Here is a 288,358-nt window from a genome sequence, read left to right on the forward strand (position 1 = left end):
CCGTGAGTTGTGTGCTTAGTGTGGGAATCGGGTGCATCCCCATAGCAGGAATCACATTGTGCCTACCAGGGACGGACACTGCGGAATGAGAACTTTCCATGGTAAGGTCAATGGCCTTCGAAGTGGAGCCTTGGTCATCGCTAATCCCTTTGTCGCACTATGCAGCTGTGGCAGCATTACTTTCGGCCTGCGACATACCGTAAACCGCCCACCACTTCAAACAGTCTTAGGCTGTAGGAGTTTACAGGCTGCCTAGTTGTGGTCGAGCGGGAAGACAGTTTTTGCACTGACGGTGTTGCTCTTTCCACAGGTATTTCACCTTACAGTAAGGACAAAATCTAGAATGGAGTCCTGTCCATAGCGCAAGATCCTGCTAGCGACAACAAAACCCAAGGGAACAAAGAGGGGAAAGGAATTATTGAAAAGAATATGACCGCCCCAACCCCACTCTCCATACTGTAAAGGCCGGCCAGAGGCCCTGGCCACATGGTTGGGAGTGCCGAACAGATCAACAGCCATCGATATTCCATCATCAGCAGTCTTTGGCGGTGGCACAGGAATCAGCCGTCAAATTGAGTGACGACAATAAATCAGGTCAAGAGATACAACAACGCAATGTTTTATGAAGAACGCCACATTAGGGCGACGAGATAGCTGGGTGGAAAAAAAACAATCTGAGGGACCTCAACGCGTGAGGGATTTTGGGTACAACACATGTCATGTTAGGGATAGTGTTACAGGCAGGCCCATGTCAAAGTCTCCTTTCAATTCGCGAAAGACCAGATGCAATACTCTGCGGTTACCACTGGATGTCAGACTATATACACAGCATGTGATTCTAAGCAGATTAACAAGCAACAGAATTACAGTTTACCGTGCGACCAAGGCAGGATCCTCAGGCAGTTTTTGAAGCAGGGATGCAGATCTTAAATGCCGCCCCTGAACTGCAGAGACTTGGTCATTGCAGCCTTCATGTCATTGCAGCACATGTGACCACCGAACCTGCTCTCTGCAGCTGGTAGAGCAGGTGCTGTAAATCAGGCTACTGATGCATCAGGGCACAAGCAAACATTATGCTTGTTCATGGAGCTTATGAAAGGTAAATCTGATTATCAGATTACCCTGTTACAGATGAAATTACCTGCATCATTCAATCAATAAAAATTCAAATGAAAGCCAGGACTTTCACAACCTTGCCAGATGACAATTCATCACAGTGACGGAACCTTGAATTGAAAGAGCTTTGCAGGAACCACTAAACAAAATTACTACTTTCCCATGGAAATGTAGAAAATGGCACCTTTCAATATGATGGTAGTCATGCAGTGGACTTCTTGGTATTAAAGGAATAGTGTGCTCAGAAATATTATTGTTGTGAGGGTTCGGGCATGTGTTTTTAAGCACACTTTGATTGATCATACATACATTTCCTATGCACCTTACCGTAGTTTTCAACTTTTGTACACAAATGCAAAATCAAGCAACAGGGCGCAGCCATTTTGTGATATTCTTATCAGTTGCGGCATCGCCCAAGCAGGACTGCCCTTGCGGCACTGCATCATATGAGCCTGACATCACTAGATGCGTACCGCCCATTTCACAACACCAAAGCACATCTCCTGTCAACATTCTCTGCAACTCAGCTAATGACGTGTCGCCATAGAAATGGCAGGACACCTCTTTCCTCAATAAGTATAAACAGATTGCTTCACAACAGACATAGATTTTCTTTTCCATTCCTCTCACTGTATTTCTTTGAGTGTTCTGTGCCTTGTTTCTGTGCTCTGGTCAGCTACTCTCGTTGCTTGCAGCCTGTGCAAACAGATACCAGTACCATTACTATAAATTATTTTCGTTTGTTTCCCCCACAATGGCAACAATACAGCCCTACCAGTATGAGCCGGAGTATTCCGAGGCAGAATTACTCGAAAGAGAAAGGTGCGGAAACGATGGGGCTTTGGAGGACAGTTGGGAGGACGATTCAACAGATGAAGAGCCTGGTCCTAGTCGCATGGACGGCATTTCCACCTGGTGTACCTGCAATCAGTGCGCGCTAATGCCAACCGAGAACTGCTGCTGCCGAGAAAACTCTGGATGCTTGTCCTACATATTGCAAGGCGAGCCATCGCTGCGATGCGTTAACGAGCTGCCAGACTTCAGGGCATCCTGCCTCACACGGTCCGTGTTGAGGATTTTAATGGTGCTTATGCACGAACTTCGCGCAACAGTTCTCCCTCGGAATCCAAGTAACAAGTAAGTATACTCTGGTTGTGGTGTCACTTAGGCCACTACTATTTCAAGGTTGTCTCCTATATTGTCGTAACTTCAATATATCATTGTCAAACCGATTTAGTCTTGCAATTCTCTAGTAATATTCGTATAATAGTCATTCAATATTGTACAGTGTCTAGGTAGCATTTGCACTGGCAACAATGCCATTCGATACAAGCATTGTCATTGGCAACTAAGGTTTAATACACTTATCTTGGTCATTTAAAAACACTTTGCATCTTTCTCTTTCACAGGTGGTACAAGCATGTGGCTTATCGTTCATACACATTGTGGTTTCATGGGAGGCTTGGACACCGCGTTCAATGATTTAATAACCGCCTGTGCCATTGGTGCCATTAGAGGCACATTCCCCAGTGACAGCTGTCAATACAGGCTATTTTCCCTCACTGTGCTGCAACCTGAACTTTATAATGTGTAGTACATTTGTGCCATAAAATTAAGGAACAAAATAAAAGCACAACAGAACTTTTATCAATGATTGTTTCAGTTTTTCAGTGAATCAAGTGTCTCCATTCAGCAGTGTTCCAACCCTTGTCTGCACGCCTCAGGCCCATCCATCCCCCTCCATTATCAAAGGCAGTTGGCACCAGTGGATGTGCGCTGCAAAAGGGGGCTGGCAGGGGTGGGAATGGCCAAGGTGCCAAACACCATGTACACTTCAAAGGTATCTTCCGCACAGGTGCTATTCTACATATGGCCTATACAGACCCGTGTCTCCAGGCAGGATCCCCTGAAGCAGGCCGCACCCCTGCAATCCACATAAGACCACGACATATACACGTCATTCATTCACATACACACCCTCTTTTCTAATTCTTTATAAACCACTTGATATTTATCATGAGAGCATCTTTGAGCACTGCAAGTCAACTCGTGAACATGCTACCTGAGAACTTCGGCGACTACTACGAATCTGCTTGCTGTTGTGTTACCTGAACTTCTGTGACCACTGCGAATCTGCTCGTCGTGCTACCCGAGAACTTCTGTGACCACTGTGACTCAGCTCATCGTCGTGCACCTGTGAACATCTCCCAGTTCTCCTGCAACTAACTACCCTGCTTGCTGAATCCGTTTGTTGGTCAAGGTATGTCTCCTAATCATATCTCCTTGATCTCTAAATTTCTATCTTTTGAGCGAACGTACCCAGTAGTGTTATGTTCATTTGTCTCATTGCCATTGACATCGAATTGCATCCTTAGCAGACCATGTCAATATTATAAGCATGTTTCCTTTTGATGCACAATAGTACATTCAAGGGACTAGTAACATGTTCTGATTTTCATCACATCAAAGAATGGTTTATGAAAGTTAACCTATAATACAGCCACCCACGCTATACTGGTTTTGCTGTGGTGACCAAAACATACCTTGCATAGAATAATGTATGGTATGATCCTTCTTTCTCACGTTTTTATGCAAAGTAATTTTCAAATAATGCAGACTTATTTTTGCAGAATTTACAATGCCTGCATGTGCGATTTTCGGTTGCCCTTCTAAGACCCATGAGAAATCTGAAGGCACTACAATGCATGCATTCCCAAAGACTGTAGATCGAATAAGAATGGGTCAGATATTGCGGATATGCGCTGGCAGAGCTTGAAAGTAGAGTCAAAGATGTCTTGGAGGACAAGAGGGGTGATCGATTCCACATCTGCAGTCTGCACTTTACCCAGAATATGTACGACCCATCCATGTACGCAAAGAAGAATCAACTCAGAATGACGTGAAAATTGCTCCCAAATGTAATACAGACTCTATTCGTTCACATGCCGCCTCAGGCGAGTCACGGTTCCGGATTTAGCTGTAGCCCTTGGGGTAGTGAACAGGTAACTAAATGGACGGATTGGTGTTTTTGTCCCTTATAATACTTTTCATATTAGTAATCTGTCTCATTACATGCCAATTTTTAAGATTAGCATTTCTAAATCAAATAATATTTTCCCTTTACAACTCCATGACTATGTACTGAATATGAAGGCGCAAGATTCAGCATCCATGTCTCACCTGGAGTCAACAACCACTTTGATCGCGTATCAGGAAGTCTTACTTAGCTATTTAGTTCCGGAATGGTTTTATGCATGGAATTTGAGATAATCTGATCATATTTACGTACCATGTCATTCGTTTATTGATATGTACCAATGTCTGCGTCACAATGTGTGTGTTCAATTTCAATTTTTTCATCCATACTAATACAAGTACTGTGTTTCAGGGAGATGCTGAAGCTTCGACTACAATTACATCATCCCTTGTAGTTGATACAGAGCCAGATGTATGCGTACTGACAGTTCCATCGAATGAGAATCTCATCACATTTACAAATCGTGTCGTTCGTTTACACAATGTTTCATTTGTGTGTTTTTTTTATAGATATGTACCATTGTCTGTCACATTGTGTGTTAAATTTCAAATTTTTTTCAACCATTCTAATACAAGTACTGTGTTACAGGTAGATGAAGAAGCTTGGACTACAATTACATCATCCCTTGTAGTCAACCCAGAGGTATGCGTACTGACATTTCCCTCGAATGATAGAAAGTCGGTCCTAGATATGATACTATTAGACAGTGACAGTATTAGAAACAAGGGTTTTTGCAAATTGCTTGAGTGCAACATTTCGAAGAGTGTGCTTCGGACAGTCAACTTTGATCGAGTAAACAAGCAATCAATCAGGTGAAATCCCAAATGTATATTTTGACTAAATGACGTACACGATGTACGAGTTTATCTGTAAGCCATGTGTGCGAAGGAATACTTTGATTTCGAATACAAATGATTTATTTTAAATGGAAAATGGATACTCTTATAGGGTTGTATACAAGATCGAGATATAGAAGAGGCGGCACGTGGATCCGAGTCGGTGGACCAGCTTGCTGTTGCTGACGTTACAGTAAAGAAGGTTTCAACGAAAATAAAATAAAGATAAGGTAATTTATAAACAATTTAAATTTTTAACCAGTGTTTTGTGCTGGGCCCTTCATGATATGCTTTAATGTAAATTGTCCAATACTGTATGTTGGATTTACATCAAACATCTTTTTCCAACCCGTCTTCTAGTTGCCCGATGGTGTACGGACTATGCAGACACAGAAGCGACACAAATGAGAGATGCTGCTTGCCAAACTGTTTTCACCATGGAGCAACTATTAATTGAGGTGCGGCATGTTCAGACTCGAGATGCATTTGGCCAATGGCCAGAAAATGGCTTTAACATGACCAGCGAAGACATCAAAGTGTTTTTGGACCATTGCTACAATGTGTCTGCTCCACCAGATGAAACTGAATGTATTGAAGATGCTTTTGAATTAGTCGCTGACCACTTGACGCAATCCACACCCTCCAAAAAAGGGCCACCCAAAAACCAGTCGACATTGAGGTTTTCTCTGATTCAGGTTCAAGTAACAGACGCTGAAATGACAGATTGAAGCATTAATACAATTGACCGAGGAACTAGACAGATCCCGACTACAGTATGTCCAGTTTGGATGATATGTCAACCACAGTTCAGTCAGGAACAACATTAATGCAGGATGACAGTCTAATAAAGGAGGCCAAATACATAGTATTCGACAGCAGCTTGATGGAGATTATAAAGATGCTGAAATGTGTGCATTCAGTGAGAGGGGAAATATGTGGGAAGCCATTGGTGGTACCCTCAAAATACATGCCACCTGTGAAATGTTCCATAAAAAATGTTCAAGGTCCACTCAACCAATACTGGGGAAACTGCTAGCTGGCAATCTACTGTGTGCAGCAGCTTTACTTTTCAGTGGCTCTAGTTTCATTAACTTGTCCAGTTTGTCAATTTGTGGGACTCCCTTTAATTTCTAAAACGCAGTACTACAAATATCATCAATATCTATTCCCTGCCATTAGTGAAGCTTGGAAAATTGAACAATTGTCTATTCAAAGTACATTCCCCGAAAAACGGTTCAGGCTAGCTGGCGATGGACAGTGTGACAGCCCCGGATTTTCAGCAAAGTACTGCACATACCACTTTCAGGACATGGAAAGTAAAAAATGAGTTTGGTGGTCGTGCAGGTGTCCGAATGTAAATCCTCAGTGGCCATGGAGAAACTTGGTTTTCTAAAATCGCTGGAAGATCTACAATTGACGGGAATGCAAATCGACCTCAAAGCCACGGATAGACATGTTTCAATAGCCAAGACAATGAAAGAGCAGTTTCCAAATATTCGCCATCATTTTGATGTATGGCACGTCGCCAAATCCATCAATAAAAAAATCTCAGCTGCAGGGAAAAGAAAAAAAAAGGTTCTGAAAGTATTTCACAGTGGTCCCAGTCTTTCAGCATCCATCTTTGGTGGAGCTCCAAAACTTGTGATGGGTCTGTGGCTATTCTACTAGAAAACTGGCAGTCACTAATGCACCTCTGTTCCAACGGTCAGTCTTGGACAGAAAACCAACATTTCCACCAATGTGAACATTGCCCTTTGTCGCCGGAGCAGGAACGGAAGAAGTGGTTGATTCCATCTTCACCGCCACACAAAGCTCTTGAGAAGATTGTGTTTGATAAAACTATCAAGAGAGCTGAAAGGACTCACAGAATTCTGTCACACAGGAGATTTGGAGGTGTTCCACAATATGTGCCCAAAGTACAGGTCAAAGAGATTGCATTTCGGCATTGAAGGGAGGAAATTTAGGACATTACTAGCGGTATTAGCGCATAACGAGAATGTAGGCCGTGAACAATCGAGGAATGCGGGAAACTTTAGGATTCTTCGCTACACTATGGCCTTCACGAAAAGAAGCAAAAAAAATGGGTGGTCAAGCCAGTATATGAGGAAATGGAATTCGATATTGTGAAAGATATTAATGTTTTGGAGTTGTATAATCACGGAATTGCGCGCAATTTGGTTCTGAGTACACATAAATTCCCACAAAACATTGCCAATGTGCCCCGTCCACCTAAAGCAGAGCTCGAACAGTTCAAATTCAGGTACAAATGATTACCATCTATTTTTTTGATCAACAACGTTTTTATGAAGTGTCAAAATAAAGCATCCAATTTGTCATTTAAAATGTATCCTCTGTCTTTTTTTCAACTAGCACCATTTTTACAATTGCCATACAATGTAACGCTGTGCTTTCACAGTTTTGTCGAGCTACTGTGGGACCTTCACTGATCGTGGGCAGGCCAGATGGATAACAGTGTGAAAGAAACTTCTTGGTTCGGTAGTTGCCTTACCATAGTTGCCCAAATAGCTGAATAACTGCTTGTCCCACAAAAGCGATGAGACCTAGGCTACATAAGGGAAGGAGGCCGTGACATAAGCAGAGGTGGGGCTATTGCTAGAGACATGGACTCCATTTTGTATACCCTCAACTCCAATTTTGGAGTAGGGCGCATTCTGTCATTGCCAAGTTTCCCCTACCCCTCAGGAGCACCACAAACATCGAGCAAGGACAGCCCCCACATTTCCTCCTGTGCCTGTGCTTCACAATTCCAGTTCTCATGGATGCGGTGAGCCAAGATGTTGCAAACTAAGAATGCATCTTCATGCTGAGTGAAGGTCACCAGCTTTGAATATTTGCTTGCGAGCCGAGGAAGCCCACGCATCACACACACACAGTATAAGGTTCAATTGTTTTTTGACCTTGAGAGAAAGGGACCATTCCAAAAGGAATTGAATTAAAGGAGGGGTGTAATAACGTAAGATATGATAAGGTTCTCCATTCCAAAACTGGACTAAGGAACATGTAAGTTCAGTTTATGAAAAATCATTGATGCGAACAGAGTCTGCGTTACGCCAAGAGAATGGAAATGCTGAATATAATGTAAGTTTTACTTTCACCAATTTTATACCCAAACGAGCATCAACTTATCATTAGCTGACCGTTATTGCTGGGTTACATTGTACTTGTTTGTTCTGTGTGGTATATTGCAATGAAAGGCAAGTACAACCTTTGTGTGTACTGCTCTTTCTACCGGGCACATGGGCAGTCCAGCATCGAGATGCATGTAGAGAACCATTCGGTTCCCCGAGGTTCAACGCAAATATTTCATTAAAATGCCATCTATGTGCACCTCGAATTGTAGCATCAGCTTCTGCATCCCGTTTAGAGCTGGAAATACTCCATAGCACTATCCTCAGAAGCAAATTGTGTAGTACTCTCCAAGTTGTTTTCTCTCTGTTCACATTGTTTCACGTCTGTGCTAATCGTTAGTTTTAACTCGATGCCGAAATACTAAGTAAATTGATAAATTGTAATAAAGATTGGCTACACAATTCTATTATTTTTCCAAACAGGTACATCCAACCATTAGGAGCAACATGACATCCTTTATGGTGGTCTAGCCCCAGGTTGATGCAAAAGCTTTGCAATTCACTGTGCGACCAAAGCGCTTCTTTTACCCAAAAAAAACACCTTCTGTATCCAAAAGGAACACCGCGTGACTCACGATAAACATTTGTGGACCGAGAGCAAAGAAAAAAAAAAATCCAATTTGATTGAATATGGCAATAGCCGGATGTTCTCATAGCGTTCATTGTGAAATAAAAGTATGTTACAAATTGTACAGTCTTGCTGTTTCCTTTTAAAGGACAGTTTCATATTCTGAATTGTGACACGCTGTGTTGTGAGACAATCTGTGTTGATTTCCAGGTTCTGCATCACGTAGGTGATGACTGGGAGTGTTTGGCTATGCTGCCCAGTAACGTCACGGAGAAAGGCGGAGTATATCACTAGATTTGGTGATGTCAGGGGCAGGAGATATGATTTAGTGCCGCAAGGGCAGTCCTGCTTGGGCGATGCGGCAATGGATAATATCATAAAATGGTCGCACCCTGTTGCTTGATTTCGCATGTGTACAAAAGTGGAAAACTACGGTAGGGTGCATTGGAAATGTTTGTACAATCAACGTATGCTTAAAAAAAACACATGCTCGAACCCTCAGGACAATAATATTTCGGAGCGCACTATTCCTTTAAGGTTATTACATTGTGTACAGTTATTTTAAGTTGTTCCCAACAGGCATATTTAAAGGGTACAAACATGAACGTGTGCGCACTGAGCAGTAGATGGTAGGATAATTGTAATCCATATCCCCTCTTTAGAAATGTCCCCATCGTTCCCTTAAGTAAAAGTACTTGAAACTCGTAGTAGAAGCAAATGTTCTTCCATTCACACAGTATAAAATCAACATAACTTTGAAAAATATCCCAAACCTATTTCACCAAAAGGCTATACAATATATATTTTAAAGTCCACGTCCCCAACTTCAGTGTTGTAATCCATAAAAACAGTCACTGCTTAGACTGGGTAACCACTCTTGCCATTTGCAGATTTGCAGCAACTTCTCTCTATATAGTCCAGTGCTGTTGGGTAGGAGGGTGAGGTACAGTACTGCAGCAATGTAACATTTCTGTTGGGGATATTTGTGTTCCTAAATATGAAAGGGGTGAATTTGCATGCTTTGGGTATTCCTGTAAGAAGCATATCGCACCTCTGCTCAGGGTATAAGCATTTTGCTAATATCCCCATTGATTTAGCAGTTTAACTTAGTCTGTGTTGTCTACGGTGTCATCCACTTCCTTCATGGGCATAGGACATGGGAGGGACAGAGGGGGAGGGGGGGGGGGGGACAAATCCCCCCCCACAATTGTAAGTGGGGAGATGTAATGTAATTTATCCCCCCCGAATATGCGTGGTGTGTCGTGCAGGGATCTGTTTTTGAAGGTGGGGGGGGAGGGTCTGCTTACTATGCAAGCAGCCCTCCCCCCCCAAAGCATGGGCACAATATCCTGGGGCAGATGGGTGATCATCTGCCCCCAGGGAAGGGGGCAAACAAAAAAAAAATATATATTTTTTTTAAACGTAGTTTTCGGTGGGGGTGGGGCCACCAGGGATTTTTGCAAGGGGGGGTGGCCCTCTCCCCACCCACCCTAAGTGGATGGGGGCACCTTATGTAGATGCCCCCATCCATTTGTGGTGGGAGTGAGAGGCCACTAAATATTGGCAGAAACCCCCCACCCACCCCCCCCAAAAATGGGGCAGTATGTTTTGACCCCCCCCCCCCGGGGGCAGATGGCCACACACATGTGCCCATTTGCCCCTAGAGAAGGGGAAAAACAAAAAAAAAATATTAGAACTTGTTTTGGGTGGGGGGCCCGGTGGGACCCACTAGACCACAGGATTATTTGTGTTGGAAAGGGGGCCCTCTCCCCCCACCATGAGTGGATGGGGGACCCTTATGTAGCCCTCCATGGGGGCAGATGTCTGCCCCGAGGAAGTGGTACACGAGATGCCCCCCATCCATTTGGGGTGGGGAGGAGAGGCCACTGCAAATATTAGCAGAGCCACTCCCGCAAGCCTGGGGCTGTATTTGCAAATGGCCACACACGTGCCCATCTGCCCCTGGGAAAGGGACAAAAAAAAATAAAACCAATTATCACTTGTTTTGGGTGGGTGTGGGGGGCCACTGCACCACCATGGATGTTATTAGTGGGAAGGGGGTAGCCCACCCCCAATGGATTGGGGCATCCCATGTAGCCCTCTGTGGGGGCAGATGCTAGATTGGGGTTATTAGTGGGTTAGCCTTTTCCCTTTGCGCCCAGGTAGGTGCACCCACACATATGAGGTACCGTTTTCGTCGGGACACCTGTGGGAACGTGGGAAGGTAGCACATCTGTTGTTGGCATGTTTCAGTGGGTGGGCAGAGGAAAATGTCTGAGATTTGGTGAAAAAAAACCCACAATTCTCAGACATTTCACTCTGGACACCCAACGAAACACGCCGACAACACCACATGTCCTACCATCCTGCGTTCCCACAGGTGTCCCAACGAAAAAGGTACCTCACATGTGTGGGTGCACCTACCTTGGCACAAAGGGAAAAGGCTAACCCAGTGGTAACCCCAAGCCTTTCAGCAGAGCAGATTTTGCTCATGTGGACCACATACAGATTTGGGCCTATGGTGTCGAAGCCACCAAGGAAAAAACAGGGAACCTCATGCATTTCTGAAAAGAGGACACCTGTGGGAATCCACAGAGGTCTGACTTGCGCAAATCGCCCCAGAATTTATTACCCACAATCCCCAGCAAAGTCCAAAACGTTACGACCACCTACATTTGGGTGAAAAAAGGGGCCAAGTTTGGCCGAGATATCTTAAGAAGCAAAAGGTTACAAGGGATTGAATGGCGACATACCGAAATCACCAAAAAAAGGCCTTGGCATAAATACCCATGGCAGTTAAGGGGTTAAGACGGTAAAGCCCCAGAAGAGATAATTTGTAAGGTAGCTCAGTGAGTTAATACTAAAATGTAGATTGTGCACAGGAATAACCAGGTTAGTCACCGTAGTGACCACCTTACTCCTAGTCCATAGTCCCCTTTCCTCCATACTTATGGGACATCTCACCGTCCTGTGGGACGGGACCGGAGCGCTTTGTAAAAAGCATCCACTTTTCAAAAATGTGTCCCTCCTCTTTCCTGCGCGGGGCCCGGCACACGGCCGTAACCCAGCCCACCTTGGCTCCGCCCCACACATCGCCCATCAGTCCTTTTCTATCGCAGGGTCAAGACCCATTAGCAATAACAGAGGAACCTTATTAGAGGGGACGGCAAGCGGGCGTATGGAGGAAAGGGGACTATGCACTAGGAGTAAGGTGGTCACTACGGTGAGTAACCTGGTAATACTCCTACGTCCCGTCCCCTTTCCTTCTTATTTATGGGAGATTCCCAAGCACTCCTTACAGGAACTATGGTGGATGGAAATACCCCTTACTGAAACAGGTTCTTCAGCACAGCCTGGCCGAACTGAGCCTCAGCTCTAGAGCTCATATCGAGGCAGTAATGCTTACCGAAAGCAGATGGGGATGCCCAAGTAGCCACTTCAGCAATGGACTCCCAGGGAACATACTTCTGAAAAGTAACCGCGGCTGCCTTGCCTCGCACCTGGTGTGCATGGATACCTTTAGGAGGTTTCAGCTTTTGGACGATGAAAGATTCCGTGATACAGGCGGTAATCCATCTGGAAATGGATGCCTTAGACGCCGGCCTGCCTGAGGTTTACCAAAGATCACAAACAGTTGGGAAGAGCTCGGAAGTCCTGTCCAGGTACAACCTAAGAGCTCTTCAGACATCCAGGCAGTGTGGAACCTTTTCCGCCTCCGAGGCAGGGTTTGGAAAAAAGACCGGAAGGGAAAATCGACTGATTCAGATGGAATTCAGTCACTACCTTTGGTAGGAAAGATGGGTTCGTCCGAAGGACTACCTTGTCCTTGTGAAAGATCAAGAAAGAATGCTCCACTGACAATGCCTGGAGCTCACTCACTCTCCTCGCTGACGTAAGAGCTACCAGAAAGGACACTTTCCAGGACACGTACTTGTGGTCAACCGTAGCCATAGGCTCAAAGGGTTTATGGCACAGCGCCGTCAGGACTACATTTAGATCCCAAGGCGGGTGCGGACTACGAACCGGAGGGTAGATGCATGTCAAGCCAGCAAAATGTCTCTTCACCACCGGGTTAGTTCAAGAATAAGAACACCGGTCTGTAGAGAGATAAGCGGGAATCGCTGAGAGAAATCCAGCAAGACAGAACATGAACCCCTGACTCTGCAAGGGAGGATACGAAGGACAGCACCGTGTCAATCGTTGCCACCCTTGGGTCCAATTCTTTCTCCAAACACCAATGACAGAACCTGAGCCATTTACTCTTGTATTGGGATCTGGTCGAGGGTTTCCTGGCTGCCTGGATAATGCGCATGTTATCCGCAGACAAACCCAAATGCTCTAGAGACGCAAACTCAGGCACCATGCCGCCAAGTTGAGCGATTGTGGGGAGGTGTGCCACATCTGCTGTTCAACTTGGTGAAGAAGATCGGGAGTTACTGGTAACCTGATCGGCGGACAAACCGACAGGTGTTGAAGTTCTGAGAACCAAAACCTGGCCGGCCACCACAGAGCTATCAGTAGAAGAGAACAGTTGATAGAGCTCTTCAACTTCCAAATTGCTCGATGAACTAGGGGAAGAGGCAGGAAGGCGTAAGCTCTCATGTTGTGCCATGGGATCTCGAGTGCGTCCCCCAGAGAGGAGGTTCCCAGCCCCCCTCTGGAGGCGTACTGGGGAAGCTTCTTGTTCACCACCGTGGCGAAAAGGTCCACCTCCGGTGTGCCCCAACGCGAGAAAATCCATGAGAGGATCTCCGCCTTTAACTCCCACTCGTAGCTGACCACTGTCCGCCGGCTGAGGGCATCCGCAGTGACATTCAGCTGGCCCGGGATGTGCACTGCAAGCAGTTAGACCCCATGAAGCACGGGCCACTCCCAAATCTGGATGGACAGGTCCACGAGACGGGGAGACTTCGTTCTCCCTTGCTTGTTTATGTAATACATTGATAACACATTCCCGTTCTTATGCGGACCACCTTGTTGACAATGAGAGGTCTGTACGCCTTGAGCGCCAGAAAAATCGCCAGAAGCTCCAAATGATTTATGTGCAGGAGCTTGTCCTGAGGTGACCAGAGGTCCGAAACCTGAAGATTTAACGTCGCACCCCACCCCAAAAGGGAGGAGTGTCGTGATTGTCACCATGGGGGCTGGGCCCTGGAACCCCGCACCCACTGACAGGTTGCTGAGAGATGACCACCAGTCCAGGTCCACTCATGGAATCCGGAATCATTATCCGCTTGGAATCCAGGTCCACAGCCTGACACCAGGAACTCCTAAGAGCCATATGGGTCCGCCTCATTTTGAGACGAGCAAGAGCCAGTACACACGAGGCCATGAGGCCCAGAAGCCTCTGGAACCACCAGGCCGACATGCTCTCCAACTGCGCAAACATCTGACACGTGGCCAACAGATCCGCCATTCTGTCCCTGGTCAGATACACTCGGTAGTCTATCGTGTTCCAACGAAAACCCAGGAAAGTCAGGTCCTCTGAGACAGTCATGGAGGATTTTCCGCCAGCCCAAGATGGAACAGGAGCTGAAGGAGACTGGAGGTTGTCTGCTGCTGCCAACTGACAAGGGGTGCGTAGGAGCCAGTCGTCTAAATAAGGATACACATGGATACCCTGGAGACGAAGATGGGCCGCAATCACGGATATAATCTTCGTGAAGACGCGCGGCACCGAACTGAGGCCAAAAGAAAGCACCCGAAACTGGAAGTGCTCCTCTCCCAAAGAGAAGCAGAGGTATCTCCTGTGTGGATTCCAAATCAGAATGTGCATGTACGCATCCTGAAGGTCCACCACGCTGAGCCAATCGCCCATCTGCAAAGAGGAGCAAATCTGGCCGGCCGTGATCATCTCGAATTTCTCTTGGGGGTAGGAAAAGATTGAACTGGGAAAGGTCTAGGATGGTGCGCAGGCCAGCCTGGTTGGGTATGGGCACCGTAAACAGCGGGGAGTAAAAGCCCTCCCCTCGCTCCCCAAGGGGAACGGGTTCCACAGCTCTGAGGTGCAGAAGTTTCTGAACCTCAGCCTTGAGGGAGGGCAAGCCAGACAGCTGAAAAGGAGGGGTGGGGTAGGGGGTAAAGGTAAGCGGAAGCCCGCTCGAGCGACTGACAAGACCCATCTGTCTTCTGTGATGGCCTGCCACGCCTCCCAATGAGACGCAATACGTCCTCCCACCAGGGTCTCGTGCAAGCACAGAAAACCCTCATTTGGCAGGCTTATCGGTGGCAGTGCCACCTGAACCTGTTGAGGAGGCTGAGGAGCGGGAGAAATACCGCGTACGCTGTTGTCTACGGCGGTTATTCCCCGCCAGAGTATCCACTCTGCGAGACTTGCGGTCGAGGAAGCCCCTAAAACCAGAGGACGGTCGACCTTGCAACAACGGCCTTTGAGACTTGAAGGGAGCTTTGACCAGAACAGACAATGATTTAGCCGTCTGAGTGCTATCTTTGGTTTTGGTGAGCTCTACATCAGTAGAAGAGTGAAAAAGCTCCTTACCATCAAATGGAAGGTCTAGAACCTTGTCTTGCACCTCCTTTGAAAACTTAGTGGCATGCAGCCACGCTTGCCGCAAGGTATCAGCCCCAAGCATCAGACCCCCGAGCCGAGGTGTCTACGTGATGAGCCGCAGCCTCCAGGAGATCCTGGGCCAAGACCCTGGCATCGGAAAGGCCTCCTCTGAAATCCTCCAACTTCTCGACCGGAATGTGCTCCTCAAACTTCGACAGCCCTCTCCACATCTGCATGTTAGCTCCCGCCAAAATCAATTCTGCATTGGCCTGCCTGAGCTGTAAGGCCGAATTGGCAAAGATTTTCCTCCCTAGGGAGTCCTCCTTTCCCAAGACCTGAGTAGCCGTCGCGGAGGAGGATGCTGCAGGCCTGGATTGCAACGTAGCCGCAGCCACCACTGTGGAGGATTGAGGTGGACAAGACAACAAGGCCACTTCTTCCGAAGAATGCAGCGTGTACCTCGCGTCAATCTTTTCGTTTACAAAAAGTACCGAGTGTGGCTTTTCCCCAAACTCTTCCGACCTTGGCCACAACGTCCTTCTGCAAGAACAGGCCGGTACGCTCCAAAGGAGACAAGGTGAACGCCCCAGAAAGCACGCCCTCCTGCGGGTCAGGTGCCTCGGGCACCGGAACATCTAAGAAACTCATCATGTCCAGCACCCGGTCATGGAAAGCTCTGATAGAGACGGGGAGGTCCTCGTGGTCCTGATCACCTTGAGGGTCATCTGACAGGTCGGGATCCTGCTGAGCCGTGTCAGGCACTGCCTGTCCACTGGGGACAATGGTGGCACAGGCAGAAGCGGAGGGGGAGGCACCACGGGCAAAGGAGACGCAGGTGGACATATTTCCTTGAAAAGCCCTTTGACATATTCCCTCATGGGGTCGGTGCGCATAAGCGCTTGAAATTTACTGAAAAAAGCGTCCTCAGGCGATTGTTTCGGAACCTGAGGAGGCCCCTCATGAGGCAGACAAATCCAGGGACGTAATGGAGAAGGGTGCCACCCCGGCCCTTCCACCGACGAATCCACATAAATCAAGAGAGCCACCCCCGCAGGCAACGAAACATTGTGTGGAAGAGGCATCCGGGCATTCCAATCATAAACCGGCCGGTAAGGATGTGCACAAGGGACCTTAGGTTCACCCGAAGGACCGAACCCTACACCAGGGGTCGATGGCATAGTTGTGGGGGGGGGGGGGGGGGAGTAGTACCTAAAATGGCCACCGTGGTCGTGGTGGGAACGGCCGGCATTTTGTCCTCATCTGAGGGGAACTGCGGCATGTGAGGAAGTGAGGCAGGGGTCCCCGTCGATGGGTCAGGGGTCTTAATTTTAGCCATAACGTAAGGAACCTCGGCAGAGCCGGTACTATGAGGCCTGGAATGTTTCTGCGACATACCAACCGCCAACTGAGCCTTCGAAGGAAGGGCCTCGGCACTGCCGGTAAAAGAAGAAACTTTCTTCTTTGCCCCCTCAACAGATCTGGTGTCACCACAAGAGCGGGAACGGTGCGCTTTCACCGACAGGGCCTTGCCCGGCCCCTCAGAACTGTTGGTCTCCTTAGCCTCTGTACGAGGGACCTTGGACCTAGGCCCGGTAGAAGCCTTATCGGCACGGGCCTCGAACATGCGTTCGGTAACCTCAAGCCCAGCCAAGACATCAGGGCGCACCCCGGTTTTGTTTTTGAGGGAAGCCGAAAGAGCGGCCTCAGAGCAAGCTCCGGTACCCCACGACTCAGTAGAACTGGGTCTACAAACAGCCCCCACAGGAGGGGCCTCGGAGCATACTCCAGTGCACACAGGCCCCTTACGGAGACCCTCGGAGAAAACTCCGGTAGAATTATTAGGCCCGACAGGCACCTCAGGGCGAACCCCTGTAACAGAGCGATCAGCGCCCCTCCCGGCTCGAGAGGAACCCGGAAAGGTATCCCCCGGCCGGGGTGCTCTGAAAAGTAAAGAACTTACTGGGTGTTTTTTCTTCTCGTCGATGAACGCCTGAAAATGCGAATGAGGAGTCCGTCCGAACACCTCCCACCGCTCCAACTGACGTTGAAGTGCCCGGACCGACATCGAACTCATGTCAAGACAATAATGCTTACAAAAAGCAGATGGGGAGGGCCCAAGTAGCTGCCCTAGCGATGGACTCCCAGGGGACATATTTCTGAAAAGCAACCGCGGCTGCCTTGCCCCGCACGAGGTGTGCATGAATACCCTTAGATTAGGAGGTTTCAGCCCTTGGACGGTGAAAGACTCCGTAATGCAGGCGGCAATCCACCGAGAAATAGTCGCCTGCTTACCCTGAGGGTTACCAAAAGTCACAGAGTTGAGAAGAACTCCTAAGTTCAGAAGTCCTGTCAAGATAGAACTTAAGAGCCCTTCTGACATTGAGACAATGCAGAACCCTTTCTGCCTCTGAGGTAGGGTTCGGAAAAAAGACCGGCAGGGAGATCGACTGATTTAGATGGAATTCAGTTACCACCTTCGGCAGGAAGGCAGGATTTGTCCGTAGGACTACCTTATCCTTGTGAAAGACCAAGAAGGGATGCTCCACTGACAAGGCCTGGAGCTCACTCACCCGCCTTGCTGAGGTAACGGCGACCAGAAAGGACCCTTTCCAGGATAGGTACTTGAAGTCCACCGTGGCCATGGGTTCAAAAGGCTTATGGCACAGCGCCATCAGGACTACATTTAGATCCCACGGTGGGTGCGGACTATGAACTGGAGGTGTTAAGCCTGCAAAATGCCTCTTAAACACTGGATTACACAGAGTAGGAACATTGGTCTGTAGAAAGATAAGCGGAGACCGCTGAAAGGTAAGTTCTGCATGACAGAACGTGAACACCCGACTCTGCTAGGAAGGATACGAAGGACAGCACCGTGTCAATCGTAGCCTCCCTTGGGTCCAACTGCTTTCCCAAACACCAATGACAGAACCTGAGCCATTTATTCCTGTATTGGGATCTGGTCGAGGGTTTGGCTGCCTGGATAATACGCATGTTATCCGAAGATAAGTTAAGATGCTCTAAAGACCTGAACTCAGGCACCATGCCGCTAAGCTGAGCGATTGTGGGGAGGGGTGCCACATCTGTTACCCTTGATGAAGATCGGGTGTCACAGGTAACCTGATCGGCGGATACACCGACGGGTGTTGAAGTTCTGAGAACCAAAACCTGGCCGGCAACCAGGGGGCTATGAGTAGAAGGGAACAGTTCACCCAGTTCTTCAGCTTCCAAATTGCTCGATGGACTAGAGGCAGAGGCGGGAAGGCATAAGCTCTCATGTTGTGCCATGGAATCTCGAGAGCATCCCCCAGAGAGGAGGCTCCCAGCCCCCTTCTGTAGGCATAGAGTAGCAGCTTCTTGTTCACCGCCGTAGCGAATCGATCCACCTCCGGTGTGCCCCAACGCAAGAAGATCCATGAGAGGACCTCCGCCTTCAACCCCCACTCGTAGCTGACCATTGACTGCAGGCTGAGGGCATCCGCTGTAACATTCAGCTGGCCTGGGATGTGCACTGCAAGCAGCCAGACATGAAGCACAGGCCACTCCCAAATCTGGAAGGACAGGTCCACAAGGGGATGGGGGGGGGGGGGGGGGGGGGGGGGGCGGGAAGACTTTGTCCCCCTTGCTTGTTCATCTAATACATCAACACCACATTGTCCGTGCGCACGCGGACCACCTTGTTGGCAATGATCGGTCTGAACGCCCTGAGCGCTAGGACGATTGCTAGAAGCTCCAGATCATTTATGTGAAGGAGCTTGTCCTGAGGCGACTAGAGATCCGAGACCTGGAGAAGATCTAACGTCGCACCCCACCCAAGGAGGGAGGAGTCCGTCGTGATCGTCACCATAGGAGCTGGGTTCTGAAACCCCGCACACACCGCCAGGTTGCTGAGAGATGACCACCATTCCAGGTCAACTCTCATGGAAGCCGGAATCATTATCAGCTTGGAATCCGGGTCCACAGCCTGACACCAAGAACTCTGAAGAGCCATCTGGGTCCGTCTCATCTTGAGAAGAGTAAGAGCCAGCACACACAAGGCCATGAGGCCCAGAAGCCTCTGGAACCACTAGGCAGACATGCTCTCCGACTGCGCAAACATCTGACATGTGGCTAACAGATCCGCCATTCTGTCCCCGGTCAGGTACACTCTGCAGTCGATCGTGTTCCAGCGAAAACCCTGGAAAAACAGGTCCTGCGAGACCCTCATGGAAGATTTCCACCAGTTCACTGACAGCCCAAGATGGAACAGGAGCTGAAGGAGAGCCTGAAGATTGCCCGCTGCTTCCAGCGTACAAGGACTGCGTAAGAGCCAATCTTTCAAATATGGATACACATGTATACCCTGGAGCCGAAGATAGGCCGCAATCACTGACATCTTCGTGAAGACACGCAGCGCTGAGATGAGGCCAAAAGGAAGCACTCGAAACTGGAAGTGTTCCTCTCCCAGAGAGAAACGGAGATATCTCCTGTGAGGGTTCCAGAATATGCATGCACGCATCCTGAAGATCCACCACACTGAGGCAATCACCGATCTGCAAGGAGAACCGAATCTGGCTGGGCGTGATCTTGAACTTCTCTTGGGGTAGGAAAAGATTGAACTGGGAAAGGTCTAGGATGGTGCGCAGGCCAGCCTGGTTGGGTTTGGGCACCGTAAACAGCCGGGAGTAGAAGCCCTCCCCTAGTTACCCGAGAGGAACGGGTTCCACAGCTCTGAGGTCCAGAAGTTTCTGAACCTCGCCTTTGAGGGAGGGCGAGCTCAATGGCTGAAAAGGAGGGTTGAGGGGTGGGGTAGGGGTAAGCGGAAGCCTGCCCGAGCGACTGACAAGACCCATCTGTCTTCTGTGATAGTCTGCCACGCAATGCGTCCTCCCACTAGGGTCTCGTGCGAGCGTGGAGAACCCTCATTTAGTAGGTTTTTCGGTGGTGTTGCCACCTGAGGAGGCGGCTGAGGAGTGGGAGAAAAACCGCGTCCGTTGTTGCCTACTGCGGTTGTTCCCCGCAGGGGTATCGACTCTGCAAGATTTTTCAGTCGAAGAAGCCCCTAAAGCCAGGGGACGGTTCTCTTTGCGACAACGGTCTCTGGGTTTTGAAAGGAGTCTTAACAAGGACCGACAAGGATTTAGCTGTCTTGAGTGCTATCCTTCGTCTTGGTGAGCTCTACATCTGTTGTAGAATGAAAGAGCTCCTTCCCATCGAAGGGAAAGTCCAACACCTTGTCCTGCACTTCTTTTGAGAATTTAGCTGCATGCAACTACGCCTGCCGTGAGGTATCAACCCCCAGCATAAGGCCCCGAGCCGAGGTGTCTACGTGATGAGCCCCAGCCTCAAGGAGATCCTGGGCCAAGACCCTGGTGTCGGATAAACCCCCTTTAAAGTCTTCCAGCTTCTCGACCGGAATAAACTCCTCAAACTCCGACAGACCTTTCCACATCCGCATAATAGCTCCCGCCAACACCAGTTCGGCGTTGGCCTGCCTGAGCTGCAAGGCCGAGTTGGCAAAGATTTTTCTCCCAAGGGAGTCAAGGAGCTTGTCCTCCTTTCCCAGAACCTGAGTAGCCGTCGTGGAAGAGGATGCTGCAGGCCTGGACTGCAAAGTGGCTGCGGCCACCACTGTGGAGGAGGGGGGCGGACAAGACGACAGGGCCACCTCTTCCGAAGAATGCAGCCTGCATCTTGCGTCAATTTTCTTATTGACAAAAAGTCCAGTGTGGCTTTTCCCAGACCCTGCGGACCTCGGCCAGAACGTCCTTCTGCAAGAACAGGCCGGTACGCTCCAAAGGAGACAGGGTGAACGCCCCAGAAAGCATGCCCTCCTGCGGAGCGGGTGCCTCAGGCACCGGAACATCTAAGCACATCATGTCCAGTACCCGGTCATGAAAAGCTCTAATAGAGCGAGGCAGGTCAGGTCCTCATTGTCCTTATCGCCTGCGCGTCATCCGTCAGGTCAGGATCCTGCTGAATCCTGTCGGGCGCTGCCTTGTCCACAGGGGACAATGGAGGCAAAGGCGGAAGAGTCGGGGGAGGCACCGCAAGCAAGGGAGGCGCCGGCGGAACCACCGGAGGAACAGGTGGAGCCGGAGGCGCGGGCGACATATCTCCCTAAAAAGCCCTTTGAAATACTCCCTCATGGGGTCGGTACGCATTAGCGTTTGAAATTTACCGAAAAAGGCATCCTCCGGGGACTGTTTCGGAACCTGAGTAGGCCTCTCATCAGGTAGACAAATCCAGGGACATAACGGGGGAAGGGTGCCACACTAGCCCCTCCACCGACGTATCCACATAAATCAAAGGTGTTGACCCCGCAAGCAACTAAACATTGTGCGGAAGAGGCATCCAGGCGTTCCAATCGTAAACTGGCCGAAAAGGATGGTAGGGAAGGGTATGTCAATAGGACCCCCCTCCCACTATATGTCCCACCCTGGGTAAGACCCAGGACACGTCGGCAGCCCCCCGGCCTCCCGGGGCAGGGCAGCTGCAGGCCGACACGTGGGGCTGCACCACCATGTTATGTGGCAGAGCATAGACACTATCTTGTATTAAACCATCCCCATCTTGCTAGAAATGTGCATAACTAACCCAAGGCAGAGACACTGAACGCTGCAGTGTGACCCCCACTTGACGGCGCTCGCAGAGGCCCACACTTTCCCCACCTCCCACTGCATGGCAGATCCGCCGAGAACACGTTCTCACGAGTCATCAGACGCGAGCAAACAAAATAAAACACTGTAGCTGTTAACCTTCCGCAGTACATCATTGCCCCATCCATGAACGGGAACATTAGGATGTAACTGAGACCAGCCCCAAACCCTGCAGGCCCTGACCCCTGCACCGAGCCCCTCAAGCCCCCCCACCCCAACTATAGACGGCGTGGCGCACCCATACTAACCCCGAAAACACTTGCAACATGTAGAAACCATTTATGAAATATGTGCCTTGTTGACTAACATTCGCTGCTAAAGAAAAGGAGAATGGGTAAAGAGAAAAATGTGCAACCGATATTGTATATGGTGAAGATATGTACAAAGACTGGACAACTGATAACAGTGAAAAAGAACCTGTGTTGCTCTCTTTATACACACCTGCCTGACACTACCTCATGTTCATATGTCAACTGTAGATGTGAAATGCTAAGTAAAAAAGTATGATCCCCAGCTAGTATCCCATGTTAATGCAAATACATATGAGTGCTTTTAGAAACCCCATGTGTTAGTCGCCCCTCACCCATACGACAGTAAACCGCCTTGTGCAAGATGCCACGCACGGAGCTGCAAGGCCATTTCCCCCTCCTTCTGCCCAGGCCCTCTCGAGATAGACTGTTCAAACAGCACAGCCCTGCCTTCCCTCCCGATCCTGCTGGACCCGTTTCAAGCATCCGCCACCCTCCCCCGTGTCAGAGGCCGTCACAGCCCGACTCCATGACTTACGAGCTACCTTGTCCTAAATCCCACTGCCTTTCAGGCACCAGTCACATGCCCCCCATGGGTCAGTAGTACCTCCATTGACCCTAGAAAGGGGGCGCCTACACGTGTACCAACAGATCTTAATACCATCCCTCACCGAAATTGCCAAGGATGGTTAGTCAAGCACCCCCCACCCATGGCCCTGACTACGCCCACGAGACCCGATTGTTTGAACCCAAGGTATCTCCAAAACTGATGTATTGAGACACTCCAGATCGCAGATCAATGTTCCTGGCCATGTATTGATCTAAGGTCAGCGTTTACAAGAGTTGCAAATCAACAGGACACATGAAGTGTGACCAAAGGGTGGGAATGTGTGGCCAAAAGGGCAAATGTTAGTTTAGTTATCAATCGTTGTTACAAGGCATGTCCGGCCCGGCGCTAGACCCCGATGAGCCCAGCTGACCTCCCACCCCACGTGGCGCAGCACCAACATCCGCCAATCCTGGAGAAGCAACTGTATACATTGTGTACCACCTAGCCATCACCACCCAATCCCCAATACTCTCTGCCCCCCCCCCTATAGCTTACCTCATGCATGATGTGTATTTGTAATATAACTGACTGTCTTTGCTATTGTCAGACAGAGCGCTCTCGGAGTTTGCAGAGTCCTTTGCATGCCCTATATTGAATTATATAAAGCTCTTTTGATCTCACCCGCACTTGGTCCTGTCCTCATTCCCCTTCTCGGGTGTGTCCATTATTGCCTCTCACTAAGGGGAGGGGGGGTGGGGGCGTGTTTCTGGGGACACTTACATTCAGTGTTCACCCAAGGAACCAAGCCCTACACTTGAGGCCGATGGCGTAGTTGTAGGGGTAGCACCCAAAATGGCCACCGCGGTCGTGGCGGGAACGGGCGCCATTTTGTCATCACCTGAGGGGAGCTGCGGCACGTGAGTAAGTGAGGCAGGGGTCCCCGTCGATGGATCAGGGGTCATAACTTTAGCCTTGACATAAGGAACCTCGGCAGAGCCCGTACTATGAGGCCTGGAATGTTTGTGACATACCAACCGCCAAATTAGCCTTCCCAAGAAGGACCTCGCCACTGCCGGTAAAATAAGAACTTTCCTTCTTTGCCCACTCAACAGATCTGGTGTCACCGCAAAAGTGGGAACGGTGGGCAACCACCTTCACCGATAAGGCCTTGTCAGGCCTCTCAGAAACGTTGGTAACTTTAGCCTCTGAAAGAGGGACCTCAGACCCACGTCCGGTAACGGCCTTCTCCGCGCAGGCCTCGAACATCCGTTCGGAGACAGCAAACCCCGCCAAGGCATCGGGGCGCACCCCTGTCTTATTTTTGAGGGAAGCCGACAGAGGCCTCAGAGCGAGCTCCGGTATCCCACGATTCAGTAGAACTGGGTCTACAAACAAGCCCCACAGGAGGGGCCTCGGAGTGTGCTCCGGTATCCACAGGCCCCTTACGGAGACCCTCGGACAAAACTCCGGTACAATTATTAGGCCCAAAGGGCACCTCAAGGCGAATCCCGGTGACAGAACGATCAACGCTCCTCCCCGCCCGAGAGGAACCCAGAAAGGTATCCCCCCCGGCCGGGGTGCTCTGAAAAGTAAAGAACTTACCGGGCGTTTTTTCTTCTCGTCGATGAACGCTTGAAAATGTGAAGGAGGAGTTCGTCGGAACACCTCCTCCCACTGCTCCAACCGACGTTTAAATGCCCAGACCGAAAGGGAGTCACAGTAAAAACAGGAGTCCTAACTGTGATCCGGATCCAAGCACTCTAAACAAAGAGGATGTGGATCCGCCCTCGCGAAACTACGGTGACACTATGAACAATCTGGAAAGTCTAGTTTGAACGACAGACACTAGTACACAATCGCTAGCGAGAGCCAGAGAGGAAAAAGGGAAGAAAATCTTCCGAGGATGCAAATGCGTCCAGTCCCGAACGAGCGGGAAAAGGACTGATGGGCGATGCTCGGGGCGGAGCCACGGTGGGCAGGGTTACGGCCGCGTGCCAGGCCCCGCGCAGAAAGGAAGGAAACATTTTTGGGATGCTTTTTACAAAGTGCTCCGGTCCCGTCCCACAGGACGGAGAGATGTCCCATAAGTATGGAGGAAAGGGGACGGGACGTAGGAGTATATGTAGCACCTGTGTTCAGCACCTGGCTTAATCTTCCGGTGGGATAATATGCAGAGTGAATGCATTCAGTTCTAGATGCAACAGCATTTGCCAGGTCAATTGGTTCAGAAAAAGTGGTGGAAAACACCATTACTGTCGCTTTTTCCAATTGGCCGGATTTTCGTGGATTTTCTGGGTGGAGTTCGGGAGACGAGTGGACACACCAGGACCCCTTGTATTTCCCGCTCCACCAGACAAATGCGGCCTTACTGCCAGCATGGATTCTCATGCTGGAAATAAGGAAAGGGATTCCTCTGGGATCTCCTTGGAAATTAAACCTGGTAAAAGTGGGCAGAGTCCAGAGGAAGCCATTGTCAATTCCACCAGCAATCGCTAATTGCGTGAGGTATTTACACTCTTCCAGAGTGAAAAAGCAATGTGATTTCACCTGCCTTTTACGCTAAAATCTTCCATTTTGTGGCAGAAAATTAAAAACTTGCGCCAATGGAAGTGATCCACTCCATGCAATTTACTTTGCGCATTGATGCTTGTGGGTTTTGCGTGATGCTACAAATGTAAATACATTTAACATGACCCCAGATAAATGGCAATTCATAATCAGAATGAGTGAGCATGGCATGTCACTGGTAAGAGGGTGTCCTGTGCTTCTTGAGTGCGTTGGCAAATGCCCTTAATTTCCATCTCACATTAACAGGTGCCTAAACCCATCAGTGTGGATTGCGCAATAATAAGTTGAGGCATTTCAAATGGCCAATTTAGCTCTTTGGGTGACACTGTCAAAGTGGGAGAATGTTGCCCAGAATGTGAAACTTTCTCTGCGGAGTGAATTGTGCCCACCCCATGGAAGAAGTGTGAAAAGGGCACCGTGCCCGGCTCTTTCTGTGTGCGTCTTCCCCACAGGGTGACAGATGCCGACTCAGACATGGGTAAGTCTTAGGTGGCAAGCCCGTACCCTAGTTGATGTGGCAAAGGATTCCAGACTTCGAGGCGGATAACATTAGTAGCATTGAGTTACATGCCATCTGACAGGTATGTGTGATAAAATTGCAAAGCAGAGCTGTTAGTGGGCTAAAGCAGGAGGCAATGTCTTCCCACCCTCAAAGGGTACGTACGACCAAAAGTAATAGGTCCCTCCCCCCATCATGGCTGTAAGGGCTAGGTTCCAAACTAGGGCAAGAATGCCCTCCAATCATACATGCCCAAGAGTAGGGTACCCCTCGTGCTCCAGGAACCCTGTTGAGCAACCTCTGTGCTTTCCAGGTGATACGAACATTATTTAAAGCCAGAAGTCTAAAAGGTAATCACTTAATTGCAGCTGGAAATTAGCTCCTGGCATGATCAAAATGTCTTAACCAAGTGTGGCATTATCCCCTCCATTTATAAGAAATAAATGTGTTCTTGCGTTTCTTCATCCACTGAATCACTGTTCGAAACAAAGGCAAGAGTTGTCTCTTGTGTAGGCATTAGGAAGGCAGTTGCCAGCCTCTGGCATAATATGCCCATGTTCTTCCAATATTGGCTAGCTGTTGCCATTTTATGGCCAGGTAGAACCATTATGGCAGTGACTGGCAGATGCCTTTTGCCGGCAGACAGTAAAGCAGAAATAAGAGGCCAAATCAAGACAACAAATAGCAGTTAAGAAGCTGCCATTGCTGTGTTAGGGAGAATATGTTGAGTGTTCAAGCAAGGAGGTATGCATTAAGCAAGCAAGCAGTGAGACCAGGGAGAGGCAAAGGCAGGCCAGAGGGGCGGCTCTTTGAATAGTATAACAGGGCAGAGGACCCATGCTCTGCCGTCCTAGTAACATGAGCGGATCAGATAGATCAGGCTTTGCAGCAAATGTTAAACGAGAAAGGAACAGAGTCCAGCTCTGCATTCAGAATAACAAAGGCAAAGAAAGGCTACGCTCTAAAGCCAGCATGAGATGGAATAAGTGGGACCAGACTCCTCGTGAGAGGCTGGCCCGGCCCTCACGGGAGCGCTAGAGGGGAAGCCCACATAGCAGGCTGCCCATCTAGCCACCCCCCTAGGTCCACATACACCCCACCTACTAGGCATCCCCTGGGTCGGATGCATCCGGCTGCGGCCCTGGGGAGTGCTTATAAGGGGGTGGGCTTACGATTGCTCATCCTCCTTGTTTGCTGTATCCCCCCCCCCCATCTCTCGGAGAACAGTCAAAGCAGCAACATCACACACCTGGTCCCTCTACTCCAATAACAGGGCTTATTCAGAGGTACAAGCAAGATTTCTTCTTTCTTTGAAACCCCCATCCTTCCATTCCAAGAGAGACAGGTCTCCTTGCCCCCCACAAAAGTAGCAACTTGCAGTTGGTAGAAAAGGCTGCAACTCCTTTATTTGGCAGGAATCCACTTACAGGTGATCTGCCTCTTAACAAGCTGGCTTCCTAGCTGTGGCCCACTGGAAGTAATTGTCATTTCCTCTCTCTTACCATGAGCTCATAGTCAGATGGAAATCCAGAACTGCAACAAAGACATGTTCTTTGCTGCTGCATCCTTTAATTTTCTTCTGTTTTCTTTTCTCTTGTTTTATACAGTGATATTTGTAATTTAATACGTACTATTTAAATTTTAATGTTGTGAAAAGTCGAGTTCTTTGACTAAAACACAAATAAAAAAGCAAAGTCCCCAAGGCGTACCCGCCCCCCACCCCCAACCCCCCCAGATTGTGTGTCTCCTACGCCCATGACTTCCTTGCTAGAGTGTGTGTCCTAATGGCAATTTCATTTTTTGAAACTGGACCTCTGGCTTAAATCTAGACATTCTGCCTATCTATCGCTATGCATTCATCTGCCAGTATTGCCTTTCACATGAAGAGAACTTTCAGTGGAAGTGCCACATTTGACTTTCCTTCTTGAACAATAGCAACACCTGTTGGACTGTGATCATGTGGCAAGCTGTTAAGACATTTATTTGCTTCTCATTTTTGTGCCATCATACCAAGATAGAAGAGCTGGGGACTGGACATTCCGAGGCTCATTGCCACTGAAGTGCAGGCGGTTTGCTTCTATTCTTCCACTATATGTGGTGGTAAACCTGTGGCTGTCCAAGGTTGAGCGGTCATGGTGCTAGTTACAATAATTGACTTGTATTCATAATAGATCACTGTTACTTGTGAGTCTGATTAAAATATTTCTTTAACCTGGTTTATGACACCTCCCAGGCCCACCTCCACGCCCCCCAGGATACAGGCCAATGGTATCAATAAAGAGAAATTTCACCTTATCCTTTTTTTTTTACACTCTAGAATTCAACCAGCAGAAAAATATGTACTTAAGTACTTGAAAATATACTCGAGCGTTTCATGCTCTTTTCATGGTAAATATGAATTCTTGCATCTCTTCTGTGCTGTTCAAGTAACGACTGGAAAGCTACCTCAGTTATGCACAAGCCACCAACATCTCTGTGCACCCAACAGTCACATGTAAAATCCACAGGGCCGACTCATTCCTTCGTCCTCCAGAGGTCAAGAAATTGGACTATCAGTCCATTGGGTAAGCACACCTAGCTCAACAGAGCTGGCAAGTAGTAGGAATCTGCCATTATGCACTATATAAAACATTTGTAATATCATGCTAAGTTTCCAACTGTTACATTTCGGATTGTTACTTACATGTAATCCAATTTCTGCATAATGTACAACTTCAATGAATACGTAAAACACAGAATTATCTCTGCCCTCTGGTGAGAGCTCAGATCACATTGTAACCTCAGAACACATTTTATATTTAAGAGAAAACTTTGTAAAGAAGTTAAAACATTTCATAACCAGGGAAGCATTATGAAATACAGTATCTTGTTATTGTAACTTAGTTTCCTGCTATTAAACGTATATTCTGAGGTCTCGCCCCCAGACCTTAGATATTCTTCTGATGACGAACATCAATGAATATTCTGTGATGGAGAACTGTAGGTGAATTCAAAGAGACATTGCTGATCGCAAGGGCTGATGCCATTCCATAGGCATTTAACTTTCAATATTTTTGCTTTTTTTTGTTTCAAGCGACTTATTCGTCATAGATGTGTGACATTTACTATTTTACGCATAAAAATCATTTATGCAGACTAAAATAAAAAGTATGAGTCACAACATGGAAAATATTGACAAGGCTTTTCAATTATCCTTGTCGATCCCAGTAGTGAAATTTGGTCACATTTCTGCAAAAATGACCTTGTTGGAGTTTATTCTGCACTGCCTGCTTTACGATTGAACCCCATGGCAAAAAGTAAAATCTGGAGGACATGGTTTGTGAAGACAATGTGGGCTTGGAATTGACATAGTGGAGCAGTCATTTGAGACATGCATGGTCGAGACATTTTGATTACAGTAAACTACCACATGACAGGATAATACACTGCACATGACTAGAACAGAGTCATACTGTGGAGGGGTATTTTTTAAACATATTTCAGACCATGTAAAATTATCTTAACATTTAATCCAATTGAGAGGTTGCCCAGTTTCTTCGTGCAATAACAGCAAAAGCAGGTTTACATCCACAACCAACAGTGATGTTTAACCTGAATCTTGGAAAATGTGGTCACTTAAAAAATAAGTTACACTTCAAAAAGCCACCATTTCAATTGAATAGCAGATTTAAACAAATCAAGTTTGAGTAAGTTGAGTGCAATCGTTAAGTTCTTAGCCTAAGTATCCTTAAACAAAACGAAACAGTGCAATTAAAAAAAAGAACCCACATAAAATAGATAAGATTTTATTCTAATAGCTTTAATTACAGTGCTTCTCTGTCAAAATGAAATGAATACAAAACAGTTGATTACTAGTCATGTACTGAAAGCAATTACGTCACTAAACAAACCAGTTCAGATAGATCCTCAAGTATAAATGTCCCAATAGCTCCAGCTTCTTCAGTTTGTTGATCAAAAGAATATAAAAAAAATAAAAAAAAATAAAAAAAAATAAACGAAAACCAAAAAGGGTTTCTTTTAAGATGGCAAATCTGGCCCGTGCGGCGAGAAGAATGCCAAGTTGGGATAATTGCACACATATACAGATAAAGGGGATTGTCCCAAGAGCAGAAAAAGCGCTTTCTATAATGGAATGACTCACCAACATGCTTGACAGCACAAAGGATGTTGGATGTGGTTCTTTGTCAAGAGGTACAGTACTGTCAGATTAAATAGGGTGCACTATTAACGCAGGCAGGTGCTTTCTGTGGAGGGTTAGCTCTGGAGTGGTTGACAAAACAAATTCAGAATCAAGGCAAAAATCACTTTTGAAACCCCAAAAAGTATCTTCTGAATAACTGGCAAGAAATGTTCAAGTGTTTCAATGCATATAGATTTTGACCTTACCCGAGTTGACCGACTGAAGCAAAGAAAATGTCCAACTACAACAACAACAAAAAGTTCAATAATTCGCAATCTGCAGTCTGTTCTAAAATCGGTTTCAAATAATGCTTGCTCAAACAAGTCTCAAGTCTCCATATGAGCACAAGTACAAGCACAAACGCTACAAAATACAGAATGATCCAAAGGCATAGCATTAAAAAGGACCTCCCATATCTTAACCATGCAAAAACTGATAATTTTATTTTTTGAAGATTAAGTCACATTCTAACCACTCCTCCATTATAATGTGAGGGAGAGATTGTTAAAATTATCGGCATTCAAGCTGTCACTGAAAAACCTACATTAGCCACATTTGTCCCTTGTATGTGTTCAAGTGTCACGCTTTAACAGTTTAAGAAAATACACCATGTTTTTAGGGTTAAAAACCATCAACCAAAACGGATCTCAACACAGATGTCACAACCCGAAAGGGTAGTTGGAGGCTCTAATGCACATAAACAACTGGCAACCCATGTGTTTGAACCCCTTCCCAATACTTGATGTTGAGCTCTTAATCTTTACAAAAAAAAAAACGAGTAATATTGCATAGGAGTACCAGAAACTGCCTCAATTGGAAACCAACTATTTACATTAAATAAGACACCTAAATGATTTCAGGCTCGTTTTGCCACATTTACAGCATGATGCAATACGTACTGTGACAAAAGAAATGAAAACGGAATCCGGCACTCGATACCACAAAGTAGCACAGTTTGCCACTAAAGATAAAAGCAGAACGAAGGAGGTAAGAGGTAGGGATGGGAGTTGAGAGAAAGATGGGGAGGCAACTGTTTGGGTTTCATTTATTGTTTCGGAGCTGATTAGACAACCAGTCGAGTCCTTCATAGAGACCATCCCCACTGGTGGCACAAGTCGCTTGGATATACCACTGCCTCTGGCGGAGAGAGTGCAAGCCAAGCTTGTCTGTGATTTCTGCAGCATTCATTGCGTTCGGCAGATCCTAGTGGAAAAAAAAGCAAAAAGGAAATTTAGTCCACAAGATTAAAATCTATTCATTTAGAAAAGTTCTGAAACTATAAATAACCAAGTACAATACTTTATAGGAAGAGTTTATTTAGCAAGTTGCAAATCAACTAAATATATTTACCACAGTTCTATACTATAAGGACATCGTTTCACAAATGATTCCAGCAACTCTATTTGCGATCCTATTCAGAAACCCCAACACTGCTTCTAAATTCAGTTAAAAGAAGGAGTAAAATAAATGGCACAGCAAATACAATTCCCTAGTGAGTCAATGACTGCTCTGGGATTAGCTCCATCTCCTGCTGAAGGCTACAAGAGGCTCCTCTGGGAACACCAATCAGGAGGAAACCGCCTCATCCCAGCAATGGCAAGACGTTATTACATCGCCAGGCTTTTTTTTAGTGCCAGGCTCCACGCCACCCCACTGCCCCCAGAGATTTTTGCCGAAACGTTTTGGCCGAAAAACTAATTGACAAAAATGGGATGTGGGTGGGTAGAGGGGTGTGGAGAATAGGGAGTAGATAACAGGAAGGGAGTTTGGAGGGAACACCCCCAAATATATGTTTAAAGAAATAAGATGAGCAAAAACCTAGTGAATACAATCCTGTTGATCTAAGAACATAGAACCCCCAGCAAAACCAGGGACAACGATGGCATAGGAAATCAGGTGACGAGAACATGTGTCGTACCTTCTGAACTCCCTAGGGCAGACAAGCCAGGGGCTTCCCAGCTAAGGGCGGAACAGTGATGGGTGAAGACCAGCCGTTGACCAGCCTCTATGCCTATGAGCATTTGCTTTGTCCTGCTACTTTAAGTACCCTTTATTGAGTCTTCTCAGCTTCACCCTGGCCATGCATCTCATGCCATCTCTCCCTTTCCCTTCTAGTTCTCTGCGCCATCTAAACTCTCTCCATCCTGATCACTTCTCCTCGATGCCGCCTCTCTTCTCGCTCAACTAATCTTCACAAAACTTCCAACCCTAACTTTCACCAGACTTTCTCTTCTAGCATCTACCCCAGGCATCTCCATTTCTCATCCTAAACGTTGCTATGCTTCTACATCTCATGCTCTATTGCTCTTTGGAATGCAACGTCTCTGCAATAAAACCTCCTTTACCTCTGATTTATTCCTTTCACATTCCCTTGACCTCCTTACCCTTACTGAAATCTGCATCTCGCCCTGACCCTGCAACCCTAACTGATCTTCATGGTCAAGCCGGAGCTTCCTCCCACAACAAGGTAGGTCCCTGGGCACCTGACCGCCACTAATCTGCTTTTTTCATAAGCAAAAGCGCAGACACATGCGCTTGTGTTCCGCCGTGAAGAGGAATCCCCCTGCCAGAAGCCTACACACGCCAAATGTGATTTGTAAAATCACGCATTTACATCCAGATCCCCGGCTATCCTGGCCCCCATTCCAAGATGGCCGCATGCCGAGCGTAGGCATTTCTGCCTTCCTGGTCTGGGCCCACCCATGCTCCTTGTGTGCGGCTATTGGCTGCTAGAGCTCTGAAAAGCTCCAAATCACCTACCGGCAGGCGTAGCCGGCCTCCAACACGAAGGCTTACGCACAGGCGATTGCCCTGTCCCAGCCTGTCCACACCTTCCCAGCCGGACTCTCTGCAACGCGGCCGCCCTGCGCCTGGATAAACACACTAAGGTACTCTGGAACTCTGCTATGCACGCCGTGCCCATTACAAATGTTTACCTACTGAAATCCATCCCTTAAGGCTCTGTCTGCTGCTAACTGCCTGATGCCATCTTTACTGTGCACCTCCCATCCAGACCACACAAATCACACCTAGGCACGGTGCTTGCACTGTATTTTCTTTTTGCTGAATTGCTACCTAGTGTCCTGCCATCATTTAGCCTTTGCCTGCCCCACATGGAATACCGAATCTAGGCACTGTGCTTTTTGTTGAATTACTACCTGTGTCCTGCCACTGCCCAGCATTAATCGCACAATCTCTCATCTCCTGTCACAGACCAGCTGCATGCACGCACATAGCCACTCTCCACCATCATGATGCCCAAGAGTTCTCCCTCCACTCACAGCATAGACTCACTCCCGCACTCTCCCTGCCACACTCCGCCCAGCCAGCCTAAACTTCTCCAGAATAAAATCCAAAACCACTGCAAAGCCCTCCCAAACCAAAAAGCTAATGCACTACACAGGACAAGGGTAGTAACTTCAATCACGCTCAATTTGCCTTCAGAGACATCACTGAACCTGAGGTCCTTGATCTCATCAAAAACCTCAAACCATCTCTCTCTGCAAAGCAGACATCTGCCCTCCCAAAATCATCAAGGAATGCGCGAACGACCTAGCACCCCTGATTACTGCCTTCAGTAACGCAACTTTCCAAACAGGAACTGTCCCAAACAATCTCAAGGAAGCCTGGGTGCAGCCACTTCTAAAAAAAGGCCACACTTGACTCAGCGCAACCCAACTACAGACCGATAACGACAGTCCCGTTCCTCTTGAAAATCCTGGACAAAGCAGCTCATGACCAGATCCAATCATATATAGAAGCTAATGCCATAATAGGCAAAAGGCAAGCTGGTTTCCATGTAGGTTATTAGACCTAAAAAATCAAATCTCTCAGATCATGGACAAAGGCAAACCTGCTCTGCTCCTCCTCCATGATCTATCAGCAGCCTTCGACCTGGAAGATCACCAAAACACTCACCTCACTCATGCAGCCCATTTCTCTAAACATGCATCATCCTGGATCACATCCTTCCTCAAAGGAAGCGCCATGAAGGTCTACTCAGACACAGCAAACGCAGATCTCACCACTATAAACAGCGCTGTCCCCCCCCAAGGATCATGTACAGCCCCCACCCTCTATAACCTTCACAAAACCCCTCTTCGACCTACACTCCATGGTTGTTGCACATACCAACTATGCAGACGATACTGAAGTACTTATACCTCTATCTGGACTATCACCAAGACGCCAGGGCCCTTCACAACATCTATGCTACTATCCAAGCATGGATGGCAATCAATGGCCTCTGCCTTAACGGGGAGAAGACTGAAATTCTCATCCTTGGGCAGAACACCACAATAACGAAGCTAAGCCCCCAATACACCAACTTCAACATAGACAACTCAACCATCTCTGTATCATCCTCCGTCAAGACTCTAGGTGTTCACATTGATAAAAATCTATCGAAGAACAGACAAGTCAGCGCCATCAGCTCTCAGCACCAAACTCATCAATGCCATTAAACCGTACCTATCCGCTCCCAACCGTTTGGCCATAGCTAGAACAACCATAGGCGCTAAACTAAATTATTGCAACGCTCTCTTAGCTGGCAATTCTGCCAAGAACATTCATAGATGGCAAACCACACAAAATGCCCTGCGAGCCGCTATGAGCATCCATAGAAGAGACCATATATCCCATGCCAGACTTGAAGCACGGTGGCTACAGGTCAAAGACCGCATTACTCTGAAAATCCTCACCATCACACAGATGCATCAACACCACTGCTCCCACATACCTATCTGAAGCAATATCAAGAACCACTTCCACTCGCCCCCCAGAGCTCAGTATACCAACCACCTACACATACCACGCATCAAGAGAGCCACAGCTGAAGGTCTAGGCTTCTCATATATTGCAACGAAACTTTGGAACTCACTCCCTGCCACCCTTAGAGCTGAAACTTCCATCTCTGTCTTCTGCAACAACATCAAGACCACTTTCCTCAAATGGCACTGCGACTTCCTCTATTCCTGTCATGTATATTGTAATATAAACACAAATTTAATATAACTATATTTTAACCTTGTATATATATTGTATCCTTGCACAAACTGCTCATTATGTAACAAATGCATGATTCATGACTAAGCATTGTACTGTAACAAGTGCCACAATGTCCTCGGGCTGTTGTGCGCTATATAAATACGAAAAAAACACCCTACCTACACCTTCAATCACTCTTCTCTGCTCCACTGACAGGAGAGATGGCAAGTTTGGAGGATGAAAACTACCCCCAAGCCACACCGCACCCCTTTCCCACCAATTTCTTCCTCATTCCAATACACTATATCTCCAAAATCACTGCACCCTATGGCATACACCTCTACTGGTCACATGGTCCGGTAGGTCAATTCTTCAATCACATCTCCCAACTAATTGACGCTCTCCCTCTTGATCACCACCTCAGTCATTGGTGATTTCAACCCTGCATCCCCCTCGGTCTACTTCTCTATCCGCTGACTAACTCTTCTACTTAACCGCTCATCTATCCACTCTCTGCCCACCCATTTAAATCGAAACTCACGACCTCATTCTCATATGTCCACCTCTAATATCTCCACCCTGTCTTCTCCCTCTGATGACTCATCTGTGCCTCAATCTCCACTCCATCATTCTCTCCATCTACTACAACTATTACTAATCGCAAGCTTGCCTCCTCCAAACTCTCTGACCTACACCACTCTCCTCTTATACTGAACTCACCTTCCCATCCACTGAAGAAGCCCACTAACTTGAACACTGCTCTTTATGCTCCCTTCTCATCTCACTCCTAAATCCTCCCCTCCATGGCGCTCGATTACACCTCATTCGCACCAGGAAAACAACGATGTGGAAAAAGCTTTGAACTTGGCAAAGGTCAAGGCATTCCTCTGATCTCCCAACTATCTCACACCTCTTCAAAGCTATTCCTCTACTCTGGACTCTGCCAAACGTGACTTGTATCTCATTTCGTCTCAATTCTCCCAACCAAATCGCCTCCAAAATTCTCAACTCTCTCACCTCCTAAACCTACCTCCATCTCCTCTACTCTTTCTGCAAATGATCTTGGTCTTTACCTTGCTTCTATAATTTCTACCATTCACAATACTCCCACAAATTACCTTCTATCCTCAAATGCTGCTCACTTCTCTCAACCACTTCTGCCCTCTCCCGCTACTAGGTCTTCCGATGCCCCCACCAACCCTGAAGAGATTCTTGCCCTACTCCTCCAAATAACAGTTCGTGTGTCCCCATTGACCCCGAACATTGTGAAGCACACAGCTCCCAGGGTTGCACTACATCCTACTTCCCTCTTCAACTCCCCTTCACAATGCCACCTCCCCTCATCTTATAAGACTACTACAGTCATCCCTCTCCTTAAGAAACCTGGTATAGATCCCTAAATGTCCTGCCAACTTTTGCACTGTCTCTTCAGCCACAGTAATCAAAAATCCTAGAGCGGTTACTATTCAATGGACAACCTCTGCATTCTACCAAGATAGGTCCCTCAATGTCAGCACTTAATCTCTTTCCCTGGGCATGCAAACCTTTCATCTATCCTTATTCTTCTCATCCTCTGCTGCCGATCAGGTTTCTGACCTGCTCTCTACATTATCTCTTAGCATCAGAAACAAGGCCCTCGCTTGGTTTGCTTCATACCTTGCCCCCCAAACACTTTCAGGTGTCGCGGAACAGCTGTATCTCCCCATTTACCACCCTTACTGTTGGTGTTCACCAAGGGTTAGTGCTTGGTTTACCTCTTCACGCTCTATACTTCAGCTCTTGGCACCCTGATCTCTTACGGCTTCTCCAATCAACTTTGTTGACACTCAGATCTTTTCCTTTCACTCCTTATCCAACGAGCTGTTGAGTGTTAAACTGTCTCTCTGCCATCAAATATTGGATGGGGTCTCACTCGCTCATGATCAACTCCACCAAGATGGAAATTCTACACTTCCCAGCCAAACCGGTCATCTCTTCCTCTCCTCCCTCTGCAACTACCTTCCTTATTCTGCTTCCGCTCGTACCACAGCGAGTAGGACGCTTGCTTTGACATCCGAGCAGAGCCCGTTGATGCAGGTTTGAATCCAGGTAGGGCCAAACTCAGCCTTTCATCCTTCCGAGGTCGATAAATGAGCACCACACTGTGGGTGGTAATAAGCAGCAATCAAAAACGTGAGGGTTCGTAGTGCCATTTAAATGCTAAATAATAAATTATTATCTTTGACCCATTAAACAATTTTTCGTTCTCCATCTGCAGCCAGACAACCTCCTCAATATCAGAAAAATTGGTTATCTTCCGTTCAATACTGTTAAACAGCTAATCTCCTTAGTCCTTTCTAGATCAGACTACTGTGCGAGTCTCCTCTATGGCCTTCCCAACTATGCTTCTTCACCTGTGGACAAAGTCCAAAACTTAGCGGTCCACACACTTTTCAACCTTTATCGCTTTGTACTTCCTCCGCCAGTCACCAGATTGGCTGGGTATTTAAGAAACAAAGGGCCAAGAATAAACGTGGCATCGGAAAATCTCTCTCTCCTTACCACAACTATACCACTATTTAAATCCAACCTCAAATCTTTCCTTTATGAAGAACCCATTACCTAGCACACTAAGCCACTGCATCACCCCGTTTTCCTCTCTCCCTACCCCTCACAGACAACCCTACAGCACTTTTCCACCACCCCTCCATCCTTAATTCAGTACTTCATCCACCATACTGCTCCCATGTTATTATGTCTGTCCTCGTCTCTGGTTTATGTTTCCACCTTCCCCTGCAATATCTGGTGTACTGGTGGGCTGGTATAGAATAGTACATTTAAATAGGACAAAGCCCACGCTGAAATAATATGGGAGTGAAGCTTTCTATTCGTGTGGGTGTCTGTGTGGCTAGAGGATGGAGATCGGAATACCATTTCCTCAAGCTGTCACCACTTTGCACAGCATATCCCACATCTTCGACGAGATTACATCTTGGTGGCTACAAATCTTTCGGGAAGAAGTACATTGATGCAGCAATGCAACATACAATTGTGAAAATGGCATTAAACAAAGGTTTCCAGAACCCAAGATGGGTCAATGAAAGTCCTCTAAAGGGGCAGATCCAAAAAAAGATCTTCTGAAATGGAATTCTAGTACTGGTGGGATACAGGGGGAAGGAGGAGCAATCTCACCTACGCTTTGAAGTTTTATTTAATCAGTTGGTCCAACAAGGCAGCCCTTGGATAAGGGCCTTATGCATATTGATCCAGCACATTAGTCATAGCCACCAGTGCAATTCTACTGCACTCCTTCGATGCGAAGATTTTGTAGTAATGCATGGTCTTGAAAATTATGAAAAGTGCAAATATAGATCAACAGAACCCAAATAAAATGGAACTGTGAATAAGGTTGTAGTTTATGGTAAAAAAAACTTGCATGCTACAGGTGAGTGCCGCTAGCCAGGCCCATTTCTCACCATGCAAGCATACACGCTAAAAAAAGAAAATTGGCAAATCTAATACGTTTGGGTCACTTACAATGTTTCATACTGAGTTCTGCAATATTAGCATTGTCCCCGCCATTATATTTGTAATGAAAAATGGAATACAGTGTGCTTTGCTCACATTTAAATGTTATATTTGGTTTCCTTGATAGTCACCTTTTTACAATTGCGTCGTGATTATTGCTACATCTAGCACCCCCAACTCTGATTTGTGCTTTGGTACAAGGCCTGTGCTACATAAACCCTCTAAATAAATAGAAGTAGTTAATGATCTTGCAGAGAGGAATAGTATACTCTGCATTGGTCTGCGTATTGAAAATTATATAAAGGAGGTTGTGCCATTATTATTGGTGAATGACTGGCAGCTAAAACAAAGATTCTTTCCTAGCTTCATATAGTACTAAGTAACTGGTGAAAGCAACTACCGGAATTTAGTGTGGCTGGTATATTTAATTTCAACTGTGGAACCGAGTCTTGTAAAGTTCAACGTTTGACGCTAAAAATTAATCTCGGCATCAAAGACTGCTTAAATATTCATATAGCACCAATACAATACTTATCCAGGGAATTGCTTCATGCAGTCACGTTCTAAAAGGAAAGACGGTAGATACCCTTTAAATGTTAACTGCTCATTGTGCCAAAATCACATCAGGAAATCAGCGCCACTGTGCATTTAAGTAGTACATTTTCCTTTGATGTGGAGAAACAAAGGAAGGTTGTGTAATAAATGTGGAAAGAGGTTGGAGTACCAACGTAGGTCTAAAAATGAGAATGTAATAGTATGATAATGAAACACAGAACAAAAGTATCAAGTGAAAGGGGAACGATGCAAAGAATACGAAAGCACCGGACAGCCTTTAATGCATAAAAAACGTAAACAGCAAGATATAAGGATTGTGTACAGTGAGTTAATGCACACAGGTATCATTACACCTTCCCTGATCGTATGCTTTGAGGGCATAGAGCTAGCTATTACACCATGCACTGACGTTGCCTTTTAAACAGGGCTCATTATGAAATAATAAGCTGCTTGCCGGGCTTCGATTTTCAAACAGAAACCACACGTTACTTTACTATTACAAGTGATTCTAACCCCTAGGCACAACAAAGCTTTCAGCATATAGTGGCACCTCCTTTGCTTTATGCTGGTGAGCGAGTGTTTGGTTTTACCCATATAATGAAGAGTGGTCTTAACAATGGTTTACTACATTTCTTTACAAGTCTGTATTTGACGGCAAACGTTCATGTAAATGCTGCTGAAGACAGGCATAATGCTGCAATGTGCTTTTTCGCCAGCATTTTACAAACCCACAACTCATGTGACATTGGTTTCTGGTTATTTGTGGCACCTACCTGTTTGTTAGCAAAAACTAATAAGACTGCATCTCGAAGTTCATCTTCTGCCAACATTCTCATCAATTCCTCGCGAGCCTCATTTACTCGTTCTCGATCATTACTGTCCACCACAAAAATCAAACCTATTGGGTAAAAAAGAAATAAAATGAGTACATAGATATTGTGACTGACCTCTAAGCAAATCAGAATTAAGTCAGTAACTACTGCTAATGACTGGGTTCTGAACATTGTCTTCAAAAGCAGACGGGAAAACTGTAGTCTGAATTCAAGATTTATTTCAACAAGACACCTCGACTCCGAGAAGACCGCCCCACAGCAACAACCTATTTAGCACACCGATGAGAAAGCTAAATCATGGGAAAATCTTAAACTGTTTACTTTTTCACATCCAATACATGCTCATGTCAAACCCACTCTAGTTTAATCAAATTGCAATTAAAAGGCTTAACTTGTGAAGACAACCTTGCTTGGACTACAAAATAAGGAACAAGTTACTTACCTGTAACTGTTGTTCTCCAGCATGGGTCTGGCATGGATTCACATGCTCATGAATATTCCCCGTCGTCAGGCTGGGAATCCTCGGTAAAGAAAAAACCAGTATCAGTTTCGTTTTTGATCTGTCTTTCGTAGTAATAACCAATCACTGGTCTCTGCGTCATACTGACCACAGCCAATGACTGCCCTCTACCTAAGCACCGCCTCTGGCAGCCATCTTCAGATTTGGAAGCACGTGAAGTGGCAGTATGACCAAGTGAAGAGCCGCAGAGGGGTAGGCGGGAGGGTTCGCATGTGAATCCATGCCAGACCCATGCTGGAGAACAACAGTTACAGGTAAGTAACTTGTTCCTTCTCCAGCATGGGGTCTGGCATGGATTCACATGCTCATGAATAAAGAATACATAGCAGTACACACATGCACAACCACGGGAGGTGGCAAAGGCTCAACATTAAGCATCACATCAACTCAACATTAAGCATCTTACCTCCTCACCAGGCTCACCTCAGGCGAACAGGTTGCGCAGCACTGCTTGGCCGACCCTGGACTCCTCCCTGGAATCCCGGTCGACGCAGTAGAATTTCGTGAAGGTGTGCGTCGACCTCCACGTAGCAGCCCTGCATATGTCCAGCAGGGGCACACCAGATAGGAACGCCGTGGTAGCTGCGATCGCTCTGGTGGAATGGGCTCTCGGACGGCCAGGCAGCGGTCGGTTTGCCAACCGGTGACAGTACATGATACAGCCGGAGAGCCATCTGGAGATGGAAGCCTTCGAGAGAGCCTTCCCCTGATTGACAGGTCCAAAGTTCACAAAGAGTTGCGACGTCTTCCGAAACCCCTTCGTGCGGTCCACGTAGAACTTCAGCGCTCTAGCTACATCCAGCGAGTGCAAAGTCCTCTCAGCCGGCGACGAAGGCGACGGGAAGAACACAGGTAACACCAAGGGTTCGTTGAGATGGAAGTCCGACGGTACCTTGGGCATGAAGGAGGGGTGCGTCCTGAGCACTACCCTCGTGTCGTGGAAAGTCAAGTACGGGGCCTTGCAGGAAAGGGCCTGGATCTCTCCCACTCGTCGTGCGGAGGTGATGGCCACAAGAAAAGCTGTTTTCCACGATAGAAACTTCAACGGGGCCGAGTGCAGAGGCTCCAACGGAGGTCCCATGAGCTTGGTCAGCACCACGTTGAGCTCCCACGCCGGGGCCGGAGCCTTCACCGGCGGGAACGATCTGAACAGTGCCTTCATGAACTCTTTCACCAGACGATGAGACCACAAGGACGTCCGCCCCGTGGTTCTGGTGTATCGGGAGATCGCAGCAAGATGAATCTTGATGGACGCGTGTGCCAAACCAGCTTTGGCCAGCGTCAGCAGGTACGGCAGTACTTGGGGAGCCGTAATCCGTAGAGGGTTAATCTTCTGTGCGTGGCACCAGACAGAGAACCTCTTCCATTTGTGTCCGTAGCATTTAAGAGTCGAGGACGCCCTGGCCTTTGCAAGAACCTCTCTGCAATCGGCCGGTATGTCGTATCCTCCAAACTCTAGCGCTGCAGGAGCCAGGCCTGCAAGTTCAGCGACTTCGGGTCGTGGTGGAGGATGGCGCCTCCTTCCCTGGAGAGTAGATCCGCGTCCGCCGGCAGCTTGATCGGCGGGGACGCTGACAAGTCCAGAAGGTCCGGGAACCATATCTGCCTCGGCCACGCAGGTGCGACGAGGATCATCCTGCACCGTGACCTCTTGAGCTGGTTGACGAGCCGGATTAGCAGAGGCAAGGGAGGGAACGCGTAGAGGAACAGGCCCTCCCAGGGGAACGAGAAAGCATCGCCCATGCTCCTCGTCTGGGGAAACCTGCTGGCGAACCTCCGGCACTTGGTGTTCGTCGCCGTCGCGAACAGGTCGATCTGGGGTGTGCCCCACCGTCGGAAGAGGCGATCCACCAGATCCTGCCGTAGTTCCCACTCGTGGCACGAGCGCAGCTCCCTGCTGAGTGAGTCGGCGATGGTGTTTTTTATCCCTGCCAGATGAAACGGCACCAGAAAAATCCCTTGGGCGACGGCCCAATGCCACAGGTCCTGCGCCTCCTTGGACAGCGCTGGGGACCTGGTTCCGCCCTGTTTCCTGATGTAAAACATGGTGGTGGTGTTGTCGGTGAAGATCCTCACCACCTTGCCCTTGAGGGACGGAAGGAAGGACCTGAGGGCCCAAAACACTGCACGGAGCTCCAGGACGTTGATATGCAGGGACTTCTCCGTCGGGAGCCAGAGTCCCCTCGCGTGCAGATTTTCGGTGTGCGCTCCCCACCCTTCCAGGGAGGCATCCGTGGTCACAGTCTCCTGGTGGGCTGGGGTCTGGAAGTCCATGCCCGCCGTCAGATGCGCGCGGGTGCCCCACCACCGTATCGCTCGTCGGAAACTCTCGTCGAGCTTGATCCTTTCCTCGAAGCTGCCCGTCGTCTGGATCCAGCGCGCATCCAGGAATTCTTGCAACGGGCGCATCCGGAGCCTGCACATGGGAATGAGGTAGATGCAGGAAGACATCATCCCGAGGAGGGACTTGATGGATCTCACTTTGGCCGCGTCGGCCACCAACATCCGTTGCACCTTGCCCAAGATGGTCCTGGTCCTCTCCTCCGACGGGGAGGCCAGAAGGGACACTGTGTCGAGCCTCGCTCCCAGAAACAGTGCGACTTGCGCGGGCACCAGGTGGGATTTGGCGTAGTTCACGGAGAATCCCAGGTCCGTGAGGAGTTGGACGGTCCTTGCCGTGTGGACCACGGCGAGCTCCTTCGTCTTGGCGCGGATGAGCCAGTCGTCCAGGTAGGGGTAGACGTGAATCCCCTCGCGGCGCAGCTGCGCCACCACCGGTGCGAGGCACTTGGTGAATACCCTGGGTGCCGACCGTAGTCCGAAGGGAAGGGCTTTGAACTGGTAATGACGCCCTTGGACCACGAACCTGAGGAATTTTCGGTGCCCCTTTAGGATGGGAATGTGGAAGTAGGCATCCTCCAAATCCAACGACGATAGGAAGTCTCCTTCCTCCAGTTGACCCAGGACGTGCTGGAGGGTGACCATCCGGAACTTCTGCGCCTTGATGAACTTGTTCAGCCGTCGCAGGTCAAGGATGGGGCGCCATCCTCCCGTCTTCTTCTTCACGAGGAAGTATCGCGAGTAGACTCCGGAGCCCCGAAGCCTCTTTGGGACGAGTTCGATGGCGCCCTTTCTGAGCATCGCCTTTACCTCCAGGAGAAGTTGAGGGACGTGAAGTTCTTTCCTGGCCACGGGGGGGACGCGCGGGCACCTTCTTTGAAACTCGAGCGCGTGGCCCCGGGCCAGGGCGTCCAGCACCCAACGGTCGGTGGAGATGGACTCCCACACGCTGACGAAGCCCGCCAGCCGGCCTCCCACCGGGGTGCTTCGGTGGGGGCCCGACCCCACGGCCGGTTCAATCCTGCTTGGACGCGGCCTTGCCGCCTTGACCTCCTTGGCGACGACGGCGGGGTCCGCTAGACTTGCCTCGTCCTCTGTAGGCCTCTTGCGACGACGAGCGGGCCGCTTGACGGTAGGAAGCGAAACCGCCGCCGGAACCTTAGGAGGCGCCCTTGCCTCCGGCGCTCCGAAAGGGCGTCCGTCGTTGCTGCAGGACTCCAAGGGCCCGGGCCGTCTCAGTATCCGCCTTGATGGCCTGAAGGGAATCGTCCACTGTCTTCCCAAACAGGTTGTTCCCGTCGAAGGGCATGTCCAGGACTCTGGTCTGGACGTCCTGCCGAAAGTCCGTAGCTTTGAGCCATCCACGACGTCGAAGGCAAACACCGTTGCCCAGCTGGCGGAACCCAGTGTCGGCGATGTCCGTCGCCACGGTGAAGGCGTGGTCCGAAGCCACTTCACCTTCCTGGAGGATCTCAAGGGCCTCCGCCCTCTTGTCGTCCGGCAGAAAATCCAGCAGGGGAGCTATCTTGTACCAGAGCTCCCTGTCGTAGCGGGCCACGATAGCCAAGGCGTTGGCCGCTTTAATCGTCGTCGCTGCCGACGAGATGACTACGTCCCATAGCATCCAATTTCTTTCCCTCGCCGTCCGGCGGGGAAGTCGATGTGGAGGCCGCACCCCCCCCCCCCCCGCTTTCTTCCTGGCTGCCGCAGAGACGACGGAGTCCGGGGTAGGCTGCGCCCGGAGGCATAGGGGGGCCGTGTCCGGGACCCGGTACTTTTTCTCGTACCGGTCTCTTCTAGCTGGCGTAGTGGAAGGGTTCTTGAGGAGGGAAAGGCCCTCATCCCAAATGTCGTCCAACAGAGGCACTGCGAGGACCGTCTTCCTCTTGGCCTCGCGCCGCTGATAAAGGAAGCCTTCCTTTTTCTTCTCCTCAGGGCAGAGTTGGAAAAGCTCGGAAGCCCTGGAGATCATGGAGTGGAAAGATCCGATCTCGTCGGGCGGAGAAGCCCTGGTGGGGGGCGACGACGGAAAATCCTCGTCGTATGCCTCGTCGTCCGTACCCGTCGCTGCCGTGTCAGTCCCCGTATCATCCCCTCGGGTGGACGGGGAGGAGGGCTGGACGGGGCGCGACGGTTGAAAAGGAGGTGGAGGATGGATCCTTCTTTTCTTGGTAGGGGGAACACCAGAAGGTCCCGGTTCTGGATCCCCCGACGGGAGAGGTTCCTCCATCGGTAACGGTAGCCTCGTCCTTATCTCGGATGCATAAGGACTGTATGGCCAACAAAATGGCCGCCGAGTTGTCTCGCGGCGCTGGCAGAGGGGAATCCGACGGGCGAGCAGGGGCCCCGTCGGTATCCTCGACGATGTCGTCGTCGTCACCCGCGTCGGGGTCCATTCCGACGGGCTGGCCTTGTTCCACGCCTAGGCCGTGGCTTAAGACCTCGATCAGCTCCTCTTCTGAGGTTGAGGCCGAATCTACGACGACGCCCTGCCCCCCCTTCTTCCCCACGGAGGGTTTCACGGGGGTCCTATCGATGGGCACAAAAGAAGACTCCCTCCGAGGAGGCAGGGAGATTCTGGGCCCTGAGGTCGCCACCACTGGCGCAGCCTCCACAGGCTGAGCCAGGGCCGCCGCGACAGTTTCGATAGAGGGCTTGGTCGGATGGATCAAGGCCTTCACCACCTTAGGTGCGCTCACCGCCTTATCCTTGAGGGAGGGGGCACTGCCACGCTCCTCCTCTGCCTTAGAGCTCGACCGGGGCCTCTCCAGGAGCTTCGCCGGGTGCTCGGCCTTCCTCTTACCCGACCCAGAGCGTTGGCTCGTGGTTGATGGTGCCGGGGAAGGTGCGCCCTGCCTGGCGCCCGGAGAGCCCGACCGTTCGGCGCTCCCGGTGCCAGCGGACTCGCGGTGCTTGGCCTTATGTTGGGCCCCCGTCGCCGGGGCGCCCTCAAAGGTCTTAGAAGACCGCTCGGATTTCTTCTTCTTCTCGCCAGACGGGCTCTTACCCTCCAGCCAGTTGGCGAGACGATGACGGTCCTTCATGGTCCGTTCCGACATGTTGCCGCAAAACGCACAGTCCTTCTCCACGTGCGTTTTGTCCTCATGAAGGCAGTAAAGGCAGAAAGAGTGTTCGTCTTCCTTAAAGACGTTCTGCAGCTGGCATCCAGGGCAGACCCTGAACAGCTTTCCGGGCGTCGAGCTTCCCTTCTCCTGGGCCATCTCCGAGACCGGGCCTGAGAAGCTTCTGGAGTCCTCCGAAGTGTAGCTCGACGAAATCTTCACCCTTGAGGGGCACAGACGAATCCGACACGGGTCCCCGTTGATCGGATGTAGGATCGGTGGAGCTTGAGGCTCTTTTGACCGAAAGAATTGAAGTTTTTTGTGAAAAAGCGCGAAAAATAGCACTAACGCTCGAGAGCAATAGCACGAGGATCCCAACACATGAACGTGCGGTAAAAATCTGAAGATGGCTGCCAGAGGCGGTGCTTAGGTAGAGGGCAGTCATTGGCTGTGGTCAGTATGACGCAGAGACCAGTGATTGGTTATTACTACGAAAGACAGATCAGAAACGAAACTGATACTGGTTTTTTCTTTACCGAGGATTCCCAGCCTGACGACGGGGAATATTCATGAGCATGTGAATCCATGCCAGACCCCATGCTGGAGAAAAGCACATTTGCTATGATAGTTTGTCTATTTACTTAACTCATTAGCACCTATAAGGGCGGGTGGTGGGCCTCCTAACCTATGGGGAAGCTCAGAACGGGGTCTTTACTGGCCAGCTCCCATCCAGTGTAATAACATGTGTACAGAATGAAGCGCCAGGAAGAGTCCTGTTGGGAAATGATTTGAAAACAGTACCCCGAAGTCTCCCAGCAAAAAGAAGCAGGAGCAAACAAAATTGGCCAGAGATGCAACCTTGAGACTCCGTTTGAGGATATTTTTAATACCTCCAAGTCCAGAGGAAGGCCACCCTTCTATTTCCAAGAAAATGAAAGACAAAGGAGAAATCCAAGGTATCTGGGAGCAAGAAAGGTATCCAACCTTTAACTGTTCACAGGACAAGGACATCCCTGAGAGGACTGTCCCAGGTCACCCCAGTGAGCCCTTCCCCAGCTGAGGCTGAGTGGGAAGACCAACCAAACTCTGTAGAGATAGCTACTGGTAACAGAGCTGGAAGAAAACCTTCCCTGCGTTGGTGATCTGGATCCTAGAGACCATCCTGAGCTGCAGACTTTACTTGCAGAAGGTGGACCCCTTAGGGCAGACTTCAGCAGAGGACAAAAAGAGTGTCCCTCTCTAGAAGGTCTGCCAGCTAGAAGGGCAAGAGCCAGGGAAGAAGGCTTTACTGGGAGGATGGCCGCCACCACAGTGAACCAACTGAATCCACCCCAGGGGACTACAGGAGACTGTTAGTGCCCCAGGAGGCGAGGCAGAAGTTTCTACAGTTGGCACGAGATTCCTCTGGCCACTTGAGTTTCAAGAGGACCAAAGAGGTTATCTCTGTACTTCTACTGGCTCAAGATGGGGGCTGGTGTAGAGAAATTCTGTAAGAGCTGCCACACTTGGCAGACATCTGGCAAGATGGGGGGGTCCAAGAATGTGGCACCTTTAGTGAGAGTCCCTTTTGAGAGTGTGGGGATTGACATTGTTGGTCCCCTAGACCCTTCAACTTCTTCAGGCAACCAATTTATAATGGTTGTGGTAGACCATGCTACCAGGTATCCTGAAGCCATACTTATGATAACTAACTGCTTAGGCCTTCCTTGGTATCTTTACCATGGTAGGTTTTCCTAAGGAAGGCCTCTCTGACAGGGGATTCAAATTTATGTCCCACTATATGCAGACCATTTGGAAGAACTGTGGAGTGACTTACAAGTTCCCAACAGCCTACTATCCCCAAACCAATGGGTTGGTGGAGAGGTTTATGAATAGCATGATAGGTGCTTTAGGGGAACCCCTTAGAAGAAAGTGTGACATTCTACTGCCATGCCTTCTCTCGGCTTATAAATAAGTCCCTCCAGCAGGGGTTGGGTTTGGCCCCTTTGAACTTCTTTATGGCCATCCAGTCAGAGGCCCTTTGGCCCTGAGGAAAAAAGGGTTGGAGAGTGCTCCTTCTCAAAAGCCATTGAGAGCCACGGACTATGTGCTAGGCCTCAGGAAGAGGATGGCACTCATGATGACAGAAGCTTCAGATAACCTGAAAGCACGTCAGGCTCTGGTCAAACATTGGCATGACCAAGTACGCCAGACCAGCTTGTTTTGGTTATGGTATCTACAAGGCAGAGGGCCTTACAGGACAAATGGATTGGACCCTTCAAGATTGTGGGTAAACTTGGAGGTCAATTATTTAGTGGACTTGGGCAATCCCAAGGAGGCCCCTATGGTCTATCACACTAAACGTCTGAAGGCTTATGTTTCCAGACCAGAAGTAGGAGCTTTGCTTCTAGCCTCTGGTCAAGAGGACGAGAGTGAGCCTCTGCCTGATCCCTTCAAGGGACAACCTTCAGATGAGACAATTGGAGTAAAACTCCCTTCAGATTTGACTCTGCAACAGGAGGAGTGCAAGGCTGTGCTGAATCAGTTTGCTTCTCTGTTTTCACTGAAACCAGGCTTTACCCCTTAGGGAAAGCATGACATTCTCACTGGTGACAGTCTCCCTGTCAAAAGCAGGGGTTACAGAATGTGAGATCATATAAGATTCCACATAAAGGAAGAGGTCAAGAAGATGCTTGATCTTGGGGTTACTGAACAATCTACAAATCCATGGGCTAGTCCAGTTGTACTAGCAACAAAAGCAGGAACCAAATAATTGAGATTCTGTGTAGACTATAGCGCTCTTAATACAGTCACCACGACTGATGCCCATCCTTTACCCAGGACAGATGAGCTGATGGACAAACTTGTTTCAGCCAAGTTCCTCAGTACATTTGACCTGACCTTAGGCTATTGGCAAATAGCTCTGAAAGACCATGCCAAGGAGAAAACTGCATTATCCTTGCCAGGAGGCCTCTACCAGTTTAAGGTTATGCCTTTTGGACTCAAAAATGCACCTGCTACATTTCAGAGGATGGTAAATCAAGTTCTGAATGGGTTAGAGGACTTCTGCATGACATACTTGGATGACATTTCAGTGTTCAGCCCCACTTGTGAAGAGCAACTTCACCACATAGGATATGTTTTGCAGGCTCTGGCACCATGAGGTGAGTAAATGTCAAATTGGTTAGAGTAAAGTGGTCTACCTTGGACATGAGTTAGGAGGAGGTGAAATAAGGCCATTGCCTAGCACCATAAACGTTTTACAAGACTGGGCCACCCCTATTACTCAGACCCAGGTAAGAGCATTCCTAGATCTGACTGGGTATTACAGGAACTTCATAGATAACTATGGGATCATGGCTTCACCCTTGAATGTGGTGATCTCACCCAAATTCCCCAAGGTGGTCAGGTGGAATGAGGAGTGCACAAAGGCTTTTGAACTGAAGAAAGCGAGAGCTCCTAACTACAACCAATCTATCATTGCACAAACAGATGACTAACAGGGATAAGTGCAGTTTTGAGTAAACTGGACAAGAAAGGCGGGGAACACCCCATCTGCTTCATCAGTGGGAAACTGAAGGACCGCGAGACAAGTTGGGTGTTAGGACAGTTTGTCGACATTCTACCAAACTTCATCAAAACCATTCAACTGAGACTGTACAAGACTCCACTCTTTGTATAAGCCTGTACACCCCCAAGTTCGTTGGTGGCGTAGACAGAGCAGCCAGGCTCATCTTAAGAAGGAGAGAGGGCTGTAGAATCAGTACAAATGAAATTATAATACAAATGGTCCAAAGAAACAATGAAACACTATTGTAAAAAATAAACGGTTTATTTAAATAGAAGTAGGCCCAGATAAATCCTGGAGGAAATCAGAACGATCATATTATATGTAACCACAATTATAAAAAACACAACACTATGCTTGAAGGTACACAGAGCAAAGCATACAACCTTATTTGGGACACCCCAACAGTAGCTTAAGGTCACACCTATTCTTGGGGGGTAAAAACCAATGGTTACTGTTAGATTACATTCAGTAATTCAAGGGTAGTAGAGCCTACCAGTTGTCCTGTGACGCTCAGCAACAAATCACATCAGTCAACTGGACAATATATATTTTGTGAATAGAACACAATCTAGGTACAGTAAAAACCTATAACTACTTTTGTGATAACACACAGTTATACTCTAGCCGTGCAGGAGCTACAAACACTGCAGGAGCCGGCATTCAGCATTTTGCGAGGTAAGCCAACTGGCCCCCTACACCTGCAGTATTTCTCCATTGTATTTTAATTATTTCTGAAGAGACAGACCGCCATCAGCATCCAACTTGACTTATCAAGGCAACTTGCCCCTCATCAGTACAGCCTGCTCTGTAGCTGTTATGCTCTTTTCTCTGATGATACTTACCTGGCCACTGACCGCCACAAGGGCGACCATAGTCTAAGATGGCTGCCAGCATTCTTTGAAACCTTATCTTCATCACAAATTCGCCAGAGACCCCAGCAGGTTTCCTTATTGGTTGCTGCATCATTTATCCTCACCAATCACTAACCGACAGGCGAAGCCGGCGCCACTCCAGTAAGGCCCACGAAAATAAGGCTCATTTCCTGTCCCAAGCCTGTCCAGAACTGCCAGACCCCAGGCCCTAGAACTCTGTCCGGCCGCCATATACTGTCTGCAGAACTGTGCTACCAATCCACACCCCGCTACTTGTCGGGTCAGAGACTCATGTTCAATCATTGATCATGACTCCAATCCAAGTACCCTCTCTTAAAGATAGGTACACTTGCATGCCCATGACCTCGCACCTCTTTCGTGCACCTTATCCCATTGAGCACAGCACTGCGCTTGACACCTTGATACTTTTGTCTGCGCCATTATATTCACTATACCCTCTCATATGGTTGCTTTCCTTAAGGTAATTTTTGGATTTTGTACTGCCTTGATACTTTGGCACCTTGCACTGCAGATCCGCGGTTCGCAATGACATGCAATTTACTTCCAACGCAACACTAACATTCAATACCTAATGTTTTTAGCAGTCCCTGTGTTGCCTATGTTAATACTTGCCTCGCACCATAATCTACGGTAGCCTTCTTTTCTGTCACCGTCTCACCATGCTGTGCCATTTGTCATAGCGCCCATCACATTTTGTTAACTGGTCTCCCTTTTTACATCGCTGTTTCTGTGACAAAATGTCCTGACGTGCTTGTACATGATACATGCCGCTGAGATAACGTGCTGTACCATTGTCATACCTTAGCTTCCACTTCTAATCGCCACCTGATATCGATGCCATCGAGGTTGAATTTATCACGATTGCTATGTGCGCCAAACTCTGATTTAACTGCACTTTTTGAATTATGTCCGAGACGGTGTGCATCGTCACTGCTACAACGTATTGCATGCCCTCACTCCACAAGTACTCACATATATATTCCTCTTCATCTCCCTACTTGATCGCGCCAACAGTGTTTAATCACCTAGACCTGCACTGCTACCTTTATCATTATGCGGTTGCACCTCATTTTCCGCTGCATCCCTGAACTATTAGTCAAGATACTCACATTGGCCTGTTTACTAACCCATCACTGTAGCACTCCGCACACCCCTTCCTACCATCATCGAGACACCCAATCACAACACTTTGCCTTCTGCCCACCACACAAAAGCGACATCATGCCTTCGTCACTACAGCGTGCCCACCGGCAGGCTTGTCTCACCCAACGCCCCTACTTGTAACACCCAACGTGTTAGGTACTCCTAACACCCCGTTGGCCCCCTCACCTGAACTCCCCAGCCCTCTGGCTAGAACATTTTTTACGTCCAAATCCACACCCGACCAACCATGCACACTTCACATGAGAAAATATAGACTCAGATCCAGACTCCAATGCACACCTTACCAATCTCCCAACTCTCACAAACTAAAGCAGCACCTCCCCATTACGCTCCAGCAGCCTAAATACCCGCCCAAAAAACAAGATCAAAGGCGCTCTCATCAATGCCAGATCCCTCCCGGCACACGCTCTTGACATCGCCAATCTCACCTCCACACAAGAGCTTGACTTCATCGCCATCACAGACCTGGCTACATGCAGCTTCAGGCCCACTCCTCGCTCTCACCATTCCCAGTGGATATTCCATCACTAAATGTGACCGCAACTCCAACCTATCCAAAGGTGGTGGTGTTGCCGCCTTTATTCATAAAGACATTAACCTGAGAACCATGGCCAATTTACAGTTCCCCCTCAGCCGAATCACTGTCTGTTAAACTCACTATCTCCCCCAACACCACTGCCACCCTGCACCTCATCTTTAGACCACCAGGTCCTCTCACTACTTTTACCGATGACATTATTGCCATCCTTGTAGATAAAACAAAGACTGACTCCCAAATCTTAAACACTAGGTGACCTTAACCTTGGCCTACTAGACCCTAATGACCACAATGCCTTGGACATTGCCAGTACTCCTTCTAACCTAGGCTTCTCACATTGCATTTGCGAACCCACCCACACTAAGGGGAAAACACTGTACTGGGTAGCTGATCTAAACTGTAATATCAATATAATCTCGAATCTCCTTTGTGCATGGCCTGATCACTACATTATCGTCAACATCCCAGTTAATGACCCCGACACAAAACAGGACATCGCGCCTGCTATCCCACAAGAAATAAAAAGGATATCACCAGGGACAAACTGCTTCCCACCATCCTGCCCATCCTTTAAGTTGCCTTGACATGTGATTACCCCACTATCCTAATTGATACCCTCAACTGCACCAGGCTCAAAGCAATAAAGACCATCACCCCCCTAAAATCTAGGAAACCTAAACAGCGTGCTCACCCTAACTCGTGGTTCACCCCACAATTAAGAGTGTTACGCAAAGAAAAACAATTCGGAAGCCCGTTGGAAAAGTCTTCCTTTTAAAAGAGTTAGAATCTCCCCCCCCCCCCGCATCCCCGCCAATACTTGCAGTAAAGACAGAAGTTGGTGTGCCAACATCCAAAAAGCATTCCTTGCTAAGATATCCACACTCCAATCTAAAATTAATGTGAAAAAAACTGCCTTCAGATGGGCCTCCAGCTTAATCCATCCCCTATCGGTAACACCATGCCCATCACACACATACATACACCATTCAGCTTCTCGCCACTTACTACCCCAGAGGTCGAAAATATCAACAAACTAAAACCCTCTAACTGCCAGGGTGACACGTGCCCTGCTCCCATTAAGGAATCGGCACATGAACTTGCCCCCTTCATCACTGCTCATTAATTCCTCCTTCAACTTGGTCATTGTACCCGACAACCTCAAGGATGGATGGGTTATTCCACCTACATTAGATTCAAGCATACCTACAAACTACAGGCCCATCACCACTGTCCCTTTTCTGCTTAAAATCCTCGACTGTGCAGCTTACCTGCAAATACAGAACTACCTGGAATCAAACTCCTTGGCCTCAGACAATCAGGCTTCCGACCTAGGCATGAGACAGAATCAGCTCTTATTGACCTATGAACACAAATCTAGGACCTAAAAGACAATGGTAAACTTGCCCTGTTACTACTCCTTGATCTATCGGCGGCATTTGATTTGGCCAACCACCAAATCCTTGGCCGTAATCTTGAAACAGCTGCCCACTTCTCAGATAAAGCCACCACCTGGATCAGATCTTTCTTGGATAACAGGACCATGAGGGTCTTCTCCCAGTCTGCCTCGGCCGAACCGTCACCTGTACTATGCAGGGTGCCACAAGGATCTTGTGTCTCGCCGACACGGTTTCCAAAAACAATTTTTGACATACTCTATCTGTGTGTCACCTATACCAACTATGCCGATGACACCCAGATACTCCTCTCCATCACAGGTGACCATACTGTGGACACTAAAACCCTAAATGATGTTTATCAAGTCATCCAGGCGTGGATGGCCCAACATGAGCTCCGTCAATGAGGACAAGACAGAGCTCCTCATCCTAGGCTCCCAAAACAGACTTGATCCTTCATTTGATGCCTTTAACATTGATGGCAACACCATCACGGTCTCCAATGATACTAAAACTTAAGGAATTTACCTTGATTCCACAGTATCGCATAGAGAAACCAATGATGTAATTTCAGCCTCTGCATACACATGGAAGCTCATCACAGCGTGCCGCCCCTTCCCAAGTACTGCTAACTGCACTACCCTTGCTAGAACCCTGGTCATGTCTAAACTTGATTATTGCAATGCTCTGTACCTAGGGACAAGCCAACGCAATCTCAACAAACTTCAGGTTACTCAAAATAATGCCATCAGGGCAGCCCTAAATCTCTAGATCGACACAAATCACCGACAGTAGAAGTATACATTGGCTAGCAGTTACCCAAAGAATATCCCTGAAAACACTTGCACTCACTCACAAATGCGTTACCAATCAGACCATCAGCTATCTGGCCAACCGCGTTACTCACCACACATCTACAAGCCCTTTGAGAACTGCCCAAACTCACTGTCTATCCATGCCTAGATACAAACTGCAGAAAGCAGGTGGGGCGAGCTTCCCAGTTCTTGCCTCCAAACTTTGGAATTCACTGCCTCTCTCTCTCAGGACCGAACCCCCCTCCTACTCATTCAAACGTAAAGCCAAGCTGTGGCTAGTCACCCAAGACTAAAAAAAAAATGCCTTACTCTTTTTTCTCTGCTTTTCTGTATGTATAATATGTGATTCTCTTCCTGTACACATGTATCTATGTAAATCTGATGTATTGTATGCTGTGTTATTGTAACTAAGACATGCACCCAGATGCCCTTGGGCTAGGCGTGCTATACAAATAAAAATTACAAATACTAGGCGAGTAAAACCTAAGGATGTAATATTCAAATACAGTTGCTTTTGAGATCAGTGAAACACAGATTGAGATGAGCAGTAACTCTTGTAACTTATTTTTGGATGGCACACAGCGAACGCAAGGTAAGTAAAGCCCATATACTTTTTGAAGGAGCTATCAGCAACATGGGGCAGGTATAAACCTAAGACTGTCTAAAACATGCATGGGAAAGCAAAACTCAATGTTACACTTTATGAATTTCAAAGTTATTCTAGGTAGGTAAAACCTAATGTAGACTTATTGTTGACTAACAGCAAGTCAGGGGAAGCAAGACCATTTGGGGAAAAACAGGAATAAAGTGAAACCAACAGCATTACTTTTAAGCAGAGGCACAGCCAAATCACAGGTGAGTAATATACCCCTGCGCCTACTTTCTGTTAGAATGGTAAAACAGTTTCCAAGGAAAGAAAGAGGTTACATATACTTTTCAGAATAGTGCATCAAACATTCAAGATAAGTAAGAACGTTTGTAACTGTTCAGTAACCAACCAACTTCTTTTGCAAGTAACTTTTAAACACTTATTCTCTTTTCTAGGCAAAGGGCCCAATTCTTTAAAAGTCTTTCCCTTATTCTTGGAGCACGTGTTCTCAGTGGCAGAAGGAGGGTCACTAGGGTCTAATGTCAAACAGGCAGTGTCCGGGTAGTTTAAGTAGCAAAAGTCACAGTTCCTAAGAAAAACTGACTGCGGGGGTGTCCCGCGCAACACCATGCTCACTATACTGTGTGGCATAGTGAGCGGGGTTTTGCAGGGTCACCCGCAGAAAAAAAACGTGGGCTGCAGGGGTGTCCCCTACAACACCCCACTCACTATACTTTACAGTATAGTGAGCAGGGGTTGCGGTAGAAACCCCTGCAGCCCCCGTAGTATGTGAGTGTGTTTGCATGAGGAAGGTGCAAACTTTTGTTAGTTCACACCTTTCACATGCGAACATTCCAGCCACGGCAAAATCGGCCGCGGTCGGATCACCGCTTATCGATTTTGCAACCAGACTTAGTCAGGATCTGCAGCCAATAAACCCGGTCAGTGGATTCCTTGTTGTGGTGACTGAAAACAAGACTTTGGAAGGGACTTTGCAGAAGGGATCAACGGGGAAGGCACTAGGCAAGGTTTTCCTCGCAGCTGGATGCGGCTCTGGACTTGGTGCCTTTTTCAGGAACATAGAAGACAGAATATTGCTGGTCGTACTCTCGTCATTACAAAGGTCCAGCACTCTGGTGAGGGGACTTTTCAGACTAATTCGTGTATCTGGAGATCCAGCAGGATGCCCACAAAGTTTCAGCGAGATTTGGATTTCGGAAGACCGTGCACCGCACAATGGCTCGAGGTCCCAGGATATTGCAGCCCCACAAGGTCGAAGCACAACGTGGGATTGCTCAAAATGCAGGTCCTCACGAGTCTAGTGGGTCTCACCAGGCTCTGGCTCGTCGATTTCGGAGTCCCCAGGTTGATTGGAAGGAAGGGCTACAGCAGGCTCAGGTTACACAGCAGGCTGTCCCGGTCACTGGAAATCTGTCGCTTTTCCTTCATCATACTTTTCGGTTTTGGTTCCAGTGGTTAAATTGTCATCAGCTTCCAGGTTCTGAGTATTAAACAGGAAATACACCAACTTCTGCATTAGTTTCCTGCATTTTACAGCAAGGGGCAGTCTGGTTGTCCAATCAGGACAGCCAGCCCCCTCCTGGGATTTGTTGTCACAATGCCTACCCCCGGGAACCCAGACCATGTCCAGCAACCCCAGAAGCAGGCATCAAGTTATCCTAAGCAAGCCCAACAACCCCTGCTAGGGGCTATTTGGGTCCAGTCCTGGCACCTATGGGGTCAGGCTCATATGGAGAGTCAGTCCTGGCGCCATAGGCGCCAGGCTCAGATTAAAACTTACCTGATGCAGACCATGCTGCAAACTTACCCGATGCAGACCATGCTGCAAACTTACCCGATGCAGACCATGCTGCAAACTTACCCGATGCAGACCATGCTGCAAACTTACCCGATGCAGACCATGCTGCAAACTTACCCGATGCAGACCATGCTGCAAACTTACCCGATGCAGACCATGCTGCAAACTTACCCGATGCAGACCATGCTGCAAACTTACCCGATGCAGACCATGCTGCAAACTTACCCGATGCAGACCATGCTGCAAACTTACCCGATGCAGACCATGCTGCAAGAGCTCCAAGCCAAAAGAGGCTTGGAAGGGACTACTTTACTTCGGGACTATTTTTTACTCGGGCGGGGCTGCGGAGGAGAGGAATACTTACCTGGGACTACTTTGGAGGCCATTTAAACCACGCCCGAAGAGCAGCACACGCTTGGCGTTATTCTGCATCCAGCAGCGTAACGCTCACCGTGCCTGCAAGTCTGCATTCAGCCTTCTGCCACGCCCGCCTCGAGTTTGGAGCTCCTAGAAAAAGGGAGAAAGAAGGAGAAAAGGTTAGAACAAGAGCAATACCTTTAATCCTTAACTTAATTACCGATCCATCGCGCCTTTGAGCTGGAAGAAAGAAGTTCTTTTATGCGCGTCGCCTCGCCTGCTGCAGCGCCGCGCTGAACTCACCGGCCTTCGCAGCATCTTCACATTTCACTGCATCCTCCTGCATGTTCCCGCCGCACTCCGGCACCTAAGGAGAAGACAAGAACAGCAAGGTGAGCTAAGGGAATACACAGAGGAATATTAGTTACCCCCCCATAGACTTACCTGATTTTACCACCGGGGGTACTATTCCTCTTCACGGGTCGGCGCAGCTTCCACTGCATCTTCACTGAACCCCGGCCCTTAAGGGGAAACAAAAGGACAGCAAGGTGAAACAAAGGGACTAACAAGGGGAACGCTCCTCACCACAATAGACTTACCCGATTTTAAACGCTGGAGGTATTATTCCCCAAGACTTCATACTTTCTCTCAGCGCCTAATAAGGGAGAAAGCAACAGGTTACATATGGACTATTTTATCGAAATGTGTTGGAAAATACAAATCCTTACCAGAATACTACCCGTTGCCACGAGGAACTCTTCATTAGGGTCAAGCTGCAACCTGCAAAGAATCGGACAAGAGTGAAAGTCAGGCATTTGAACTCTTACGAACTTTATACTTACGGCGTCTTGCCGGGAATCTCGGAGTCAATATTGTTCTGGAACGCACCAATTCCTTCGAGCCAGTGAAGCAACTGGTTATCAACGCTCCCCTGCGCTCAATGCAGGATGGAGAGCTCATCTTTTCAAACCATCAGGTGAAACTATAAGAGGGGACATCAAAGGCGATCTGTGGGGAGAACAGCGAGGGTGTGGGAATTTACGCTCAACTCCACGGGTGGTTAATTCCCCTTCTCCATTTGCAGAAGAATATTCCTACGGGCCAAGGAAACGAAGCTAGGTGGGCCAGTCCAGTCCGTCATCTCGGCCCTACGCGTCACATTGGTGGAGACCGCAGCTGTCCAGTTCCGATCGACGCCTCTGTGGGAGCCAGGTGAGCACTTCGGGCTGTGGAGGGAAGACAAAGGGCTGTGGAGTTTCGGACTTCCTGCCTTCACAGACAGACTTGAGCCTGGGCGGGGAGTACAGGGGACACACTACGAAGATAAAAATCACATTGCATCCCCCAGCACTCCTGTAAAGTGGGGTGTGCTGGTTTCACCAAATAAAAGAATCCCCATTTCTGTGCCAATTCCCTTCAACCTTAGAGACCCCCCCCAGCTCTTTTGCTGGACTGTAGGACTTTTGAATTTTAACCCTGGAATGAGAGCCTTTTTTCTCACCCTCATGTTTTGACCTCCTTTGGATTATGCGTTGCCTTTGTTTTTGGAGTCGAACAAACTACAGTCATCTACTTTTTATATGGTGACATACGGCACCTTCAGTGCAGTGACAGAAATCCTCTAGATTTCTCATAAGGTTTAAATATCTTTTCTAGTGTGAACTACTGTTCCCAGGAATAGTAAAGTGAAATTGACTTTACTTACCATTTCTCTCTGTGGGTCCACCACACACCATTTTATGTGGAGTGCTGGTTGGTTACTTAGTAGCCCCTTATCCTACTTACTCATGTAAGACATGCATTACTTACCGTAAAAGCATTTCTGATGGTTGTATATGCTTAGATTCACATGCTGTGCATAGTCCGACATCCAGTGGTAACCGCAGAGTATTGCATCTCGTCTTTCGAGAATCGAAAGGGGACGTCGACATTGGCGTGCCTGTAACACTATCCCTACGTGACGTGCAGTGTACACAAGATCCCTCACGCGTCGAGGTCCCTCCGATTGCATTTTTTCTGCCAAGAGGGAGCCTTAAGACTATTGTGAGTTAGTACAGAAAAGAGAGAAAGTAGTAAAACGTCTATGTTCCTTCCATACAAGTGGGGAGGAAGGGTGGGCGCATGTGAATCCAAGCAGATACAACCATCAGAAATGCTTTTACGGTATGAAATGCATGTCTTCTGGTGTTTGTCAATTTGCTTCGAATCATATGCTGTGCATAGACTAGCAAGCAGTACCCAGAGTTGGAGGTGGGTTGTGAGATGGAACAGTAGTGAAAAGATGTCTTGGTACTGCCGGTCCCACCTGAGAATCAGACCTAGAATGAGTGTCTAGGCAATAGTGTTTTGTAAAGGTGTACAGAACTCCATGTTGCCGCTTTGCAAATGGATTCAAGGGGAACATTTGCAATGAATGCTATGGACGCCCCAGTGCCTCGAGTGGAATGTGCTCTAGGCCTGAAGGGCAGTTCTCTTCGCAAGATGGTAGCAGAGTAATGCAATTGACAATCCATCTAGAAATAGTGGATTTGGAGACTGCATCTCCTTTTCCTGTGGCCACTGACACGAAAAACTGATTAGTCTTCCTTAGTGGACCAGTTCTTTCCACATAGAACATGACAGCTCTGCGTACATCCAGTGTTCAGGGTTCTTTCTCCCAGGCTTGAGGGATTTTGAAAGAACGGTGGTAGCTCCATTGACTGGTTCACATGGAACTTGGAAATGAATTTAGGCGCAAATCTAGGGTGAGTGCGCAAAACCACCTTGTCTTTGTGAACTGTTACGAAGGGATCTAGAATAGAGAGTGCCTGCAGTTGACTTACTCTCCTAATGGAGATGATTGCTACTAAAAAAGCAGTCTTGAGGGTGAGGTTCTTAAGACTTTCATTGTGCATGGGCTCGAAAGGAGCTCCCATAAGCCTAGTTAATACCACATTAAGGTCCCATCCGGGAACTGGGTTAGAAAAGGGAGGGTGAATTTTTTACCCCTTCCATGAAAGCCTTAATCACTGGTATCTTCCACCATGACACTTGCCTCTGTGATGTTGTATATGCTGAAAGTGCCGCTAGGTACACCTTTATTGAGTTGAAGACTAGGACTGAGTCAAGTAAGTGAGTTAGGTATAGACAATGTGAGTGGGAGAGCAGTCAATAGGGTTGATGCACTTGAGTTACACCATACGACAAACAGTTTTCATTTACTAGAATAGTAATATCTAGTGTTAGGTTTCCTTGCCTCCCTGAGGATGTCCATACATCTTTGAGGAAGCTGCAGGTGTCCGAATTCTATGACCTCAGGATCCAGGCCGCTAAGTTCAATGTCTTCAGGCATGAGTGAAGCGCCTCCCCTTTGTCTTGCAACATGTTGTACGGGCAAGGCAGTTTGACTGGAGGAGATGGGGACATCTCCATCAGATGAGCGAAGCAGGGTTGGCGGGGCCACCAATATCATCGTGACTGGTTCCTGGTGCATTTTGTGCACGATTTTGTTGAGAAGGGGAGTCTGGGGAAAAGCATAGACAAATTTCCCTGACCATGTTATCCAGAGTCTGTTGCCCTTGGATCGGTTCTGGGGCTACCTGGAGGCATAATCTTGGCATTGGGCGTTTTCCAGGGTCGCGAACAGATCGATCTCTGGAAAACCCCATTGTGCGAAAACATTGGTGACAATGTCTGTGTAATGGCCATTCGTACTCCCTGGGCAACGGAAAGTCTCTGCGGAGTACGTCTGCCAGAACATTGAGTTCCCCTGGAACATGTTGTGATAACAGGAACATGTTGCATTTGAGAGCCCACTTCAAACTGTCCCAAAACATTTGGGACAGCCCTGGAGAAGGAGTGCCTTCCTGTTTGTTCAGATAGTACATGGCCGTGGTGCTGTCTGAGGATTAGTATAGTCTTTCCTTGTAGTTGCGTTTCAAACGCTTTCAGTGCTTTGAACACTGCTAGCAGTTCCAGCAGGTTTGTGTGGTTGGACGCTATGTCTGGCGACCATACTTCACTTGCTGTCTGCTGGAGCAGGTGGGCTTCCCACCCTGTAAGGGAGGCATCCGTAGTTAGAGTGGCTTCCACTGTGGGGTTGTGAAGGAGTTCCCTTTCAAGAGGATTTCCCTCAACCACCACTGCAGCGAGAGAAATGGGACCGGCGAGACCACTACTAAATCATCCCACTATCCGCTGGCTTGACACCACTGGTTGCTTAGCCATTCTTGCATTGGGCACATGCACAGGTGCGCATGAGGAACTAAGATACATGACCATCATTCCCAGTAGACGCATATCCTTGCGTACTGTTACCTCTCGACTGTCTACATAGTGAGGGATTTGAAACTGCATGTTTTCAACCCTCTCGGAGGGGAAGACAAAGCCGTACTTTGTTCGAATTAGAGCCCCTAGGAATTGTTTGACTTGACTGGGGGTCTAAAATGGATTTCTCGATGGAGAAACCCAGGCTGAATAAAAGATCTTTTGGATATTTGCCAGACATGTTTTGTAGGAGTCCCCTGTTATGAGCCAGTCGTCGAGGTAGGGATAAACTGGAATGGATTGCCTACGCAGGTGTGCTGCCGCTACTGCTAGTACCTTCGTAAATATCCTTGGCGCAGATACTATGCCTAAGGGTAGTACCTTGAACTGATAATGTTTGTTTACTATGATAAACCTAAGGTACATTCTGTGCACTGGCAACATCGAAATATGAAAGTATGCATCTTTCATATCCAGAGTTGCCATGTTCTCCTGTGTGAGCAGAGGAATTACTTGCTGCAGGGTGACCATGCAAAACGTCAGTGGTTTTACAAACTTTTTCACTGGGCGCAGATCTAGAACAAGACGCATGGTTAGATCCTTTTTGGGTACAAGGAAGTACACTGAATAAATACCCTCCTTTAGCTGTGATAGAGGTACGATCTCTATGGCTCCTTTTTGTTACAGTATCTCGACTTCTTGAAGTATGCAAAGATGTTCTGGTGTTAGTCTTCGTTGACGTGGAGGTCCATTTTGGGGATTGGTTGAACTCTACACAGTACCCGTGGGCTATGGTTTTTAGCACCCATTGGTCTGTAGTTATTACCTCCCATGCCTTCAGCAATGTCAGCCGGCCCCCGACTGGAGAGGCATGTGAGGGGAGCAGAATCTTTGAGTCATTTGGAGCCTGAGGCAGGCGAACCTCTGTGGGTCGGGTTCCTGCCTCTTCCCTTATTACGCCGCTGTCCCCTTTGGGAGTACGGGGTATTGGTTCCCTTTGGAGAGTTCCAGTTGTTTCCTGAAGGGTTTTGTTGGTGAGTGGAGCGTTGGCCACGAAAAAACCTGTTTCCAAACCCTTGCCTTGTGGAAGGCCTCCGAGTAATTTGGTCCAAACTCTTTAGTGTTTCATGTTCTTTTTTCATGGTCTCTAAGGCTTCGACTGCCTTTCCAAACAAATTGGATTCCTTCACAGGTTTTTTTTTGTAAGAGAAGCTTGCGTTTCAGGTTTAAACCCTGAATTACGAAGCCACGCTAGTCTTTTGAGGAGAATGCCCCGAGATAGAGGGCTCGGCTGGCTGGCTCGGCAGAATCCAAAGTGTTCTTTAAAATATTTTGGTTAACTTGCATACCTTCAGAGACCGTGGTGGAGCATCTTGTAGGCCTTGTATTAAAGCCCATTGCGCATCTGCGTAGCTGGCCAATAGAGTAGTGTTATTGGGGATACGCGTGGAGTACACTGCTGCTGTGGTAATCCTCTTACCCAGGGCATAAAGTCCTTCCCTTCTTTGTCAGGGGGAGCCTCGCCTGTTGATAAAGGGACCCCTGCTCTTTTCCTTGTGGTAGTGACCACCAAAGAATCTGGGGTGGAATGACCCAATATATAGAGCGTCTGAAGGAGAGGGGCGGAAGAGTTTTTCAATTCTTGGGTGTACACCTCTCGTAAGAGCCAGTGTAGACAAAGATGGAGCAAGGAGTTTATTAATCTAATAGAGTAGAGGGATGGCTTGGCGACTTCTATTTGAGTATATCCTCAACGAAATCTGCTTCAGGTGGTGCCTCTTCAGTGGCAATTTTAAAGTGATCAGCTGCTTTACGTACGATTACATTAAATGTTAGTTGATCATCAATAGAAGGATTTCTTGTAGGGGTGTTCTGAGGAGAGTCCAAGGCCAGAATGTCTGTCTGGGTCTTGTGGCTCTGGGGACTGCCATGGTTGAGGGTCACCCACATCTGGTTCCTCCCCCCCAGCATTCAATAGGATCATTCTCAATGGGCTCACGTTCCTCCTCGTTATAAAAAGGATTCTCCTGTACCTTAACTGGTAGAATGTTTTCTTCAGTAAGGTCCTAATTCTATATGTCCTCTTCTAAAGAGGGGTCAAAAAGCCTCAGGAATTTAGATCTAGGGTTAGCAAGGCTTTCCTCCCTTGGCCTTCTTGGTGTAGGTTGTTCTGCACATGAAACAAACTTATCCCTAGTCCAGGCTGACGATCTAGAACGGTCTAGGGGTGGAACGGTCTCTCTCAGTCTTACGTCAAAAAAGTGTCCCCAGCACCCTCTTCCGTTGAAAAACAGAGCCATGTGCCTTAGCATCAAAGAAAGTCCTTCCTATCCCTCAGAGAAGTCCTCTGGCGGGACCGATTAAGGCGGGGTATCCCTGTGCCCTTCCCTCGACTTCTGAACGCTATCCTTAGATCTCAGCAGATCTTTCGGTCTTTTGGAGACAGAGTTCCTAACCTGCCGTTTATGGGAATCTGCGGCCACATTCCTTGCCAGGCTGACCTAGACGTCCTCAACAGTCGGGAGGCGCGTGGGTACATCTGACGGTTGTAAGGCAGTCTTTTTCGGTGGAATCAGGGCCTTGCCCCCATCTGCCACCTTTTCTGGCAGTGCCGTAACCTTCGGCGGTGGTAAGGCCTTAACTTGAATCCTAGGTTTGTCATTGCCGTACGCTTTCCTGTCATGTATGTTAACGGAACTATGAGTTTTGGGGGTAGCGCCTTTTGTCTTGGATTGCCCAGTCGCTAGGCGCGCACGCGGCTGCGGGGAGGGCAGCCGATCGGCGGGTATCACTGGAAGTACCGGCGCACCCGTTGGCGCCAAAGTCTTTTTCGACATAGTCCAAGTAAGGGTAGGGGTTGTGTGCTTAGTGTCACGCAAGTGTCTGTCTTTGTCGCTGGGGTGTGACTTCCCCATAGCAGGGCTTATGCCGTGCTTTTCGGGGCTGGGTACAGACTATAGGGAACACGAGCGTACCATTGAAAGGTCAACAACCTCTGGTTCGGAGGCCCGATAGACACTCTCGCCGTAGTCACGTTCGGTGGCAGCGGGAGAAGTCCCGGCCTTGGACATACCGTAGGCTGCCCACTGTTTCACTCTACGCTCCTTCAAAGTCTTGGGGCGGAGAAGCTTGCAGGGCACAAACCTTTGCTCTTTATGGTCGAGCAGCAAGCACCGGTTACACCATCTGTGCTTATCCTTCCATGGGAATTTGCTCTTGCAAATAGGGCAAAATCTAAATTGAGTCCTTTCCATAGCTGAGCTTACACAGTGTGACTAAGACCAACTGGAAAAGAGGGAAGAAAGGGAAAGGCATTTTCCGTTTGAAAAGAAATGTCCACCCCAACCCCACTCTCCCTACTGTATAGGCCGGCGAAAGGCCCGGCCACGTGGTCGGCAACACAGACAGGATCACCTTCCGTCGAATCGCGCAGGTCCTCGCCGGAAACTGGAACAGCCGTCGAGACAAGCGACGAAGGGGTGATATTGAATATTTCTATACAATAATTAGGCCAAAGCTCGGTGGACAATAGCAATGTTCTTTACAAACTCCGCATAAGGACGACCAGTTATCTGAGCGGAAAAAACCAATATGAGGGACCTCAACACGTGAGGGATCTTGGGTATATTACACGTCACGTAGGGATAGCGTTATATGCACGCCCATTTCGATGTCCCCTTCGAAAGACAAGATGCAATACTATGCGGTTACCACTGGATGTCGGACTATGCGGGGCATGTGATTTTAAGCAGATTGACAAACATCAGAAACATTTTTATGTTTGCCTCACTACTTTACATGGCCGGTGGCAGTGGTTTAATTCTCCTGCCATTGTGCGTTTTTTAATGCAGGCTGAACCCTCAGCTGCAGTATAGCACCCATGAGTGACCATTTTGTCAAAATGGCCCTGGTCGTCTTTTTTCATAATTTTCTGTTTGCGAGGACTTTCTTGGATTTTTCTCTGCGCGCCAAGCCAGGTTTAAGCCTTTTTTGTCTTTGGTGGACTGCAGTACTGAAACCCGCCTCTGGCTACAGTGTGTCTGGCAGGGCAGGAAGGGAGGGAGGTTTCCAAAACTCTGCTGTCCTGTCTTTAGGAATGCCTGAAAGCACCCAGTCCTGATTGGCTGGCTGGCCTTTCAGGACAGCCACCCTGCTGTTTGAGTGACAGCTAGGCTGAATGGCAGAAACTTGCTTAAAAGGCAAGTGTTTTGGGACTGAAGACAGTCGACCACTGAGAAGAACAACGGAAGAGCGCAACGTCACTGCTTTGTGGGAGGTGTACCGTTGCCTCTGCCGGGGCTGCCGCTGCCTCTACAACGGGCCCTCTTGTTACCTCTACCGTAACGCGGGGTAGTCTGCTGGTTGCCACCCCATGATGTACCCTGTGAATAGTTGGAGCCCCTGAGGGAATCTGTCCGCGTGAGCGACGAAAATTACCATTCCCTCTGATTCGTGGGTTTATTCGTTAATTGTACCAGGGACTAGAGTATCGTACTAGTCTTTGGCAGTTTTTAATGCGTCCTCTACAGCTTTGCCAAACAGGACTATGGTTCAACCGGCATGCCAATAAGGGTTGCCCGTGTCTCAGGTTTAAACCCCGATTGTCAGCCAGGCGTGCCTCTTAATGACAGTGCTCTCTGCTATGAGCCAGCCTGCTTATCTGCAGCGTCAAAGGTTGTCTTGAGGATGCAACCTGACACTGCTCTACCCTCTGACGCGATCTGGGCCATCTCACCCTTTAATGGTTCGGGTGCGGAGTCAATGAGATCAGCTACCTGCTCCCAATAGTGGCAGTTATAGCTTGCCAGCAGAGTGGTGGTGTTGGCGATTCTCGCTTGGTAAGCGGTAGTGGAGGCTACCTTCCTTCCCAACCCATAGATTCTTTGCTCTCCTTGTCTGGAGGAGCCTTGGATGAAGACAGTGGTGTTCCCGCTCTCTTTCTGGTGTTGGTAATTACTAAGGAGTCGGGCTTCAGTTGACCCCTTATGTAAAGAGGATCTGATTGAGCAGCCCGTGAGATTTGGATTAAGAAGGGAAGGATCTATTCTACGTTGGATAGATTTGAGAATAGGAATGGCTTCAGCAATGGGTTTCTTGTCTCCCACTAGCTCCTCTGCGAAGTCTCTCTACTCTTGTGATCCCCCCCCCCCCCCCCCCCCCGAGTGTCGATGCAGAAGTGTTCTGCCGTTCTAGTTAAGACCTCATTTAGCAGTGGCTGGTTATCTACTGGAGAGTTGTTAACCATAGGTTCTTTGTCAACGGGAGAGTCTATATTGTAGACTTCTGCATCATCTTCCTGCTCCCCATCCTGGCCCTCGTCATCTCCATAATAATCTACCCCGTCTGGACGTCCAACAATTGTAAGCCTGGATCCTCAGAAAAGTGTTGTGGATCCTCATTATAATGCTGATAAGGATGTATATAGTAAGGGTCTGAAATTAGGCCCCAAATTGAGTCAAACCAAGGTTTTTTACTAGGGGGGATGAGGGTCCTTGGATCCTGAAGGAGTAGCGCGGTCTAGAGTGTAAGAGTGGAAATGTTGTGGGTTCTTAGAGTAGAAATCAGCCAGGGAGGACATTCTGCTCCATTTCTTGGAGCTGGGGATGACAACATCCTGAGAAGGTTCCCTTCCTGTTCCCCTACCGTGAGGAGAGGAATAGGTTTGGTTTTAGGTGTAGAGACAGGGGTCTTGGAACTCTCCTTATCTGAAGCTGTTTGTGGTGCAGAACAACAAGTTACTTCTTACCTTGTAACGTTCTTTCGACGGGATGTTCCTCCGACGTATTCCTCATCTTTGACAATACGTTTCCAGCTTGCTGGCCTCGGAAATTCTTTCTGTAGAGGGCACTGCGCGTCGACGTCCGGCGAGTCGATGTCCCTCGACGGCCACCGTATCGGCGCCGACGTCATCATGCCCATAAATAGCCACGCGCTGCGTCCGTTGCTCAGTTCTTTTCTGTAGCATAAGAAAAGTCATGCCTGAATTGGGTATTGACCTTGAAGGAGCGTAAGCTGCAACCACAAGGGAAGTATCACTGCGAGGATGGTTGGGAGGGGCGATAAGAAATACGTCGGAGGAACATCCCGTCGAAAGAACGTTACAAGGTAAGAAGTAACTTGTTCTTCGAAGGGATTGTGTCCTCCAACGTATTCCTTATCTTTGATAGACTCCCATAGCAGTGGCATGTAATTGGAGGTGGGAGTGAGAATGTTATGCATCCCTTTAGGGATGGACCGAATGTAATACGGCCTTGCCAAATCTGGTCTGAGTAGTGGAGGAATCCAGATTGTAAAATTTTGTGAATGTATGTGCGGACGACCATGTGGCAGCCGCACATATGTCTCGGACCGGTACCCCTCCATGGAGGGCCAAAGAGGCTGTGATACCCCTGGTTGAATGAGCCCTGAGATTTTGGGGTGGCTCTTTCCCTGCCAGTTTGTAACATTCCAGAATGGCCAAAATAATCCACCTGGAGATGGTTTGTTTTGTTATGGGTAGTCCCAACTTGTGACCCGAGTATCCTACAAACAGTTGGTCTGCTTGCCTGATACTAGCCATTCTGCGGATGTAAAAGCTGAGAGCTCACCTTGGGTACAGCCTATGTAGCCTTTCCTCCCCTTTCCCCGGATGGGGAGGAGGGTAGAACCAAGGTAAGGTAATTTTCGGAGTAATATGAAATTCAGAAACCACCTTTGGGAGGAAATTAGGCTTCATCTGTAGGACAACTTTGTCCTTGTGGAAGATTGTATGTGGGGGTTTACAGGAGAGAGCTTGTAGCTCGCTCACCCTCCTAGCAGATGTTAGTGCTACCAATAGGACAGTTTTAAGCGTGAGAAATCTCAGTGCACAAGAGTCAAGTGGTTCGAATGGAGTGCCCATTAGGAAGTTTAAGACTAAATTTAAGTCCCATAAGGGAACCTGTAATGGTTTTGGAGGATAAACATTAGTTAATCCTTGAGAAATTGTACCACTAGAGGAAGTTTGAAATACAATGGTTCCTCCGCAGTGCGCTTGATAGAAAGCGCTGCGAGATAGCCTTTTACAGTGCCAACTTGAAGGCCTGAGTTTGCCAAGTAGAGTAGAAACGATAACACCTTTGGTGTACCACATGAAAAAGGGTCGATATTCTCTTCCCTACACCAGCTGCAAAATTTGTTCCAACGGCAGCGGTATAAAGACTGGCCGAAAGCAACACCTCCATGCCGTCATCAGGGAGATCCCAATCCTTGTACCTCACCCTTTCAGAAGCCAAGCGTGAAGGTTGAGGGTTCTGGTGTCTGGATGGAGAACCTGAGCTCCCTCCTGCGAGAGAAGATTCTCTTTGAGTGGAAGACAGATTGGAGGGCAGATTGACATATCTAGAAGGTCCGGGTACCACGTTCTCCTGGCCCAGTCCAGGACAATTAGGATCATGGTTTTCCGGAATCTTCTCAACCTCCTGATCATTTGAGGAATAACAGGGACTGGTGGAAACGCGTAAAGGAGTGGAAACTCCCAGTCCACTACGAACGCGTCTCCCAGAGCTCCTCTCGGGGGAAATTCCCTTGAACAGAACAGATCGCACTTCCTGTTGGTGCTTGTGGCGAACAGATCCACCTGAGGGGTTCCTGAGCTAGCTCCCACTCGTGGGAGACTGTTCTCTGCCTGCTCAGAGCGTCTGCTGTCAAGTTCTTCTCTCCGGCTAGGTGGTCTGCCGATAGAGATTCCTTCTTGGATTGCCCAAAACCAGAGCTGCATCGCCTCTCTGCACAGTGGCAGTGAACCTACGCCTCTTTTGTTGAGGTAGTGCATGGCCACCGTGTTGTCCGTCATTATCAGGACATTTCTCCCCTGTACTGATGGCAGGAAAGCTTTCAGCGCTAGTCTGATCGCTCTCAGCTCCAATAGGTTGATGTGTAGTCTGGACTCCGATGGAGACCAACGACCGCTGATGGTCAAATCGTTGGCATGGGCTCCCCACCCCGTGAGTGAGGCGTGTGCGACTACTGTTATCTCTGGCCATGGTTGCCAAAACAGTTCTCCTTTCAAGATGTTCTCTGCATAGGCCCACCATTGAAGGTTGCGAGCTACCTTGTCCGGAATCCGGAGGAGATCTGTCATGCTCCCCGAGACTTGCGACCACTGACCTCAGTGCCCACTGAAGAGATCTCATCCTCAGGCAAGCCTCTGGCACAAGGAAGATGCAGGATGCCATGAGGCCTAGCAACCTCAAAAAGTCAAAGGCTGGGAAGTGTTGGGCATTTTGAAACTTGGTGACCATCTGTAGAATATCTTGAGCCCTCACCTCTGGTGGCGAGGCTTTTTCCAGGGAAGTGTCCAGGACCGCTCCAATGAACTGGAGTCTATGTGATGGCATCATCTGTGACTTCTTTAAATTGAGGGAGAAGCCCAGTTTGTGAAGGAAGTGGCAGACATAATCTAGCTGGGCCTGTTCCGAAGATACAGCCCTGATCAGCCAATCGTCCAGGTAGGGGTAGACGTGGATCCCTTCCTTCCTTAGACTCGCCGCCACTACCGACATCAGCTTGGTGAAGACCCTCGGGGCGGAGGTCAGCCCAAATGTCAGAACTCGAAATTGATAATGAGAGTCGCCAATTGCGAACCTCAGGTATTTCCTGTGTTTGAGATGGATTGGCACATGGAAATAAGCATCCTGAAGGTCCATAGATACCAGCCAGTCCTGGAGCTGGAGGGCCTGAAGGATCTGAGAGAGAGTAACCATCTTGAACTTGTCCTTCCTGAGGAACTTGTTCAATTCTCATAAGTCCAGGATGGGTCTCAGTCCTCCTTTGGTATGAGAAAGTAAGGGGGGGGGGGGGAGTACCAGCCCTTGTTCCTTCTCCGCTACAGGTACCGGTTCTATGGCACCTTTCTCTAGCAGGTCTATAATTTCCTGCAAGAGGAGCGGATCTGGAACTTTGAGAGCTGTTCCCCGGTGGATGACTGAGGAATGTGTAGAAAGGGTAGGCAGTAACCCTGGGCAACTGTCTCCAATGCCCAAGCATCTGACGTTATAGCCTGCCATTCCGTCAGATGGAGTTAACCTGCCCCCTACAGGTGTATTGTGTGGGAAGGCGTCAAGAGTGGTTTGGGGGCGGCTGATGCAGATGCCGTGGGTAAAGAGGCACCTGCTGCTGCTGCGGCCTTAGTACTTTTGACCCGTCCACCTCGGGTGGATCTCCTTTGGCCTCTTTGAGCCGGCTGTCCTCTGCCTTTCCCGAATGCGGAATAGCGAAAGGACTTTCCTCGCCCAGAGGTTCCTGAGGGGGCGAAAAGGAGGTTGGCGGATTGCAGCTCCTAAAGATTTTGCTGCTGCTTTAGAAGTCTGCAAATTTTCCAGACTGTCATCAGCCTTTTTCCCCCAAATAGTGAAGAGCCGTCAAAGGGCATATTCAAAAGTCTGGCCTGAACATCTGGAGCAAAGCCAGACTTTCGCAACCACGCATGCCTGCGGATTGTTGTACTTGCCGCCATGGCCCTGCTGATACTGTCAGCGGAATCGATGCCAGTTTGAAGTGATCGCACATGGCATCTTTGCCATCTTTAATAATGTTAAGGAAGGCTTCCTTTTCCTCTCCTTCGGGTATGCAGTCAGCCGCTGATTAAGCACACTCCCATAGTGTGTGAATGAACCTGGCGAGCGTACAGGTGGCGTTGATGGACTTCAACGCCATACTACAAGCAGAGAAGACTTTATTTGCCATAGAATCGTACCTTTTATCATCTCTATCCTGTGGGACAGTAGGGTAAGCGGTCCTACTGCTAGATGAAGTTGCCGCTTGAACCACCAGGCTCTCTGGAGTCGGGTGTTTTGATAAGTATTCAGGGTCAGCAGCCGCTACCTTATACTTGGCTGACAATCTTTTATTGACTGCAGGGATAACTTCCGGAGTTTCCCAATTAGATGTAATTTTCCTTTGTAAGGCTGCATGGAAGGGGACCACAGGGTCCTCCTGTGGACCTTTGTCTAATATATCTGTTAGGTCATCCTGTTGAAAAACAGTTGAAGGCGCAGACCAACCCATAAATTCAATAATTCTTGCCATTAGGGTTCTATAGGGTGTTTCGGCATATTCCCCAGGGTCTGGTTTAACAAATTCCACTTCTGGGGAAGTGTCCAGCCCACTTGCCTCATGTAGTGACTCCTGTAGGTCCTTCAGCCTTCTTTCCTCAGAGGTGAAATCCTCTGAAATAGGCAGTGTGGTCCTCTGTAACCCAAATGTTTCCTGGTCAGAATCTTCCCCCTCTTCATAAATTGAAGATAGTCCAGGGTACTCTGACCTCTGAAATGGTGTAAAACCCATCTCTAAGGCAGAAGGAGCCAAACTCGTCGATGCCGATGTGACAGGCTTCGAAGGCGCCGAGAACGGTGTCGAAAAAACTGGAAGGGGTCTCGAAGAACTCGTGAGGATCGGGATCCTACTTGAGGACATCGATGACGGTCTCGGCGTCGTGCAGGAGGCCCTTGGAATCACTGTTGGCTGTGGAGTGGCCTTAGTCTTCTCTTTCATCGGTGTCGATGTCGGCGTCGAGTCGATCGACGCGTCGAGGAACCCTTCGACAACGGCGTTGATGGCGCCGATCCATGCGTCGAAGGAATCTTCGAAGACGGTGTCTTCTTACCTGATGGCTCATGGCGCTCTCGAGTGGAATGTTTCGCCGGGTGCTGCGAATCGCGGCGTTTTGATTTTTTGGGTTTTTCACCAGGGGTATCACCCTCAGCTGTCTTCGAGGGGCTCGAGGCCGCGTTCTCGAAGACGCTTAACATTTTCTTTCTGAATTCCTCCCAATCAGCTTGAGAGCTGTGTTTAGTGGGACAGGAGACCCTTTCTGGGGACACAGAAGACGAGGAAGGGGATCTTCAACGTCTCTTTTTTTGAGTGTCTTGATCTCGACGAATGGTGGGAGCTACTTCGAGATCTAGAATGGGAATGTTTGACCGCGAGGAGACGGATGCCTCGACTCAGCCGAAGAAACCTTTGAGGAGGTTTTGACTGACCTACCTCTCTCGAGCTTCCCCTTGCGCTCCTTCAAGGCTTTCGCCGTCATGGACATGCAGTCCTCACACTCCGAACAATGGTGCTCGGATCCCAAGCACCACAAGCAGATCCTGTGTGGATCCGTTATTGACATTTTTTTTACCGCAGTCTCGACATTTCTTGAAGCCGGATCGCGGCATCATCGTTTCTGATGAAGATGCCATCGAGAACGAGAAGGTATTATTCGAGTAGATAGTTATCCTGACTGAACTGAGCAACGACGTTCCGAGGCCCCACAAACCGCGGAAAAACAGAACTGAGCAACGGACGCAGCGCGTGGCTACTTATGGACATGATGACGTCGGCGCCGATACGGTGGCTGTCGAGGGACATCGACTCGGCGGACGTCGACGCGCAGCGCCCTCTACAGAAAAAATTTCCGAGGCCAGCAAGCTGGAAACATTATCAAAGATCAGGAATACGTCGGAGGACACAATCCCTTCGAAATAGAGTTTACTGTCTTTCTGCTGTCCCCCCCCTTCCCCATGGGTCAAATAGTGTTTTCCTAAAGTTTTCAATCTTTCTAAGCTTTTCAATGTCTTTCTCTCTCACGTGTGCACGTCGGGACTTGGAAGCAGACGCCGAACGGGCTGCTGGAGCAGACTTCTGGTGTGCGGGCTGGGGGTGGAGGTCGGAATAGTCCGACGACTGTACCTCCGCGAGTTGGGGAAGCAAGGTACTTTTGGCAAGTGGACGGTTGCCTTGTGTCGTGAGGCGATCGACATGGAACGCACAGAGGACTCAGATTCTGTGGACCGCTCTCTACGTGCCTCCTTTTTCCGAGAACTCGACACGCGTGACGAGTCTCGGTTGGGATCAGTGTGTTTAGGTGTGGTAGTGATGTTAGTGCTCGTGTCGCCGCGTGTAGTCCCCATAGCTGCCCTGCCGGACAATCCTCCGGGTTCAGGGACTAGCGCTTGGGTGTCTTTCGACGTCCCTGTGCCCTCGCCGTCTGAAAAGGCGGCGTCGCTGCAGTCACCCACCGCTTCCATGGCCTCGAGCTGCCTGGCGTGGTGGGCCCAACGCTTAGTGGAGCAGTCCTTGAGCGTTTTTGCTTTAAAAAGCTTACACGCTTTGCAGTTCGCCTCGGGGTGGTCCCTCAGCAAGCAAAGATTACAGGTGGCGTGTTTGTCAACCCAAGGGTACTTGCGGTTGCACTTGGGGCCAAATTTAAATGGAGTACTCTCCATATACACCTTGTGGCAGCGGGCTTGCGTGTGAAGGAAATAAGATTGTAGAGTATGTTTCCACCCCCCACTCTCCCTACTTGAAGGGCCAAGGCCGGAGGCCTTCCAAGCCCCAAAGTCCGTCGAGCAGCTCTCGACAGTTGTCCGTTCTTCGGACCGGCGTCGATCTTCGATGTCTTTGACGTGGGAGTGGAAGAACGGGGAAATTAAGATCAATAATTATCAAAATGGCTGAAAGCCAGGGCTCTCTGCGTAATGCTTCCGACCAGTATGGCAGAAACAATCTGAGGGTCCTACACGCGTGAGGGACCATGGGTACAGTGAACGTCACACTAGGGATAGTATTACAGGCACGCCCTGTGTTGACACCTTTTTTCGAGTTTTGAAAAACAAACTAATACTCCGCAGTTTCCACTAGATGTCGGCGTATGCACAGCATGTGATCTAACCAGATTCCACAAGCCTCAGAAATTAGGGATATACAAGATATGAATTACTTACTGTAAAAGCATTTCTGATTGTATCTGCTTAGATTCACATGCTGTGCATATAGTCCAACATCCAGTGGTAACGGCAGAGTATTGCATCTCGTCTTTCGAGAATCTAAAGGGGACCAACATGGCGTGCCTGTAACACTATCCCTACGTGTCCCCGTAGTGTACCCAAAATACCTCACGCGCAGAGGTCCCTCCAATTGGATTTGTTCTGCCATGAGGGAGCCTATGACTATCGGGAGTACAGAAAAGAGAGTAGTAAGACGTCTATGTTCCTTCCATCCGAGCGGGGAGGAAGGGTGGGCGCATGTGAATCGAAGCAGATACAATCATCAGAAGACATCCATTACTCACCGTAATAGCATTTCTGATGATTGTATCTGCTTAGATTCACATGCTGTGCATATGGTCTGACATCCAGTGGTAACCCTGAGTATTGCATCCTGTCTTTCGGGGCCCGAAAGGAAACGTCGACATAGGTGTGTATGTAACACTATCCCTATCGTGACATGTAGTGTACCCAAAATCCCTCACGCCCCAAGGTGCCTCAGATTGTATTTGTTCTGCCATGAGGGAGCCCAAGGCTATTGTGAGCGAGAACATGGAGAGAAAGTAAGACGTCTATGTTCCTTCCACCCCGAGCGGGGAGGTAGGGAGGGCGCATGTGAATCTAAGCAGATCCAATCATCAGAAATGCTATTACTGTGAGTAATGCATGTCTTCTGATGCTGGTTAATCTGCTTAGAATCACATGCTGTGCATAGACTAGCGAGCAGTACCCGGAGTTGGAGGTGGGTTGTGAGAAGGAACAGTAGAGAAAAGATGCCTTAGTACTGCTTGTCCCACCTGAGAATCAGACCTAGAATGAGTGTCTAGGCATTAGTGTTTTGTAAAGGTGTGAACAGAATTCCAGGTTGCTGCTTTGCAAATGGACTCTAGGGGAATATTTGCAATGAATGCTATGGAAGCCCCAGTGCGCCCCCCCCCCCCAGTTGAGTGTGCTCTAGGCTTGAAGGGCAGTTCTCTCTTAGCAAGAGAGAAACAGTGTGATGCATTTGACAATCCACCTTGAGATAGCGGATTTAGAGGCAGGATCCCCTTCTCTACCAGATGCCACTGGAACTAAAAATTGGTTTGTTTTTCCTCAGTGGTTTAGTTATTTTCATGTAAAACATGACTGCCCTTCGCACATCTAGTGTGTGTAGGCTTCTTTAGGCCATGCTAGTGGGATTCTGGAAAAAGGTAGGTAGTTCGATCGATTGGTTCACATGGAACTTCGAGATTAATTTAGGCGCAAATCTGGAATGAGTGCGCAGAACTACCTTATCCCTGTGGACTGTAAAAGGGGTCTAGAACAGAAAGGGCCTGTAGTTTGCTAACCCTTTTAATAGAAGTGATAGCCACTAAGTAAGGTCTTTTAGCCTTGCTTTATGCTGGCTCAAAGGGAAGTCCCATGAGCCTGGTTAAAACCACATTTGGATCCCATCTAGGAGCTGGGTGAGAAATTGGAGGATGAATCCTCTTAACCCCTTCCATAAAAGCTTTAATCACAGGTATTTTCAACCACGACACCTTCTGTGGCGACATGGTGTAGGCTGAGAGCAGCAAGATTAACTTTTAGGGAATTGAAGACCAAACCTGTGTCCAACAAATGGGTTAGGTACAGCACAATGTGAGTGAGCAATCGATGGGATTGATGCCCTTGGTATTACACCAGATGACAAACCGTTTCCATTTGCTGGAATAGCAATAGCAGGTTTTCGGTTTCCTAGCTTCCCCGAGAATGTCCATGCATCTGAGGGAGCTGAAGGTGTCCAAACTATGACCACAGTAGCCAGGCTGCTAAGTTCAGAGTTTGTGGGCATGGGGTCTCCCCCCTGCCCTGAGACAACATGTTGTACGGGCAGGGTCGTTTTACTGGTGGGGAGAGGGACATTTCCATTAGATGAGCGAACCAGGGTTGGCAGGCCCACATGGGGGCTACCAATATCAAGGTGACTGGTTCCTGGTGCATCTTGTGCACTATCTTGTTGAGTGAGGGAGTCAGGGGGTGGGGGGGATTGCGCGAAGCGTAAACAAATTTCCCTGACCATGTTAACCAGAGAACGTTCCCCTTAGAGCGGTTCTGGGGGTACCTGGAGGTGTAGTCTTGGCATTGGGCGTTCTCCGGAGTTACGAACAGGTTGATCTCTGGGAAGCCCCATTCTGAGAAGACGTTGGACACAATGTCTTCGTGCAGACGCCATTCTTATTCTATGGGTAGAGGGAAATCTGCTGAGCACGTCTGCCAGAAGATTGAGTTCCCCTAGAACATTTTGGGACAACAGAAACATCTTGTGTTTGTGAGCCCACATCCAAATGTTTGGGGACAGCTTGGATAGCCCTGGAGGGTGTGTGCCTCCTTTTTTGTTAAGGTAATACATGGCTGTGGTGTCATCTGTCAGGACCATGACTGTCTTCCCTGTAGCTGTGTTTGAAAAGCTTTCAGTGCGTTGAACACCGCTAATAGCTCCAGTAGATTTATATTTTTGGATGCTACTTGTGGGGACCACACTCCAGGTACTGTCTGCTGAAGCAGGTGAGCCCCGCCCCCCACCCTGTGAAAGATGCGTCTGTAGTGAGTGGCTTCCACTGTAGGGGGGGGGGGGGGGGGGGGGGGGGGGGGGTGATTTTCCCCTTCAAGAGGTTTTCCCCCCATCGACCACCACTGCAGAGCGAGAACAAGGGCTGGTGAGACAACTACCAGATCTTCCCATTGTCCACTGGCCTGACACCATTGGCTGTTGAGACTCTTGCATGGGACGCATGCACAGCTGTGCATTGGGAACCAAATATATGCAGGACACCATCATAACTAGCAAGCGCATGGCCTTGCGTACCGTCACCTCTCGACTGGCTACATATTGGGGGGGGGATCTGAAAAAGCATGTTCTGAACCCTCTCTGAGGGGAAGACGAGGCTGTCCCTTCGTCCGGATTAGAGCCCCCAAAAATTGTTTTACTTGACTGGGGACTACACTGGATTTTTTCTCGTTGATGGAGAATCCCAGACTGAACAGGTGGTCTACGGTCTTCTGGGTGTTCAAAAACCATGTGTCGTAAGAGTCCCCTGTTATGAGCCAGTCGTCAAGGTAAGAGTAAACCGGGACGTGCCGCTACTGCCAGGACCTTTGTAAACACCCTTGGCGCCGAGGCGATGCCGAAGGGGAGCACTTTGAATTGGTAATGCCTGTCCATCATGAACCTTAGATATTTCCTGTGCGCTGGCAACATTGAAATATGAAAGTATGCATCTTTCATGTCCAATGTTGCTGTGTGGTCCCGCCGTTTCCACAGTTGGATCACCTCCTGTAGCGTTACCATATGAAACTTTTGAGGTTTTATACATTTGTTCGCTGGGCGCAGGTCTAGAACAGAGCACATGGTGTGTCCTTTTTGGGTACAAAGAAGTACACTGAATAAATACCATTGTTTACCTGAATAGGGACAGTTTCTATGGCGTCCTTTCTCAGCAGCACTTCCACCTCTGGATTCAGGATCTGCAGATGGTACAGTGAGAGGCGCTGTGAGCGTGGCGGTCTGACCTGTGGTGGTCAGGCGAATTCCACACACTACCCGTGGGCGACCATCTTTATAACCCACTGGTCTGAAGTTATCACCTCCCATGCCGAGAGGAAAGATAAGTGCCCCCCGACCGGGGTGACATGGGAGGGGACCTTGATCTGATGGTCATTTCTTGACCAGAGGATGCGGCTCCTCTAGGATTGGGGCCTCTACCTCTGCGGCGTCACTGACCCCTAGGTGGGTAGTAGGCTGGTTTTCCATTGTCCGGAGTTAGTCATTCGTGCTGTAGTTCCGACTTGCACAGGACTGCCCTCGAAAGGACTGGAGAGAACCAATTCCCCTTTGGGGGGAAGGTTTCGGAGATATTTGTTGCAAGGACAAGAGTCATGCTCTTTCTTGGCCGTTTCCAGGGCATCATTGACCGCTTTCCCGAAGAGATTGGTCTCTTCTGTGGGTTTGTTGATAAGAGTGGCCTGCGTTTTAGGCTTGAATCCCGAGTTGCGAAGCCAAGCGTGACGTCGGAGTAGAGTGCCCTGGGCCAGAGACCTGCCTGTTGTCTCACCGGTGTCCAGATTATATTCTGATTTACCTGCCTGCCCTCAGCCAGGATGGTGAGAAGCCTTGACCAACTGGTTCAGGAACCTCCTGGAGACCTTCTTGTACAAGGTCCATTGTGCGTCTGCGTAACTGGCCAGCAGCGTGGTGTTATTCGCCATGCATGTGGTGTATGCAGCTGCCGAGGTAACACTTACTTAGGGCGTACAACCTCTTGGATTCCTTATCCGGAGTTTCCTACCCCATTCCAAGGGGTACTCCTGCCTGTTTCCGGGTGGTAGTGACTACCAAGGAGTCGGGGGTGGCGTTGCCTTTAATATATTGATGTCCGAAGGAGCTGGCCGAAATAGTTTTTCCACTCTTGCGTTCACTACCTGGGTCTGAGCTGGCGTGGCCAGGGAGGGGGGGGGGGGCAATCTTCTTTTAACCGAATTTAGGAGGGGAATGGCTTGGCTTGAGGTGGTGTTTTCCTTGAGAATATCCTCCACAAAGTCTTGTTCGGGTACCGCCTCCTGTGTAGTCATCTGAAGGCCATTTGGTCATCTACAGGCGAGGCCTGGCGAGCCGGGGTGGATGGAGGAGAATCCAGTCATAGAACAGTGTCTTGATCTTGCATGGGAGTGGGGGGCCCATGGCTCTGTTTCCACTTCCACTCCCAGTTGTCCATGGCATCCGCCTGGTCCTCAGTGTAGTCCTGCAGGAAGGGTCTTCTTCGCTGTAGATGTCCTGGCAAGTGTCCATCTGGACCACATCTTCATAGTGGACACAAACCGAGGGCTGAGGGCCAAGATTTTCTTGGAAAGGTGAAGCTAATCTTAAAATAGGGTCTTCACGAGAGATCTCTTAGGGGAAGGATGCTCAGAAAGCGAGAATCCTTTCAAGACAATCCTGCACCCTTTGATTTTCTCCCTTTTCCACTTAGAGGAACCAGGTGGTTCTAAAAGGTGGAAAAACATCTTTTTCCACCCTTTGGCGTCAAAATTAGTCTCCAAGAGTGTTGGACAGAGGCTCCTGACTGTCCTTGTGGGTTTTGCGAGTATCGGGGCACCATGGCGTGTATTTAGACTTGTCTGCGGCCTGCTCCATGCGTTATGACGGCGTAGGTACCAGCCCGAATGCCCAAGTAATTCTCACAATACTGTCTTCTATCTCTGCCAAATCTGTGCGCGTTAATGCGTTCGAAGGCTTATTGGAAGATTTACCGCCTACCACAGCGTTCTAGCGGTAGGTTTTTTCGCCTGGAGGCCTAATAGTAGGTTTTGGCCTACTGGGCCCTTAGGGACCGCTGGCGCGTCGAATGACCGCACTTCGATGGGTAAAACCCGATTTAGGGGTAGCGCCCTTGTTTTTGGAGTGCCCAGTCACAAGACGCTGCTGCGGATGTGGTGAAGGCTGCTGATCTACCTGATCAGAGGAATCCACTAAAATTTTCGACTGCCCTGTTGGCGCTTTCACCATTTTTGACGGACCCGTCGAAATCGGTGATGGGTTTGTGACTTAGTGTGTTGTGGTTTTTGTACGCCCCTGTCGCTGGGTGTTGCCCCTGAAGCGAGACCTGTGTCAGGCTTTGAAGGTTGGGGACGGGCGTGGCAGGCCTAGAAGTGTCTGCCTCAAGGTCTCTAACATCCGATACGGATGTTTGGTCATCGGAGGTGCCCAAGTCACTTTCGGCGGGTGTGGCGTGGGGGGGATTGGGAGGGGTGAGGGGGGGGAAGAGGGTTCAGCCCGCGACATACTGTACATGGCCCACCGCTTTACACATCTCTCCGTAAGGGTCTTAGACCGAAGGAGCTTACAAGCCGCAGACCGCTTCTCGTCATGATCCAAGGGGAAACGATAATTACATGTTCTGTGCACGTCTTTCCATGGGTATCTGACCCCCACACTAGGGCAGAACCTAAATGGAGTCCTTTCCATAGCGAAAGGTATAAACAAAGATGACCAGACCTAGAGGGCAAAGAAGGGGGAAAGAGGAAAGACATAATGAAAGATATGGCCACCCCGACCCCCACTCTCCCTATTGTGTAGGCCGACCAGAGGGCCCAGCCATGTGGATGCCTCAGCCGCTGGATCTTAGGCGCTGAAATCCACTGCTTTAGAAACTTCCTGCAGTCTTCTTCGAAGTTCTTAATCGCTGTCAAAGTGACTTATAAGGGAATAACTGACAAAGTCGGTATAAAGATAAACAATGTCTTATGTAAGAGCTCCACTATAGGGCGACCAGTTATCTGGGCGGGAAAAAACTATCTGCGGGACCTCGGCACGTGAGGGTTTTTGGGTACACTACACATCACGATAGGGATAGTGTTACAGACACGCCTATGCCGACGTCACCCTTCAGTCCCCGAAAGACAAGATGCAATACTCTGCGGTTACCACTGGATGTCGGACCATATGCACAGCTTGTGATTCTAAGCAAAAATGCTTTTATTGTAAGTAATGCAGGTCTTCTGATGCTTGCTAATCTACTTAGACTCGCATGCTGTGCATAGACTGGCGAGTAGTATCCGTAGTTGGAGGTGGGTTGTGAGAAGGAATAGTAGTGAAAAGATGTCTTAGTACTGGTTGTCCCACTTGAGAATCAGACCTAGAATGTGTGTCTAGGCAATATTGTTTTGTAAAGGTGTGTACAGAACACAAGGTTGCCGCTTTGCAAATGGACTCTAGAGGAACATTTGCAATGAATGCTATGGAAGCCCAGGGCCTAGAGTACAATGCGCTCTAGGCTTGAAGGGCAGCTCTCTTAGCAAGAGAAAAACAAAGCGTGATGCATTTGACAATCTACTTTGAGATTGCCGATTTAGAGACAGGATCCCCTTCTTTACCAGCTGCCACTGAAACAAAAAAAATGTTTTTCTCTCAGTGGTTTATTTCTGTCTAGGTAAAGCAAGCCTGCCCTATGGACATATAGTGTGTGTAGGCTTCTTTCGGCCATGTTAGTAGGGTTCTGGAAGAAGGTAGGCAGTTCTATTAATTAGTTTATATGAAACTGAGATAAGTTTAGGCGCAAATCTAGGGTGAGTGCGCAGAACCACCTTAACTTTGTGAACTGTAACGAAAGGGTCTAGAACTGAGAGGGCCTGTAGTTCACTAACCCTTCTGATAGAAGTGATAGCCACTAGGAAGGCTGTCTTCTAGGTAAGATCCTTGAAACTTGCTTTATACATAGGTTTAAATGGAGATCCCATAAGTCTGGTTAATACCACATTCGGGAGCTGGATTACAAATGGGTGGATGTATCCTCTTGACCCCTTCCATGAAAGCCTTAATAACTGGTATCCTCCACCACACCTGTTGTGACGTGGTGTAGGCTGAGAGAGCAGCTAAGTGAACCTTAAGGGAATTAAAAACTAGTCCCGAGTCAGGTACAATATAATGTGCGCGTGGGAGAGCAGTCAATGTGATTGACGCCTTTGGAATTGCACCAGATAACTAAGCGCTTCCTTTTGCTGGAATAGCAATATCAGGCGTTAGGCTTCCTCGCTTCACTAGGCATGTCCATGTATCTCTGAGGGAGTTGCAGGTGTCCGAAATATGACCTCAGGAGCCAGTCCACCAAGTTCAATGTTTGAGGGCATGGGTGGAGTGTCTGCCCCTTGTCCTACAACATGTTGTACGGGCAAGGTAGCTTCACGGGGGGGTGGGGGGGGAGGTTATGGGGGAAGACATCTCCATCAGATGAGCAAACCAGTGTTGGCGGGGGCCACCAATATCATAGTGACTGGTTCCTGGTGCATCTTGGGAAGTGCAAACAAATTTCCCTGACCATGTGATCCAGAGTCTGTTCCCCTTGGAACGGTTCTGGGAGTACCTGGAGGCGTAGTCGTGGCATTGAGCGTTCTCCAGTGTTGCGAACAAGTCGATCTCTGGGAAACCCCATGCTGCAAGAACGTTGGAGAAGATGTCTTTGTGTAAATCGCCATTCATACTCCATGTGCAGTTGGAAATCTCTCCAGAGTAAGTCTGCCAGAAGATGGAGTTCCCTTGGAACATGTTGTGATAACAGGAACATGTGTTGAGAGCCCACTTCCAAATGCTCTGGGACAGTTTGGACAGTCCTGGAGAGCGAGTGCCTCCCTGTTTGTTTAGATAATACATGGCCGTGGTGCTGTCTGTGAGGATCGGGACCGTCTTTCCTTGCAGTTGTGTCTGAAAAGCTTTCAGTGCTTTGAAAACTAAAGAGTTCCAACAGATTCATGTGGTTGGATGCTTTGTCTGACGACCAAACTTTGTGCACTGTTTGTTGAAGCAGGTGAGCTCCCCACCCTGTAAGAGATGAGTCTGTAGTGAGGTGCCTCCACGGCGGGGGTGGTTAAGGATTTTCCATTTAAGATGTTCTTTCGACCACCACCGCAGTGAGAACGAGGGCTGGCGAGGCAACCACTAGATCATCCCATAGTCTGCTTCCCTGACACCACTGACTGTTGAGCCACTCCTGCATTGGATGCAAGCGCGCGTGAGGAACCAAATAAATGCATGACGCCATCATTCCTAACAGTCGCATAGGCTTGTGTAGCGTCACCTCTCGACTGCCTACATAGTGAGGGATTTTAAACATGTTTTGGACCCGCTTGTTGAAGGGGAAGACAAGGCTGTCCCTTGTTCGAATTATAGCCCCTAGGAACTGCTTGACTGGGGTTTAAGCTGCATTTATTCTCGTTGGAGAATCCCAGGCTGAATAAAAGGTCTATTGTCCTTTGGGTATTTTACAGGCATGTCTCGTAAGAGTTCCCCGTTATGGCCAGTCGTCAAGGTAAGGATAAACCGGAATGGATAGCCTGCACAGGTGTGCTGCTGCCACTGCCAGTACCTTTGTAAATACCCTCGGTGTTGAGGCTATGTCAAAGGGTAGTACTTTGAACCGATAGTGCTCGTCTTGTATCATGAACCTGAGGTATTTTCTGTGCGCCGGCAACATTGAAATATCTTTCATGTCCAATGTTGCCATGTAATACGCCTGTGTGAGCAGGGGGATGACTTCCTGCAGGGTGACCATACGAAACATTTGAGGTTTCACAAATGTGTTCGCTGGGCGCAAATCTAGTACAGGGCGCATGTTGAGATCCTTTTTGGGTACAAGGAAGCACACTGAATAAATACCCTTGTTTACCTGTAGAAGAGGTACGACTTCTATGGCTCTCTTTCAGTCTTGACTTCTTGTAGCAGGATGCGCAGATCTTCTGGCGTCTTGAACGTGGAGGTCTGAATTGGGGGGGAACTGGCTGAATTCTATACAGTACCCGTGTGCGACGGTCTTGAGTACCCACTGGTCTGTAGTTATCCCCACCCATGCTTGAATAAATGATGTTAGCCGGCCTCCGACTGGGGAGATATGGGAGAGGACCCGGTTTTGTGGGCCATTTTTGGCTTGAGGCAGGGGAGCCTCGATGGGTAGAATTCCGGCCCCTTCCCTTTCCACGTTTTGACCTCTTAGGGGATACGGTGTGGTGTAGCTGCAAGTTCCTTGGGGAGAGGACCAAGTATTTCTAGAGCCATATTGGTTCTGAGGGAAACGTTGCCCACGAAAGGAACGTCTCGATCTGCTCCCCCTCCTTGGGGAAGGCCTCTGGGTGATCTGATCCAGGGTCTTGAGGGTGTCATGATCTTTCTTAGCAGTTTCGAGAACTTAGTCTACTGCCTTTCCAAATAGATTAGTCTCCTCCACAGGCTTATTAGTGAAGTTTGAGTTTCCGGTTTGAAACTAGAGTTTCGTAACCATGCGTCTCTCTTCAGGGGGGTACCTTGAGCTAAGGACCTGTAAGCAGTCTCTGCCGCATCCAAAGTAATTTTTAAAATACTCTGATTAACTTGTCTGCCTTCTACTACTGTGAAGAGCAGGCGAGCCCGCAGCAGTTCAGGGACTTCTTGAAGGCCCTCCTGTAGCATGGCCCATTGTGCGTCGGCATAACTAGTGAACAAAGTCGTGTTATTTGCGATCAGAGTTGAAAAAGCTGCAGCAGCCATGCCCCTTTTTCCCCACAGCGTATAGCCTCTTGCACTCCTTGTCCAGGGGTGCCTCCCCAGTTGATAGAGGGACCCCTGCTCTCTTCCTAGTCATAGTTGCCACCAGTGAGTCTGGTGTAGTATGGCCCCTGATGTAAAGGGGGGTCAGAGGGGGAAGGTCGAAACTATTTTTTCTACTCCAGGAGTTGCTCTAGTTAGGTCAGGTGTTAATAATGAAGGGGCCAACTGCTTTTTGATCGACTTTAGCAGAGGAATACCCTGGCTGGCCAGTGGTTTCTCTTTTAAGATGTCCTCGACAAAAAGGTACATTTTCCTGGGTACCTGGGCAGCAATCTGGAAATGTTCTGCTGCCTTCCTTAATATGACGTATGCCATTTGGTCGTGGTCAACTGGGGCGGCCTGTTGAGTGGATGTGGTTGGGGGGAGATCCATGCACAAAGCATCAGGTCCCGGTGTTGGATTAGGTGATTGCCAAGGCCGGGTCGTCCCCCCAACCCTCTGTGGGGTTGATATGAACATCCTCAGTGTCAGCAAAAGGATCTTCGTCCGGATGATATTGGTCCACAGGAACCTCATCTTCAGTGATGTTATAAGTATATATTATTTCTTCTTCCTGAGAAGGATCAAAGACTTTTTGAAGTTTAGCCACAGGGGGGAAGGAACTCTTCCCGAGGCCTCTTGGGTGTGGACTTCTCAGAGTTGTACAAACCTCTCTAACCTATCCATACATCCCTCAGATTTCTCCCTGGTCCAAATAGATGCAGAGTAGTCTACGGGTGGAAAAGGCTCTTGTACTGGATTTCCCGTCGCAGAATGTCGAGATTTGTCCTTTAACGTCGAAGAAATCCCTCCAGTGCATTCCGAAAAGCCCTTTCGGGGGACAGATGGTTGATGAGTGTCTTTTCATCTGTCCTTCAGCCTCTCTGTGGGTTCTGATGAATCCTTTGGCGTAGCCCTGGATTTCAACGATTTCCTAGGTTTGTCCTTGGGTATCGACGAATCCCTGGACCGTTGCTTCCGATTATCTGCCAAAATAATCCTAGCAATGCTTTTGCCAACTTCAGAGGTGGAAAGGTGTCCAGTGCGGTCCTGGAGTTTTTGGCGGAACTGGGGCTTTTGACCGTGGACGCATTCTTCTGATGCGTCTCAACTGTCTCCTGGGTATTGGGGGCAGCGCCCTTCATTTTAGAATGCCGGTCGCAAGGCGCAGTTGCGGGAGGGTTGCCGATCTAGACGACCGGCGGGCACAGCCAAAATATTCGGTGTGCTGTTAGCGCTATGGGCCATCGACTGTTGAAGACGTTTCGGGGGTTGCGTCTTTAGTTTGTAAAGAGTGTGCATCCTTGTCGTTGGGGTATGCAGTCCTCATAGCAGGACATGAGTCTTGCCTAACTGGGCCGGGGCTGGACTACGCAGAGGGGGAATGCTCCGCCGAGAGGTCAATGGCCTCTGAATCGGAGGCCTGTTTGTCACTTAACCCCTCGTCACAATCGGCAGTTGTGGCAGCAGGAGAACTAGACTCTGCCTGCGACATTCCGTAGGCCACCCACCGCTTAACACAGCGTTCCTTTAGTGTCTTTGGATGCAGGAGCTCGCAAGCTGCACAAGCCATCTCGTCGTGATTCTGGGGCAAACACCTATTACACTTAGTGTTTATCCTTCCAAGGAAATTTGGCGTTGCAAGAAGGGCAAAACCTAAACGGAGTCCTCTCCATAGATGAGGAAAAATATAGTGACGAAGAGACACAGGGAACAAAGAGAGGAAAGGGAAAAGTATTCTCAGAAAAAGAAATGTCCACCCAGACCCCACTCTCCCTACTGTGTAGGCTGGCCAGAAGGCCCGGCCATGTGGTTGGCAGCGCCGACCTGAACACGGTCCGTCGAAGGTCCGTGGAACCAGCTTCAGCATAGATCTGGAAACAGCCGTCAATGCAATTGGGGGGGGGGGGGGGGGGGGTAGGATAATGATCAATAATTTTACAATACACGACCAAGGGTCGAAAGGGTAACCATGTCTCTGGACGAGCTCCACTTAAGGCGGCCAGTATGCTGGGCAGAAATAAACAATCTGAGGGACCGCAACGCGTGAAGGATTTTGGGTACACTACACATCACATAGGGATCGTGTTAGAGGCACGCCCATGTCGACATCCCCTTTCGATTCTCGAAAAGACAAGATGCAATACTCCGCGGTTACCACTGGATGTCAGACTATATGCACAGCATGTTATTCTAAGTAGATTAACAAGCATCAGAAATGCATTACTATCCTAGTCAGTGTGTAAGAAGCATCTCTAAAGAATAACTACTAGGCTTTGTGTTGATTATGGAAAGTATTTTGAAGTACATTTGATTGTTACATATATTGCCCGTTTTAGAGAATGCTTATTTATCCGTTTTTAAATAACTATTTTAAACTAAAACCTAGAGTAAAAGTGTTACTTGGCTACATATATTTGTGGAGTTCATTGCTACAGCTCTACAGCTCACATTTACCCCCTTTTGAAATAAGCCTGTGTGCTCAGTCACACTACCAACTTGTGTAGTACAACCCTATACCAAAAATGTATGTTACCAAATACCAAGGACGTGCAGTGATGGACAAAGAAAAACCTTTCCCAAGTGAGCAGAGATTTGCAGCAAAATCACTTGCACAACACTTAAGTCAGAAAGGTTCAGGTCCCAAACACTCCAAGCACAAGACATGCAGAGCAGAGTCTGCATATGCCTTCTCACATATAAAGCAGAATCTAAACCTCAACCATTGGGGGTTAAATGGGAGGGAGAAAAAAAGGCTCAACAAATAGCAAAATAATACCAGCGCAGTTTGTTACTGAAGCACCTACCATATAAACGCAACACAAATTACCAACTCTTCGGGAACAGAACACACAAAGAGGGACCTGTGCCAGGTGTGACTGCTCACACGTCTGACGACAGGTTTTAAATAATTAGCACTGCTCTGTGCTCCAGTGCTCAGACGAAAATTCCACGTGTATCGAGGAAAGGAATGGATTGCAGGCATGTACATTTTCTCCCAAAAGAAATATGCTAACAATGATTTGCCACATGAATATATATGGTCTCTGGGATACATTTCAGAATTGGCCTTTAAAATATCCTGTTATCAAAGAAGCCTAGAGTTGATCCACCAATAGTGCTTCAATTTCATATTCTACATGCTGGGTTTCTGGAATAGCCATTTTATATGTTCCACATACCAAAGTCTGGGCTGCCTCACTGGGCGAAGAAGTCTCAGAGCACCGAAACATTCAGATCCCATTCGCTTAAGACGTTGGCCCAAATATTTTCCAATACAAGAAGATGAAGGGCTGTCTACTGTCACATTTCTCAACAGAACACAGTTCCAACCTTCAACTAATTTGAGAATGTTCTGGATTTTCGCTCCATCACTGCTTGAGATAATAAAAAGGTGGTTTTAGATGCTTCTGCGCCAGTATATGACGACATGGCCTTTTTGGATAACACATTGGGTGGTAAATACAACACTTAGTTCCACCACGTTGATGTAATATGTCTGGATAGCCTAGATTCAATGGACTGTCAGATGATCAAAGCGCACACTTTACCTTCCAATAATTCATTTTTCGCCAGAATTTTATGTTGGCTGTTTATGCAAAAGCAGTCCTCCACACCAGCATTGTACAACGTTTGCCGCCATTCACGTTATGGGCAAACATTGTCCCAAATGCCCAATTTCTTTTAGCACTGGACCTTCAGACACGCCCGGTGAGGTCTAATGGGCATCGGGCAGTATCAACATACACAACTATCAAATCCAGAAGACTTCCTTTTAATTTGCTGACTGGGGGCAAGTCCACTTTCTATACCTAAAGTCTCTCCTGTGGGAGAGAAGAACAAGTTACTTATCTTACCTGGTATCGTTCTTTCGATGGGATGTTCCTCCGACCTATTACACATCTTTGACAGTAATGACCACGGCTGTGCTGCTTTGGAAAACTTTCAGCGTAGGCGTCCTGCGTCGATGCACTGTCCCTCGAGGGCCTCAGTCGATGGTCGAAGTCACCGGATGTTATATCTAGGACGCCCATAGCCTCAGTTGTAGTTTTTTCCCAGAACGTGTGGCACCAATCCCCTGCCAGTATGACTACAGAAAGCCTTAAGGAACTGTAAGCTGCAATTTCATAAGAAATTGCAAGCAGCTAGGGAGGGTACGATGTGGAATATGTCGGAGGTACATCCCATCGAAAGAACGTTACCAGGTAAGATAAGTAACTTGTTCTTCGAAGGGATTGTGTCCTCAGACGTATTCCACATCTTTGACAGACTCCCAAAGCAGTACCAACGTATGGCGGTGGGAAAAGTATTTACAATTGCAGCAATTTAGAATGCCCAATCAAATTGCAGAATAGAGGACCACCTTACCAAAGGCCAAATCCTGCCCATGGATAGAGTCCAAGGAATAATAGTTCACAAAAGTATGGACAGAGGCCCATGTGGCTGCTTCGCAAAATATTGCGAATCGGAGCACCCCTCTGTAGGGCAGTGGAGGCAGCCATACCCCTAGTAGAATGAGCCCATAAGCCTACTGCAGGGTCCTTTCCCGCCAAACAGTAACACTCAGATCGCCAAAATGATCCATCTAGATAAGGTTTTGAAACAGCCTGACCTAAACGCCTTCCAGCATAACCAATAAAGAGCTGATCGCCCACTCTGAATCGGGACATCCGTGAGAGATAGAAACTCAAAGCTCTCCTAGGGTCCAACCTATGGAGCCTCTCCTCTTCCTTACCAGGATGTGGAGGATAGAACGCCGGAAGAATTACCTTCTGGCTCAGATGGAATTCCGACACAACCTTCGGAAGAAAAGAAGGCCGCACCCTAAGGACAACCTTGTCCTTATGGGACAAAGTGAAGGGTGGTTTGGCGTAAAGTGCCTGCAACTCACTCTGCGTGCGGAAGTAACGGCAACTAAAAATACAGTTTTAAAGGACAATAGTCGCAACGGACAAGAATGTAAGGGCTCAAACGGAGCTCCCATTAGGAACTTTAAAACCAAATTCAAATCCCAACCCGGCACCTGGAAAGGCAATGGTGGAAACACATTAGTTAGCCCTTTTAGAAATAATCAAAGGGATTTTAAAATAAGAACATTCCTCAGACGAGCGCTTAAATATGGACAGCGTCGCCAGGTAACCTTTAATGGTACCTTCTTCAGCCCACAAGGGCCTGCAAGTAAGCAAAAAAGACAAAACCAAAGGAATGGAACATTGGAAAGGATCCACATTCTGTACTCTGCACCAGTCGCAGAACTTTCTCCAACGGTACAGAGTTTTCGTTGCAGGCCTTCTGGCCGAAGGCAACACCTCCATCACATCCTCGGGGAGGTCCCAATCCTTGTATGTCAACCTTTCAGATACCAAGCGTGAAGGCTGAGGGACTTGACCTATGGATGGAGAACCCGACCCCCCTCCCATGAGAGCAGATCGTCTCGGTAGGGAAGACAACATGGAGGGCAGATGGACATGTCGAGAAGGTCCGGGTACCACACTCTCCTGGCCCATGCCGGAGCAATGAGGATCATCCGGGAATCGAACCTCCGCAACACCTGCGGAATGACGGGGACTGGAGGAAACGCGTACAAAGGACCACTCCACTACGAACGCGTCCCCTAAGGCTCCTTTTGGAGGAAATTCCCACAAGCAGAATCTCTCACTTCTGGTCGACACTGGTGGCGAAGAGATCCACTTGCGGGGTTCCCTAAAGGCCGAAGAACTCCAACAGAACTTCCTGAGCCAGCTCCCACTCGTGAGAGACCGTGCTCTGCCTGCTCAGAGTGTCTGCTGCCGCGTTTTCATCTCCAGCCAGATGAACTGCCAAGATAGAAATTTCCTGCTGGATGGCCCAGAACCAGAGCTATCGCCTCCCTGCACAACGGGAGTGACCCTGCCTCTCCCCCCCCCCTTTTAGTTGAGGTAGTGCATGGCCACTGTATTTTCCGTCATAATCAGGACATTTTTCCCCCCGCACAGACGGCAGAAAAGCCTTCAAGGCTAGCCTGACAGCCCGCAGCTCCAACAGATTGATGTGGAGTCTGGACTCCGGAGACCAAAGGCCGCTGGCTCTCAGCTCGTTGGCATGAGCTCCCAAACCCATGAGGGATGCGTCCGTAATGATAGTCATCTCCGGCCACGGTTGCCAAAACGGAGCACCCTTCATCAGATTGCCTTCGACGGCCCACCACAGAAGATCCTGTGCGACCGAGGGCAGAATCTGAACAGGACCAGACATCCTGCCGGAGAATTGTGACCACTGCATCTTGAGAGCACACTGCAGAGATCTCATCTGCAGCCTGGCCTCTGGCACCAGAAAACTGCAGGATGCCATGAGGCCGAACAACCTCAAGAACTCGAACGCAGGAAGACTCTGGGCACGCTGAAACTTTTCCACCATCTGCAGAATGTGATGAGCCTTCACCTGGGGAGGTGTACACAGCCCCAGGGACAGGTCGAGCACTGCTCCGATGTACTGGAACCGCTGGGTAGGTGTCAAATGGGACTTCTTTAAATTGAGGGAGAAGCCCAGCTTGTGAAGGAAGTGGCAGGTGACGGACAGATGATCCAGTGCTTGCTCAGGAGAACGTGCCCTGATCAACCAATCGTCCAGATCGGGGAATCCCCCTTTCCTGAGATACCTGCCACCACCATCAGCTTGGTGAAGACCCTCGGGCGGAGGTCAATCCGAACAGCAGGACCCGAAACTGAAAATACGAGCCACCAACCACAAACCCCAGGTACTTCCTGTGCTTTGGATGAATCAGCACATGAAAGTAAGCATCCTTGAGGTCTAGAGACACCAACCAATCTTGCCGTTGGGACTTGAGAAAGTTACCATCTTGAACTTGTCCTTCCTGAGGAGCTTGTTTAGCCCACGCAAGTCCATGATGGGTCTCAATCCCCTGTCTTTTTTAGGGATAAGGGGAATACCATCCCTTCTTCCTCTCCGCTACAGGCACCAGTTCTATGGCGCCTTTCTCCAGCAGGGATAGGATTTCCTGCGCAAGGAGCGGATCCGGACTCTTCAAGAGCTTCCCCGGTGGCTTGTCGCGAGGCCTCTGCCGAAAGGGGAGACAGTAGCCGTGGGTTATGATCTCCAGAACCCACATCTGAAGTAAAGGCACACCATTCTCCAAAATGCTGCGCCAGTCTGCCCCCAACCGGCGAACCATGGGACATGGCCTCATGACTGAGCGGATATGGCAGTGCCCGAGGGCAAAGAGGCACCTGCCCTAGCGGCTTTGGCACCTCGAGTACCTTGCTTTCCACCTCTGGTACTCCTACGGTGGCCCCTTTGACTGGCAGCTACTCTCGATCTACTAAAGGAAGAGTAGTACCGAAAGGAACCTCCCCTCCATTGCTGTCCCCTAGGACGAAAAGGCGGAGGTTGACGTACTGCAGCGCTCAAAGACTTTGCTGCAGCTTTAATCACTCAAATAGGTCTTGACATCTCATTTCCTGGAGGCACTTCTCCCTCCACGTCGAGACCAGACAAAGTCCGGTCGCTCCGACAACCGCTTCCGTGCTTCTGCTTTACAGCCCCAGCCTGCATTCGTGCTGTCGGCGTCAGCGAGGGTTGACATGCAGTGGCGACTCTGCTCTCCCTCACTTCGTGTGAATGTCATCTAACCTGACACATCCTGTTTATCCTGCACAGGTAACACGGTGGGTCTCTTAACACGGTTTAAGTGGGGTTCTCTTTCCCCCCATTTTTTGTGCAACAGTTGCACCCATCCATATCATATTGGGCACAATCCATTGTGGCCCCATTTTTTCTATATAATCTTAACTCCTTCCGTCCTTGTTTTGTCTCGCCCTCTCATACAGCCATCCGTCCAGGGACCTCCACTTAGAGACGCACCGCTAGAGGCTGTTTCCAGGCGGACTTCCGTTCCTCTGGGTTTTGCTCGCCCAGATTTTCTGTCTTCTCTACGCCAGACAGTCTTGACAAGACACTCTTGCAGGTAATTAGTCACATGCCTTTTGTTTCCAAGGACAGGACACCACTTATTGCTTCTGATGCCTTCCCCATCCTTTTCTATTTCTCTTCTAAATACAGTCATATTTCCGTTCCACGTCTCAGCCGGTCCACCGGACCTATGATTAGAATCTTTGAACCTCACGAACATCTTCGAAATTTTTGTGCTCCAAAATAAATACTCATCCTCAATAGACACACTTACCACAAAAACAGCCTCCCAGAATTACTCATTTGATCGAAGCCTTTGTGGCGAGTGCCCTTTGAGCTTGCCATATCTTGTTTCTTTCCCCTTTCCCCCGCCCCACGTGTGTGCCGCCGGGCCGATAGGTTTGCATGGAGACCCTTGCATTGCTCTTCCGAAGGGGACCCAATACCATTATCTTTCTATGTTTTCAGGAGGGGCTGGTCCATCAGCACTATCCGAGGACTCCCTACTTTTATAAACATTTAGACCTGGTAATGTGAGACACACGGCAGACAAGACTAAAGTCCTCTGTTCTGCGCCCAATCTAGCATGACACTCTAGACTGCATGCGGATTTTGATGTATAATCTGTTACCCTTCAATTACTCTCATAACTTTGTATACACTTTTATATCCTGTCTTTTTCTCTTCATTTAACTGACTCTTCCCCTTTTCATAACCACAGGGTCCTGCCATTTATTGCCCTGATGAAGGCAGAGTATTCTCTTCAGATACGAAGATCATTATTCTTTTGATTCTGTACCGCCAAAACGCATTGTTAACCAGAGGGGATACAAGGTCCATCACACAACACTGACATCCAGGATCTTTTCCTTTTTGCAACCACCAATCGATGGACATGGATACCTTTGTCTACAAGCTTCTTTTTGTCAATCTGTTTCCCTTACTTTATCCCCCTGATGCGTAGGCAGACCCAATCCCAACATAATAATTTTTGACTTTGGGATATAAAAACAACTAATTTGTTTCATCACAACTGTACAGCAAGAACACAGTTTATTAATACAATTGTTTTTTCAATTCAAAACTTTCACTTGTTTAGATTTCATTTGTACTCCAAAAGTGACAAAGAACAAATTCATGTTAACGTTCACCATTAAGTGTTCTTATTTTCTTAATGACTCTATACCCAATATTTGTATGCACCATTTATATCACTGATTTTATATGTTTTCACATGCTAGACTTCACCATGTATGTTACTCTTGTTTCTTTGATATAAAGTTTTTACTTTGTAATTTCCATAATGTTTGTCTCATTTTGAAGGAGTGACTTTACTTTTTACCGCATGTAATATCTATAAATTATACTAGCTATACAGGTTTTGGACCAGATGAATAATTCTAATTCATTTATACCCTATATGGGCCAACCCTTGATACACCAGGACCTTGTTTTGTAGTAAATACAGATGTTTTTTGATCCCCCTGGTGTGTCACTCCTGGGTCAGACCACTGCTGCTAGATTGTGGCACTCTTCTTTGTACATATGCAGCTTTGGAGGTCTGCAACCTCTCAAGGCTCTAGTCAGCATTGCTGCCAAAAAGATGGACACCATCAAAGGGCATGTTGAGAAGCCGGGACTGCACATCAGGAGCAAACCCCGACTTCAGTAACCACGCAAACCTGCGTATCGCGGTGCTCGCCGCCATGGACCGGCTGACCCACTGCCATGTCCAGACCCGACTGAACGGATTCACACATGGCATCCTTGCAATCTTGCACGAGGGCTAGAAAACCATCCTGTTCCTCACCTTCAGGAATATGCTCAGCCGCCAAAGATGCACAATTACACAGTGTGAGTGAATCTTGCCAGGGAACAAACGGAGTTGGCTACCTTTAAAGCCATACCCCCAGAAGACAATCCCTTCTTTGCCCAACCACCAAAGCGCTTGTTGTCCCCATCAGGAGGGATGGTAGGGTACGCAGCCTGCTTTGCTGGGGCCGTAGCAGCCTGCACCACCAAACTCTCCGGAGTAGGGTGAGTCGACAAGTAGCAGGGGGTCACCACTGGATGGACGGTATTTTTTCGTAAGAGACTTATTCACTGCCGGGAAGACTCTCTGGAGCAGTCCAAGCCGCTGCCACCCTTCTTTGCAACGCCATATGAAATGGCAACACCGAGTCAGTAGGTGGACCTTGGTCCAGGATGTCTGTGAGAGCATCCTGAAGAAAAATCAACAGATGGAGCAGACCATCCCAAGTACTCAGTCACCCTCGACATGAGACGTCTAAATGAGGAATCAGCATGCGTACCAGGCTCAGGCCTGCCAGACAACCTCCGGAGAGGTATCAAGACCACTGACGTCATGTAAGGATTGATGAAGGTCTTCCATTTGGCTATGATCAGACAACAGATCATCAGGAACATCAGGAGGCACAAACCTCTTCAGCAGACCCTTCCTCCACCTCTGAAATATACTCAGAGTTGGAACAAATCCACCCTGGGAGGAGGAACAGAGTAGGGCTCAAAAACAGGCCTCACAGAGTTGGTGAGAGCCTTTCTCAGAGCTTCCACAGCCCTCCGGGGCACTTCTGGTAACTTCTCCTCAAAAGGCGTCGAGGGCACTGATGGAATCGGTGTCGACAACTTCGACAAAGGCTTCGAGGCCGAAGCCCCGAACGTGTCCTTCGACAGCCGCGGCGCCGAGGTAGTCGACGATTTCTTCGAAGGCAGAGCCTCGAAAGAGTCCCTCGACGGACATGCCGCCGACGCCGTTGACGCCTTCTTAGAAGGCCTCTCAGGCTCCGACGGCGATGAGGACCTGGACCTGGCACGGCTATGGTGATCAACCTTGTCCGATCGGGACCTCGACGGCTCCCGATGATCGAACTGCCCGCAGAGCCGGAAGGCATCCGAGTGGTGGCTCTAGCTCATTCCTTGCCAGCTTCTAAGGTGCAGATGGAACGGTGCCTTGCGATTAGAAAATCGCCATCATCTGCTGGCGGAATGCATCCCATTCGGCTGGCGACAAATGTTTAGTGGGACAAGTTAACCGCCGACTGGCCGAGTCCTTCGACGAGGACGGGGACGGCGACGGCACTTCCGTGAATGCCTAGAAGAGGCAGAGGAATGGCGGGACCCACTTTGAGACTCCCAGGACTTACGGCGAGTCGCCCCTCAAATCATCGGTCGAAAGACCAGCAGATTTCGATTTTCGGGTTTTAGAAACCGTACCTACCGACAAACTTCTTCCGCTCCCGCAAGGCCTTCAATGTCGGGGACTGGCAGTCATCGCAATTGTCGGCTTGTGCGGGTCCGTGATTGACATTTTGGAACCGCAGTCCCGACACTTTTTGAAGCCCGACTTCGGGGTAGAAGAAGACATGTTAAACAAGTAGAAGAAACGAGGCGTGCCGAGATTTCGAAGCGAACATGTTCGCGGAAAAAAACGGAACTGAGGCTATGGGCGTTGTGCGTCCTAGATATAACATCCGGTGACTTCGACCATCGACTGAGGCCCTCGAGGGACAGCATATCGACGTCGACGCAGGACGCCTACGCTGAAAAAGTTTTCCGAAGCAGCACAGCTATGGTCATTACTGTCAAAGATGTGGACTACGTTGGCGGACACAATCCCTTCGAAATTCTTTTAAGGGCTTTTGTATTCAGGACTCTGCATGAAGAATAAATGACCTGTGTTGGGATCACAGATTTGGTCCTCATTTACCTTGAGGCCCAATTCGCAGATTAGACACATTTGAATGTCTGGCAGGGATGATCAGTACAACCTTGCTTAGATCAGCCATTCATCCAGATATGGGTATTCCTCGCTGTGAGGTATCATGCTATTACTGGAATGCATTGCAGTGCCTACCTTAGGCACAACTGAAGTATCTTATATCAGTGGGTATATTATTGGATTTTATACCACACTCCGCTGCCACCTACCAGCTGTATCTGATCACGGCAGATAGAGGGCAAAATAGGTTTGCAGCTGTGTTGAACAGTACACTTCCTTCACTATTGACAACATTCCCATCAAGGTCTCCAAACATGTGAAGACACTCGGAGTCTACCTAGACTCCGACTTGTCAATGGATAGACAGGTCAATGCCATTGCCTCCTCCTCAGCCTATTACTCGAAAGTCCTCAACGCTGCCAGACCTTTCCTGTCACGCCAGAATTGCCTCACCATTGCTAGGGCAATAATTGGATCCAGGCTGGACTACTGTAATGCCCTACTCGTTGGGATCTCCAATAAGAACCTGGCCAAACTTCAGCTAGTTCAAAATAATGCACTTAGGGCGGCCACAAGCACCGCGAGAAAAGACCACATCTCAGAAGTCAGAAGACAGGCACACTGGCTTCCGGTGAAAGAGAGGATTGTTTTCAAAACACTCGCCCTCACCCACAAATGCCTCCATGATCTTGCTCCACCCTACTTGACCCAAAGAATCACTAAGCACTCTGCCACCAGACCATTAAGAATGTGCTATTCCAACACGATTGTCACGCCCAAATCACGCAAGGTGCGCGCTGGTGGTGCCAGCTTTCCCACTCGGGCCGCCACCCACTGGAACGCACTGCCACCTCACATCAGAATGATTGAATCCCACCAAGCCTTCCGCAAAGCTGTTAAAACCAAGCTCTTTGTATGAAACGTACCTGAATGCATTCTGTTACTGTATTATGAATATCATGCCTCACCTGCAACTATGCTTGTAATTCTGTATCCATAAGACCTCTGGTCTCATGCATATCTGCTGAATTAAGAATCCAACACTTACTTGTAACAGCGCCTCGATGCCCATGGGCTGCAAGTGCGCTATACAAATGCGAATAAATAAAATAAATAGTTAGCAAGCACCCACTGTTTATGGGCTGGGTCCAGGTAAACAGCACTTGAGCCATCTGTATCCAAATGGGCGCTTGCTGGGTCCGATTGATTGGTTGGCACAATGTCATACAAGTTGGTCAGAGATATGAAGGGTTTTGACATTTTGAAGCATGCTGCAAAGGGGGCGTTCAATTGCTGTGAGACATGGTTTAGTTGGTAGGCATATTCTGGTGTAAAGACAAATTTTAGTGTTTCAGTAAAGAGCAGTCAGTGAAAAACTCAATAGGCTTTTGGGGCATTTTATCTGATGTAGCAGTGGTGCTCCTAAAGTGGTAATTTTGAGAAGAAACCCAGAATCACTGTAGAGCAAGCTTACACCCCTGGCAGTGGAAAGCGTGCAGCACTGGGTACTAAACCACAGTGGAGCAAGGGGGGTTACACAGAGGATAAAGAAGCAGAGGCCAATTTACAGAGTAGCAACTTAGTGGGTAAATCTCAAGAGCAGCCAGCAGTAGGGTCGCAGTACACTAAACATGGCAGTGGAAGATCTAGTGCAGGAATCCACAGTGGGTACTCATCCATACAGGGAATCTCAGGTGAGCCTTGCAGTGGAGGCAAACTCAGACTAGAAGATTATGGGCACATACAGGAGTAGAGCTACAGTGAATGTGGGGGAAACCTCATAGCATTAGGAAAGCCAAGCGTGGACAGCAGTTCAGTACATGAGGGCACAACTACATACAGTGGGACTGTGAGCCAATTCTGGAGTTACCACCTTGGTCCAATACAGTAGGTACTATCCTGGGTCAACCTATTGTATAAGTTGGGTGAGAGATTGCTAGGGTCTGGGGTAGGTGGCTTAAGATTGGAATTTGAGCACAATACTTTTGTATATATTCCCCATGGTTAAACCGGGCAGTGTTCACGCGAGGGCCCATCCTGGAATTAACCTTTTTCATGGTAACCCAGGTATGTTAAAGCCTGAATTTAGTTCAGTGCTCAGCCCGGCTGTTGTATCTGGATGGTGTGGTGTTAGCTGGTTATGGTTTATGGACTAGCCAGGTGCGATGGAAAGTTTGGCCATCCTGTATTGTTATGTTATGTTACATTTATATAGCGCCTTATGTACCATTGGTATGGTCTCAAGGTGCTGGTAGGTTGAACGCCCTCGGGAACCGAAGTTCAAGTCAGTAGAGAGTCAAAAGGTGCGTGTGAGCACCGGATGTGTGTGCAGCTGGGGTGGCATTCGTGCGATAGCTGCTTCTTAGCGGTAGGTGTGGTGGTTTAGAGATCAGGAGTATGTGTTCGTTCTGGCAGGTTGTAATCCTGCCCGATTCTGGCTGAGTTAGGCCTGAGGAGAACACCTAGACTGGAGGGTTTGGAACCAGCAGTGTTTAGTTAGGGTGATGGGGAGTACGAGGCAGATGGTATGAGAACAGCTATACCGAATGGTGTCATAGTATCGCTGTGTTCTATTTGAATGGTGGTGTAAAGAAGAGAGTAAGCGTGGAGATGTGAATATGGTGGTTTAGGCCTCCTGTGATCAAGCCCACTCCAATAGTTCCATGTGCTCCAACCGTTCCATGTACTTCGACTGTTCCGTACATTACGACCGTTTCAAGCACTCGCACCGTTCCTTCCAATGCTCTTTCAGATGCTCCAGCCCCTCCAAAACATTCCACGTAAGTCACTCCGTTCCATGCACTCCACAATCCGTTCCATGCACTCCACAATCCGTTCCATGCACTCCACCCATTTTATGCACTGCCCCTTTCATTCGTTGTACCCACGTTATCCTTTCTCCATGCATCATCCATCCATATAAGTCATCTTCACACGTTCCATCCACTTAGCTGGTTCCACATCAGTTCAACCGTTTCATCCACATGCTTCACCTTTTCCATCCACATGCTTCACCTTTTCTGTTCCACCCAGTTCACCCGTCCACCCTCATACTTCACCCGTTCCAACCACATTTATCATTTGATCCATCCACTTCACCCGTTCCATCCACCTACTTCAATCGTTCTATTCAATATATTTGACCCGTCTCGTCCAGATCCTACACCCGCCCGCTCCGCACTCTACACCATACCCTACATCCGCTCAACACCCTACATCAGCTCAACACCCTCACGCCCTACACCTGCTCAACATCCTAAATCCACTCAGCACCCTACATCCGCACCACGCTCTTATCTGCTCCACGCTCACGTCCACGTCCACTCCACTCCACTCCACTCCCCCATTCATTCTGCGCACTCCATCCGCTCTGCGCACTCCATCCGCTCTGCGCACTCCATCCGCTCTGCGCACTCCATCCGCTCTGCGCACTTTGTTCATTCCTCCTGCATTATCGGTTCAGCCCATGTCACTTGTCGCACACACTCGTTCCGTGCTCTCCATCTGTCCCATGCACTACCCCCCTGTGTCATGTACTCTAATCGTCTATTCTATACTTTTCATTTATACCATGCACTCATGCATTCCATGCCATCTGTCTGTTCACTCATCCGTCTCCTGTATAAATCTTTCCATCCTCTTCACTTTATTCCTTTTGTCCCTTTTGTCCATTGTAATCGTTTCATCCATGTCATTAATTTCAACCGCTTTACTGCTTTCGTACAATTTATTCTTTTATCCACTTCACTGCTTTGATCTACTTTATTCATTCTATTCAGTTTGTCCTTTTAGTTTACATTAGAGGTTATTAGTTTGATTTCTAGCTTGGATCTTGATGTTGTTTTATTGTTATTTAAGGTCAAGTAGTTTGGGTTAGTTAAATTGTTATCCACTTTATTCCTCACGTCTACATTGATCCTCTTGTCCATTACACTTATCTCGTCCATTTCATTAATTCCAGCCACTTTACTGCTCTTGTAAAACGTATTCTTTTTATCTACTTCGCAGGTTTGATCCCTTTTTACTCATTCTATTTGGTTTGTCTTTTTAGCTAACCAATAGAGGTGAGTTTTCCATTTCTCGCTCGGATCATGATGCTGCTTTGCTATTTATGATCTAGCATTTGACATTGTGTGGCTTTGCATTGGAAGCAAGGACCAAAGCTTAGGTCGATGCAGGACAAAGACCATGTCACATGCGCCTCTTTATAACGTATTGCAGAATTATTAGGAATAAATCACTGCTGAAACTGAAGACCTCAACAGGTATTAATCTGATAATTTTCCCCCACAGCCCTTAAGGATGCAGTGATGCAGATGGCTACGCTTCAAAGAATATTAGTATTGGTGCTAAGTGATGTCTCCCGAAAAATCTCAGTAGCAGTCTTGCAGCTGTGTGCCTAACTTTCTTTTAATAGCTGGTATAAAATGTCAAGGTGGTAAGATGGATATTCAAAACCAACACTAGGGGAGGGTTCTGTCCGACCAACCTAGTCACTGAAAACACATTTCACACTATCTTGCCAAATACTAGCAAGGTAACAGACTTTAGCAGTATAGCAGACCTCAGGAACTATTGTGGGGGGATTAGTACACACAAAAGTATGACATGCATTACTCACTGAAATAGCATTTCTTTTGCTTGTATCTGCTTAGATTTGCAGGTTGTATATAAAGTCCGACATTAAGTGGTAAATGCAGAGTATTGCATCTAGTCTTTCGACGATCAAAAGGCGACGCTGACATGGGCATGCCCAACACTATCCCTAATGTGACGTGTAGTGTACCCAAAATCCCTCACGTGTCGAGGTCCCTCCGATTGTATTTTTTCTGCCATGAGGGAGCCTTATGACTACCGCGAGTACAGAAAGAGAAATAGTAGTTAGATGTCTACGTTCCTTCCATCCGAGCGGGGAGGAAGGGTGGGCACATGTGAATCTAAGCAGATACAATCATCAGAAATGCTATTACGGTGAATAATGCATGTCTTCTGATGCTTGATAATCTGCTTAGAATCACATGCTGTGCATAGACTAGCGAGCAGTACCGGAGTTGGAGCAGGAAGGTGAGAAGGAACAGTAGTGAAGAGATGTCTTAATACCGCTTGTCCCACATGAGAATCAGACCTAGAGTGAGTATCTAGGTAGTGTTTTGTAAAGGTGTGTACAGAACTTCAGGTTGCAGCTTTGCAAATGGACGAGAGATCCATTTTCAATTAATGCTATGGAGGCCCCAGTGCCCCAATTTGAGTGTGCTCTAGGCTTGAAGGGCAGATCTCTCTTGGCAAGGGTGTAACAGTGTGATGCAATTGACAATCCACTTAGAGCTGGCTGATTTAGAGACTGGGTCCCCTAGCCGCCACTGAGATGAAAAACTGGTTGGTCTTTGTTAGTGGCCTAGTTTTTTGTACAGGTAATATGACTGCCCTGCGCACATCCAGTATGTCTAAGCTTCTATCTGCCACATTAGTGGGGTTCTGGAAAAAAGTGGGTTGTAACAATGGTTGACATGGAACTTTGAAATGAATTTGGGCGCAAACCGTGGGCGAGTGTGCAGAACCACCTTGTCTTTGTGGATAGTGACAAATGGGTCTAGAACTGAAAGGGCCTGTAGTTCACCAACTCTTCTTATAGAAGTGAATGCCACCAGGAAGGTGGTCTTGTAGGTGAACGCTTTAATGCTAGTAGTATGCATTGGTTCAAACGTAGATCCCATAAATCTGGTTAGTACCACATTTAGGACCCATCCGGGAGCTGGGTTTGAAATAGGGGGATGAAGTCTTTTAACACCTTCCATGAAAGCTTTGATTACTGGGATCTTTCACCACAACACTTTCTGCTGGGACGTGGACTGACAGTGCAGCTAAGTGACCTTTGAGTGAATTAAAAACCAGACCGGCGTCAAGGTGGTGAGGTAGGTATAGTACAATATGAGTAGGAGAGCAGTCTATAGGATTGATTCTCTTAGAATTACACCAGATGAAGCATTTCCACTTATTGGAGTAGCAATGTCTGATGTTAGGCTTTCTTACTTCTCCAAGTATGTCCGTGCATCTCTGTGGAAGGTTGAGGTGCCAAGACTCTTCAGGAGCCAGGCCAAGTTGAGAGTTTGCGGGCATGGATGAAGTGTTTTCCCCCTTATCCTGCGATAGCATGTTGTATGGGCAAGGTAGTTTCATTGGAGATGAGATAGACCTCTCCATCAAATGGGATAACCAGGGCTGGCGGGGCCACCAATATCATGGTAACTGTTTCCTGGTGCATCTTGTGCACTGTCTTGTTGAGTAGGTGAGGGTTGGGAGGGAGGGGGGTGAGGGGGGGGGAGAAGGAGGCTTAAGCGTAAACAAATTTCCCCGACCATGTTATCCAGAGACCGTTCCCCTTGGAGCGGTTCGGAGGATACCTGGGAGGAGTAATCTGGGCATTGCGAGTTCTCCAGAGTTGCATACTAGTTATCTGTGGGAAGCCCCATTCTGCGAAAATGTTGGAGACAATGTATTCGTGTAGTTGCTATTTGCACTCTGTGGGTAGAGGGACGTCTGCTGAGAACGTCGTCCAGAAGATGAGTTCCCCTGGAACGTGTTGAGCGAGAAGGAACATCTTGTGTTTGAGGAGCCCACTTCCAAGTGTTCTGGGAATTTTTGGATAGCCCTGGAGAGTGTGTGCCCCATTTGCTCAGGTAATACATGGCCCTGGTGCTGTCCGTGAGGACTAGTACGGTCTTGCCCTGCAACTGTGTCTGAAAAGCCTTCAGAGCTTTGAACATCGCTAACAGCTCCAACAGGTTTATGTGGTTGGATGCTACTGCTGGGGACCGAACAGTGCCCCCCCCCCACCCTGTGAGAGATGCATCCATAGCAAGAGTGGCTTCTTCTGCGGGGGTGGTGAAGGTCTTCCCCTTCAAGAGGTTTTCCCTCGACCACCACTGCAGAGAGAATGAGGGCTGCCGAGACAACCAGTAGATCGTCCCATTGTCCACTGGTCTGCTGAGCCACTCTTGCATGGGATGCATGCGCAAACAGCGTGGGGGACCAAATAAATGCAGGATGCCATAATTCCACACAGTCGCATGGCTTTGCGTACCGTCACCTCTGGACTGGCTATATATTGAGGGAGTTGAAACACCATGTTTTGAACCCTCTCCCAGGGGAAGACCAGGCAGTCTTCTGTCCGAATTAGGGCCCCTACAAATTGCTCGACTTGGCTGGGGTCTAGGCTGGATTTCCTCTCGTTTATGGAGAATCCCAGACAGAAGAGTAGGGATATCGTCCTTTGGGTGTTTGACAGGCATGCTCCGTATGAATCCCGTTATGAGCCAGTCGCCGAGGTAAGGATGAAATGGGATGGATTACCTGCGCAGGTGAGATGCTGCTACTGTCAGTACCTTTGTAAATACCCTCGGGATTGAAGCAATGCCCAAGGGAAGGACCTTGAACGGATAGTTATTTTGGACCCTCTCGTTGGAGGGGAAGACAAGGCCGTCCTTTGTTCGAATTAGAGCCCCTAGGAATTGTTTGATTTGGCTGGGGTCTAAGCTGGACTTCTTCTCGTTGATGGAGAAGCCCAGTTGGAACAAAAGGTCTACTGTCTTCTGGGTGTTTGAGTAGCATGTCTCGTAGGACTCCCCTGTTATGAGCCAATCTTCGAGGTAAGGTTATACCGGTATGGACAACCTGCGCAGGTGGGCCGCTGCCACTGCCAGTACCTTCGTGAATACCCTCTGTGCAGACGCTATGTCGAAGGGTAACACTCTGAACTGGTAGTGTTTGCCCTCTATCATGAACCTTAGGTATTTTCTGTGCGCTGGCAACATCAAAATATGAAAGTATGCATCTTTCATGTCTAGTGTTGTCATGTAGTCCCCGAGATAGCAGGGGAATTACCTCCTGTAATGTTACCATACAAAATTTATGTGGTTTTACAAATTTGTTCGCTGGGCGCAGATCTAGTACAGGGCGCATGGTTAGGTCCTTTTTGGGTACAAGGAAGTACACTGAATAAATACCTTCCATTACCTGAGATATGGGCACAACCTCTATTGCTCCTTTCTGTAGCAGCTATTCTACTTCTTGCAGGAGGATGACGAGGTGTTCTGGTTCCCCCACCTACATCCCCTTGGAGGTCTGTAGGTGGGGGACCGATTGAATTCTATACAGTACCCGTGGGCTACGGTTGACAATACCCACCGGTCCGATGTTATTCCCTCCCATGCTGAAAGGAATGTTATCCGGCCCGCAACCGGAGACGCATGGGAGGGGACCCGAACCTTCAGGACATTTGGTGTTACTTGCCAGGATGCCTCTGGGGCTGGAGCCTCGGCCTCTGCTATTGCCACAGCGTTGTCCTCTCTGGTTATACTGGTACCCTGATTAGAGGGCCAGTTGCCCGCAGTGTAATGCTGTTGGCCACGAAAAAAGCGCTTGTTCCCAAATCCCTGCCTGTTTGGAGGCTTCGAGATTTGGTCTAAGGTCTTTATGGTGTCGAATTCTTTCTTCGCATTTTCCAGTGCATCGTCCACTGCCCTTCCAAAGAGATTTGACTCTTCTATTGGTTTATTAATGAGTGACGCCTGCGTTTCTGCCTTGAAACCGGAATTGCGAAGCCAGACGTGACGCTTCAACAGAATTCCCTGAACCAAAGAACGGCCAGCAGTTTCTGCCACATCAAGAGTGTTCTTAATGATGCTCTGGTTGACCAGAGCTCCTTCTGTAACTGTAGCCAATCAGCGTGTTCTTAGAAGTTCAGGGGCTTCTTCGATGTCCTGCTTAAGCTTTCCCCATTGAGCATCGGCATAGCTTGCCAACAATGTATTATTATTGGCAATCCCAATTGAAAACGCTGCAGAGGCGGAAATTCTTTTGCCCAAGGCGTAAAGTTTTTTCCCTTCTTTGGCTGGGGGTGCCTCGCTGGTTAACAGTGGAACCCCAGCCCTCTTCCTTGTGTTAGTAACCACTAAGGAGTCCGGGACGGAGTGACCCCTGATATATAATGGGTCTGACTGCGAGGGTGAGAAAAATTCCTCGATTCTTGGATTGACCCCCTCTTACCAGCGCAGGGGTGGACAGCGATGGGGTGAGTCATCTCTTAACCGAGGCGAGGATAGGATAGGAATAGTTTGACTTGTTGGAGGTTTTTCCTTAATAATCCTTTCGACGAAATCAGTATCTGGGGTGACCTCCCCAGTTTCAACTTCAAAATGCGCTGCTGCCTTCCTCAGTAGCGCACTGAAGGTGGGCTGATCGTCTACTGGAGAAGGGTTCCTGACCGGTGTGGTCTGAGGAGAAGAAAGGTCTATAATGTCGGGGTCTGTAGACCCTGATGGTGACTGCCAGGGCTGTGAGCCACCTTCACCTGGGTCCTCCTCGTAGCCCTCTTCACCTTCATGAAAACCTTCTTCCTCTTGTTGGTCTTCATTATACACAAACTCATCCTCTTCCTGGAAGTGAGAATCCTCTTCAGTGAGGTCGTAAGAGTCCATGTCTTCCTGTAGGGGGTTAAGGTGCTTCAGGTATTTAGCCCTTGACCCTTCCTGGGGTACCTCCCTTGGCCTCTGGGATGGCCATGAACCTGTCTAGCTTGTCCATACATGACTGGACCCGCTCTACAGTCCAGTAAGGTAGGCCAGAGCGGTCTGGGAGTGAAAAGGGAGGTTCTTCTCTTTGCAGTTGCTTAGTTCTGTCCAATAGCGTCGAAGATAGCGTCCCTTCGCCTTCTGAGAAACCTTCTCACTGGCTAGGGTCTTCTGTCGACGGTGGGAGCTGTCCCAGCCTACCCTCCGGCGTCCTCGGTGTTTCTTTGGCCTTGTGAGCGGTTATCGAAGTGCTACCCGCCGTCCGTCTCTGGCCGTCTTTCGAAGCTATACGCGCGAGGCTTTCGGAGAGCAGCTGCTCCGTCGAGGGATCGCTCGCCGTCGCTGTAGGCAGTGCAGAGTCTTTACTGGCGACGTACGCACTCTTGCGAGGCGCGTCGCCTGAGGATTTGGGGTTAGCGCCCTTATTTACAGAAAGCCCAGTCGCGGAAGCGGTGGCGGGGAGGGCTTGCAACCCTTACGGTCGGCGGAAGGCGCCGGTGGACCCGACGCCACCGTTGACGCTATGGCTGCCTTCGTCTTCGACGAATGCGTGCCGTGGGGTATGTGCTTATGTGTTTTCCTGTGTTCGTCCTTGTCGCCGGGGTGTTCATCCCCATAAGCGGGGCGTGAGCCGGGCTTGTCGGGGCCGGGGACGGACGCCGAGGAGCGGGAACGCTCCTTCGAGAGGTCTACAACCTCCGTTGCAGAGGCCATGTAATCACTTTCCTCGTCACATTTCGGCGACGGCGGCAGTTGGCGAGGAGTCAGACCTAGACATCGCATAGGCTGCCCACGTTTTGACCCTGTGGTCTTTTAAGGTTTTGGGTTCAAGTAACTTACAGGCCGCACAGCCGTCCTCTTTGTGATCGAGGGGCAAGCAACGGTTACACCGTTTGTGCTTGTCCTTCCAGGTAAATTTGCCCTTGCAGCGCGGGCAAAACCTAAAGGGCGTCCTCTCAATAGCTGAGGGTATGAAATGTGATTACTACCTCGAAAGAGGGAGGGGAAGAGAAAGGCATTCTTAGAGTGAAGCAAAGAAATGACCACACAACCCCACTCTCCCTACTGTATTAGGCCGGCGAGGCCAGGCCACGTGTTCGGCAGCGCCGAAGGATCTCCTCCGCTCGTCCCTCCGTTGAAAATCTTGCTCGGCGGAGAACAGCTTCTGCGTCGAGGGAGGGATCTATGTGTATGGTTATAAATAATAGTAAACGACCAAAGGTCGAGGAAATGATTTCGCAATGTCTCTCGAAGAGCTCCGCATAAAGACGACCAATAACTGGGAGGAAAAAAACAATCTGAGGGACCTCGACGTGTGAGGGATTGTGGGTACACTGCACGTCACTATAGGGATAGTGTTACAGACACGCCTTGTCGACGTCCCCTGCATAGGCCGACATCTAGTGGAAGCTACACAGTATTACAGTTTGTTTTTTGAAACTCGAAAATGGGTGTCGACATAGGGCGTGCCAGTAATACTATCCCTAGTGTGATGTCCACTGTACCCATGATCCCTCATGCGTGTAGGACCCTCAGATTGTATTTTTTCTGACATGAGGTAGCATGAGGAGTAGCACGAGTACAGAGTATCCAAGCAGATAAGATAGATAAGACTACAAGCTTCCATGCGCCTTCTCTCAAAGGGGAGGAAGGGCTGGCGCATGTGAATCTAAGCAGATACAAGCATCAGAAATATGATTACGGTGAGTAATGTATCCCTTCTGAGGCTTGTGGAATCTGCTTAGATCACATGCTGTGCATAGATAAGCGAGCAGTGTTAGGAGGTGGGATGTGAGAAGGGTAATGAGCAAATAAATGTATTAGAACCACTTGTCCCACTTGAGTATCTGTCTTGGAATGAGTGTCAATGCAGTAGTGCTGAGTAAAGGCGTGCATTGAGCTCCATGTAGCAGCTTTGCAAATGGTGTCGAGGGGTACATTTGCAATGAAAGCCAGAGTGGCCCCAGTGCCTCTTGTAGAGTGGGCCCTTTGCTTTCTACGCCGAGTTTTATCTGAAAGGGAGTAACACAGCGGGATACATTTCACTATCCATTTGGGGATGGCACTCAGACGCAATCTCCTTCTCTGCCTGTAGCTACGGAGACAGTTGATCTGTCTTCCTTAGCGGTCTGGTCTGGTCTACTTAGTAGAGGACTGCTCTTCGCAAATCTAGTGTGTGTAGTTTCACCTCAGCAGAGCTTTGGGTTCTTGGAAGGCCAGTAGCTCAATGGACTGGTTAACATGGAATTTAGAAATTAACTTCGGTGAGAACCTACGGTGAGTTTGTAACCAGTTTATCCTTATGAACAGTAAAGAAAGCATCCTGAACTGACAGAGCCTGATTTTCACTGACCCTTCTTATGGATGTAATGGCTACTAAGAAGGCAGTTTTATAGGTCAGGTGTTTTAGACTAGCTTTATTTATCCATGGGTTAAGGGGGGGGGGGGGGGCATGAGTGTAGCAAGCACCACATTAAGGTCCCATCCTGGTGGTGGGTTCGAAATTGGAGGGTGGAGTCTTTTTACTCCTTCCATAAAGGCTTTAACCACTGGTACTTTCCACCACGATACCTTGTTTTGGGAGGTTGTGTAGGCTGACCGCGCCGCCAGGTGTACCTTGAGTGAATTAAACACCAACCCTGCGTCCAGCAGGTGGAGCATGTAGGTGACAATATTGGAAGGAGTGCAATCAACCGGGTCGATTTGTTTATTCTGGCACCAAATAACGAATCTCTTCCATTTATCAAAGTAACAGTGACTTGTGTTTGGTTTCCTTGATTGAGATGGGCCAAACTATGACTTCAGCTCGATTAACTTGGCAGCATGGCTCCTGGGTAGAGGATGCACTGTTTGTCCTTCGTGCTGGGATAGTAGGTTGTGCCAGCATGGGAGTCTGATGGGTTTGCACACTGCCAGTTTGCGCAGGTGCGGGAACCACGGTTGTCTCGCCCACGTGGGAGCAACTAGGATGAGCGTGATCGATTCTCTGTGCATCTTGTTGACCACCTTCCTCAGAGGGGAAGGTGGAAAAGCGTAGGCAAACATACCCGACCAGTTCATCCATAGAGCATTCCCCATGGAGTCTGGCTGGGGGAACCTGGATGCGAATCCTGGGCATTGTCCGTTTTCGCTTGTGGCAAATAGGTCTATAGTGGGGAAACCCCACTGTGAGAAGAGGTCTCCTACGACCTTTGTGTAGACACCATTCGTGCTCTTTCGGGAGGGGGGGGTCTCTGCTCAAAGCGTCTGCTAGTAAATTGAGATCCCCTGGAACATGTTGCGATGACAGGTAAATGTTCCGTCTGAGTGCCCATTTCCAGATTTTCTGGGCAAGCTTGGCGAGCGAGTCCCTCCCTGTTTGTTTGTGCTGACTGTTAAGATCGGCACCGACAGGTTCAACAGGTAGGGTTCGAACGCTCGAAGCGCTCTGAAGACTGCCAGAAGCTCTAGCAGATTTATGCGATTCTTGTCCACTGTGTGTGACCAGAGACCCTGAGCTGTGTGGTGAAGGAGGTTTGCTCCCCACCCCGACAGGGACAAGTCTAGTGACTACGGCCTGTATCTCCGGGTCGTAAAAGGGTTTTCCCTTTGACAGGTTCTCTCTTGCCCACCAGTGAAGACTCTGTACTAGTGTTGGCTAAACTACCACTAGATCGTCCCACTGACCACTTGCCTGAGACCACTTTCACCAACCATTCCTGCATGGGTCGCAGGCGCACGTGGGGCACCAGGTAAATACATGACACCATCATGCCTAGCAAACATCACTTTGCGCACCCTTATCTGGCGACCGGGCTGATATTGAGGAATTTGCAGTAGTATATTCCGAATTCTTTCCTCTGTTGGAAAGGCCAACCCCTCTTCTGTGTTTAGGTCAGCTCCTAGGAACTGTTTGGAGGTGCTTGGCACCAGGCGTGACTTTCTCGTTGATCGAGAACCCTAATTCTAAGAGGTTGATCGTTGTTTGGATGTTGGAACTGAAAATTACTGGGGGTTCCCCCGTGATGAGCCAGTCGTCCAGGTAAGGGTACACGGATTGCCTCCATGCGTAGGTGTGCCGCCACTACCGCCAGTACCTTGAATACCCTTGGAGCCGAGGTTATACCGAAGGGCAGCACCTTTAACTGGTAGTGCCGACTGTCCACCTTGAAGCGCAAGAATATTCTATGCACTGGGAACATGGAAATATGAAAATAGGCATCTTTCATGTCCAATGTTGCCATGTAATCTCCCTTTTTTAGGAGGGGGATTACCTCTTGGAGCGTAGTCATGGAACATTTTTGGGGCTTGACATACTTGTTTGCAGGGCACAAGTCTAATACTGGGTGCATTGTCAATTTTTTTTTGGCATAAGGAAGTAAGTTGAATACCGTTTACCTGGTTGCCCGGGACGAGTTCTATAACGTCCTTTGTGGAAGATTGATGATCTCTTCAAGGAGGATCTTCTGGTGGTCCAAGGAGTTTATTTTTTGTCGTGGAGGGTGGTTGCGGGGCGCTCCAGCAGTTCGATGCAGTCCCCCGCGGACACTGGACAGCACCCATCTGTCCGAGGTGATCCCTTCCCATGCTTGGGTGAAGTTTGAAATGCGCCCCCCTACTGGGGGATGCATGGGAAGGGACCCTGAGCGGAGCGTCACCGTTTGCTTGGAGGCTTACCGCCTCTGCCCGGGCTGCCTCTCCCTCTACCGCGGCCCCTCTTGTTACCTCTACCGTAATTCTGGGTACCTTGTTGGTTATTACCCCACAATGTATCCCGCCCCTGTGAGTAATTGGAACCCATTTGGCAATTTTGTCCACGTGAGCGACAAAAATTATTATTCCCCCTTTGGTTCATGGGTCTGTTAATCAATTGTCCCAGGGACCTTAGGGCATCGTATTCATCCTTGGCAGTTTTGAGTGCCTCCTCTACTGCTTTGCCACACAAGACATTCGGTTCCACCGGCATGTCGATAAGAGCAGTCTGGGTTTCGGGTTTAAACCCTGACTGAGCCAAGCGTGTCCCTTGATGACAGTGCTCTCTGCGATGAGCCGGCCTGCATTGTCTGCGGCGTCAAAGGTAGTCTTTAGAATGCAGCCGGACACCGATCTACCCTCTGACGCAATCTGGGCTAACTGGCCCTTTAGTGATTCAGGTGCAGAGGCGATGAGGGCAGCTACCTGCCCCCAATGGTGGCAATTATAGCTTGCCAGCAGAGTGGTGGTATTGGCGATTCTTACCTGGTAAGCGGAAGTGGAGGCCACTTTTCTACCTAGCCCATATATCCTCTTGCTCTCCTTGTCTGGGGGAGCTTCAGATGATGAGGTGTACCCGCTCTTTTCCTGGTGGTAGTTACTACCAACAAGTCAGGCTCAAGTTGGCCCGTTCTATAAAGTGGGTCTGACTGGGCGGCCCTGAATAATTTTTCAATTCTGGGGTTGACAGTCCTAGTGAGATTAGGGGTGAGGAGGGAAGGGTCAATTCTGCGTTGGATGGACTTCAGAATTGGTATGGCTTGGGCAATGGGTTTCTTATGCCCCATGATCTCTGCAAAGTCCCTCTCTTCCTGAGCCCCTTGTGTGTCTATGTGAAAGAAGCTCTAGCTAAGACCTCATTCAGTAGAGGCCGATTATCCACAGTTGAGTCAGTGACCGGTGGTTCTTTGTTAACAGGCGAGTCTAGATTAAAGACCTCTGCCTCGTCTTCCTCACCCTCATCCTCATCCTGGTCCTAGTCGTCTCCGTAATAATCGACCCCTGCTTGGTCGTCCAGCATTTGTATGTCTGAGTCTTCAGCATACTGGTGGCAAGGTTGAATAGAGAATGGGTCTGAAATGAGGCCCTGAGCTGGAGTATCATTACAAGGTCCCTTACTAGGAGGCTGAGGGTCTTTGGATCCTGAAGGAGTAGAGTTGTCAGGGGTACTCTGATAGCTCAGAAAATAATCTGGATTTTTTTCATAGAAATTGGCTAAACAAGATATTCTTCTCATCACCCTGTCGATGTCGTCAGAGTTCCATTCCCTGGACCTGGGGATGACCACCTCCTGCTGAGGTTCCTCTCCCTGTAGAGTGGGAGGGATAACTTTCAGCTTAGCGACAGGGTCAGGGGTCTAAGATTTATCCTTATCTGAGGACCTATGTTTGTCTTTCTGGACCTGGGGTGCAGAGGTCTCTTCAGACTTTTTCTTCCGTTTGTCTTTTACCGTGGGTAGAGGAGTGTTTCCCTGATGGTTTCACTCTTTCAGAATCTTTCGACACCTGGCGCCGAGATTTGGGGGTGTTTGAGTATGTGCATCGAGACTGAGGCAGACGTGGAAAGTGCCGCCTGAGCAGACTTTAAGCGTGCTGCTGGGGGGTGGAGGTCGGATTAGTCTTCCGACGACCATACCTCCATGACTTTGGGGAGCGAGGCAACCTTGGCAATCGTTGACGGTTGCCGTGTTTCGTGAGGCGATCTCGACCTGGAACGCTCAGAGGACACAGATTCTGTGGACCGCTCTCCATGTGCCTTTCTTCCGAGCGCTCGACACGCGTGTCGAGTCTTTGCTGGGGTTAGTGTGCTTAGGTGCAGTAGTGTGGGTAGCACTCGTGTTGCCGTGTGTGGTCCCCATAACTGCCCCACCCGACATTCCTCCAAGGCCGGGAACTCCCGCTTGGGAGTCTGACGCCCCTGTGCCCTCGCCGTCCGAAACGACGGCGTTGCTGCCATCACTGAAGGAACCCATGGCCTCGAGCTGCCTGGCGTAATGGGCCCACCGGTTAGTGGAGCGGTCCTTTAGGGTTTTAGCCTTTAAGAGCTTACACACTCTGCAGTCAGCTTTGGGGTGATCCCTCGGCAAACAGATTACAGGTGTTATGCTTGTCAACCCAAGGAAACTTGCGGTTGCACTTGGGGCAGAATTTAAATGGAGTACTCCCCATGTGTCACCTTATGGCAGCGAGCGAGTGTACGTAGTAAATAAAACCGAGTGAGATTATGTGTCGTCCCCCCCCACTCTCCCTACTTGCAGGGCCGAGACCAGAGGCCTTCCGAGGCCCAAAGTCCGTCTTGCAGTCTCGACGGTGGTTCGTTCTTCGGACCGGCATCAATCTTCAACGTGGGATTGGAACAACAGGGATTTTTTTGATGAATTATTACAAAATGGCTGAAAGCCAGGGGACTCCGCAACAATGTTTCTGTCAAGTATGATGGAAAAAAACAATCTGAAGGTCCTACACGCGTGAGGGATCATGGGTACAGTGGACGTCACACTAGGGATAGTATTACTGGCACGCCCTATGGCGACACCCATTTTCGAAAAACAAACGATATAGATATTGAGACACACACATACACAGCCGGAGGTTGTGGACAAAGATTTTAATTTGTAAGAGCTCCGCATAAGGAGACCAACTAGCTGGGCGGAAAAAAATTCAATCGGAGGGACCTCGACGCGCGGCGGATTTTGGGTACACCAATGTCATGTTAGAGATAATGTTACAGGCATGCCCATGTCGACATCCCCTTTCAATCTCTGAAAGACAAGATGCAACACTCCGCGATTACCACTAGATGTCCGACTATATGCACAGCATGTGATTCTAAGCAGATTCACACGCATCAGAAACTAATTTATTAAGCCTTTAAGACACCAAGATTGCAAAATCAAAGAAAATCATTGATCACCACAAACATGCACAATGTACACAGTTAAGTTTCTAAATGATAATCATATACCAGGCCTTAGAAACAGAAGGCAGCTATAGCTGCAGCAGTTCTTCCCTACCCGGTAAGTAGGCCTTGTGCCGCACAGTCAAAACTCCAGGTAAGAACCTAAGAGAGGGAGATTCTCCCCCGACCCCCCAGAACAAGTTTTGGCAAAGCAAATAGGCTGGTAGTTGTAGAATCAAAGCATCTAAGTTAACAGGCAACTAACACTTTTAGGGGTACTCTCAATTTCACAACACTAGGAGTTACCCTGGGGAGGAGGGGATAATCCTTGGCTACAACTTGACCAATCACAGTCTAAAGACTGGATGGGTGTATCTGCATTGATGCCGCCTATATGGTAGGGTAGAGACAGAACACCTCAGCCAAGGTTCTCCATATGGTAGCTATGGACGAGCAACCAAGGCTTAAGCTCTCAGGACGTGATGCAGGCTGGTTCTTAAGTACAGTGAGTACCCAAGCACCCACACAAAAGGAATGTCCACACACTATTCTTTATATAAAAATAAAGGTTCAGAGATAAATACACAATTCAGAACACTTTGTACTCTGGTAATTCTACAATGACAAATCTACACAATTTCGATGTGGTAATTGCATCAACTGCTGGCAGTTATAAGAGCATACAAAACATTCAGTAAGGTCCATCAACATAATAAGGAAGGAAGGCAGGCTGGTTGAGCTATAGCAGAATGCTTTCTTTGGATATAGATGTACAATTCTGAATGAGTATCTCGCCCCCCCCTCCCTCTTCACCCCTCACCTGGGCAACCTGTAATAAAGAACAAGCCGAGTCCATACATGCATAATAAGCCTTGCTTCTTGGTTAAAAAGTTTAACCATCACAACGTACCTGCAGTCGAAGAGTTTCTTCGACTGTTCAACGGTATCCCTTGAGGGTATACTCCCTTTAAAGCAGGAGCCACTGGGTGTCGAAAACAGTAAACGTGCAACACCGGCATCGATACAGCAACTTCGACCTTCACAGTTCTCTTCGATCATCGTTTCCTCGATGGTGGAAGTCCTGGGAATGTGAGGTGTGCGGTACACCTCGATGCAAAGTGTTCGTTGTCGCAAGTAAGACGCTTTGGACTTGGAAAACCTTTGCCGGTGATGGATGCAGGCCTGGCAGCGGGAGTCGCAGTCGCAAGTCCTCTGGCCTGTCTGTGCTGCAGCCGGAGCATGTTCCTTACGATAGTTTTGGCGATCGACCAAGGGCTGGACCTCAGATCTTCACTCAGTCCATGTCCTGGGGACGTCTGTCAGCTTCTGGTGGCAGGAAACCCCTCCCCCGGCAGACTTTCCTCGGTATGCCAGCGACCTCCACTTTTGCCAGCGGGACAAAGTGGTCGACTGCGATGGCAAGGGAGTCCTTGATCAAATGTTCTTAGAAGATGCAGAGCTTTTCAGCTCCAGGCGTCGAGTAGCACAGCGTCAACGTGTCCCCGCATTTGGGCGACACAAACTGGTTTCCAGCTGTCACAAAAATCTTCTGAACCCCAGTCGATGGCAATGGACTTAGACGACCTCAATGTCCAGGTGCTCTCTTCAGGATTCTCAGCAGACCCCTTCTCCGGACGTCAGACTCACAAAACCGGCTTCCACAGTGCCCCGATGAACAGCAGTTTTTGCATGATGGTCCCTCGTAGCTCGGGGAGAGGTGGTCTTGCCAGGTCCTCTCTCGGATCAGTCCTCGACAGACTTGACTGCTGTTGAATTGTGTCAAAGGAATGCAGCAGCAATCTTCTGCTCCAGCTGGGCTTCGAAGAACCGCTTCAAGTTTTAACTTCAGCTTATGAACAAATTGGAGATGTCCCCAGATATACACACCTGTCCCTCATTCACTCTGGCTGAGCCAGGCTCAGTCAGCCAATCACACAGGAGGGCTTTCATGCAAGCAGGCAATCAGGCTCATAGGCATTCAGGCCATTCAAAGAGTAAGAACTGCACTGCCAGGGGTCCCACTGGACTCTTGTGCAAAACACAGAACACACATAAGGAGTACAGGACAAGGACAGGGAGGCCCTGTCCATCCAATCGATATCCAGCATCACACACAGCCAGCCAAGAGTGTTAGGGAGTGGACTTTGCAATCATACAATTTCATTGTAGGGAGGTGGGCACAAAAACAGGCAAGTACACTTGCATGCCTTACTCTGATTTTGTGCAATTATACGTCAGGGGCCCAGAATCGCTGGGGACCCTTGGCGTCTGCCATTGGTGGAGGTCTATGGTTTGCAGGTGCAGTGGTTGAAGACTGTCAGGATTGTGTCAGACTACTCCGCTATCCATTTGAGGGTTGTCCGACGGATTTGTAGCTGGACAGGAAAAACTTCATGACAGCAGCCACAGTGCATCCCTCGATGTGAAGAGTCCTCCAGGCAGTGAGAAAAACTTGAAAAGCCCCAAATCAGAGGAATGCAGGCAAGTTGAAATGAAGGCCCAGATTCATGCAGTACAATTCCAATACTTGGGAGAGAAAATCTTGGGCAAAGAATCGAGTCCCAGCTCAGGAAGGCAACCAGAGCAAAAGTGATTCCACTGTAGAGGCGGGTCCCTAACCCAACAGACGGAGGGCATTTCATGCAGCGGTCAGGACCGGTTAGCCCCATCTTAAAAATCATTTGTTTTGAGTGGTTTATTAATTTATTCAGTCATTTGTATAGCGCACCAAACCCATGGGCATCTAGATGCTTTTAATTAAAAGGATGGTTACAATGGCTGTTTGCAGTGGTGATAGATTACAAACGTTACTCATAACTTACATAGGTATTCAGTTGCTTACAGTGATTACATTGAGAATATTGCTAACATAGGTTACAGAACTTACAAACGTTGCAGCGTACACCAGGTGAAAAAAGATGCAAATGAGACTTTTTATTTTTTTTTACAAATCTTGAGTAAAGAGCCAAGTTTTGAGGCCTTTGCAGAAGGACCAGAGCGAGGGGTCCGCTCTTAGTGCCAGTGGCATGGAATTCCATTTTTTGGCCGTGATCACCGGGAAACTGCAGCCTCCAGCTTTTTGTCATTTAAATCTGGGCATGGTGAGGAGGTGGGAGTATGCTGAACAGGTGGACTGGCGGTTAGGCTGGACAGGTATATTGGATAGTAATGTGCATTAGCAATAGGGCTTTGGATTTGATATATCGTACCGCTAACCAGTGGAGATTGCACCTGGCTAGAGATATGTTCCTTTTTGGAGATGTTGAGGATGGCTATGATTGCATGGTTTTGAATTGTTTGTAACTTCCTAATGTTACGTGCGTTAGAACCTACAAAGAGGGAGTTACAGTAGTAGATTCTGGAAAGGATCATAGCTCTGGCCAAGGTGATGCAATTGTCAGTAGTTAGGAAAGGTCAGGTTGTCTTGTTAGCGACAATGAAAAGTCCAGATAGACTCCGAGTGTTTTTACCTCATTAGCAACTGGGATGATGTTCCCATCGATGTGAAATGATTTGTAGGATTGAAGAAGTGAGTTTAGCTTAGGGAGGTTGCCAATGATTAGTAGTTCGGTTTTTTCATCATTGAGACAAAGTTTATGTTGTGCCATCCTGGCTTGGATGGTCCGGTAGCTTTTGTTCAGTAATTTGGTGTCATGGTTTTCTGTGATGGGTAGGAGAATTTGTGGGTCGTCCGCTTAGTTGGTATATGTGATGCCCAATTTGTCAAGGTCGTCGAAAAGTGGTTTGGTGAACACGTTGTAGAGTGTAGGAGGGATGCAGGATCCTTGGGGGACTCCGCATGTGACTGGGACCGAGAGGGCTGCTGCAGTGGTGAAGAGGACTCATGTTACGGTCGGTAAGGAAGGATTTAATCCAATTGATGGCGTTGGTCGAGAAGTGGGCTGCCAGGGCCAGGTGTTGGCAGAGAATATTGTGGTTTAATAAATCGAAGGCTGCAGAGAGGTCTAGGAGGAGGATTGCCATGTCCCCTTTATCCTTGATTTGATCCATTTGGACTTTGAGGTCAAGGAGAGCCGTTTCCATGCTAGGACCCAGGCGGAAGCCCGATTGGCAACGCCGAAGGAGGTTATGGGGTGTCAAGGTATTTCTGAATGTGTAGTTCTGCAACTGTCGAGAATTTTCAGGAGAAAAGATACTGTAGTGATCGGTCGGTAGTTGGTCAGGACATTTGGGTCTAGTGTAGGTTTAAGCAGAGGGAGTACCCAGGCCTCTAATTTTCTGGTACATTGCTTGTGGCAAAGGAACTGTCAAGGCTGTGATGAACTGGGCAAGCTTATCCACAGTCTTTGATGAAGGATGTTGGACAGATATTACCTTGGCATCTTGATGGCTTCAGTCCCTTGATTTTTGCGGTTTCAGCAGTGACCGGGGTGAATTTGAATATGGGTGGCGTTGATGTACATCGGGAGTCTGGGGGCAGGGTCATCGGGGCGTGTTTAGTTGATTTTTATGTGTAGTGAGGCAACTTTGTTAAAGTGGACATTTTGAATAGTGGTGCACCAAAGGAGGTCCTTGTTGCAGTGGTCTGGGGTGGGGGCTGGTGATTCCAGCTCCCGTAGTATGAAGAGCCCTTTTGTATGCGAGTTGGCATTCTCAATTCTCATGTACGAGTTGCCCTTCGACTGGACTGTGGATACCTTGTATTCTGAGGCTAAGGTATTGAATAGTATTTTATTCTCATGGGATGGTGTTTTTTTCCATGTGCTCTCTACCATTCTTTTGGCGGTTCATAGGTGTTTGAGGCTAGCCGAATACCATGAGTTGGTCTGGGCAGTGGGTTGCGCTTTGCGGTTACTTAAGGGAGCAACTTTACTGATGGCCTCTTGTAAAGTTTGGTTATAGAGCATTACCATAGTGGTAGGGTTGGAGGTGGTGTTAATGTGAGTAGTAAGCGGAAGTAGTAGTGGGAGCATGTTAGCAGGCGTGATGTTCCTCTGGTTTCGAGAGAGCCGCTGGTGTGATTTGTGGTAGGGTGTTAGGTTTTGTTGCCGTGCTAATCACAAATTTAATGATGTTGTTGTCTGACCACGACATGGGTTGGTGGCTAGGAAGTTGGTAAGCCAGTTAAAGTCTGCTAGCCAGTCTAATGTACATCCTTTGTCATGCGTGGGATTGGTTATTCTGAGAGTGAAACCTTGTGCTTCAATAGTGTTGGCAATATGGGTAGCCTGGGTGTCTAATGGGTCATTTAGGCCTAGGTTGAAGTCTCCCATGACGACAGTGGTTTGGCATTAGTAGTGAGGAGAGACTAGTCTTCCTCTAATGTTATAGGGCATGGAGGTCTATAGATAAAGTGTAGAGTGATGGTAGATGTGGCCGATGGGGAGATTTTGAAGAAATGAGTTCTCCCGAAGGTGAGATAAGATTGGTGGTTTCTCTTAACTGGAGGTTGTTTTTGGCAAGGAGCACCACTCCACCTGCTTTGGATATTGTTTTATCTTTTCTAAGGATGCTGTATCCTTCTAGGATGGCTAGGGAGAGTATAGGAACTGCTGCTGGGTGGAGCCAGGTTTCTGCATTTGCAAGGATGTCTAGTTTGTTCGTGGTGATAAGGTCTGCGATGTCCAGTGCATGTGTCAGGAGGGATCTAGCGTTGATGAGGGCTCCCTTAATTAGTTGGGGTGCCTGTTTGCACGTTATCCGGGGGTCGGGGATTACTATTGGACAGTTAGGATTAGTTATATCTTTTCCGCTGTGAGTTTCTTGGTTGGGGTGAATTGAAATTCCTGGTGGAGTGTTTTAGGAGAGGATTAGTGGACTTCGGTAGATTGGTGGTGGTAGTGACATCTAGCCGAGGGCAGGATAGTTTAATCGCACAAGGGTGTCTGGTTGGCATGAAGGTCTTCATCCTAGGGGTGCGTGCGTAATTGTTCCAGGTTATGGAAGAGGTGTTTTTATGCATTAGGATTTGTCAGGAGGCTAGACGTTTGTGTTCAAGGGAGCATGGTGCAGTCTAGATGGCGTAGCTGGGAGCGCATTCCTGGGCATAGGGGGTTATGTGTTTTTCGATGTGGTAATGAGTGCGGTTTACAAGTCTGGGTAGGGGGGAAGGGTTGCGTCTTTGTAAGGCAGTGAGAGGGTGGGATTGCATTTGAATTTGGCAGTGAGCTTGCCATTTGGGTGTGCAGTCATAAAATCGAATAAATAATGTCAAATTACAAACAATTTGAAAAAATAATGTTGAAAAAAAAGTCAAATGTTTTCTTTTTTTATTTCTATTTTTTGGGTTCCGCATGTAAAAAAAAAGGTCAAACAAAAAAAAAATTTTAAAAAAGGGTTGGGGAAGCCACCCCGCCCCCATTTTGAATAAAAAACGTTAAAAAAAGAAATTACTTTTTTTCTCGATTTTTTTGACTATAAATGCATAAGGCAGGGATTTTTGACTGGTGCATTTGGATTGATTGGCAGTTGTGCAGACCCCCTATTTGAATCATAGTCACTTGGGGGATCTGTATTCACCAGACTTCGTATTGTCAGCTGAGGTGCATCTACTGAGTATTAGATGTCCTTGGCTATGCCAATGTGTGAGGTGGTCGACGCAAATCGATGGAGCCTGTCTAGATTTAATTTACTGCCATGTGACTTAAGGCAGGTGGAGATACTGCTTAATTGGATTCATAGCCAATGGGCTTGAAGAATATAAAATAAAGGTTTACCCTGCCACACACTTTAAAATGTTCATTATCCCCCCCTTTTCCTCTGGGGTGCGGGCATAAGAATTGTGCGATTTAGTAATGCTATCAAATACCATGTTTTGATTTATTGGTTTAGCTTGAGAATTGAACAGGCTTTATATTTTCTGCAATGCAGGCCAGCACCAACGTTTTTGATGTTTTTGCAGGATGAAAGGGATCTTTTAAGTTTCCTGGTAGCTAATAATTCAAGGATGTAGCAGGGATTTTGTTGCATTTGCTAAAAATCCTCAAGGATGAAAAACCCTTCTGGAAATGATGCTTTTCCACAGTACCAGTGATTGAAACAATGATTATTTGTACACGGGGGAAGGGCTCTCTAGTAAGCCGTTGCCAAACCAGGTGGCGCAACTTAAACATAAATGCTCTTAAATGCAGATGCTCACAATTGTTAAAAAGAAAGTTAATGCTCTTTTAAATTCACGTCTCCAGATAGAAAATGCATTTTTTTGAGGCGATAAACCTAGAAGGCGCCGAAAATGTGCCAACACCGCAGCACAGCTCATAGGTTTAGGGCTGTCTCCAATATGGAACCAGCTCAAATCCTATCAAGACCGATCCAGCACGTTGTGGTTCAGACTACCACAGATGCAAAAGTGGGAGGAATTTGTCTCAAAGCGTAACATATCTTGCTATTATGAAGGTAGAAGAAAGTATTTGCTGAGGGTCCTTCAATCAAGCGTATACAGCAAGACTGCACCAAAAAGTAATGGAATGCTATATAGGGTTGGGCACAAGCAACAAGGAGAATAATGACCACTGGCTAAATTAGTACGCAGCGGATTTAAAAAATAAAAAACAAAAAAAAACGATGGGATGGCCACTGAGCATTAGACCGTGGTTGCCTGAGCTCCGTGCCCTAGCAGAAGCTGCACAAAGACATTATTGCTCGAAATAAGGCTTGCACACTGGATGTGTGCGTTTAAAGGGAAACAGAGCCGTAAATGAAAATATTGCTGCAAAGCTGGAGAGGGACAGGACCTGTGCACGTCTGCACGGTGAGCCTGCACTGCAGAGGGCGGCCCCGAACCCATGGAGAGAGGATGAAGCCACAGGAAGAACAGTCCCGCAGTATAGTTGGGAGCGTCCCAGAGGGCAAGGGGAGTTTGGAGACAGCGCCGCAGGAAGGAGGGACAACGGCCATTGCGCTGCCTGGCCTGCATTGAGACATCAGTGGAATCTGCTGCTCCCGCTGGAACCGAGTGTCTCCGCATCGCACGCCCGGCGAATATATTGTCCGGTAACCTTAAACTGTGCTTGTTGACTGCTGGACATAACAGAACCCCTCCCAACCCTCCACCATGGGGATTGGCAAACCCCAGCAGGTCTAAATAAGATCCCACTACACAATTTTGCCACAATTCCTTTTCTTACACACAGGGGAGAGAGACCCTGCTGAATCTGGTGACTTGTAATCAGAGTGAGATGGTCCTGAGTTTCTGATGCAGTAGGAGACACGCTTTTGGTCCCTCGATCTTCGAGTGTATTACAGCTGCAACTGGGGCTAAGGCAGAAACCAGGTGACAGGCGGGATATGAGAGCTGGATCAGAAACAGCTTGACCCCTGGGAAGATAAATATAAGCGCTTTCATACAATCATTGTGAAGGGGATCTGGACAATTGGAGGACAGCTGGTCACCTCATTCTGGAAGAATGCACACCGAGTAAGGCCTTACTAAGTTGGTGGTGGAGATCCACTAGCATTAAACGCTTCTTGGAGGTGAGGAGATCTTGAGTTTCAGTGAGTAGGACAAGGGATTGGTGGTATACACAACACTAGGAAATCCGACTGCTAAATCATTCCTGCTGGACCTAGTAATTCAGAAAGTTGCAGTGAGACTGAGAAAGAGGGAAATATCAAACTTCTATTAGGCAACAGGGTAGTCCTAGGAGTCTCTGGTCAATGTCCAAACCCAGGCAGAAAAGAAAGGGTGCACCTCCACGCTCCCACCCACCCCCAAAGAGAAGCTGGTACAAAGCTGTTGGCTTAGGTCGGGTGGTGTTCAACAAGATGGAGATCACATGAGAGAACTGGGTGGGACACAGAAAGACATTGCAGATACTAGGATGGCGGCCTCAAAAGATGATAGCGAGAGGTGTTTGCAAGTTTTTTTTAGGACAAATTGGCAGCCTCTTTGCAATCACAATTCGATACCTTTACTTTAGAATTCAAATCCGCCCTATCAGATATGCACAAGAACATTGCCTCATTGGACGAAAGAATGGACATCAATGATCAGGCACTGCAGGACTTGGCCCAAGAATCTACGAGATCGGATTACACGTGGCGCAGCAATGTAAAGATCTAGAGAATAGATTGAGGATGTCTAATATCAGAGTATGAAATATTCCAGAATCAGTGAACGATGCAGCCTTAAGTGAAGTGGTTACGGGAGTCTTTAAAGGTTTGTGGACCACAGACGCAGAAGTAACAAAACCCATTCACAGGATTCACAGTTGGTCCGCAGCAGCAAGACCCGGGGGCCCCTCCCAGAGATACACTGGTGGAATTAGCATCCTACACCCAAAGGAACACATTCTTAGGGAAGCAAGAAAAGTGACACAAATTACAATGAATGGGAATCAACTCCGACTGTACCAAGATCTCTCTCCAATGACACTACAAAAGACAAGGGATGTGTGTGAAATCCTACAATATTTACAATCCCAGAGGATAACATACAGATAAACCTTCCAGTTTGGTCTCTTGTTCAATTGGGAGGGTAAACACCACCGAGTCACCACTAAGCACGAGGGAGCCAGAGTTTTGAGAATGGATCAAGAGCATCAGACAGGCCCCGAGTGCGGAGACGACTCATATCCACAGAGGACCGCGACAGTGGGAATGGACAGTGCAATCCAGATGAACTCAAAAAGGGCCTATTCTGGCAGAGCAGGCCCCAACATCATGAAGGTTTAAGCACTCATTTGGCTAACTGGCACAGGATATAAGGTACGATTTGGCAGATTATGAATGATACTATGAAAGAAATGGGGCATGGGAGATGCTCATCTTGGAATCATTTTAAGACAAATAAAGAGGGTTTTAGCATACTGTGCAATTTTTTCTTCTCCGGGTTACGATGTAGGCCATCTCCAAGGACGGAGTCCGAGGAGAGAGTAGAAAGGATGGTCTACACCAGGGAGTGGGCAAGTGGGCAAATTTGTTGGGGAATGTTTGGTGAGGGGATGATGTCAAGTGGAAGTTTGGGGGCGGGGGGCGGTGGCCATTTGCGATAATGGTTTTGTGGTGCGGCTTTACCTTCCGCTATTTAACAGTTAATATACGGGGGCTCAACACCCTTGTCAAGAGGAGGAAATTAGAGCAGTTATTAAGTATACATCAGTCAGACCTCATAGCCTTACAGTAGAGGCACATTAGCTTTCCGGACTGCTACAAGCTGAAATTATGGCAAAACAGATGAGGCAGGCTAACGCAAAGGGGAAGACAGCAGGGGCTTCTTATTGCCTTTAGGACGGATACGCAGGTGTCTTAGAAAGATACAGGCTGACGGGGAGGGTTGCTTCCTGTTTGTTTTGGTGCATATTGGATCAATGACCCTAACTTTAGCCTCACTATATGCTCACAATGCTGGCCAAGAGGTTTTCTGAAGACCGCATTATCTAGGTTAGAACAGTTTGGGCATGGCGAAACAATCTTGATGGGAGATTTAAACATTGCAAGGGACCCTATACGAAAGGTTCTATTACGACGCATACCCGTCCTCCACCAGAGCGAAACTTGATCAGTTGACACTTAAGATATTTGGCCTACCCTGAAGGGAGATGAAAGGGCATATACTCATTACTCCCATGCTCACAATTTTTAGAATTGACTATTTTTGGGCTTCGGTTAGGCTGATAGGAAGGGTGACAAATGGATTCACATAGGATCACCATTTCAGATCATGCCCCTTTGACAATTGATCTCGATTTTCCTAGTGTAGTTCCCACACTTGGAGCTGGAAATTCACAAAAGAAATATTGTCTGATCAGATTCTTCATGATGAAATAAAGAAAATTAACAAGGATTTTGATTCCAAGTTGGGTGGGGGAAAAAGGTACTCAAGTGGTTTGGGATGGGTTTAAATCGAAAGCTTACGGGGACTATTTAAATGTAGGTGCATGGGAGGAAACTAACGTAATATAGAAATAGAATTAGAGGCAGAAGTAAAAGATATCTTGAGACAAATGGAAGTACACTTCTCCCCAAATCTTCAACGGTAATACTGTAACGCTAAGGGTAAATTGGATTTAATTCGAACTAAGCAAGCAGAAAAAAAAAAGATTACTGTACTTAAAGCAGAGGGTATACATTAAGGCAAACAAGGCAGACAGATGGTTAGCTAGACAAAGTAGAAAATTGCGGCACAGAATCCACGGGGTGGAGGGTCCATCAGGAAAGGATACAACAACTGAGGAAATTTTAACCCCAATTCCAAAAGTTCTATTCTGCCTTGTCTAAGTCAGACTCCCCAGACCAAATTATCACAAAAGTTACTTGTAAACAATTCATTTGGAGAGGATCTCGGAAGAGGACAGAGTAAACTTGGATAAAGTTATAAATGCCATATCATATCAAGGGTGTCACTCGGAAGGAAATTTTGGCAGTTATTGCCAATCTTCCGATAAAGTCACCGGGAAATAAACTGATCTCTTCAACTCCTTTGCTACGAATGGTAGAATAACTACGGAAGAGGCTAAACTGACCCTAATCCCGAAACCTGGTAAGCACCCTGCTAAATGCGGTTCATATGATCCGATTGCGCTCATGGATATGGATGCGAAAATATATAAAAAAATACTAGAAAACCGACTCAAAGGTCTTCTTGCCTAATCTTATCCACCCCGACCAGACTAGATTCATAAAAGAAACCCATAACATTTGGTAAATCTGTCATTTAATTGAAAAAGTGGCAAAAAAGCAGGGCACTGCCATACTAGTGTCATTAGATGCTAAAAAAAAAAGCATATCGCGTTGAATGGTCCTTTTTTATTCAACACCTTACGAGCTATGGGCTTCAGCGCTAAATATCTAGTGATGGTAACAGCTAACTATGTGAATCCGTTGGCTAGATTGCTTATAAATGGTCAGCTATCTCCGCAGGTCATCCTTCAAAGGAGGTACGAAACAGAGTTGCCCATTGGCTCTTCTTTATACATTGCATTTAGAACTGCAGTTGACAACAGCTTTGCCAAGCGGAAGAAATAGAAGGCATATGTTTTGGGGGAGAAATTCACAAGGTGATGGCATACGTGTTCCCAGCCACCCACCCACCCACCCAGCCCCTTTGGGAGAGCACGGTCACACTACCAGCTGCACCTCCTCAAAGGTATTCTTCCTTTCCTCTCCGTCCCCCAGAAGCTCACAGTTTCCAGGGCACTGGTTCTCTCTAGGCTGGACTACTGCAACAGCTACTTTCTAAATCTGCCTGCTTCTACTCTGCCCTCTGCAACTCATCCAAACAGGACTGCGAGACTGGTCCTTGGCCTCAAGCCCAAGGATCGTATCTCTCCAGGACTGAAATCTCTCCACTGGCTCCCAGTGGCTGCGAGGATTAAGTTCAAAATCCTCTGCATTGTCCACAAGGTCTTCTGGGGCACGGGGCCTCGATACCTTCAACTCTCTCTTCCTAAATACCTTCTCTCTCGAGCTCTTCGCTCATCCACATCCACCTCCCTCAGCGTCAGTCGCTTCTCCAAGCAACACATTGGTGGTAGATCTTTCTTCAGCTGTGGCCTCCCCATGGAACAGCCTCCCTGCAACTTGAGGAGAACCATCTCTGGTTCTGGAAGCACCTCAAAACCTCTCTTTGCATCTGCTTTTTCTCCTCCACTGCTGACCTCTGGCTGTATCCTGAACTGCCCTGGTTACCAGGACACCCACTGATCTCAAGCACAGGTCCTCCCCCGCCAGTCTCACACCTGCACTGCCTGCCAGGCAACCCCTGGACTTGGGGACTGTTTCTGTATCCCAGCAGTCCCCCTTACCAGCACTTATGTCTGCACTTACCCTTTCACTTGCTGGCCATTACCTTACTTCTTGCCATCATCTATTATCATGTACTGCACTGTCCCTCCCCCCATCCCTTGCACGATCTGAATGACACCTGGCCTAGTAGGATCGCGGTCTGTCCTCCCTTTGTTCCCACTCCCTTGCCTGGTCGCACCTTGAAACACTTGTGTATAGGCGCGTTATAAATGCCATATCATAGGTGTGAACTGCCATTGATACTGGAACGTGGATGGATGGGCATGAGGCGAGCGCAAAAGGCCCCAAACACTCCTGAAGGGATACAAACTTATGTTGACTGCTGCGGTGGGGTCTTGAAGAGGGGAGTCCCGAGACACTGGGTATGTTAAAAGGTATTTGTACCGCCCACCATCACCAACAGAATTGGTCCCCAGGCGCTCTGGCAGATCTGTAAACGATAAGGGGGCATGGGTTAGTAAGGTGAAGAGGGAGTAGGATAGTGAGAGGAGTGGTGTTCTGTTGGCAGCTTCAACTCGGTATACACCAGATGCTGAGCTTTGGTGCGGGTATTGGATCGGTGTCAGTCCGTGTGTGCTGTTGCTCCGGCTTATGTGTTGCAGTGTTGTGAAGTCCGTGCGGCTTGTGGTGCGAGAGATGGTTGTGTGAGTTTTTGAGTGAGATAAAGTATGCAGAGTTTGAGGTTCTATTGGTTAGTGGGTTATGCGACCTTTAGCATGCTAACATTCACAGTATTGTCTAAGTGTGGCACTTGTTGGCCTTCACAATCCTATCTAGATGCGGCGCAGGCCAATGTTCAGAATTCTATCTAGGTGTGGGCATGCCAACATTCAAAGCCGTATCTAGATGCGGCTCAGGCTGGTGTTCACAGCTCTAAGTGTGGCAAATGCCAACATTCAAGTTTCATCTAGGTGCGGGTATGCCATCCTTGAGTCAAAATCCTATCTAGATGCAACGCATGCTAATGTTCACAATTCTATCCAAGCATGGACATTCCAACCTTCACAATTCTATCCAAGTGTGGACATGCTAGCATTCTCAATTCTATCCAGACGCGACGCAGGCTAATGTTCACAATTCTACCCAAGTGTGGACATGCTAATATTCACAATTCTATCTAGGTGTGGACATGCTAATAAGGGAGCTAAGATAGAGTGGCAGGGGTTTTCTGGAGTAGAGTGATTGCTCTACTCCCCACCCATGCCACACGGTTTTTGTGCGGAAGATCCCTTTAAGTGTACATGGTGTTTGCCAACATAAATCCGGGTACCTCGTTACCCGTGGCATTTATCAAATTGGAAAGGTTTGGTAAAGAGGCCAGTCTTAAAATGAACACCACAAAGTCCAAAATCTTAAATTTGGGGCTCAAACAAGGCGAACTATGGAAATGCATTTGGGTGATGGGAGTAAATATTACATGTTCGCTTCGGGAGCTATATTCCACCAACTTCTATCCATTAACAGGTGAGATTCAGAAGCTTGTCCATTCCTGGAGTCACCTAATGGTTTCATGGCTTGGATGGATTAACTTTATCAAAATGGTGATTTTACCCAAGGTCCTATATTTGTTTCAGGCCCTACCAATCTGAATCCCGTGCTTTTTTCGTATACTTCATAAAATACTATCTAGTTCATATGGAAAAATAAACCGCGTTGCATTGAAAACATTGATGCTCCCCGAAATAGAGGCGAGTCGGGCTCTAACTTTAGCGATCATCATGCTGTTCAGCGGAAATATAAATGAATGGTTTAGGGAAGGCACAAATAAAAGATGGGGACAGATGGAAAGGGCTATTGTGGGACCTAGAATGGGAGAGAAACTATTGCTGCCTAGATCAAACAGATCTCATAGTATACATCTCAGTGAGATTACCGGGTTGGTGGAGGATATTTGGGATCAGGCTGTTTCGTCAACATTGTTTTACTTAATTTCCCTCCCCTTTTACACCACCATTCGCGAATCCACAGTTTACCTCAGGAGTGCCGGTCAATTCCTTCCTTGAATGGAAAACAGGGTATATACAACTTTGCTATATGTTTCTAGGGCAGGATATGAAGTCCTTTGTTTTATATAAAAAGAGCTGGCCCTCCAAGAGAGGCATCGTTTTCAATACTTTCAAGCCCAGCACTGGCTGATGGCTCCACCAAATAGGTTAGCAGCTCTGAGGACACAGACCTTTTGAGCACTTTCTTACCACGAGCTCGGGAGAAACTCATAAGGATGAACCTCTACCAACTCCCCTGCATTTCAACTGGCCTGGGCAAATACCCTTGGGTTTACTCCCACAGATGAAGCATGGACACGCCTATAGTCAGATATTCCGAAATTGACTACATCTCTACAGATTAGGGAATGTTGGCTCATATTAATGTATCAGTGGCATTACACCCCGACTACATAAAATGGTTCCAGCGGTTTCAGTTTCTTGTTGGCTGCATGTTTGGTGGTCATGTTCCAAGTAATATAAATTATGGGAGGTGGTGGGGACAAGATAAGGGGACTGTCTGCCTTCAAGAAAGACTGACCCCTAGGGGAAAACCTTTTGGGGTTAGCACAAGAAGACACCAAGCCTTGGCCCAAAATTTAAGAGGAAGGCATTTTGTATTCGACTGGCGGCGTTGTTGGTAATAGCGCAAAAATAGAAATCTGTGGACCCGCCACATATTAAAGACTGGTACCATAAACCATGGAATTTTGTTTCTTTGGAGTGGGTCACCTACATGGTTCAAGGTGAACAGGCCAATTTTTCTACAGAAAGGGCACCCATTTTGAACTTTCTTCACGGGGACTACTTTATGATTTTTTAATATACTCTAATTTAATGTAAGACTGTGTACAGGAGAGAGGGAGGCGGGTACAGGGATAGTGGAGGGAGGGGTGAGGGGAAGGGGGTATTATGTTTATTTTGAGATATGTATACTTGACAAAAAAACTAAAAATAAAAAATAAAAAAAAAAAGTACTTTGCACGGACTCAAGGAACTTCATTACCAATTTGGCAACCCAGTACAAACCCTACAAATCCACCTGCGAAAACGTAAAGTGCCAAACAAGATGTCCAGAAGACTAATGCAGTGTGACTCATTAGCAAAGAAAGTTTAGTGCAAAATTGTAAAAATGTTGCTTAAAGTGCAGTTATAGTTTTGATTAAATTGTCAGCAGGCCGACACGAACTTCAATGCCGTCAACCGCCATTTGACGGCAAGAATCAAGACTTAATAGTGACAAATATTTGAAGACGATACCCTCTGCATTTAGATGTGCACCAGATTTTAGGATATTCAATTCCATGTATCAATTTTAATTAAATATTTATCTCATTTTAATAAGTGTTGCTTCCCTGTAAATGTTGGTAAACAATGCAACTAAACAAAGGGGACACATTACATGAGAAAATTATGCTGCAATTCTACTTTTTGTAGTATTTAGATGTTTCTATTTTAAAAAACTTTTAGAAAACAGACCTATTATCACTCTGCGCAAGCACTGGCAGCACCAGATGAAACCAGACAGGCCACATTAGGAATTTCACATACATTAATCGGCACCACGATTAGCAAAGAGAAAAGCTCCAGTGTAAATATCACTGTCTATCCAGAGTGCACCTCAATAGGATTCCTTCTCTTGCTTTGTGCGAGTAAGATAATTATGAGGTAGACTCCAAATGTCTTTTGGTCTACATGCCACTGCTAGCTTTGTCACATTCCCCACTTCGCTTCTGTTGGCATTAATTCTTTACGCTATTCCGAGCTTGCAGGAGCCGTTTTGGATTTCCAATACTTCAATTAACAAAGTTACTCACCGTAGTGACTACCTTACTCCTTTTATTTTTACATTGAGTACCGCACGTGGCTGTAACCTCACCCTCCTGAGCTCCGCCCTTCAGTCCTTTTCCATCGCCAGGTCTGAGACCAATTAAGCAATAAAAGATACTTTTTAGAGGGGACAGCAGGCGTATGGCGGAAAGGGGGACTAGGAGTAAGGTAGTCACTATGGCGAGTAACTGATACTGCTAAATCCCGTCCCCTTTCCTCCTTACTTGTGGGAGATTCCCAAGCATGCACCACAGTTAGTTTGGTTGGATGGAAAAAAAACACCTTACTGGAACAAGTTCTTAAGGACAGCTGGCCAAACTGGGCATCAGCCATGGAGCTCAGGTCCAAGCAATAATGCTTACAAAAAGCTGATTGGGAGGTCCACATAGCCGCCTTGGAGACGGTTTCCCAAGGAACATACTTTTGGAAGGCAATAGCAGCCGCTTTGCCACGTACAAGATGAGCATTAATGCCTTTCGGGGGCTGAAGTCCTTGGATGGTATAGATTTCCGAAATGGAGGAGGCAATCCATCGGGAGATAGTTGCCTTGGTAGCCGGTTTTCCCTTGGGGTCCCCGAAAGTGAGGAGCCAGAGTTCACTCGTTCTGTCGAAATTAAAACTTCAGGGCTCACCTGACATCCAAGCTGTGCAAGACTCTCGTCATCAGATGCCGGGTTAGGAAAAAGACAGGTAAGGAGATAGATTGGTTCAAATGAAAAAAAAAAATCAGTAACCTCCTTAGGCAGGAAAGAAGGATGATTGCAGAGCACAACCTTATCCTTATGGAAAGTGAGGAACGGATGTTCCACAGAGAGCTTGGAGCTCGCTTACACGCCTCGCCGATGTCACTGATCAGAAAAGCGACCTTCCAAGAAGTAGTGGCCATAGGTTCGAATGGTTTATGGCAGAACGCAGTGAGGATCACATTCAAATCCCATATGGGATGAGGAGTGCGCACCGGCGGAAAAGGATGCAGAAGACCTGCAAAATGCCTTTTAATTACCAGATTCATCAAGGAAAAAAACAGCCGTCAGTGGACAGGTTGGCTGCAATGGCAGTGTCCTGCAAGACAAGACATGAATGCCTGAAGCTGCGAGATGAGACACAAATGATATAACCGTGTCAACCATAGCGTGCCTGGGATGAAGGGGTTTAGCTAAGCACCAGATGCAAAAACAGAGCCAGTTGCTCCTCGTAGGTGGTTTTCTGGCCGCGTGGATAATGCGCATGTTATCCTCAGACAAATTAAACTGCGCTAAAGAACTGAACAGTCCGCCAAGCTGAACGATTGTGGGACGGGGTGCCACATCGGGTGATCGCACTGGTGAAGCAGTTCAGGAATCAATGGAAAATTTGATGAAAAATCGACAGATGCTGAAGTTCAGAAAACTATAATCTGGCTGGCCACCAAGGCGCTATGAGGAGGATAGTGCAGTTCAATGCATTCGTGGGCTTGCAGAGTGACCGATGAATCAGACAGTGGAGGAAAGGCATAAGCCTTCATGTTGTGCCTTGGAATCTCGAGAGTCTCTCCCAAGGAGGACACCCCGAGACTGTCTCTGGATGCTTACAGAGGAGGTTTGTAAACATTACAAAGAGGTCCACTTCAGGAGTGCCCCATTGCCGAAAAATGGAGGAGAGAACACCTGTGTTCAATTCCCACTCGTAACTGGCGGCTGAGTGAGTCTGCGTTTACATTGATGTGACCCGGAATGTGTACAGCCAGGAGCCAAATCTTGTGCTGGATGGCCCATTCCCACATCTGTATGGCTAGGTCCACAAGGAGAGATGACTTGGTGCCACCCTGCTTGTTGATGTAAAACACTGTCACAGAATTGTCAGTGCGAATAAGGACTACCTTGTTCGTGATTGACGGTTGAAAAGCTTTGAGCACCAGAAAAACAGCCAGGAGTTCCAGATAATTCATATGAAACTGCCTCTCCTGAGGTGTCCAAAGGTTGAATACTTTGAGGTGACACAGTAGCGCGCCCCACCCCAGGTGGGTCAAAGGTTGTCGGTCAAAGACCATCATTGTAGATTCGCCATCATGCAGGACGGAACTGGGATGATCTTGAAATCCAGGTCTGAAGCCTGAGACCAAGAGCTCCGAAGAGCCAGCCGAGTATGCCTCATCTTCAGACGTGCAAGAGGAAGGGCTAGCACGCAAGAAGCCATGAGGTCCAGATGTCTCTGGAACCACCAAACCGCCATGTGCGAAGACTGGAGAAGAGCTGACACGTGGCTGAAGGGTCCGCAATCCTGTACACCTTGGTACGGACCGTATTGCAACGGAAACCTAGGAAAATCAGGTCTTTAGAGACCGTCATGGAAGACTTCAGACAGTTCACCGACAGCCCAAGGTGGAACCTTAGATTGATCAATGCCGTTTGTGGGAGCCAATCGTCCAAATATGGGTATACATGAATGCCATGCAGCCTGAGGAAAGCTGTGATGACCGACATCTTTGTAAAGATATGTGGCGCTGAGCTGAGACCAAACGGGGAGCATGTGGAACTGGAATGTTCATCTCCCAGGGAGAACCGCTGATATTTCCGAGGCAGCCTTCATATCAGGATGTGCATGTATGCGTCCTGAAGGGCCACCACATTGAGCCAGCAGGCCTTCCGAAGAGAGGACTTTATTTGGCAAGGCGTGATCATCTTGAATTTCTCTTGAGAAAGAGACAGATTGAACTAGGAAAGAGGATAGTGCGCAGGCCGGCCTGGTTGGGTGTGGGAGTAGAAGCCTTCCCCTTGCTCCACCGCTCTGAGGTCTAAATGTTTCTGTACCTGGGCTCTGAGTGAGGGCCACCCAATCTGCTGGGATGGTTGAAGGGTGGGGGTAGGTGGGTGGGACAAGCGGAAGCCCACCCGTGCGATGGACAAAACCCACCGGTCTTCGGTGATGGTCTGCCACGCCTCTAGATGAGACGAGATTCATCATCCCACCGGAGTCTCGTGCCACCGACCAGATTTATCATCATTTGGATGACTTGTCGGCAGGGAGACTACTTGCCCCTGGAGAGGAGGCTGATGGGCAAGAGAAAAACTGGCCACCTTGCTGTTGTTGCTTTCGAAGGGGCCCGCCAACCGGAGCTTCAGAACGGCGCGCACAGCAATCCCGAAAGCACCTGAATCCAGAGAAGGACCGAGTCTGGGACCCTGACATCTGTGCATAAGGGGCCTTAGCTGGAACTGGAGCCAGGACCTATAAAGATTTGGCGGTTGGGGTACTCGCTTTGGTCTGTGCGAGTTCCTAGTCTGTAGAAGAATTAAACAATTCCTTGCCATCAAAACAAGGTCCAGTATTTGGTCTTGCCCTTACTTTGAGAACTTTGTCGCGTGAAGCCACGCCTGGCGGGAGGGGTCAACCCCGACCATAAGGCCTCGAGCCGAGGCCTCTACATGGTGTGCCGCAGCTTCCAGTAGATCCTGTACCAACACTCTGGCATCCAACAAACCAGCTTTAAAGTCGTCTAGCCTATCCGCAGGAATACACTCCTGGAACTCAGCTAGCTTTTTCCACAGCCTCAGATTGGCTGCTGCCAGGATGAGCTCAGTGTTACCTTAATGAAGTTGGAGCGCCGACTCGGCGAAGACTTTCTTGCCCAAAGCGTCCAGGAGCTTATCCTCTTTGGATAGGATTTGGGCCACTGCCGCGGAAAATGCAGAGGCAGGCTTGGACTGGAGGGTGGCGTTTGCCACCACCGCTGAGGAAGGAAGCGGTGAAGCTGATGAGGCTATCTCCTCAGAGGCGTGAAGCTTGTATTGAGCATCAATCATCTTGTTGAGGTGCAGCCTGGTATGGGGTTTATCACAGAACTTACGAGCCTCAGCCACAACGTCATTCTGGAGGAACGGGCCAGTGCGCTCCTGAGGTGACAGGGTATAGGCTCCAGAAAGCACCCCTCTCCTGAGGAGTGGGTGCTTCAGGTACTGTAATATCAAGGAGGGCCGTCATTTCCAGGACCCGGTCATGGAATGCTCTCACCGGGCGGCACTGCTCATCGCTATCATGATCTGCTTGAGGCTCATCCAACGAGGCGGGAACAGAAGACTGGTCCACCACGCATAACGCCTCAGGTTTTAAAGTGTTGTCCCGGTCTGCCAGGGTCTTCTCTATAGGAGACAGCAGGAGCAGAGGCGGGAGAGGTGGAGGAAGTCCAGAAGGAAGCGGTGGAGGCAGTGGCACCACCGGGACCTGCGTTGGAATAGCCAGGGCAGAAGGTGGGAGAGGAGGTTCAGGGTACATTTCCCTGAAAAGACATTTGAAATACGTCTTCATAGGGTCAGAGGGCATGAACATCTGAAACTTCTAAAACTACTACTCCTCAGCCAAAGGTTTTGGTGCTGGTACAGGAAGAGGCTGCTTGTGAGGGGCATACCCCTGTAACAAGTGCCACAATGTCCTCGGGCATGAACACAAGGAGGATGGTTGACAGGAGGGCCCACCACTGGCCCGGATCTACATAGATCAGTGGAGCAGAAGCACTGGGGAGCTAGACTATGAGGCAGCGGTGTCTGAGCACGGCAGTCGAATGAAGGGCGTAACAGATTGTTGTTGTCCACATAGCGTGGAAAAGGCTGCTCAGCCCAAAAAGTAATACTCCAGCACCAGACGATGTGAACATTGCTGTAAGAGAGGTATCCAAAATGGCCACCGTGGACCATGGAGGTTGGGCCTCCATTTTGTCGACACTCGACGAGAACTTCGTCCTATGTAGAGATGAGGCAATTGTCTCCTCAGGGGACTTAAGTAACCCCTTAACTTCACACAAGGATCCTCTGAGTACTGGGAGGTCTCAGAGGTTTACTGAACATCTTAGAAGCTGCCCCAGAATTAGCCTCCAGTGGAGGAACCTCAGCAGTGTCGGTACTTGAGGGGTTATGGTCTGTGATCGCCCTCTTTGCCCCCTCGACAGAACCGGTACCACCATGACCGAACGTGGGACGATTGAGGGACATACCTCACCGACAAGAACTTCAAAGAGCATCTCTCGGTTCTGTTGGTGCCGACTTTAGCCTCAAGAAGGGGAATATCTGGTTTTAACCCGGGACATATAGCTACCTCAGGAGGGGCCTGAAGCTGTAACTCAGTGTGGAAAGCTCCAGAAATGGAGACCTCCAGGTGAACCCCGGTAAGAACTGGCCTGAACCGTAGCTGGTGAACCTCGGAAAGGTGTCCGGTTTTGGCAGGTCCGCTGCAGGAACCCTCTGAGAACACTCTGGTGCGCCCATTAGGAACTTGAGGCTCCTCACGGGAGCCTCTGATGACAGAGCTACACAAGTCCCTCCCGGACCTGGAAGGCCCAAAGAAGGAGTCCCCTGGTCGGTGTGCCCTAAAAAGTAAAGAACTTGCCAGGCGTTGTTTCTTTTCATTGATGAAAAGCTGGAAATGAGGTGGAGAAACGCGCTGAAACACTTCCTCCCACCGAAGACGACGTTGGAGTGCCCAGAAGATGCACGAATACCAGTGATACTCTGGGCCTAGACACTCCAAGCAGACAGAGTGGGGATCCGCCCTTGCGAAGCGACGTTCGCATGAACAGGACACGAATCCCAGATGCTCTGTCATAGACTGAGGACTAGATGTCCGTGGAACCGGAGCAGGAAGGAAGGACAAAAGGGAATACAAATTTTACTTCCTGATGCTAGTGCGTCCATCCCTGACCGCGGAGAGAAAAGGACTGAAGAGCGATGCACGGGGCGGAGCTCAGGAGGGCGGGTTATGGCCACGTGCAGTACCCCGCATAAAAATAAAGGGGAAAAATGAAAAATGTTTTGATGCTTTTTCCAAGAGTCCCATCCCGAAGGACGGAATGTCCTACAAGTATGGAGGAAAGGAGACAGGCCGTAGGAGTAATACATTTTTTCGCAACAATGCAAGCAATATTGAAGAACGTGCACAAAGCTACTGAAACCTTTCCAAAAACACCCAAAAGTTATTTAGGAGCAGACAGCACAGGGGATATATCTACCATCTCATGTAACATCTCTGCTATGTCTTTCCAGAATTGCGTCACCAGTGGGCAATCCCAGAACATGTGGAACAAGTCCACCCCTGCCACATTTTGCGCAATCATTCACATCTGGGGAAAACCTAGATAAGTTTTTAGATATTTCTAATGTACTTTGGCTACTACAGCCTGCCAAACGTAAATTAATAGTTCACCCATGAACACTTCACAAATAAAGAAATGTGGGCAAATCTCTTCTACAAAGAAGAGCTAACGCCTATCTACAATGGATAACTTCATGCTGTTCTCTGTTGGACAGTGCTTAATAGTACTGAAAACTAAAAAGACTAGTTGCATGTCTAGTCCTGGTCTCCATAAGTGTCACACTTTCCTCTAGTTCTATTTTTACTTTGGCTGCTTTTTCCTCAATCCACTCCAGGTGTCCTTTTTATCGCCTACGTTTTCCTCCACCCCCCCCCCCCCCACTTTAATTTTCATGGTTGCATCCCCTGGTTCCTTAAATTCACTAGTTTTTTCTTTGGCGACATTTGATTTTCATATTGTTTTACGTGTCTGGTTTCCTTTCTTCCTCCAACAAATGTACATTTCTTACCTTGCACGTTTGACGATATTCCTCATGTTTTCATTCATATTTGTCTCATGCCATTCCTTCCTATCCACTCGGGCAGAAGGATTGCTCTACTGTGCGACAACTTATATTTTAAAAACGAACAGTAAGGCATTTTTTGTGCAATTGTGCTCTCCCCACACCCCTGAAAAAAGGACCGGGATCAAATCCAAACTCCTGCCTTGGCCGAATACCTAGAGGCTCTGCCCCAGCAGATCCCGCCCATCTAATACCAAAGGGAGCTTGCCCAAAACACTCAATGCTAGATTAGATGGATCACAAGAGGTAGCAAATGAAGTGTGCCTAGTGGGATTATGGGGATAGGCCATGTTACGCACTTATATGGATTGCCCTAATTAACAAAGGTGCTTGCCCAAGCACTCGGAACGCGCGATTCATAGGTTCGCTGGAGGTAGAGCGGAAGTGTGCCAGTTGGATTTGGGTATAGGACATGGTATGCACTAAGATGAATTTGGGGGAGGCATGCTGATGCCAAGATGCTCCTCAATGGCATAAAGCTCGACACAGTGCCATTTATTTTGGGGACTGGAAATGCATCATAGGTGAGACCCTTACAATACCGACAAAGGCCATGCTGTAGGGTTGGACCTAGATATGTGGGTGGCCTGGCACTGCATCCAATTAACACATGTGGTTCCACTCAGCATTATGCCTACAAGGTTTCAGCCCTCCAATGACGCTCCGAGTACCCACTAGCACTTATAACTGCTCAGGTTAGCCATTGAAATGCACAGTGGTTACATGCAAGTATCGCCAGACTCTGGGCCTATTAGATTACTTGCTTATCCTCTTAGTGCGTAGAAGACATAGTAGCTATGTCAAATTAATATATTTGCCTATTGCACTCAAATAATCCCATTAGCCTGGTCCTTCTACATGGTAGCATTCTACCCCTATTAGGCGATGAACTCTGACAACCAGCCTATTGCCTTGGGAGACTTGGAGGTAACCAGGCCATAGTGACAGAAAAAGAAAATCTGACAAAATTACATTGTAGATTAACTCTGTTCGAGTTGAAAGTTATGTATAAATGCACCACGTCCTCTAGAATGCAGCTACGGCCATGACAAATATCGGCCTAGCTGTTCACAACTTCTCGCACTGAAACCCCAGACTTGCCTCAATGCCTCTGCCATTAGTATGCAGCGACAGCCTATGACAAACCGGTCTAGACGGGCACATCGAGTCTCCTGCACTAGCGCTGTCTTGACCACCGACAGCATCCACCCAATTACCTGACCTCTTTGGTTGGTTACTGGAGCCTTGACAGCAAGTCCTAATGTTTACACACACGCATCTTAAATTCTACTCTTCAGTGTTTTCCCACACCTGGACTTGGGTCCCAGAATGCATTCCAAACAAAGTGCACGGAGGGCACACAAATGGGAAAATGGCGATATATAAATGACTACAGTACAAGTTCTAAATAAAGAGAAGGTGCATGCAAGATTAGTAGGTGTCCATCCAGTGCTCACATTCTGCATTGAGAAGTATTATGGGGTGTTGGGGCATTTGCAAGTTGCAAATTGCAAATTCTCTTTAGCTTCAAAGAACACTTTAAATGCGAAAACGGAATAAAGCATTGCTGCGAGAGAAAAACGGAGGGGTTTATCAGGTATGCAGCATTAAATAAAAACAATAGGATCACAGTCAAATTCTGCAGGCAAAATCCTCCAGATTTGGTTAAGTAAACCAAATATGGATTTTTTATGGCAAGATCGTAAGATTGAGGATATTACATTACAAAGTGCTTAAAGATCTGAAGATTTTACATTTGGCAAGCAGTTAGTTGCCCTTTTGTGTGTGTATTGCCTTGTTATTCAGAGTAGTTAGCAGATCTAAGATAGGATCCAAGACAAAGTTACACATTCAAATTGTGAACTCCATATAAAAATAGTAAAAACAAAAAATAACTAAGAATGCAACTGACCTTGCGTGTTCTGGAAATAGTGACGCCAGAGGGGTCGGATTTTATCCTGGCCACCCACATCCCATACCGTGAAACTAATGTTCTTGTATTCTACAGTTTCTACATTAAATCCTTAGAGAAAAAAGACAAAAACAAAGTTACAACAGTATAACACTGTGGTTTGTACATTTAAAGATGCAATCTTGACATTTGCATTGACAATTTTGTATTCCACTAACTAAAGTCCATCCAAAATACTTCTGTGACTTCAGAGTGATAATCTACTGCACTACCAACTGAAAGCACATTTAGAAGGTCAAGGGTAAAACATCTATCTGTATAATGAGCATGGGCTGGGCCTTCTAAGCTTTTCATACAGTCAACCACATGAAATCAAACACTGCAGCAATGTCAAGACATATAGATAGCTGGGTTTTGCATCAGTATCTAGGCAAGGCAGTGGAAGCAGTATGAATACTTGGCAGAATAGAACATGTATTTTGTCAGAGGATTTGCTCAAATCTAGCTGGGGTTCTATCCCCAATAGCACCTGTGATATTAGACTGCATAGTACAATATTTAGATTACATTGATAGGCCTCTCTCCCACTATACAGGTCTCTCGTGTATTAGGGTTCAGTATCCATATTACATTGTATCATATTCAGACTGCACTAATAGACCTGTCTCTCAAACCTAGCAGGGCTTCAATGCCCTGACTACATGAAGGAAGTGAGCCCTAGCTGCGCCCCTCAAAGTCATTTTAGGGCCAGCAGCACGTGCCCCCCCTAAACATACATGGTTAGCTCACCATAATGAACCACGCTCAGGGAGATGGAGACTAAAGAGAGCCACCGTTAAAACCCAACTATATAACTATACAACCCTTAACTCCACCTTATACCCCGACCGAGACAACGACAAAACTAAAAACTCGGAATCATACAATGCCGCGCAAACGACCCACCCGAGGGAAAGAGGAGAAGAAAGAACAAACACTCCGAAACTGCAACTAAGAACCGCAACAACAGAAAACACCCCCACAGAAAGGGTCAAAAATCGGACCAACACTGAAAGAAGAGACAAATCCCTCTAACTCCATAACTCGCTGAGACCTGCTCACCAGATCGAACCAACGCAACGCCAAAACCAACTACATAAAACAACCTAACAAAATCACAAAGAAGGACGAACCCCACCAGATACAACAAGCACCCAACTGAAGCAATAACACCTTACATCACCAAAACCAGAAGAACCCACAACCCCTGGAAGACGAACCAGATGAAAACAAAAACCCTAGACTAAACCTAGAAGAACTACTAGAGGACGCCGACAACCTGAAACCTGCTCCTGAACAAGATCAGAAAACGACCCTAACAAAAAAAGCCAAACCAAACTACACCTCTTAACTCCACTGCAATCTAATAAATGCAAGATCCATGTCAAAACACTACAGAGATCTTCGACCTACTCGACGACAACGGCATTGACATCCTCTTCATCACAGAAACTTGGCTGGACGACAAATACAAAATCACACTCCAAAGCTGCCTTCCAGCAAACTTTAAATGCCTTCAAATAAACAGGAAAAACAAAAAAGTAGGAGGCATCGCAATAGCATTTAAAGAACAGCTAAAAATAAGAACAGACTAACCACTCAACATACTCAACTGCGAGTCCATGGTCATACATCTAACAGCTAGCCCAAAAACCAACGTCACATTCATCCTGGTGTACAGACCTCCAATTTATGATGCATCCTTCGTCGACAACTTCATAGAAGCCATAACCAACATAGCCATTAACCACGAACACCTAATCATACTGGGGGACTTCAACATCTGGTTCGAAGACAGTCATGCCAACTCCCAAAACTCACTAATTGAACTCGCCACCATGAAACTACAACTAGTAAAAGGGGCAACTCACTTGGCAGTAAACACCCTGGATGCAATTTTAGCCGAGGGAAAACTCACCACGGCACCGCCAATACAAATACTGTGGAGCAACCATCTCATCATCCCATTCGTAATCACTCTGCCTACTCAAGTCTGCATCCAACCTCCCAAACTCACAACCACCACAAAAAGAAACTGGAAAGGCGTCAAAAAAGGCAACCTATTCGAACAACTGGAGGTAACCAAGCCCTCAACAACAGAACTAGACCTAGCTGACCTAGACGGGAAAGCCGAGATATTACACAAATGGATTGCAGACAATTGACAAGATGGCCCCAGAAAAACTTTTCACACCATCAAAAAAAAGCAATGGCCAAATGGTTTACCCCACTAGTAGGCACCATGAAAAAAGAAAACAAAAAGATGGAAATGGAATGGAGGAAAGATTACAACCCAGACAAAAAAAAACACTGTTCCAGAAGCAAATTCGCACATACAAGAAGGAAATTCAAAAGGCAAAGAAGGAATTATGATGACATAATCACAAATGCCACCAACACACAAAAAGAAATGTTCCGCATTTCCGCCTGCAGCGTTGTCCGCCCCGTGTCCCTGCTTCCCCTCTCCTCCCTCCTCCCGCCCCCAGCCGTCCCCCGTGGTGGGATTGGCTGCTCTAAGGCAGCCGGCGAACCTAGTCGCCGTCCCAGCTCCCGTCCGCCTTTCCATCCGGGCGTGTTCAGGTGAGAGCCCGACCCTCTTGGGCCATGTGATCTGGGCCTTGTTTTCGTGCTTGAGCCCCCCCGGGCCCTGCCTGCAGCGTTGGCCGCCCCGTGTCCCTGCTTCCCCTCTCCTCCCTCCTCCCGCCCCCCCCCCGTGGTCTGATTGGCTTGCTGGCCCCTTTTGACTGACCCTTCCAGGGCAGCCCCCTGCCCGGCAGCCCTTGCGGCTAATGGCCCGGGGCAAAGGGCGGCTCCTACATTGGCGGCTCCAGGACGTGTCTGCAGGTGTCCGCAGGGGAAGCAAAGGAAGCCAGACGCCAACAAAACTGTGAGTATGGCATGGGTGGGGTGTAGAGCAATCACTCTACTCCAGAAAGCCCCCGTCACTCTACCTTACCTTCCATAGCATAGACTGCCATAGACTTAAATCAAGACATACCTAGGAAGACTTGCGACCACTGTAAATGGATTGTAAATACTGCCTTACGATGCACATGAACTTACTTGCCAACTTTAGCTAGTGCCACACGTGTAGGGAACTGAGCTTTAGCTTGCACCGCATCTAGATAAAAATTGGTATTCTTAACATGCACCACACCTAGAATTCTGAACCCTAGCCTGCGTCGCATCTAGATAGAAATGTGATTGTTAGCATGTGCCTCACTCAAGATTCTTAACTCTAGCTTGCGTCGCATCTAGATAGAAATGGGATCGTTAGCATGTTAGAAGTGTCCTCAATAGCCTCTGTGAAAAGTCGATTTTAGAAGTGTGCCCAATAGCCTCTCTGCTAAAGTTGAACCTAGAAGTGTCCCCAATAGCCTTCTGTGAAAACTGAATTTAGAAGTGCCCTCAATAGCCTCTTTGTTAAAGTTGAATTTAGAAGTGTCCCCAATAGCCTCTCTGTGAAAGTAGAATTTAGAAATGTGCCCTATAGCCTCTGAAAAGTTGAACCTAGAAGTGTTCCCAATAGCCTCTCTGTGAAAAGTAGAATTTAGAAGTGTCCCCAATAGCCTCTCTGTGAAAGTAGAATTTAGAAATGTGCCCAATAGCCTCTGTGAAAAGTTGAACCTAGAAGTGTCCCCAATAGCCTTTTGTGAAAACTGACTATAGAAGTATGCCCAATAGCCTCTCTGTGAAAGTTGAATTTAGAAGTGTCCCCAATAGCCTCTCTGAGAAAGTAGAATTTAGAAGTGTTCCCAATAGCCTCTTTAGAACATTTTAGAAAACACTTGAATTGACCATATAACCCACCATATGCTTACTCTCTCCTTTACACCACCACTCAACTAGAACACAGAGATACTATGACACCATTCGGTATAACTGTTCTCATACCAACATCCGTCTCATACTCCACATCACTCTGTAAACACTGCTGGTTACACACCCCCAGCCAGGCGTTCTCCTCAGGCCTAACGCAGCCACATCCGGTCTGGATTAATCCTGCCAGAACGAACACATACTCCTGACCCCTCAACCACCACACCTACCGCTAAGAAGCAGCTATTACACGAATACCGCACAAGCTGCACACATACATGGTGCCCACACGCACCTTTGACTCTCTCTACTCCCTCTACTGATCTGAACTTTGGTTCCCAAGGGCGTTCAACCTACCAGCGCCTTCAGACCATACCAATGGTATATAAGGTGCTATATAAATGCAAAACAACAATAACAAATGAGAAACCCACCAGGCTGTGACAACACCCCAACCCCCTCGGAGAAACTATGCAACAACCTTGCAGACCACTTCAAAAAACAAATCAAGGACATCCGACAAACCATCCAACAGCGACATACACCCAAACGAACCTAACTTAGAACTGCAGCACAAACTCAACAACTTCCCTGAAATATCAGCAGAGGCATTTGCAATGCTGGTAAAACACAGCAAGAAAGCGGGCTCACCAATGGATCCCTGTCCCCCGGACATCTACAAATCAATCCTCACACAAGGAACGCCAGCAGAATACTTCAGAAAACTAAATTTATCACTGGCAACAGGAACCGTACCAAGGATCTTCAAATCGGCTTACATCAAACAACTTCTGAAAAACAAGCGGGGACGTAGATGATCTCTCCAACTACAGACCAATCTCAAACATCCCCTTCCCGGCCAAACTCCTCGAAACCTACGTATACAAACTAACCCAAGAATACGTCAAAGAACACCACCTGCTAGACCAAGCCCAAGTCAGCTTCAGACCCACAAGAGGTACAGAAACAGCACTACTATCCATCTGGGATGACCTAAAAACAAACGCAGACTCCAACACAACATCAGCCCTTATTCTGCTCGACCTCTCCGCAGCCTTCGATACAGTTAGCCATGACACCCTAACCAAAAGACTAGAAGACATAGGCATAACAGACACAGCGCTACGCTGGACTAAATCATTCCTAGCAGACAGAACTGAAACCGTTTGGATCAAACCCTTCAAATCCACCCCGCGAGTCAACGACTGGAGTACCACAAGGATCCTCACGATCACTACTGTACTTCAACATCTACCATACCCCAGTTACCAGAATCTTCAAGAAACACAACATCAAATGCTACAACTACGCAGACGACACTCAAATCATCTACAAGATCGAAGACACCCAAGCCGATCATTCAAACTTAACCGACTATCTAAAAGAAGTCTTCAACTGCATGAATGCCAACAACCTGAAAATCAACCCAGGAAAAACAGAAATCATGATCATATCCAAAGACCAAGAGAAGGAAACCGCCATCCCGTGGCCAATGGAAATGGGATCTGCACCATCACCATCTAAGGTAGTAAAAAATCTAGGCGTCCTGATGGACAACACCCTAACCTTAGAACCGCAAATAAACGCAACAGTCAAGAAATGCTGCTTCTTCCTCCTCCACACGGCAAGAAAAACTACCTTTCCTCTCCTTCACACACAAAACTCACCATCGTCGGCCTCATCATGTCAAGTATCGACTATGCAAACAACCTCTACAACGGATCCAATACACAGCAGCCAGACTACTCCTCAAACTATCCAGAAGAGACCACATCACCCCGGCCCTAAAAACACTACACTGGCTCCCAGTAAAACACTATCGCCTTCAAAACAATGTGCATAACGCACAGGGCAATCTGCGGACAAGGAGCAGAATTCCTACAAAAGAAAATAATCTACAAGCCAACGAGACTGCTCCGGTCAACCAACGAAATCCGACTGGAACAAAAACCTTACATCAAGAAAAAACTCTGAGGCACCGCCTTCTACCACTTAGCTGCGAAAACCTGGAACATCCCAAAAGTAATAAGGAACACCAAAGATCACCTTAAATTCAGAAAATTACTAAAAACCTGGCTCTTCAACACCAGAGACTAAAACCGAAACAACAATAAGACAAATGACTCAACAGGAAAGGACATTGACAAGCCCCTAGAACCAACAGAAGTACTCTGAGCACCAGGTGGGCTGACGCTGGACACAGGGGTCCACCTGCGAGACCCAGGCAACAACCCCAGCCAATGCTTACCAGCCCCCACCGCCCATACAGCTACAACTAGGTACCACGGGGTTGTAGAACGGACGAGATACCAATCACCACACAATCGGAAGTATGGACACTAGCAGGGGCACTGGTCATGTGGGTGGGGGTGAGGAGCATGCAAAGTTATTGAGGGAGCGGACAAAGGGGACAGCTAAATGCTCAAGTGGCCTCGATGCAAAACGGGCACGTACCTTCTGAGGCACAGGGTGCGCAAGCACCCCGTCGTGTAAGATTACACGAGCCCAACCGGTCAATCCAGGATAGAGATACCAAATAACCAATACCACTAACAATTTCCTTCTCTACATACACCTCTCAAACTCCAAACCAAACAACCACAAACCTCCAGCACAACAAACCGCACAAACTTCACTACACTGCAACAACAAAACAAAAACACACAGACTCGCACATCAGCACACGACGACTACCGGCCGCATACACCCCAGGCCCAGCCGACGGAACCACCGGGCTGAGGCTGCCAACAGCACATCACTGCAATCTTGCACTTTTCCAGCCTCCACCCACTAACCCACCCCTCCCTCCATCCCTCCCTCTTTCAGAGCCGCCAGGGGACCACTCCGGTGGTGATAGTGCGCGGTACAAATGTCAACATTAACATTTGTAGCATAGATGTTGGAAAAGGGAAGGTGCATGGTACGTGGCTACAGCAGGACCTCTCTCCAAGTAGATGTTTCACGAAAATAAAAATTATGTGAACCTAAAATCGAACCAGCATTCCAGCAAAACTTGGTCTGACATACTCCACTCCATGATGTACACAGTAAACAATAACTGGGTGACTATGTATGCATTTCTGCATCAAGGGTCTTCCAGGATTGAGCATCTGCTTATTTAGACAAGTGGTTTGAGGGCCATTCATACCAAGTATGGGAGCGAAAAATGTAATTAGGAAGAGTTGGACTCATTATTATGGATGCCCCAAGATAGAGGCATTATCACACCCCCCCCCTTTCCTGTCCCATACATTTACAATATAAAGGGCTACCAAACCCAGAGGCATTGAGAGGAACAAACGAAAAAGACAGAGGCCAAGATTTGCTGCAAACAAAAAAAGTATAATTATACAACAGCAGAGATCTGCATCAACAGTATTTCATGCAATTGCAGCAAAAGCAACTTCGCGCCCCCACCACACCCAGCTCAAATAATGGGAAATAAAGGTTTGAGGAGAAGATAAAATAGTTGCCCTTCAAACATCCAGTGAGTGAATAACCCTCAACTCAGTCCACAAGAATGTCATCCCTCAAGTGAATCTTCCCTGCACTTGGAGAAGAAAGGGTGCAGTTTTCCTGAGAATTCTGTACAACAGTCTTCCTTATCTGCTTAGAGTGGTTATAGATGGACAAGACCCCTGCTTGGGAAAAAACAGACTAGGAAATAACCTGATTGGCAAAGATGGCCCCTTTAGGAGGTAGATTAGAACTGCCCGGCAGACATACAATGACTGAAACATAACCTCTTAAGTCAAAGAAGGAAGCTAAAGCTACAGATAGGAAGATATCCTGAAAAATGTAGTTCAATATAAATATTTGAGGGGGTGTGGGGGGGGACAGAAGGATCAATGTGTCAGTCAAGATTCTTAGATAAGATGTGGGGGGTGCAAGGAGGACTTTTTTTATAACCAATGTTTATGTTCAATCATCAGAATCAAACATACGTTTTAACATGCACCCATTAGCGTTACTTCTCAGATCGTATATAGTATACATTTTTTAGTATACATTGTATTTTATTTGGTTATTTATATAGCACTCTTTCCCCACTTATGTGGCCTCAATGCATTTTCCTTGGTTGGAACGCCCTTCGTGACCGTAGTCTATGTTTGGAAAATTCTACGGAGTTTAGCTTAGGAGATGTATGTGTGCATGTTGCCATTCTAAGACTTGGGTGGCTGGCAAGGCTCGACTAAGCAGCCCAAGAGACATCTGACACATGGGTGGGTGCTGCTGAGGGTTACAGATAGATCGTTATTGTTCAGAGAGTATGTGAGGTCAGCTATATCGGTTTCCTTTCTGGCGGTGGTCGATGTATGCTAGTGGCAGAGGTGTTGAGATACGCCAAGTGTTTCACTCTGAACGGCTGTGTGAACTAGACCGTATGTGCTTGGCCATAGCCGTATTCTATCGTGCATGGGTGCTTGGCCGTGCCTGCAGCCTGTGTCCACACTAGTGGTCTGAAGATATACGTACCCAGGTCTAGAATTGAGAGTCCTATGCCAATGGGCCTAGCTTTCATACTGTATCCGAATATATTAAACAGATGGAGGCTACACCTAGATATGAGAATCTTGTACAGTGGGAGAGAGGCCTAGGTCTCAAAAGTACAGTAGGTCTCACCATATAATAAACAAAGGAGGGGGCTACACCTCGATTCGAGAATCCTGCATGGTGTGGGGGTGAGTGGGATGGGGAGGCCTAGGCTTCAAAGTGCCGTAGGTTTCAGCCTATATTATAGTAGGTTTCCATAGTGTAACAAAGATCAATCGTTTGTTGTACCTAGATTTGGGAATACCTTTGTGGTGGGCGATTGCTAATGTCGAGTGGTTCCCTGAATGAGGGATGCAGGTTAAGAGTGATTACTTAGTGATGAGCTTGTGCTACCCTGGGCTACTTATTTCATTGTTCGTCCTCTTTCATGTGGGCCGGAGGATGGCGGCATGGTGAGAATGTTGTGAGCGAAGTGTGCCTCAGCGAAAGCTGCTGGCTTTGCTGAAGTGCTTGTCCGGTGGGAGAGTTGTGGATGGGTTGATGGTGGGTCAGGTGTGCCACAATGAAAACTGCTGGCTTATCTGGGGTTCCAATTGGCTGGGAGTGTTGCTTAGCAATATGTGGTAGTGTCAGGTGAAACCGCTGCGAGAGCTGCCGGCCCCAGAGTTGTGAATGATGTGGAGGCGTATATTAGAGGTGTATTCACGGGGAGCAGTGGATTAGGAGAGTATTGGGAAGAGTCAGGTTTCAAGAGCCTTCCTGAATTTCAGGTGGTTTTCCGTGTTGCAAATGTTTAATGGAAAGAAATTCCAGTTGATTGGTGCTTGGACGGAGAGGGCGGAACCGCCAAGTCTAACGGAGCTGTGGTGTGGGATCTCTAGGAGAATGCAGAGCGAGATCTGAGGTTCCTGGAAGGCTGGTAGGGGACAACTGTGTCGGAGGAATTCAGGGCCAGTGTTGCGGTGAGGGGTTGGGGAGCGAGTTTCAGAGTTTAGGTGCCGTGTACGAGAAACCTATCCCTCCAGCTTTAACTCTACGGATGTGAGGGATGTGTAGTTGGTTGGTATACTGCGTTCTTGTAGGGCGCGCTGAGGTGGTTTTGGATATAGTTTCTGATAGGTATGTGGGTGCTGTGTGGTTGAGGCATTTGTGCGTGATAGTAAGAATTTTGAGTGTAATGCGGTCTTTGACCGGGAGCCAATGTGCCAACTGTCTGGCCTGCTAAGAGCATTGCAGTAGTCAAGTTTGGCACCTATGGTTGCTCTGGCTATTGTGAGGCAGTTGGTTTGGAAAGGTAAGGCTTTACAGCATTAATGAGCTTGGTGCTGTATGCTGAAGCGTAGGCGATGGTGCCAACTTGTTTCATAGATAAGTTAGCATCAATGAAAACACCCAACGTCCTTACAGAGGATGAGACTGATGGTGGAATTGTCTATGTTAAAGTTGGAGTATTGGAGGTTTAGCTTGGCTAAGGTGGCTTTCTGTCCGAGGATATGAATTTCAGTCTCATCTCCGTTGAGGCATAGGCCATTAGCAGCCATCCAGGCTTGGATTGTAGTGTAGATTGTGTAGTACTGTGGCGTCTTGGTCATAGGAGCAAGACAGTAGTAGGAGTGCTTGGGTACACAGTCAGCATAATTTGTATATGCTATACCCAGATAGTCAAGCAAGTCGAAAAGAGGCTTTGTGAAAAAGTTGTACAGAGTAGGGGCTGTACAGGAGCCTTGAGGTACTCCACAATAAATAGTGGTAGGGTCGGCATTCACTATGTTGGAGAATAACTTCATAGCTCTGTACTTGTGTTGGTGATTGGTCAACAGAAGAGATGCAGCAAAGTTTCTAGGTAAGTAAAATGTGTACTCATATTTCGGATGGTACTACCCAGGTTCAACGACCAAAGGCAGTGGAATGGAATGGGAGGATAAAGAGAAACTTCGAGGTTATCCTATGGAGGGCAGGGGGGTGCCAAATGCTTTGCGTTTAATGCTTTGTGTTTAATTACCCTCCGGACTACAATTTTCCCAGATGACTTGATGAGTTGACTGGGGTAAAGGTGGAGAGGTTCCAACGACAGCCACTGCACTTTTTACTGGACATCTGGACCTTTTTGCCTGCTCCTTTCTCCCTCATTCAGTCTTTTTGCTCGGACCATGGGAACCCTTTTCATTTAGTTTTTACTTTATTACAGAGTGTTGATTTCCTCCATACTTTTGAAGGCATCTGTGTTTCAATGTTGCAGCACAAAGCATCTTCTGTGCCTACTTTTAAAAGGTTATCCTTCCTAGCTTTTCCTTTTGCAAAATCGGCACACCAATATATGTGGAGTGCTGATGGAGTAACATTGTATCCCATTTTGCATTGCTCATGTAACATTTATGTTACAGTGACAGGCATACTTGGATGTCTTGTGGCAGTGGACGAGTTCTACCAACTTTTGTGCATTTTTTCGTACCCTGGCTTTGTTCACAGCCATGGTAGCGCACAGAAGGGTCACTGTTGACCCAAAACAGTGGCCCTTTTTTTCCTCCACTTCTTGTGCGCTTTTCCCTTCTTGGTCCTTCCCACCCATGTTGGTAGAAGGTCCTAGTTTGACTAGGTCTTCAGTGGAAATCCTTTGGCAAGCCCACTATGGCTCCAGTGTGTGAAGACAGGAATCTAGGGAGGAGTCTGGAACTCTTCAGCCCTTTGTCTTCTGGCCGGACTGCCTGGATCCAGTTCCAACTTGCCACCACCTAAAGTTTGAATGATGCATGACTGTTGATTGGCTGGGTTCCTGGATAAAAGGCGAGGATCCTGAGGCAAAAGACAAGTCGACCACTGAAACAGAAGAACCGAATAAGACTATCACAGACTCCTGCAGCACCTTCCAGCAACTGGTGAACCCAGCAGAAGTGACTACTGCTGTCTGTAAAGACTGGAGGGGCGTTAGCTGTACTCCTGCCCTCTATATGGCAGAGTAGAAGCACAGAGCACCCCAGCCAAGATTCTCCACGTGGTAGCGAAAGACGAGCAATCAAGGCTTAAAGGAATGGTTCGGTCAAAAAATGTTATTGCCCCTATGGGTCAGCCATGTGTTTTTAAGCCTAAGTCGCTCGATTTTAGAAACATTTCTTATGGACCTTACCCGAGTTTTCGTCCATTAAACGCATGCGAAAACAGGCATCAGGGAGCTGCCATTTTGTGATAATCCTTTCATTTCCCCCCCCCATCGCCCTGGCTGAACTGCTTTTGCGGCACTAAATCATATCCCCCGCCCCTAAGCCTGAGCCTGTCATCAGCAGACGCATACCGCCCATTTCACAACGCCAAAGCACGTCTCGTGGCAACATTCGCTGCGTTTCAGCTAATGACGTGTCACCATGGAAATGGCAGGACACCGCTTTCCTCAATAAGTATAAACAGACCGTTTCAGAACACACAGCAGAAGATTTTCAATTCCATTCCTCTCTCTGTTACTTTGAGTATTCTGTGACTCGTTTCTGTGCTCTGGTCAGCTACCTTCATTGCTTGTAGCCCGTGTGAACAGATACCAGTACCACCGCTATAAATTATTTTAGTTTGTTTAATACACAATGGCTATAATAATGCCCTACATGTACGAGCCAGAGTATACCGAGGAGGAACTACTGGAAAGGGAAACACGCGAAAACGATGGGTCTTCGGATGGCATTTGGGAGGATGATTCAACAGCTGAAGAGCCTGGACCCAGTCGCATGGACGGTGTTTCCACCTGGTGCACATGCAATCGGTGCAAGCTAATGCCAACCGAGGACGAGAACTGCTGCTGCTGTGAAAAACCGGGATGCGTGGCTTACATTTCTGAAGGCGAGCCACGACCGCAATGCATCACCGAGCTGCCAGGCTTCAGGGCAGCCTGCCTCACACGGTCCGTGTTGAGGATAATGATGGTGCTTATGCACGAACTTCGCGCAACTGTTTGTCCTCGTAATCCGAGTAACGAGTAAGTATACTCTGCTTGTCATGCCACTCCTATTTCATGTTCTACTATATTCAAAATTACATATCATTGTAACGCATGAAAGTCGTTCAATAGTGTGCAGTGTCTAGATAGCATTTGTCCGAGCAGAATGCCATTAGTTACAAGAATTGTCATTGAAAACAAACGTTTATTAAACTTATCTTGGTTATTTAAAAACAGTTTGTTTCATTCCTTTTCACAGGTGGTACAGGCTGCTGGCTTATCGTTCCTTTACATGGTAGCTTCACGGGAGGCTTGGACACCGCGTTTGAAGAGTAATACCCGTCTGTGCCAGAAGAGAAACGTTCCCTAGTGACAGCGGTCAGTACAGGGGATTTTCTCTCATTGTGCTGCAACCTGACCTGTACAATGTGTAAAGTCTTGTATTTTTGTGTCATCAAAATAAGATACAAAATAAAACCACATATATTTTAACAACGGTTGTTTCAATTTTTTAAATGAATCAAGTGGGTCTCCATTCAAGGATGGACGTCAGACATCTGTGCTCCGAATGGGTGAAGGTCAGGTCGCTGTGAAGCAGGGTGGTCACTATCTAAGCTAACATAATATATTCTCAATAATGCATGCCGGTATTGAGGACACGTTTGTGGAGATGAACGAGCTATGTGCTTAGTTCCGGCTGGTTCACATGCAGGACAGTGATCGAAGAGGAAGAGTGATGTGTTACATTTATTAGCTGTTGCAAATACCTCTGGAGTTTTCCAGTCAGAGTGGGAACGAGGGTGGGGGCCATGTGCTGTGCGCATTCAGCAGTCTTCCTGTGCCTTATCTGCACGCCCCAGGCCCATCCATCCCACCCCCTCTATCAAAGGCGGTTTGCACCCGGGGATGAGCTCTGGCATGGGGGGCTGTCACGGGTGCAAACAGCCAAGGTGCCAAACAGCATGTACACTTCAAAAGGTATCCCACGCCCAGGGGCCATCGCTCACATGGCCTCCTCAAACCCCGTGTCTCCAGGCAGGCCTCCCGAGGCAGGCCGCCCCCCTGCAATCCACATAATACCCCAACATACACACGTCATTCATTCACAAACACACCCCTGTTTCTAATACTTTATAAACCACTTGATATGTCTCATGTGAACATCTTTGTGCTTTGCAAGTCAACTCCTGAACCTTCTACCTGAGAAGCACTGCAATCTATGCTAATCTGCTCCTCGTCGTGCTATCTGTGACCGCTTCGAGCAAACTCAGCTACCTGTGGCTATCTACCTGTTCTCCTGCAACATACTGCTCGGCCTGCTGAATCCAACTGTTAGTTGGTCAAGGTAAGGCCATGTATCCTAGTCATATTTCGGTCATTTTTTACATTTCTATCCATTTGCGATTACAGTACCCAATAGAGCTATGGTCATTGGTCTCATTGCTATGGACTTCAGTTTCAATAGTTATGCTATCAATAGACCTATTTATTTTCATCTGTGTCAATTGTCAATCGAATTGCTTCCTTCGGGGGTCCAGTCTATAATGTAAGCATGTTTCCTTTTCATGCAAGACAGAACATCCAAGGGACGAGTCACATGTTCAGAGTTTAGTCACATCATTTGAAAAGTTTCTGTACCTTATGCAAATACTAAGGCGCACATGATAAACTGGTATAGTTCTGGCGACCAAAACAAACCTTGCATTGAGCATGGTACGGTTCATTTACTTTGACATTTTTATTCATCAAGGTTTTATAATAATCTTGATATTTACTTTTCAGAATTCAACAATGCCTGCCTGTAGCGGTTGCCCTTCGAAGACCCATGCTAAATCTGAAGGCACTACAATGCATGTATTCCCGAAAACTGTTGATCGAATAAGAGAATGGGTCAGACATTGCGGATATCCAATGGATGAGCTGGAAAGTAGAGTCCACCAAGTCTTAGAGGACAAGAGGGGTGATTGATACCGCATCTTCAGCCGGCACTTTTCCTCAAACATGTACGCCACATCTTGGGTAACAAAGAAGAATAAACGGCGAACGACACGAAAATTGCTCGCAAACGCCATTCCTTTCGTCCACATTCCGCCACTGGTGAGTCAAGTGTACGGATTTAGCTATAGGCCTTGCGGTAGTGCGTAGGTAGCCGAATGGATTAATTGATATTTTAGGTGTTGTGTCCCTTGTAATACTTTTGATATGAGTGTATAGCTTTTTGAATAATGACATTTATCAATGCATTATTTTTCGATTTTATAAACCCCAAAGGAAATCTATTTATGGGCACAGGGAACTGTACTATATTGCACATTTTCAATAGCATTATTCTCAAGTATTCTGTCGGTTTACATGGGAATTTTTTAAATATTTGCATTTCATCATCAAACAATTTACCTTTACAACTGCTTGACTATCCACTGAATCTGAAGCAAGAACATTCTAAATCTGTGACGTGCCCGCAGTTATCAACCACTTCTAGCGCGTATCAGGTAATCATACTTGGCTATTCCGCTACAGACTTGTTTTATGCATGTCAGGTAATAGTTTTTATGTATCGTGTGCTTATTTTACAAATTGTTTGGTTAGTGCTTTCCAATTGAAATACACCTTAGTTGTCGTCCCCTGGTGTTTGTTTTCAGTTATAATTAGTGTTATCCATACTAATGCAAGTACTGTCTTTCAGGGAGATGCTGAAGCGTCCACCACATTGACAACAGCCCTAGATGTTCTTCAGCAGCACGAGGTATGGATACGGACGGCTCCATCGACCGTGATCATCAGGACTGGAACACTCGTATGATTGTTCTACACCATGTTTCATTCGTGGTTAGCCATTGATATGTACCTGTGCGGTCGACTTCAAGGGTGTGTTGTGTTTTCAATAGTGTAATCCTTACTAATGCAAATACTATGTTTCAGGCAGTTGTTGCAGCGTCAACCCACGCACTTGATGCGGAGCCTGACATTCAAGTAATTCCAGGGGAAGCGGGACCATGCGGATACGCATCGGCGCAACAGCTTTCGGAAGTGCACACCACATTTACAACATCCATAGATATTCTTCAGCAGCACGAGGTATGGATACTGACAGCTCCATCGAGCGTGATCATATAACGTGATTCCATTTGCTATACTTTCTTCCCTATTAACGCAAGTACTGTGTTTCAGGGAGACGATGGAGCTTCCGCTACAATCACAAGATACCATTTAGATGATGCAGATGTAAAGAAATTGGAGAAATAAGTCGATTAAATCTGATCATATTTAAATATTCCTTGATTCTTTTAGACAATACAACATTTGTGGTTATCTCTTTATATGTACCTGTGCCGTCGACCCCAAGTGTGTGTTAGGTTTACAATATTTAAAACCATACTAACGCAAGTACTGTGTTTCAGGGAGTTGCTGATGCCTCCTATTCAATACAATCATTTGTGGCAGTCCATGCAGAGCCAGAGGTATGGATACCGACAGCTCCATTGAACTAGGTCATCAGAGCTCGAATACTTGTCGTTTGATTGTTCCACACAATGTTTAAATTGTGTTTGCCTATTGAGATGTACCTGTGTGTTCATCCTCACGTGTTTTATGCTAACAATATTTTGATACACAGTAATGAAAATACTACGTTTCAGGGAGTCGATGGAGCCTCATTCCGTGCTGTCTATACGGATACAGAAAATAGTCGTTGCAGCGCAAGCGGAAGGGGAGACATGCGGATATGAATCGGAGCAACAGCGTGCAGATGTTGAAGGTCGAGTCAAAAAAGTTGCAAAGAAAACAAACAAAAATAAGGTTAGTTACAAACAGTTCCTAACTTTAGAAATTTTTTTGTGCTGGGGACTATTTTATGTTTTTTTCCAAGTCAATTGTAGCATACTTTATTTTGTGTTTAAACTGAACATCCCTTTTCCAATCTGTCTTCTACTTACCCGTGGGTGTCCGAACTATACATACACAGACAGTGAAGCGAATGAGAGATGTTGCTTGCCAGACCATTTACACTATGGAGGAACTATTAATTCAGACGCCGCGTGTTGAGACTAGAGCTGCTCATGTCCAATGGCCAGAACATGAAATGAATGTGTCCGGAGAATCCAGTAAAGTTGTAAAGGACCATTGCTACAGTGCGACCGCACCACCACCACATGATACTGGATGCATTGAAGATAGCTCTGAAGTAGTCGCAGATCAATTCACACAATCTACACCCGCCAAAAAATTGCGTTCTCCATCAATGTTGAAGTAGCAGATGTTGAAATGACAGAATGAACCAGCAGCAGCATTCACCGACGCATCAGAACTTGATAGCAGCGATATTTCTTTCAAATGTGGCGATATGTCCTCAACGTCACAGGTCGAAACAACTTTGACACAGGATGAAGGTCTAATGAAAGAGGGCAAATACATAGTATTCGACAGTTGTTTGATGGATATTATAAGTGTACCTCACGCGGCCGTTTGTAGGAGGCCCAGGGAGGCCTGCATGAGGTGTCCCTGCCACCCATTTGGTGTGGGGGAGAGAGGGCCACCACAAAAGGTGGGGCAGGACCCCCAACAGATGGGGCAGTAGGGTTTGTGCGCCCTGGGGGCAGATGCCACACTAATGTGGCCATCTGCACCAAGCGAAGTTGGGTAAACAAAAATAATACAAATTCATAGGCTGCTTCCTGGCGGCAGATAGTGGGGGCCCCACCTCTTGGATCCCTCCCTGGGGTCAGATGCCCCTTCCTAGGAGCAGATATCAGCCCCCAGGGAGGGTTGCATGAGGTGGGGCCCTCCATTTGGGGTGGGGGGGGGCTGAGGGCCACCCCCCGTTGCAGTACATCATTCGCTGCCAATTTAGGGTGCCCCTCAGCCCCCCCCCCCAAAAAAGCAGCCTATGAATTTGTATTTTTTTTTTGTTTACCCAACTTCGCTTGGTGCAGATGGCCACATTAGCGTGGCAATCTGACCCCAGGGTGCCCAAACCCTACTGCCCCATCTATTGGGGGTCCTGCCCCACCTTTTGTGGTGGCCCTCTCCCCCCCACCCCAAATGGAGGTAGGGTGTACCTCACGCACCTGTTTGTAGGAGGCCCAGGGAGGCCTGCATGAGGTGTCCCTGCCACCCATTTGGGATGGGGGGAGGGGGGCCCAAAAATGGTGGGACAGGCCCCCCCAGTGGGTGGGGCAGTAAGGTTTGGGCACCCCGGCGCCAGATTGGCACACCAATCTAGGTAATAAAACCTAGCAGGGCTGTCTAGGTAATAAATTCTGGGCCGATGTGCGCAAATCATACCTCTGCGGATTCCTACGGGTGTCCTCTTTTCGGAAATGCATGGGGTTCCTGTTTTTCTTGGTGGCTGAAGCACCCCAGGCCTAAATCTGTCGGTTGCCTCCCCAAATCCTTTGGGGGGGATAGCAGTGTTTTAGGCTTTCCCCTTGGCGGCCAGGTAGGTGCACCCACACATGTGAGGTACCGTTTTCATCGGGACACCTGTGGCAATGCGTGACGGTAGGCCATGTGTTGTTGGGGGCGTGTTTCGATGGGTGCGTCGAGCGAAATGTGCGGAAAAAGCGTTTTTTTCCCCCACATTTCGGACTTTGCAGGGCTGTCTGGGTAATAAATTCTGGGGCGATGTGCGCAAATCATACCTCTGCGGATTCCCACGGGTGTCTTTTCGGAAATGGGGTTCCCCGTTTTCCTCGGTGGCTTGGACACCCGAGGCCCATATCTGTACGTTGTGCCGGTCGGCAGAATGTCTGAGATTTCCCTCTGAAAACAGACTTGGGGTTACTTGTGTTTTAGGCTTTCCCCTTGGCGGCCAGGTAGGTGCACCCACACATGTGGGGTACCATTTTCATCGGGACACCTATGGGAACGCGGGACGGTAGGCCATGTGTTGTGTTTGTGTGGTTTTCATAACGTTTTGACCCATTTGCTGGTGCCCTTTGTCTCACAACCCTTTCTTTTCCCAAATGTGACCTACATTTAGTCGCTGCTTTAGCCACCATACACTTTTGTAACCTGCACAAGTCACCTACCCTTGAAAAGGTCTGCCTGTGCTCTTTCAAAAAATGTATGGATGCCGTTCCTCACCACATTGGTTTTCCCAAATTTACACATGCTAAGTGCGTCTGGTCAGGCCGAGAGCGTAAAACTCCTGTGTACCATGGCTCAGTGTTTGGCTTGTGGTATTGCTTGTTTTGTAAAAACACTACAAAAATTGTATGCTCTCCTAACTGCAAGAGTCGGGGGAATGTAGCAGAGCATTGCTTTTCTCAAAATTCATAGAAGCCATTGCCGTACCAAGCCAACCATGTCCAACGCATACCTTTTTTTTCCAGTCATTTTCCCGCTTTTCCCCCATTCGATGGCAGTTTCTCCTACCTAGTTGTTGCCTGACCTATGCAAATCACCCCTTCCTAAACTTGAAATTTTGTCTACTCAGAAATATATGCCTTTCTGTCCTTCAATTTGGCTTTCCTGCCCTTTTCTTCCATTCCGTCCATGCATGTCCAATTGGCAAAAATCGCCTACCTCTCACAAAACGGTTGATAACCACATCAAAATATTTTTTTCCCCCCCATTTCCACTCAACCTGTTCCTGAAAGCCACGAAATTGGGGAACTCAGCACAGCAAACCATTTGTTCCTAGCTCTTACAAGGAAAAAACCACAGGCTTATTTGTACATCATTTTATTGGCATTGGTTGAAAAAACCCAACATTTTCGCACTTTTTCCTTATTTTCTTTGACGCCCCTACAGCAACCTGGGATTCCTGGGTGGCGTTACGACCGCCTACATGTGGGGAAAAAAAGGAGCCAAATTTGGCCGAGATATCTCATGTAACAAAAAAGTTACAAGCCATTGAATGGCCACATACCAAAATAACCAAAAAAGGCCCTGGCACTGGGGAGAAATACCCATGGCACTTAAAGGGTTAATGGACTAAAACTCGGGTAAGGCCCATAGGAACTTTTTCTAAAATCGAGCGATTTAGGCTTAAAAACACATGGCCGACCCGTAGGGGCAATAAAAAATGTTGACCGAACCATTCCTTTAAGCTCTCAGGTGGTGATGCAGGCTGGTTCTCAAGTACAGTGTAGTCCCCCAAGCCCCCACAAAGGATTGTCCACACACTAGGATATATATATATATATATATAAATAAAACTTTGTACATTCATCATTTTAGTATTGCCTGAGCACAATTTCTATGTGGTACCACAATTCCTCTGACTCCATTAAAATGCACCAACTGCTGACAGTTTCAAATGCCGTGCAAATCAATAGCAAAAAGGTACCAACCATAGACTTGGCAGGAAAACAAGTTGGTAAACAAATGGCAGTAGACTGGGTCCCTAACTAAGACAAAGTTCGGGTTGAGGACCACCCCCACCCCAACCTGGGCAAGCTGTAAATAAAGAATCAAACAAGCCCAGTCCAGTCTAGATGCGAGAAATTGACATCTAATAACCGCTAATAGAAAATAAAAGGACAAAGTAGAGTAGATCAAAGCACTGAAGTGGATAATAAGAATAAATCGTACGAAAACAGTAACGAGATTTAAATTAATGAAATGGATGTAATGCATGATGAATGAACAAAGTGAATAGAGCGGAGGAGTGTGTAGAGCGACGTGTATGAGAGCAGCTGGATGGGTAGAGCAGATATGTGCGTAAGTGCAGAGAAGTGTGCAGAACGGATGAGTGTAGAGTGGATGAGTGCAGAAGAGTCTGTAGACGTGTGTGGATCGAACGGGCGACGTGTGTGGATGGTACGGGTGAAATATGTGAAGTGCATAAAACAACTTAGAATACATGGAACGGACTGGAGTGCGTGGGGCGGACCGGAGTGCACAGAACGGACTGCATGGAACGTTTGAAAGAGCATGTAACCCATCATATCACATCACCATGCTTACTCTCTTTACACCACCATTCAACTAGAACACAGTTACTATGACCCCATTCATTATAACTGTTCTCAAACCAACATCTGCCGCATAACACTGCTGGTTACACACCCCCACAGCCAGGCGTTCTCCTCAGGCCTAACGCAACCACATTCGGTCTGGATAACGCCTGCCAGAACGAACACATACTCCCGATTTCTCAACCACCACACTACCGCTAAGAAGCAGCTATTAAACGAATGCCACACCAGCTGCACACATATCCGGTGCTCACACGCACCTTCGACTCCCTCTACTCTCTACTGACTCGAACTCCGGTTCCCAAGGGCGTTCAACCTCCCAGCGCCTTCAGACCATACCAATGGTACATAAGGCGCTATATAAATGCAAAGTAACATAATATTGTTTAGCAGAGTCATATTTCCTTCTACAAATTTGACTACCCCAATGTACCTGGTTTAGCAGAGTTCGACAACTGGTTGTCAACGGATCCCTCGAGTGAACTCCCTTTTAGGGCACGAGCCACAGATCGAGATTCCAGAAAGAAAGGGGTGAACAATGTCGAGGAAGCAGCTTTGGTCCTTGCGGTGCTCGTAGACGAACAGTCGTGGACGTCCTGTGAAGATGAGGCGGTCGGTGCACCTCGATGATGGTTTGTTGCCGCAAAGAGTCAATGAAAACGTAGGCCCAGCAAGGGCATCTGTGATCAGGACTCGAACATGGCTGGCTTTCGGATCTTCGTTGGCGTCTTGGAGGACTTCGGTTGGCAGGAAAACCCACCGGCGAATTCTCAGATTTCCGGCGGGACAAAGCAGTCAATGGTGATGAGCAAGGGAGTCCTTGATTCAAATGTCTTAGGCAATGGAGCTTTGCTGCTCCGGTCGACGAGGATGGTCGTCGACGGCGACAGACTTCAATGTCCGGGTGCATCACTTCAGATGCCTCGGCTGTCCCCGCCTCCGGTCGGCAGCCTTTCGATGACTGACTTCCAGGGAGCCTTGGTGAAGGTTAGTTAGCTGGTGCACGATGTTCCCTCATAGCTTGGGAAGAGGTCTCCTACCCAGGTCCTCTCTTGGATCAGTTCTTGGAGACAACAGCTTTTAGATTGGGGAGGAGAGCAGCAGCAATTCTTCTCTTCCAGCTGGGCTTCAAGGTAAGCATCAAGTTTCGACTTCAGCTTCTGAACAATTCTAGTCAATGAGAGGTCCCCAGATATACTGTTCTGTCATTCACACTGCTGAGCCAGGCTCAGGCAGCCAATCAGGCAGCCAATCATTCAGAAGGGCATTCAGCAGGCAGGCAGCCAATCAGGTTGACAGTGCATTCAGGCCCTTCTTCTCCATCCAGACACACACAACAAGGAATGTGGATTGGGACAAGCACCTAGACATTCAGCACTCCACACTGCAGTCATACCAGTTTTGGGCAGGGCTGTCTCATTCATTGTGTCACACACCATAAACCAGATACCCATAACATGAAATGTATATTGGTCACACTCCATTCACCCAGTTCCCACCCCATGGGGGTGCCCACAACATACAGTCATAGGGAAGGCTCCAGACAGTCTGGCCTGGACTTCTCCACAATACCACATATGGAATCACCCACAGCCAGTCAGGGGAAGGGACAGAATCGGGGCTTCCCAGGACTTTGGGAAAACAAGGTAACATGCAATAGAAAGCAAGAGGCCACATGGGCCATCTGGTCTATCAGGAATCAACTGATTGCAAATGGAAGGGCCTGGGTATCCCCAAATGGAGGATATAGCACCTGTCAAATTCAGCATAGAGCTGCCACCAGCCCACACCCCGCTCTGTGGGCCACACACACACACAGGTGCCCAAAAACATACACTAGGGGTACAGGGTTGTACCCCCAACCATGGGTGCCATAAAGGTATCCCAAGGGTATGTTCACGATACCAAAGAGGAAGAGCTGCACTGCCAGGAGTCCCACATGGACTCCTGTGCAGAAAATACAGAACACACATGATAAAATGAGTACAGGACATGGAGGCCCTGTCCCTCCAATGCATTTCCAGCATCACACTGTCCTGACCCAGTTTTCGAATCGACAGGGATGCTCCGAAGAGCAGACTACTTCCACCCTCGGACTGGTGGGCAGAATCAGTCCTAAGACGAACTTCAATTTGAGCCATTCGACATGTGCAACCTTCCTGGGCTGCAAACCGCCAATACCATGGGACCTGCAACCATCCTGCAGTGCATAGTCTTCCGGTGAACTATCCTGAAACTTTAGTTGACTCCTTCGGGACATCCAGAGGAAAGATGCCACTCAAAGTTCCCTCAGAGTGCAGGACTGAGCAAGCGGCGTAAATCATTTGCACGAGAACTGTTCCGCATTGGAGTCTGAAAAGGGCGCCAAAACTGCAGACCGACAGAGCACGAAGAATCCTTTGTTGGGAGTCCTTTCTCTCGACTGCTGCAGTAACATCCTTTCGTCCCCACAACCAAGGAATAGGAGATCGGGTCCACCGCTGCAGCACCGTGAAAGAATCCAACTGCATCTTCCTCAGGTACTGTGGGACTTGTGGTAGTATATACCTCAAGTCATTCTGCTCCTTTGTTGCAGAAGTGCCGATTCCGGTGTATGGGTCACCCATACCTTTCGCCCATGGACCAACGTTTATGTGCCCATAGGAAACCTCTATCAAGGTCCCCAAAATAATTTGTGACCAACAGCACTTTACTTACTCGCAACTGAAGAAACCTCTGGAACCTTGTCTTTTTCTGCATCTGTGCCTCATCTGATTTACCTCCAATCCTCTGAACAACTCCCAACTAGATGGGGATGGCCTGCTAAGGCCACTGAAAAGTAATAAAAAGCCATTTTAAAGTACTGACCTGTTATTGTTGGTATTGCTTAACCATTTCATTCCTATAACAGAACATTTTCTGAGTTGCTTTAACAAGTGATTTTTACTTACCTTTGAGCCATGTTCAATTAGCTGTATAATTATTAACTTCTGGTTTACTCATCTCAAGTATTGCACCGATTGTCTATTGTGTTTATTACTGTAAGGTATCAAGAGTAAGACTCTACAGTGGCATTTTTGGTGTTGGTTGAAGACTTAATAAAATGAGAAGGTTTTGGGGAAATCCTACCCAGCTCTAGGAGGTGTTTCGCTGCCTCAACAAAAACAAAGAAATGTCTGTTAGAATGTCCAAATCCAAAAGAGTTGTGTCCAAAGTCCTAACTGACCCTCACACACTAATCCCAACATAACGTGAAGTGTCTTTTGGCCCAAAACGTGCAGGGCTTTCCAAGGTTCCAAACACTAAGTTCTAAAGTGAAAAGGCAATCCACCAGAAAGTGTCTTCCCCGCAAGATTTCTCTGGCTTTTCGATGTCACTTTAATGCACTCCACGATCTCAGGGGGGATGATTCTTCTGCACAGTTTCACAGTCCAGCAACTCCAGATATACGGTAGACCTGTTAAATTATACCATTTCGCAATCTGAAACTGTACGATTCTTCCCTTCAAGGTTTTCACAATTCCGGAGGGAGGGGGGGGTGGTGGGGGGGGGGGCTGAATTCCGCCCCTGAGCCTTCTCAGCTTCTCCACAATACACATAAAGTTCAACAATTCACATACTCGGGGAGCATCTCTTCCCCAGTTTTCTCAGTACTTCCTGAAGGTCTCATCAGTTTCTCCAATCCAATTTACTCCCCTGCCAGGGTTTTATTTTGTTACTTGGGTGCAGGTCCCAGACTTGCTGTATAGCTGCTATCTCCTGTCAGGACATTGTTTTGTCTTTTCACTTGCGTGGGAGTCCGAGTTGCAGAGTCCATGGTTTACTCTCCTGCCAGGGCTTTGAGTCCTCTCCATAGTCTAGTGCAAATTCCAGGTACACACTCATTAACAATCGATCAATTCTGTAGCAAGGTAATTCGATTTTTCTTTGATATGGCAGACCATCGACCCTTCTCCAACTGTGTTAAATGTCTCAGCTCCCTTGTGTGGGTTTTCGCTCTATACTAATGGCAAGCGGCATCCGCTCTGAAGCGTCCAAGGATCCCCATCTCTTTCTCTGGGTTTACCGGTCTGCAGCTTTGGCATTCATTGCGTCGCACCGTTTCCTCCATTGTCTGTCTGCTGCCGGGGAGCGTGTCTCGTTGGCTTCTTGGGTTCCTGCCTGGGCAGCTCCTTTGCTTGGCAGCTCCTGCTGCTCGGGATGGCAGCGCAGCGAATACTCTTCCGCCTGACTTCCTTGTATGTAGCCCTTGCCAGCATCTTTGCTCCAGTTTGCAGCTCGCTTTCCCCTCCCCTTTCCCAACCAGCAGCGGGAGGGCCGATTCTTCATGCTCTGTTCAGGTGTGTTGTATTTGAATGTCCCAGCACCCGTTAACTTTGTCCAACCACTATAACGTGGTGGGATAAGGGCACGGGCGTTGGCGCCCTGCTGTGTTTTTGCAGACTGTGGTGTTCCTTTATTCACTGGCATGAGCTCTTGGAGTGGCATTGATCTGTGAGGCTGTGCCAAGTCTTTGGTAGTACACCCCACCTTTGATTGGATATGTTGAACCAGCTAAAAGGTAACAAGTCGTGGCACAGAAGCTTGAAAACTGAAACACAAACATCAAAACTCTGCCGGTAGGACGGAGCAGTTCTCATTGATACACTTGCCAACGCCAACTTTAAGTCCAGCTGAAGTGATGGAGATGACTCGGAAGACTCGCATGGAGGACAGAAGCAGACATCACCTGTGCATGCCAGGCATCGGTGCAGGTGAGAGCCAAGGCCGGGGAGTAGTGTGGAGGGGTGTTGGTGGGCGCAATGGGACTTTCATATTGACATTGATAGACACCACAAACGCTTGCCCCCAATTTGAAATGGTCCTGTACAAGGGTTTGCAAAATCTAAGCCCATTTTAAAAAGAGCACTCTTCAAATTCCGGCGGGATTTTCATCATGTTAATTCCAGTCTTGCTGGCCATACTTGCTTCTGTACCTGCACTTGCACCCATACTTCAATCCAAATGGAAAAATGTCCTTGTAAAAAGGAAAATGCCAATCGACTATATCTCCACCTGTGCCGTTGAGACCAACCCCAATAATCCTGCAAGTTCCTTGGGGGAAGCCCAGTCCCTGATCAGTGAGATTTCTATATTGTTTATTTATACAGCACATACACATGGGAAGTGCTTCAAAGCGCTTCAAGGCGGGAAGGTAACAAGGGAATACAATAATCATTCTTGGGCCTTGAACATTCCAAACGATCTAAACAGAAAAACGAGCATACTAGGCCCGAGAACATTTCTTCTTGTGAAAGTGCATGAAGTGGCACAGTTGCGACCAAGCTCAGGGGGAGCAGGGCGGGGTTGACAAAAAAAGGGGGGGGGGGGGGCAAGCCAGAAATGTTCCCAGTACATTTAGGTCATGCATACGTACAGATGGTGGTGCAGGGACGGGGGTGGGAGGGATACTGACAGAACAAGTCCAGTCCAGCAGGGCCCTGGGTTAAGTGCAGAGAGATTGCCCCGCTCAAGGAGAGTAAGCTTAAAGTGCAGTAATGTTGAACAAAGTGCAGCGGCCCAGATGCAAGTGCAAAAGACTGGCGGGGGAGCCTGGGACCTGTAGGCTCTGGAGGTGAACGAGGCAACCAATCAGCAAAAACTGAACAGAGTTAGGAGGGAGAAGGAGGGTGGAGGGAAGAGAAAGGAGGTTGGCAAGTGAGAGGGAGAGAGAAGGAGGAAGAGAAAAGTAATGTCTTGAGGAGTTTCTGGAACTTTAAGTGCTCCGGCTCAAGACGAAGAGAGAGAGGCAGGGAGGCTGTTCCAGAGAGAATCATCTGCAGAGGATAAAGATCTACCCCCAAATCTGTTTGTGAAAACGGCTCACTCGCACTAGAGGGAGAGTATTTAGGAAGAGAGCGGTGTAGCTAGTGCGGGCCCCAGCCCCAGAAAGCCTTGTGGATTATGCAGAGGATCTTGAACTTTATCCTTGCAGCCACTGGGAGCCAGTGTAGGGATTTCAGCACGAGAGATGCAGTCCCAGGGCTTGATGCCAAGGAGAAGTCTTGCAGTTCTGTTCTGGATGAGTTGTAGACGACGGGAGAGTAGAAGTAGGAAGATTGAGAAAGAGGCTGTTGCAATAGTCCGGCCTAGATAGAACCAGGGCTCTCGAGGTGTTTAGAAAGAGTGTTGTAGATAGTGCAGGTATATAGAACTGATCCACCAGTTCCTGGGACATTCAATGCCCCAGTCAGTCTGGACCCCTGGGTTTGGTTGGTGGGGTGTTTGGGGGAGGCAGTGAAGTTTGGGGTGGGATGGTAGGACATTAATCAAAACACCAAGGACTATCATAGATAAGCTTACAGGCTCACCCGACAAAGCCAGACACTCTGTATGCCATTCGGGACACAGGCCTACTGACGATTGGACAAAGATTTCTGCCGATCAACCAGGCCTGGGGGGAGGTAAGAGGGGCAGGGTCTTCTCAGTAGCCCACCCCCACCTCTTGAACACTGTTGGACCAGCAGCCACAAGGGAGGGTGTGGTCCTTGATATGGACATTTCCACAGAAGGACTCTGGCAATTTCCGTTGCACCATCCTCCAGCCAGCACTCAGTGAAGTACCATCAATCTCTCAATATCATTAAGACTAGTTTAATGGTTTATAGGCTTTATGCAGAGTGAAAAAGCATTGCATTACAGTTAGGCAACTTTAAATATGGAGCGTTTTAATGTTATCCAATGGGATAAAACCAAGAGGAATCTGTGGATTAAGTCACAGAAGCTGATACAAATACATACCTTGGAAATTGAAGGTCGTAGATCCTTCCCAATACTTGTGCTTTCAATGAGATTCAGTGCCCTAGACAAGGCAAGTCTAGCAGGGCCCAGTAGCTTATTGGTGCTATACCCACTGGACTTTCTTGGGTAAGCTCCTCTTCGGCTGTTGCAGAAGAGCCCCATTGATCGACAAGTATGGCGTGTAAAGCCCCATCTTTATTGCAGAGCTGGATGCTTTCCAGATTCCAGCCAGGTATTTATTTATTTATATTTGTAGAGCGTGCAGCAGCCCAGAGGCATCTTGGTGCTGGTTACAGTTTTCTTAGTTACAAATGAATTTAAAACAAAGGCAGTTTACAGTACAGGCAGGTGAACGAGCAGAGCAATTCAAGGATTAGATGAATAGGGAGGTTTTGAGTTTTCTTCCGAAAGCAAGCAGGGGATTTTCTGCTCTGATGGCAGTGGGTAATGCGTTCCATAGTTTGGTTGCGATGTAGGGGAAACCTAGCCCGCCAGCGTTAGACCTGTTAATGCGTGGGGTGTGCAGTTGGTTTGTGTAGTGTCTCCTGGTAAACCATGTGGATGTGGTTTTAGATATCGTCTCCGATAGGTATGATGGTGCTGTGATTAATTTGTGGGTGAGGGCGGGGATTTTGAAAGTGATGCGCTCTTTGACCAGGAGTCAGTGAGCTGCTTGTCTGGCCTGGGAAATGTTCCCTTTTGGGGCTGCTTAATGCTGCTTGTAGCGCGTTGTTCTGTGTGACTTGGAGTCGGTGTACCCTTTTTTCAGATGTACCCGCTAGAAGGGCGTTGCAATAGTCTAGTTTAGCACCAATGGTTGCTCTAGCTATTGACAGACAATTGGGCTTGGACAGGTATGGTTTTAGAGCGTTTATAAGCTTGGTGGTGTGCGCTGAGGCGGAGCTGATGGCGCTGACCTGCCTAGTCATGGATAGTGTGGAATCTATGTAGACCCCTAAGGTTTTCACAGATGTCGAGACAGGGGTAATTGTGTTATCAATGGTGAAGTTGGAGTAGAGCTTGTGGAGTTTGGCTAGTGTAGCTTTTTGACCTAGTATGATAATTTTGTTCTTGTCCCCGCTGAGGCAAAGGCCATTCGTCACCATCCAGGCCTGGATAGTGGAGAATATTTGGTGAAGCGCTTTGGTGTGTTATATAGTCCAGTGAAAGGTGGGAGTACCCGAGTATCGTCAGCGTAGTTGGTATACGCGATACTAAGTGCGTCAAGCTTGTCGAAGAGGGGCTTTGTGAACAGGTTATACAAAGTAGGTGCTGTGCAGGAGCCATGTGAGACTTCAGTGGATAGTGGTGGGGCTCATTGGCCATGTTGGAGAATACCTTCATTGCCCTGCCTTCCAGGAAGTAGGTGATCCAGCGAGCTGCTCCTTTGGAGAAGTTAGCCGTGTGGGTAAGGCGAGTCTTGTGGTCCACTAAATCGAAGGCAGCTGAGAGGTCTACGAGTAACAATAGGGCTGGCTTACCATTATCCATGATTTGGGTGATCTGGTTTTTTGGATCCACTAAGGCTGCTTCCATGCTGTGTCCTTTGAGGAAGCCAGATTGCCTGGATCCGAGGATGGAATGAACTTCAAGGAAGTGTTGGATCAGGCCATGTGCGGTTTTATCCAAAATCTTAAGGAAGAAAGGCACAGTGGTTATGGGTCGGTAATTGTTGGGCTGTAGGGGGTCTAGGGTGGATTTTATTTTTTAGAAGGGGGGCGAACCCAGGCCTTTTTTAGGCTTGCAGGGATAGTGCCTGTTCTAAAGGAGGCATTGATGAAGGGTGTCAGAAGCAGTGCGAGAAGGTCGGCACATTCCTTGATGAGCTTAGGAGGACATGTGTCTCCTTTGCACATGAAGGGTTTTGGTTTTTGAGGAGGATGATAACTTCTGTTTCAGTGATGTAATTGCAGGATAAGACGGGTTTGGTGGAGTTAGTAGAAGAGGGAGTGGAGGCTGTTTGGGTCCAGGGTGAGGAGGTAGGGTTTTGCAGTGGTCCTGGAATTTTATTTATTTTTTAGGAAGTCGATTTTGTTTAGCATGGCAGATTGAATACTGGCACACCAGGCTTCATCTTCGATGAGGTCGTCAAGGGTGTTGGGAGGAGAGAGGAGTTACTTGAATATGGCAAAGATTTCCTTAGACTGCGAGTTGGCATTTGAGATGCGGACGTTAAAAGGAGTTAGCTTTGGCGATGGCGGCTTTGCATTGGCGGGAGATTAGGTTGAAACAGTTTTTAGCAGTGTCGCTAGGGTTAGTTTGCCAGTTTTTTTGTGCCTCCATTTTGCAGGAGCGAAGGGGCTGCAGTTCTTCTGTAAACCAAGAGTTGGCGTGCAGGGACTTTCTTTTTTACTTTCAAGTGGCGCTATTGAGTTGACGGCTTTGGTGAGCGTATCTTTGTATATGTCTGCTAACGTGTTAGGATCATTGGAGGGGGCTAGTGCATGGATATTCAAGTAAGGGTGGAGGTTTTCCTTAGTGAGTTTATTGGAACTCCACACTTTTGCTGCATGGGGTAAGGGTTTTGGAGTTAGCAGTGATGGGAAGGGAGAATTCATTACAGTTGGGGGTCGGTCCATGGCATGGCCGTATTGGAGGTGATGGAAGTGAGACAATTATGGTCTGCAAACCAGTCCACGGTGCGGTCTTTGGAGTGCGTGGGGTTCGTGGCTGTAAAACCTAGGTCATGGAGTTCCTTGGCGAGGGAAGCAGCAGCTTTGTCTTTGGAGTAATTGAACCCTAGGGTTAAGTCTCCAAGTAGTAAGGTCTTTGTGGAGCTTTTTAGGTTGTCACCGAGTAGATGGATCAGATGTCCCTGAATGTCTGAGGGGATACCTGGAGGGCGGTACATCATGTGAATGTTGAGTGCTGTTAGGGGACAGCGTAAGTTTGGCAGACAATGTCCGAGTTGCTGCCCGGAGGGTGACTGATAGGTCTGAGAGGGAGGGTGTCTTTTGCAATGAGGACTACTTCGCCTCCTAGGTGAGCTGGTCTGTCTTGTCTGAAGATGGTAAAACCTGGTGGGAGAGAAAGGGCGATGGCGGGGCCAGATCCTTCGTGTAGCCATGTTTCTGTGATGGCTAGAAGGTCGAGGTTAAGATTGGAGGGCACATTTAATAAGTGGTGTAAGTGTGGTATTGGTCTCTATGGTAGTGGGTAAAGTGGCTGAGTCTGGAAGGGGGGGAGGGGGGGGGGGGGTTGTAGCCAGGATGAGAGGTCTCCTCTGGTAAGGGGGTGTTGCGGTACGATAAGGCGTAGCGTAGTGTACCTGTGGATGGAACGGGATCCTAATTGTAGATTTCTGGATGCTGTGAGAGTAGGAAGACAGCCGAGTTCTAAAGGTTGAGTTCGGGCTCTGAGTCTGTGGAGTCTACTAGCTGTAATAGGGCAGTGCAGTAGGCATGAAATGGACCGTATGCGGGTGGTAAGGCTGTTGTGTGATGGTAAAGGTGGACATAGTGGCGTGTGGAGAGTGCCAAGGTGGTGTGATGAAGTGGTGGCGCGCAGGTAGGTTCAGTGTTGGTAGTGGTGGGAAGGAATGAGGAGAGTGAGAAAGAGCAAGCACAGATGTTGTGATGGGGAGCGGAGGTCCTTGTTGGTGACTTTAGGCAGCATGGTGTGCGTGGGTCAATAACCACAAGCAGTGGTGTGGATTAATAAAGTGCTGGGTAGCACAATATATTGGCACCTAGGTGGGCAGCAAGCAATTTTCATACAGCAATCAAAGGTTCCAAGTAACAAATATCACAGGCAGTAACAGACCTAGGCAGAGGAACTGTGCCATGTACTGGCGTAAGGATGGGCAGCAAACTGTTATATAAAAGTCAAGGCACTAGGTGACAAATATCACAGGCAATAGTAGTGCATGGGTAAAGCAACAGTGCCATATACAGGTGTGTAGATGGGCACCAAACAGTTTGCAGTCAGTGAACTGGGCTGCAGATTAGATCGGTTGTACCCATAATTAGTTGCTAAAGGAATGCTATAGCATTGGTTGGGGTGGTAGGCTGAATTCAATGACCTGCTCAACAGGCAATTTATCTGTAAGGGCTGAGCATAATGTCTTTAGGAAGGTCTCAGTTGCACAAATGTGCGAGGTTTCAGATCAATGTGTTGCTAGTCACTGGTAGCATAGTGTCAGTCGTGTGCGAGTCTGTGGCAGACAAAGTTGGTCAGATGTCTTAAGGCAGAAAACTATGTAGGGATCTGATGTTCAGGGGTAGGGTCTGCGGGAAGCGGTAGCACTTTTTACTCACGGAGTGGCGGAGAAAGGCAGTAGCGCAGTGTGATCGTCCGCGATCCCTTGTGGACAGGCGCAGACAGGCCTTTTTGTTGGCCCTTCTGTGCAGGACTTCCTGCTCATGGCTTACCCCATGAAGGTCGGGGCCATGTGAAGAAATGCTGGTGTGCAGCCAATCAGCGGCTGAGAGCAGTGCGGCTGGGCAGGGCAAAGGGGGCGTTAGTCCCAGGGGAATAAGGTGGCGGCCATTGACTGCGTTGATTTTAATGGCGGCCTGTGCGATTCTTGGCTGCAATGGTGTCTGGCACAGCACCTAGGCTAGCCGTAGCCCCGGGGCTGCCGAGAGGCCCTTGATCAGTGGATTTACCGTTGGAGTCAGCAGTTGTCAGGCGTGAGGCAGCGGAGGAGTGTCGCTGCTGGGGAGGGGTTCTTACCCTTGTAGGAGCTGGTCCGAGCAGGGAGTAGGGCTCCAGCCCTGGACTCGACGCGGATGATCCGAAGATGATGAAAGTCCAGCGCAGACAGGCCCTTTTGTTGGCCCTTCTGTGCACCTCAAGATTCAAACATTTGGAAGCCAGTCAGCGTTCGCCCCCCACATTTAAACCTTCAAGTCATTTTCAGAGTAAAAACCACAGGCTGTGGGTTCAGCAGTGAATTGTAGACTACCTTTATTACATTCTGCCAATCCACCAGATCCAGACATAGCTTGAGATCCCAACTTGGATTCCAATAAGGCCTATACATGGCATTCAAGGCTTACAGGGTGAATGAACTCTGCCTCATTATGCAGTCTCACTGGACTTCTAAAACCAGGTACACGGTTTCATCAAGACTTGCAAGGAACAAACCTCTGCTCCCTGAGCCTGTATCAGTGTGTGGCCTTCTAAAAATAAAACAATAGACTGCCACCAACCAGCAAAGTACACAACAAGCAAGGCAGGCAAGCAAGCAGGACACCATGCTTAAGGAAACTAAAGGGCACATTTTGGACTCACAGGGGCATGTTGCACATAGTTACATAGCCAGTGAAGCCCTGGGTGAGGATTTACTGGGGGTTGGGGGGAAAGGAGGTTGGTGAACCAGTAAGGCAATCAAAAATGTCAGGGGACTCATATGGTCAAAGGATCAGACTTTCAACCTCCAACACACCACTATGCTTGGTGATTTATTTTTATTTTTTAAATCCAATAAGATGTTATTCCTCTGCCTACCAGAGACATGGCGGTTCACTTATTAAACAAGTTGTCAATCTGACTTTTGTTTATGTCAGACGGAATAGCAGACTATCGTTGTTCCACTTGTTGAATCTCTGATAGTCAATGGAGGTTTTCCTTGCTTAGGTTTTCCTTGCTTATGCTCGTCAACAAACCTTCAAAAGCACACAGAAGGTTGCCATTTGTCCTTACGCTGAGGAGACTAACTTCTGGCTGGAGGTTGCATCCTAACAATTGCTGTTCAGTTATAGCACTATCTTTACAGTTGGAAAAATAACGGTGTCAGAAACTATGTTTGGCTAAAAAGTGGAAGTCAATAACCTTCTCCCCAGCCTCTGGTTCTAACTTTGAGGCGTGTGAATAAGCCTGGCTACTAGTTGCAGCCTCTACACACTTACCTCGAGCATCGGTGTTAACAAGGTTCTGAGCTGAAGTAGGCAAAGATGAAGCCATTTGCTTAGCCTCAGCTGAGTCAGAAGAAATCATCTCCTTTCCTCTGCAAGTAAAGCTTAACCTATTGCATATCAAAAATGTTCTTCGCAGTCCTTGTGTGCAACACCGCTGCATTGAAATTACATTATAGGAAACTATTTAACAACAAATGTGCACGATTCTCTTCACAAGGTCTTGTAAATACATCTACAAATCAATTTGATTGACATGACATAAGAAAGGAATAAGTTGTTGTGAAGGGGCGTATTTAAGACCAGTTTATTGAACTGTATATTTTATCTCAAGGTGCAGGTGCCTTACATTCAATGAAAAGGCAACAGAATGATAAATCAACTCAAGGTGACATACAGAATGGCGAAACCCATGGAATTATCAGGTTTCAACTAAAAGCACTTTTGTTAATACATCTTAAAAGAAGCAGCCATTTGTTCTGAAATGATTACCTTGAGATATTCTACAATGCCATTAAGGTTCAATGAAACGATTAGACAGATTGAAATACATACCTATGGTAGGAATAGTAGTTACGATTTCGCCAAGTTTAAGTTTGTACAGAATAGTAGTTTTTCCAGCAGCATCAAGACCGACCATTAGAATACGCATTTCTTTCTTGCCGAAGAGGCCTTTAAAAAGGTTTGCAAACATATTCCCCATGATGATAAATTGGTGCAGCCAACCCAATTAGTTGAAACTATAAAAAGAAACAACGTCACGCGTTAGACATTTTGAAACAATACTGCTTTCAAGGGGTGCACATTAAACTAAATAACGACATCTTTAAGTTCAAAACACAATAACATTTTAAAAATATTAGCAAGATCAGATAAGACATGCCGCATGAAAGGTAATAGTTCCATTTCTTGGCGCTGGCATCTAAAAAATAAACATACATCTTTTCATACATGCTATCACAGAAGATTCAAATTTTTTGAATTGGGACCAACTAGCACAATGTTTTGCAATGTAAGCAACAGAACCCCTGTACCTTTAGAGGATGTAAATGCCAGCAAGCAGCATCGCACCTCATGTAATCATTTTCTTCGGAGTAACTAAACAATGCGTGAAGCGCCAATTTTGGCAAACAGTAAGAAATTGAACCACCCCAAATTAACAATGCTAAATCCTTTTTTTGTCAAGATAGACAAACCGAGAACCCAAACTACAGTGGGAAGTTGATGGCAAGCACATATTTATGCTAAACGCCAGTGTTGCAGTTTTTAATGTGTGCTATTTGGCATATGTTAACGAGTCCTAAAGATTAAAGGAGCACACATCATGCTTTGAGCTGGTTGGACAGGGGGCCGAAGTTTTCTTTTCTTTTATAGAGTATGCTTTGATTGCTTTTACTGCTGAGTCGCATTAAGAAATAAGGCAGGAATCTAAATTTTCCAAAACGAGACATCAGTTAAGCAAATTTAACAAAATAATGGATACTAAAGCCATTGTTGCAAGCCCTAATTGTATGTAGGGCGCGACCTCAATCAGGCAAAGGCACAGTAATAAGACAAGCAGAAAGCACTATCGTCATATGCCAATCGCAGCCTCACATCTCATGGATGAAGAAGTTACTTACCAACTAACGTTTTCGACTGGATGTTCCTCCCACGTATTCCTCATCTTGTGATAAATCGTTATCTCCAGCTTCGCTGCTTTGGAAAAAAAATAGGGCGCTGTGCTCGAGGTCGTGGCGTCGATTGTCCCTCGACATACTCTGTCGACGTCACCGATGGTATAAATAGCTTGAGCCGCGCCCGTTGCTTCAGTTCAGATAGATAGATATCTATATGGAACACCCAGGCGTGTCCTATGACCGATAAACGTAAACTGTACTGTGGGGTAGGATGGGAGGGTCGATGAGCAATACGTGGGAGGAACATCCATTCGAAAGAAAGTTACAGTTGGTAAGTAACTTGTTCTTCGAATGGATTGTGTCCTCCCACATATTCCTCATCGTGATAGGCTCCCATAGCTCCCATAGCAGTATCAATTTTTGGAGGTGGGAGTACCAATTTCAGTTTGTGGACAGAATGCACCCTCGCTAGAGGAGGGAGTGTCCAAACAATAATGTTTAACAAACGTATGCATTGTTTTCCAGGTTGCAGCTGCACAAATGTCTGCTGCCCGCACTCCCCTCTATAGAGCCGGAGAAGTAGCCATTTCCCTTGTAGAATCGGCACGAAGCCCATCAGGTGGTTCTTTTCCCGCTAATCTGTAGCATTCAACTATGGCTAATATGATCCAGCGGGAAATGGTCTGTTTTGTTACAGATAAGCCTAATTTCTGACCAATATAACCCACAAACAGTTGGTCATCTTGTCTCAATTTAGCCATCCTAGAGATGTAAAAACTAAGAGCCCTATTGGGATCTAATCTGTGTAATCTCTCCTCTTTGCCCAGATGAGGAGGATAAAAAGTTGGTAGTACTATTTTTTGTGACAAATGGAAGTCCAAGACTATTTTTGGCAAAAACTAAGGTTTAACTTTAAGGACTACCTTATCTTTATAAAAAATAGTATATGGTGGTTTTCATGAGAGAGCCTGAAGTTCGCTAACCCTGCGGGCTGAGGATAGGGCCACAAGGAGGACATTTTTTAGAGTCAAAAGCCTCAATGGACATGAGTGCAGAGGCTCAAAAGGTATGCAAGTCAAGAATTTTAATACTAAATTTAAGTCCCAAGTTGGTACATGAAAAGGTACTGGAGGGTATACATTAGTGAGCCCCTTTAAGAATTGAATTATTAACGATAGTTTGAAATATGAAACTTCTTCTGAGGAGCGCTTGAAAATGGACAGCGCAGCAAGGTATCCTTTGATTGTTCCTATCTGGAGCCCCAGATTAGCTAGATGTAGCAGAAAAGAAAGCACCATTGGGGTGTCACACTGAAAAGGGTCCACGTCTTTGTCTTTGCACCAGTTACTAAACCTATTCCAGCGACATCGGTACAAAGACTTTGTTACTGGTCTTCTGGCCGAAAGCAAGATTTCCATTACGTCATCCGGAAGATCCCAATCCTTGTATCTCAACCTCTCAGAAACCATGCGTGAAGGTGGAGTGTCTTGACCTCTGGATGGAGAACCCGACCTTCCTCTTGCGAGAGAAGATCCTCTCTTTGTGGAAGACGCATTGGAGGGCAGATGGACATGTCTAGAAGGTCCGGGTAACATGTTCTCCTGGCCCAATTCGGGGCAATTAGGATCATAGTTTTCCTGAACTTTCTCAACCTCCCGATTACTTGAGGAATCACGGGGACTGGGGGAAATGCGTACAGCAGTGGAAACTTCCACTCCACTACGAATGGGTCTCCCAGAGCTCCTCTTTGAGGAAATTCCCTTGAGAAGTACTGATCGCACTGCCGGTTGATCGCAGTGGCGAACAGATCCACTTGAGGGGTTCCCCAAAGGGCGAAGATCTCCAGAAGGACTTCCTGAGCCAGCTCCCACTCGTGAGAGACCGTGCTCTGCCTGCTCAGAGCGTCTGCCGCTGTGTTCTTCTCTCAGGCTAGGTGAATTGCCGACAGATTCCTTCTCGTATTGCCTAGAACCAGAGCTGCATTGCTTCTCTGCACAGTGGCAGTGACCCTACACCTCCTCTCTTGTTGAGACAGTACATGGCCACTGTATTGTCCGTCATTATCAGGACATTCTTTCCCTGTACAGAGGGCAGAAAGGCCTTCAGAGCTAGTCTGATTGCCCTCAGCTCTAATAGGTTGATGTGTAGTTTGGACTCCGATGGAGACCAACGACCGCCGATTGTCAGATCGTTGGTGTGTGCTCCCCACCCCGTGAGTGAGGCGTCCGTCACTACCGTTATCTCCGGCCATGGTTGCCAAAGACTCCCTTGAGAATGTTCTTGTTGCAAGCCCACCATAGAAGATCCTGAGCAACTGCGCTCGGGACTTGCGGAAGATCCGACATATTCCCTGAGAACTGGGACCACTGAGTTCTGAGTGCCCATTGAAGGGACCTCATTCTCAACCTGGCCTCTGGTACTAGGAAAATGCAGGATGCCATGAGGCCGAGCAACCTGAGAAAAATCGAAGGCCGGTAGATGTTGGGCATTCTGAAACTTCGTTACCATCTGCTGGATGTGGAGAGCTCTCACTTCGGGAGGCAAGGCTTTTCCCGATTAAGTGTCCAAGACTGCTCCGATAAACTGGAGCTTCTGGGATGGTATCATGTGGGACTTCTTGAAACTGAGGGAGAAGCCCAGTTTGTGGAGGAAGTGGCAGGTGATCGAAAGATGTTCCTGAGCTTGTTCTGGAGAACTTGCTCTGATCAACCAGTCGTCCAGGTAGGGATATATGTGAATACCTCCTCTCCTGAGACTTGCTGCCACAACCGCCCAACAGTTTGGTGAAAACCCTCGGGGCGGAGGTCAACCCGAATGGCAGAACTCGAAACTGATAATGAGAATTGCCAATCGCAAACCTCAGGTACTTTCTGTGCTTTGGATGGATTGGCACATGAAAGTAAGCATCCTGAAGGTCCAATGATACCAACCAATCTTGGAGTTGGAGAGCCTGAAGGATCTGAGAAAGAGTCACCATCTTGAACTTGTCCTTCCTGAGGAACTTGTTCAAGTTTCTCAAGTCCAAGATGGGTCTCAGTCCTCCGTCCTTTTTTGGGATGAGAAAATATGGGGAGTACCAACCCCTGTTCCTCTACGCTACAGGTAGAAGTTCTATGGCACCTTTCCCTAGCAGGGTTAAAATTTCCTGCAACAGGAGCGGATCCGGAATTTTGGTGGAATTGGCTCCGGTGGATGATTGAGGCCTTTTTAGAAAGGGGAGACAGTAACCTTGGGCTACTGTTTCCAGTGCCCAAGCATCTGAAGTAATGCCCCGCCATTCCTTCAGATGTTGAGAAATCCTGCCTCCCACTGGTGTTTTGTGTAACAAGGTCTCAGAGGTATTTGGAGGCGGCTGCAGAAGCGGCTGAGGGTACAGATGCCGCTCCGGAGGCTGATTTTGCACCTCTTCCTCGTGCTCCACGAGGGAAGTTTCTTTTGCCCCTTTGAGAAGCCTGTTCTCATCCTCTACCAAAAGAGGAGTAGTATCGAAAAAAACGATCCTTCCAGGAAGATGAGCCGGAATAGGGTTTTAGAGGCTGGCGCAAAGAGGCGCTAAGTGATTTAGCTGCCGCTTCGGAGGTCTGAAGTTTTTCTAGGCTTTCATCAGCCTTTCTGCCAAAGAGCCTCGAGCCATCAAAGGGCAGGTTGAGGAGTCTAGCTTGCACGTCCGGTGCAAATCCCCGACTTCCTCAACCACGCAAATCTGCGTAGCCCAACGCTTGCAGCCATGGATCTGCTGATACTATCAACAGTATCCAGTCCAGACTGGAGACATTCCCCCATTGCCTCCTTCCCGTCTTTGACTATATTCAGGAAGCCTTCCCTTTCCTCACCTTACGGAATATGATCAGCCGCTGCCGAAATACAGTCCCACAGGGTATGGGTAAACCTGGCTAGGGTACAGGTGACATTTGCCGATTTAAGTGCCATACTGCCTGACGTGAAAACTTTACGTGCCCAGGCATCCATTTTTTTATCCTCTCTATCTGGAGGGATAGTTGGATAAGCAGTTTGTTTTGAAGTAGAGGCTGCCTGAATGACTAAACTCTCTGGAGTCGGATGTTTATTCAAATATTCAGGATCCATTCCAGCTGGTCTATATTTTCTTGGAAAAGTGTTATCTGCAGCAGCAATAGTTTCTGGTTTCTACCAGTTTTTCTCCACAGTCCTTTGAAGGGCCCTGTGAAAAGTGAGAACAGTATCTTTGAGGTCCCTTGACGATTATATCAGTCATGTCATCTTGTTCAAAAAATGGGTGAAGTATTACCCCAAACCCATATATTCAACTACCCTGGTCATAAGACCCCTGTACCGAGCATCTGCATGCTCTGCAGGATCAGGTTTGGCAAACTCCAATTCTGGGGATGTGTCAACTCCACTGGCAGAATGTAGAGTATCACTCAGGTCTCTCATTCTAGATTCCTGGTCAATAAGTTCCTCAGGAACTTGTCTTGTACCATAAGTAACTCCCAAAGGAGTAACCTCGTCTTCTTCTGAAGCAGACTCTTCATAAGATTGCCGACATAAATTTGAAAAAGTCTGATCTGGGCAAAGGAGTGAATCTCCTTTCTTCCTCTTCCATCTGCTTCGAAGGAAATGGCAAATCCCTCGAAGTTTTCGAAGATGACTTCGATAATGGCGTCGATGACGCATTTGGCTTTGGCGTCGAAATTATCGGCGTCGAAGTTGTCGAAGTCTTCGACGACTTCTGTTTCTTGCACGGCACTGGAGAGGTGCTCGACTCTAAGATTCTTTGACGGTTTTACGTCGACTCAAGCTTTTTTGTATTCCTCGACGCTACTGTTCTTGGCCATAGTAGCCTTGGACTTCCCTTTGTCGTCCAATGGAGCGACTTTAGGGCTATGGCTTTTTCGAGGGTCTTTTGAGGGGGTCGGGCCGCATTCTCGAAAACCTCCATCTTTTTGCGGAATTCTTCCCACTTACTGGGAGAATCCGATTTAGTCGGACAACGAATTTCTTCGGTCGACTCTGAAGATCTATGTCACCTCTTCATTTTTTTCGATGACAACGAAGAGTGTCTCGATCTACTCCTAGATCGAGATCTCTTCGAGTGACTATGGCGATCCGATTGCTTAGAATCAGTCGCTTTCTTGTGTCTTTTTGACAAAACCTTTTTTGAGGCCTCCCTCCCCACCAACAGTTTACCTCTCCTCTCACAAAGAGCTTTTTTTGGTCATCGATTGGCAGGACCCGCAGTCGTCGGTTCGGTGACTGGAACCGAGACACCAAAGACAAATCCGGTGGGGATCGGTGATTGACATCTTAGATCCACAATCTGCACACTTTTTAAACCCAGTTCTGGGTGTCGAAGATGACCTTTTCTTCACAGAAAATAGAAGCGCACCGTTCGATAGCGAAGCGATCAGAAAAACGGATCTGAAGCAACGGGCGCAGCTCGAGCTATTTATACCATCTGTGAAGTCGACAGAGTAATAATAATAATAATTAGGCTTTTATATAGCGCTACAAACCCTCAGGTATCTGAGCGCTGCTTATTATTACCCACGGTGTGTGGTGCTCATTTATCGACCTCGGAAGGATGAAAGGCTGAGATTGGCCCCGCCGGGATTCGAACCTGCGTTAGCAGGCTCTGCACGGATGTCAAAGCGAGCGCTCTACTCGCTGTGCCACTTGACCGGTACAGAGTACGTCGAGGGACAATCGACGCCACGACCTCGAGCACAGCGCCCTCTGCCGAGAATTTTTTTCCCAAGCAGCGAAGCTGGAGATAACGAATTATCACAAGATGAGGAATACGTGGGAGGACACAATCCATTCGAAAGTTAATTTGGTAAATGCATCTCTACAGGCTTATGTATTGTATTTATTGTGTTTATATAGCGCTTTAATCCAAAGCGCTGTACATTATAACAAGGTACATAAAAAATGTTAACAGTAGAAGCAATTTACAAACATGAATCAAACCAATAAAAAAACAGTATGTAGAGCAATTAATCTGAGGGTAAGGGGGGGGTGAGGATGGGAAAAGAGGAGGGAACAGAAAGGGCATTAGGGTGAAGATGAAAGGAGGGTAAGGGGAAAAGGGTGGGTAGGGCGAGGTGCATAGGGGAGATGCGAGGGAAATGGGAGAAGGTATCAGGGTGAGGGATGGAGGAGAGATTTCAGGGAAGGAGGAAAATGTAGGTATGGAGCGGATAGAGAGGTAGGGAGTTCCAGTGCAGGGGAGCTAAGAGCTGAAAGGAGGGGAAACAGGAGGGGGCACATGGGGAAGGGGGAACGGTGAGAAGGAAGAAATCAGCAGAAGGGAATGGGTGTAGAAAGAGGAGAGAAGGGGGAGCAAGATCATGGAGAGATTTAAAGACGAGGCAGAGGGAATGAAATTTAAGTTGGGAATGGAAGGGAAGCCAACCAAGGTAAGAAAGCGAGTAGGAAATGTAGTCATGAGGGGCACGGAGGCAGAGTGTACGGACAGCTGAGTGGTAGAGGGATTTGAGGGGGGCGGGAGGAGATGCAGGTAGTCCAAATAGTATAGAGGAGCAGTAGAAGAGGCGACAGAAGATGAGGGAGGAGATTAAAAGTTCAGTGGCATGGAAGGTGAGAGAGGACAGGTGGTAGCGACAGGCGCGAGAGGTGAGAGAAATATGGTGGGAAAAGGAGAGGGAGGAATCAAAGTGAATGCCTAGATTGCGAGCGTGGGCAGAGATGGGAAGATTAGAGGGGGGGGGGGGAGGCGTGAATAAAAATGTGGAGGAGAGGGAGGGGGGAGAGTGTAGGAGGGAAATATGCCCAGGGGAGTTCCCCATAAAACTCCCATGCCAATTACAGCACGACAGGCAGGTGTTGGTCTTGTGATATATATATATATAAGCTTCACACGCCATCATAGGTCTATATTGCGCAGCTTTGAATGCCCATACTTCATGGGACAGATTCCAAGCTTCGGACACCCCTAACCCAGTCCTGCAGCCCTTTTTACCTATAAGGCTACCTTGCTCCGATTTGTAGGGAGGTTGGAGACCAGACGGAACAGAGCTGTGTGCCAGCATGATCTCAAATGAGGAAGGAGAGGAGGCAAGACCATGACTGTGATCGCTAACCATTTCCACATGACAGAGCCCTGGCACTGGGGCTACAGTGAGAGCCAAGAGCTGAGCCCAAGCAGATCATGTTGAAGCAACGGGTCACTAAGTAGTGGTGCTGCGCTCTGTCCCAAACAGTTCACACACCCGCCAACAACTTCCTGGTACCATGTGAGGGTGGGAAGGAGGGTTCTCACCTCTTGTTAATCACTTTGCAGATAAGTTAAACATGGGGCAAGGGGTAGGAATTGTAGGAAGTAAACCACACTGAGGGCCCGTTTGCCTCAGACCACCAACATTGCCTCAGCAACCTGGAAGGTGGCAGAGGCGCCAGCAAACAAAGGGGAATGGCATGCATTTCAGCTTGTACCTTGGGCAAACCCATTTGATGTCCCCGAATAAGAGCTGCTTCATGAAAATGGTGGAGGCCTTGAGATTAATAAGAAACGTACCTTTGATACAACAATAGATCAATTAATATTGGGCATGTTGTCTTTGTCAATCAAAAACTGATCTGACCAGTATTCCCTGCAGATGCACTTTTTTTATTTCTATAAATGAACTGTGGGGAGAATCAAAAGGCAAGTGAGGACTGCCCAAATTCAAAGCAAAAGGTGCCAGAATAGTGCCTTTTCCTGCTTCACTTATGTTATTTGTTTTCCCCGGTTCGCTGCCTCCTTGCGTCCTACTCCCACCCCCCCCCCGCTCCTCCTCCTGCCCACCCGGCATGTGATTGGTGGCCTCCACCAGGAAGTAGCCCCCTTCATTGAGGGTCCCCAGGGCAGCCATGCCCAGGCAACCAGATGGCTAAGGGCCAGAGGCAAAGGGCAGCTCATCTCCCCCTTTGCCATAGACAACCAACAAGGCACCCTACAGCTACTACTAATGTAAGGTGGCACGGTTGTTGAACACAGCCATTACTGTGCTCAATTAAAACCCTGCCACTAATACATTAGCACCACCATCATCATAGTAGAACACTGTGGATTACCCGCTTGACCCCCCCTAGATAGCCCGATAAGATTTATTAGGAACTGTGTTGCACTTCATTGATCTTTTAGGGATGGAGAATGTGTCACACTTGGGTGGATTGATGGGGGTTGGAAACAGGTCACCGGCAGCAGTATTTTCGAGATGGGGAATGTGCTGCCCTTGGATGGATTTTGGGGGAGGCAATGTATTGCACTGAAGGTATGAGGGTAGCCAACGTGTTGGACAACATCATCAGAAAGGTAGCCACTGCCTCAGCTCTTAGAGGATTTACAAGCATAGCCATGGTTCTTTGCTCTGAAAATCAGAGCAAAGAACCATTTTGTTAGCCAAAATGTTCCACTCAGACGACCTTTGAGGTTGGCCAATGTACAGCACTTGGATGAATTCAAGAGGGCGACCTGGGTGTTGCTCTCAGAGGATTTTGTGAGGGTAGTCATTGTATTGCAGATTGTAGCTATGCACCAGTGGACCTCTTGCGATAGCCTTTGTATGCCACTTGGAATAGTTGTACAACTGACGAGGGTGCTGCACTTAGTAGAGTCCATGAGGGCGACCAAGTTTCGGATTCTAAGTGATTGTTGAATGCGTTCCACTACATGAAATGCACGCGTTAGCAGAATTCTGCCTTTCTGATAGCTGGATGCCTGCACCCACCATTATTCATCAACCAATATGTTTCAGAATTTGCCAAATGTACCATTACTTGATTATAACCAATGCATTTTTCCCCCTTGCTACGAATAGGGTGCACATGTAGGATGCAGGTAGTCCACCTGCACACTTGAGACAGCACTCAACACAAACTAAACCATCTGAAACACAATAATGAGCCTTGAATAGAGTTCGGCCCAAAGTCTGAGGTTTGAACAACTTAAAATTGAAAGCACGAAATGCTATAAAAGCTCCAAGCATAAACAGTCTGTTTGTGGAGTACTGTGCCTGCCGCACTGAACTGTACATCTGAAAATACCAAGGTCCAAAATATGTCAAAAATAGAATTCTCCTAACTGGAGGACACAGCCTGAGTTACAGCAATAACATAAAATGACAAACTAAGTGAAAGCATTTTGTAAAGTGTACAGAATAGTGCACCCATGCAGTTTACCTACTGTACATAAAGTGAAGAAAATGAATAGTTTATTCAGTCTTTCTACTGTAACGTTTTATTTATTTTTCCCCAAACCACGGTCTAATTGTTCAGTCTTTATAAAAACATGGTGTACTGTATGCGTTCAGACTGATTTTCTATACTCTGGCATGGAGGACAGATGTATAGAAGGTCAACCTAGTTTAGTGACAGGGACAACTCTGGGCGCTGTAGTCAAACCAGGTCAGGATAGCTAGGCGAGTGGTCAACCCTGGTAAGGGGTCCTCAATGAGTACACAGTGAAAAGTCAAGGAACATGCTTAGACAGTTAGAGAAATACTCATTTGTGTCCATAACACATTATCAAAAAGGACTACCAGCATGTAATATCACAAAAAAAATGATCAATTCACTGGAGTAGGGCAAATACATAAACCCCTGCAAAGGAAGACAATTAGTATGCAGCACTACAGGTCCAAAGAGAAACCACCAACTTTAAAAGTCCATCCCTAAAACGTATGGGTCCACACAGTTTTGTGAGACATGAAGAAAGCAAGTGGAGGGCGTTTGGGGGTCCAATGAAGAGTTCCAATGGGTAGAAGGCAATTTCTAGAGAATAAAAAAAGTGTCCCTGACTTTCGGAATGCTTACGCAAAGCCAAACTGTAAAAACGTTTCTAAAAGTTACCAAATTTAAAAACGAGTAAGGGGTTCATGTACTGTCACAACTCACCCTGTACTCTCTTCTTACGACTAAGAGGGTCCAGGGTCACTTTACCCGCCGTCAGCGCAGATCCTTGATGCTCAGAGGTGTCAAGTTTGCGCACTTCTGTAGTCGGCGACAAATGCTGGTGCAAGGTCTTCAAGATGGAGAATGCAGAAGAACTCTATGCAGGGCCCCTCAGCACAGGACTGGATGCAGGAAAACTGTTTTGGAAGACTGCCACCAATGCATGGTGACGCAGGGACACACACCTGTCGCAGTCGGACTTCGCCTCGTATCTTGGGTCCCCTTGAGACTGCAACCACGAAATTTGGCAGAGAAGAGTCGTGTAACACAAGCCGGCGATACCCAACATTCTGGGCATTAACGCGGAACAGCTATTTATGCAGCATGGTAGCTTAAACTCTGACCTGGGCAGCCACTGGGTGGGTCACACGAGTCAGCCAACTGAGTATGGATGTTCCCACCATTCCAAGGGTGGCAGCTCCTTTGGATGCCTGAAGATCACTTACAAGACAGGTCTCTTCCAGAACAGTAGCAGAAGTTGGATCGCCAGCCCCCCCCCCCTCTGCCAGGCCCCCCCCCCCCCCCCACACACACACACACACACGTTTGCGGATTGGGACCAGACAGTCCCAACCCACTTCCTGGCAGCAAACACACATGGCTCTGAAGTGGCCTGTGAAAAGCCTCATCTTACCCTGGCACTGGAAGTCCATTAAAAGATTTTCCTGTCCTCCGAGATCCGGAAGAAGGGTTAGTGAAAAGCTGACCAAGGGACAAAATAAAAACCTTGTGCCACGGCCATATTTGGACACTAGCCACAGTAGGTAGTCAAATGCAGTAAACACAGTAAGGCTAAAGTAAAATAAACCAACAGAATTGCAAAAAGAACTGCTGCCACCAGCTGGTCCCTTCGGCACACCTATTTTTATTATTTCTTTTGTGCATTATTAAAGCACTCACAGCCCGGGGGCATCGAGGCGCCGTTACAGGATATGTCTTAGTTGCGCATTTATAGTGCGCCAACACCCAGGAGGTTCCTAAGCGCGAACCCGGGGATCAAACCGGTGTTGCTTTGTGGCAAGCACTTGCTGCAGAGCTATCCTCCCAGTTACCTACAGTAACCAAAAATCTTCTGTGTTAGTCTAGTGTAAAACAAAAAGTTTGCACCATTGTACTGCATTGGAAAATGAAAAAGTTACCAAAAGTGATGACAACATAATGTGAGAGAAACAAGGTTTCCCTGTACCAACAGCCTGAAGGACAGTTTCCCCATGGCAAATGAGCAAGAGCCATTATAGTGAAGCTGAAGGCTTCACCGCACTGCAAAAAGAGTAGGTCAGATAAAAATAAAAGCACATTTTTTGGGGGCCCAGAAAAATTGAGGGAAAGGTGCTGTAAAGAGAAATCTTTCCCAACTACTTTTGATCTCTGAACCCACCCCACCCCCAACTCCCCCAATTTTTCATGGTGTCCCCTTTGCCCCTCCCCACCTCTAGCCTGATGCCATTTAATCCTTTTTCTTCCTCCAAATGACATTTTTTCCACTTTGTCTGACCCTGGTTATAGCCATTATAAGCCTGGTTATCTCTTGCATTGAACAAAGAATAAAAATGGTGGATCTCTCATTTTGGAAAAGCCTCTGATGCAAAGCACCATGTGAAAAGTGTAGCTATAACTTTGAAGAAGGGGGACTCCCCTTCTCTGTCAAATATTTAAAACTACTGATAACCCCAGAACATTCCCGGGAATCGGGTCATTGCTGCATGCCCAAGTTGTTTCGTTCCTGGTCCAATTTTGTCCAGCAGTTTTTGCGGTGCAGAAATGTGGACTCTATGGAGAAATGACTGGGAGTAGGCCTAAAACAGCATTTTGTTTGCTTTCTCATTCACTTTTTTCATTTTCTAACAAATCTTTCCAAACATTCAGTCTGGGGGTGTGGCCCGTGAAAAACTTTGCTAATATCAGCCAAATTCGCCATTCAAGTCAAATGTTAGTAATAAAGATTGCCCATACTGATAGCTCAGGAAGTCCTCATTCTATTAAAAACAAGGAGGCGAGCATTATGCTTTACTTTATTTAAGACTGCCATATCAGCATTTCAACATAAACTTTAACTTAAATTACATTTTTCTCTTCTGCAAATTACATTTTTCTCTTCTGCATATCATAAGAAAAATAAATCAGTAAGTTCAAAGTTTATAATCCACAAAAATGCTAACAAGAGTCCAGGGGACTAGGACCCCATGATCCTTAGACCCTGTGCAGCCCTGAACTCCATCTCTCCACCTATCAGACCACAGCTTGGGGTATAAGCACTCAACCCCATGACCTTTCCTCTTTGCCATTAATGTTCTAGTTCCAAATCGTGCACCGTCTATGTCCAACAAAGTCCATCAGGAACTGATAACTGCTCCGTCACTGCGATAACTCTTTGGTTAAACAGGAACAATTTACAGCTACACTTCCCTTCTTCCGTCCACACCCTTCAAAGTGCCTTTTGATCATCTCCTGCGATAACAGAAAAAATAAATTGAGGGTGGGAATGCAGATAAGGTGGGACATAACATACATCACAATAGTCATCCACTTTTGCCATTCTGGGCGGGATACAATGCTCGCCTCCTTGTCTTTAATAGAATGAAGACTTCCTGAGCTATCAGCGTGGGCAATCTTTATTCTATGACAAGACAGGAGGCTCGCATTATGCTTGTTCAAAGCTTGCTAACACTATTAGGTATATCAGACACTGGTTTGAAATAAATGGTCCTCCGAGTTACCTTTTTAAGACCGATCTGCTGACTTCATAATGTCTTGAAGGTAAACACATGCAGTAAATGCTATAGACGCCATCGCACCTCCAGCAGAATGCGCACCAAATATGGATAAGTCTATTCTTGCCCACTGCATCACCTCTTACCCATCTACCAATAGTGGCTGTTGCTGCCACATGGTGAGGCTTCCTGCGCGCTATAAGCAACTGAGTTGCACCGCGAGGTCTAAACTGGGCTATCGCGGCTTCGTAATCTTTAATGCATTGCGCTACACAACTTATTCTCCGTAAAATAAGGGTACGAAATTACTCTCGAGTCGGTCTTTGTTCTTTTGGCTATAGTAAATGCTACTCCTTCTGGATAAAATATCTTCCTATCTATCTCCAGTCCCTTAACGTCAGAGACTCACCGACACACCACTATGCATAGAAGTATAGCCAATTTCCCTGATAATTGGAAACTGGTAAGGCCTCATTCTCCGGCCAATAAGTCTCCGACATCCCGTACTTCGGTTCTGGCGGTCCTTTCAATTTAATACCTTTGAGGAGACGCAAAACTGCAGGATGCTCCCCGACGGCACTACCTTCTACTCTGTCGTGACCTGCTGAAATCGCTGATCTATAAACTCCCATTGTTCTGTAGGCACAACTTTCCTGAAATCTGGAAGCTAGAAGATTGAGCACTTGTACTAGAGGGGCTGAAACTGAATCTAAACGTGTTCCTCAGACCACCGTGTGTCCAACTGTTCCAAGTGGTGCCTTAGCTCCTAATGGTGGATGGCGCCCAGGAGTCTCGAATACAATCTGCAGCGAGCTCCTGAAACCCTGCAAGCGATCAACTGCAACATGCCCGCTTCTATCAGCGGATGACCGTGACCGGTCGGGTCGTGCAGAAGGTCTGGCAGACTAGGAACTATTCTCGGAAAATCCAAAGAACGTTCCATCACTACTGGAAACCAGCCTGCGCTCTCCAACAAGGCAGCACCATATCCACTTCGGCTTTGTCCCTGCGGACTTTCGCCAGGGCTCTTGTGATCATTACGAACGGTGGGAAGGCATAGTGGACTGCTCCGTCCAATGGATACAGAAATGCACCCGTACTCGCTGCTCCCGGGTCTATTCTCCAGCCGTAGTACTTCTGGTCTGCGCATTCAGTCTCGATGCAAACAGATCCATGTCCAGAGGTCCCCTTAGCTCTTGCAGACGTCTGAAGATCAGAGGATGTAGCTTCCAATCGCTGGAGTCCACAAGATGGAGAGTTCCAGTCTGCTACATTGTTCTGACTCCCGGGAAAATACTCAGCTGTTACAATCTTGTTCAGAAAGTAATAATGCCAGAAATCCTTCGCCAGTTCTGCTAGCATCTTGGATCTTGTACCTCCTAACTTATTGATGTAGCGGACTGCTGAGATGTTGTCCATCTTGAGCAAAACGCAACATCTTATCTTGTCTCTTGTAAAGGCGCAAACTTCGAAGGAACCCGCTAGTAACTCGAGACAATTTATGTGGAGGCTTAATTCGTCTGACCATTTCCCTCCGGTCTGAATCTGTTCGCATCTGGCTCCCCAACCTGCTTGCGTCTGATTCTATGATCAGATCCGGGATGTCTCCAAAGACCGCTCGGCCGTTCCAGGCTTCCATATTCTCTAGCCATCACCGGAGCTCCGTAACAGCTTTGTGATCCAAGCTCACTAGCTGATGGTAACCTAGATTTCTGTGCAGATGTTTAAATTGGAGCCTCTACAACGCTCGATAATGCAACGGTCCAGGGAAAAAAATCGCCTGAATGGAGGCTGCTAGCAGATCCACTATTCTGGCAAGATTCCGAGGCAAAAGAGTTTTCTTCGCTATGACTGCTCTGAGCTCCTTTATCGATCTCACTTTGTGAAATGGGAGCTCCAGGACCGCTTTCACAGTATCTACCGTGAAGTCTAAAAATTCCACTTTCTGAACTGGTATGAGCTGAGAGTTCACTAAGAATGCTAGTGAGGACAGGAGCTTGAATATCCGCTGCACGTCTCTCGTGTTTCCTTGCTGGACCCCATCACCGAAATATATATCCCTCTCTCCCCCCCCCCAGGGGGCGTTGCCAGACCGAACATAAGGCACGTAAAGGGCCATATCTCTCCTTCCCATCGGAATCAGAGGTACTTCCGAAATGCTGTCGCTATGGGAATCGTGAGATACGCGCTCTATCGCATTCTTCTCTAGCTCGTTGTGCAAAGCGCTTTTTCTTTTTGCGGCATGCAGATGAGGTGAAGCTCTCTCGTGCATTGGATTGCCTACAAACTCTAGCTTGAGTCCTACTACCGCTAGCACAACCCAAGCATCGCTTGATATAGCTTGCCATTCCCTTACAAAGTGGAGGGTTCTCCCTCCGATACGTACATTTGGTGTACTCCCCACCTGATGCACTGGGTTGACAGTAGGCGCCTCTCCCTCTGCAACCTCCGTTGTCTTCCTCTGGCTGGAAAGGTGTCCTGCTGGCGCCATTCCCAATATTGTGTGCGTTGCCCTTAAGGTCTTCGTTGGTAAGTAAAATCGACCGGACCATCGACCCCTGAAACGTCCGGTCCCAGCAAAAACAAGTCCTGGAAAAATCTTCCTTATGGAACTCTGAGCTTTTTCCAGGGCCGAGTACGTTCCAACATACACATTTCTTTTGCAAAGGCTTCCCCGAAAAGAAGTCCTTTGGCACCCTCTCCTGCCTCATGTCAGGTCGCTGAGCTTGCTGTCAATTTTCAGGAAGAGAGCACAGAGTTTGCGTTTCCCAGGAGGCACACTGCTCTCTGCGCCCAATTCCCTATAGCCTGGGTATCTACTGGAACTCCAGTGTCTTTCGCTTTCTCTACTAAATCCATAATCTTAGCCAGCGGGCTTCCAAATCCAGGACTTTGTCCTGACAACCTTTCCACGTGCGATCGTCATCTTTTGATGTCTTGCGCCGATTTGGTGACAAACGTGACCATTTTAGGGTCAAGCTCTGGCGTCTCCACCAGTTTCCCTGGCAACTCAGATCTTGGACATTCCGACCTCATGGGTTATTGTACCTCTCTGTCCAGAGGTTTTCGAATATGTTGGGCCATATACATCGCTACTCTGGGCGAGGGCACCCACTCCGATGACTTTGGGAGCCTCATGGCTTCCGGGTCAAACATATCTACTATGTTCTCTTCCTCTTCTGGTGCGTTTGCCTGAATTGGCTCAGCTAAGTCTTCCTCTTCACCACCCTAGTCGTCGGGTGTATAACCCTCTTCGTACTCCCCTAAATTGTCCACCCCTGGGGCAGGGGGTCTGTCTTGGTTTGCAGAACAGTTAACCCTTTCAACTGTGCCCGAGGGGGTCAAAGAGACTGCGCTCTTACAGGCTTTTTTACACCCCTTTTCATCAACCCCTTTTCTGGGGGTGTCCAGCTGACGTCCTCACCAGGGCTGTCTACCTGTCTTTTTCTGGCTGCCAGCTGTTCCTGCTGCTCAGCCATAATTGCCTCAAGCATATCTAACCTTTGAGTCAAAGGTTGCCCCCCTTGAGACACTGCTTTTGTCAGTGAATCTCCCAGCACCCTCTTAAAGCAGAGGGATAGATCAGTGTCCTGAAATGAGGGCACCTCCTGCCACTCTTCTTCCCTCCATTCTGTTGTGGTGGATTGAAATTCCTTGGAGTGAGATTTCTGAGCCATTATTCTTTGTTAGCAGAGCTAACCTCTCGGGAGTAGCCACAAATTCAGGCTCTGAAGCACAGTCAAAAATGACTGAGACCCTCTGCCCTTCTAGCTGTTCTGTGCAGGACGTGCAACAGTAGTAATGTCTGTTTTTTTCCCCCCAAAATTTCCTTCACAATCTCCAATGGACATCGCTCCGCTCTTGATCGCTATATTTTAAAGTGAGAAAGCGTTAGAAAGGACTCGGAGGATGCCAGGAAGTTCTTAGACTCCGGCACCTGTGTGTCCTAAAGTGCGCCGCATTTGCCGGCGCGAACACAGAGCGGGGACGAATGCCTAAAGCGAGTGGCTTTGCTCGGGGTTCTGCCTCTCCTCTCCACAAAATCTCTGGTGAAACGTTCCGATAGCATCCCAGGGTAATAATGAAGAAAATAAAACTTCAATCGGTATCGCGCACGGGCGCTCAATCACTTCAGCGCTTTGAAGCACAGCAAAGTACTTCACCACAGAATTTCACTGAAACCATCATAATAAATCGATATAGCCCCACAGGTAAGAATTGTTAATCATACTAACATGCCTACTACGCAAACTTGCTACTATGCAAACATATTTATTGAGCAATACAGAAATAGCACTTCTCTCAAAATGGCAGCAAAAAGAAAGGAAAGGTCATGGGGTTGAGAGAGCTTATACCTCAAGCTGTGCTCGGATAGGTAGAGAGATGGCGGTCAGGGCTGCACATGGCCTAAGGATCATGGGGGGGGTGGGGGGGCGTTGGTAGTCCACAAGACTCGTTAGAATTCTTGTGTATTATAAACTTTGAATTTTTTTCTTATGATCTTATGATATGCAGAAGAAAAAAAAATTAATTTAAGTTAAAGTTGATGTTGAAGTGCTGATATGGCAGTATTAAAGAAAGTAAAGCATAATGCGAACCTCCTGTCTTGTCATAGAATTCAATTTTCAGGTTTCTTACAGAACTTGACTCTAACTATAGTACTGCGAACACACCACAACGCAACCTGGTAGCCATTGCTGGAAGTTCATCTCCAGTTGTGAGCCACAACAGCAAGGCATTGTGGGTATGCAAATAGGCTCAAATGAAAACCTTTTTCTCCAGGAAATTGTCTGTCTTAGGGGGCAGTGCTACTTTATACCAAGACAGACATTTGCAAGCTGCCATTTCCTTCAACTTTTCCAATGTCTTCAAACTTACCCCCATTGACTGCAAGGATAAAAGGAAGTAAACTAGACAGTGCATAGTCATTTTACATAGAGTTTTTATAATTAGCGTGGAAATTAAATTATAAGTGTAAAAATGATCTGCGTCCACACACAGGACAGGAAGTCTGAAAACTACAATTGTGCAATACTGGTTTGCTTTCACTGGAAAAAATAATTGGTTACAAAATATTAATTCTCAATTGCAAATTAGTTTTCCATCTTTTTAATTTTACATTCCTAAAATGGTAGGAAAATAAACATGCACAGTGCTTCTGTTTGCTCTATGAGCAGCAACACAGCAGAAGCTGAACTTTCAAAGTGTGCAGTTTCTTTTTTGAAAGGCTTCAGAGAAATACATTCTGTTTCAAAGGGCGCTTATTCATGGCTTATTACATCCATGTAGATAAAAATCAAAAGCAGCCTTCTGGTTTCCCTCAAGTAATCTGACCTATGCACTGCCCTCTGCATGTATGTAAATGTACACAGGAAAATAAATCTGTCACATATACAAGATTTTCATGCGTAAAAAGGCCTTATACGGACCTTATCTGGAGGACTGCTTACAAACAAAAACAAAATAGTCAGACAATAATGGTGGAGGGTATGAAATGGTAGAAGACACCATTATGGCAAAAGAAACCCTTATAGAAAAAACGTCCAACAAATTTCAACCAAATGCTGCTCCAAACCGTCCAGTGTTCAAATGGACATGCTGCTCAATGTGTAACATACGCAAACAATCCTTTAAATCTATATGTCAATTCCTTAATCACTATGTGGAACTAAAGGCAAAGGTTGAATGAAAACTTGACAAACCATGGACTTGTGTCCAGTGCGCAGCCACACTGGTCTGCGAGGATATTCATTAGCCTGCATTTCAGGAACTGATTGCAAAAGCACCTTCCACCACATCAACTTGTTGGCAACACACCACCATTATGCTATATGCAATCTTGTGCATGGACTATATTGCGCAAAAGGTCCTGCTCTGGAACAGCAAAATTGAAATGTTCTCCTACATGGAATAGCTAAAGGACTGCTTCAAGAAATAGAGCACATCCAAAGTAAATACGTTGGAACTGAAGTTGACTTAGAACATTCTGTAACTTCATTACCAAAAACCTCAAACACCAATGTCCTAACAAAGACACACAAAAGAAATAGCCAAGTTTCAAAACACATCTGCTGAAATATACCAGACCAAGCATATGTCTTGTCGCAGAAAATGTTATAAGAGCACACAAATAGTACATATAGCCTACACAATAGAGGAATCCCAATGGTTCCAATTAGCTTAATATCCAGCAGCAGAAACTAAATACAAAATAACTGACCCCTCAATATGCACATATTGCAACACAAAGCTTAATAACCAAATGCCATCACCTGCTATCACTAATAACTTCCATTTCAAGCTATAATGACATCTTGAATCGAATTCAGCCAAATTACCTTCATCCGAGTTACTTAAGGGCATCCGTGACAAAGTAGTATATTTGCCATTAAATCTCAAAGAAAATGTAGAAATTAGTACAGCAACCAATAGATCAATCTTTGATAATGGTGTACCAACAAAAAAAATTTGGCAACAACTAGACTACATAAATAAAGTTAAACGCCCTACAATATCAAAAAGCAAACAATGAATACTACAAAGATATAAACAGAGGAAAACTTAAGAGAAACCACCCAAATAATTGAAGCCAATTTGAATGTGTAGATCCTGTTACTGCAGCCAACCTTTTAAACCAGTAATTCACCATCTACGCACCAAAGACACCATTGACGATACATTAGAAACATCAAATGCATCAAGCCAAAAGGATGCCCAATGAGCATATGGGAAAAAAGTGTAAAAAGTGTAGACGCACGTTCTTTTCCTCTACTCTTTCCTACAGGAAAAGGAGGAAGATATGATGAAAGGTCACCACAAAGGAGTATCAGAATATCGCTCTAAGTATTCTTAAGACCCCAGATTCAGACAAAATGTTGAGTACATTTTCCACCTCCTCTTCGAAAGTGAATTAGTAACTCTGTCACGGAGTTGCACAGACATTAAAAACAGGCTCTATTTTTTTTTAAACGTGTCCGCTACGCAACTGCTTCAAAAGATAGTTTTACAGTCAAGTATAACATTTGGCAAACATGCGATAGAATACTGGTTCTGCCGTCACACTGATGTATGTTGTATGCTAAGAAACCTCGGGCCACCCACATAGTTTGTTACTTTAAGTTGTGCGGAGTACACATGGGATGACTTGCACAACTTATGCCCCAGAAACCAAGAGAGGCGGAATACATATAAAAACAGATGAACTCTGTTCTCTTCACCAAGTCTATGTATCAAGATAATTTCACCATCGCTTCATTGCCATGTTGCACTCTATCTGCAATGAAACTACTGGAGAAAATAATATCAATCCAGAGGAGCACCACACACCCACATGCTTTTGTGGATAAAAGTTTGGCCATGATAGTGACACCACTGTTTTACAGTTTATTGAAAAATACATTACCCGAGACATCCTTCAATAACCACAGATAGTGACCTACATGCACAAATCTTACTTTAAAAAAAAAAAAAAAAAAAGTGTGGTAAATACTGCCGATGTAGACATAAAAACAAAGGCAAATACTACACCAAATGTTGCTTTGGCTCCCCTAGTTGAACAGGACAAGTTAATAGCTTGGTGTCTTCCGTTAGACACGGCATAAAAACCAAATGCCCTAAAAACACAAACAGCATTAAAAAGGGACGAAGTATTCAAGTACATCAATTATTACAATGCAATCATTGCCCTCTTGTGGAATGCTAACTGAAATACAATACATTGCAGACATTTCCATGGCTGTTGCTCAGCCTTTCTCGCCAAAGCAGAGAAAACAGACCTTGGGATAACATCATCTAACAAAACACTATCACAAATATTGTACAGCTTGGTATAAAAATGCGGGTGCTACGAAGCTGCAGAAGGTTTACAGGTACAGCCTTGTATGGCAAATCTGAACACATTGACTGGCTTTACCTTGCTCCAGCCTGATCCCCAAAAAGAGAACTAAAATCCTACCAACTAGAAACCAAAGCCACAAATGATCCCAACAGCCAGGACATTTTTTTTATTATTATTATTTTTTTAAAGTACTTGACACATACTACCGAAACAGAAGTACTTCTTTGGAAAACATGCGTCCATAGGGCATGGCCCAAAACTACACCTACAAAAACAATGTCACACCAAATGAGACAATTGGCAAATATTCCATCTCAACTTGTGAATAAAGCCTAGTGAAACTCACCAAACCCAGTCTAATTAAAGTTATCATTTAAATAACTACAACAGAGAACTGAATGACATGGCGCTACTCCAACTTTTTAAACCTTGAGAAAAGGAAAATAATGTGACCGACCCATTTGAAGATGCATTCAAATTGATAATTCATTCAAAGCAAATCAAAGCAGTATAACAAATGAAACAATACAAAGAAATTTTGGACAATGAGCGCCAACTAGAGGAGGAAATTGAAGCTCAACTAGATACACTCCTGAGGGCATTCAATCTTCCCTTACAGGAAGCCAAGAACCACTCATAAATGAAGCGGAAATAGCCATGGCTGAGGTAGAAAATACCATGCATCAGTATTAACAATCTGAGGAAGACTGGCAGTGCTGGAATCACAGCAAAATGATGAACTCAATTTATGAAGAGGTCACTCAAGAAATTGAACATAAAAACACAAAACTCAAATCTGTAAAAATTATAAACCTCTGCTCCTGTATGTAAGTGGTGAAGCTGGTTCTGGTGAAGCATTCTGAATTCAAATCAGCAAATTTCTACAAAACGTAACCGTTCAGCTGTAGTAACAGCCCCCACAGGTTTAGCTGCCACCAATATATGTGGTGTAACTTTACACCGACTATTGCTCCTCCCCGTAGAACACCAAAACAAATTAGAAAACTACAAAATATCAGCAGAAGCTGCCACTGAAGTATGCAGAATTCTGAAACAAATTAAAGTGCTCCTGATAGATGAAGTAAGCTTGGTTTCCCCAACATCATGATGGCTTTAATTTATTTCAGAATGCAAGACCACCTAAAAATTATACTACGCAGAACTGTTGGAGGAAAACGTTACTGTTTTTGGAGACCTCCTACCGTTAACAGTGAAAGGCCAACCGATTTTCAAAACCTTAGGACACAAACAATGCTGCGAAACCCACAACATTGAAAATCAAAATATTTGGCAACATTTTCACTACAAAGAACTAACTCAAATCATGTGTCAGTCTGCAGACCTCAACTATGCTAACATTCTTAAAAGCATTAGAACAGGTCTGCTTACTAAAGATGCAAAATACATCTTAAATAGACTAATCCATGAGTTATATGGACAAAACATCTGCTCCTGATGTCATGAACAATTAACTCAACAAAATCTAAGATGAATGTCCTTAATGCCAACCTTTGCAAGCTGTAGTCGATTCAACAAGGCAATGTTGAAAAAAACAATGCAACCCATACTGCATATCAGCTCCACAGACAAACTAGAAGTGCACAGCATGATACCTCCTATGTGTCAACAAGCAACCAATTCAGATTGCTTGGAGGTTGGTCATCCAATGTGCCTATGCATGAGTATATCGAGCATGACCAAGACTAGGGGGTGGGATAAATAGGACAGACTTGCTGGGCCTAAAACATTCAAGATTGAGTAAGTAAACAGAAACAGGAAGTGCAACAGGAGGGGACGGGGGGGGTGAGAAGTGCGCCCAGTCCAGCAACAGCCGGGGTTAAGTGCAGAGTGGTTGCCCCGATTGTGGGACATACTGAAGTAGCCCAGGAGAATGCAGGACTAGTGTGGGAACCTGGAGCCTGCGAGGTTCTGGGGGTGCACCAGTCGACCAGTCAGCAAAACTGTGCAGATAGGATGAGGAGGGAGGGAAATGGGCATAAAAGAGGGGGGTAAGCAGGGAAGAGTCACAGAAAGATGAAAGTCTTGAGGAGTCTCTGGAAATTGAGGAGGTCTGATTCAAGACGAAGAGAGGTAGGGAGGCTGTTCCAGAGGGAGGGAGGCACATGCAGAGGATAGGTATCTACCCTCAAATCTGTTTGAAGAAACGGCTCACCCAGAGGGAATTGGAGGGCGAGAGCATTTGGGAAGAGAGTGTTGTAGATAGTAGGGGAGCAGGCCCCAGAAAGCCTCGTGTACTACGCAGAGGGTCTTGAACTTGATGATCCTTGCAGCCACTGGGAGGCAGTGGAGAGATTTTAGTGCCAGAGAGATGCAGTCCCTGGGCTTGAGGCCAAGTCTTGCAGTTCGGTTCAGCATACTTTGAAGAGGTTGGAGAGTAGTAGTAGGCAGATTGAGAAAAAGACTTAAATTAATCATTTCTGGCGACAGTGAGCCTCTTAGGGAATGTGAGAAAAGGCAGAATAACCGAGGAGGTGAAGCTGGTAGTGGGCCTTTAAGACATGTCCGCGATGTGAGAGGAGAAGGAGAGACAAGAGTCAAAGATGACCCCCCACCATTTTTGCCACATAGATGGGTGGGGCACAGGAACAAAGGAGTACGGCCAGAGTGGGGAAAGTGGGAGAAGGTGCCCCAATCAGGATGATCTCAGTCTTGCTGGCATGGACCCCTTGCTCACTATTCTTAGAGTCACAGCTCCTCCCTACTGATGAGGTCCAACCAGACCGAAACACGTGTCTGGGGATGCTGTTGGTACTCTTGTTCAGAGGAGAATTGCCTAGCATTTCGGTGCTGGACTGCCCCAGGGCAGGACAAAGACTGATATGTTTGGGATATTTCTTCTCTGTGAAAGATAGTGAGCTAAAGACTCTGGGTAAGTCCCTCGTAACCAGGACTAATGTCTGGCAGAGGGACTCCCCGGACCCCCCTTGTCAATTTGCTGGCATTAAGGCAGAGGTAATTTGCAGCACACCGGGACTGAATTGCGGACAGTCAGGAACGACCGAGGTGGAGGAAGAGGCAGGGGATAGCCAGAAAGAGTGGTGTGTCATCCGCATAGCAATGAAAGTTGGAGGTGAAAGTATAGATTTTGTGGGCCAGAGGGGCCATGTAGACGTTGAAAAACTAGGGGCATAGATCAGAACCCTGTGGGACACCTAGTTATGCACACACATTAAAAGATACTCGTTTACTTCTTCCGATCACACAATAATAGCAGTTTCTTCCTGTGATACTACGTGCACTGCTAGTCCAAACATTCATGGAGCTGTGGGGGTGAAAGCAGGGGCACAAGGTCATGTAGTCTGTTTCCCATATTTTGTTGGAGTTTTACTTCCCATTTTAATTTTTTGGGAGTATGCCTATTTTTATTATTATTATTATTATTTTTTGGCCGAAACACCCCTTACCTGTAGGGGCTGAGGGGGAGTAGCCAGGTGAGAGGGGGCGGGGGAGGGTAGTGAGGTGCCAATGGAGGGTCAACAGCATGTGCAAGCAGTAGTCCAGACAACTGGATTACCAGAGTGGGGATGAGTGTTTTGGTGTAGTGGCAGAGGCTACTGATGCTTTGCTGATTAATCCCAGCAGTTCCGTGGTAAGAGGTACGGATATTACAAGCACGAAAAAACAACCTGCTTCAAACCCTTTGCTAGATTCACAGATCAAAACTGGTGAAGCATTATCACAATTATGCACAAGCCAGCCGTGCACATCTAAAGGATAGCACAGGGGCAATGCGTTGGACTCGGAAGCAAGACAATGCAGTACAACACAGGTTCGAATCCCTATCCCGTGCTTATACCACCTGCTGGTATTAAGCGCGTTATAAATTAACAATTATAATTAAACTTCCATTAAGGACCACATAGAGCACCCCACTATTTACCAATCTTTGCACTGCCTAGCTGACTAAACGCCCAGTACCCAGGCACAGCTAAGGAAACTCACACCAAAAACACCACAGATCAGCCTCTCCTGGCAAACTACTACTAACAAGTGCATCTTGAGGTGGGAACCTTTAGAAGTAGCTGATCAGCCCACATAATCCCAGAACACGGTTTGCCATCATAGGCCTAGATGCTAAAATGCATGGCAGATCACTTGCTTGCACTTTCACAGGCACCGCCAGACTATCAAGCAATACACTAGGCTTTTCATAGGGCACATAACAGACTATATTTCACAGAATGCAATGCACCTTACATAATAAAGATACATCCAAAAGACCATCAGCCAGCCTTTCTTAATACTGCTGTCTCAGCAAGACTACATGCCCCTCCTCCACCACAATATTTCTATGAATGCTGAAATGACTGATTCCACACGGATCGAAGGTTCTCGCTCTTCAAGAATCTCTTAATAGCCGGGCAGCCACTGCTCCACCAACTCCTTCTGCCTCAGCCCTCTTTCTCAAACAGTCCTACTAGACCACCACACTCTATTCTAGAACCCTTAGGAAATCCAAACTCAACATTATACTGTACTGCACATCCCCCTCCCTCACTAAATCAAAACAAAAATAACCTGAACACTAAGGGCCTGATTCATGGAACGTTTTCCTATGGGATTGCACCATTATAAAACACTTCCATGAATCAGGGCTTTACAAAACAAAAAAAATAACCAAACATTCTACTCATTAAGAACACATTCTTTCAATCTGTCAGGAGTTTTACAATTCCGTTTACTTTTCTTCACATTAATATCTGTACCACCCTCATCCTAGAATCACCACCTCTTTTCTCATTGTTACTTAAGACCGGACTCTCCTCCACCTCATTCACCTCTGCTACATTAATTTCTGCTATATTCTCCCAGACTCCATTCGCCTCCTCCCTTCTACGTTTCACAACCCTACTAAGATTTCACACAGGCCCATCCTCTAGGACAGCATTATTAAAACATCTTACTTTGCCAACCACCCTCCATTTCTCCCATCACCTTTCACCTATGAGCAAACAATTACTTCACACTTCCATTAAACTTACCATGGTATTCCTTGCATTGCCAAAAAACGTTTCACCAACAAAACCTTGATCCACCAGCCCAATACCCAATGCGTCGTTTAACCACGAGAGAGGCAAATTTATTGTTAGGCTCCCTGCCTCTTAAACAAAAATGGGATACCCCAGTAGAGCTGTGCATTTACCCGTACGCTTCTTTCAGAGGGCTCAATTCCTTCCTCCACATTGATCCACTTGCCAACTCCTGTCATATACAACCACTAATCACTCTGTTCATGATTTCCACCATCCCATTAGCCTCTGGACGATATACAGAAGAACATTTCCATTTGAAACCTGACCAACAACAAAATTCCATTTCTTTTGCCCTAAACTGTGGGCCTTTATAACTTATGACACTTTCAGTATTGCCTTCTCTTTTGAATATCTATCACAAGCTGGCAACATATGCGTCACCACATTTTTTGTCACAATTCGCACAAGGTCCACACCACCTTACAATCCTTTCTCCTTGAGTGTCCATTGCCAGCCACCAACGTCGTTCCCTTATTTTCTTCTTCTTGGTAATCATTAAACGAGGAGGACCTTCATGTGCTAGACGAACAATTTGTCTTAAATGTCCTCTCAAAACCCATCCATCTTCAACAAATAATTCTTCTTTTCACCATGTAAAATGCTTTGTACTAGTCGCCACCTTTCTCTTGCCATCCCTCCCTAATCCATTGTCCTACTTTATTCAATCCCTGGAACTGTTTTCCGCCACGTCTTTATATTTAGAGCTTCCATCATACTACACACTTGTTCCTCAACTTCTTCCCCAACATCTCTCATGGATATTTCAGTAGGTAACGGTATCCTTGATAAAAAATAAATAAATAAATAATAAAAAAAAGGCAAGTACTCTACCCAGCAATTATACTCCATCAACCTTAACCCCAAACTAGTAATTCTGGGTGTCGCTCTTGAACATACCTTGCACTGTTCGAATTTCTACCAACGGTTTAGGATCCATCCTTGTAACAAATTCTCCTCCCCACATATATGGTCTGAAATGATCAGCTCCAACAGCAGACCAACAATTCTCTTTCTACAACCGAATACCGTGTTTCAGTGTCTGTAACCGCTCTGGAAGCCAAGAGGACTATTCTCTCACGGTCACCATATTCCTGTGATAACACTGCACCTAACCCATTACAGCTAGCATCTAGTTATCAATTTCCTTCCTGGCACAAAACCTCCCAACTATGGTGCCTACATTATGCCATTTGTTACTTTCATCATTGCCTGATCTTTCATTTCCATCCATTCCACCCATTCAAACGTGGCATTTGTATTCAAGAGCTCCCTCAATGTTCTGCAAAACCGTGAATAAACTTATTGTATTATTCCGCTTAACCTACGAATTAATGGAATTCCTCCTCGTTACTAGGCGTATGAGCTTCCTTCCACTGCCTTCTTGACTTAGGCGAGTGTGCCCCAAATTATCTTCTGCACTTGCTATGTTCTGCAGTCTATCTGTTCTCTTTGTTTCCTCAATACGCAGTCTCCCATCATGTTGCTCTTTTCCAACTCTATGCACCAATATCCTATCTTGGAACACCTGTACTGCCACTATCTTTCCAAACAGACGAGTCATCACCCGTTGGAAAACAGCAGCAGCCGATGTTAAACCAAATGCATTCTCACCTATCTCAAATGAGGTAATTCAAGTTGTATTTTTCCTGGATGGATTCCTGATGTAATTGAATTTGGTGATAAGCAGCCGATAAAATCAATTGTGGAGAAGGGCTGCTCACCAAATGTAACATTTCTGATATCAGTGGTAACGGATACTTCTCCACAACTATACACTTATATAAATCCCTAAGGTCCATGCAAATTCTCACTTTCCGGTTAGCCTTCCTTGCTACTTTTGGAAACAGGCATTCTGATACTTACTCCCTCAATTATCCCTTATTCTCTCAATTATCCCTTATTCTAAGTCTTTCTAATTCCTCATCTCTTAAAGAAATGGGAACACGACTCACTGAATGAGACACAGGTTTCACTCCTGCGTTTGAGCTCCATCTTATTCCAATATCCCTCAAGTTCCCCCATCTTTTCATAAAATACCCTAGTAAATGGTTCCTTCTTCATTTACTCAGGAAATAGTGTGTGAGCAGATGGTGGGAGGAGGATACTTTACATTGTATGAAATAGAAGTGAAGGTATGGAGGAATCAATATCAAAGAGCATTCACCATGACGTCTGAAATCTGTGCAGAAGATGACGACAGAAAGGTTCAGGTCTTCCAAGTGCATCAGTAAAGCGCATTGGGAAAGAAATAGTTGTTTTTCTGTGTGCTTGAATGTTCACGTATGGCCTTGATTTTACAGCAGACAAGCAGTGCAGTGGACGTAGTACTGAAAAGTGGACATTCTGGTTCGAGTCTTGCATTATACCAGCTTAGTGCATTGCAATTGTGTCGAAAAGTAAATGTTTTGTGTCTAGGTCTTACAGTCAATTTGTGGGAAATGTACAGTTTCATTTTGAGCAGGCCAAATTAACAGATCAATGAAGGGTTCTCGGGAGAAGTCATCTTTACTTTCAGTCCTGAACTACAAAACTAAAACCATCTGCTGGCCATAGATAAATATGCATGTGTGGCAGGATCTATATGTCAGTTCAATCTACCTCATTAAATGATCATACACTGCATGCCCACAATGCACTTTGCACTAAGGGGAGACTGGTGAACCATAAAAGGAAGCCATGAACTCATCAGCCATCTCAATCCAATCCATAATCCCACAGCCGTGTTCGTTGAGGTGAATGGTATAGCATTATGCGCAGTGCAGGGGTTGCAAAATATACTTGCCCACTAGCATTGGCTAGTAGTTTTTATGATGGGCAAGTGCATGATACTCGACCTTGCTGGTGAATAGGGGCGAGGGGGTGTTAGAAAGCTATTTTCCATTCCATTTACTGCAAGCACAAGGCTCTTTTTAAAAGGATTATGGCGACTGCTTTTAACAGAAAATATACGCAATTTATAGCTTGTGGGGGGCATATTTTTCTCAAGGGGGTCCTCAATATAAAAATGTTTGGATACCACTGCCAGCAGACTCATTTAGAGAAAACCGGAGCAGGTGGGATGCCAATGGAAATGACTCCCAACCTACTTCTGCCATCCCAATTGGTCAGGGAGACTTACGAAAGGAAACCGCAAATAACCAATGAAAACTGGTATTAACTTCTGCTGCCATTGCAAGGCTGCTTCTTTCTGGCATGCATGGTCGCATTTATGTTTTTTCCCCCACTTAATACAGCAACTATGGCTGACAGCCAGACCCAAAAAAATACTAATCCACCACTACATATATGCTACCATATTAGTAGCACCACATATATCACGTATTAGTATTAATTGACCATAGGGCAAAGCAAGAGCCGACTTTACGCTCAGCCAAAAAAGGATACCCGCTTGTAATGGTTGCCAGCTTTACACGATATCCCGAAGTTGTGTTTATTCACTCCACGGCTGCTGACACAGTCTTGCAGATTCTAGAAAATACAAGTGTTGGCAAAGTTTTGGCTTCTGCGTGGGACATGCATCTTGCTGGCACTGCCAGAATGGTACTACTTACTGGCTATAAGATGGCAACAGCTTGGAACCGTGTTAGTACACATTATGGCAGTGCCTAACGTTACTTTTAAAAGAGCCAAAACCGCGTTGTCAAAGCTTGCTTTTAACAAGAATTCTGAGCAAGGAAACATTGCTTATACAATCAAGTGGCTCAAGATATTCAGTGTGCTTATGCGCCATGGTACTCAGCGTGTCTCCTCCCAAATTGAAAAAGAATATTTTAAATTCTTACGTTTCTTACTGGTGGAAATCAAAAAACACTTGCACCACAAAAGTAGTGCCTTCTTTCGAGTCATCGAACATGGAAAAGAAATAAACGGCGCTTTGGCAACACTTCCTTTTTTGATTCATCCTGGTTACAATGGTCAATTGTAGGAAACCACCAGGGATCCACCCCTCAAGGAATCAGGAAAGCATTACACTAAAATGTATTTTGTTAAGAAATGTCTTCAATATAAGAGGAAGAGTGACAGTTGCCACATATACCACATTAGAGTCACGGAAGATCCCCCACCAATATGTGGATCAAAACATGTTGTGCATGCTTTGGGACAGCATATGCCAGTGATCCAACCATACTCAATTTAACTTTTGATTCTATTTTTCAAATTGGAGAAATTCATGCTTTATGTTGTCACTTGTTTAGTAGCCTATGCCCCTAATCTATATGTAACAATTCAAAGTTATGAATGGTCTGTCCATTCCCAGAGGTTACAACAGACGGATGGAAACCCTATTTTCTAAGTCTAATGTCCCAGACAGGCCCCACTGCTTAGAATATGATTGGTCTCTTCGTATGGTTTTAAAGGAACACTTAGCTAAGACATTTGTATTACAGTAGAATTTGGTGTACAGCTGCAATTAAGACTACCTTTCAAAAGATGGCATGGAAAGAACTTTGTCATCGGATTGAAAAGCACAAAGCTCAAAAACTCTCCAGGAGGTGGGGTGGTTTGGGCAGGTTGTGGGAATAGCCAGAGTGACCATCATGGCCAGGGGTGGCGGATGGGAGAGCAAAAACCCAACACTCTTCACAAGCTGCATACCCCGCCTCTCATCCCAATTATAGCCCATCGATACAGACGCCAATAGATTCAGCTCATAGGCAGTATTTACAGCAACACCTAATAGCTCAAACTAATGATGGGCCACATTTTCAACACAGGTAGAACTGCACCGACACTGAAGCCAGGAGATCAGAAATGTCCAGATCACACCATGCTGGCCAAATAGGAATGCAGAATGTTTCATGTTCAAAGTGATCAGAACAGCTACACAATAACAGAAATATATAGTTTCCGTCATGACCATATAAATACGTTTACTGAATATTCCCTCAGAGCAGTACACTCAATCACAATCTCCAATCACTACTCATGGTCACCAACAACAATGGATAAAAAGACACTTGAAGGCAGATGGCTGCACGAGTGTGCCAAGAATACAGACTGGAAACAGTTCTTGTCAAGAGCATCCTGTCATGCATGTACAAAGACAAGTCTTCCGTTTGAGGCTACAACTCTCACGGTCGTCTTTATATATAAAGCTGAAATGTACGTATGTGTGTATGTTTGTCCGCCCATACAAATCCACATCGCTAAACCCACTGCTACCAAATTTTGCGTGGATTCTTCATCTCTCTGGGGCAAGATGGTAGTCCATGTTTGGATGCAGAACATTCACTCCGTAGACACCCCCATTTACTGATGCTCACCCAGATTCACTACAGTAGGTTCTAGAAGGGAGGCAAATATTTGCAACGGTTTCTGAAGATAAAATGTTCGATATGTTGGTTATTCCTTTGAAAACTATTACTGTATACAGTTCGAAAGTGTTTATTAAAGCATTCCTAAAGGTAATTAAAACATAAAAAGTGTTTTAATAAGCCACTTCAAATATGGGAAATGGCAAGGTTACAGTTTACTTAAGTTCATTCACAAGAAGCGAGCACAATCAATCTTTCTTGGACATTTTCTCAAATGTGCTGAAGCCATTGGGTGACTGAATCATGCCGCACAAAAACAGGCCGCACAAATAATGAACATCACTTGGAAAAGCTCCATCTGATGCTAAGCGAAAATCAGCACCAAGAGCTTCTGAAACAACAACAAACAAGCAGCACGACTTGCCGACCAGAGGTCAAAGAGCAACTTTCTCCAGGGCAAATGAGACTCAAAGCAAACTGAAGCAAGACTTGCTGACACGAGGACAAGAGCAACATCCTCCAGGGCACATGAGACACCACTCAATCAGGACATGGGCAACACTGGGTACCCCAGCTAGTACTAGGATATAGGTGGATGGCTACAGTAAAGATGACAAGACACCTATGACATAACTCAGTCCTTGGAAGCAAACGAAATAACCTTAACTGGAAATTTGCAAAGTCCAGATTGCAGTCAGATGACCTCTACAATCTGGATTGAAGGTGGGACATAAACACAACGAAGTCACAGGCAAATCCCAGTCAGCGTTATACTGAACACTGCCTTTGACAACAAAAACAAAACTTCAGCATAAATTAATTGCACACCATCCAAGTTGGAAGACACTGACTGGCGCAGTTAACAAACGACAATTGCAAAGTAATACTAAAATAAAAAAATAATTTCGCATTTATATAACGCTACGAACCCTCAGGTATCTGAGCGCTGCTTATTATTACCCACGGTGTGTGGTGCTCATTTATCGACCTCGGTAGGATGAAAGGCTGAGTTTGGCCCTGCTGGGATTCGAACCTGCGTTAGCAAGCTCTGCACGGATGTCAAAGCGAGCGCTCTACTCGCTGTGCCACTTGACCGGCTACTACCACCCTACTGTTGAAAATGTACTAGGCTAGTTGTATTTAAAGGTTTGTTGTGTACGAACTGTCACTGTGCGTTTAACCTGGGGCAATGGAGGTACACATACATGCGTGCATGAGTATGGGGACGCATGTAAATCACTGTTTGGTAACAAACACCCAAAACTCTGCGATCCTGCAGGAGAATCACGAGTCGACAGAAAACTTTCTTTCATACCATGTTGAGCTCTGCGGACTGGGCTTCATACAAGACGATTAACAATTGGCACATAAGTTAGTATTCACTTCATTTCAACAAATCAGCATGCAGCTATTTTACTTCCATATATTGAAAGTCAATTTTTTTTTTAAAATAAATAAACGAACCTCCAAGTCCCCCCAAACATAGTCAAATACATAAAACGACATGGGAGGGTCATTATCCCATGATAATGACCTGCACCTAAGTTATGCCAAAAAGTGAAGCATAGGGGCCATAAGTTAGGAAAGAACCATTATCTGAAGAGATAACTTCTCCCAAGGCTAATAGCACTGCTCCTTGAATGCTGAGAAGCACTGGTCTGCCAGTTCTCAGTTTTCTTTGATGTCAGAATGCTGACCATACCAGAAACTATTGATTGCATTCACAACACTTTGAATGGCTTAGAGGTCCATAACCTCCTGTGGCTAATGATATTTACTAGCTAGTTCTGAGCAGGGAAAAAATAAATCTAAGTTTGCTCTATTTTTTTTTAATATACATTTGTTATTAGCCAACATTGCATTCACTAGTGCAGCCTTATAGACAAAAGGGGTGGGGCTATCGAATAATGCACTCCCCATAATTCTTGACACTAGTAAACTTGGACAATTTATAAGGAAAAAATGCACTTGACATAACTTCCTATTAAAAGAATTTGCAATGTGTTTTCCATTAAACAACAACTGCCAATTTATGCTACTATAGCTCAAAGATATTTATATCCAGTGAAAAGATGAGCAAAACATGTATGAAAAAAATAGTGCATTTAATGCATTATCCATGTTATAATTTCTATAACCTAATACAAAGAAAATCCATAAAACCACTACAACACATAACCAAGCTCCTTTGTATCACATTTACTGTCAAATGACCCATATATCAATTATTTCCTTTTTACTGAATATTATTTGTAACGTTCAGATTTTTAAGATATGCATTCATCCAAACCAAACCTGGATTTTAGTGACTACAGAAAACTATTGCACTGAAATAATTTAAAACATAAATTCAAAAGATCTATTGCAATAAAATTAAGAAATATACAAATTGCAAACAAGAGCTACTTTTTTCGACCTACACAATTTCTATCCACAGCCATCAGTCTTCTTCAGGATTATATAATTTATAACACCATTTCTTATTGCGGATTTTCTATTGGTCAGAAAAGAAGCCTCTAAAATGTCATCCTAAAATCGATTTCAAGTAATGATATCTCAGTCTTATTTTTATTAAGCGGTTAACACCCTAAAAAATGAGTCCTTTAGCTGTTGTCCATATGACTGGCAATCTAACAGCTCCCGTCCTCACGGCTTTGTAATATGGGCTGCTGTTAGAGAATTAGCCATGTTCTACCTACCTTTGATCTAGCTTTAAAATGCATACACATTTTACCACTCCATTACTTTTAACAGAGACTAAGGACATTCATCCTCAACGCTTGAGGCCATTCCAATGGCAGCAGGCGCTATACAAATACCAGCTAAAATAACATTGGTTGTGCCATTCACCCCAAAAAAATTAGGAAGAACAAAAAAGTACATCAACGATGGGTCACCATATGGACAGTACATTGAAATAGCCGTTTGGCACAACCAATATGGACAACAGTTAAAGGGGTGCAATCTTAGTTTTCATAGGACCAATGGACGAAAGGCAATAAGAAATGTTATTTATATGATCCCGAAAAAAGACCTTACTGCTGTGCAAAAAAAATTGTAGCAATGCATAGCAATGCCCTCACTCCACTCCTCCTCATCGTGGGGCGAGGGCAGGAGCCCCCCCAGCACCCCAGCCCAGCAGAGGAACCACGTGACAAGCGGGGAGGAACACGGACAGGGCCTGCCTGACCCTGTCCCCACACGCCGCCTGACTCGCCCATGCCGGGCGCAGCGCGGCCTGAAACCGAGGCTGAGCCTCATTAACATCAGCTGTAACCGCCGGCAGGCGGATCACGCCGGCGGCCAGCTCCAAGGCCACTCTAAGGCCTGTTGGGTGCCTGTTCGGAGCCGTAGGAGCCAGGGGCCAGGATCTCTGCCCTTTCAACTCCAGGATCTCTCACTATCAGAAGCTGGAGACGCCCTCAGCCGCACTATACTGATTCTAAACATGCATGGTACATTGGCCACGCACAGCACCATGGTACCTGTCAGCTTAACTGAACTGTCTTGGTGAGTAATGCTTAACTACATAAGATGGCTAAGCTCTTATAAAAAAAATAATAGAAGCGCTACACCTACATTTGTAATTGTTGATTTTCTAACGACAGAAGCGGTAACAATCACCAGCTGCGGAAACTCTGACATTCTCTAACGCCAAACAAATTGTACGCATTTCTTAATGTGTGATTGGAGCGATCTCATTTACTGAACAGCTATCATTCTATAGTACTCAAGAAGCAAGTACAGTAGACACGTATACATGTTTACTCATACACCACAGATCCTTCTTGGTATTATTCGAAACCCACAATACAGTGGTGCGCCCCCCCGCCCATGTGGTAGTCTTTTTTCTACTAACTGGTCCAACTTGCATAGTTATTTATATGTCTGCAGCCACTTCCAGCCCAAATATGATTACCAAATTCAGGTGAACCCCTTGCGTACTTGCATCTACCTGCACATGTCATTTTTAGCCTAAATGTGATTACTGTTCATAGGTGAACCCCTTGCGTACTTGCATCTACTTGCACATGCCTAAATGTGATTACTGTTCTTAGGTGAACCCCTTGCCTACTTGCATCTACTTGCACATGCCTAAATGTGATTACTGTTCTTAGGTGAACCCCTTGCCTACTTGATTACTGTTCTTAGGTGAACCCCTTGCCTACTTGCATCTACCTGCACATGTCATTTTCAGCCTAAATGTGATTACTGTTCTTAGGTGAACCCCTTGCCTACTTGCATCTACTTGCACATGCCTAAATGTGATTACTGTTCTTAGGTGAACCCCTTACCTACTTGCATCTACTTGCACATGCCATTCTTAGCCTGAGTTGTGAATTCAGGTAAACCCCCTGTCTATCTACATATGCCAAACCGCACAATGTACCTCAGCAAGAGCCAAACAGCCACCCTACTGTATCTCCTCATACATATATTACACCTTACCATCGTCATTGCCACCACAACCATGTACCCTGCAGATAATGCACCCTGTCCAACCCTAGAAAGAAACACTAGACTACGAGCCAGACTACCCCGTCTCTACGAGCCCATCTACCACAACAAGAGACCCACCCTGCAACACACCAAAATCCACCCGAGCCACATCACACCCTGCTACAACCCCACCCAACCCAAACTCATCCCTATAACAATCCAGGATACACCCAACACTACCACTATATCCGGAGCTTTGATCAACGCCAGATCGATAATGGCCCACGCCACAGAAATAGCAGACACCTTATTCTCAAACAACCTCGACCTCCTAGCTATCACTGAATCATGGCTGCACGAAGCAGCAGGCCCAGCACTCTCAATAGCCATTCCAGAAAATTACCAAATAATCAGAATGGACAGGCCCAACAACAGAGGAGGCGGCCTAGCCATCATAGCTAAAACAAACCTCGAGCTAAGACCACTGCCCCAAACACCTCTCAAATCCTGCGAACTCCTAGTAGCCAAACTACCCATTTCCAACTGTCGCACCTTAACCATCCTTCTAATATATAGGCCACCCGGCCCCATTGGCTCATTCGAAGCAGACCTATCCAGCCTCCTAGCCAACAACACAAAAGACACCACCCAAATATCACTACTAGGCGACTTGAATCTAGGACTAAACGACCCTGACGACAAATCAGCACAAGCCATAGCTAACATGCTAGATGAACCCGGCCTAATCCAAAGAGTGCTCACCCCCACCCATAATAAAGGTAGGACCTTGGACTGGATCGCCACTCTAAACTGCGACACCATCATTACCAAAACCACTCCCCAGCACTGGACAGACCATTACCTCATTGACTTCACCTTATCTCTTAATAGAGAAGTCAACAAAGGAAAAATCATGGCACCACCACTACCCACTAGAGCAAAAAAAAACATAACCCCAGACAACCTCCTACCACTACTACTGCCAACCCTCAATGCTCTCCCCGACAATCTAAAACCAGAACTCCTAGTAGAAAACTATAACAATACCATAAAAAAAGGACTAGACATCATTGCCCCTCTAAAACTGCAAAAAAGCAAACAACAAGCCCACCTGAACACCTGGTTCACCCCACAGCTGAAAGAACTTAGACTGCACAAAAGGAAACTTGAAAGCCAATGGCACAACTCCCCTACTGAAGAGAACAAATCACAACTCAAACTTTGTGCAAACAACTACAAAAAAGAAATTCTACTCACAAAAAAGAAACTATTCAATGAAAGAATCGAAAAATCGAGCTCCAACACCAGAGAACTATTTGCTATACTAAGGGAATTAGAATCCCCTATACCCCCACCAGACAATATAATTAAGGATAAAGCATGGTGCACCAGCGTCCAAAACGCCCTAACTAATAAAATCAAAAGTCTCCAAACCAAAATCGCTCTGAAAAAAAGACTCTCACCACCAATGAAGCATCTCCCAGCAACCACGACAAAACAGCCAACCGTCCAGGCCATAATCTCTTCAGATTTACCAAAATATCTATCCCAGAAACAGAAAAAATTATAGCCTCACTTAAACCATCTAACTGCAAAGGCGACAACTGCCCTCCCCAAATAATCAAGGATGCTGCTAGGGATCTAGCCCCCTTCATAACCAAGCTGATTAACGCATCCTTCTCCTCCAACACCATACCAAGCAACCTCAAAGAATCTTGGGTCCTGCCTCTCCTCAAGAAGCAAACCCTAGACCCCGCCATTCCCACCAATTACAGGCCCATCACCACGGTGCCATTCCTGTTAAAGATAATAGATAAGAGTAGCATACCTGCAGATTCAGCAATATCTTGAAACTCACAAACTACTTGGCACCCACCAATCAGGCTTCAGACCGAAGCACGGCACCGAGACAGCCTTAATCGATCTTAAAACCCAGATCAATGAGATTAACGACAAAGGGAACACTGCCATGTTACTACTCCTCGACCTGTCGGCAGCATTTGACCTGGTGGATCACGCAGTCCTGTGCGAACACCTGGCCTCAGCAGCCCACTTCTCGAAAGAGGCCATAGCCTGGATCCAATCATTCCTGGACAACCGAACTATGAGGGTCTTCTCCACCCTAGCCTCAGCAGACCCCATTAAAATAACCTGTGGGGTGCCCCAAGGCTCCTGCGTCTCTCCCACCCTCTACAACATCTTTACCAAGCCCCTATTTGACAAGTTGGACAGACTGGGTGTCTCATATACCAATTATGCAGATGACACCCAGATCCTCATACCCCTCTCAGGCAACTACGCTTCAGATACGGCCTTGGTAAACAAAATATATCTCATCATTCAGGCATGGATGGCCACACACGGTCTATGTCTAAATGATGAGAAAACCGAAATCCTGCTCCTCGGATCCAATACCAATCTCAAAAAACTCAGCTCCAACTATAAGGCCTTCAACATTGATGGCAATACCATCACAGTGGCCAAAACAGTGAAAACACTAGGCTTTCACCTTGATGCAACCATGTCACTAAAAAAACAAGTCAACTCACTAGCATCCTCCACCGCCTACACATGCAAGCTAATTAGGGCATGTAGAGCCTTCCTCACCCAAACTAGCTGCATCATCATAGCCAACGCCCTAATACTATCCAGACTGGACTATTGCAACGCCATGTACCTAGGAGCCAACAAATGCATAACCAACAAACTACAGACACTACAAAACAACGCTCTCAGAACAGCCCTCAACCTACCCTCTAAGGAACACATCTCCAACAAAAGAAGAGAACACAAATGGCTTAAAATCCATGACCGCATCTCCCTCAAAACGGCATCACTCACCCACAAATGCTTAAACAACGCAGCCCCCCCCTATCTCGCATCCAGAATAAAGAAAAAAACGTCCACCCGCCCCACCAGATCGATCAATTCCTACTGCCTGCAGGTACCCAATTTCAGACAAAAGAAAACCGGCGGCAGCAGCTTCCCTGTCCTGGCAGCCCAACACTGGAACGCCCTCCCACTCCACATTAGGACAGACCAATCCTACTATAGCTTCAGGCGAAACACCCTCACTTGGCTGCGGGCCAATGATCCTCACGACTAACCCTGCCATCTAATCTGATCATGCCAATGCTATAACCTGACTACCACGCACAGCCTTAAATTTGTAAATATGTAAATGCAACCGAACTGCTCCTACGCACAGTATTAATATGTAAATTTGTAAACCTTCGCTCAATTATATGTATATATGCACATCCCACACAATGTAACTGTAAATGCAATGCACTTTTTCTCATGCCTATCTTATTCTGTAACCAAGTTTTTAAGTAATCCTATCTTCCTGACCTCTGTTGCGCCCTGTTACCTCTGGGTTTTGCGCGCTATACTAAATAAATAAACAAACAAACAAATAAACAAACAAACATAGGTCAAACTTTGCAGATCTTGTTTGGAATTTGTATACTTTTATAATTAATTTTATGTAATAGATCTTTTTCAGAATTGGTATATATTAAAAATTAATACATTCAACAGTTTGGATGAATGCATATCTTGTATAATAAAAAATCTAAATGTTACAAATAATCTTCAGTAAAAAGGAAATACGTGATACATGAATGATTTAGAGTGAATGTGACACCAATGAGTTTGTGTGGAGTTTTTCATGTTTCAAAGAATTTGAGAATATTTAATATTCTGCATGGATAATACATTCAATTAACACCATTATAAAATATATGGTGTAAATACCTTTGGGCTATATTAGCGTTGATGGTACACAAATGGATTCTTTTAATAGGAAGTTGGTTGAGATAATATTTTCATTTAAAATTGTTTATCACCCCAGCTCTACACAAAGAAAAAAATACAAGTAGGTGGAGGACCGACAATACATGTAAGAATATGTAAACTGAGGCAGATATTACCCTGCAATAACCCTCCCATTGTTCCGACTACAAGACTATACAGCTTAATAAACTAATCCTGTATTTACAAAAAGTATTTAATACCAACTACAGGAATTCAGTAGTTCAGTAAACTAGAGACATGGCTCCTGGGCCCACATTATACTGTTGCCTTTATACAACTGGGAAAAATCAGCATTAAGCTGCAGGGTTCGAAATTAACGCTATTTGATCCGGTTTGCAGCCTATAAGAGCCTGGTTATCTTTAACACCAACTACTTTGGCCTCCCCACGCCATCTGATGGCGTACATTCAAACAAATCTGTGCCACATCAACTCTGATTTTGGGAATGTTATGACATGTTATTATTCTTTTATAATGCATTGCCCCTACCTTTCCTACCTTCTATACCCCTTCTCGTTCTCTCCGCTCTGCTAATCTTTTCCTACTCTCTCCTCCTCCACCACCACCCTGCGCCCCCTCCCGCTCTTTCCAATTCCTCGCTCCCTTCCACTGCAACCGCCTCCCCCTCCACATCCGTTCTCCCTCCTAACCTTCCTTTCGCGCTTCTCTAAAATCTTATCCATTCCCCTCCCTAACACCTTCGGCCTCCTTTCCTACTCCTGCCACAGTCTCATGCCTCACCTCTTACTCCTGTACTTCCTTACCCTCTCCATCCCCTCTACTCCCTTTTACCCTACCATCGGCTCTTATCTAGTCTTATTCTTTCCTCCTCACACCTTCTCGCCTTCCCTCTTCTGCTACTACCTCCACTCATACCTCCCATTCACTCTCACGCCTCTGTCCCTCTCCACTCCCTCCTGAGCAATAATGTAAATTATTCCTTGTACTGTTTTCGAGTTGTGATTCAATTGCCATCTCATGCTTGTGTACTTTTTTCTTGTTCTCATGTAAAGCACTTTGCATTAAAGGGCTATATAAATTCAATAAAATACAAATGTAGACGCAAATTGTGATACAGCCCAGGGTGGCAGTCAAACCTTGGTCTGTGTGGTGAAAATGAAATAGGGCCCTGAAGAGCGGGAAAGGTGAACAGTGGCAAAAGTCCGTAAGAGCCAGGTATTGGCAATGTGCAGAATGAATGATGGGAGACAGAAGGAGGAGAATTTGACAATATCTCCCCCACACTAAAGAATATAAAATGCATCTTGAGTAGAGAAAAGAAGCGGCACCCTTGTATGCAGTGAATTGGTAAATAAGCAACTGTAATGCAGTATGAGAGAATTGGAGACAAGCGTGTAAAATAATGTGTGCAAAAAAGAATTAGAATACAAGAGGGCATGTAAAAAAAAATGCTTTCAGCCCCTGCTCGAGTCCTTATTTCAATCACTGAAGCTGCTGCAAATGTGCTGCCCCTCTCGCGCTAATAGTTCGGTAGACTTCATCCCATTTTCACAGAGATAGTATGCTCCTGTCTTAAAGTCAGAATCCAGAGCTCGCAAGTTTATCCTAATATACGCAATTAGGCCATCGATTCCTTTCAATTCTGGGACTGGTAGTTTTGCTCTTTGTAATTGAACATGCATGAAAACTCCAAAGAAACGGTAGGACTGGGTGGTCTTCGCGAGGGGAACTTGAGAGCATCAATTTCCAGGTTCTGCTCCTCGGCAAGCGGACGCTTAGGCCCCACTTCTCTGAGTTGACACCTTCATCACCTCCCCACCCAAAAGCAAGCAACCTGGGATCACCTAGTCCCTTGCGCACTCCATTGTGTATCCTCGTTTTGAGCCCCGGGCTTCCACCCCTTCAACTTGACCCACTCTCGGTTTCTAAAACCACCCCCCCTCCGCTCCGCTGTCTTCTGTGCCCCCTCTCGCGTCTCACCCTTCCTGCAGTCGCCCTCCCCGTGATCTTCACCCCACCCCTTTACTCGGGCCTCTCTCCTGTGCTCTTCTGCAGCCGTGCGTTCCTAGTAATGTGACCAGGCCCCTAGAGGCCTACTTACCCTCGGCCGCCCGCTCCCGGCTCACTCCAGCTGTTCGCGCTGCCCCCGCTTATGCAGCCAGTTTCTCCTTCGAGGCGTTGGTTCCCTTCACACAAGATGGCGTATCCCGGTGTCCCCCCGGCCACGTCAGTGTCAGCTATGCGCGAGGAACTCTGGGAAATCAGATCTCTTTGCCACCCCCCCCACAATGTCGGACATGGCACCTTCGCAAAGGGCGGCCAACTTAAGAAGGTTGCTGCTTCCCAGCCAAAGGACCTGAAATCTAAAAGAAATCCTAATACTCTTACAAGCGTGCGCAATTCAGTTCCAAAAAAAGTCGGAGTGCAAAAATTAAAATGATTTCATTTTGTATCAAAAGAAAGAAGATTCAAGACGAGTCACTTTTTTTTGTATGTGACGTCATTGTGGTCAGTGAAGTATTTCTTTTCGAAAAACATTAAAATTGTTTAGAATGTGCCGAAATATAAAGGTATATTGATCCGTTCAAAGATGGCCGCTTCCTTTGCAAGCAAATGTCAAAATAAATAGCGGAACTCGATAAACTGGTTTATCTTGTCTCCCTCGTCACGGCCCTCGTGCAGTAGTAGCTCTTACCCCCCTACCGTGTCCCACCCTGCCATATCGCTTGACTACATTTATATCATATATCTATATCGCATTTGTGTGTCTGTATTGATAACTTGCCTGCCTTCAGTGACACTTGCGTCCTTTTTGCCTTATTAAAAAAACAGGCTGACAGAAATGTTGAATGAATCAGAGTTCTAAATATTGTATTTTCAACAGAAATAACAGTAGACATTACATAGCTAATTCCAAGTCCCTAGCAGAGTGAGACAATAGGTCAACGTGAAATGACAAAGTGAGACAATATATAATACATAAGTAAAGGACCAGGCTGCAGGTATGAAGGGGGGAGTAACAATATACTAAGGACATGCATATAATGTTAGAAAAATAACACATTAACAATAATCAGTTGAATAGAGACAGGCTCTAAACCTATTGCATAGTGTCGGTAGGGTCAATTGGAATACATTATTTAATACAGAGAAGTGTGGTGTTTATTACAAACACATTCAAGTTACTGTTTATAGGTACTGGTGCGCTCCAGTGCATACCAAGATAGGAATGTACAATGAAACCTCTGACTGTAATGATACGACTGAAAAGAGGATTGGAGAAAGGGAGAGATGAGAAGAAGGAAAGTAAGGAAAGAAATATGACTGGAAAGGAAGGGAGGAAAAGGGAAACCATCCTATGTGAACTACAATAAGGTTCAGCCGCGGACGCTAGTAGATTCTTCTGAGATGGTGAAGGTGTTTGTTCAATTGATAGGGTAACTATAATGCATTAGACCGGTTGAGAGTAACCGAGAGATCTGTGTGGCTGATGTGCCAAGGGTTGCAGCATGGGGGTGAGCGGAGGGTTGTGGAGCTCAGCCAATATTGCATACATGCCAACATTTCAGTCTTTGTCCTGCCCAGGGGCAGTCCAGCACCAAAATGCTAGGCAATTCTCCTCTGAACAAGAGTACCAACAGCAACCCCATACACGTGTTTCAGCCTTGTTGGGCATCATCAGTGAGGTGGAGCTGTGCCACTCTGAGAACAGTGATAAAGGGGTCCACGTCTGGATTCCCCTGTTAACTTAGTGTGATACCCAAAGTTACTAAAAATGCAAAACAAAGGGGGGGTCTGGGAGTCTCTCTACCAGCATGACCACAACCCAATGACCTGTTCTTGGCTGGATGGCCCCTGGGAGAGTCTCAACCAAGTCTTTAGCTCACTGTCCGTTTCGCAGAGAAGAAATATCCCTGCATATCAGTCTTTGTCCTGCCCAGGGGCAGTCCAGCACCGAAACGCTAGACAATTCTCCTCTGAACAAGAGTACCAACAGCAACCCCATACACGTGTTTCAGACTTGTTGGGCATCATCAATGAGGTGGAGCTGAGCCTCTGGCATCCACCCAAGAACAGGTCATTGGGCCATGTTCGTGCTGGTAGAGAGACTCCCAGACCCCCCTTTGTTTTGCATATTTAGTAACTTTGGGTCTCACCCTAAGTTACTAGGGGAATCCAGACGTGGACCCCTTCCTTGCTCACTGTTCTCAGAGAGGCACAGCTCGACCTCACTGATGATGCGCAACAAGGCTGAAAAACGTGTATAATCATTCCTATCTACAAGAAGGGTAATCGTGCCGATCCTTCGAACTATCGGCTGATCGCCCTTCTTGATACAGATAGCAAAATCTTCGAGGCCGTCATATTAAAAGAGCTGGACGCTTGGGCCTTAAGACTAGGGGTGATGAAGAAATTCTGAATAAGCTTTAGAAGGGGTCTCTCAACGGCGCTGAATGTCCTGCTTATCAACATCATGTAGTTCAGCACACAGGTTAAAGGAAATCCATCTTTATACAACACATTAATAGACGTTTCTAAAGTCTTTGACATTGTAAATTGGGACGATTGTGGGAAAAATGAAAACAGTGGGGTTTGTCCCCTCTCCTTTTAGAGATTATAGTGCATATACACAACACAACGGTTCATTCAAGTAAGATTGGATGGGGAGTGAAACCTGTCAGACCCAAAGAGGATTACGGCAAGGGTGCATATTAGCCCCCTGCCTCTTTAATTTGGATTTGGCTGATCTGGAGAAGGCAATGGAGACTGCTTCTCTTGTTAGTCCTAAAATTGGTAAGCAAAGGGTTAGTTAGTTAGATGGCCTATGCAAACCCTAATGTTTTAGTTTATCACACCCCTTTAGGTCTGCAATACTTTTTAAATCCCCATATGATTTATGCAACAGAGAAAGACCTGATGATTAATGGTAAAAAGTCCCAGATAATTTGTTTGGCAAAGAAACTGAGAGTTTGTTACGGATTCAGATGGTTTCTAGATCACATTGAAAGTATCCTGTTGAAGGAAGATTTGTACCTGGTTTTAATATCTCAGCTCATCTGAATATTCCATTTGTACAGGTGAATCTACAGGGTAGGATTGACCAGTTTGTTTGCCAGATGAGGAGGTTTTTTATCTAAATTCTGCAGATTCTCTGGCCAGCATTTAATCAATTTCTATAAAGCAAAAGGGATCACAGCCTTGTTATATGGGATGGAGATTGATACAAGAGTGAACGACAAGGGACTAATACCCGATCTGTTTACCTTACATGTCCCAACACACGAGTCAGGTAGAGTCAGGCAATTACCGACAACTACACACACCTGACTACCCTTTCCCTTCCCCGTAGGGATAAAGGGAAGAGCACAAGAGCACAGTCTGAGCAAGGCTGAATGCACAAGGAAGCAGTCATTCCAGGACGGCAGTTCAAAAAGAAAAGAAAGGCGGCGAGGCTTGGAAGGACGTCAAGGAGGGAGTTGCCCTTGCCCCTTTCAACCCAGATCCATGAAACCTCAGATGAAAGTAACATAAGACCGGGAATCACAGCTGGCCCATGGTGTGATGGATATCAGCGGTACATGGCACCCTCCCGCATTGATAGCCAGGGCGGGGAGATGCGGTTGCCATTGTGGTACCATCCTTGAATCCCACGGCAAAGGAACTGCTAACGAGTTCAGCACAGCCGGTGAGTCAGAAGAAGCTGATAGCCAACCTGACTGTGTTAGGCTCAAGGTTGCAGAGGCAACAGTAAGAAGATAATTAGACAAGAGGTCTTTTGTGAATACAATGGTACCAGAGATAGAGTGGTCCGGTACCACGTGGGCGCCCCCTTCGAAGGTTTTTGACTGGTACCTCTCTCATAAACAAAGAGACTGTATTGAGTATTGGGAAGAAAAAAAATGACAAGTACCAAGAGGCCATAGGAAAGGTGGTATAGAGAGTTAAGGTGGTCATAAAAGGGTTGAGCCGAATTCCTTGTACAATCGAAAGTCCTTAACCCATTGCCAAAGTTTTGACATTGTGAAACAAGCGTTTGCGCCCAGCAGAGGGAAACGCTGTGTAAACTGTGAATGTGTGAAAACCACGCTTGCCGTAAACAAACAAAGTGACCTAGCAAGACGACATCGCCCTTCAGAAGTCTCTGTTTGGATTGGCTAGTGCTCTGGTTGATCTGACCCGACTGAGGGAGACTGACTAAGGAGAGAAGGATCGGAGCCCGGCTGAGGGAGATCCAAGGGTGAAGGGTAATCACCCGATGCAAAAGATAATAGAAGGAACTTTCGTTTTGTTGTTTTTAAGTATCAGGCCCTCTGAAGCAAGAGACTTTGTACGAGAAAGAGACTTGTGCCCAGAAGTGCCTGATACTGAGAAAAGGGACTGAAGCTCGTGCCGCAGAAGTCCTGTGCTCGAGAGTCCCGTCTTGTCCATTGCAGAAAACGTGGGGAAGGGAGACCCCAGCCATAATATCCTGACTTATCATTTTGTGAACACTTATTTCTTTTCTTGTGAACATTATCCAACACCCTTTTGTAGCATAGTAGTAAGGGTTGGCAATATGTATTTTTAGTATAGGCCCTTTTTATTTGACTAGACTCCACTAGGACTGTATTATTATTATTTGATGGTTGTAGCTTGCTCCCATCTTAGATTTAGGTTTAGATTAGGCGTTTATCTCACCCATCTTACAGTTTAATAAACACCCTCGTACTGTGATCACTTGTGTCTGTCTTACTTTGATGACATGCCTTCCTTACAGTCGAAACAAACTAACTATTTTAGAGCACATTTTGCAGCAAGAATTTGAAAAAATCCATAGGATTTGCAGGCAGGTCTAAACATCTGATATTTCATCAACAGTCGCCTCACCTGCTGAGCTGTCTTTCCTCAGCATTCTGCTTTTGGATCTCAAACTTCCCCCTACTTCTTCTGCCAAATAGTTCTGGCCTATCCACCGCTCTCCTTCCACTTTGACCCTGCAATTAAAGCTCAAGTGGGCCATTGATGAGACAGCCTTCCTACATTGAAGTGAGCAGCACTTGCTAATTTTGCAAGATGCATGCTGACACTTCCCTGACAGTGATTTAAAAGCACATGGCACTCAATCCTGTTTGTTTTTGTTTTTGGTTGCCCCCATAAAATTACAATTACATGCAGATTCTCCACTGGGGCAATATGACACTCCTGCCCCCGTGGTTCAAGGAGTATGGGGTCAACTGCCCCCTTTAATCCCATGTACTCAACGCCTATGTCTGCTGCCATAGTGGTTCTACCTGAATTTCCTAGTGCAAAGTAACAGCCAGGTGAAGAAAATATTATAAAACACAGAGAGTTAGGGTCCTTATTATGACCATTTTAGTTTTTAAGCATCGTGTGCACCCTCTACCCATACCTTTCATGACATGTCCTCTCATCCTATCCAAGAGATACCAAGGGAACTTGTTTTTGTTGGAAGTGTTGTAGCTCCTTACCTGTAAAACATTTGAGTTGTCAAGGCAGGTGAAAAAAATACATTTTGTTTTTGCGGGTGTTAAGATGGATTTCTGAACTCTGACCTGGTGGGCAGCCTAGTTTCTTGGAACAGGGTAACCTCTGGATAAACCAGACCAATCAAGGTAGCTATGGTCGGCAGTCAAGACTAGGTCTCAGGAGGGGTGAGGATGACTGAAGGACCTCAATGAGCACACAGAGCAAGGACACTTATGAATTACTCCCAGAAAGGTCTATATATCAAAAATATAAACACATTTATTACAAGGCCTTTGTAACTCAACATACCGTAAAAGAATCACAGCAATACTACCAAACCAACACAACACTATCAATACAAGATATATACAAGATCAATGGGGTCTAAAGGGTGAAAGGCATGAAATATATCCACAACCTAGAAGGGAAGGAAACAGGCAGTGCAGATAGTCTTTAGTCCCCTTCAACATCAAACACACACCTGACTAATAGGCAGTCCAAACCTTAAGAAGAGAGTAGCCTAATGTTCAATATTGCACGCAATGCGGGCGCACGTGGTTGTTCCAATGGGCAAAAGCGTGGTCTCTTCAGGGGTCTGTAGCAGCTCAAGAAGGTGGGTGAGGCAATGAAGAATAGATTCCCACTATTCGAGGAGGGCCTCTACTTGAAGGCAGAGGTGATTCCAAGGTTCGGGAATAGTTTGCTAGTTCATACTAGCAGTTGAAAGGAGAGGGGCCCTCAGGGGCCACTCATGCGTAAAAATGGATGGAGGCGCTAGAGGCCACCGGTTAGGGTTGCGATTACTCACTGACCCCCGGCACACTCCAGACCAAACTTCGCCAGTCGGGTCTACTTCAGTTGCAGGTTCAAATGCAGCAATATGACGGCTCTGCGGCTTTCAGTTCCGAAGATACAGTGATGATTCCCAAATGGGGCAGTGGCGATTTCTCTACTCCTGATGGATGGATCAGGACAGTTTCACTGCAGCAGGCTTCAGGGGCAAGAGGGGCACAAATGCAGCACACCTGCAAAGATCATTGCCGAGGCTGGGCAACATGATAACTGCGTCGCCTCCAGTCCTAGCCCACTCGTCTCACTTCAGACCTGGGAATGCCAAGTGTTCGAAATTCATGTGAGGGTGCTGCGGACACAGAGCTTGCAGTTTACCAAGTTTCGGCGGCCTCCTCGAAATGGCGGCGGTGACAGAGCAAAAGTCCCGTGTAACTGGTCAGCCCACTGGTTGGCCCAGGGACACTTCAGAGAAGGCTTGCTTGCAGGCTTTGATGAAGGTGCAGAGAATAGTTGGTCCCACTATTCTAATGGGTCGAAGCGTCTTCGCAGACCTTCTAGGACGACCAGATGCAGAGGGGTCCTACGGGACGACAGCGGGCTCAGGGTGCCAAACCTTCCAGTGGGTCACCAGAGGTTCCTTGATTCGGCTTCTTAGTTTCAGGATACTTGGATCCTATCCTTCATTCAGTAAGAACTCCAGAGATGGACATGGTATGGGTGTTTGGGGCCTCCTCTTATCCAGAGTCTCCTTCGCATCAAAACGAAGAGGACCTAATGGGAGATCTGCTCACACACTCCATATGTGGACCAATCAAGGACCCTGGTGGTTCCAGGCATTCACAGCACACCAGACTCTCTGGCACCCAGGATGTGTATTGGGGACAGACACCCCAGCCCACATCCTGGAGACACACACACACAAGGCATGCAGAAGCCTGCGAAAGCTTGGCATTTCGCGGGAAAATGCATGACGAAATAAGGACTGACCTGGGGAAGTTGAAGGGGCAAGATGGCCAAATGACAGGACAAAGAACTTCGTGGCATGGCCATTTTGGAGCCAGGCCAACTATTTGTGCCAAACGCAGTAATCGCGGTTTACCTGGCAGGAAAGGGTTAAACAATATGCAGAAAGATATCTACCACGAGCCCTGTCCATGACACATCTGCACATCTCCTAAAAAATCAACCTTCGAGAGTATCTAGGGCCTTTGGAAATGACTAAGAGACCCAAGTGTTCTGTATTTGAAGATACATTGCACACGTGTTACATGTTGCAGAAAAGTTGCAACAGTGGAAAAGGACTAAGGGAAACAAAGTCTCCCAGTACTAACTGTCTTAAGGGCATGTCAGTTTCCCCATAAAAAGTGAGCGAAAGCCCAGAGGAGTGCAGCAGAAGGCTGTGCTCCCTTGGCAAAGTCAGACTAAGGTGTTTAAACAGCAGCAAAAAATTGGGGATTACACCACTGGAGGGAAAATTACATATAAAATGAAATCTTTCCTAACAGCGGGTGAGAGCTCAATTGATGCTTATGGGCAGGCAAAGGGACTGGCGGTTGAGTGAACTGATGTTATGGCAGGTGACCCCCACCTGAAGCGTGTGAGTTGACAAGTATGTAGCTCTCTGAAAGGGACACTAGCGGCCCCTTCAATCCAATTGTGACCCAACATCACCTCAAAAAAGGCATTTTTGTTTTTTCATTTTTATGACTTTTGAGCTAGTGTCATACTATCGAATTGTACAATCCCTAACAATGCCTAACTTACTTAACAGTACTTCTCATTACTCCTAGTCCTACTCTTCCTCATCACAGTGCTTACTTTTGAGGTCCAGCCTCCACTGACCGGAACCCTCTTCCAATCATGGGCCCTATATCCAACAAAAGGAGGGAGAGATGGTTCACAACTACTATGACTAGGAGGAGCAGGACTAGGACTAATGAGGATTACCAGTAAGTAATGTAGGCATTACCTCCACATCCCTCTTCCTCGTCCCAGTACTTACCTATGAGGCTCTGTCTCCCATATAGGATTTTTTTTTGTTTTGGAGTTACAAACCTCCTACTTACCCATAATCCACAGTTCTATTTTTCCTGTCTCCGACAGGGACTTTCATCTCCTTGGAGCGGGCTCTGGAGAGCAACGTGCAGTTTCATCCTGGGTGATTTCTCCAGCAGGGTAGCGGCGGTCGTCTTGCGATGTGATGGCTCGTGGTCTCCCTGAGGAGCCTGGAGACCCGCAGCGCCCTTGGGCCTCCTGCGGAGCATGTTGGTCCTGTGGGCAGACTGTGGCCACCCACAGTCCCGGGCCCTGCTACCGGCCTCTATTGCATTCACAACGGAGTGGGGATGGGTTAGTAAGGCCCTCCCCACCTCTCCTAGATATGCTATGCCGGCAGCAGTGGCTGTGCCTGACTAGGTGCAGGCCTCTTTCAGGTACTTCCTCCGCTCCACTCAGTGTTTTGGTGCCTGTCATCTTTCCCTCCTCCTGCAAGCCAGGGATCGACACTGGTTTGTTGCTTGTATGGGGACTGTGAGAAACCTGACAGTGTCTCACTTGCTAGTCCCCAGGATCTGTCATCTAGGTGGCCAGGAGACGGCCATCGCTATTGGATCCAGTTCCTGGGGTGGACCGGTGCGGGAGGGTCACCAGGATGGGAGTCATTGGAGAGTGGAAGTGGGACACCGACGGGTGAGACGTAGTACCCCCTTTCTTATAACACCTTTAACCCATCCTACCTTGTAGGATGCTCAGAAGTTCCACCCCGCCTTTTCCAACAAGAACACTTTCCTACACCGAGACAGACAACGGACGAGCACCAGGGCTGTTTACCTGACATGTCCCAACACAAGGGTCAGGCAAAGTCAGGCAATTAACAATAGCTATGCACACCTGACGCCCTTTCCCTTCCCCACAGGGATAAAAGGCAGAGCATGAAAGCACCCTTCAAGCAAGGCCGAACGCACGAGGAAGCAGCCATTCTGGACCGGCAGACAAGAAACTCCAACAATTCAGCACAGCATCTGAGTCGGTGAAGACAGATAGTAATACCAAACTGGGTTGGGCCCAAAATTGCAGGCGGCAACCTTTTTGAACAAAGAGCTTGTGTATTTGAACTTTAAAGAAACCCTAGTAAAAAGTTCATAAGCAGAGTGGTCAGGCGTCGCGGGTTGCTCATTCGAAGGACTCTGACTGAAGCCGTTTTTGGGTTGTGTTGTTTTGTTGAAACTACGAAAACCAAGAGGCCTAAGGAGAGGCTAGTGTGAAGTGTCAAAGTGGCCCTACGAGGGTAAGGTCAAACCTCTCGTACACTCAAAAGTCTTTGACACATTGGAGAAAACTGATTGAACTGGGAAACTTGCAAATGTGAACCCAACAACGGGAGGCCTGCTAGTTGAAGATAAAACAGTGATCTACCTGTGAACATTGTGACACAAGTGTGAACCTCGCTGAGGGATGTCCACAATGGATGGTTGGTTAAAAAGACATTTAAACAGTTGAATGATACATTTTTGAGTGAAAGGCCATAGTGAACCCGATTGAGGGAGGCTAGCGTTACAATTAGGATTGGAGCACAGCTGAGGGGGATCCAAGGGCCGAAGAGCAATCACCCGATGTGAAAGATTAGGATTGGAGCCCAGCTGAGGGGGATCCAAGGGGCAAAGAGCAATCGGCCAACGTGAAAGATTACCAAAAGAACTTTTGTTTTGTTTATTGTTTATGGTTCTGCAGGCCTTCTAAGGCAAGAGACTATGCCGGAAAGAGACTTGGCCCCAGAGGGTACTGGCATCGTTGAAAGGAACTGTAACCTCGTGTTGGGGAGGCCCAGGAGTGTGCTGTGCTGAAAGATTCTGCCTTGTCCCGTGTTTAAAACATGGGCAAGTGAGGCCCCTGGCTATAACATCCTAATTTATCATTTGTGAACACCTCTTTCGTTTCTTGTGAACATTATCCGACACTATTTTTTAAATTAGCTGTAAGGATTGGCAATAGTTGTTTTTAGTATAGGCCCTTTTATTTGAAAAGTCACCACTAGGACTGCCTTATTATTATTTGATGGTCGAAGCTTGCTCCCAGCTCCCATCTTAGATTTAAGTTTAGATTAGGCATTTTTCCACTCCATTTATACATTTTAATAAACACTCTTGAACTGTGATCACTTGTGTCTGTATTAACTGTTGCAACCATGAGTTCATTACAGGACTGTCCGAACATTACAGGCGGTTCGGTAAGGCCCTCCCCATCTCTCCTACACATGCTATGTTGGCTTTGGGGGCTGTGCCTGACTGGGGACGGAACCTTACAGTTCCTTCCTCGACTTGGCTCTGCGGATTGGTTTCCGCCACTTCCCTGCTCTTGGGCGTCAGGGATTGCTTGGTAGTCCTTCTTCAGAGCTTTGTTGTTTGCTCAGCAACCGTTTTTGGCGTCTCCTTCTGCTTAGATGCTATGAGCTGTGCTCTCTGTTGGCTGTTGACTAATTTCTCCCTGTGCCTAGTTGGGGAAACATGCTGCAAAATGGAAGCGTGTTGATACAGAAGAGGATTCTTTTACCTGTGAACGTTGCCAAGGGAAAAACCTTAAGAAAAAGAAGATGGAGTTAAAGTATCCCCTCTCAATAAGAGATCAAGTGCCTCATGTGGAAGGCTATAGAAGAGCATGAGGGTTCCAAGAAGAAAAGTAGGGTCTGGTCCAGTCCTCCTTCTTATTCATCTTCTTCCTCCTGTTCCTCCTATGAGTCTGCATCCTCCTCTATGGATCCTACCCACTCTGATGATGAAGCTGAGGGGAAGTACCTGTCCAGGGATGAGGAGGAAGCAGTCATCTCTCAGGTGTGGGACTCCATAGACTTTTCGAATACTGTGGAAGGTAGCAGGTTCTCTGATCCCAAGATCCAACAGTAAAAACACACCCCTAAATTGTGACATCCCTTGATCTCAGACATCAAAGCCAAGATTTTGTGTGCATGGCGGAACCCTCAACATATCTCCATGCCCCAGTTCATGACCAAGTTATACCCACCGAAGGATGCAGACTACTTCCTCCCAGACTCAGTGGAAGTGGATTATAGCCTGGCCAGATTGGTGGGGAGGTCCTCCATGGCTGCAGAAGAGGCGACTGTTCGAGATCTGGTGGATCGTAAGACTAACTCGGCTCTGAAAAGCCCTACAGGTGCTCCCATCTGGCGCTCCGAGCCAACATCTATGGGCCCTTCACTGCAGAGACTGTCCTGGGTGGATTCAAGGGACTGTGCAAGGCAATTGGGGTGGTTCTGATTGTGCATCTATACTTGCTGACATGCAGAAGCAAGTGGAAACTGCTTTCGGATTTATCCTTCCACAGAGTGCGGGTCACTGTCATTGCAATGGGGGCTTGTGTTTCCACCAGACGTCATCTCCATTTAAGGGATTGGAAGTCTGAGGGATCTCAGAAGGTGACCACATTACAGCTCCCTTTTGAGGGAAACAAACTCTTTGGACATACCTTAGAAGGTGTTGCAGGCAGACAAACATGCAGATCAGTTACGTAAGAAGTCTGCTTCCTCCACAAGCAGCAAATCATCTGCAGCTGGGTCTCGGGCCCCGAGTTCTGGTACGAAACCTGGACCCTTTCATTGATTTCCGTGGTTTCCGCCCTTGTCCATGAGTTTCAAAGCCCTCTGTGCCTCATCAGATGTCCTGACAATCACTGCTTGCCAGTGGGAGAAAGACTCCAGCAATTTGTTTCCGGTGTGGGAAAGTGGGCCTTAGACCTTTGGGTCCTACAGATGGTTTGGTACGGTTACCAGATAGAATTTCTTTCTCCCCCGGATCAGTCTGATTTGACCATGACTGCTATGCCCAGGAACCGGGTAAAGAAGACGGCATGTCAACAACTCTGGTTGAACTGTTGCAGAAGAAAGCCAATGTGGGGGTTCCCTATGCCAGTGGGGTCTGAGCTTCTACTCGAGGGTCATTTTGGTTTTTGAAACCCTTGCGGAAGTTCCAACTGATCTTGGACCTACAGGCTCTCAATGTCTTTGTGAAGGGGATTCATTTCTGGATGAAGACGCTACAGAAGATCATTCCCCTGGTACAGAAAGGGGACTGGTTGGTCTTGTTGGATCTCCAGGATGCCTATTATCATGTCACCATCCACCCATCCCATCAGAAGTATCTCCGGTTTTCATTGGGTGTGGGGCATTTTTAGTTCCCAGTCCTTCCTTTTGCAATGAGATCAGCTCTGTGGGTTTTTATGAAATTGGTGGAAACGCTGGTGGTGCATCTGCATCAACTGGGTGCCCAACCTTTCCCCTACCTCGACGACTGGTTAATCAAGGCAGACCTAAGAAGTATTGTCCAGATCCCTTTGCTGCAGGTTTTTCTTAACAACTGGGGGAAATCCCATCTGACCCCGTCCTAGGACCTGGTGTTTATTGGAGCTCAGTTTTACACTATGCAGGGGAAGGTCCTCTTCCCCCAGGTGAGTGCTCTTGTGCTCCAGGTGGTCCTATGTTTTTTCTTACAGGTACAGGGCCTGCTGGTGGTTCAGGGGCACATGGCCTTGTGTGTTTTCCTGGCCTACCAGGCTTGGCTCCATCTGCACCCCTTGGCGGTCCCTCGCCTGCATCATTAGTCCCCCTCCTTTCAGTCTCTCGAGTGCCAAGTCCCGATTTCTCATGGGTTGCGGGAGGCCATGGACTGGGGGCTGCACATGGGTACCATTCGGGAAGGGGGTGGCGTTGGATCATCCCTTGAGGATCATTCTTACCACTGATGCTAGCTGCTTCGGCTGGGGGGCTTCTCTGGGATTTCTGATGGCGCAGGAAAAGTGGGATCTGGATGGGCTCCGTTGGTCCTCAAATTCGAGGGAATTGGCAGTGATTTACCAGGCCCTTCTGTGGTTTTCTCCCTGCCTCCGGGGTCAGACTGTGCTGATTCAGACTGACAATTCCTCCCCTTGGCCTTTATCAACAATTGGGCGGGTCAGGGTTGGGGCCATGAATTCTCTGGTGAGGTGCACTGGGGCTTGGGCTGAACATCACTTGTTGTCCCTGGAGGTGGTTCGTATTCGGGGGTTGAGAATGTGGTGGTGGACCACCTCAGCAGGGTCCTTCCCAGCTCTCGGAGCTGGTGATGTCAGCCTGGATGTTCTCTGGGTTCTGCCAGTGGTTCAGGACTCTTGTGTTGGACCTTTTTGCCTCCCCCTCCTCGAGCAAGGTCTCCTGGTTCAGCTCCCGGTACCCAGTGGTGGGAGCTTGCGGTGTGGATGCCTTGAACTTGGAATGGCCTTTGGGTCTCCTGTATGCCTTTCCTCCCATTCCGCTCATCCCCAGGGTGGTACAGCAGATCAGGTGGTGCTACTCGTCGGTGATCCTGGTGGTTTCCTTCAGGCTCCGCAGGGGGTGGTTACCCTTCCTTCTGGAACTCAGGGTTCAGGAGGCTAGAGGATTCTGGGGTGGCCTTGCCCTCTGCAGACAGGTCAAGGGTTGGGGCGCCATGTGATCCGCTGGCCATCATGGATATTGAAAGAGAGAGGTTAGCTTTTGGTCTCTCAGCCTGGTGACTGAAATTATTCTGCAATCTAAGCGGCCTAGTACTCATTTCCTCTGCCGATGTGAGGATTCTCATACTCCCCCCACCCCCTGCTGTGGTGTCTGGGTGGTCCTGCAGTTTCTGCAGGATGGGTTCAAGAAGGGTTGGCGGTTGCTACTCTTCGGACCCAGTGGGCTGCTAAGAAAGCTCTCAAGGGCAGTTTGGGGTTTTCCCTGCAGGATACTCAACCTTGGCTCCAACTCTGTGGAACTCACTTCCTCCTCACATTCGACACACCCAAGACTACATGGCTTTCCGTAAAGCGCTAGATTTGACTGTCTAAGGCCGCAGAAACCCAACATAATTTTTGAATCATGAGTTCAACTATATTAAATTGGAAATGAGTTCCTGACCTACAAATAGTATCCTGGCACCTAGACCTACCTGTAACCCACCAACAATTAATAAACGGACAGGGACAAGGAAGACGGGCTCCCTGACACATAGCGCTGAGCCTAAGAATAATGAATTTACTCCAGACCAACCTGTGACTCTACCTCAGAGTACTGCTACCACGAAACACGAGGCCGTATACTACCTGCTCACTACCTGTTCCGGGCCGAAAGCAACCCGGAACTGCGGGCTCCTAATAGTAAATCATCCACTCCAGACACTCACCTCTCCTACCACTATGCTCACTCTCCCCTTTACGCCAACAAACAATAGAGCCGCACGGTATCCGGTCATTTTTTCGAAAACTTATTTTCGAAACACCATTTTCTCGAAAACATTATTGGCGATTTGTTTTTTTCTTGAATGTATTATTTTTTATTTTTTTTTGGGTTTCGTAAGTAAAAAAAGTGTTTAAAAAAAGGGGGGTTGGGACGAACCCCCATTTCAAAAATAAAATGAAAAAAAATAAACATTCGAAAAAAATAATTTTGGCAAAATTGTGTCAAGAAAATGGCATTTGAAAATATGCCATTCGAAAAAATCACTATAAACCAGAGTGCAGCTATACCCCTTGATCAATTTTGGCCTAGCTGCACACATAAAAACAATTCTACATGAACACCTCAACAACCTGTCATAACGCAGCTTTAACCCACAAAAAAATCAGCCTAGCTGAACACATAAATGTCCTTCACAGGCCGTACCCCGCCCGAATACAGTCTTGGAGACCAACCACCTGACTGCACACATTCAACTGATCTCTCACTACCACCACACTTAATGTTAGGGTGCAGCCACCATCACGCAAATCACACTGACTGCACACATATTGAGTGCACCCAAGCACTGTATGCTACACTACTCTCTCGACTGACCTGGACTATGGTCCCCATGGGCGTTCAACCCACAACTTTGAGATCATACCAATAATATAAAGAGCTCTATATAAATGGCAAATAACATAACATAACATAAGGGGTTGGTGGGTCATTTCCTTAAGAGCTTGGGGTCCTCCCGGCCTACCCAGTGTTTGGATGTTCCTTCTTGGGAATTGCCCCTTGTTTTGTGGTTTCTGCAGTCGGCTCCCTTTGAGCCTCTTGACCTCATTGATATCAAGCACCTCACTCTCAATACTGCTTTCCTGGTCGCCATTACATCGGCGCAGAGTTTTGGGGAAAATGTGTCTCTGCTCTGCTGTTTCCCGTTTCTCAGGATTCTCCTGGATGCTCTGGTCTTGCGTTGTGATCCCCAGTTTTTGCCTAAAGTGGCCTAGACATTTCATTTATCTCCAGATGTGGTCCTTCCCACCTTGTTTCCTTGCCCCAGATGAGGTGGTTTGGCACGCCATTGATGTCCGGCATGCTGTTTTGGCCTATCTTGCCAGGCTGAAGGTCTTCCAGTGGTCAGACAGTCTTCTGGTCTGGTGACTTTTGGGGCCACTAGGACTGGTAGGAAGGCGCAGTGGTTTCCATCAGCCACTGTGTTAAGTCGCTTATCACCATGGCTTACCTGGCGTTTGGGTGGCTGGTTCCACTGCAGGACGAGGTCTTTCCACCAGGGGCATTGCATCCTCCTGGGCTGATGCTCAGGGTGTTCCTCTGCATGGGATGTGCAGGGCAGCTACTTGGGGGGATCCTAATACTTTTATCACTCATTACTAGGGGTGTCACAGTATTAATTTTATGACGGTACGATAACCTTCTTGCCAAATGACGGTATATCATGGTTATCGCGGTATAGCAGGTGGAGTTAACTAATCTTAACAAATATTTTCTAAAAGGTCATAAATTGACAGATTTATCATCACAAACAAAACCATTCACCTAGGGCCAGAATTGGCCTTCTCAACATACTTTCCACTGAAATGCCTTGCTTCCAACAAACACAAACACACATGTGGAGGGGGGGGCTGCTGCAACTGGCAAAGCAAACTGAATAGCTTTTCTAAGTGGTCATTTAGGCTCTTTGCTCCCCCACTGGCTACTGGTGAAGATGAACATGTTGCCATCTTGATAACCTGCATGCCACAGATCAATGGAGGCTGATGGTAGTATACGCTTGTGCGCATACACACGCACTCTCACTTATGTTACGGCCTTTAGTTTACTTGCGAGCCAAACAGTGTTCAGTAATCACGGACGTGTTACCATTTGGTATGGCAGCAGGGAATACCGACAGATGAGTGAATTTCGCAGTGTGACTTATTATATGTAAATTCAATGATAGAACCAGGGAAATCCCCCATTGCCATATGTTTAGAGAACATTATCCATTATAAATATATAAACCCCAAAGCCGCCACCCCAAAGTAAACCCTTTTCCTTCTTGGCACTGTATCTATTCTTCCTATTGCTAACATATTGATTTTGTGTCAGGCACGTGTGGTTTATGGAATGGCATTCAAAACTGCTCCAAATTAAACTACTTGGCAGACGGCACATCCAACAGTGCAAGACCAAGACTGTGCAGCACTTGCTTACTGCAGCCTTTCCAAATCAGATTGAAAAGCACACTTAACAGTATGAACGGTATAACGGTATAAACAATGAGACGGTTATTATTGTTCAATTAAGTGGTTCACGGTATCTTTAACGGTATACCGTTATACCTTTACATTCCTACTCATTACCGGCTCAATGTGGGTAACCCTAGGATGGTTCCTTTGGGGTGGGGGTGCTGTCGGTGGCCCAGCTGTACCTGTCTGCTAGTTCCTTTGCACAATAAATTGGTGGTGTTGCTGCATTGATTACTTGGTTTGGTGTGTCTCATTGGGCCCTTCCACTTCATACTGTTTTGGGTATACCTCATAGGTAAGTATTGGGACAAGGAAGAGGGATGTGCAGGTAATGCCCTGAATGTTTACTGGTAATATTCATTAATCCTACTCCTACTCTTCCTCATCACAGTACTACCGACCCTGCACGTCCCCCCATGGCGTGGATGGTCCCATGATCTGACTGGAATTGGGATGAACTGTGGAATATGGATAAGTACGAGGTTTATACCTCCAAAAGAAAAAAGTTCTTGTATTGGAGGCAGAGCCTCATAGGTAAGTACTGTGACGAGGAAGAGTAGGACTAGGAACAATGCCGATTACTGGTAAGTAATCAGAGCATTACCTCCACTTTCCTCTTCCTTATCCCAGTACTTATTTTTGAGGAATATCAAATAACATTATTCTAGGGCCTAGGAATCACCACAGAGCACACGTATGCTGCAATACACCCCATCGCCAACTTTTTTGACAGACATGTGGCATCTACTTCCTTCAGTGCATGCAAGCACCCAAAACACCAGTACTAAAAGTGCAGATCTTCTGACTGGCCACATATAGCCAACAATGTCTAATGAAAGTATTTGTGTTGGCCCAGGTAGCCGCCCTACAAATGTCCTGTAGGAAAACCCTCAGAGCATCCACTCAGGGTGTTGCCATGCCTGTAACCAGCCTGAGGCCTTCCTACCACCACCTTATGCTCCAAACATGACAAACCAAGTTTCCGCCTTCCAAAAACCTACAGTCCTCATAATATATGATATTAGCACTGTCATGCAGACATCCAGAGCATGCCACATTTCCTCCTTTCTAAGAGGAGGGATTCAGAGGCAAAACATGTAGCACAGTTCCCTGACAACCGTGGAATTTGATTTCAACGCTACCTTGGGCAGAAAACCAGATTCACATTGAAGCACCAATGCCTTTGGGAGAACTCTTAAAAAAGGTCCTTTACATAAAAAGAGTACTGATCTCCCACAGCCTTTGCGCAGTAACTGTATCAACCAAGAAGATAGATTTTAGAGCTTTAGCCCGATTTCTTCCTCTGGATCAAAATGTGGCCCCTGCAAAAATGCCAAGAGCAAAGAGAGCCCCTAAAAACACACTGGCTTGGAAAGGGCCAAGCTATACAACATGCAACCCACAAGATTGTCCCCTTTTTGTAAAATGCTTTCACCCACTGAGCTCTAAAAGTAGAAAAAGCAAGGCAGTGTTTAAAACTATCAGGCAGAAATTACAAAATAGTTGCCTGCCATGCCACACGACCTGGCCTCAGCCCCGTTCTGTACACATCAGGACACAAATTGGTTGCAGTGCCCGTTTTAGTATTTCAGATTCTGTGCCTTCTGCATTTTTGAAGGGGTGAGTCACTTGCAGAGTAAAGCTTAGATTTTGCCACCCTCTCCTCTCCTCTCCTTTCCACAGTGACAATCTCACCAGAGAAAGCCCCTGTCTGTCCTTCGAAAACCTCAAAAGGCATTGGAACCACAGGCTCACACTTTCTGGAGCCACAGCTATACTCACTAGAATGGGGAAACCAAGATGTCTCTGGTCAACAGGACACCACCAAGATCAACTCCAACTTGCGGTCCAGAAGCCTTCTCACCACTGCCACAATTAAAGGGATGGGAGGAAATGCATGCAGCAGACACCCCGCCACTCCCAGGACAGTGCATCCACTCCCCAAGCTCATTTGCTCAGAAACCTGGAGAGTACCATGAAAGCTGAGCATTCTCTGGAGAGCCAAAGAGGTCCTGAGTGGGAACCTCAAACCTCATTCCAATCATCCGAAATATTGCTGGACACACCTGGCTCAGCCGGTCTGCAGTGCCACTTCCCACTCCCCTAATGTCCACCGCTCTCAGGGATTCCAAGTTCAACTCTGCCCATCCCCCCAGAACTCTTGTAAAAGTCCCCGAGAGCCGGATGCTGAGTGCTCCCTTGCCGATTCACATGAGCCACTGCTGACATATTGTCCACCAGGACCTATATAGATTGGTCCTGTACCCCATTTGAAAAGACCACCAAGGTCCTGGCAATCGCAGCCAGTTCCTTCCAGTTAGAGGAATGTGACTTCTCCCTCGGAATAAATAACTCCTGATCAGAAAGATCCTCAAATTTTCTTTCCCCCATGTGCCACTGGCATCTTTGGTATGAGGAGAATTAAAGGCAATGGCGATTTCCTGAAATCAAAGCAAAAAATGCTGAAAAGTGGCACTGTTTCTTCAAGTGTGACACATATGATACTACTGTTAGGAGAAATATTGCGTTGACAAAGCAAGTGAATAGGTGCCAACCTTTGTAATGGACAGCACCTGACATGGAGACTGCCTCAATGTAAAATTAGAGGTGCCAAAAGAATGTATTATTTTATTTATTCACATTTTCACCAGTCACTTGCTTCCCTGAGAGACAGTACTCAACACATGGTGGGGCTAGTGCCACAAATTAAACCATCCCATGAACAATATGGCGCCTTGAGTACATTTCATCCCAAAGACCAAGTTCGAATAACTTTAAGTGGGCAGGAGCAAATGCAAAAAACTCCAAGGTAAAAACAATATCTGTTTCCATGGAGAACTGTGTCTGCTGCAATGGAACTGTACATTATGAGGCCTGCGATATCCCAACCTTGATACCAACGAGAAAACACAGGACACACCTTATGGCTCTTAGATATGCCACTGCGCGATTGGGAATGGGACTCAGAGCGTGCAATGGCCGCTTTAAAGCTAACCAACCACCCAGAACAACGTTCCAGGGCCAGAATTGCTCCTCAATTATTGCTTATATTTTCCTCTCACTGAATCTGTGGAGCAAAGCCTCTGGGTTTAAGGTTATGAATGTGCAGGGGAGTGACCATAATCCATTGATGTTGAAATTATCTAAAAAGGAGGGATGGCCAGATAGAGAAGGGACCACTGGGAAGTACCTGGTGATCCTTATACAGGGTCTCTCAATGCAGTGCATCAAATGGATCTACCTTGATCAGAGGGAAGTAAAACCATTTATCTATGAGGCTGTCATGCCAGTCCTAGAGCAGCTTACAGTATTGGCTTTGGAGGACCCGGGGATTTTTTAAGCGTATGACAATCTTGTGCATCTTACCCAACCGCTTGTAACAAAAGCGGGTAAAACAATAAAAAGGCGTGCCATTAAAACAAACCTTTGGTACGATAAGGAATGTAAGTGGGCAAAGAGAGGTGTATTAAAGTGCTTGGAAAAAGGTAAAGACATGGATAAACCATTGCTGAGATCACAGAGGCTGGTTTATAAGTCATTAATTAAGACAAAAAAGGAAGCCCATGTCTGGGCTGAATGGGACAAATTGTATGTGGCCTCTACATCCGGTGACTGCCATACATTCTAGCAATTAGTAAGTGGGAACATCAATGACCAAGCAAGGGACTTGATAACAGAGATACCTGCCAATGCCTGGATACAGCACTTCCAAGAATGATATAGTTTCGATCCAACAGTGCAGGAATTGGATGCCTTACCTGAGCATTATGCGAATGTGAATGGGCATGAATCAATACAGTTGAACCGGGGGAGGTCTGCAGAGCCATAATCTCACAGAAGGGGGGGAATGCCCCGGGACCCGATATGTTGCCTGTTGACCCATTTAGAGACGAGGTCATGGTCTGGGCCCCATTCCTGTGACTGTTGTTTAATGCCTGCTTGAAACAGAATAGGGTCCCCCACTCCTGGTGCAAAGCTATTATTGTACCAATGTATAAAAAGGCAGGGCTTGGTGATCCATCTAATTACAGGCCAATCTCCCTATTGGATGGGGTTGGGAAAATCTTTGCTAAAGCCCTATTAGCACATTTACAAGAATGGGTGGACGGGAATGGTATTGTTGACAATTTCCAGGCAGGGTTCTCTATGGAAGTAAGCACACTAGACCAGGTGTTTCGAATATACTTGATTGCACAAAAATACATGGCCCTGAGGGTATACACGGTATTTATCGACCTCAGGACGGTGTTTGATAGTGTCTCAAGAGCGACCTTGTGGGCCATTCTTGCCAGCAGGGGAATCCCTGCTGGGCTCTTATAGAAACTGATCCAGCTTTACTCTGATAACTTAGCCAAAGTACGCTGAGAACTGGGGGGGGGGGGCTCATAGATTCCATTGCAGTAGCCAGAGGCGTCCGACAGGGATGTGTTCTAGTGCCCTTATGTTTCCTGATATATATTAATTAGGTAGTTAACCAAGTAAAATTGAACTGTTTAGATGCTCCAAAATTGAGACAGGTGATCTGCCCAATGCTCCTCTTTGAGGATGATGTTGCCTTGTTATCAACGTCTGTAAAGGGCCTCAAAACTACACTGGAGGCCTTTGTGATGAAATGCAGAGAGCTGAGTCTTGAGGCCAATATGGCTAAGACCAAAACATTGGTCTTAGTCCCAGACGTAAAAGGTTGATTTCAGTGTTGCTGACTATAAATGGGTCACTAATTGAAAATGTACATAGCTACGATTACCTGGGTGTCACACTCAATGATACTGGAGACTGGTCCCCACAGCTATTAAAATCTAGTCTGACTATGGAGAAGTATGGTGGAGTCATCATAAGGTTTTTCTACTCCCATGGCCAGGGTGCAGTTTCGCATTCAATTAAGATGTTCTCGGCCCAGGCAAAACCAGCAGCCACTTATGGGGCAGAAATATTGGGCTACTCAAAATGTTTCAACGTAGGCCTGGCTGCGAGAACATGTCTGAAGAAGCTACTGGGACTTGCAACAAGTTGCCCCTCTGCTCCCATTTATTATGAATTGGGATTAATCCCAATTCCAAAACAGGTCCTGTATCGGCCTGTGCTATTTTGACTTAGATTATGGGTGACCCCCGAATTACAGATTTTACGAGAGGGGGTATCTCATATTTTGGACTTGGAGGGTGGGAAGTCCTTTTCCTAGTTCCAACATGTAAAGAAACCTTTGGTTCGTATGGGCATGGTTGACCTATGGTTATGCCCACAGAAAATAACCCGGAGTGATGTTGGTAAGGCCAAAGTGGCCTTGCGAAGGCTGCTTGAGAGTGACTGTTTAGAGGTGGCTACTGGTAGACTTTACCTGAACTCAAAATTAACAACTGGGTTTGAAGCGTACATCGATTATGTTGTTCCTCCATTGGCTCGTAACCTTTATTTAAGGTTTAGATTCTCACAATTGACCTGGCTTACTGCACATCAAAATGGTATCCTAGTGAGAATAATCTATGCCCAGTTTGTGGCTTATCCAAGGAGACGGTGCTCCATTTCTTGTTCTTTTGCTTAGGTTATAGGGTGGGACGATAAAAACAATATGCAATAATTATAGTATCCGCAGTACAGGCCTGGTGATGCATCTATTTAGGAACTGTGAAAATATAAGTGTGGTTTACTGTGTTGCAAGCTACTTAGACTTGGCATGGAGAGTAAGGGGCAAAATCATCATAAAGGAAGGAAGAGGACTGTGATTGTGGTCATGAAGTCATATATGTTTCCAACAAAAATTCATGAACTTTATATAACTGTACTTCACATTCTCTTCCGATGGTAAACTATGCTCGTGATAATTGGGAGTAGCCGGAAGGGTAGACTTGTCAAATCCCGTACCAAGTCACATATTTCCTTGTGCTTTTATTTCTGTTGATTCTGGTCACACTTATGTAATATATGAAATGAAAATGTGCCTCCTTGTTGTTTTTAATGCATCACTATGTAATTAACTGGTATTTCCTTTTCTCATATCTTTGCACTTTTATGGTATTCATGCCGAAATAAAGATGAATGATGATGGAACTGCACATCCAAAAACACCAAGGCCCAAATGTGTCACAAATATAAATCAGCTAACAGGAGAACACAGCCTGTGGTATAGAAATAAACTTTAAAGTGAGAAAACTCGAGTAAATCATCCTGTGATTTTATAGGATGTTGCCATGTTTTTCAAAGAAGCACCTTTTTACTGTAAATGGAAGAAATTACCTAAATGCAGATTCTAAACTTTATACCAGACAACATCTCTTTAAAAGGTGACATTTTATTTAAATTGAAAATTGTGGATGTATTCAGAGTTACAAATACACTGTTCAGTATTTGGCAAAGTATGGTATATTTTATTGGTTTACATTGTTTCATTACAATAGAAGTGTGAAGGCCTTTCAGGTATACAGAAACATAAATATTATGAGTTTGCTTGGGGAAATGCTGAATGGAGTTCCAGTGAAATCACTGATGAACTCACTCCACTTTAGCCTTACATACAGAGTCCCGTGTTGGAAAGGTAAAGACTCCCATGGGACTAGCCTGGGCCTTTCACAGTGGACAGATTTATTACTATTAAGCACGTTGTGGATACACCATGCAGTTAGGTCAGCTTCAGCCTATACCTGCAAACTTATCACTGCCTGTAGACCCTTCCTAAACTCCACCAACTGTATCACACTCGCCAGAACTCTTGTTATGGCCAAAATCGACTACTGTAGTGCTCTCTACCTAGGGACCAGTCAGTCTAACCTTAAAAAATTGCAAACTGTACAAAATAAAGCCTTAAGGGCAGCCTTAAACATCCCGAGATGCTCTCATATCTCCTCCGTCAGATTGGACTTACGCTGGCTCCCGGTAAAACAGAGAATTGCCCTGAAAACCCTAGCTTTGACTCACAAATGTCTGAACAACAACGCCCCACCTTACCTGTCCACTCGCTTCTCACGCCACACTTCCACTCGACCTACCAGAGCAGCCCAAACTCACAGCCTCATCGTGCCTAGATGCAAACTCCAAAAAGCTGGTGGGGTGAGCTTCCCCGTCCTGGCCTCCAAACTCTGGGACACCTTGCCCACACCTATCAGAATTGAACCATCATTCCACTCCTTCAAGAACAATGCTAAAACATGGCTGCTCTCCCAAGACTCATGAGACCTTGACACAGTCCAGACTCCATGTGGGGTACAGAAATGAATATACATTTTCTCTCTGCTCTGTCCCTGTATTATACGCTGTTAATGGTACCCTTCGGTACATGTATATATGCTGTATATTTTTGTAACTCACTGTAACTACTGCTCTTTGTAACATGTTTAAGTGTATGTACATGTATATATGCTGTATATTTTTGTAACTTCTGTAACTACTGCTTTTTGTAACATGTTTAAGAGTATGCGCCCGGTTTCCCCATGGCCTGGTTTTTTGCGCTTTATAAATAAAATCAAATCAAAATCAAATCAAATGAAACCATTGGTCAAGAAACCAGGCCTGAATCCTAAGGATCTCAGTAACCTGCGCCCCATCATTACATCTACTTCCTATTGAAGATCGTGGATAAGATAACTACATCACAACTTCAAAATAATCTTGAATGCTCAGGCATCTCAGACCCAAATCAATCAGGGTTCAGGAGCAATCACAGAACTGAAAGGGCCCTTCTAGGGTTCCTAGTGACTTTTTCAAATGCAATATTTTCGAAATACCATTTTGTCGGCACAAAATTGGCAAAAACAAAATGTTTAGAATGTTTTATTTTTTTTTTAATGGGGGTTCGCTCTTACCCCCTTTTCTTTATATAAACACTTTTTTTACTCATGAAAACCAAAAAAAACATATAAAATAAAAAGAAACATTCTGATTTCTTTTCTCGCCAATTTGACTGGATACCCCCTTCTAGATCTTCAGACAAATATGCTGGACTTCTTAGAGAGAAGCGGGTTAGGGCTGTTCATCCTATTGGATTTGTCAGCCACATTTGATTAACTTGACCACAAATGCCTTCTGAAAACACCATCCACTATTGGAAACTGCTCAGTAGATGACTCTGACTGGATCTGCTCTATCTTGAGTAACAGGTTTGAACCCTTACGGTCCTTTTTAATTGAGGTAACACATTGTACGATGGATGGGATGCAGAATAATTCTTACACCAAATAATAAGACTGACTCAGGAAGTTGGCAAAATGTCCTGTCAGACTGTTTTATTTTCAATTGTCTAAAACAGGGAGTTACAACAGACATTAATGCATTTCATAAAAAAGCATTCTTATATAGGAAAAATTCATCATATGTGATGTCACACAACGTGGCAAACTAGAAAAACCTATGTGGGATTGTGATTGCTTTAAGGGGAACATCTAAGTATACTTTCTGTACTGGGTGGGATTGTGGTTGGGTGTCTACAGTCAGGTGGGCAAATTATGCCCACCTCTAGTTCTAGTGCAAGTCATCTTCGACAGTAAGTAGATACACGGTACATGATTGCCTCTCAAACTATGAGGCCCTTCGTTATATGGCCTTCTACAATTGGTTGGCACGCTTGTACCCTTCTGGAACATTCGATTCGCTAGCAGCACGTAAACTGGTGCCTCAGGTGTCAGTGGGGGGACTTGACCATGTTGTCACAACTCGCCCGCCGTGGAGACTATACCCAAGATGGAGACTGGAAAGAAGGTAGAAGACGGACTCCTTCCCTGGAATCGCTATGCGCGTTCTAGTCTTTTGGCTTTATATTCCCGGAAGTTGCTAACGCACTTGCGTTGCAACTTCCAGTATTTTGGAAAGTGTTTCCCAGCGCTCGTGTGTTATTCCTGTTTTCCTCCTGGCCGCTTTCCGAACGGCTTCCCCTTTCCGTTTCTGCCGTTCTCGTACGGCTGTTCCGCTGTATGCTGTCTACTGCTTACCTTACCTTCTTGGAACTCCCTCTTTCCTAACTCGCAGTTCTTGCGAGAAACCTGATATTCTTCTGCAACCTAGCCCTCCGGACTCCTAGTATCCTGCTGCTGTCCTCTAGGGTGTTTCTTTGGAGCCATTGTGGACTTTGCCTACTCCTTCAGTATCTCAATGCATTCTGGGACCAGTAGTCCCAGCAAGATATCACAACCTACCAGGGTTTTTTCGGCAAGGCTTTTTCCCTGGTCTGGGGTGGGCTCCCTGGGGTCCCCACTGCCAGGCAAATTGCATCTCAGGCAAAGTGGCCTCTAGTGGAGCCCATACCCATCGCACCAAACCAGGAGCAAGGACGCCCAAGAAGCCCAGCGACTCTTGGAGACAGAGAAGAAAGGAGATACCAACGGATGAATCCTGGGACTCTGATTCAGACGGTACCTCAGTCATAAAGACTTCAGGTGAGGAGGGGGTTGGTGGAGATAACAAGGAACAGACTGAATCTGAGAGATTGCAACGCCCAGAGATTATGGCCTCCCTAGAACAATACCAAGAAATGGTAAATGCCATCCAGGCCCTGACGGCTGAAGTACAGTCCCTAAGAGCTGACAATACAGCATTACAGCAACAGGTTCAACAGTAGGGACAACGGGCACCTCAACGGGAGGATAACAGAGGAGAACTACTCCCTCTTCCCTTGTCATGTGGGAAATATGATGGGGACCCAAAGAAATTAAAAGAATTCTTGGATGCCTGCACAATCCAATTCGCCTTTCGCCCCAGGACCTACGAATTAGACAGAACTAAGGTTGGGTTCTTGATATCCAATCTGACAGGCAACGCTCTGGCATGGGCTACGCCTTTTGTTACTACTTCAGATCCGGTTCTCATTGATTACGGTCTATTCACACAACGACTAAAAGAAAGGTTCGAGAGACCGGAGGTCTTGTATTCCGCCTTTGAAAATCTACTCGACATACGTCAAGGGTCATCGGATGTTCAAACGTACCTTGTGAGATTTCAAAGGATAGCTGCAGAAGCAGGATGGCCTGAAACTGCCCAACAGACTATATTCCGAAGAGGACTTCACGAAGACATTAAGGACGAACTGGCAAGAGTTGCCAGACCTAGTTCTTTCCAAGACCTGGTCTCCTTAGTCTTACAAGTAGAGTTCCGTATGGCAGAAAGGAAGGCAGAAAGAAGAAGACCACGCAATTTTTTACCAGGACCAAACCCCTCTTCGATGCCTGAAAAGAAATCCACGGAAGAACCTATGCAAATTGGAACCACACGTGGACCTCTATCTACTAGCGAACGCAAAAGAAGAAGGGACTTCGGCTTGTGTATGTATTGTGGGTCGAACAGCCATCTATTAAGAGATTGTCCTGCGGTACCCCCCAAAAGACAGGGAAACGAAGGACCCCAACCTTAAACAGGGAAAGGGAAGGGGTGAACACCATAAATCCCTGTCACTTAGCGCAGCCGTCGGCTTTGGACTGTTGCAGTCTAATGGTGATCAAGATACTAATAGAATGGGAACCGACAGGGTCCGTGGAGTGCATAGCCATGTTAGACTGTGGAGCGGCTGGCAACTTTGTGGACGACAAGTGGGCCAAGGAACATCTCTTACCCAGACGACCGAAGATCAGATCTATACCAGTAGAAGGAGTCGATGGTACCCCACTAACATCAGGCCCGATTAGTCACGAAACACAGGAGTTGAAGATAAAGATGGCTAATCATCAGGAATACCTCTCATTTGATCTGATCAGGGCGGCCCATTTTCCGGTAATACTGGGTATTCCCTGGTTAAGAAAGCACAATCCTCACATTGATTGGAGTTTGAATACAGTAGACTTCAAATCACAGTACTGCAGTCAACATTGCTTAACTACAAAGATCACCCCAGTCATTCAAGCAACACTGCATCATTCCTTCAGTGTCAACATGATACCAGCTCCCTATCAGGAATTTATTGATGTATTCACAGACACACAACCCCGCCTTCTACCACCACATCGCAGAGAAGATTGCAAGATTGATCTGACACCGGAAGCAGTTGTGCCTTTCGGGAGAATGTTTCCGTTGTCACTACCGGAAAAGCAAGCTCTGAAAGAGTACCTTGCCACCAACCTAGAGAACGGCCTTATTCGAGAGTCATCTTCCTCAGCAGGGGCTTCTCTCTTTTTTATTCCAAAGAAAGGAACAACAGAACTACGTCCCTGTATAGATTACAGAGGTCTGAATAGTCTTACAGTGCGAGATAGATACCCTATGCCATTAATGAAGGACATCATTGAAGCTGTCCAGGGGGCCCGGGTCTTCACCAAGCTGGATTTAAGAGGAGCTTATCACCTTTTAAGACTCCGCGAAGGGGATGAGTGGAAAACGGCTTTCCGGACACCTCTAGGACATTACGAATATAGAGTAATGCCTTTTGGACTAGTCAATGCACCGGCACAATTCCAACGATTCATGGACAATGTGTTTTCAAATATGCTTTATTCCTCAGTGGTCGTTTACCTAGACGACATTCTTGTCTTTTCTGCCACCCTGGCTGAACATCGTGTCTTGGTAACAGAAGTCTTACAACGTTTAAGGAGAAACAGTCTACTAGCTAAACCCGAAAAATGCATATTTGAGGCATCCACAGTACCATATTTGGGTTTTATATTATCTGCAGATAACATACAGATGGATCCAGCCAAGACGAATGCCATTACAAATTGGCCTGTACCCTCTAATGTCAAAGGAATCCAACGATTCTTAGGACTAGCGAACTTCTATAGAAAGTTTATCCCCAATTTCTCTGAGATTATTCTACCTATCACCAATCTTCTTAAAAAGGGGGTGAAATTCCATTGGGATTCCGACACTGAACAAGCCTTTCAAACCTTGAAAAGATCTTTTGTAACAGCTCCGATCCTCAGACAACCAGATCAAACACGCCCTTTCATAGTGGAAACTGATGCTTCCCTCGGTGCTATCGGGGCAGCATTACTACAGAAGGAGGAAGACGGCTTAGAACATCCTGTCTCTTATTTTTCACGCACGTTGACCACTAGTGAACGCAACTATTCCGTGTTAGAAAAAGAACTCCAAGTACAAGCAATGTCCTGGTGTCACGATATTCCCTCTGCTGGACACAAGGGCCAAAGAGCCACACTAGAGTTAACATCTCGCCAATTTTGGTGGCCTTCCCTGGCTAAGGATGTGAAGGAGTATGTAAAGACCTGCCCTGTGTGTGCTCAAAACAAGTACGATTACCACAAACCCCTAGGACTTCTACAACAAGAAAAACAGCCCGAAGGACCTTGGCAACAGATATCGACAGATTTCATAGTGGAGCTGCCAAAATCCTGTGGACACACCGCCATAATGGTCACAATCGATTACTTTAGCAAGCTGGCTCACTTTTCTCCTCTTAAAGGACTCCCTACTGCCAGCACGACTGCAGAAGTCTTTCTGAAGGACATAGTCAGGCTTCATGGGATTCCCACCAATATAGTCTCAGATAGAGGCGCTCAATTCACGTCCAAATTCTGGACAGTTCTGTGCAGAACATTAGGAATCAGGAGATCTCTTTCCTCAGGGTTCCACCCGGAAAGCAATGGGCAAACTGAACGTTTGAACGCCACTCTCGAACAGTACATACGGTGTTTTTGTAACCAAGAACAAAACGATTGGTTCCATCTTCTGCCCATGGCCGAGTTCTCTTATAACAACACTAGACATACCTCCCTAGGCATGAGTCCTTTCAAGTGCACTTATGGTTACGACCCAAAGCATATACCGCTCTCTGGTATCCCTCCTACAAACACACCTTCAGTGGATCATCTACTGGATACCATACAGAGGATGCATCGAGTATCAGAATCCAATCTCGCAAAAGCTCGACAAGACTGTAAAAGATGGGCAGATCAAAAAAGAAGCCCAAATCCTCAGTGGGAAGTAGGAAGGCAGGTGTGGTTATCCACCAAGTATTTACCCAGATGGGTTCATCCAGGAAAGTTTGCACCCAGGTATCTTGGGCCCTTTCGTATCTCAGCCAAGATCAATCCTGTGGCTTTTAGACTGGACCTTCCCCCGATTCTCAAAAGAGTTCATCCTGTCTTTCATACCTCACTCCTTAAACCATATATTGAGGACCCTCATTCACGAAAGACAAAAAGCTCCCCTCAAAAATCCCCAAAGACCACTGAGGAATATGAAGTTTCCGACATCATGGATTCCAGATACAAAAGAGGTGTATTACAATACCTGTTTTTTTGGAAAGGATACCCAAGGTCAGAATGCACATGGGAACCAGTTAAGAACATTTCTGCTCCTCGTCTACTACGGAGATTCCATCACCTCCATCCCGGAAAACCAGGGGGTGGAGGCCTAAAGAGGGGTCATACTGTCACAACTCGCCCGCCGTGGAGACTATACCCAAGATGGAGACTGGAAAGAAGGTAGAAGACGGACTCCTTCCCTGGAATCGCTATGCGCGTTCTAGTCTTTTGGCTTTATATTCCCGGAAGTTGCTAACGCACTTGCGTTGCAACTTCCAGTATTTTGGAAAGTGTTTCCCAGCGCTCGTGTGTTATTCCTGTTTTCCTCCTGGCCGCTTTCCGAACGGCTTCCCCTTTCCGTTTCTGCCGTTCTCGTACGGCTGTTCCGCTGTATGCTGTCTACTGCTTACCTTACCTTCTTGGAACTCCCTCTTTCCTAACTCGCAGTTCTTGCGAGAAACCTGATATTCTTCTGCAACCTAGCCCTCCGGACTCCTAGTATCCTGCTGCTGTCCTCTAGGGTGTTTCTTTGGAGCCATTGTGGACTTTGCCTACTCCTTCAGTATCTCAATGCATTCTGGGACCAGTAGTCCCAGCAAGATATCACAACCTACCAGGGTTTTTTCGGCAAGGCTTTTTCCCTGGTCTGGGGTGGGCTCCCTGGGGTCCCCACTGCCAGGCAAATTGCATCTCAGGCAAAGTGGCCTCTAGTGGAGCCCATACCCATCGCACCAAACCAGGAGCAAGGACGCCCAAGAAGCCCAGCGACTCTTGGAGACAGAGAAGAAAGGAGATACCAACGGATGAATCCTGGGACTCTGATTCAGACGGTACCTCAGTCATAAAGACTTCAGGTGAGGAGGGGGTTGGTGGAGATAACAAGGAACAGACTGAATCTGAGACATGTGTTCCTACCCAATTAGCCCATATCTCTCATCGCTCATGCCTTCTGCCATTCAGATTGTCTTTGAACTCGGCCTTGTAGTTGCTTCTTGCTCCTTGCTCCTGGGAATATAAGGGAGTGTGAGAACGTTCTTATCAAGGTTCAGGTCTGCATGCCAACTTCTATTTCCATCCTGGACTCACGTGACAGGAGACCTTGAATTGACTCATTTTATAGCATTTAATTGTCTTAAATGAGGAAACTTGTCCCTCATTGTGTTCTCTCTTTGCAACTGAACAAGGGATGCCTCAGCGTCTCACATTCACTGTTCTTCAAGGACTGATAACCAGTTTTGGCTGTGTCAGCCTTTGACATCAGGCCAGACAGCCATTTTGGTCTTGCTTCATGCTCCAGCAAATTCTTTCCTACAACACATGCATAGCTATCCATCCTTTTTTCTCCATGGGTTTGAGCTTACTAAAATTGTGACATCGAATATCCAGAATTCTATATAATGGCGGCACCGCCTGCAATCTATTTCACGACATATAGCCAGCCTTATGATCACTTAGTCTACTTGCGTTAAAGCATGTGTACTGTTATAAAACGGCTTGCATTTTCTGCAGTGCTCTTCACACGTGCAATCTTCAATCCGCATATGAAAGTTTACTCAATTCTTTACTCCATCCTCAGATTATATAAGGTCTATGCATCTTCTTCTTTAACCATTCTTCTCAGTGTGTCACACTCACTCTTTGTGACGTCACCAGCTTCTCTTCCTCTCACTTTCATATTCCCTCTGAGACTTCTTCCAGGAGACTGTCAGTTCTCTGGGGATACATCAGATAGGGTTTTCTTAGTGGATATCTTGTCTCAAAGACTCTCCTCGGAATGGTCACAGTCACTGGTGTTGTGCATGTCGCAACTTCTGGTTCCCAACATACAGATTGCATGGGGGCAGGACTTCCTATAGAGGTATCTGGCTCCTCCTCTGCATTCCCCCCTCTGGTTGATCCATCAACCACACCTTCATCGATCTTCACATCAAGACATCCTCTTTTAAAGAAGTGCTTCTTTGGGATCCAGATTTTACTACTCCCTTCAGGGATTCTGCTGATTTCATGTGTTCATCAATACTCCAAGTCATGTAGCTGAACTGGTCATTCGGTAGACCCATCGGCATACGTGCTTCTTGTGATTCCTTGGATAAAAGAATTTTGTTCCCTCAGGTGCTACGATGCTGGTCTCTATGCACTTTCTGATTTCTTCATTTGTCAACTCCTTGGGTCCAAACCCTGATTCAACATTGATCATAATCTTCATTCCTACGGCTTTCTTTGCTGTCTTCTTGCACTGTGTAATTATTATCCTGATCATACAGAATCCAAACATGATCATCATCAACACTGCTCGAAGAAGCTTGAAGATGTTCGTCATTCATTGTCGAACCCATGAGAAGATCGATGCAAACCAACTGTCGTCTGCAATGTATTCTATTTCATCTTCCATTTTGTTGTGCAAGTTCGTCAGCACCGCTATGGCCTCTGTCAAGGTCCCATTCTCGTTATCGTGAGACGGTATGAACGTGCAACATAATTCTCCGATTTTGGCACAATCTCCTCCATCCATTGCTGTAATCATATCAAGGACATATCGATTCTGGAGGGTCATCAGTCTTATGGCCCCCAATTGTTCCATTGAATCCCTTTATGGTAGTGTTCATCACCTGCAGGAGCTATCAGCGAGTGATTTGCAACCATTTGGCATTCACCATCATCATGATCCCTGGCATAAAGATAGTCGTGAAGATTGAAGCAGTTTTGCTGAACAGCCTATGCTCATATGGAATGGTTTATAGTGATTCCCTCGAAAATAAATGGTCGACATGCTAAGGAAACGAATACAAACAGTCGAATGCCAAAGCATCAACAACATATATTTTATATGTAAAAGTACAATTCCATCGAAACGAGTCCATCGACAATATACATGGACTGGTTTCAATGGAAATGCGCTTTTACATGTAAAAAAGAGCATTTCCATGCATTTCTGTGTAAGTTTAAAACGTTACATGGCACTGTCCAGGGCTGAAATTTCAGCACTGGCCAGCACCTTGTAACGTTTTAATTTCTATTTATATTGGTTCCCCCTCCAGACTCCCCAACCCCCACGCCTACCCCCCCAACCCTAACCCAAGCCCCAACCCTAACACTAACCCTAGCCCTGGCCCCAACCCTAACCCTAATGTAACCCTTAAACTAACCCAAGCCCCAACTCTAACCCTAACCCTAATGTAACACTTAAACTAACCCCAACCCTAACCCCAGCCCCAACCCTAACCCTAACCCAACCCTTAAACTATCCCAAGCCCCAACCTTAACCCTAGCCCCAGCCCTAACCCTAATTTAACCCCTAAACTAACCCAAGCCCCAACCCCAACCCAAACCCTAGCCCCAGCCCTAACCCTAATTTAACCCTTAAACTAACCCAAGCCCCAACCCCAGTACTTACCATTACATGTCGATGGAACCATCAAATGTTTTTCAACGAAATGGGCATTCGATGGAATGGTATTTCGATGAAAAAATTTTGATGGTTTGACATTCAATGGTTTGGGTTTAGATGGAATGACCAGATACCATATGGAATAGCATCAAAGCCTTCTATCGATTTTGCAGAGAAACAATTCTCCCTCTTTGTTCGATTGATGAATTTGAGAGATCTCCTCCTTCTCAAATGGGTGTCTGCTTTGGAAAATTCACCAATGTTCAGGTCACTTTGAGGAATCACTAATGCTGGAACATGAATAAGCACCATCAAACACATCCCTCCCCAGTCTTTGGGCAGCTTCATGTAAGCTCTGGACCCACAAGCCCAATAGTGGTCCATCGGAACTACTGTTCCGTCCTTTATGCCTTGTACATCAAAAATTCAGCCACACTGCTGATTCTCTCCAGCTTTTCTCTTACCATTATCACTGAAACACAAAGCTGCACTTGCTAGTGGTACAATCTGTAATGGTCCTCCTTTATCGTCAACCCATGTCAACAACTATACAATCTTTGGCCATTGATTCTTGAATTCCTTCTCTGCAGTATCTATAGCTGGCTTAAAGTATCCAGTTATTGTCGCTGCTTTGCACACAATCAAGCCTTCAGCCCATCCCTCTGGAGTCAGCACTGTTCCTTTGATTTGCAATTGGCCTCTTTCCCAACATCTCCATCTTGCCTTGACAATTTAGCCTCTTGTTTTCTTCCATCCGTATTCCTGCTTCGCTCCTTCCAGGCTGTTCATATCTGATCACTTAGTGCCTTGTTTCGTGCTTCCCTCTTGTCTTCAAGTCTTGCACAAAGTTATCTTCTCTTTGAGATGTCTTCCCAGTTACCCATTTCAGGGATTGTGTTGTGACCTGAAACTGTCCTCTTGTCTGGCAGAGTGCAAGGTTCCCATGGCATAAGGTATGAGTGAACAGACATAGCAACTCTCCTTAGACATTCTCTCTTCCACCTATTTCATGTGTTGATACCACATTTTATTACCCAAGTATGCTGTACTGTCTAGATAAGTGTTTATTCCATTATCGTCTTCCTTTGCACGTCTCTTGTGCCTTCCTCTCAAAATGTTAGCAGCCCATGGAAACAACTCCAAAGCAGCGCTGCTGTGGGAAGATAACACAAAGGGCTTTGACTCGTTGATAATGGGTAAATCAACATTAGTTCCTGGAGTGGAGAGAATCAAAGGGACTTCTGCCGTCTTTGGATCAAAATAATAATAAGAAACAAAAGGACATAAAGCATAACTGTACATATGTATATTTCAAACCAACATATTAGTCCACACCATTTATTCCATTCTGGAATCTCTTGAGCTTGCTCACTTTCTGAAATCGTACCATTTTCAACATTCCTCATGTTTGCTGTACTCAATTAATGAAGGAAAAACATTCTTTGGATCATGTAAGGAAATCTGAATGTCCACATCTCTTCAAGGGCAGGATAGTCTCGAAGAATAAACACAAAGACAGCAACTATGAGTCGATGCACATCGCCTTCTGTGATGACCATAAGGTTAGCCAAACAGATATGCTGTATGAAACTAATCAGGGTACTGCTCATGCTTCGAGTTATCGAATCTGAACTCAAAATCTAATTCATGCATATTCGTGATACTTCAATAACCTTTTAAAGTTTATTTTCAAAGATTCCTGTTGCTCAAGCAAGGAGTCGCACTCCTGCTATAATATTTATAAAGAGTGTCCAAGCCCCATTTGAAATGCAATCTGCATTTAATTATCAGGAACTTTATCATCCTTCTTCTTTGTCATTGATCGAGTCTGCTCACGCTGAAGTTCTTCTTCTTGTCTTGTTTCTGAATTCATCAGTGGGGGTCCTGCAGCCTCACTGGTATGTAGCTTCACGTCGTTCAGGTGGATCCAAGCTCGTTTGTCTTGGACTTTTACTGCTGAAGGATTCTCAACCACAAAAGGACCAACAAACCTCGGCTCATGCCACTTCCTAGTGAAGTTTCTGATCAGCACAGTGTTGCCGGGAAACAGTCTTGGAGCTGATAAAAGTTCAGAAAATCCAGTTGCTGAATAGTTTTCATCTGTGTTCTGAGACCGACCCGCCGGGCGCTTGAGTTGATCTGAAATGACAGAGATACTACCGGTCATATATGTCAAATACACACATAGCTCATTTCCTAACAATTCTACAGTATTCTGGACATCACTTCTACTCCTCGATGGAGGAGTTAAAGGCATCCTCATTCACCTTCCTGTCACTAGTTCATGGGGTGTGAGGTGGTGGTCTGAGCCAGGCTGATTCCTTAGGGCATATAGAGCTAAGGGCAGGCAATATAGCCATTCCTTCTTCAGAGTTAACTTGAGTTTGGCAATTCTCTTTTTAAGGAGACAGTTGAGTCTCTAACATATCCCATTCACTTGCGGGTGATAAGCAGAAGAAAACGTATGTTTAATATTTAATAACAGACATATCTGCTCAAATACTTAATTGACAAAATATGGCCCATTATTGGATCTCAGCAACTCACCCACACACCCCACTGCGGAAGTGGCATTAGGATGTGTACATGGATCTGCTTCGATCCACCTGGAGAAGGGACACACCAACACTATCCGATACCTGGATCCACTACATATTTGCAGCATATCAACATAGTCGATATGTAAATGCTGAAAAGGACCATCCGGTCAAGCAATCACTCCTCTAATTGCTTGCAGTGTATACCCAGCGGTAAACCTTTGACATACAAAGCAATTTACTCCATAAAATGCAACGTGTTCTAACAAATTTGGCACAAACCAGTCTTCGCAGTTGGTGCAGGAAGACTTTCCCTATTTACATGTGCAGGGTAAAGCAGCAGTTCAAGTGCAACCCTTAGTAATGCAACTGGCATCACCACCTTTCCAGTGCTTTCCTGTTGCCATAATGCTTCTGTGGAGGATAAAGAACACCCCTTTTGTTTCCATAATTCCTGCTCTTCCTGTGGTACACTGCCTTGAATCTCCATTAATTGGGTTCTCGGTAAATGATTAGATTCTTCTGCCACTACCATAATTGTGACTAATCGCGACTAATAATTGTTCCTTAACATCTGGAGTATCAAAACTTGAAATATATGGTGAATAAGCAACCCTCTTGGCCTCCGCATCCGTGGCTTCATTCCCTCAAGAGATAAAGTCAGTTTACTTAGTATGCGCTGTGCATTTAACTATCGCTATAGCTACTGGGAGTTGTAGTGCCTTAATAAGTCTGTCCAATAAAAATGCTAGAAGCTAGCCCCTTCTTTTCCAACGTGCTAGCCCTGTGTGCACGGTTGACGTCACATAGGCAGAGTCACTGTACACTGTGACTTCCTGCCCTGCATGATTTTCGAGCATGACAATGAGCACTACCAATTCTGCTGCTTGCCCTGAAAAGTGATACAGTAGTCTTGCACTTGCTACAATCTCAAACTCGCCATATTCTCTATGCCTTACTACTGCAGCACCAGAATGCCTTTCTCCACTCAATTGATCAATTTTCGAAGAACCATCAATAAAAAGAATCTCCCCGCCTGCTAACTCATTTTCTTTGAAGCACAGTATATCATCATAAAACGACATAATTAGCTCAGTCATGCACATGCTCGCCTTCAGATATTAGGTCAGCAACAAGTGTGGCGGTTTTCACTATTTTATATCTGACATTTTTAAATGCTGTTTTTGAGATCATTACTTCGCACACAGAAGCTCTCTGAGATGTCAATATGCCTTTAGGTTTCTCTAATATAGCAAATAAAGCTTGTTGTACAAAACGCGTCATATAACAGCCCATTACAATACTTGCAAACTTCTCAATTGCGAACACGGCAGCTGCCAATGACTGTTCACAAAGGAAAGTGTCCTTTCATGACTGGGTCTAATATCCCACTGTAATATGCTAGAGGTTGGTACCCTAATGTAGTCTTCTGTGTAAGTACTGCTGTCATAACTGTCCCATTCATGTGTGAAAATAAGAAAAACTCTCAGCATAATTGGGAATTTCTAAAACAGGAGCTGTACAAATTGCTTTCTTCAACTCCTCAAACCCTTCCTCCATTTCCTCAGTCCATTCTATTTTCTCCTTGTTCACCTGTGCTTTCTTTAGAGCCTGCAAAAGGGGTCTTGTGTACGAACTATAGTCAAACACCCATGCTGTCACATAATTACATAGTTCCAAAAACTGTTGCATCTGCTTTACCGTCTTGCGGTTTTGCAGTTTTCATGATTGCCTCAGCCCTTTCAGGTGTCACTTTCTTTCCCTCATGTGAGATCATCTGGCCTATGTATAACACCCCTTCTTGACAACTACCTTGTATCCCTTGTCTGCTGGGATAGTCATTAACTGAATCGATTCTTATCTGCACTCATCTTCTGTCGTGCTACAAATCAAAATGTCATCTACGTACTGTATCACAGTGCTTTTCAAATCAATATTGCCTAAGTCCATCTGTGGGACTCTGTTAAAGATTGATGGAGACTCACAGTACTGTAACGCTCACCTGGTATCCAAGGGCACGTCACTCAGCCTGTTCTGACCTCTTACGACCTCGAACCCTTCCCTGGAGTCTACTCGACTGGAGACTGGGCCTGAAACACAGGATTGGTAGAGTTTAACTCCCTATTGTCTCTGTGTGCTTGAACCCCTTCTTCCCTGGGGTCCAACCCTTCCCTTTGATCCACAGCTCACCTTGTTTTCTTGGAAAGTGTGCTCTCCATCCTGCTTTCAGCACAGGGGCGCATTGATTGATGCGGGCTTGTTGCTGCCTAGTTACTTCACTGGCAAGAGTCTGGCAGGTAAGTATAATGAGTCTTTTGAACAGTTCTCTAACTTCGTTCCTTTCCTTCCTTAGATGATGGCCGGCGTCCGGGGATGGCGACGTGCTGCTGAGATGAGTAGCGCTGAAGGTGAGTGAGAGCACGATGCGCGATGCGACCCTTTCGTATTTGTATTGAACTGAGTTATTTTTCTGTGTCTTTTAGGTGCCGCGACGTTTTCAGCATGGATGCCGGTTATGAAGAAGAAATGCAGTGAGTAAGCGCGGTATGCAGCGCCTCTAGATGGTTCCACGCTAACCTGGAGTGTCTTTTCCCTCTTGCAGATGGATCAGAAGTTCCGGAGACAGAGTTACCCCTGAGCGGCTGGGATTCAGGTAAGCGTTTGAAGCTCGTACCGTCTTTAAAAATAAGCAAAGATTTGCTGAATGCTTACTAATGCCTTTTTTCTGTTCTTTTCCCTTTTCCTTAGGAAGTGGTGTGCCGGGATGGGAATGACACCGCCGAAGATGCCCGCAGAACAGAAGGAGCGATGAATGATGGGCAGAAGCACCGCAAGGTGAGGATGTTCCTAACGGTGTTCTTGCAGGAGCTGAGCGCAGAAGAAAGATGCAGGCCTACTGTAGACCGATCCGAACACGGTGAGTGTCACGCTGCAGGTGCAGAAAACACAAAGCATGTTTCTCAGCCTGGGCGTGGCTTACATAGTCTCTGGGTATCCCAGGTGTCTCTGGACTGACCCACACCCAAAAGACTAGACTGCACTTGCAGTTCTGGGAACCGAAAATATGTGGGGGCATCCATCTTGTCCCCATCAATGCACTATTAGTCCAATCCCCAATGTTATCCTATGGGAGTGAGTGAGTCTGGTGCCACAAGCGCCAAGTCTAACTCCAAGTGCGTCTTTGGAGGGATGGAGAGGCCCTTGAGGGCCATGTAGGTGATCGTGGCCTGGCTCCAGCCTGACATCTTGGAGGGCTGGGGACATGAGGGGCAGGAATCATGACAAGTACTTTTGGGGCAGCCTACTATGTTTCAGGCGAATCTGGTGAAATGTAAATGAAGTCAAGTCTTGTGCATTTTTCAAATCAATCACCGTGAAATGTCGAGCTTCCACCAGGATACTTCATAGTTTTGTCGCAGGATTAGGAACTAGAGGAAACTCTGCATCTACAATCTGGTTGATCAGTCTCATGCCTTGTATGAATCTCCACGACTCTCCCTTTGATTTCTTCACAGGCTACACCACAGTATTACACAAGGATTCTTACAGTATCTGGCTGAAATAGTCTTGAACATACCCTCAACTGCCTCTCGAGACATTGGGTACTGTTTTGCTCGAGGTATAATTTCACCTGATTCCAGCTTTATCTTGACCTCCCCTATTCCTTTCAATAGGCCTACGGCCTGTGATCCATAAAGCGCTTGGCACCTTCTCCAAGTCTTCATCAAAGAATACCGGATGCTGGCGCATTATCGCCATTCACTGTGGGATCTCCCTTTTCTCTATTCTGATCCAATATGTAATGCTCATGAAGAACACCACTTCCTCGTCTGATGGATCATCTCTAAATTTGCCATCATCAGTGACGTCAGTCAATCTACACCCTACCCCAATTACAATCACTGTCCTCCATGGTCTACCCTCGTCATCTGTTCCTTCAAGCATTGCTATTTCCCCTCGTGCTATGGCTGCATCTAACTCTAGAGGGGTTATCTGTCCCCCTCTTCGTCCATAGGTATCTGTGGCCTAAACAGAAATTCGTCAGGTATCGTCATAGTTATTCCCACTAAACCAGGTAGCCATGTGAACAAAATGTTCACCCCATAAAGGAAAACTTCTGGCTCCATCGGTACACCTCGCAGAGCCACTTGCCCTGTGAATGTCAGTATAAATTCGCCCACATTCAGGTAATGTATTCCAGGCGTGGAACACCCTATGCTTTCGTCAGTGAAAGAAATCGTCATGTTAAGCTTTGTCATTAAGTCTCTTCCCAAAATGTTAACTGGTGTCTGCCGTGAATACAATAATGGAACAGACATGTCACATTCTCCTGTAGAGACTGGTAATTCATCAGTAAAAGGAACTCGGCTCATAGCTCCAGAGAACCCTTGAGCATTCATGGCAATTCCTGACATCTGATATTTTCCCTCTCATATACATGAGCGTGTAGCTCCAGTGTCTGCTAGAAACTAAAAAGATTTGCCTCATATCATCACATCGACCCTTGGTTCCTCTTGGGGGTCTGGTGTCACTGATAGTACTAAACACATCAAGTCGCCCTGTGAACTGTCCTATTGTGGATACATGCATACTCATGTACCCGTGAAAGGATTTCCTCCTACCACAGTGACACCCCCTATTCTAGGTGTCAATAATTGTCCTGTGTTTGCATTCTGCTGCATCTGCATTTTGGGCATACTAGGACTACCCTTGTGGTGGATTCAATGGTGCTTGCTGTGGTTGCTGTGCCTGTTGCATTTTCAGCGCTTGTGCCTGATACACTGTTTGATCTCGGGCAAACCCATCCCTAGCTTGTGACCTATATGCTGGAGGATAAGCTGTCCCCCCCCTTGAAAATTGGCCAGTCTGCACGTACCCTTCGCTCCGGCAAATGCCCTGTCATCCCACATGTCCCACATATAGGAGGAGCCCATCTGACTAGTCCCCCTTGGTTGAACCCTCCTTGCGTAGTCTGATTCTCATTCTGTGTGTTTTGAAACCCACCTTGATTATTATGAAATACACCCTTTCCTCTGTAACCCATACCTCTACCTCGTGGCACAAACCCATAACCTCCTTGGACCATTGGGCACTGTTATTTGCTTGTGATGTACCCACTGCTTGCTGCATTCCCAAGCCTTCTCCACTTGTCAATACCGCTCCTTCTATGGCATATTTTGACAATTTCTTCTGAATTAGCTTGGCTTCCTCAAGTTTTCTAGCATCCTCTGTCTTCTTATTTTTCTCAGGCAGCATCCGACAGTGATGAATTTTGTGAACTGTATTTCTGCCCATGGCTTCGCTTCCATCATGAGCTGTGTTTTGTGCTGTCACACTCAAATAGCCTGCCCACTTCCAAATGTCATCAGCTCTTTCCACAGGAATGGCTGCTAGGAGGCATGTAATGTCCCCCATTGCCAAGGAATTCCCTCCTGTCATTTTTCCTAATTCATAAATCCATTTTCCCACACCTGCCGTTAAACTGGGAGTTTGCACCTTAAATTATCCTCATCCATTTGCGGCCATGGAATATAATGTGGTCTTGCTCCTCCTTTTTCCAATAAGGGAAACTGCGTAAATCCTGACCCGCAATCGGCTTCAATTGTCTGCCTATCCATGGTCAGGACAATGGTTCCTGATCATCTCCTCCCTGGCAATGATCTTAGCCTATTCACATATGGTGATGATTCTCCCTTCTCGCTATACGATCATCCTTGGGGACGCTCCGGATATGCTATAGGGTCTGGCTTCCTATCCTTAGGTTGCTCTAGATCGGACTATCTTACCGCCTTGTCCACTTGCAGGCTTCCCTCGGGGGCACATGCACCTCCTCCTGCTTCCCCACGAAGGATTCTCTATCTTCGCCTGAATTATTTAGTCCCCAACTAGTATGGCTCTTATTCCCTTCACCCTTGTCTAAGGTTAGTCTGCTTAAGAATAAGGCTCTATGTTCAAGACTGAATGGGTTCTCCTCTTTGCTGTGTGAATGGAAAACCAGGGATTGATCTCCCTTCCCTCGCCTTCCCGATTTGCTTTGTTCCCATAATTCTTGATAAGCCTTATCAATCCTACTTCCGATGCTGCCTATATTGAAGTTCTCTTCTAAGGTTACTCTAGAAAGTCAGATGATTGCTAACTCGTGACGTCAGCTCCAAACTCCTACAAAATGCTGCCATCTAAAGATCGACAAGACCGCGCACCTATTTACAGAGGCCCCCCAGGCCTTACATGTCAGTCTGCCCATGCTCCCTGCAGCTTTTATCTACCAAGAACGCAGTAGACCTTTCATATTACACGCCTTCACCAATATTTCTCTGCCTACCCTTTTTCACCAAGTCATGCCCAGCAGCTAATTTCACCAAGCACGCACTCGCCCTCTCAGATAACTCACCCTCACCAATCCGGTTATAATTGTCTGCTGACCTGTATATGCCAAGTAATGCTTCCACATAGATGAGGCGCATTGCAACCCCGCTTTAAACAACCTCCTTCTTTTTATTAAGCTTCTTCACTTCCAGCACTGATAACATCAGTGAGGCTGCACACTCTACTCCTCCCCGGGCCAGCACCCACTCAATGCCATAGTGTGACACGGGCACTCCATCTCACGCTATGGCCACCAGCGGCAATCCAATCATTGCAGGGTGACCCCCGACAATCATGCCTGGGCTTGCACACAGGTCCATCTCCCACCTTCCCTGCCTTATTAGCAGGCACGTTCAAGCTATCAAGGCCCACAGCATACACAAAGCACGTATATTCCCAGACACTCTCCTTGCCCCACATCCCACCTCAGGGCATCTATCAGCATTCCAACTCACAGACGGGCACAACAATCAGTATCCACACATTAGCATCCCTAACATTTTCATTGCCCTACGCTACCGCACGGGCCAACACTACGACGGCTGCGACTCTCCTCAGGGAAATGATTACCATCCGAAGTGACGCACAGACATTCCCTGTACCGCTTGACCCAACGCAACCTGTGGCCACTTATCAGCACACTTCCGATTGAAATACTCACTAAATGCCTTCCTCATGGACCCTGCATTTGCCACATCCAACATGTAGAAGACACTCCCAGGCCATCATGCAACCACCTTCGGTTGTTCTCTAACCTTCGAAATAAACAAGCCCATTTGGTTTCGATAATCACTGTGCCACATGCCGCAACATTGGCAACATTGGCACCCATTGCCCACAACTCATCATATGCATGTTTCTTCCTAACAGTTTCCTAACCAACACAAGCTATCTATCCAGAGCTCACCATCTACATAGAAGTGTACTTTTACCCCCATACTTTTTACTGTAATTTCTCATTTACTAAATACTTTCAAACTACCATGATATGATATGATATGATAGTTTATTTATATAGCGCCTATACACAATGTGTTTCAAAGCGCTTCAAGGCAAGCGAGGGAACAAGGGGAAATACAATGACATTCTTACAGGCCATGAACAGTAAGGATGTGAAATTAACTATCGTACTCAGCCTGTCGACATTTCAGATAGTGCAAGAGCTAAGACATAGATAAGGAAGGGAAGGGGAGAGTGGGATGGAAATGGAAACAGACAAAGGACTACTGTACTAGGCCTGATGACATTTCTGGTAGAGCCGGAGAAAACAAAAGGTGAGGGAGAGGGGTGCAGAAAGGGAGAGGAGGAACAAAACAAGCAACTATCGTACTAGGCCTGACGACATTTCAGATAGTGCTGGAGGGGGGTGGGGAACAAGTAAGGGCAAGGAGGAGAAGACAGACGAGATTGCTATCATACTAGGTCCAGGGACAATTCTGATAAAGTAAGTGCATAGAAGAAAGTAAGGGGAGGAGGGGAGGAGATAGGAAAAGGAGAAAGGGAGAGGAGGAGAGAACAGAGAGTAGGCAGTCAAAAAGAGTGGAGAAGCAAGAGGGGAGAGCGAATACAATTGCAATCCAAGTCTCAAGCGATGTAAAGACCCTAGGGGTCTACTTAGAATCCACTCTGTTGCCAGGCAGATCAACGCCATTGCTCCCTTTGCAGCATACACCACCAAACTAATTATTGCTTGCAAACCCTTTCTCTCTACCGACAGCCACCTCACCATTGTTCAAGAACTTATTGGCTCTAGACTGGATTACTGTAATGCACTATTTGCAGATACTTCTGCTTGTAACATCAGTAAGTTGCAAGTCATACAGAACAACGCACTGAGGGATGCCCTGAACATCCTGAGATGAGAACATATCTCAACAGCCAGAAGAAATGCTCACTGGCTACTGATCCAGGAACGCATTCTCTTCAAAACCTTAGCTGTCACACAGAAATGCCTCTCAAACTCGACCCCCAGATAGCTCTCGCAGAAACTCAAAAAAGCATAGTCTGCCATACTTACACAGACCTCCAAAATGCATCCCCTCACTACTCCAAGATTCAGACTGCAGAAATTGGGGGGGGGATTTGGGAGGGGCTGAGCTTCCCTGTTATCCTAACCAAGAATTGGAATGCACGGCCGTTAACTTTAAGATAGGAACAATTTTATTGGACATTCTGTAAGCACCTTAAAACGCTACGTTTCTCCCAGGAGACCCCTGGGAAACCCACTACTTAAGGAACTTGTAACCTGATACACAAGGCTTTGTTTAACAACCTCTGTAACCAGTGCCTTGATGCCTCAGGGTTTAATACCCTTTATAAATGTCTAAATAAATACAAATAAATAAATATTGTGCAAGACCTTTCTTAAGATAAGTAGGGGCTGAACCATTAAGGCATTTATGTGTCAACGTGTTAACTTTGAACTGTACTCTAGCAGCAACTGGTAGCCAGTGCAAGTCATTCCTAGAGTTCGAAATATGATCTCCCCTAGGGACATTCTTTACAATCCAAAGTTCTTTATCACCTAGAGCTTGGGTTTAACACTTTGTGTCTTAGCTTGTAAATCCCAATTTGAGTCTCCTACCCAGTATAGATGATCACTCACATTCTTGGGGTTTTAAGAATGCCACACACATCTTTCTTGGTCCTATGCTTGCCATTCTTGGCGTTAGGAAGAGCTCTGCTCCTCCGTCTCTGTGCCACCCTTCCTCTGCACACAAGGCCCACACAGAGACAGAGGTTGGGGCTGAATAGTTTGGCAAACCCCTGAGCTTCCATCAAGAGAATGGTGAACTGCTTTTAACTAGAGGATCAACCTCTGCTTTCTCATCAACGTACTTACTTGGGGTCCATGCTTTATTTCCGAAAGCCCGATCTTCACTATCCATATTGATGGGTATTGATGATCTCATTCCTAAAGCAACCTCTCCTACCCCTTCCGACCTCTGCTCTCTAATATGTCCCTCCTTTACCTTCTTGAAGTTTTGAACCCCATCCCCATGAAACTGCTCTGAGATGACCCTACTGAAGCTAGGGAGGAGGACAGAATTAAAAAGAGTAAGATCCACTGCTTGTCAACCAAGGCATACCAGACACAAGAATCTACCTGATGGTCCCAGTTTTAATCTGTCTGCAATTGTTGTGTTCTCCCCATGTCCTTAAATTCTTCATTTTGCGTTTATTGAAGCCACTCTGCAAATTGGGATAGGTCTTTTGGTAAACCTGGCCTAACAGTTAACTTGGCCTGAAACATTTGCTGGCCATTTTGGAAGTTTAGGCAGGCTTTAGGGTATATTTCCTGGTTCCCATGTACACAGGGTACATGTACCAGGTGCTCTGGGGTAAGTTCCATTTGATGTAATCACTTACACAAATCCATTGTTGCACCCATGCAGGTGATGCTGGCTATCCCTTGAAGAGGTGGCTCCTTATCCCTGTCCGGAACCCACAGAACAGGCACGAAGAGGACTACAATCATGCACATACCCGTACTTGTGTGGTAATTGAGCAGACATTTGGCCTTTTGAAGACACGGTTCGGTGCCTCAGCAGGTCGGGTGGGGCACTCATGTACGGGCATGAGAAGGTGGCCAAGATCACCATTGCATGTGTCATGCTGCACAATATGTGCATCTGACGGAATGTGCCTCTGCCCCCTGACATTGAAATGCAACCACCTGGTGAGGATGATGATGCGGATGAGGAGGGAGAAGATGGGGCTGCACGTAATGCAGGTGGCGATGCACAGGAGGGACATGCTGTGCGCCAGCATCTGATAGACCAATATTTCTAATACACATTAATGAAGAGGTTGCAATGGATGTGGATATCAGGGCACTGGGTGTTGTGGGGAAATGAACACTGTGCAATGTCAGTCAATAAAGCACACATACACAATGAAAAATGTCCACTCATGGGATTTGTCATGAGACAAGTGTGTATTAAGTTTTGTAAGATTATGAAGTGCATGGACCCTCCACCACAAACACCCTTTCCCCCCTCCCACACAACTCTCCCAGACATGGCTTGCACATCAGTGTAGCATTAGTGTACACGAGTCACCAACATCAGGCTGGCCCTACTTCCCACCTCCTCTGCCAGCATTGGGTGGTTGCAGGTTTGTGCGCCGCATAGCCCGCATGGACCTGCGCAGGGGGCTGGTCTGCCTTGAGCTGGCAGAGGAGGAGGTGCTCGGTTGGTCCGGTCCCTGGGCGGGGTTCTGCCTCTCCATAGCATCTGCGATGCGTATGAGGACCTGCCTCACAGCTGATAGTTCTTCGCAAATGCGGTTGGTGTTGGCTTCAATGGCTTGTTTTATGCCCTTGGCATGTTCCCTGCACTCCTCCCTTGCCAGGGCACCCTCGCCCACATGCTGGCCAACCAGCGCAGTTAGGTCTTCCTGGCGCTGTCGTATGATGCTCATGTCATGGCCTTGGTGCCTGCGTTTGTTGGTACCTGACGCAGCTTGTGGCATGTGTCCGCCATCAGGTGATTTCACCATGGGACTCCAGCTCTCTGCCACAAACTCACCACCAGACAGCTCATGGCTGCTGGCATTTGATGTGGGGCGTCGGCTCTGATGGCTGACTGCTGCGGGCTGGGTGTGTGGTGTTCCATGGGTGAAATGCACGTTTCCTCCACATCTGACATGGGTGCCGTGGCTGCTGCCTCGCCAATGGAGCTGTTTGCGGTGGACAGTGATCCTTCCGCAAGTGGATCTTGCGTGGTGGGAATGGCTGGAGTGGGTGCTACCACATTGTCTGACGGCCTTTCACGCCTTGGTGACGTGGGCGGATGTGTGGCTTTGGCCCTGCGGGAGTGCAGGTTTCCCAGTGCCCCTCGATGTGCTGGGCCTGGTGCCTACTTCCATGCCCTTGGCCTGTTTCTTTGGTGGTGGGGCCTGCGTCGCAGAGTCCTGCTCCTCACTGTCAGATTGTGAGCCTGTGATTGAGGCTCAGATTGTGAGCCTGTGGGGGACAAAGAGAGGGATAGCATCGGTGATGGGTCAACGTGCATCATGCAGATGTTGTTGTTGCTGCAGTTCTATGCATTAGGACTTCAAGGTTGGCCATACGGGTTGTTAGCCAGATGGGTGGGTCATACAGGCATGAATGTGGGTGACACGTGTCTGAGGTGCTGCATGCATGTGGTTGTGTGGGGATGTGCACAGCATATGGGCAGGGTTGTGTACATGTATGTGTGATGGCTCCATCCATGAACTAATTTCCAGGTCACAATTGGGGGAGTACTTCATGCTTTGCATTGCAGTGTTTTGTGTGGACACTAACCTCCATCTGACGATGACGGCACACTGAGCTCCATTTCACCCACTCCCTCAATGGATTCGACGCCAATGGTGCTGGTACATGTCTCCTCCCACTCTCGCAGCTTGATTGGGGATCCTCCTCCGCCTTCTGTACCCATGGCCAGGCTCCTGTTGGCTGCTAGTATACTCCGTACACGGAGGCGTAGATCATCCCACCGCTTGCGTACGTCCTTTACAGTGCGGGCGGTGGAGCCCACCGCACTGACTTTCTGGGCTACTGCTGCCCAGATCTCCTTTTTCTTTATCAGTACGGGACGCTGCATGTCATTTGCAAAAACAACCTCAGCATTAGCAGCAAGTGTGTCTGCTAACATTGTCAGCTCCTCATTGGAGAAGCGTTCCTTGCGCTGCCGCGCTGCACCTTTTTTTACAGCCTTGGGCATTCTCCGGTGTTGTAGGGATATGTTTGGCCAGCTGAAGTCTTGCTGCAGGTCCTGGGGGCAGAGGATGGCAATGGATTGTGTTTTTGAAGATGACCGCCGTGCTCTTTCCCGTTCCTGTGCGATGACGCTACTTCCAGTTCTGCTTATTTATGGTCACCGCTATTAGCGCTTTCCGCTAATGCCGGATTCATGTATGGCGCAAGTGCTATCAGCGCTTTCCTTGGTGCCGCTAAGGGGCTTTTTGGGGCCTTTTACGGCATGGTGGTAATGTCCTTACCGGCATGGCGCAAAGCTTGTGCCCGCATACTCATAATGCCATGCAATTAGCGGGCTGCTTGCTACACGGACACGTTATTAGTGCCATGGCGGTAAGGACCGTTAGTTACCGTCTACCGTGTAATGAGGCTCATAGAGCCTTCTGTGGAACACATAATGAAAAGCAGGGTGGCTAACGAGGAAGAGATTATAGTTGACTTAGCTTTTGCTCAAAGAAATGATCCTTTGTTAGCAGAAACCTTCATTCAAGTAATATCAGAGGATGAAGGACGAGAAAAGACAGAACCCTTTTTTTCCTAATGTCTGGACTGTTATATAGAGGAGATGTAGGACCGGCAGGTATACTCAAGGTTACAAATTGTAATATCAAAAAGCCACAAAAATATTGTTTTGGAAATGGCTCATTCTCATTTAACAGGAGGTCATTTAGGAACTGCAAAAATCTAGGCTCAAATTGTAAATAGATTCTATTGGCCAGTAATGTATGCTGATATAAAGAATTTCGTCAGTACATGTGCCCTATGTAAGAAACCAAAGCTCAAATTCCCCCTCCACTCCCATTACAACCCTTACCTATTTTAGAAATTCTCTTTTCATGCATAGGGATGGATATAGTAGGTCCTTTAGAAAACTCAAAGCTAGGAAACAAATATTAATTGGTTATTTTGGATTATAAAGCCTGTTACTCTGAGGCCTTTCCATTAAGAAATTACACATCACAACAGATTCTGAAACATTTACTCCCTTTCTTTTGGAGAATAAGATTTCCAAAAGAATCTTTGATGGATCAAGGATCCACTTTTATGAGTAAACTGATGTCCGAAGTGAAAGAAATTCTTCAGATTAAAACTTTACGCACATCAATTTATCATCCCCAAACTGATGGATTAGTGGAAAGATTTAATCAGAATTTAAAATACATCTTAAAGAAACTAGTAAAAGCAGACGGAAAGTATTGGGACAATATGATACCTTGGGCCCTGTTTGAGGTTAGGAAAACTCATCAGTCTTCCTGGGGTGTCTCCCCATTTGATCTGTTATGTGGCAGAGACCCTGGAGATGTGTTCGATATGTTACGTGAAACCTGGGAAGATAGAGAAAGGCTACTATCCCATTATCCCATTATCCTAAACAGAACAAAGATTGAAGGAACATATGATAGCCGTTCGAAATATACGAAGGAATACTATAATAAGAAAGCCGTGATGACATCTTTCTCTGTAGGACAAAAGGTACTAGTTCTACTTCCATCTTCTGAAAATAAAATGCTTTCAAGGTGGCATGAACCTTATGAAATCCAAGAGTAGATGGGACCTTTCAATTATAAATTCTCTCAATCAGACAGAAAAATAAAAACACATATTTATCATATTAATTTACTTAAAGTATGGAAAGAAGACCCTATTAAAAATACTTCAGTAATCTTACCACAAAATCAAAAACAATATCTGATAGACCTTCTACAACAGTTCCTTAATGTGTTTAAAGGTGAACCGTGTAGAGCAAAAGGGATATGTCATCATGTTTGTACTCCCAGAGGGAAGGATATTCATCATAAACCTTATAGAATCCCAGAGAGTAGAAAACAGATTACTCAAGAAGAAATAAAAGCTATGGTAAAAGCAGATATTATTGAGCTTTCACAAAGTCCTTGGTCTTCTCCTGTTGTGCTCGTTGCGAAGCCTGATAATTCATGGAGGTTTTGTATTGACCTTAGAAAAGTCAGTGAGGTATGTGAAGGCATCAGGAAGCAGACACAGACAACTCAGTAAATCTTCGGTCACAAAATTTTATTAAAATAAAAAGAAGGTTGTCGAAAAGGCCTAAATTGCTCTATGCTAAAGTGGGACTTCCCCACCTAAGTGACACTAATGAGAGTCGATGTCAGGAAGTCCATAGCAAATGTCTGTCTGTGTCCAAAATCTATATTTGCCCTCACAACTACTTGAATATAATGAGTAGGGATGTCAGTATCACAATGAGATGTATTCAAATATAAATTCAGAGCTTCTTCCAGCTCGTGGTTGGAAAAGGGGTTTTCCTTCCCCAAGATTCAGGATAGTTCACTTTGTCAAAAAAGAGGGGTTCCCTTCTGCACGTTTTCAAGTCTCTCAAAGTTCCAAAACCTACACAATTCCTTGGTATATTTCTAAAGTTTTCTGGCAGCGTTGCCTTTCAGCAATTTCACCAATATCACAAAAGTTCAGTTCAATATTGTTTTTTATTTTTTTATTTTTTATTAAGCATTCAGTAAAAATACAAACTTTTGCTTTGGATTTTGTTTCCCAAACATAAGCCAAGAAAAAACACTGTAATATTTCCATTCATTTCCAGCACTCGATTAGTACAGGTGTTTAGAACTTTCAACAATCTCATGCAATGTGTTCCACTATTTCGCATGCCCTGTCAGATCTCTTGGCTTTATGTAGGTGCATCTACCCTGTTATACCTGGAGATGGTCCAATGGTGCAGTCTCTAGTTTCTTACCAAATGCCGCTTCTAGGAAGACTGCCGAAGCCCTTGTGACCTTTGGATTAGACCCCACATTCAAAGATTCCCACCAAAGTTTGGCATTCAAGCCACATCCAGCTTCTAGTTTGACGTAGAGGAGTCTGGTTCTTTCTAGTCTCAACTCTTTACAGAGTATTGTTGGATGTTGTAGGGATTCCTCATGCAATCCCCAGATCTGACACCTGGTATCTCTTGTGACGCCATACTTGAGCACGTTTTTTTTTGTTCTCAGGATGTTCAACCTAAATCTCAGAATTAGATCCCTATGTTTCAGATTAGGAGATTTTTTCAGGTATTCCGGAATAGTGTCAGGAAGTCCTGTTAGTGTTTCTGAGAGAGTATTTGTATTTAGCATGGAACGTCTTGATTCTGCTTCTGTCCAGTCAACGGACATAAGCAGGGTCTTTATTGTCTGTGGATTATCACACAGAGTTTGGATCTTCGTATTCAGGGAGGTCAAGATTTCAATGCATTTGCCTCTCCAAAACAACAAGGGCTAAAAGCTTGCTCCTTCACCCTCAGCTTTGATGATTCTGTACTGGGGTGGACAAGGAGGAATCTCCAGTTTATGAAACTTTGTCAATGCTTTCCAGGTGACTCGAGAGTGCAACGAGTAAAGACCTAGTTCGTGCCTGATGACAACCATTGGAACGGATTTCGTCAGTCTTAGGACTCTCTTCCATTAAGATCCTTTGAGTTTTTTCCAGGTTTCCCAAGGAAGTCTCAGACCCCCTTCACCAGAAAAGGTCATCATGGGCACCACTTTTTGGTTATAAAAGTTTAAGATTGGTTGTAGCGAGAATTTGCCAAACTTTCTCAGTATTATCAGCGCTTGTGCAGTAAATTGGTTGATTTTCAACTTTAGATTGTGAATCTAGGGCTTTTTGCCTCCATCAGCACTGATTATTATGCCCAGGCACTTTGTTGCTTTTGTTAGCAGTATTTTCTTGTTGCCCAGACACCATCTGAAGGATTTTCTTGCTTTTGCACATGGTTTTTTGATTACTAAGATTTCAGATTTGTCGATGTTTACTTTTTGTTTGTTTCATTCTACATAGGTCTGGAGTTTGTCTAATATTTGCTGTAGACCTAGAGGCGTTCTGTTCAATAATATCAGGTCATCTGCGTACAGCAGGTGGCCCACCAGGCAACCAATAATTCTTGGGGAGCAAGATCTGCTTGGCTCAAGTGAACCTTTCATGTCCAAGATGTAGAAGTTGTATAATACAGAAGCCACAGTGCACCCCTGTTTGAGACCCCTTCTAGTGGGTATTTCTCTGGTTAGGTTGCCTGTTTGATCTAGTCTGACCTGCAACGATGTTCCAGTATGGAGGGCTGTAATTGCTGCTATTAGGTCTTCAGGGCAGCCTTTCTCACGCAGTTTCGACCACAGGATATCTCGATCCACTCTGTCAAAAGCTGCCTAAATGTCAATACAAGCTAGATTGAGGTTTTCATTTTCTTTTAGGATCTTCATTTTTAGAAGACTGATTAGGAAAAGGTTTAGCCCACAGTTTACTTTCTCTACAAAGCTGGATTGCCTCGGATCAAAGTTACTGATAGTTGATATCCACTCTTTTAGACATTTGAGTAGAATACCTGCGTATACCTTTCCCAATACGTCCAGGAGTGAGATTGGACGATTGTTTCCTGGTCTCGCTCTGTCTCCCTTTTTAAAAATTGTCACTACTACCTCCTTACATGAAGCAGGAATTGTTCTTGAATAGTTGATTCTGGTGAAGAGGTCGAAGCAAAAGTCTGCCCACAGGTCCCCGGCTGCCTTCAGCTTGGCATTTCTGACATGCCATCAGGACTTGGTGCCCTTGATGCGCTTGCTTTCTCTATTATGAGCTTTATTTAGTTCCTGTTGAAGTCTATGGACCAAGGTTTAGTAACTTCTTTTTGTCCCATTGTGATGTTTACTGGAGTTTTTTACCCATAGATCAGCTCAAGGTGCTCCACCCATTGGGATTCTTGGACTGGGTTTAACAACAGGGCTCCATTATTACTTCCTTTATCGTTCAGGAGGGGCCAAAACAATTTAGCATTTTTAGTGTTTAGAGCCATCAACATATGTTCTGAGTCTTTTTGTTATAAGGCGGCTCTATGAGACTGCACCCAGTTGCAATTGTTTTGCTTGCAAGTTCTCTTCTTCTCTGTTCTAGTGATAAGCGGCTCGTGGTCTACAGACCGTAAATCTTTCGCCAGTTGTTTCTTCTTTTCCGCAATACCTGAATCGTAAATGTGCTTTCGCTTGAAATTGACCTTCCCTTTTCCATGTTGTGTTTCTCTAAAAGCGATTAGGCGTGACTCATCCTCTTAAGTTGATAATGGTAGGAGTGGGTCAATTTCCCTTTCAGAGTGCTCACTTCTTGTATCTGTTTGAAGCAGAGTCATCTCAGTTTCTCTTATCCTGTCATTTTGTCTCTTTACTGGTTTAGAAGAAGGGTCGTCGCACTTACCAGTCAAGAGCACTTTGCTCTGTTGATGTTCCGATATGGGTCTCAGGTTTCTGATAAAGTTTCGGGTACTGCCACCTACCATTTGTTTGCATCTGGGCAGGTTCTTTGTCTTTTTAAGTTGTGCATCTGTAATTTTTTGCCTAGCTCCTAGGTCCTTTGGGCTAGGGTCATGGGGGGCATCCAGATCGAATATAGGGAAGACCTCCTGGGTCGAAGTTGTAATTCTCTTATTTGGGGGTTGCAGCTATTTTACCCCCACCTTATCGTGCATGGCATGATTTTTGCTAGGTCCCTCATTGCTCAAAATGGGACAAATAATGCTGTTCTTTGGTGCAACAGTCGACTGTGCAGTCGTTTCTATGACTGGGATGTGACCTACCAAGCAACTGCTTGTGTTTGATATTATGGAAGATACCTCAGATAGTGGCATGGACTGGCCTTGCAAAGAATCTATGGTGTTTTGAGCCTGGGCATTTCACTTCTTATTTTCAAGATTTTGTGTTCTCAGTAGTTCGACAGTTTCCCTAAAGCTGCCAGGAAAGATCTTCTCTTGCCTCTTCTATTAGATCAATTAGGGTTTTGAAGATGATACTTTCGGATTCCTTCTCTAGTGCTCTCTTCTCTCGCTGCTTCAATGAATGTTAATTTCGATTGAATCAGTGCAAGGAGTGTCTTCTGATCTTTATAGTTGTCATGAAGAGATTCATATAGTTTGAGGAATGGTGTGAGTGTTGTGGTTACCATTGAGGTTAGTGCTGCTTGTAAAATTAGCGCACTGCTCTTCCTGCGTCAAACAATTGTCGTGCTTCCCGCTTTTTGGACAGGCTACACAGCTCTTCAGGGGCCTATCTCCTTTATCGCAATGCTTCTTTTTTGTCGGTATCCATGATGGTCTAAGTTTTCTCTATAGGAGGCTTCTGAATCTTCTGTAGATGAAGATCCACTGTTCTCTCTTCTGCTTTGCACAGACCAGTGCCTTTTGGTGTCTATCCAGATGGAGGAGCCTCAAGCTGCAATGGTCGCAGTGCTAGGCCCATTTGTCTGCCCATCCGCCATCAGTCTGACCTTTTTTCCAGGTACCATCAATAGTGTCGATCTGTCAACATCCACTTCTATAATTGGACGTTTTGCTCCTCTTGTTGGCAACACAGGTTTTCGGCACTTGGCTGTACACTAGAGAATGGAGTGACAGGGGATTGTCAGTGGTTATTGGCCGCTGCCTGCTACTGGCGACAAGGTGCGTTCTTTGTTGACCCGTTTCTGAGGTTCACTCTTCTTCCCGGGTGACTGGTTCCGGTTCCCAGAGGGGGGCACATCTTGCTCTTTCAATCCATTCTTGGACAGATCGGATTCTCTTGCAATCAATTTGGTTGCGTCATGAGCAGCTACCATCCCATTTGTCAAGATGGTTGGTGTTGTAAGATTTGAATCAGGGACAATGTCTATTATATAGGTTATACATTTGCATGTTGAAGACAGTGGCACTCCATAGTGTTCCTCTTCCATCAATGGAGAGACATTTTCGACTGCACCAGAGACTGACAGGGGCTTACTTTTCTCTCTTGTCGTGCTGGGGCATCTTGAGGCTACCAGCAGGTCGGTGTCTGAGATGTCTTGCCAAGAGTCCTCCACATTTTCTGGTGCAACAGGTTTTCCTTGTACCAGTGTTACATCCAGCTTTGAAGTGCCATTTTATGGACTTAGCATCTGAAAATGATTTGGAGCGTTGCTTTGCTTGCAAACTGCTTGCTTTTCTTAATGGCAAGGGGGCCGTTACGTTTGTAGATGGCAGTCTTGCTGAGTTCGGGCACTTGGTTTTAAAGGATAGTTCTGGGACTTTTTTTTTATTGTCCCTACGGGTCGGCCATGTGTTTGTAAGCATAAATCGGTAGATCGTAGGAAACTTTCCTATGGACCTTACCCGACTTTTCGCCCATTATCGCACTCGAAATCAGCCTCCATTTTGTGATAATCCTATCATTCCGCCGCATCGACCTGGCTCACCTGCCTTTGCGGCACTAAATCAAATCCCCCGCCCCTGAGCCTGACATCAGCAGACGCGTACTGCCCATTTCAAGCACGTCTCGTGTCAACAATCGCTGCGCCTCAGCTATTGACGTGTTGCCATGGAAATGGCAGGACGCCTCTTTCCCCAATAAGTATAAACAGACCGTTTCACAACACACAGCAGCAGATTTTCGATTCCATTCCTCTCTCTGTGTTACTTTGAGTATTCTGTGACTCGTTTCAGTGCTCTGGTCAGCTACCTTCGCCGCTTGTAGCCCGTGTGAACACCTGTACCATCTCTGTAAATTATTTTACTATCTTTACCGCACAATGGCCACAATAATGCCGTATATGTACGAGCCCGAGTACACCGAGGAAGAACTACTGGAAAGTCAAGCACGCGAAAACGATGGGGATTCGGACGGCAGTTGGGAGGACCAGTCAACGGATGAAGAGCCTGGACCATGTCGCATGGACGGCGTCTCCACCTGGTGCACGTGCAATCGGTGCGAGCTAATGCCAACTGAGGAGGAGAACTGCTGCTGCCGTGAAAATTCCGGGTGCTTGGCCTACATTTCGGAAAGCGAGCAAAGTCTGCAGGAAGGCGAGCAAAGTCCGCAATGCATCACCGAGCTGCCAGAGTTCAGGGAAGCCTGCCTCTCACGGACCGTGTTGAGGATGATGATGGTGCTTATGCACGAACTTCGCGGCACTGTTCGTCCGCGTAATCCGAGTAACGAGTAAGTATACTCTGTTTGTGATGTCAGTAATGCCAAAACTATTTCATGGTCGTCTCCCACATATAAAATTACATTTACATATCATTCGAACGCATGTAAATTTGTTCCATATAGTGCATTTTCTAGATATAATTTTTTTCTAAGAAAAATGACATGTGTTACCTGAATCGACATTGATAAGAAAGTTTGGTCAGTTTAATACAGTTTGCATCTTTTTTTTTCACAGGTGGTACAGGCTGGTGGCCTATCGTTGCTTCACTTGGTGGCTTCACGGGAGGCTCGGACACCGCGTTCGGAGAGTAATACCTGCCTGTGCGGTACTTGCCATTAGACAACATTTCCCCAGTGACAGTGGACAATACCGCGGATTTTCCCTCGATGTGCTGCAACCTCAACTTTACAATGTGTAATGTTTATTATTTATGTTTAATTAAAATCTAAAATAAAGCCCAACATATATTTTAACAATGGTTGTTTTGATTTTTTAAATGAATCTAGTGTATATTCTCCTGGGAGGGTGAGGTATTTATAAACTCACCCCCCTGCATTCCATGTAGTAGATCCTGCAGCCATCCTCTTACATTCAGTTAGATGGCCTCTCCTTGGTGAGGCCCTGCGGCAAACGGGTCTTGTCTGCACGACCACCGCCCCGATCCACCCCCCGCCCTATCAAAGGCAGTTCGCACCGGGGTACTTGTGCTGGCAAGTGGAGCTGTCAGGGAGCGATAAAGGCCAAGAGGTGCCAAAGACCATGTACACTTCAAAGTGGTCTATAGAGCATGGGTTGTTGTTCCCATGTCTACCTCCAGACCCCGTGTCTCCTGCCAAGCATCCCCCCCTCACGCTGGACGGCCCCCTGCAATCCACATAAGTGTGTCTCCATTCACGAGTCTTCCTGTGTCTTGTCTGCACGACCACCGCCCCGATCCACCCCCCGCCCTATCAAAGGCAGTTCGCACCGGGGTACTTGTGCTGGCAAGTGGAGCTGTCAGGGAGCGATAAAGGCCAAGAGGTGCCAAAGACCATGTACACTTCAAAGTGGTCTATAGAGCATGGGTTGTTGTTCCCATGTCTACCTCCAGACCCCGTGTCTCCTGCCAAGCATCCCCCCTCACGCTGGACGGCCCCCTGCAATCCACATAAGTGTGTCTCCATTCACGAGTCTTCCTGTGTCTTGTCTGCACGACCACCGCCCCGATCCACCCCCCGCCCTATCAAAGGCAGTTCGCACCGGGGTACTTGTGCTGGCAAGTGGAGCTGTCAGGGAGCGATAAAGGCCAAGAGGTGCAAAGACCATGTACACTTCAAAGTGGTCTATAGAGCATGGGTTGTTGTTCCCATGTCTACCTCCAGACCCCGTGTCTCCTGCCAAGCATCCCCCCTCACGCTGGACGGCCCCCTGCAATCCACATAAGTGTGTCTCCATTCACGAGTCTTCCTGTGTCTTGTCTGCACGACCACCGCCCCGATCCACCCCCCGCCCTATCAAAGGCAGTTCGCACCGGGGTACTTGTGCTGGCAAGTGGAGCTGTCAGGGAGCGATAAAGGCCAAGAGGTGCCAAAGACCATGTACACTTCAAAGTGGTCTATAGAGCATGGGTTGTTGTTCCCATGTCTACCTCCAGACCCCGTGTCTCCTGCCAAGCATCCCCCCCTCACGCTGGACGGCCCCCTGCAATCCACATAAGTGTGTCTCCATTCACGAGTCTTCCTGTGTCTTGTCTGCACGACCACCGCCCCGATCCACCCCCCGCCCTATCAAAGGCAGTTCGCACCGGGGTACTTGTGCTGGCAAGTGGAGCTGTCAGGGAGCGATAAAGGCCAAGAGGTGCCAAAGACCATGTACACTTCAAAGTGGTCTATAGAGCATGGGTTGTTGTTCCCATGTCTACCTCCAGACCCCGTGTCTCCTGCCAAGCATCCCCCCTCACGCTGGACGGCCCCCTGCAATCCACATAAGTGTGTCTCCATTCACGAGTCTTCCTGTGTCTTGTCTGCACGACCACCGCCCCGATCCACCCCCCGCCCTATCAAAGGCAGTTCGCACCGGGGTACTTGTGCTGGCAAGTGGAGCTGTCAGGGAGCGATAAAGGCCAAGAGGTGCCAAAGACCATGTACACTTCAAAGTGGTCTATAGAGCATGGGTTGTTGTTCCCATGTCTACCTCCAGACCCCGTGTCTCCTGCCAAGCATCCCCCCTCACGCTGGACGGCCCCCTGCAATCCACATAAGTGTGTCTCCATTCACGAGTCTTCCTGTGTCTTGTCTGCACGACCACCGCCCCGATCCACCCCCCGCCCTATCAAAGGCAGTTCGCACCGGGGTACTTGTGCTGGCAAGTGGAGCTGTCAGGGAGCGATAAAGGCCAAGAGGTGCCAAAGACCATGTACACTTCAAAGTGGTCTATAGAGCATGGGTTGTTGTTCCCATGTCTACCTCCAGACCCCGTGTCTCCTGCCAAGCATCCCCCCCTCACGCTGGACGGCCCCCTGCAGACCGCATAATGCCACGACATATACACGTCATTCATTCACAAACACACCCCTGTTTCGAATTCTTTATAACCCACTTCATATTTCTAATGAGAACTTCTTTGCGCTTTGCTAGTCAACCCGTGAAGGTGCTGGTTATCTGCTCTTCGTCTCTGTGAACTTCCGTGACCACTTTGAGCAAACTCGTCAGTTTGCAACCTGTGAACTGCTCCCTGTTCTACGACAAGAAACTACTCTGATCCCTGCATCTAACTGTTTGTTCGTCAAGGTAAGTCCATGTACCATAATCATTTTGCGTCCAATTTTTTAATTTATATCTATTTGCTAGTAGTCATCAAATTGCATCCATGTTTTCTTTTCGTTCACGACAGTACATGCAAGGAACTAGTCACATGTTCTGAGTTTAGTCAAATTACTTTTTCTATTTTTTGAAAGTTATTGAAATACTTATCCGCATGTGAATAACATGTATAGTTCCAAGAACCAAAACGGACCTTGCATTGAACCTTTTATGTGTCATTTAATGTTTTAACACATTGGTATTCATAGAGAATTGTTGATCTTTACTTTTCAGAACTTTCCATAATGCCTGCCTGTTCCATTGGCGGTTGCCCTTCGAAGACCCATAACAAATCTGAAGGTACTATAATGCATGTTTTCCCTAAGACAATAGATCAGATAAGAGAATGGGTCCGATATTGCGGATATCCAGCCTCTGAGATAGAAAGTAGAGTCCTAGAAGTCTTTGCGGACAAGAGGGGTGATCGATACCGCATCTGCAGCAGGCACTTTAGCCCAGACATGTACTCCACATCATTGCTAATAAGGACGAAAACACCGCGAGCGAGGCGAAAATTGCTCTCAACCGCTATTCCCACTCTATTCGTCCACATCCCTCCACTGGTGAGTCAAGTTTACGTATTTATCTCTCGGCATTGCGGTAGTGTGTAGCATTAGCTAACAATAATTTCCCCATTTATGTATCCACTCAATATGAAGGCTGAAGATTCTCCATCCGTGTCGTTATTGCAGTCATCAGCCACTTCAAGCGCCTATCGGGTAATCTTACTTAGCTATTCTGACACTGACTTGTTTTAGGCATGTAAATCAATAGTTTTAATTGATCGTGTAATTATTTTACCTAATGGTACACCACAGTACTCGTCCTCTAGTCTTTGTTTTCAGTTATAATTATTGTTATCCAAAATAATGCAAGTACTGTCTTTCAGGGAGATGCTGAGGAGTCCAACGCATTGACGACAACCGTAGATGTCACTCAGATGCTCGAGGTACGTTTCCGGACAGTTCCATCGATGGAGATCATCAGATCTTGCATTCTTGTAGCGTGATTGTTACACACAATGTTTCTTTCGTTTTTAGCGATTGGTATGTCCTTCTGTCGTCGCCCTCCTATGTGTCTTCTTTTTTCAATATTGTGTTCATTACTAATGAAAGTCCTATGTTTCAGGGAGTCGATGGAGCATTAGTCCAAGAGGAAGGGGGAGCATGCAGTTACGGGTCGGCGCAACAGCTTGCAGAAGTGTGCACCGCAGTTACAGCGTCCCTTGATGTTCTTATGCATTTCGAGGTATGGATACTGACAGATCAATCATGCGAGATCAAATGACGTGATTACATCCGCTATACTTCCTTCTTTATTAACGCAAGTACTATGTTTCAGGGAGCTGACGGAGCTTCTTCAACAAGAACATCACCCCTAGTAGTTGATGCAGATCTCTGGGTGGTGACACTTCCAACGATGGAGCAAATCGAATCATATTTGGATATCCATTATTTATTTTAGACAACTGATCATTTGTGCAGGTCTATTTAGATGAGCCGTTGACGCCTGCAGAAAGTTTATGTTCTTTTAAACAAAATAGAAAACCATACTAATGCAATTACTGTGTTTCAGGGAGTTGCTGAAGCCTCATCTTCAATAATATCATCAATGGAAGTCTATGCGGAGCCCGAGGTATGGATCTTGACAGTTCAATCTAACTAGATCAACAATGCGTGAACTATTGTCGTTTGAATGTTCTACACAATGCGTTCATTCGTGTTTTGCTATTGAGATGTACGTATGGGTATTGGTCCCCAAGTACATTTTGTGTTTTCAATATTATTATACATACTAATGAAAGTTCTATGTTTCAGCGAGTCGATGGAGCCTCAGTGAGTGATGGATGTGCTTATCATGAAAGTATAGTCGTTGCAGCGCGAGAGGAAGTGGAGACATGCACACACGAGTCGGAGCAACAGCGTCCAGATGTTGAAGTTCGAGGAAAGAAAGTTTCAAAGAAAAGAAAGCAAAAGAAGGTTAGTGTCCTGTTCACTATATTATGTTGTCTTTCACTGTCAATAGTTCAATACTGTAAGTTGTGTTTAAACTGAACATCCCTTTTCTAATCTGTCCTCTAGTTGCGAGTGGGTGTAAGAACTAGATCTACACAGACAGTGAAGCGAACGAGAGATGTTGCTTGTCAAACCTTTTGGCAGGGACTTGAGACTGGAGATGCATCGTGCCAATGGGAAGAATATGAAGTGATTGACAACGGAGCTATACCACCACCAGCCATTGATAGTGAATGTCCTCCTGGTAGTTTGGATGCAGTCGTAGATCAATTCACAGAATCCACACCCGCAAAAAATAAGAGCACGCGAAAGTTGAAGACATTGTTTTTTTCTCCCATCTCCGGACAAGGAACAGATGTTGCAATGGAAGAGAATGAAGTGGACGACAATGAAACACCATCAATATCACTCAGCATAGCGGAAGACGATATCAGAGATTGTACCTTTCATGCGAGTGACATGTCCTCAACGTTACAGGCCGAACCAGCTGGGATGCAGAGTGACAGTATAAGGAAAGAGGCCAAATTCATTGTATTCGATAGCTGTTTGATGGATATTATTATGATGATGAAATGTGGGCATTGGGTTGGTGGGGAAGTATGTGGGGAGCCATTGATTAATGTGACTCGTGCAATTCGAGGCACTAACCTTAAAATACATGCCACCTGTACACAATATCATCCGTTCGCATGGTCTGCACAACCCATGCTGGGGCAACTGCCAGCAGGCAATCTACTTTGTGCAGCGGCCGCACTTTTTAGTGGTTCAAGTTTTAAAAAGTTACAGTATTTCTTTCAGTTTGTGGGAATCCATTTCATTGCGAAAAGTCAGTTCTACAAATACCAAACCGATTATCTATTTCCAGCCATCAGCGAAGCTTGGAGAATGGAAAAAATGTCAATGGAAAGTACATTCGCGGGCAAACGCTTCAGGCTAGCCGGTGATGGACAATGCGACAGTCCAGGATTTTCAGCCAAGTACTGCACCTACCACTTTCAGGACATGGAAAGTAAGAAAATTGTGAGTTCGGTGGTCGTGCAGGTGTCACAAAGTACATCCTCAGTGGCCATGGAGAAAGTTGCCTTTGTAGCATCATTGCAAGAACTACAATCGCGGGGAATGGTGATCGACCTGATAGCCACGGACAGACACGTTTCAATTGCCAAGACAATGAGAGAACAGTTCAAAAATATAAATCACCAATTTGACGTTTGGCATCTTGCAAAATCAATCAATAAAAAATTGTCGGCTGCAGGAAAAAAAAAGATATGCAAGGTATTTCACAGTGGTCCAAGTCAATCAGCAACCATCTTTGGTGGAGCTCAAAAACATGTGAAGGGTCGTTGGAAATTCTACTGGAAAAATGGCGGTCAGTAATGTTGCACTGTAGCAACGTACATCGATGGTCGACAAATGAGCATTTCCACAAATGTGAACATGGCCATTTGTCCACAGAGGAGGCACGGAAGAAGAAGTGGTTGATTCCTTCATCACCCACTCACAAGGCCATTGAAAAGATTGTATTTGATAAAACTATAACAAGAGATTTGAGGGGACTCACGGAATTCTGCCACACAGGAGATTTGGAGGTGTTCCACAATATGTGCCTAAAGTACAGGCCCAAAAGATTGCATTTTGGCATGGAAGGCATGATAAATCGGACTCTTCTAGCGGTCTTGGCACATAACCATAATGTTGGCCGTCAACAAAGTAGGACGACCGGAACTTTAGGGACGCTTCGCTACAATAAGGCCTTCACTAAAAGAAGTAAACAATGGGTGATCAAACCAGTGTTTGAGGATATGCAATATGAGTTTATTGAGAGACTTATCGTAGATGTCCTCGATAGGCACATACATGGAGTGGTGAACGAACCTATGCAGGGGACAACTGCATTGCCACCCAACATTGCCTCTGTTCCATGTCCACCTAAAGCAGAGCTCATTGAGAAATACACATCACGGTTTAAATGATTGTAATTCGATTGTCTGTTCTCTCGAGTCTCCTCATGTTGCAGGCCCATTGCAATTAAACCAAACAGTAATATAAATCATTTTTACAAAAATTATAGAATGTTTCCGTATTACAAACACATGGCCGACCCATAGGGACAATAAAAAAAAAGGCACGCAGACAAGATGCCCTTACACTAACTGGAGCTAACTAGAAATGTGTGCTCGCTCAAAGTGAAGGTCAGCTGCTTTGATGTTTTGCTCGGGTGGCGGAACGGCCCACGACCCAATATAAGGTTCTATTGTGATTTGACCTTGACAGGCCGGGACCATCCTGAAAGACTAAGAAAAGATAATGAATAAAATTTCAGAAACGAAACGATGAGCCACGTTCATTAGAAGAAGTAACGTCGGCAAAGAAGGAGTGGTGTTTCGGGTCTGCCCTACACAGAGACACAATGGAAAATGCAAATATAATGTAAGTAACTTTTGATGAGTTTATACCGCAATTTCATTACTATACAGTGGCTTTAAAGACGGGTTCAGTTGTACTTGTTCGTTCTATGTGGCATAGTGTTTTCTACCGCGCACTATCTGGAGGAGAAACATCTGCTTTTACTGAAGCACCTCAAAACCTTCCTCTTTGCTTCTGCTTTCTCTCTCCCTCTCCCCTGCTACAACTGGTCCACTGTCTGCGACCTCGGTCCTGGGCCCTTCCACTCTCCACCTGCACTGCCTCCCTGTCAACCCCTGCACTGGGGGACTGTCTCAGTATCCTACAGCCCCCCCTTCCCAGCACTTGTTCTGCACTTACCTTGCACTTGCCACCAGCTGGCCCTATTTATTTATTATTTTATGCTACTTACCTTGTACTCCACTCCCCCCCCCTCCATGCCTCGCCACGCCTTTAAACACTTGTGTACACCCAGTAGCGCTGTCCTCGCTATGAAATGAATAATTTTAATAAGGATCTGATGGTGAGACTAATTTCATTTTTTATGTTTTTAGGTACATCATTCACTACTGTCTGTGTCACGAGTACCAGACACCGGCGGACGGCTTCTACAGCCGCCAGTTGCTTCTCCGCGTGAACAACGTTACCACCCTGACCATTTTATGGGACGATCGCCAAGTACAAGTATGCCCTTACGCGGTACTAACGGTTAGATGCAACATACCTACCGTTGTGGTGGCCTAGTGCCTCGTTGTTGGAACAGCCATGCGATTATCAGTGCGACAGAAGAGCTTATTTTTATCGTAAACCAACACCCTGTGTACTGCACACGAACATCGCTTCCCTCAAGACGAACTAATTTGGATCGAGAGCAAAGAAAAATGCAAATCGCTGAATATTCTCTAAACATTTGATGTCCAATAAACGTACTTTGCCAAATGTACAATCTTGCCGTTTGCTTTTAAACCACGGTTTCACATTCCGAATTGTGGTGCTGTATTGTGAGATGCTCTAAGACCCTGTGTACAGCAAAGGACCATCGCGTTCCTCAATACGAACTTTTTGGAACATGAGCAAATAAAAATGCAAATCGCTGAATATTCTCTAAACATTTGATGTCAAATAAATGTACTTTACCACATTTACAATCTTGCGGTTTGATTTCAAAGTACAGTTTCATATTCCGAATTGTGGTGCGCTGTATTGTGAGCTGATCTGTGTTGATTTCCGGGGTCTGTGTGGAGTCGCGTAGAAGACGCCTGGGCGCGTTTGCCTACGCAGCTCAGTCACGTCACGGATAGAGGCGGGGAATATGAATGTTTTGATAAAGTCTGTTTCAGGGGCGGGGGATTTGATTTAGTGCCGCAAAGGCAGGTGAGCCAGGTCGATGCGGCGGAATGATAGGATTATCACAAAATGGAGGCTGATTTCGAGTGCGATAATGGGCGAAAAGTCGGGTAAGGTCCATAGGAAAGTTTCCTACGATCTACCGATTTATGCTTACAAACACATGGCCGACCCGTAGGGACAATAAAAAAAAAGTCCCGGAACTATCCTTTAACTGATGGCTCTAGGCCTTGTAGTGCCATACTCAGAGGGTGAGTGGGAACGAGTCCAGGCGCTAACTCCATCTGGGCTCTACAACAAATATCAAGGTTCGGGTCGAGTACATTTACATCGCTCAGGGTGGGGAGTTCTGTTGATGAATTGGGAGGCAGAGATGGGATGTTACGGAATTCATCATCTGGCTGCGTGGGTGAGACTTGCGCGGGCACCCGGCAAGACTTCTCGTTACCGCTCTGTGCAGGCTGCATGACCAAGCAGCAATGTACTGCCTCCCCCACTCCCTCTGAGTTTTTCCGACTCGCCCATGCAGGGAGAGGGATTGATTGTATACAATCTCCGAGGAGGTGGGCGAAAGAGGGGAATGGCACACAGGTTGCTCTTTCAGGTAACCGGGAGGGGAAACAGTGGGGGGAAAAAGTATCTTTATGGTCTTTGAAATTGAGAGACATCGTGAGTGACGATTCACAGCTCCTTCGCGGCCTTAAGATCCTTCGACTCCTGTGGCATCTTGCGACTCCTCTTGGAACACTGTCTTCATCTGGCTCTCTGTTCGCAGGGGGAGTCTCAGATCTGGTGGCGAGCATTGCACCATGGCACCCATGGCACCCGTTGCTAACACTGCGCCAACACTGTGATGCTCTGTGTCGGGAGTGGGGGTTTGGCAAATTGGTCCCGCCTCCTGGCAAGAGCCACTGAGGAAATACTGCAGTCTTGGTATTGCTGTAGAAACACGGAAAAACGCTATTCTCTGATAGTTTCTCCATATCGAGTGCCACACTCTGCCAACACTCCATGACGCTACGCATCAGGAGTGGGGGTTTTGGCAAATTGGTCCCACCTTCTGGCAAGAGCCACTGAGGAAATACTGCAGTCTTGGGATTGCTCTAGAAACACGGATATCTCTGATAGTTATCCCTTGTCGACTGCCACACTCTCCCAACACTCTGCCAAAAATGCTGTTCTCTGATAGTTTCTCCTTATCGACTGCCACACTCTGCCAACATTCTGCTATCAGATCACCCAAGTTTCTCCTTGACAGTCTAACACAAGCTTATGGGTGAGTTAAGTGGCTTTTCCTTTAGTTGGGTGCATTCGGTCAAGGAGCAGTTGTTGGACCACACGGTCCACCCATTACAGGTCATGCAACCAAAACACCTTACTTGCTTCTTCTTCTACACTATGACTGTTTCAGCTTCACAGTGGTATTGGGTTTTCCTCTTGAAGCACTCTCAAGACTTGTTTTGCCATCATTCACTTGTTATACTTTCAAATATTCTCAAAGCTTTTGCCACTGCTTATTCTTTCAGTTTGCAGTTCTTTATATCCTAATGGCACTTGCCATTGCATGTTTTCTTTGATTTATACAATTCACCATTCCTTTGTATCAGGGAATATCCCAACTACTTGCAACTACTTGCAAATCGTATTCAAACACACTTGCTTTCTTTCCTTTCAGTATTCAAAACATGAGGCTTAATTTCATTCAGTTCAAGCACATTGCATACATTGCCATCAAATTCCCAGTTTACTCTCCTCCTGGGAATTTGCACCCTGCTCACATGCGTTTTCACACTTTTCAAAGACTTCAGTTTCTCTGGCCCTTTCTTAGCCTTATCAATTTCATCTGGTTCACAGTTCGGTATTCACAAATCCTTCGATTCACTTTTCTCAGCTTTCAGGTTATCGTACTGTCAAAAGTCTTTCTTTTAAACTAGACTGTCATTCACGGTGCCTACATGCTCCCTCACTCGTTCGTGAGCGATCCACCCTGCAGAAACCACACAGTTCACCCCACAGTGTCCCGAGTCATTCAAGCCCTTTTGACTCACCGGTAACGCTGTCTATGGGTGCTGGTTCACACATCAGTAGGCTCTCTGTGGCTGATTCCGGGATCTCAACTGCGAAGGTTGAACAGACAAGGAGCCTCCTAGAGATCTGCAGACAAGCTCTGCCACTGGAGACCTTTCCCTCTTCCGCTGCCAATCTCTGAAGCTCCTGGACGCCTCAGGCACTCGTCTCCCTGGTCTCACCTCTGGATTCTCTGGCAAGCGTTCCACAGGCAATCTCATTAACCTCACCTGAGCGGGCAATTTATACCACCCTCCAGGCCCCAGGCGCAGGCAATGTTCCTTTACTGAATGACGGTCAAGGTACTCAGCATCCCTCTTCCTCATCCCAGTACCAGAGTGGTGTTTGTGTATGTCTGTGTTAATAAAGAGAGGATGTATGACTCTGGGCTGTCTCTTCCTTGTCTCAGTACCTGACTGGTGCATATTGGGAGAATGTTTTGTGAAATAATAGGGAAAAGATTGATGATACCCTGTAAAGGCTTGGGAGATGTTTGACTCCTTGTTAAAAAGAAATGGGGCATACCGTGTCCCACCCAAGGGTACCTCATCCCCACTCCCCATGTCTCCTCAATGCAGGTGATCCTTTTTTGCATATCCACCCCCAGGTTCAGGATCCGAAAGTGACAGCCTTTCCCTAGCCACCTGGGAGGAGGATAAATTGGGGAAAGAAGTGAGGATGCCCTCAGATTCCTCACATACCCATTCCCCCCCATGCAGGGGGGTCTGGAGGTTTCACAGGGGAATCGAGACAGGTAGTTGACATTTCCTTGATCTTCACCCTTCCAGTCATTTCCTTGATCTCGACTCTTCTTGTGTTGAACAGTGAAATAATAAGGTTGAAGATCCAGAAACCACCACATAACTTGTGGATTGGACTCTTTCCTTTGACTAATCCATACCAGGGGTGAATGGTCAGTGACTAATCTAAACTTCCACCCCAATAGTTGTTCTCTCTTGTGAATAGCTTCCTACTTATGTAGAGTATTAGATATACTAGGCCATCGTGGTCTTGGGGGAGGACAGCTCCCAAATCTGCAAGAGAGGGATCTAGCTGAAGGATGAAATCTGTTGAGAAATCAGTCACTTTTAGGATGGGGCTCTGACAGAGGGTCTTTTTCAACGTTTTGTAAGACTTCTGATCTTCTTCATTCCACCTGAACTTCTGCACTTCTGCATTTTTCAATTTGTCAGTAAATCTAGTGGTTTTACTCATAAATTTGAGGATGGATCTACGGAAATAGCCGATTAGTCCTAAGAAAGCCCAAAGATCTTTTTTTGTTTTAGGTGTAGGGGTGTCTTGACTTTTGTTGTTGCTGTACCGTGCTTTTCCCCACAAAACACCAAAGTACTTTACTGCAAACTGGTCCAATTCCCATTTTTTAGGATTAGCTGTTACTCCGCTGCTCTTCGGCTTCTCCTGATGGTATATAGGTGATAGACATGATCCTCCCAGGTCCTACTGTGGATAACAATGTCATCTATGTATGCCCAACAGAAATCAGAACAGGTTTGCAAAGTTTTGTCCATCATTCGTTGGAATGTTTCAGGGGCCCCATGTAGCCCAATGGTAGGACTTTGAAGTGGAACAGGCCTAGGGGTGTGGCAAAGGCAGCTTTTTCTTTATCAGGACCATACAATGGAACCTACCAATAACCTTTTGTAAGGTCGATTGGCAGAGAGATAGGCAGTGTTACCAAGCCAATCATTGAGCTCATCAATACAAGCCATCATAGGCTGATATTGCATTGACTTTTCTGAAGTCAATACAAAATCTCCAGCTCGCATCTGCAGTTCTCCAGATAGGATTTTTGCGTGAGAGTATTTTACTCCCAGTTTTTAAAATTGGAGAGTAAATCCAATTTCAAGAGAGTAAAAATGAGTTTCTTCCTTCGCAAGAGAGCAAAAAAGTGTCTGACAACTATCCAATTTGTGCGTAAAATTAAAACTGTGTTCGAAAACATTAGTGACAAGTAACTTCTAGATGGGTACTACCCAGCTTCATCTTCATTATACTTGGACACCAAAACTCTGTTAAGAACTACTACAAATGCCAGATAGTTGCATCATACATTTTGTATTTGGATTTATTGTTTTATATAGCGCCTTAATCCAAGGCGCTTTACAGTTAACAACAAGAACACATTAAACATGGAACAGTAGAAGCAATAACAGTAAACATGAATCAAACCAGTAAATTGGCATGTAGAACAATTTACATAAGAAAAGGGGAATGGAGAGGAAGGGGGTAGGGAAGGAGGGAAGAGGGAAAGAAAGTAGTGAGTAAAGTGAAGAGTAGGAGAATTTAGAAGAGAAGGGAAAAGATAAAGAGAACAAAAGGAAGGGTACTAGAGGGAGGGAGAGAAGGGTGAGATGGGGAAGGAAGTCAGGGAGGGGAATGAAGAAGGAGAGATTTCAATGAGGAGCGGAAGGAGGAATAGGCAAGAGAGGAGCGGATAGAAAAAGGTAAGGAGTTCCAGTGTGAGGGGGCAAGGAGCTGAAAAGAGCGGAAACGAGAGGAGGCACAAGGGGTGGGGCAACCAAGAGTAAGAAGAGATCAGCGGAACGAAGAGAGCGAGAGGGGGGTGTAGTAGGAGAGAAGAGAGGAGAGGTAAGGAGGAGCATGGTCATGAAGTGATTTAAAGACAAGACAAAGGAAGTGGAATTTAAGTTGGGAATGGAAAGGAAGCCAAAAGGGAGTTAGAAATGGAGACATGAGGGGAGAGAAGACAGTCCCTCACTCTACCAGCATCACTTCTCTGCCTCTCGGCCTACTGTTGCTGCCTGGCAATATCTGCTTGACAGCCACTCCATGTTTTTGCTCTATCCCTCCTTCCTTTGCAACTCTGTTTTCCAGGTCTCTCACTTTCTGATGTTCTGCCTCTCTCTCTTGCTATTCCACGTTTTGAGGTATGTTGCTCTGTCACTCTTCCTCTCCCATCTCTGCATTCTATTATTGCTGTTATCCTCCTACATTGTTCTGTATTGGTTGATATAACTCCTCTTCCTCTCTCATGTCATTACTATGGCTATAGCTGTATTTTCATTTTCTCTGTTGTGGTTGCTACTCTTTTTGATTATCTTGTTTGCACTGCCTCTTATGTTATTGGCCTGCCTTTCTCTAATCTGGATTTTCTATTTCTAGATCTCCCCGTCTGCTGTTGATCTTATTTTACTGGTTCTATATGTCTCTTTTGGTTTGCTTCTATCTCTCACTCCCATTGTGTGCAGGTCCTATTGTTTACCCTTTCCCCTTCTCACTTTCTTATGTAGCTCATTGGTCTCTCTCTTCCTGTTGCTCAGATTCCTGTTTGGGATTGTCTATTATGTTCTTTGATCTCACAGCCTCTCCCCCACCCCTCACTTTGTTCTCCTGTATTGCTTAGGTTCAGAGTTGCTCTTTCTCTCCATTTTATCTATTGATATAGCACTAATAAATATTAAAAAGCTGAAAATACCTTTTCCATTTACAAATCAGGTGGAGCTTTACCATTGGGTGCTCCTTTTTAGATGTGTGCAAACCTTCTTTTGGCCATTAGGCTGGGAATTATAGAGTTAGAGATGTGTCTCACCAGATGCAGTACTTGCTTGAATGCAGACGCTTTACTAGAGCCCAGAAAAGATGTGTTTTCTAAGCCATTGCAAGTATAGCAGCCCTCATGGGATGTGCTTGTTCTGAGCCATTACAGGTATAGCATCCCTGATGAGATGTGTGTGTGTGGTCTGAGCCATTACATGTTTAGCAGCCCTCATGGGATGTGCTTCTTACGAGCCATTACAGGTATAGCATCCCTGATGAGATGTGTGTGTGTGTTGTGAGCCAATACAAGTTTAACAGCCCTCATGGGATGTGCTGCTCCTAAGCCATTACAGGTATAGCATGCCTGTTTGATTGTGTCTGTTCTGAACCATTACAAGTATAGCAGCCCTGATAAGATGTGTGTGTTCCGAGCCATTACAGGTATAGCAGGCCTGATGGGAGGGGATATATGTGATCACTGTGCAGGTTTTGCTGCAACCACCAAAAATGCTGATTTAAAAGAATTCAATGCCCTTTTCACCCCATATATATGCAGGGGGAGACCTGCATCCCCCTGCTAACAACTACATTCATTATATACTGTACCCACCCCCCTACATATATATGGGGTCAAAATAAAAAAGTCAACATTGTCAGTGGTCGCCGTAAAAAAAGGTGTAGTAATTGTATGATCCTGATGAGAGGTGTGTGTTCTGAATCACTGAACATTTAGTAGTCCTTTTGATAAGTCGAAAGCTAAGTCAGCTCTGTTACAATTGAATGTTACCTGCATCTTAAACACATACCTCTGATGCAGACCCATTAGCTCCTCTATCAACAGTATCTGAACTAACAGGTTACACAATGATCTATGCAGCAGGGTTACTGACCAACTGAGCTACCTTTCCCAACAGGCTGTTGACTTGGAAAGGCACATAGGGTTAGGGCACATGTAGTTCCATGTGAGGCTTGCCTTACATAACTGGCTTGTCAAAATAGCTCAGCCTGTTTGGACTATCCTACATGAGTCAGTAGATTCATAATGAGGCTTTGAAATGTGCTAAATTTCTGGTAGTGGGGCTCAGTAATGTGACATGGAAGAAGCAGATGTTTTGAAACGCGCAAGGTAGAGTAGGAGGTATTCTAGTATATGACAGCATTGCCATCTTCTCACACTGTCTGCCAGTGTGCATCACACCAACTCAGGAGGGTGGTGGGAAGGATCTACGTGAAAATACCACATGTTTTACTATGAGGTACAAAATCCTGCATCTGAAACAACAACACATTTACTGTATTTTTAAAGCGGGGGAGACCACTCGCAGCACACCCCCTCCACATCCACCCACTTTATCAAATACCCCAACCCATCGCCCAACCCATTTATTCTTTGGGGGACATTTTTTGTTTTCCATGTAAGGTTTTCTACATCTCAGTAATGGAATTTGGGCATTTTGTAGTGAAAACGGTGGGAAGAGCTCAGACATTTTTCTTGCTCAGTACTTTAGCTCACTGCAGAAAATGCCAACACATGTTCGTGCTTTGTCATTATAGTAGCTCTTTTAAAAAATGCAGGTACTGTCCTAAAACATAGCAGTCCTGCCAAGAAATATGGGCATGATGCAATCAGCTCTGCTGTGAATAATTGGCACTGTGCCATGACATGCGTATAGCAGCTCTGCTGATAAATTAGGCTACTTTGCCTGAATATATACCAGTCCTGTTCAGAGGTACCTGTACAATCTGTGCCACTGAAAATATATACAGCAGTGCTTCTACCTGCATCCATTATACCCCCTTGCGGTGGGCGGGTGGTCAGAAAGATAGTTAAAGTAAAGCTCAGATTACATGCCCAGCTATTTCTTGCTCTCCAAGACAACAAACTATGTACTGTGCCCTTTCATGCATGCACATGCACACAGGCACATACAATCTTAAGACTAAATAAAACACATCTTCATATGGAACACCAAAAGTTTTTCCTTCTCACAAAATGCCAAACAACTGCTTTCTGGGAGGCTCTTCTAAAACTTTGAGACATCAAACACAATTGATGTGCTTCTATGATGAAAAGAAAAAAAAGCATGAAATGCCCATGATGCTGCAGCTGCGCTGCCTCTATTAAAGCTGATCAAAACAGAGGAAAATGAAGCAGAAATGCAGCGCTAGTTTAAAACCACTTTCATTATACACAATACTACATGGGTTCTAAAGCAATGTGAAACGCGTGTTCATGATTCACAATTCTTTAATAACACTCTAACACTGTACCCTACAAAATGCAGGCAGTTGAACAAAGTGAACAAACACAAATTCCCTTATACATTTCAAGTATTATCTTGTTAGAATTATTAACAGAGAGTGATAAAAAAATAGATCAGCACTCATCCCAGTTGCTTCTTTCAAGGAACTGTGTCAATTGCTAAAGTAAAGAGTGGGTTTGCAAGCTGCTGCTTGGCAGCCTGTCTCCAGTGACTTCAAAGATTTTGGGGGTGATGCTATAAATAGCCTGTGTAAGCTGTGCGGCAGGAAGAATTGAAAGGGCCGTATGGACAAGATTTATGTGCGCAGAAAGGTCTAATACACAACTTATCTGGAGGGCTGCCCATCGGGTTTGGCTACTAATACAATGGAGAAAGACCAGGAACTTGTAGATGGTTCAATAATGTTAGCTACAAACATCTGCTTCACTTCCTGGATGATGGTTGCTTTCCTTGCCTCGGGTGGTCTATACAGTTTTAGGTGTACCACTTTGCCCTCAGTGGTGCGGATATGGTGGTAGAATCATTTCACTCTACATGTCTCCTCTTTGAACACATCAGTAAACTGGAGGAATAGGTAATATAAAACTTGTTTCTGGTCATTACTAATATTAGGAAGTATACGTACCTTTCTATCAGAGTCATCGGGTAATAAACACGACAAAATGGTGGTAGTTGACTCTGTAGGGTTTTCTTTCCACTCTTTCGGGAGATTTATGTGGTACACCTGGGTTTTTAATTGGCGGTCTGGTTGAGAAATGTAGTTACAGGGTCCTGTCTGTTCTAGCACCTCATACGGGCCGTGCCATTTGTATATTAGTTTATTCTCAGAGGTTGGTAACTGTACTAACACTTTTTGTCCTAGGAAGATCATAAGGTGACCTTTCGATTGTATGAGGTTTTCTGCTGTTCTTGTGCCTCGGCCATATGAGTTTGGACTAAAGATCTTACTACAGTCATATGTTCTTTAAGACAGTGTGATTTGGGAAAGTGGTATTGGGGCTTCCTCTCTTTCCTCCCAGGTTTCTGTTAACATGTCCAGCATGTCTTGCGGTTCCCGTCCATAAAGTAATTGAAATGGGGATAATCCTGTAGGAGCCTGGGGTGTACACCTAACAGCAAATAAAGTTGAAGGTACCATTTGATCCCAATTCCTTACGTCTTGGTACACTAACTTCCGTAAGATAGTCTTCAACGTTTTATAAAACCTTTCTAGAAGGCCATCTGTTTGTGGATGGTAGACTGAAGTTCTAATGGTGGTGATATGTAGCAATGATTTCACTTCCCCCATGAGTTTGCTCATGAATGTAGAGTCTTGATCCATTAAGATTTCTTTGGGAACTCCTACCCTTGAAAAAAAGGGGAACAGGTCTTTCAGGATCTGCTGTGTGGTATTAGCTCTAAGGGGAAAGACTTCTGCATATCAAGTGGCATAGTCAACTATGTACAGAATATACTTATTCCCTAACTTCAATGTTTACATGGGCCATACAATATCCATGTCAATTCTAGAAAATTGAACTTCGTTTATTGGGAGTGGTTATAAGGCTACTGGAGGTGGGATGTGGGCACTGGTCTTGTGGCAGATTACACAAGACTGCACAAAGGTCTTAATATCTGCATGAAACCCAGGCCAATACAATTTGTTGAGGATTTGTGCCTGGGTTTTACTCTTCCCCAAATGACTGCCCATCAGATGAGAGGGGATTATTTCCTGGGTTGTATGTTCCTTCATCACCAGTCTTTTTTTCCAATGGGTTTTCCCGATGATTCAATTTTGAAAAAACTCATATAAAAAATGTATTCTTTTGGGGGGTTAATCCCTCAAACCTCCCTTCATTTTAGACTATTCCCTACCTCCCCCAACCCTTATATACCTTACCCACTCCCTCAAAGATTTTTCGATGAGTTGTTTCAAATAAAAATCACCAGAAAAAAACCATCAGAAAAAGGACTGCCGATGAATTAATATTATACCCTTTCCAGGATGACCTATGGCTCTTAAATATGACTAACTGGGTTCTAGCCAGGCCTTCTGGAGTGGTGTCCCATCTGTACATCCACCCATAATTTAAAAAGAAAAAGGGTCCTCCTTTCTCACAGCATTCTTGTTCTGGGGTGATTTGTAACAGGGCTTCAGCTAACAGTGGGTCATCCTTTGGACAAAGGCTAGGCCAGGAAGAGTTTCTGGTTCTTCTTCCATGAACCTTCAGGCTTGGGTTTTTGGAAGGTGTCAAGTGTTTTGCCAGCTTCCCGGCCTCTTCCTTTACCCTAGGAAACATTGCTCTTTCCAGCACCCCATGTGCAATTTTATCCCCTTGATGAATCTGAAAGGGATCTTTTGCATGGTTTTGTAGTAACACGGTTATATTTCCCCTGAAGTCTGGATCTATAACCCCGGCTGACACATCAATTTCAAATCTCCATGCTAACCCCCACTTGGGAGCCAACCTGATGCATGTCTTTGGGGGTGGAATCAAGACCAGATTAGTGTGTATTCATCTTCTTTCACCTGGAGGAATGACTTCTTCCCTACTAATGCAGATATCAAAACCAAAAAAGTCTTCTCTGGCTACTGAGGGTTCTGACACTTTGTGATGTAATTTCTCAAACTTTAGGGTTCCCCAACTTATATCGGTTGAGCTGCATCCCATTCTTGACACAATTTGTGAAGGCGTCAGGAAGCATACACAGAAAACTGAGTAAAGTTTGGGTCACAAACCTTTATAAAAATAAAAGGAAGCTTGGGAAATAGGCCTAACTT

At 46.7% G+C, this 288,358-nt stretch overlaps 1 protein-coding gene across 1 annotated transcript; it reads right to left on the reverse strand.

Moving 5' to 3' along the window:
• Window positions 1-29,486: 29,486 nt before the first annotated feature.
• On the reverse strand, window positions 29,487-213,607 carry ARF1 (ARF GTPase 1). Its single transcript, XM_069647077.1, has 5 exons — window positions 213,344-213,607; window positions 171,175-171,359; window positions 137,807-137,917; window positions 39,719-39,843; window positions 29,487-31,100 (listed from the first exon to the last, which is right to left on the reverse strand). Exons 2-5 carry the CDS (start codon window positions 171,320-171,322, stop codon window positions 30,939-30,941), a joined length of 546 nt encoding a protein of 181 aa, XP_069503178.1. The 5' UTR covers window positions 171,323-171,359; window positions 213,344-213,607; the 3' UTR covers window positions 29,487-30,938.
• Between the last annotated feature and the right edge of the window lie 74,751 nt (window positions 213,608-288,358).

Source organism: Ambystoma mexicanum, chromosome 2q (assembly GCF_040938575.1).
Source record: "Ambystoma mexicanum isolate Mex_15411 chromosome 2q, UKY_AmexF1_1, whole genome shotgun sequence".
In the NCBI taxonomy this organism is placed as follows: domain Eukaryota; kingdom Metazoa; phylum Chordata; class Amphibia; order Caudata; family Ambystomatidae; genus Ambystoma; species Ambystoma mexicanum.

Coding starts and splice junctions, on each gene's coding strand:
- ARF1 (XM_069647077.1), bottom strand. CDS start 171,322: ATGGGGAATATGTTTGCAAACCTTTTTAAAGGCCTCTTCGGCAAGAAA. Junction 137,918..171,174: donor AACTACTATTCCTACCATAG/GTATGTATTTCA, acceptor TTTTTCTCTAAG/GATTTAATGTAGAAACTGTA. Junction 39,844..137,806: donor CTATTTCCAGAACACGCAAG/GTCAGTTGCATT, acceptor TTTACCCAATAG/GTTTGATTTTTGTGGTGGAC.